At 38.7% G+C, this 288,358-nt stretch overlaps 1 protein-coding gene and 1 pseudogene across 4 annotated transcripts; both read right to left on the bottom strand.

Moving 5' to 3' along the window:
- Positions 1-121,427: 121,427 nt before the first annotated feature.
- Positions 121,428-278,114, bottom strand: NRP1 (neuropilin 1). 4 transcript variants are annotated; one of them, XM_036247242.1, is made up of 17 exons: positions 277,544-278,086; positions 274,006-274,180; positions 218,506-218,687; positions 212,654-212,881; positions 205,972-206,127; positions 203,525-203,691; positions 169,545-169,700; positions 164,012-164,156; positions 157,967-158,298; positions 153,182-153,326; positions 144,973-145,056; positions 140,532-140,591; positions 134,853-134,990; positions 130,748-131,019; positions 130,170-130,266; positions 127,964-128,014; positions 121,428-124,238 (listed from the first exon to the last, which is right to left on the bottom strand). In XM_036247242.1, the coding sequence occupies exons 1-17, from the start codon at positions 277,614-277,616 to the stop codon at positions 123,949-123,951; spliced, it is 2,751 nt and encodes a 916-aa protein (XP_036103135.1). In that variant the 5' UTR covers positions 277,617-278,086; the 3' UTR covers positions 121,428-123,948. The 4 variants fall into 4 exon arrangements, with proteins under 4 accessions (XP_036103135.1, XP_036103118.1, XP_036103112.1 ...); XM_036247225.1 differs by having other exon boundaries at positions 121,431-124,238; positions 144,952-145,056; positions 277,544-278,114; XM_036247219.1 differs by having other exon boundaries at positions 121,942-124,238; positions 130,748-131,022; positions 144,952-145,056; positions 277,544-278,049.
- Positions 256,545-257,457, bottom strand: LOC118620185 (annotated as a pseudogene).
- Positions 278,115-288,358: the final 10,244 nt, after the last annotated feature.

The raw sequence follows: 288,358 nt of genomic DNA, 5'->3' as shown, positions 1-288,358 counted from the left end.
AAAGGAAACCCACTGTATGGGAGAGCATAATTGCCAATGATACATCAGATATGGGGTTAATTTCCAAAATATATAGAGTACTCACACAACTCAACAAAAGGAAGACAAAGAACCCAGTTAAAAAAAAATGGGCAGAGGAGCTAAATAGACCCTTCTCCAAACAGGACATACAAATGGCCAAAAGATAGATGAAAAGATGCTCAATGTCACTAAACATCAGAGAGACGCAAATTAAAACAACAATGAGGTATCACTTCACACCTGTCAGAATGGCTGCCATCAACAAATCATCAAACAATTGTTGGCAAGGGTGTGGAGAAAAGGAGACCCTAGTACTGCTGGTGGGAATGCAGACTGGTGCAGCCACTATGGAAAACACTATGGTGTTACCTCAAAAAATTAATAATTGAATTGCCATTTGACCCAGTGATCCCACTTCTAGGAATACACCCTAAGAAGCCTGAAACACCAATCAGAAAAAATATATGTACCTCCATGTTCATAGCAGCACTATTTCCAGTAGCTAAGACCTAGAAACAGCCCAAGTGTCTATCAGTAAATGAGTGAATAGAAAAGTCATGGTACATATACACAATGGAGTACTATGCAGCTGTAAGAAAGAAAGATCTCGTATCCTTTGAGACGACATGGAGAGACCTGAAAAGTATTATTCTAAGTGAAAAGGGCCAAGCAGAGAAAGACGAATATCACATGATCTCACTTATTTCTGGAATATAATGAACTAAACAAACTGATGAACAAAATAGACCCAGAGTCATAGAAGTAGGGTACAGACTGACAATCCTCAAAAGGGAGATGAGGGAGGAAAGTGATAAACCACAGAACTTATATGCATGTATGCATAACTGATGGACATAGACAACAAATCTGGGAACGGGGTGGGAGGGGATGGGGAGGAGGATTTCAATGGGGGAAAAAGGTAGAAACAACTGTAACAAAAGTAAATTAATAAAAAAAGTTTTTTTTTCCATTCCTGCATTTTTATCCTTTGTGAATCTTTTTTTTCTGAGGTGGGTCTCTTGTAGACAGCATATATGTGGATCATGATTTCTTATCCATTCTGCTACTCTGCATCTGTTGATTAGAGCATTTAATTTATTTACATTTAATGTTATTATTTAAATGTACTTATTTATTTCTATTTTTATTTATAATGCTTGTGTTTCTCTCTTTTTCTTCTACTTATTACAGCAGTCCGTTTAACATTTCTTACAGTTCTGGTTTGGTGGTGACATATTCCTTTAGCCTTTTTTTTTTTTTTGTATGTTAAACTCTTTATTTTATTTTCAATTTTGAATGCTATCCTTGCTGGATAGAGTAGTCTTGGATTCAGTTCCTTGTTTTTTTTATTATTTTGAATACTTCATGCCATTTCGTTCTGGTCTCTAGTGTTTCTGTTGAGAAATCAGCTGATAGCATTATTTGTAGGTACCTGTTGTTTTTCTTTTGCTGCCTTTAGGATTCTCTTTTTGTCTTTAATTTTGACATTTTAATTATAACGTATCTTGGTGTGGGCCTATTTAAGTTCTTCTGGCTTTAGAGTTTCTGTGTTTCCTGAACTTGTACACCTTTTTCCTTCACCAAGTTAGGAAAGTTTTTTGCCATTATTTCTTTAACAGATTCTGTAACCCTTGCTCATTTTCTTCTTTTTCTGCTACTCCTATGATCTGGATGTTGTTTCTTTTCATATTGTCCTACAGCTCTCTTAAACTGTCCTCTTGTGTTTTAATTGTTTTCTTTTCGTCTTTTTCTTTTTTGTTGTTGTTGTTGTTGTTCACTGATTAAGTAATTTTTTTCTACCCTGTCTTCTAATTTTCTAACCTGATCCTTGGCTTCCTCAAATCTGCTGGTTATTCTTTCCAATGTGTTATTTCTGCTATGTAATTCTTGATATCTCATTGGTCATATTTCACTGTTTCTATATATTTTCTCATGCTGTTGAGCATTATTATAATCATTACTCTAACTTCTATATCTGATAACTTGCTTATCTCTATTCACTTATCCCTTCTTCTATAGGATTCTCATGTTCTTTCATTTGGGATTTGTTTCTTTGTTTCGCCATTATAGCAGTCTCAGTGTGGTTTTGAGCCACTAAAATCTTCCTGTGGATATCAATGTTCCACACATTGTGGCTCTCTCTGCTCGATTTGAATATTTATGGAAGGGACCAAGCTGAACACCAATGTCTTGTCTTGCAGGGCAAGGCAACACTCAAATACATCAGAGATTTGTCTCTGCCTGCAAGCTAATTGTTAATCTCAGTCACTTAATGAGTCTCAAATTATGATCCTCAGCTGGACATAAACTTCTCCCCAGTGGGCAGAGTGAGAGAATTTTCAGGGTGTGGGACAGCTGTTTTCCCCTGGGCTACAGCTGCTTTGAGAGGAAAACTGCCAGAAACAGATGGTTTTTGCAGTGTTGGTCAGTGACAAAGCACAGAGATCTAGGCAGCTACTTTCACATCTTGGTTCCCAGAGCCACAAACCTAAAAAATGTTAAGAGAAAGACAAGTTTCATATGATCTCACTTATTTGTGGAATATAATGAACATAACAGTCTGAGGAATGGGGTAGTCCCAGAGACGTGGAAGTGGGGTACAGACTAACAATCCCCAGAAAAAAGGGTGGTGGGGGAGAGTTAAACCACAGAACTTATATGCATGTATGCATGAACAATGGACATGGCCAACAAAGCTGGGAACAGGTCGGGGAGGGAGGGGGAGGGGGAAATTAGTGGGGGAAAAAGTAGAAACATCTGTAACAAAAATAAATAAATTAAAAAAGAAGAAAACAACAACAAGGCTTAAAATACTCAGAGACCTATCTCTATATATAGGTTGTCTGGTAGTCTCTTACAGTTAATAAGCCTCAGGTGATAGCTCTGTGATAGGTGTTGTTAACTCCTTTTGGCAGGCAGGGTGAAATTCCAGTGGGTGGTGCAGTTGCTTTCCCCCAGGGCTATAGCTGCTTTGATGGGAGAACTCTGCCTGAGAAAAATAGTTTCTGTGGTATTGGAGTATGACTAAGCATAGGGCTTCTGATGACCTCTTTCCCAGCCCTCTCTCCAGTACCATGAACCCCTGACTCTCCTTGTGCAGCTCCAGTTCAGTCATCCCTCCCTCTCCCAGAGCACAAAGTGAGATGCTGTAGCTGAAATTTAGTGCACTGGTCCTTCAGGCAGGTGCCCATGTCCCCATTGCCTCTCCCCAACGGATAGGACCTCAGAGGCTCTGGTGTTTTTCATAGCCAGGTGTTATATGAGTGCCTTCTCCTGTTCCACCACTCTGTGTTGGGGAGCCAGGCTTGGAGTTCAAACTTCAGACTTCTCAGAAGGAACTTCTCACAGCTAAGATAGCCCTCAACTGCTGCCTGTGGGAGCCCAGCCAGCCCTCTCACACCTCCCACCAGACTCGGTTTGGGCTCTTCTTTATGTCCTTGGTTATGAGTTCTCTCCAGTTTGTCTTCAGTTGATTATTCTGGATAATTTTTCTTTTAATTTTAGTTGTAATTCCAGTTTGGTTCTGGGAGATTGTCAGTGTAGCTTCCATTCACTCTGACACAATTTTTCAGTTCTCCTACATGAATTTTGGACTGTACCGGGGTTGGCATCCCTAATCCCTAGGTTGTTCAAGATTTAACTGTAATCTTAAAATCCTAAAAGTGGCTCTTTGTTAACAGGTAATTTATTTGCTAAACAGCATTTGTTTTTAATGTATTGTTTTTTACATCATTTCCCTCTAGGAACTAGTATAAACTCTTTCTAATTATTTGTTGCATTTAAAAAGTATAATAGTACCTTTAGAAAATAAACACATAATTCAGTATTTTTATTAGTTCAGATATTTTCCCATCTCTGAATTACAATTTTTTCTACATAGAATAAATGTTACTGTGAAAACAAATGTTGCACTAGAAGAAAACAAATTTGAGAAAAAGATGTATCTATGGTATTCTTTTAGGGCTTTTGGTTTTACAAAAGAGAACAAAATCTACTTGTCTTAAGCCAGAGTGAAATTGGTTAGATAATGTTGGAGAATTCTTAAAATTAGTAGAAAGTCTCGGGAATAAATGACTAGGAACCAAGAGAAGCTGGGTGGCTGGAACCTTGGCCAAGGCCACAGCCCAGAACAAGCAGGGTGGGCTCCATCATTGCTGTCCCAGTACTGCCATCCCCGCCTGGACCCCACCAGAGCCATGTCAGTGTCTGTGTGTCTGTGAGTTGGTGCTTCTTTGCTCTGATCACTGACTTCAGTTTTAAAATCAGTTGGCTGAACTCAGGCCACATGCTTGTACCTTGTAGCCAGGAGGTAGATAAAGGGTATATTTGCCTCTCAGTTTTAGTAGCAGGAGCTGGGCCTGCTTCCACTAACACCTCCTGGGAATTCCCCAATTATCTTAATGCTGGGTATCTAAAAATAACACCAAAACTTAAATCTAACTCAAGCCAAAACTCAACATCCTTGCAGGTAAAACTTTCGGGCAAGTGTAGGCAAAATTTAGCTTTTTTAAATAATCAACCCAGGTTTCAACTTCCTTAACTACACAGAGATGAGTCTGAATATCCCCACTTGTGTTCCTTGGGCATCTGGCTCTTTTTCCATGGGAGGCAATTCCATTACATGCAGGGCTCATGGGCCCATAGTCATGAAAAGAACAAGCAGGCTGCCCTAAAGGATAAGATCAAATTTTTTTTCCAGAAAATTATGCAAAATATCAAATGATATTATATAGGGTGAAGTAAAGATTTGTATTGAAATGCGCACACGACACACTTTCTTTATGATGATAGCACTTTTTTATTACATCAATAGAGGCATTCTGGAACTACCATAGTAGGATACATGATTTTAATAAATCAATGAAACTCAGATGGAATTTTGATCTTGAGATTAAGCTATATAAGTAAATATCACACACACATTTGATACATAAGTCAATTTATTTAATAATATAATACATTATATATGTTACATGTTAATATAGAATATAGAACATAAGATATAACTATAATATATGACATAATCATATATTAAACATGATGTAGGATGTATTATATATAATATATATAAAATATCATAACAGTATAGCATATAGTTTGTTTTATTTCATTTTTTAAAAATTGTCTCTGTATACATCTTATTCTTTGTTTGACCATTTTGAAACTGAAAACTTAAGTGACAGCCTAATAAACTAAGTATTATTATTTGTTAAACAGGTGATTAGAGAGAGGGTTAAAGTAATATGTTTAATGATTTATTTGGAGTCTCTTTTTGTAATTGGCTTCTTTGTTTCTGTCTACATAATGGGGAAATGAAAAGTTGGCTGGATGTCATTTTAAGCTACTATTCATTCTCATTTCCCCATTTTATTTTTATAAAACTATTTCAGTGGTTAGTTCAAGACATTCAATATATTTAATTAAATAATCAATGAGTGATCAGTATGAGAACAGTAGAAAGCAGAAGAGGAGAGTTGAAGAAGTTTTCAACAAAACAGAGATAACAGAAGAATGAATAGGTGAATAAAACACAAAGACCTTAATAAAGGACCTGCTAAAGCCAGGAGTCCAAGAAGGAAAACTTGCTTCCTATGCCTTTTTCGACCATCTCGCTATGTCCCAGGAGAGGCCACTCTTTCACCTGGGAGCACTCTTTTGGTCGTGAAAATGTCTACTACGGGTTTAGGAATAAACATGCATACAGTCTTACTTTTTCATAAGAATAGCCTCATTCTCTATTCTGTCAGTGGAGATGGTCTCTATTCACCTACATGTATTGGGGAGGAATTTGATAACCTGCTTTATGGCAGAACTCTTTTCTAACTGATATCAAGTCTTCCACAGAACTTGGGAATCCCAGTACAATGGGGAATTTAGCCTTCCCAGGTGTGAGTTTCCATGATGCATAAGTCAGAGGAGAAAGCACTATTATGTAGTGCTCATGGCTAAGAGCTATGTAGTTAGAGAGATTTGTGTGAAACTCATAGCCACACAATGTACTAGATACATGCTCATCTAAACCCCTGTGTACTCACCCACAGCATGGGAGAAATCACTGTACCATTGGAAAGAGTGCATGAGTGAAAGGCTCCTAGGTTGCTGCTTGGTATGCAGTGATTATTTTACTTAGAATATGGTTGTTAATTCTTATATGCTGTCTAGTTTTATAAAAAGTTTCACATATTTTTTTCTCATTTGATCCTTACTATCACCTATGTTGTAGACATTTTTAGTGTATTTTATAAAAATTCTTTAAGCTAACAGATATTGAAATAATTTATTAAGGTCCCTCAGACTAGTAATTGATAGGAGTGGAGTTTTAATTTAGGTATTCTTATTTTAGAACATTTTCCTGGACTCTTGGCAACCAATATTTTTTGTCTCCTTCTCCATGAGAATTACTTCTTTTTTTTTTTTTTTTTTTTTAATCCTCACCCAAGGACATTTTTCCATTTTTTGTTCAGGTAGAGTGGGAGGGAGAGAGAGGAACAGAGAGAGAGAAACATCGATGTGAAGGGACACATCGAGTGGTTGCCACCCGCACAACCGACCAGGGCCGGGGACAAACTGCAACCGAGGTACGTGCCCTTAGCGGGAACCGAACCCGGGTCTCTCAGGACCGCAGGCCGACGCTCTAACCGCTGAGCCAAACCGGCCAGGGCGAGAATTACTTCTTTATAATTAATGCATCCTTTAAATTTAAATGGACTAGATATGCTCCTATTGTCTGTGATATCTTAAGTTAATGTCATTATTTTCTTTTGTTTTTTAAGTTCTCACCTGAGGATATTTTTCCATTGCTTTATAGACAGAAATGGGGAGAGAGAAAGAAACATTGATGTGATTGGTTGCCTCCTGCATGACCCCCACCGGGGCTGGGGATCAAATCTGCAACCCAGGTGCCCTTGACCAGGAATCAAACCTGCAACCTCTGGGTCTACAGGCTGACTCTCCAACCACTGAGCCAAACTAGCCAGTGCTAATGTCACTATAATTTTTATGTCCCAATTATGATTTTACAATTCACATGTGTATACACTGAGACTTTTGCATTAAAATAGAACTTTAAATGTTATTATAATTTAATAACTAGTATAAAAACATGTTTTTTAATATAGTTGCTTCTATTTCTATTTTATTTTTTTAATTTTATTTTTTGTTTTTATTTATTTATTTATTTTTAATAATTAATTTTTGTTACAGGGGTTTCTCCTTTTTCCCCCACTGATTCCCCCCTCCCCCCCCCCGCCCTTTCCCCAGTTTGTTGTCCATGTCCATTGTTCATGCATACATGCATATAAGTTCTGTGGTTTATCTCTCCCCCACCACGCCCTCTTCTGGGGATTGTCAGCCTGTACCCCACTTCCGCGTCTCTGGGGCTACCCCATTCGTCAAAATGTTATGTTCATTATATTCCACAAATAAGTGAGATCATGTGGTATTTGTCTTTCTCTGTTTGCTTGTTTCACTTAGGATGATACTTTCCAGGTCCCTCCATGTAGTCTCAAAGGATAAGAGATCTTTCTTACAGCTGCGTAGTACTCCATTGTGTATATGTAAAACGGCTTTTTTATCCATTCATCTACTGATGGACACTTGACCTGTTTCCAGATCTTAGCTATTGTAAATAGTGCTGCTACAAACATGGGGGTACATATATTCTCTCTGATTGGTGTTTTAGGCTTCTTAGGGTATATATATTCCTAGAAGTGGGATCACTGGGTCAAATGAAAGTTTAATTTTTAATTTTTTGAGGTAACACCATATTGTTTTCCATAGTGGTTGCACCAGTCTGCATTCCCACCAGCAGTGCACTAGAGTCCCCTTTTCTCCACACCCTCGCCAACACTTGTTGTTTGATGATTTGTTGATTTCGGCCATTCTGACAGGTGTGAGGTGATACCTTATTGTTGGTTTAATTTGCATCTCTCTGATGATTAGTAATGATGAGCATTTCTTCATATGTTTCTTAGCCATTTGTATGTCCTATTTGGAGAGGTGTCTATTTAGTTCCTCTGCCCATTTTTCAATTGGATTCTTTGTCTTCCTTTTGTGGAGTTGTATGAGCACTCTATATGTATTGGAAATTAACCCCTTATCTGATATATCATTGGCAATTATGCTCACCCATACAGTGGGTAGCCTTTCCGTTTTGATGATTGTATCTTTCGCTGTGCAGAAGCTTTTGAGTTTGATGTAGTCCCATGTGTGCATTTTCTCCTTTGTTTCTATTGCCTTAGGTGGTGTGTCAGTAAAAATTCTGCTGCGTATAATGTCTGAAATTTTGTTGCCCACAGTCTCCTCTAGGATTTTTATGGATTCATGAGTTACATTTAAGCCTTTTATCCATTTTGAGTTTATTCTCATGTAGGGTGTAAGTTGATGGTCTAGTTTCATTTTTCTGCAAGTAGCTGTCCAATTTTCCCAGCACCATTTATTAAAGAGGCTGTCCTTACTCCACTGTATGCTCTTGCCGCCTTTGTCAAATATTAATTGAGCATATTGCCTTGGGTCCAATTCTGGGTTCTCTGTTCTGTTCCACTGGTCTATATGCCTGTTCTTGTGCCAGTACCAGGCTGTTTTGATTATGGTGGCTTTGTAGTATAACCTGAAATCTGGTATTGTGATCCCTCCAACTTTGTTCTTCCTTTTCAAGATTTCTGTGGCTATTTGAGGCCTTTTTTTTGGTTCCATATGAACTTTTGAAATAATTGTTCTAATTCTATTAAGTATGCTGTTGGTATTTTGATGGTGATTGCGTTGAATCTATAGATTGCTTTGGGTAATATGGACATTTTAATGATGTGAATTCTCCCAATCCATGAACAAGTTATGTGCTTCCACTTTTTTATATCTTCCTCTATTTCTTTTTTCAATGACCTGTAGTTTTCTGTGAATAGGTCCTTTATTTCTTTGGTTAAGTTTATTCCTAGGTATCTTAATTTTTTTGCCGCAATGGTAAATGGGATTGTTTTCTTAGTTTCTCCTTCTATGAGTTCATCATTGGTGTATAAGAATGCCATCAATTTCTTGACGTTAATTTTGTATCCTGCTACTTTGCCAAATTCATTTATTAAGTCTAGTAAACTTTTGATGGAGTCTTTGGGGTTTTCTATGTATAGTATCATGTCATCTGCAAATAATGACAATTTCACTTCCTCCTTTCCAATTTGGATCCTTTTTATTTTTTCTTCCTGTCTGATTGCTGTGGCTAAGACTTCCAGTAGTATGTTAAATAAGAGTGGTGAAAGTGGGCATCCTTGCCTTGTTCCTGTTCTAAAGGGAAATGCTTTTAGTTTTTGCCCATTGAGTATGATGTTGGCTGTAGGTCTTTCATATATGGCCTTTATTATGTCTAGATATGATCTCTCTATTCTCTCTGAGTGTTTTTATCAGAAATGGATGCTGGATTTTGTCAAAGGCTTTTTCAGCATCTATTGATATTATCATGTGGTTTTTATTCTTCATTTTATTTATGTGGTGTATCACATTTATGGATTTGCGAATATTGTACCAGCCTTGCATCCCTGGGATGAATCCCACTTGGTCATGGTGGATAATTTTTTGGTGTATTGCTGGATCTATTTTATTTTTTTAAACTAATCTTTATTGTTTAATATATTACAGATGTCCCTCTTTTTTTTCTCCCAATGACTCCCTTCTCCCCACTCCTGCCCCTTCCTGCCTTCCCCACACTATTGTCTATGTCCATTGGTTATGCATATATGCATATAAGTTCTTTGGTTTATTCCTTTACCACCCCCCACAACTCCCTTCCCTTTCAGGTTTGTCAGTCTAACAATTAATTTGTACTTCTTATTCCCTTCACCTCTTTGCCCATCCTCCCAAACCCCATCCCATCTGGTAACCAACAAAAAGTTCTCTATCTATGAGTCTGTTTCTGTTCTGCTTGTTAATTTTGTTTGTAGATTCAACTGTTGATAGATATGCATTTAGTGCCATTTTATTGTTTATATTTTTGTCCTCTTTTTCAGAAGACCCATCAACATGGGTCAACATATAATACTGTTTTGGTGGTGATGAAATAATTTCGCTTTTTCTTGTCTTAGAATCTCTTTATATGTCCCTTGATTCTCAATGATAACTTTGCAGGATAAAGTAATCTTGGTTGTAGGTCTTTACTTTTCATCACTTTGAATATTTCTTGCCACTCCCTTCTGGCCTGCAAAATTTCTTAGGAGAAATCAGCTGACAGTCTTATGGGAGCTCCCTTGTAGGTAACTAACTGATTTTCTCTTGCTGCTTTTAAGATTTTCTCTTTGTCTTGAACCTTTTGCATTTTGATCATGATGTGTCTTGGTGTGGACCTCTTTGGATTCATCTTGTTTGGGACTCTCTGTGTTTCCTGGACTTGTATGTCTGTTCACCAAGTTAGAAAAGTTTTCTGTCATTGTTTTTTTCAAATAGATTTTTAAATTCTTGCTCACTCTCTTCTTCTTCTGGCACCCCCATGATGCAAATGTTGATATGTTTGAAGTTGTTCCAGAGGCTCCTTGCACTATCCTAAATTTTGGATTCTTCTTTCTTTTTGCTGTTTGATTGGGTGTTTTTTGCCTCCATATATTCCAAATCTATGGTTTTCTTCTTGGCTTCACCTACTCTACTATTGATTCCCTGTAAATTATTTTTCATTTCAGTTAGTATATCCTTCATTTCTTTCTGGTCCTTTTTTATGCTCTTGAGGGTCTCACTAAGTTGTTAGAGCATTCCTATAACCAGTGTCTTTCTTTCTTTCTCTTTCTTTCTTTCTTTCTTTCTTTCTTTCTTTCTTTCTTTCTTTCTTTCTTTCTTTCTTTCTTTCTTTCTTTCTTTCCTTCCTTCCTTCCTTCCTTCCTTCCTTCCTTCCTTCCTTCTTTCTTTCTTTTTTTCTTCCTTTCTTTCTTTCTTTGTTGTACGTGCCCCTAGCGGGAATCGAACCTGGGACTCTCTGGTCTGCAGGCCGATGCTTCAACCACTAAGCCAAACCATCCAGGGCTATAACCAGTGTTTTGAACTCTGCATCTGTTATATTGCTTAGCTCCATTTCTTTTAGTTCTTTTCCTCAAGTTTGTTCTGTTCTTTCATTTGGGACATGTTTCTTTGTCTCCTCATTTTTGGCTGCCTCCCTGTGTGTGTTTCTATATATTAGATAGAGTTGCTATGTCTTCTCGGCTTCATAGGGTGGCCTATTATAGTAGGTGTCCTGTAGGTCCAGTGGCACAGCCTCCCTGATCATCCCAGCTAGGCCCTCAAGGTGTACCCCTCATGTGAACTGTACACCCTTCTGTAGTAATTGAGTCTTGGTTGCTGTTGCCATGTCAATGTGAAGGATTTACTCAGGCTGATCAGCTTCAAGGACTTGTTGTGCCCATTGACCACTGGAGGGCCAACTGTACAGGGGCATACCACACAGAGCAAACTTACTTCAGCAGAGCTCTGGTACCCACTGAGTCCACTCCTTGATTCTGTCACTTGTGGAGGTGGTTGGGTGGTGGTGCTTTGACATAGTCTCAAGTTGTTCAATGGGTGTGCTGACTCTGGGGCAAGGTCAGCAATTACCTGTGTCACACTCAGGGCCACGAGGTATAAACAACAATGTGATCTGTAGATTGCTGCTTCTAGATTCATACCTGCAGTGTTGGGTTTGGAGGTGCCCAGGCAAAACCAAGCTAACAACCAAGGCTGGCCACTTTTAGTTTCTTGCCTGTGGCCACTTAATGAGAAGTATGGGTCTTACTGAGGCCAGATGCTATTTGTTTTAGAGAATTTAGGAAAATCTGAAGCAGGAGTCAAGATAGGCCAATTCTATGGTAAAGCCACTGGAAACAGCTTGGGTGGGCCCAAAAATTGTGTGGGACAGGGCCTCAAGGAATCACTAGGGTGGGGTAAACTGTGTGAACCAGGTTCTTGGAGTCCAAGATATGGTGTCCATCTGCTGGGACCATGGGGGAAGGGCTCACCATAGGAACAACAGCCTCCACCAGAACATCTGTCTGGGAGAAATCTGCCCCTCCAGCTCTCACCTTAATGCCAAACAACTCAGTTCTTCCCTGTATATTTCTGGTACCTCTCAAGCTGCCTCCACATTCTAGAGCCTGGAGGAAGCAAGACCAATTAAGTTTGAGTGTGAGTCCTTGAAGAAGAACTGCCAGGGACTCCAGTTGCCTCAACCTCCCTCAGCCTCAATTCCTGGTGTTTTTTTCCAGCCAGGAGTTATGGGGACTTCTCTTTATGGAACTGGAACCCTGAACTGGGGGTTCTGGTGTGGGACCTGGACCCCACATTCCTCAGGGAGCACCTTCATAGCTGAGGTGTCCCTCCTGATTTTTATTTGCCACACGTGGGTGTTGGACCAGCCCTTTCACACCTCCACTCCTCCTACCAGGCTCAATATGGCTGCTTCTTTAATTTCATAGTTGTGGAACTTCCATTCAGCTGGATTTCAGGCAGTTCTAAATGATGGTTGTTCTGTAGTTTAGTTGTAATTTTGATGTGGTTGTTGGAGGAGGCTAGGACCATATTTAACTGTGCTGCCATCTTGACCAGAAGTCCAGGACATGGTTATTTCTATTTTCAAAATGCTCAGTTGATATACAGTTGAAGCTGATAAACTGCACATATATCAAGTGTAAGATTTGATGAACTTTGGCATACATATACACTCATGAGTCCGTCAACACAGCCAAGATAGGAAATGTTTTCGTCATCCCCAATTTTCCTGGTGCCTCTGGTAACTCTTTCCTTTTACCTTCTCTCACCCCTTCCCTATCTTCTGGCAATTGCTGATCTGTTATATCACCATAGTTAAGTCTGTAGTTTGCAGAATTTTATATAAGTGAATCATACAGTATTATTCTTTTTTACCTGGTTTCTTTACTCAGAATAATTACTTTGAGATCATTCATGTTGTCATGTATCAATAGTCCATTCCTTCTTACTGTTGTACAGGATACCACTGTAGAAATAGACTACAATTGTTTATCCATCTACTGGTGGGCACTTGAACTATTTCTAATTTGGGCTATTACAAAGAAAACTATTATAAACATTAGTCTAGCAGTCATTGTGTGGTTATATGATTACGTTTCTCTACCCAAAAGTTGAATAGTTACTAGATTATATAATAGGGTAGGTATATGTTAAACTATGTAAGAAATTGCTGAACTGTATTCCAAAGTGTTTTTACCATTTTAGATTCATACCTGCAGTGTATAACAGTTTCAATTACTCCACATTTTGCCAACACTTTTTAGTTTTTAATTTTAGCCATCCTAGTGGGTAGGGTGGCAGTTTCTCCCTGTGGTTTTAATTTACATTCCCCTGATGACTATTTACTATCTTTTCATGTACCTAAATGCCATCTGTATATCTTCTTTTTCAAATTGGGTTGTTTGTCTTCTTCTTATTGAATTATAAAAATGTTTTCTGTATCTCAGCTGCACATCTTTTATTGAATATGTTTTGCAAATATTTTTCTTCTTGTCCATGGTGTACTTTTCATTTTCATGGTAGTAGGCAAAAGGATTTTGCCCTGCATTTTCCACTCTATCGTGAATCTCGTTGCTAACTGCTTGCCTAGACATAGCTTTGTACACTTTGCTAAACCCTTTGTATACCACCCCTGCTTCTTAGACCAAACTCTCTTTTAGCCCTGGTACAGTGGGCATCCTTCTGATTTTGTGTTCAATGCCCTTGTGCCCTGTGCCCATCTGTAAAAAAGGAGGTCATGCCTGACTGGGTGCTTAGATAAGTGGCACATTCTTGGAATTTTACCTCACACAATCATAAACTTCAGTGGAATAACTGCGTTTGTTAGAACCCTCAGCACATTCAAAGAAAATACAGCCATCTAGGAACAAAACCAAATACTGACTAGTTTATGATGTTGATGACAAATCTAATCACTCATACATATTTCTTAAACAGCCACCATATGTAAGGGACTTTTCTATAATTATTTTTTTACATTAAATATTCTTTTATATTAGTTTCAGTAGTCAAGAAAGAGACTCAACAGCTTACTCCAGATTTCTGGAAGACAGACTGCACACTAATTCCATAACATAGACAGAGGCTGGATGAGTGTGGTTATAAAAGGTATCGGTGATATTCTTAGCTATGGAAGCCCTCCTGTTTCGTTCAGGAGACTCTCCAAGATGAATGGCATTGCCATTAAACATGAGCTGTTTCCCACTAATCTGAGGATTTTTGCTCCTTTAATGAGACTACATGAGTTTCTTTCTATGACTTTCATACCTTTCAATACTCTGTTTTCCTTCTGAGTTCACACAGTTATTAAATGGAACTTGTTTATAATGTTTAAATAATATCAATCTGCTGATTATCTTGTGTCACATTTTTGGGTGCCCTAATTATAGATAATGGCACTTCAAATAGTGAGAATAGACCTCAGTTCCGGGTTAACTGCACATTTAATTAGTATTTAGGCCACCCATTCCTCATGTTCAGGAATTTCTTAGAATTTACTTTACAGCTTGTCCCAAACCCATCCTTCTAAATGTTCATTCTAAATGCGTCAGTTGCCTCCTCAGGGGAGATGCGTGGTTTATTTTCAATGTGGTGGGAAAATTCCAAAAGAATAACTGAGCAGTATCCACTCTCTCCTTATTGTCCCTACAGCCTGTCTTGTCAATCACTACTCCTGGAAGGCACTTGGTGGGTTCTGGCAAGGAAGTGACTCCTTATTTTCCAAATGGCCTCTAGCTGGGGACAGTCATTGTGGCCTTTCCTTGTGTCATGGGCTGACATGATCATGCTTGGCTTTCTTTTTGTACACAGTTAAAGAGTCAATTGTTCCTTTTTTTAAAATTTTGAGGTAACATCATAGCATTTTCCACAGCGACTGCACAAGTCTGGATTCCTACCAGCAGTGTACTAGAGTCCCCTTTTGTCCACACCCTTGCCAACACTTGTTGTTTGATGATTTGTTGATGGTGGCCATTCTGACAGGTGTGAGGTGATATTTCATTGTTGTTTTAATTTGCATCTCTCTGATGATTAGTGATGTTGAACATTTCTTCATATGTATCTTGGCCATTTGTATGTCCTTTTTGGAGAGGTATCTATTTAGGTCCTCTACCTATTTTTTAATTGGGTTCTTTGTCTTCCTTTTGTTGAGTTGTATAAGCACTCTCTATATTTTGGAAATTAACCCCTTATCTGATGCATCATTGGCGATTATGGTCTCCCTTATAGTGGGATCCCTTTCTGTTTTGATGTTGTTTCTTTTGCTGTGCAGAAGCTTTTTCGTTTGATGTAGTTCCATGTGTTCATTTGTTCCTTTGTTTCTCTTACCTTAGGTGTTGTATCAGTGGAAATGCCATTTGACCCAGTGATCCCACTTCTAGAAATATGCCCTAAGAAACCTAAAACGCCAATCAGAAAGAATATATATATCCCTATGTTCATAGCAGCACTATTTACAATAGCTAAGATCTGGAAACAACCCAAGTGTCCATCAGTAGAGTGGATTAAAAAGCTGTGGTACATGTACACAATGGAATATTATGTAGCTGTAAGAAAGAAAAATTTCTTATCCTTTGAGATGGCATGGAAGGACCTGGAGAGTATCATCCTAAGTGAAACAAGCCAAGCAGAGAAAAAAAAAATCATATGATCTCACTTATTTGTGTAATATAATGAACTAAACAAACTGCTGAACAAAATTAACCCAGTGACATAGAGGTGGGGTACAGACTGACAAGCCTTAGAGGGGGGGCTTGTGGGGGAAGAGATAAACCACAGAACTTACATAAATGTATGCATGACCAATGAACATAGACAACAAAGCTGAGGATGGGGGGGGGGGGTGTCAATGAGGGAAAAATGAGAAACATCTGTAACAAAAACAAAGTAATAAATAAAAATTTTTTTAAAAAGTCAATTGTGCCCTGGCCAGTTTGGCTCAGCGGTTAGAGCATCGGCCTGCGGTCCGGAGAGACCAGGGTTCGGTTCCCGCTAAGGGCACGTACTTCGGTTGCAGTTTGTCCCCGGCCCTGGTTGGTCGTGCGGGTGGCAGCCACTCGATGTGTCCCTTCACGTCGATGTTTCTCTCTCTCTCTCCCTTCCCCTCTCTCCCTCCCACTCTATCTGTACAAAAAATGGAAAAATATCCTCGGGTGAGGATTAAAAACAAAACAAACAATAAAAAAGTCAATTGTTCCTTGAATTGGATAGTATTCACTAGCAACTCATGAAACAAAATTTCTGTTTCTAATTTCTTATTTAAAAAGAAAAACCACAGCCCTGGCCTGTTTGCTCAGTGGTTAGAGCGCCGGCCGGTAGTCCAGAGAGACCCAGGTTTGGTTCCTGCTAAGGGCATGTACCTTGGTTGCAGTTTGTCCACTGCTCTGATTGGTCGTGTGGGAGGCAGCCACTCAATGTGTCCCTTTCACGTCGATGTTTCTCTCTCTCTCTCCTCTCTCTCTCTCTCTCTCTCTATCTATCTCTCTCTCCCTTCTACCCCATCTGAACAAAAAAATGGAAAAATCCGCAGGTGAGGATAAAAAATTAATAACTAAAAAGAAAAAAGAAAAAGAAAAACCACAAAAGACACCGTTACAATCAAGGGTAGTTTCTTTTTAAAAGGTTTCTACTTTCAACCTTTCTCCATAGATGTCTATTAAATGGATGAATCAAGGTGAACTCTGTCTTATTTTATCCTGTAGAAATCAGCTGATTTTCGTTATAAATAAGCTCTGTATTTTCTGGTGAATTTCGGGTTCTAATATAAGTCTTCCCTAAAAATGAGTAACTGAATAGAGATAAAATTAAAGATAAAGCTGGTGTTTGGCTTCCTGAAGGGAGAAAGCCAACCTGAGAGGGTGTGAACCTCAGGGAAGGCTGGTAATAAAACAGAGTCTGCGGGAAAGAGTCTTGGAAGGTTTTGAAGGTAAATTCCAATTAAAAGATAAAAGAAAAGGAAACCTATTGCCAAAACAAGGTTGTGTGATGATATTTGCAGCTGGGAACATGAGTAGAATGCAGTGGTGATAGTAAAACACAAATGGAAAAGGGAAACTTTGAAGAATTAAATGAATAAAGAGGTAAGGTAAAATATTCTAAAACATGTTTAATGAGCTTGAGATAGAACAAGTCAAAAAAACAGAACTGAAAGAGCTGACAAAAAGTAAAATATAATTTAAATATGTCTCTTCCCTATAATGAGGTGGGGGGTGGAAAGTGATGTGAGGATTAATCTTTTCACAAGGGGCTCTGGTGAAAAGAAGTCAAGGCAGGATGCCCTGTAGGTGAGAGGTGGAAAGGAATGGGGGTTCCCCCACTTGCCTTGCCTGCCTTCCCCACCTTATCATAGCTACTTTTCTCAGTTGATTATACACATCTGTGCCTTGAGTCATTTTAGCCCCATCTTCCTGCATCCTGACTCATGTCACTGCAGTGAGCTGTAGCTGGCAGACTGGTGTGCAGATTACCCACCTGCCATGCTGTTGACTGATCATCTTCTCATGTGGTACTTAATCATCCACTGCAGCATATGCCACTTAATTGTTAAGGTGACTCTGTTTTGTTTTACCAGCCAGATAGTAAGCACTATGAGGGCAGGGACTGGAGTCCATTCATCTTTGCTTTTCTCCTGGCACCCAACCAATTGTTACAAAGTTAGAAAGCAGCCAAAACATACATGCAGGATAGAAACCTCAGTCCTGTAGCTGTTGGGGTTTCTAGAAGACTTTCAGAAAAGCACCACCCAGATGTGGGCATCATCTGCAGTAATTCTGCAGTCCTCAGACTAATCCCCTTGGTCTTAGTATCCAGAGGCGAGAGCAGTCAGCACACTCCTGAGCTATCATTTTTGCACCAAATCAGCACTTGAGTTGCTGCTGTTTTTCTTGGTAATGCTTTACTTTCTTCTAATTGTGTACAGTTAGTTGTGTCTGACAGATTTACACTGCAGAGGAACTGATGGGGAAGGTGAGTTGTCACATGATGAGGCATGCTGGGGCCAGGTATGCACCTGACATCTCTGCACCTGGATTCCTTGCAGAGGGGTTTTACCATACTCAGTATTTTGGATTCAACAAGGATTTTTCCCTTAGTAATTTAGTAAATGTGTTTAGAAGAGCCAAATACTTATCTAGTTAAACTATATAGGAACCTGTGGCTGATTAGGTATTAAGATTCAGATGTGTATTCTTTTGTAACTAGCAGTTTATTGTGACTGCAGTTAGCCCTCTCTCGTTGATCCAGATTTATCTCCAGGTCTACACCTTGGTGTTGGGCCTGAGCATTTGTTCTTTTATTTTAGCTTTCCTAATTCTAGATTCTCCCTCAGCCTTCCCTGGTTTTTGATATGAGGGTCTCTCAAGCCTATAATTAGCTCAGTGCCTCTTCCAAGTGGTATTGGACATGCTGTCATTGCTACATTATGGCCATTGTTGTTGCATAAGTTAGGAATTCTATTTATGCTATTTCATTTGTCTTGATTCTTACTCTTTCAGTCTTTTCAATTCTGGAGTCCTCTAACCATAACACAGACTTGAGTGATTGCTCAAACAATGGTAGGGATTGCCCAAAGAGGAAGGAAGGAGGTTTATGTTTATTTGGACTGAACTCAGAAGGATGGATAGAATTCAGGCAGGTAGAAAGAAAAGAAATACAGCAGCAGTTTTTTAAGGGTTGCAGGTGGACCAGAGAGACTGTGTTATGAAGAGATTGGAGAAATGGCCTGGGTTTGGGCTGTGGATGAGCTAAATGCCAGGCCAAAGAGTTTGGTGAATTTATGGTGAAGCCTGATATAGATAAGCTAGGGACTGGTGTGATGAATGTTTTGTTTAGGAGGAAGATGAGAGTAAATTGGTGTAAAACTTGCTTCTTAAATCCAACAACACACTGGTAAAATGTTCACAAACTAGCCAATTTTTAGGAGATTTTCTGCCTCACATTCTGAATTGACCTGAAAAGTTTGCCATGACAATGTTTGAAACACTGAGCCTTGAAAACATCTACTGGTAATTTCCTCTTAAGATATTTTAAAAAATATTTTCTATTTACTAACATTTGAGCTGTGTATACATGTGTGTGTTCTTAAATATCCACTGTAGTAGTCATTCTATGACAGTCCTAAATGATCTTTATCTTGTATAGTCACGCTTTTGGGTGATTTTTTCCCTGGAGAATGCTCTCTACAGGGCTAGACCAAGTGACTTACTTCTAGCATATAGAATATGGTAAAAATCATGGTATGACATTCCCTAGATTAGTGCATAAGAAGACGGTGCCTTCTATTGTGGTTGCCCTCTCTCACATTCTCTCTCTTGTAACCCTTGCTCTGGGGGAAGCCAGTTACTATACTGTGAGTATAGAGAGGCCCACATGGCAAGGAATTGATGTTTCTAGCCAAGTTTAGCAAGAATTTGAAACCTGCTGTAGCCACATGAGTAAGCCTGGGAGCATATTGTTCCGTTTGAGCCTTCGGTTGGAGCTGCAGCTCCAGATAAGACTTGGACTGTAGCCTCGTGAAGGGCCCTAAGCCAGAGGACCCAGCTAAGCTGTGCCTGGATTTCACTAAGGTTTGTAACTAAGACATCCATTAATAGTGAGCTTCTGGAATAAAATGATAGTGTGTCCCTATGATAGAATATAAATCAGTCATTAAAATGATGAAGTGAAGACCATTTGGATACAACAGAAAATATTCACAATATAGTCTTACTTTGTTAATAGAATTTTGTTATACAAACTTTTGCTATGTGCTTTAAGATATGTATAAAAATGCTGGAATGATATTCGACAATATATGTGTAGAATATGGCTGGTATATTTGTTATTTTACAAATTTTCTACAGTGAATGTATATTCCTTTTAGTAGATTACTTATAGAATAGTTCTTGTAGAACTACATACTCTTAAACTGCACAAACTGGCCAACCACAAGCATGGTGTTATTGGAACTGTACCAGGACATTTTAGAATGGATTTCTAACTAGCTGGAGACAAAATGATGGCTAGCTTGATTTAAAGTCAAGCTCAACATCTATGTTTCACTTGTGCTGATTATCATCCCAAGATTCAAGTACTTACATTGGCACCTGCTGGGAAGTTTGTGTTGCTCACACGAAAGGGCACTCAGACCACAGCTGGTCAGCCAGCAAGAAACAGAGAAAGTCTGTGAAGATTAAGTGCTCAGAAATTTATGAGTTAGTTTTGAAACTGCTTCTTGCACCTGACAGAAACTAAACATTTTCTATGCAATTCTCATGTTAGTTATATCAAAGTAGAAAAACACTGGAACTTGTCTGTTCTAGATTGAGATGAAATTTGTATACTATAATTAAATAGCTGTCATGGCAAAAGGCAATGACTCCTGTGCTTTGCTCCTGGGAAGACCTATTGGCTTGTGAAACAGTCATGGTGATTTGGCTAAAACAGAAAACAAGACTTCTTTCTGAGAATTCTATAATTTTCTTCAGTTTTGCATCTGTTTTAATTATATGTAGATGTAATTTGGAAGTGAAGTAACTTCATCGTTATCCCTTAGAAAGAAGCAACCAAAATAGTATTTTTTCTTGTTTATTTTAGTTTCTCTGAAACAGCAACGCTGGGCCCACTAAACAGCAGAATAAAGAGTTTGTGTTAGTAACTGCCTGGAGGATAGCAGAAGGGGTTCACGTCCTGATATCAGATGACCTGTTTCTTCAGCCTCTTACCGTTAGGTGTTCCTGTGACCTTTCAGTCTTCAGTTTCCCTTCTCTACACCAAAAGTAAGCATTTCATAGGACTACTAGGGCAATTGAGATGCTCTTACAATGAAGTATGTGCTTAATAAATATACCAATTACTTTGGCAACATCAATACATTTTTGGTAGAGCCCTTCCTGAAGGAGGACTTGGTTTTAATGAGCAACTTAATCAATGAGAAATATTTTGTAGAAATAGCTGATTTAACAAATTCTCATATTATCACATGGTGTTGTGGTAAAGTACAGCAGGAAGGCAGAATACGATCTTGCTGGATATTTGGTAAAGCTCAAATTCCATAGTCCTCTGGATCTGAGAAGTGGGGCCCTTAAAGCTCATTATCACAGATCAGGGAGGTTTTTTTTAACATTTCTAGGAAGTTTCAGAGGAGGGAATGGCTATTAATGTACCTGACCCCAGGCGACCCTAGCCCAGGAAGTTCACAACAGTCTTCCAGATGGATCAGGTCATAAGGTCTTTTTTTTTTTTTTTTTTTTGAGAGAATGGAAAAAACACTAATGTGGGAACTGGTTAGGAGAGCATGCAGTCATTGCAATTTTTAATTATTCTGGAACAAGAGCGCAGAACAGTTCAATCGCTTAAATGAGGGTTGCAAACATCAGAAGTTAGATCAGTTTGTGCTTCTGGGAACCCATGCAGAAAACCCAACAGGTAGGAGAAAGAGGTGAGGAAGGTAGATAGAAAAATAGATTAACTATGTGGGACTTTGTACAGTCTGTTATGTTAATGTTAGGATCTGTCCTTCCCTTTGTATTCCTGTGAGTCTTCTCTTTAGTTTGCTTCTAGGAGTCTCCATACAAATTTGGAGTTGAGGCATGTTTTTACCAATGGGCAAAGGACAAGAGTAGTACCAGGTGCATGCTCTGCACTACAGGCCTCATATATATCACAGTAACCTCATGAGAAATAGACTAGAACACTCATTTTATAGATGAGAAATCAAGGCTCAGAGAGGGCAAAGCAATTTGCTTGAGTCACAGAGCTCAGGAATAGTAGGTTGCAATTAAAGCACAGGTGTACCACGGTACAATGCCTAGAAACTTTTCTCTACTTATTAGGGTCTCAGAGGAGGAAAAGGCAACACTTTATGTCAGAGAAGCTCATTTGTCCAAAAAGTGTCTTAGAATTTGTTTTATTGCATGAATTCCTAATTCCTGGCCTGTTCACAGAGTGCTCTAATCACAGATAACTGGGTACTACCTTCCTGTATGAAAATTATTAGAGCAGCTCTTCAAAGTCACCTGTAATGTAAGGGACTGTAGGAAATGGAAGCTTGAAGTGATTTCTGGTTACCTGGAAGCACAATAAACAGTAGAGTTTATTAGTATAGACACGTGGGAGAAATTCTAAAACACATTTTTGAAAGTCACAATGGCCCAGAAAAGTAGTCTAACTAGTTCCCTTGGGGATTTCATCAATCAATTTTTAGCTACATCATAGCCGATTTTATTGAAGTTTCAGACATCTGTGCTTGTACACTTTTGAAAAAGTTAATTGATTTGTTTATAAAAAGGTGCCCAATCTACCAGTGAGCCAATTTCCATTTAAGGCTAAAACACTTATATAGATATTACCACAATTTAATCCATTCACTAAGTAGCCTATAGCAAATGAGGTGCTTAATTTTCTTTTCCATTTTTTTTTATTTCCTCCCAGTGATATATAACCAAAAGATCAAAAGAGAGAAAGAAAGAAAGAGAGAGAGAGAGAGAGAGAGAGAGAGAGAGAGAGAGAAAGAAAGAAAGAAAGAAAGAAAGAAAGAAAGAAAGAAAGAAAGAAAAGAAAGAAAGAAAGAGAGAAAAGAAAAAGACAGAAAAGGGATTTTCTCTACTCTATATGTGTGTTTTATCAACACAGCCTCAGCTTGAGCCCCCTTGGGAAAAGCCTTTCAAGACAGGCAGAATTATGTCCTTCCTGCCACAGCATAATTTTCCAGCTGCCAGGGGAAAACTACATGTTGTGCCCTAAACACAATCAAGAGAGAATAGATAATCACTCCCCAAGGCGGCTCGCTCAGCTTTCCTGAGGAAGGACTGTAGAAGCGATCTTGAAGTAACTGTTAACCCTATACTTTAAACGAGACAAAATGGATTCCTGCCCTTACTTGCTGGAATGGCTATACTGCTTTTATGCAGGCGGATCTCCATTTTTAAAGTGCAACACAACTGGTCTAAGGCATGGGAACAGAGAGAGTGGGGCAGATCACATCTGGGCTAAGATTAATCTTTATGGGAAGAAAAGTCTGCAGAGGGGTTCAAATTTCTTTCTTTGTCCTCTTCCCAATATGTTCATGTAAATGCAAAAAAATCCTATGATGTCCATAGCAATATGTGTGGAAACCACATGTTTTGATGCAATACAACTCTAAACCATTTTTATCTGGAAGCTTCTGAGAAACCTGTGCAACGTTCTTTGAAGCACCCCGATTGAAACAAGTGTAGCCTGAAAAGGCTTCTCTTGTGTCTCCTCAATACTCAGAATGCCGTGGGTCAGCAGTGATCAAATTCCTCAAGTAGCTGCCATGTGGAAACTCAAATTTCCTTTTAAGAATCCCAACATCCTAAGGACTTTGCAAACTGGCACACAGTGGCCCTGCCACTTCCTCTCATGTCTCCTTTAATGGAGAACTTGGAGGCCTCCTGGCCGAGCTTGTTGCAGACACTCTCACAGCCTCCCATTTTCTCTACCAGTGGGCTCTGCTAAAAACCCAGAAGTGGTGAGTACTATTTTTATCACAAGCAAATAGAAAATAATAATTTCCTCAGGATACACATCCTCTCAGAAAAGAAAAAAAAAAATCTCATTTTGACAGTAAAAGGAAATGTATCAACAGACTCAGTTGAGAGCCTTCTTCGTTTTACATTATCTACTTCCCCCAACCAAAGCAGTGGGGAGACTCTTAAGCTTGAAAGAGGTCTCTTAAGGTAGTTCAGTTCTCTCCCCACAGCCTTGATTCCAGCAGATAAGAATCTATTTAATTTCTAAACGTTTAAGAATAAAGATTGCCCAACTTCCCCTGGCACCTCGTTCCAGTATTTAACAGCCACACTGTCAGGAAATGCTCCCTGATGCTAATGCCCTCAGTGTTGCAGTTTGTGTCTACATCTCCCGACGTCCTCAGGGAGGTGGAGTTCATCTCCTATTGCCTCTGTGTGAAGGTCCTTCACAAACTCCGAGACTCAAAATCAATCACTCGTCACTCTTCCCTGTTTCAGACCAAAACCAGAAAATTTCTTTGTTTAATTTTTCCTTTTGGGTCCTACTTTCTATGTCATGTTTTTGGTTTGTCTCTGAACCCTGGCCACATTCTAGTTCTCCCTCTCCGAAAGAGAGGGTGCCATAATGGAAGATCCCCGGGACCTCCATGCTGCTATTTTCAGGTCTATATTTAGGATTTGGAAATAGCTCAGTTAACTTGAGGTCATAATACATTTTTTTTTTTTTTTTACTAACTTTTAAAATAGTACTGGGAGAAATATTTCTCAATTTTATCTATCTATGGGAAATTAACTAAAACTTCCCCACAGAATATGTTAAAAACAAACAGAAGGCCTAAATCACTTATTTCTAGTTTAAATTATGGCTGGATTTTTAAAGGTGAAGACTGATTTTGGTCAAATTAGCATCAGATAACATATCATGAAGAAGTTCATATTTTGTTCTGGTTATAGTAATATGAGAGACATAATTTATTGTCCTAAAATGTTAAAATTTGACATAAATGGGTCACCATATAGAGTCAAATAAAAAAAGAAAGAAAGAAACCAAATAGTTACTAAAGAGTATGAGCAGTTCATTTATCACCAGTTAAAGCCAAGTGGGTATCTGCTGTGTGCATAGCTGTTCTAGACATGTGCCCACCGTTCACCAGTTCTTAAATACATCAGAGTGTTTCTCACTCAAGATTTTATATTCTATGAAAGTTAGTTCTGCATGTGCTGAACAATTTCTTGGCATTAACTTTTCATATATAAAATATAAATTACTGCCATGCCAAAGATACCCTTCAGACATAATGACAGTGTGGCTGTTGGTTGGACATCCCACTGTAGAAATAAACCAGTGAGACCATTCCAGATTTTTCAAGCATTCTAAAGGAAATTCCAGCTCACCAAGTGCAATCCTTTTATAGAGAAAAAGAAGTGGCTCAAGCCATAAGGAATGACTTATTCTGATAAACAACTTATAAATTCAGAAAAAAATTAGAAGGATCATGGTTGTAAAAAAAAAAAAAAGTGTTCTTTAATTCAAGAGTCAGAGAGCACTCAAGATATTCTTTTTTGGAGGTATAGCTTATATATGACAGAACAATAGATTATTTACATGTGATTTTTTTCCAAAATAAATATTAGTTACAGTTTTAGGACATTTACTTCCAAGGAATAGAAAATTTAAGAGGTTATCTAATTAATTTACCTAAATGAAATCTGTTTTGGGGCATGTTGGTCAGACAGATTATTGCCACTTAAGAGCAGATACAAGTGAAAGAAATTTAAGTCTTTCTAAGGTCACAGTGACTAAGTACTAGGATGATTAATTCATACTGACATGGGGTGAGGGGACTGACCTCCTGTTCCCTTTCTGATATATATTTTCCAGGAGTGCTCCAAGGGACCAAAGGCTATGAGGGTTTTCTGAAGTCTTTTGTTCTCCCCTGGTGTATGGTGAAGTTATTCATTCAAGGAGATAAAATCAGAGAATATGTGAACTGAACTAATCTTGGAGATAGTTTAATGCAGCTTTTCCCTTTCTAGATGAGGCAAATTAAGCCTCAGCAAGATTATCCCCAAGTAGGCTTGAATACTTAATTGGTGACCACAGAGTGAGTCTTCTGGTTCTTCCACCCGCCAACTGAAAGCAGCAGTGAAAACGACTTCATCTCTGGAGTAATAAAACAATTCAAAATCTAGTTGAGCCAAAGTCTGTTTAAGGTTATTTTCTTCTCACACTTGACATTTCTGGTACCTGTTTTGGGGCTTACTGTTAAAAGTGTTCATAGACTGTGCTCCTTCTAAGAAAAACATAGACTGTGTTTCTTCTGGTAAATAAGAAGTAGTTTTTATGTTATATTTGGAGACAGATTTTGTCTACTGGCATAAAACATAATAAACTTCCAATTCACGCCGCCCCCCCCCCCCCCAAGGCATTTCATTCTGCATGTCATAGGTAACTGCATGCCACGAACAGTACAATGTGAAAAGTAATTGCTGTGTTGCCTATGGAATGAATCTGATTCCATCAGCTAGTTTAGGCTTTTGTAGATAAAAGAGAACAAAGCCAGGGCTTTCTAAGAATGCTGCAGTTGTTTTTACCTTTGGAAAATGCATTCTTTTCTAATGATTAGATATGGAAAAATGTGAGTTAAGTACTGCTTGACAGTTTGCTCGATAGAAACTCTACAGTATCACCTCTCCTAGTCTTCTTTACTGTAGAACCTGCCATCTGTATCAACAGCTTCTCTCCCTCTTTAATAAGTTGTAAAGTGAGCCACATAACTCTTCCCATGTCCAAGACCAGTCAGCTAAAATACTGTGTTCAGAAATTGGCTGGCTATATGTTATAACTTGTCTGTCATCACTTTCTTTCATTACAGTCCTATGGTTGGTTTTTGTAGACTTTAAGGATGTATTCACTAGCAACTCACTTAATCTGGGTGTATTCTACATGCTTTTCTGTGCTTATGTTGTGTTAGACTAAAATGCCACATTCTACAACTGGATTCAGATAACCACTAACATGTAAAAGGGTCGGTTTGGTTATTTGCCGTGGCTACTTCTAAATGACTTCTCTTTTCACAATTGATAAGACTGATCAAATCTATTCACTTTTATCCATTTTGCTTTTAGCCTGTTCTTGAGTTGTTCACTCTCCTTTTACTTATGAATATATATAAAAGGAACACGTAAAGTCCAGTGAAAGAAAGGCCTTTCCTTTCATTTATCTTTTATTAAAGGTTTTCAGAAATGGAATGGACAACCTTTTAAAGAGAGGAATCTTTTTCAGTAGAAGTATTTATACATAGAACACATAGATACTTTCTAAAACTTCTTCTGAAGTTAAAATTTGTTGAAATGATACTCAAACACTTAGTTCAGCGATTTTTAACCTTTTTCATGTCATGGGACACATAGACTAATTACTAAAACTGCAGCACACCAAAACATATATTTTTTGCTGATCTGACAAAAAACATAGGCATAATTTTGATTTGTTCACACTGGTTGTTTATTGTTGTATTGGCTGTTATCACTTTTTGTTTGTTTGTTTGACAATCTAAAGGAAAAGTGGTCAGTGCCCCTGACTAAATTGTCAAGTATTGCATGTTTTAAAAATTTTTGTGACACACTGATTGAAAATTGCTGACTTAGTCCAATATAAGGGAGCTAAGGGAAGCTTAATACATATAAATGGAAAATTTTTGTTTGTTATTATTATTATTGTTAATTGTACTAGAGAAAGTAAAAATATTCTTTTGTTGTTGCTGCCAAAAGAGTCATATGGGATAGTTTTTTGTTGTTGTTGTTTTTCTAAAACAGGAGAAGAACAGGTTAGTTTGTCTGGTGTGTGGAAAATTATCTTCAACTGGGACAACTTTGCAGCCTCTTCTGCAGGAGCAGCCTGAGCCTTTCCCAAAGGAAGGAGGTAACCCTGTAAAATCCAAGGCAAAGACAGAACAATCCAAGTGCACAAGTCCTCTCCCCATGTGCTAATGAGGCGCCCATTTCTAAACCAGCAAAACAGATACCATCGTACTCCTGGCCGAGGTGGTAAACAACTCGAGTGCCAACCAGCAGAGCATATCTGTGGGCTTTCAATTCAAGCCGACCGTGCAGGAAGGAGGGAAACAGAGGAAGCACAGTTTTGTTTTCTAGTAACTCCCCTGACTTGAATTAAGGTGGGAACTGAGGAGGACATCTGTAAAAATAACAGCATGCAAACTTCAAAGGGGCTATGCCCACTGAACAGCAGTTTGAGTCCTAAACACTTTTGGTTATTGTACAATATGAGTGAGAAAATTCTCAGAGATGAATTATAGTTCTAGAATTTTAGATAACCTCTGGATGTGACAAAGAACAACAGCCATGCTCTGTCACATCAATTTATAAAGCCATATGACATCTACCAACCTGAATACCAAATACATTGACAACTTGATGGGAAGAAAGAAACTTTAACATTCATTCTCAGAGAATCATTATTTTATTGTCAGCTATCTTCTGTATAATTGCAGGACAACTTTGAACATATTTAAGACTCAGAATATCACCACTGAGATTTTCTCCAAATCTTCATAAATATAGTGATTAATAAAGCAGTTTCAAGGGACTATAATTTTAGGCTGTAATTCATATGAATGCAAATTATTAACACCAAATAACCAAAATTATTTATATATGTCCATGTGGTTAAAGAGAAAGTAGTAGAGCCCTGCTTAGGTACCAGAGAAGCCCTGCAATTTCATTGCTTTCCTTTATTTATGTGGTTGTGGGACTGAGGGCACATCCCTCCCCATTCTGAGCATCAGTTTTCTGATCTGTAAAATGGAGACACACTGTGTGCCCAGCATCCTCTGGAGGCTGGTGAAAGTGGTAGTCAATGATTATGTGCATTCTTGCCTGTGGCTTATAAGAAAGTCAGATATGTAAGAGCAGTGCATGTCTGAGTGTTAAGGTGAGTTACCAAGGATGCTTCTATGTGTAGTACTGTAGGCAGAGCTACCCTTGCTGTCCTGTGTGTCCCTGCTCCTCCCTGACTTTACAGCCTGCAGAATGCCCCATATCCACTGAGCCATGGCCATCATCATGGTGAGCAAGCCTATCAAATGCATACATCTGGAGGTTTCCAACTCTCAAATGTCTTACAGAAAATAGAGCCAGGAACTCCATCTGGTACTCCATTTGCTAAATGTCCCATTGATGTCAAATGCCAGGAAATGTGGCTGCTTAAAGTCCCAGGGAATAAGATTTCCACTCAGCTACTTTCTAGTGGACATGCACTACCTTCAGTGAAACAAAAGCCTTCCATTTCATGGTCTGGTCACAGGCCCTCGCACACCCTCAGCTGTGCCTCAGTGATGAAGTTTGAAGATATTTGGCTGAGATAAATGGGCTATTCAGCATCAGTGGCTTATTCATATGCTAGATGACAATAGAGAGCAGTGTTGCATATCTGCAAAAGCCCACACTGTTTACAAACTGACAAGACCACCAAAGCACTCACCACTGGCCTTCCTCCATATTCTGGTACCAGTTTAGTAATGAACACAAGCAATTAAAGCAACTATCCACGAAACATATGCCTTCTGGTCAAAGCTCATTATTGCTTCATCACCACTTTAATATTAGAAAGGGCTTCATAATAACTTTTAATCATTATTCCTTAGCAATACTTTTTGCAGAAGGCCACATCTATTAGCTTCACTTTTCAGAAGACTGAGTGAGACACAGAGATGTTAAATGGTTGGTTTGAGTCATTCAGTCCAGAACCAGACAGATCTAGAAAGAAATTTCAGGATTTCTGCAATGTAAGCTGGGGAGTTCTCAACATGGCACTTTGCTATCTTTGAATGAAAACCATCAACAGCCTTCATTTGCCTTGATTAATTAGGGGTGGCTGTCTGACTTGGTGATTAACTGGGATGTCCAGATGGGACCTCTTTCCCCACAATCCCTTAATTGCCCATTATCTCAGTTAAAGTTGATAAGTGATGACCAAACCAGCCAATTAGGCCCATTCTGCAACCCAACGAAGGAGTTAGAGGGAGGGTTGGAAAACAGATACATAAAATAATGCCAAATAGTGAAAGAGAGTCAAGCATTTGGGGGTCAGTGTTTCAACTCTTGGTGTCCCCTCCCTACAGTTGCATTTGTTGAAAATGCAGATGACTGAGAACAGATTGTCCAGAGCTTGAGAGCTGTCAGATCTCTGTCTTGCATTCTACCACTATCAATCCCTAATAGCTACAAAATCTCATTTTGCACATTCTAAAGGCATCGACATTTTTTGGCTAAGAACATATTGCCTTTGGTGTCACCCACTTACATAGCCTGATGACACACTCTCTAATATAATGTGCTGGCAGCCGAGTAAGACTCAAACCTTCCCCATTATGGATGAAGTATAATTTCTAAAGTGGAGACTGTTTACTGAAAAATGGCATTGATACAAGGAATCAAATGACAAACAGTGCTGTAACAATGCAGAACCTTTCACTGCCAATTTAAACACCGTTAGGCTAAAGAAGGCCTTATGGTCTAAGTAGGTACTGTTATGTATTTCAAAATGACAGATTAAGATGACAAGGATTTGCAGTCAGACCTTGACAATAAATGTGCACTTATCACAGGTTGCAATGTGCTCTGGTAGAGCTTAGGGGTCAGGTTAGCAGAAGGGTCAGGTTTGTGGTTGTGAAAAATTCATTTCTCTCTGCTGGTAGCTCTCTGTCTGGCACCTCATTCAACTGCCTAGAAAAGACTGTTGGCCCCCAGATATGCAAGTGTTACTTTCGCTCTTAGTAAGCTCTGTGCCAGTCTTGGGGCAGTCGGAAAGGGTGGAGAAAAGCATAGTGCTTTGATGGCCCAGGCCTGGTCTAAGTTGACACACCCATGTCTGAAGAGTTTGTGCCCACATCCTCTTCACTGCAACTGGGTTGCTGGTGCCAATCACCTTTGTAAAAACTGGCATATGCAGTGATAGCTAGAACTCAGCTGGATCTTGATATAAATGGTCTATATGCTTATTCTATTCGGATATACAGTGATACCTCGGTTCTCGAACATAATTCGTTCCAGGAGGACGGTCGAGAACCAAATTGTTCGAGAACCGAAGCAATGAAACCCAATAGGAAATAATGGAAACTGGATTAATTCGTTCCAAGCCCCAGAAAATGCCTATTTACTGGCCTAATTTGTATATAATATGTAGAAAAACATAAGTCTCAACAAGAAATAAAAGTGTACAGTATGTATTAAAAAAAATAACAGCTTTATTCTTAAGGAAAGTAGAGATGGTTGATTTTGGCACGCCATACTCAGCAGACAGATCCGAAACACGTGTGCCCTGTTCATATTTGGCAATGATTTCTTTCTTCAGCTCAATAGTTGTTCTCACAGCTTTCCGCTTACCTTTGTCTGCATTACCACTTCTGGCTTTCTTTGGACCCATGTCTAAGGGTTAAATTCAGTGTAAAGCGTGACTCTCTCCACAAAGCGTGACCCTCTCTCTGCACTCACACTGATGACGCAAGCAAGGCGCGCTGGGCCGAATGAACGCCATTCGGCTCAACTCGGCTCATCTCGGAAGTTCGAGTTCCAAATATTTGTTCGGATTCCAAGACAAAAGTTTCTCGAATCTCCTGGTCGAATACCGATTTGGTCGAAAGTCAAGGCGTTCGAGAACCGAGGTATCACTGTATCTTAAATCAATCCAGGGGATTCAGAGACTGCTATGAATCCATTTGGCCCAAAGTCTGTACACGTTTCTCTGATCCAAAATGGCACCTTGTATCGAGGCACCTTCGATGTAGCCAGCTGTTCCATCTCAAGTCATACACAAAATACCTCAAGCTAAAGTAGTCCAAATTCTCATTTCATGTGCAAGGGTGCTGAGGCTTAGAGAAGTGGGAAGACTTGCCTCGAGGTTATGGTGATGTGTGGTAGAGAACACTCAGCTTCTAAAGTCAGAAGTTTGACTCCTCCAGTCATGAATCCTCTCTGATTCCTGCATTACTCTGCAACCTTTTTAATTGTTAAGAAGATGACATGAATGCATACACACATTCTAGTGTGCATCAGAATTTTCTGGAATATTTGTTGAAAATGCAGATTCTGGACTTTCACACTGCAGCAGAGATTTGGATTCAGATTTCTGTGGGTCATCTTTGTGAGGCACCATGGGGACAAATGTGAGTCTTTGCTATCTCTGACTGGCACAGCCCCTGAGTCAGTGTCTCTGTTTTCTAGTTCCAGGGCAGTCATTTACATTCCCATCACTCCTCTCTTCTGGATCATGACATTTTCTTCTCCCTTCGATTCATTTAGGAACTAGAAATACAATGGACTCTTGAACAACGTGGGTTTGGACTTTGTGGATCCACTAATACACCTATTTTTACAATAAATACGTGTACTGTTTTCAATTGAAGTTGGAAGTTGGATGTGAAGGGCTGACTGTATGCATTGTTTTATGCCATTTTATATAGGGGGCTTTTTGGTGTTCACAGGGAGTCCTGGAACCAATTTTCTGCAGATACCAAGAAACCACTAAGTTTTTGGGGAGTCAAAAGTTATATATAGATTTTTGACTGACCAGGGGTTGGCACCCCTAACACCTGCATTGTTCAAGCGTCAACTGTACACATTTTGTCTAGCTATTTGCTCTGTTACAGCTGACAGAAGATGGGACATGTGAATAAGTGTGAACCTATGCTTATTTTATAGAGCATAGGCCATTATGTCTTAATTTTCTATATCCTGTTGCTAGCATAGGAATAGATGAAACAGGTACTTTCATTTGAGTGGCTTGTTGATGAAGATGTTGCATGGTACCTATAACATCCTGGTGCTTCTTTATAGCCTAATACATTACTCATGTAACATGTCTGTAACTGGCACTTAAGTCAAATGTACATACTTTGCTTAGGCCAACCCAGTGGCGCTCAATAAATTTTTGTTTCTGATTCTCACCACAACAAATTTTCTACCATTTTCCTATAACCAAAAAAATTAAAGTTAACATTGGTATAAGGACATAATTTACTATGCAATTTTTGTTGTGCCTAAAATTTGAGTTATCTATGTTTAAAATTACATACTTCCAAATATGTTAATGCTGTCCAAACCCTTTATAAAGGCCTAATATTTCTTTTTTATTTTTTTAAATTTTATTAATTTATTTTTGTTACAGATGTTTCTTTTTTTTTCCCCATTGACAGCCTCCTCCTCATCCCCCAACCCCATCCCCAGCTTTGTTGTCCATTGGTTATGCGTACATGCATATAAGTTCTGTGGTTATCTCATCCCTCTCCCTTACCCCTCTTCTAAGGGTTGTCAGTCTGTATCCTACTTCCACATCTCTGGATCTACCCAATTTCTCAGACTGTTATGTTCATTATATTCCAAAAATAAGTGAGATCATGTGATATTTGTCTTTCTCTGCTTGGCTTGTTTCGCTTAGGATAATATACTCCAGGTTCCTCTATGTCATCTCAAAGGATAAGAGATCTTTCTTTCTTACAGCTGCACAGTATTCCATTGTGTATGTACCACTGCTTTTTTATCCATTCATCTACTGATGGACACTTGGGCTGTTTTAAGATCTTAGCTATTGTAAATAGTGCTGCTATGAACATGGAGCTACATATATTTTTTCTGATTGGAGTTTCAGGCTACTGAGGGTATATTCCTAGAAGTGGGATCACTGGGTCAAATGGCAGTTCAATTTTTATTTTTTGAGGTAACACCATATTGTTTTCCATAGTGGCTGCACCAGTCTGCATTCCTACCAGCAGTGTACCAAAGTCCCCTTTACTCCACACCCTTGCCAACACTTGTTGTTTGATGATTTGTTGATGGCGGCCATTCTGACAGGTGTGAGGTAATACCTCATTGTTTTAATTTGCATCTCTCTGATGATTAGTGATGTTGAGCATTTCTTCATATGTCTCTTAGCTATTTGTATCTCCTGTTTGGATAGGTGTCTATTTAGTTCCTCTGACCATTTTTTAATTGGGTTCTTTGTCTTTCTTTTGTTGAGTTGTATGAGCACTCTATATATTATGGAAATTAACCCCTTATCTGATGTGTGATTGGCAGTTATGCTCTCCCCTACAGTGGGTTCCCTTTCCATTTTGATGGTTGTTTCTTTTGCTATGAAGAAGCTTTTTAGTTTGATGTAGTCCCATGTGTTCATTTTTTCCTTTGTTTCTGTTGCCTTAGGCAATGTATCAGTGAAAATTCTGCTACATATGATGTCCCAAATTTTGTTGCCTACATTTTCTTCTAGGATTTTTATGGAATCAGAAGTCACATTTAAGTATTTTATCCTTCTTAAGTTTATTCTTGTGTATGGTGTAAGTTGGTTGTTTTTTTCATATAGCTGTCCAATTTTCCAACACCATTTATTAAAGAGGCTGCCTTTACTCCATTGTATGCTCTTGCAACTTTTGTCAAATATTAATTGAGCATAATGTCTTGGGTCAATTTATTGGTTCTCTGATCTATTCCAGTGGTTTATATGCCTATTCTTGTGCCATTACCAGGCTGCTTTGATTACAGTAGCTTTGTAGTATAACGTGATATCAGGTATTGTGATCCTACCTACCGTGTCCTTCTTTTTCAAGATTGCTGTGGCTATTCGGGGTCTTTTTGGGTTGCAGATGAACTTTTGAAGTATTTGATCTAGTTCTGTGAAATATGCCGTTGGTATTTTGATGGGGATTGCATTGAATCTATAGATTGCTTTGGGTAATATGGACATTTTAATGATGTTAATTCTTCCAATCCATGAACAAGGTATGTGCTTCCACTTTTTTATATCTTCCTCTATTTCTTTTTTCAATGTCCTGTAGTTTTTGGCAAATAGATTCTTTACATCTTTGGTTAAGTTTATTCCTAGGTATCTTAATTTTTTTGCCGCAATGGTAAATGAGATTTTTTTTTTAGTTTCTCTTTCTGTGAGTTCATCATTGGTGTATAAGAATGCTGTTGATTTCTTGACGTTAATGTTGTATCCTGCTACTTTGCCAAATTCATTTATTAAGTCAAGTAACATTTTGATAGACTCTTTAGGATTTTCTATGTATAATATCATGTCATCTGAGAATAATGACAGTTTCACTTCCTCCTTTCCCAATTGGATCCCTTTTTATATTCTTCCTGTCTGCTTGCTGTGACTAAGACTTCCAGTACTATGTTAAATAAGAGTGGTGAAAGTGGCCCTGGCCAGTTTGGGTCAGCGGTTAAAGCGTCGGCCTGCGGTCCGGAGAGACCGGGGTTCAGTTCCCGCTAAGGGCACGTACTTCGGTTGCAGTTTGTCCCCGGCCGTGGTCGGTCGTGCGGGTGGCAGCCACTCGATGTGTCCCTTTCACGTCGATGTTTCTCTCTCTCTCTCCCCTCCTCTCTCTCCCTCCCACTCTATCTGTACCAAAAAATGGAAAAATATCCTTGGGTGAGGATAAAAAAAAAAAAAAAAAGAGTGGTGAAAGTGGGCATCCCTGTCTTGTTCCTGTTCTTAAGGGAAATTTTTTTAGTTTTTGCCCATTGAGTAAAATGTTGGCTATAGGTCTTTCATATATGGCCTTTATTATGTCGAGATATGATCCCTCTATTCCCATATTGCTGGGCGTTTGTATCAGAAATTGGTGCTGGAATTTTTCAAATGCATTTTCAGCATCTATTGATATGATCATGTGGTTTTTATCTTTCATTTTGTTTATGTAGTGTGTCACATTTATTGATTTGCAAATATTGTACCAGCCTTGCATCCCTGGGATGAATCCCACTAGGCCATGGTGAATAATTTTTTTGATGTATTGCTGGATTCTATTTGCTAGTATTCTGTTCAGGATTTTGGCAACTATATTCATCAGGAATATTGCCCTGTAGATTTCTTTCTTTGTAGTGTCTTTTTCTGGTTTTGGAATTAGAATTATGATGGCCTAATAAAACGAGTTTGGAAGTCTTCCTTCTTCTTGAATTTTTTGAAATAGTTTGAGGAGAATGGATGTTAGTTCTTCTTTGAATGTTCAGTAAGTCTCCCCTTTGAAACCTTTCAGGCCTGGGCTTTTGTTTCCTGGGAGAGTCTTGATTACATCTTCAATTTCCTTAGTTGTTATTGGTTTGTTCAAGTTTTCTCTCTCTTCCCGGTCCAGTGTTGGGAGCCTATGTGTTTCTAGAAATTTGTCCATTTTGCATAGATTGTCGAATTTGTTGCCCTATAATTGCTCATAGTATTTGTTAATGATCCTTTGTATTTCTGTGGTGCCAGTTGTTTGTTACTTCTCCTCTTTCATTTCTGATTTTGTGTATTTGGCTTGTCTTTTTTTTTTTTTTTTTTTTTTTTTAGTGAGTCTAGCTAAGGGACCATCAATCTTGTTTATCTTTTTGAAAAACCAGCTCTTTGTTTCATCGATCCTTTGAATTGTTTTTTTGTTTTTGTTTTTGTTTTTGTTTTTTTTGGTTTCTATGTCATTTATTTCTGCTCTGATCTTTACTATTCCCTTCCTTCTACTTGCTCTGGGGTTTTCTTTTTTATTGCTTTTTAGTTCTTTAAGTTGTGAAGTTAAATAGTCTATTAGAAATATTTCTTGTTTCTTGAGGTAGGCCTGTAGTGCCGTGAATTTCTCTCTCAGAACTGCTTTTGCTGCATTCCATAGATTTTGTGTTGCTATGTGTTCATTTTTATTGGTTTCCAGGAAGTTTTTATTCTCTTCTTTGATCTTCTCGGTAACCCAGTCATTGTTTAATAACATGCTATTTAGCCTTCATGTGTTCAAATGTCTTTGCATGTTCTCGTTGCAATTGATTTCTAGTTTCATGCCATGGTGATCTGAGGAGATGCTTGATATGATTTCAATCTTCTTGAATTTGTAGAGACTTAGTTTGTGTCGTAACATGTGGTCTGTGTTTGAGAATGTCCCATGTGCACTTGAGAAAAATGTGAATTCTGTAGTTCTGGTGTGTAATTCTCTGTTGATACCTATTAATCCATTTGGTCTAGTGCCTCATTTAGAGTCTCTGTTTCCTTGTTAATTTTTTTTGTCTAGAGGATCTATCCAGTGATGTAAGCATGGTGTTGAAGTCCCCTGCTATGATTGTATTGCTGTCAATTTCTCCTTTGAAGTCCTCCAGAAGATTTTAAATACGTTTTAGTGCTCCTATATTGGGTGCATATATGCTTACCAAGGTTATATCTTCCTGTTGGATAGATTCTTTCAATATTATGTAGTGGACTTTTTTGTCTCTACTTATGGCCTTTATTTTAAAATCTATTTTATCAGATGAGTATTGCTGCACCAGGTTTTTTTTTTTCTTTTTTGTTTGCTTGGCAGATTTTTTTCCATTTCTTCACTTTCAACCTATGTGAGTCTTTTGTTGTGAGATGAGTCTCTTGTAAACAACATATAGATGAATAATGCTTTCTTATCCAATCAGCTACTCTGTTTCGTTTTATCGGAGCATTCGATGTATTTACATTTAAAGTGATTATTGATATATACTTATTTATTGCTATTTCTCTTTAGTGTGGTTATATTTTTCTTCCTATTTCTTCTATTAATTACAGGAGTCCTTTTAATATTTTTGGCATTGCTGGTTTGGTGCTAATGTATTCCCTTAGACTTTTTTTTTTTTTTTTTTTTTTTTTTTATCCTCACCTGAGGACATTTTTCCATTTTTTGTACAGATAGAGTGGGAGGGAGAGAGAGAGAGAGAAACATCGACGTGAAAGGGACACATCGAGTGGCTGCCACCCGCACGACCAACCAGGGCCGGGGACAAACTGCAACCGAAGTACGTGCCCTTAGCGGGAACCGAACCCGGGTCTCTCCGTACCGCAGGCCGACGCTCTAATTGCTGAGCCAAACCAGCCAGGGCCTTAGACTTTTTTTTTTATCTGAGAAGCTCCTTACTTGACCTTCTATTTTGAATGATAGCCTTGCTGGATAGAGTAGTCTTGGATTCAGATCCTGTTTTTTATGACCTTAATTACTTCATACCATTCCCTTCTAGCCTGTAGTGTTTCTGCTGAGAAGTCAGCGGAGAGCCTTATGGGGGTTCCTTTGTAAGTAACCTGTTGCTTATCTCTAGCTGCCTTTAGGATTCTCTCTTTGTCTTTAATTTTTGGCACTTTAATTACTATGTCATGGTGTGTACCAGTTTGGGTTCTTCTTCCTTGGAGCTCTCTGTGCTTCTTGAACTTGAATGCCTTCTTCCTTCACCAAATTAGGGAAGTTTTCTGTCACTATTTCTTCAAATATATTTTCTAATTCTTGCTCATTTTCTTCTTTTTCAGGTACTCCTATTATTCAAATGTTACTACGTTTCCAGTTGTCCCACAGTTCTTAAGCTGTCTTCTGTTTTTTAATTGTTTTTCCATTTTGTTCTGTGATAGGTTGATTTTTTTCTTCCAATGTGTTCTTTATTTCTGCTATGTGATTCTTAATTTCTTCATGGTAGTTTCTCATTTCTAATTTGTTGATTTTCAATGTTTCTATGTCTTTATTCATATTGTTGATGTCCTTACTCATGTTGTTTCACTTCATCAAGATCATGGCTCTCAATTCTACCTCTGATAACTTGCTTAACTTAATTTCATTGATCTCATCTTCATAAATGTCTCTTGTTTTTTTTTATTTGGAATTTGTTTCTTTGTTTCACCATTTTGGCTATCTCAGTGGATTTCATCGCCTGCCAAATTTTCCCTGTGAGTGATGTTGTTCTGCTTTTTGTGTCTCCATCTACTGGGTTTAGATGAGCATGGGAGGATCCATGTTAAACACCACTGTCAAGTCTTACTTTCCTGGGTAGATTTGCAAGCCCAGAAAATGTTCAGTTATCCTTTAGCTTTTTGTCTGAAGGCTATTAGTCTCAGTTACTTGAAGAGCCTGGGTTTCTCAGTTGAATAAAAAACTCCCTCAGGTGTTCAGTGTAAAAGGATTTCCCAGGGGATGGGCAGATGCTTATTGTTAATGAGCCTCAATTTGCATTTCAATAGCTCACCTGGGTGGGGTTGAATCTCTGAAGGAGTGGCTCCACCTCTCCCCAGCCCTGGGAAGGAGCAAGATGGCCACTGTCCTGCATGGTTTCGACTCAGCTAAAGCTCTGAGCTCCCTCCAAATCTCAAGTGTCCCCACACAGTTCCAGTCCAGTCTGTCCTCCCTCTGCTGGAGCCCAAGGTCAGTGGCTGTGGCTATTTTAACGCTCTGTCCAAGCTATGCACTGTGGAGTGGTCTTGAGAGTTTAACCCCGAGGGTGCTGCTCACAGCCAAGACCACTGCTGTCCATGGGCTCCCAGCCCTCCTCTCATGCATCTGCAATCCTACCAGGATCGGTTCAGTGTTCCTGGTTGTATGGTCCTCGCAAGCTGCTTTTCTGTTGCTTTTCCCCAATGATTTGTCTTTATTATAGTTGTATTTCCCGTGTGGTCCTGGGAGATGGTTTGTGTAGCTTCCATTCACTCGCTGCCACTTTTTAAGTTCTCTAGTATTTCTTATTTTTTTAAATGTTCTGATTTTGGTTATTATAAAGACAAAATTGTAATCAAGGAAAATCAAAGAGAAAATAATTTTCTACTTAACACATCAGCTGTTTTTTGTTTTGTTTTTTTTTTCAATTTCTTTCTGTCCCTGTCCACATACTTGCAATTCAAAGTTTGTTTTCTAGTCCTAGTTCAGCCATTAACAAGTATGATTCTGAGTAAGAAGGTTAACTTTAATAAGAAGGAATAAATGTCCATCTTACTCATGTATTGGGTAGTTATGGGGATCTGGAGATCATGTGGGTAAAAACGGTTTGCATACTGTAAAGTGCTTTAAATGCCAAAATTATTGTTTTTGACCTAAGGCTCTTATTTCATGATAATGTTCCTTATGTCTCCAAAAGCTGTTGGATCTTTTTTTAGAGGGTGAAAAATACAAGGTAAATTGAAGAAAGATAAAAAATCTGCAAAGATTTCAGTGTATTTACCAAAGAAGGAAGAGCTGAAAAACTACTCACTTAATATGTGAAGACCTATGACAAAGTGAGAGTAGAGACCAGCTGTTTCCCATCTTTTCAGAGGTCAAATAAAGAAGGTACAGGCTTCAGTTGAAGAGATAATTTAAGTTATTTTAATGATCAACATCCTGACTGTAGGGATTTTAACCAACTAGGCGGGCTAGAATAACATAGGCTTGCCTACCTTGAGCCTTGAAGAATGTTACATTTGTCTGTCTTCTTGTATAAACAACCCAGAAACTTCATTAGGTAAAATAAGAAATAGATTCTATGGGTCATGAATTCAGATTGAGTACAGCAAGAATGTCTTGTCCTACTACACAATGGAGTGAGGCTTCAGATGGGAAGATTTGAAAGGCTGGGAGTAACTTACATGATGGGCCTGGATTCATCTATAGTTTCTTCACTCACATATCAAATGCCTGGGATCATGTTGCGCATCTCTATGCAGTGTCTAGACCTTTCCATGATGTCACTGCACATGGCTTCTCTGGCATGACACCCCCAGGGTGGTTGGATAGCTGATATGTGGCTGAGGGCCCCAAAAGCAAACGCAAAAACTATGTGGCCTTTTATCACTTAGCTTTGGAATCTCAAAAGTGTCACTTCTGCTCAACCAGGATGGTGGAAGTAGTCAGAATGCTGTCCAGATTCAAGGGGAGAGGATGCAGACATGACTTCTCAGTGGAAGAGTATCAAAGAACTTGTGGTCATGTTTGAAAACCACCACAAAGAACTGATTCATTTACTCATTCAACCAACTGGCATTTAAGCACTGATACCAGATTTAGACTGGAAAATTAAAATTATTTAGCACGTCCCCACCTGCCTTGGAGAGTTCATGGTCTGCTGGTGGAGGAGAAGGTAGCCCAGAGTTGAGGTGATAAACTCAGAGAGGACCTCATGAAGTCCATTTGTGTTTTCTGCCACTAAAGACCTCCTCTTTGAGACTGAACACTTGAGAAAAAATTTCTTATTCTTCTGAATCCAACTAAGCCAGCAACAAGTACTCTCAATTTGCTTTTATTTCTACCCTTTCGTTTGTGCTTTCTGGATTGTGGACACTGAGATTTTTAGTCTTTGGCACTGAGTCCTCTTCTCAATGTAAACAGACGAGGGAAGAGCCATCATGGCCAAGTGTGATTAATTCTAATGCAATCACATGCTGACACTGGTTGGGTGAATGGGGCTATGTTTAACAACTGTGTTTGCTGAACACTTGCCAGGAGGGCCTGGAAGTTTCACATCAGGGAGGTGCACAGCTCATGTCTCTCTGGTCTATTCCGGACAGGCTGACAGCACCATATAAGTGGACACTTATGGGCTCTCAGGGAAATGTACCAAATTAGCAGAGTGACTTCTAATCCTTTTTAAAAAATGTTCTCCAGCTTTTAAAAATTTCAGGGGGCAGACAATGCAATTAAACAACCACAAACCAACCTCCTGCTGCTACCACTTAAAATAACTTCATGACTGACATTGGCCCTGTTTTCAGGTTGACCATACTTGATTCAGAATAAGTTTTATATGTGTTAATCTCCCCATCTTGCCTCCTTTGCACAGTGAAGGGCTGAATGAGCTCATTTCACCTTTCAACTCAGTAGCAGAGTTTTCTTTCCTTTGTATTTTTTTGGTCAGGGCCAGAGCGGGTAGCACTCCATTGCCGGCAGTGAATTGTTTTCTGTCCAGAGAATCAGTTACACAAACATCTTTTTCCTCTGACCTGAATATAATGTCCACCAATAATTTTCATTCTAATAGGTTTGTGCCATGGCCTCTAGAAGATTCAGTGCAAGTCAAACATCCTCAGGTTAAGTGCATTAACTCATGAAAATTGTAACCATAATAATCAACATTTATTGAGCACTTTGATAAATTCCAGGCACTTTGATAATTTCTTTCCTTCCAACATCTCATAAAATCCCTACTTTATAAGTGGTAATTTTATAAGTCAGTCACTATTATTATCCTCATTTCAAAAATAATAAAAACGAGGCTTCTAGAGGTTAGTCCAAAACTTTTGTTTTCAACCACTGTACAGTTACAGAGTGGGCAAAGAGCAAGACTCTTGGAATTTGGGATACCTGGCAGTTATGTTGTGATGAGGAGGACAGAGGGTATGGCATTCTTTCTTAGGGAAAACACTCGGAGCACTAAGATAAAAATAGTTTGTAGGTGATGCTGAACACAAATGTATACATTCAGGATTTATTGAACACCTATTATGCATAGTTATGCTAGAGACTAGGAGTGTGGAATCAGGCTAGTTATCCCACTGCTCAACATGCTTCCGATGCTCCCACTTGCTGGCTCTGCGCGAATGGCAGGAAGTATACAGGGGAATTCAGGATGAGGCAGGAACAAAACTTCTAGCCAGTTTTCCTTGTTCCTTGGCTTTTAGCCCGCTACATTCCCTGTCATCTGCCAGAGACATGTCACTGTCATAAATGGCTAGGACTGATATTGCCTTGTCAAAAAAGCCTGACAACAATTACAACAGTAATAGCTCATATTTCCTGAGTACTTACTATGTGCCAGCCATTGTTTAAGCTCTCTACATCTATCATATAGAACCCTCCTTAATCACTCAGGATAGTGACTAACATTCTTATTTCCAGGACTGAGGCTCAGAAGGGTTTTGTGACTTTTAGAACTCTGCCTTCTCTTTGGTCAGTTAGGACGGGCATCTCACTCAGTTTCCAGCACTATTTTCCTGCCCCTGCAATAGTGAGTACATTTGGAGAAATCACTGGTATAGTGAAGTCAGGATATGGCATATGGAAAAGCAAGGAGAGAACAGGAATCACTTAGGAGAGGCAAGGGGAAAACCTCTAGTCAGTCTCAAAAACAGCAATATGAGTGTTTTCCCCCTGGAAGACCTAACCACCTACCTAGGTCAACCGTCTCTGGGGGTCCCCGAAGATGCCCATACCAGCCGTACTCCCAATTTTCCTGATTTAGCCACTGAGCTCACAGGAGACCCAAGGATGTCAGTTACATTTGGGTGAAGCAGGAACACCCAGGTAGAAGAAAATAAGAAGGGAAAGAAGGACCCAGAACCCCAGGGGGCAGAATGGTTTGGAATCCCAGGAGAGCTCTCCATGTGAGCAGCAGGAGCTTACTGGTGACCCAGTGGACATGGAGCAGCTGGGCTCACTAAATATTGTCACCCTGGCTTGTCCATGATGGACGGGAAGTACTTTCCTCAAAGTGAGCACTTAGTGCTGACTGAGAGAATTGATGGGAGGGAGGGGGCTTGGAGGTGCCAGAGGGATCATAAATATTTTATACTGTCGAATCAAAGGGAAAAGGCAAAGCTATTTCTTTTTCAAATGGAAGTGGTGGATACTTCATTCCATTCCAGATTCATAGGCACAGTGCCCAGTCATTAAAGCTTGAAGACAAAGCATAAAGAGCAGCCTTTTTGAAGTACAAATGCAGAGCTAGGACATAGAGTGCTGGAGGCGAGTTAGGCCATGAGGCAGATGTGTCTTCCTTCTTACACCCACGAAAGTGTGGATAAGCTGGGCATTATTTCAAAGCATCAGGAAGATTCCAATCATGCTTATTAAGTTACTAATCAAAGATGGGTAATCATGTTCAGATAGAGTATGCATCCCAGTGAATGTGGCTACAACAACAAAGAAAGAGCTCCAGTGTGCAGTCCTGTGGGTGGAGAAACTATGAGGGTGGCCTCATCGCTCCCCTGCCCTTAGCCAGGGCCACATGCCTCCAGTTCTTCCACAGTGCTGAGCCTCTAGGCTTTTTGTAGATTGACAGGGACAGTTATCTCACCTCTTTTATTTGGAATTTCCTTTTATGTTCAATATCTTCTGAAGGCAAATAGAAGGTGATTTTCCAAGCCACTCCCTCCGCTTGACCTATTTTCACAAATGAATGGAGAAGTGGCAGTGCTTCCTTTAGCCTTTCCTTCCAGGTCTGACATTTTCTAGGAAATCAACTCAGAATTTATAGTCAGGACAAGAAGTAGATTAGCTTAGCCAGTCCCTGGTGAAAGGGAGGGAGAGGCAGGAGGCAGGAGCAGCTGACCATTCTGGGGTTTTCTTTGGACATGAGATAGGCTATCAGGAAACACTGCCATTCTGCTTCCCTTTTCTTCCCACTAATTATCCCCAAATCTATTTTGGGGACATCCTGTGTGTCAGTCCTGCCTGAGGCTGTATGAGGAATAGAATGTAGTTCACATTCCTGTCTGTCAGGACATGCTGACATCCCTCTTTGTCTCCTGTGCTCATGCTCCTTACCTGTGCCCAGATCTCTGCTCTTCACATGCTCACTTTGGCAGGAGCTGGGTTTCTGCTACTACCTTTTGCAGCTCCAGAAAGGAGGAGAATCAGTCAGGTGACTTTTGACCTCTTGCAGAGCCAAACCTAGTTTGGGAGTCGCAGAGAAAAAGAATTACTGAGCAAAGCAAGATGGAATATTTCCTTTTAAAGTCCCTCTTAACCAGCCTCAACAAGAGTCAGCTGACATTTCAGGACTTTCTCTACTTTGTTTTTATCCATTTGGAGACAGTGGCAGAGACAGCAGCATGGTGCCAAAGGTTCTGCTGTTTCTGATGCCTCATGCATTTCACTTGCAGGTCCTGGTGCCAATTGGTGGGTGTGCACAGATGCAGAGCAGTTTGGACCCACGAAGCAGGGCCTGCCTTCACAAACCAACACGGGGCAGGAACAGTTTACTCCTGTGTAAAATGGGCATTGATTTTTCTTAAACGAGGTTATGTGTGCACTGTGCCTTGGAGTGGTGCTCAGTTCCTGGAGTTTCCATTCCTACAAGAGGCGGTGGCTGAGGTTTATGCTTCCCTTGAGTGCCCTGAGCCACTTCCCATGGTGCACATTCCACAGAATGGTCAGTGAGGTCAAATGCAGGCCACACACAGGCACACATTTTCAGCACACTGCAGACTATTGTCAGGGACACAAAAGCATCCTACACTTGCAACACTTTATTTTCTCCTTCTGCCCTTTTTCTTCTGTGTGTGTGTGTGTGTGTGTGTGTGTGTGTATGCGTTCTTTCTCTTCCTTCTCCTGCTTGCTCAATGTTTCCTGTTTTTTGGAACCAAGAGATCTGACTTGCTACCACTCCTCTTTGTGACCTTAGAAGAAGCCCTGCACCCTTGTGTGACACACTTTTCTCATGCCCAGAAACAAGAAATGGAAATACAGTTTAGGATGATGAAATCAGGGCTGATCTCTTAGAAATGATGACAAAGGGCCTGGAGCCCTCTCCAAAATGCCTCACCAGCCCACCCAGGGTGGCCTTGGAGAGCTCCCAGGGACTCGGGACTCCAAATCACCAAACTGTCTGACCACTGAGGTCAGCGCCCGCAGTATTTTTCTTTTTCTCTCCCACTCACACTTGGCACCACAGGGACAGGAGGAAATCAGTACTGAGTCTGATGGCAATCTGCTGAGGCAGTTTTTTCTCAACTGTGTGTGTATGTGTGCCTACCTTTGCAAAGCACACCTGTGCCAGTGCAGGGAGGTAACCGTGGCCAACTTCCTGCTTTGCTCCAGCATCTAAACCCAGACAAATGAGCTGTAAAAGGGCTACAAGGACCAATGAAGTAATGTCTGAAAACATGTGATCTTTGCGTTTCCAAAGCATTTTTCTTTTTAATTCTAAAATGAGACTCTCTTAAAACAAAAACAAATAGGCCATTTGTGGGGTGAATTTAAATGTACTGCACAATAACACCATTGTCACACTGTGGTTGAATCCACAATCTTGGTGTGAGGGACAGGGCCAAAATATAATTATTTAAATGACTTATCTAAAAACAGGACATACAAATGGCCAAGAGACATATGAAAAAATGCTCAACATCACTAATCATCAGAGAGATGCAAATTCAAACAACTATGAGGTATCACTTCACACCTGTCAGAATGGCCGCCATCAACAAATCATCAACAAGTGTTGATCAGGGTGTGGAGAAAAGGGGACTCTAGTCCTGGCAGGTTTGGCTCAGCGGTTAAAGCATCAGTCTGCAGTCCGGAGAGACCTGGGTTTGGTTTCTGCTAAGGGCACGTACCTTGGTTGCAGTTTGTCCCAGGCCCTGGTTGGGTCGTGCAGGTGGCAACCACTCGATGTGTCCCTTTCATGTCAACGTTTCTCTTTCTCTCTCCCTCCCACTCTATCTGAACGAGAAATGGAAAAAATGTCCTCGGGTGAGATTAAGCGGACTCTAGGACACTGCTGGTGGAAATGCAAACTGGTACAACCACTATGGAAAACACTATGGTGTTACCTTAAAAAGTTAAAAATTGGCCCTGGCCAGTTTGGCTCAGCGGTTGGAGCATTGGCCTGCAGACCAGAGAGTCCCGGGTTTGGTTTCTGCTTGGGGCACTTACCAAAAAATTTAACAATAAATATATAAATAAATAAATAAATAAATAAATAAATAAATAAATATAAAAAAGTTAAAAATTGACCCAGTGATCCCACATCTAGGAATATACCCTAAGAAGCCTGAAACACCAATCAGAAAGAATATATATACCCTTATGTTCATAGCAGCACTATTTACAATAGCTTAGACTTGGAAACAACCCAAGTGTCCATCAGTAGATGAGTGGATAAAAAAGCTGTGGTACATGTACACAATGGAATATTATGCAGCTGTAAGAAAGAAAAATTTCTTATCCTTTGAGATGGCATGGAGGGACCTGGAGAGTATTATGCTAAGCGAAACAAGCCAAGCAGAGAAAGACAAATATCACATGATCTCACTTATTTGTGGAATATAATGAACTAAACAAACTAATGAATAAAATTGACCTAGAGACATAGAGGTAGGGTACAGATTGACAAACCTCTGAAGAGGGAATGTTGGGAGGGAAGAGATAAACCACAGAACTCATATGCATGTACGCATAACCAATGGACATGGACAACAAAGCTGGGGATGAGCCAGGGAGGATGGGGAGGAGGGTGTCAAGGGGGGAAAAAGGAGAAACATATGTAATAAAAACAAATTAATAAAAATAATTTTTCAAAAATGATGTAGTTAGTGAAAATTGTCAAAACCTCTGAGAACAATGTAGGCCTAAGTGATTAAATTTCTTAAAAAGTCTAGTATTTTGGAGACTGAAATAACATTTGTAAACATTAGAAATAAATAAATAAAAATAAAAATTATTTTACTCATCTCTATATGGATGTTAAAATGGTTCTCTGACACATTTTTATTTTTATTTTATTTTTTTATTTTATTTTTTATCCTTACCCGAGGACATTTTTCCATTTTTTGTTCAGATAGAGCGGGAGGGAGAGAGAGGAAGAGAGAGAGAGAGAAACATCGATGTGAAGGGACACATCGAGTGGCTGCCACCCGCAGGGCTGGGGACAAACTGCAACCCAGGTACGTGCCCTTAGCGGGAACCGAACCCGGGTCTCTCTGTACCGCAGACCGACGCTCCACCCGCTGAGCCAAACCGGCCAGGGCTCTAACACATTTTTAGAAATATACTCTAGGTTCATGACTTCAGCCTAGGAGAATCATTACCTGCTCATTAGTTGACAGTATCAGTAATCACGTAAATCCTAAAAGCGCGTACATCAAACAGCCTGACTCAGCCCCTGCCTTTAGGTGATTCTCCTGCAGGATGCAGGCAGGCTGGATTCAAACTGAGTGTTTCAACACTGGGCAAGTTTTAGCAAGTAGGGCTGGGACGAGTGATTAATCTTCTCCATGAAACATTGAATGGGAAGTTAACATAGACCACCCCCAGAAGCTGTTCTTGCCTTGGTTTTAGTGAGGATTTCAGGTGCAAAACCTGTCAGGAGGAACATTTGCCTTTTTCAGAAACATGGCCTAATAATATTGGTTTTCATTTAATGTCCACAAACCTGGGAATCTGGGGAATGAGATAGAAAACACGGGTGAAGTTTTCAAACTGTCCATAGGCGTCCAACCATGTGAATTAGTTCTAGCGGAGAGAGTGGGTTCTGTGGAATGTTGTTTCCTTGGGCGTTGAGGTAAAGATGCTGATGAATAAAGACCTGCCAGCATCCTCAGCAGTCTGTGAGGTCTGCAACATGTGCTACCAATTCTTAGAATGGAGGCCTCAGATCGAATAGAGTTACTCTATTGAACTATGGTGAATAGAATATCTATGTGAGGTGGTCAGTATTCAATCATTTTTTTACCTATACAAATGGCAGTTTTATATGTTGGACCTAATGTGTGCACTTGACACTTAATTGTGACCTTTTCATTTCATGGTGGCAGAAAGGTCACCTATGAAATTTAGAAGGAAAGCCTTCTCATGCTCAAAAGTCCAGTGTGGTGCATGAAGCATCTTTAGCCCTGTGACCTTAGGCCCTCAGAACCCCTCATGATCCCACCACCACAGTCAGAGCTACATTCTCCCACCCTAGGGTTGTTAATAGTTGGCTAACAGTACTTATGAAATATATGCCTTTAACTATAGCTATTTGTATTCATGAATGACTTTTAAAATTATTTCTTTGAAGATGTGGGCCACCATGCACATCTTTGTGTCTCCTACCTAGATGCTTTTTCACATAGTAGGCATTATTAATTATTGATTGGTTGGCTACCTGAATCTTGACACTTTTACCAATGTATAACATTAATGAGTACCAGTCAGCTCTTTCAGAATTTATAATGTGCTATAGTTTTTTCTTTATGAGACAAAAATGATTAAAGTTTTTTGTGTTAGGATTAAAGAAATTGTTGTCTTTTTAATCTCATGAATTACACAGCATTTTCATGGTATGCACAAATACAGTTTCCTTTGTGTTGTGATTCAGAGAATAGCTGAACAGTTCCTTCATCCTGCAGTACTCTGATTTACAGCTTGTCCAGCTGTGTCCCCACTGGAGGTGGGGGTGAAGGGTCTCATGGGACACCAAGGGTGTGACAACTACCTAAACACATGTAACTAGACCACATGCCTGCATGTTGTCTATGACCGGAAATGGAGGAGCCCAGGAGCTTGCAGTTTAATGTGTGCCCAATGGAACTTGTGTTCCACACTCCACCCTCTCTTCCTGTGTGCTGGTCTCAGTGGATGATTCTGATGTTCTTCCAGCTGCCCAAACCAGGTACCCCAGAGTCCAGGGACACCCTCCTGCCCCTCACTAGCCCACACATTTCACTGACTATCTCTTGTTCCTCTGTTTGTCTTCTTTCATTGTTCCTACCACTGCTGAGATTCTAAGTTACCCAAGTTTCTTTGCTGGATTCTCTGCTGACTCCTCTGTTTGATTCTTGCCTCCGTCTGCCCCTCCACCAGAGTGAGCTTTATGAGTAGCACTTTTGATGATGTTGCTCACTTGCTTAAAAAATCTTTCATGCAACTCACACAGCCCTTCTTGATCCAGTCCTGCCTCCCTCTCTTGAACCTAGTTCACCACTCTCCACCTCTACAGCTACTGAACTGCCCACAGTTTCTCTTTCCTTTTAGCTTTCATTTTTGCTTCTCTCTCTGAATAGTCGGTGTACACCCTTCTCATGGCCACTTCCTGTTGAACCTTGGAACACAACTCCATCATTCATGCTACCAGGCTGGGTGAAATGACCCTCCCTGGCTCCCACAGCACCCTGATCTAGCAGAGCAACTGGAACCTTCAGTCAATTAACAAGCTGGTGACAATGTATTTCCTTTGCCACAGTTTTGCTTTTGCTTATGTGATGTTACATGATCTGCAGATCCTTGTTCCAGGTCTATTCAGTCACTTGCTTTTCTTTGACAGGATAGCAACTACAGTTGAGGGTCAAGCTCTAGATCCTGACATGCTAATCCTAACCTCAAATATTTTTGTACATGGCATGCTACAAGGGGTATTAATTTATAGATGATAGAGTCTTTTAGCTGATTAAATAAAAACGTACCATGCCACACCATTCTCCACCCTTGAAAATAAAATACAAAAGAAGGAGAAAGAGGACACAATGGTCATTGGAAGTAAATCTCCTGAGGTTTCAGAATTGAGATCTAGTGACTCAATAAAGAAAGGAGTGAACACTTCAACAATCAGACAGGACTCAGTTCAGGCCCTGAGCAAGGAGCAAAAGCACCCAGAAATATACTAAAGCTTTATCAGAGTGACGAACAGAGGCAATAACTCACATCCGCCACATGTAAACTTGTCATCTCCCCAATGCCTCACTCACCTTTATCACCTCCTTCCTATGGAGAAAGTGATTTAGGCAACTCCCTGAGTCCCATTTGGGTGAGACCTGAACCATCAGCAAGGTAATAAAAAGCCAAACCTGGGCCCCTTCCTGAAAATGGCAGTGCCTGTGACTCATCCTACTCAGGGAAGTTTAGTCATTTCAAAGTAAAGTTGTGCCAGTTCAACACCCAGTAATATTTTCCAGTCAATAATCATCAAACAGGAGATCAGCAGTCATTTCTAGATTCTGCTTAGAGCCCAGTTCTGAGGGACAGGCAGCTTAAAGGGACTGGATGATGGCTTGTCTGCCAGCTTACACTCACCCCATGGCTCACTTCCTGCCAGTGCAACTTCTCAGCACTAACTAAACCTGGGGTCTTTTACATATTCAGTGTGTTTCAGAGTTTATAGAGTATTACATAACTGAAATAACATTTTAAAAAATTGCGCGACTCCTATACTGGGTGAAGCTAAAATAGAGGCCAGAATTTCACTGCAATACAAGGTATGGAAACTATCAGAAAAATGCCTCATTAAAGGCAGTTTACAGCAGAGACAGCTGGGCTCATCCCAGATCATCCAGTGCTCTCAACGGCTGTGTCCACAGGGACATCAGCCAGGCAGAGCTTTAAAAGTCCTGGCTTAGAACTTGGCACAGCCACTGTGAAGATTGTTCCAGTAGCAAATTCAGGCATTCATACCAGAACAGGAAGAAAGGTGGTACAGAGGGGGCATGTCTTGACTCTAATTGGTTTAGTTTAAGCTCGAATCTTGCTTCCTTTGGCCCACACAACTGTTAGTGTGAAGAAAGACTGAAACTAATCAAAGTTATTTGTATAAATATGCCAAGCCCCAGAGACAAACTCCCCTACACAAGAGGGGATCATGTAGAAACAAAATGGGAATGTTTTGAGAAACAACCTGCTGATGTAAAAAGAAGAGCTGAATGAGATGCATCCTAACAGGAGATGTGTGCTATGTGCAGCTTCTCCGTGGAAACTGTGGGCAGGGCAGCTAACCAGGCAGTCTGCGATGCTCACAAACTTTCAGCCAAAACAGACATAACTCCTATACCTTTCGTTAAGTAATTTATTGGGATTTTAAAATAAGAATGCATGTTTCTTATGCTTTCTTTCTGTTGGAAGATGCAGTAAAATGACCAAAGGGTTAGGGGTGTGTGTGTGTGTGTGTGTGTGTGTGTGTGTGTGTGTTGGGAGGGTAATAAGGAGGGAAAGGAAAACATAGATTAATTAGCAACCATGAAGGGATACTTGCCTAGTTCTGGTTCACCTTTGTCAGTCAATGTTTACATTGAGTTTTACATATATATGTAATTCTAACAAAAAATTTTGAAATGGGTTTTCTTAATTAGGAAATATTAAGAAAAAATGCATCATGCTATGTCACAAATCTAGCAAGAGATGGAAACAGATCTCAAGCCATGGTTCCAGGTCTCCAAATCCAATATTCTTTCCTCCAAAATATAAGATCTTCAGTTGGAAATTTGTACAGAACAAAGGGACAGAACTTTTCCTTTCCAGTATTGTTTGGTGCCACATGTGCACGCTACCATATTGCCTCAGAGTTTCCAGGGTATTTGGCCAAAATGTTATCTCCCCTACAGTTCTAGGTCCACTCTCTGGAAGAAGCTGAGAAAGAAGGCTTTGGATTGGGCCACTGTGGATGAAGAGAAGACCCATAGATATCAGAATTATAACAGTCACACACTTACCCTTGCTAAACAATTGTTCTGTGCCAGACATGTTGAAATAGGCACTTATAAAACAGGAGCCCTGACCAGGAGATGCAAACACCCACAAACGCAGTCCCTTTCCTCAAGGAGATGAGCTGTAAACCCGGGCTTCTTCTATAAGTTCACAGATCACACCTCACTGAGAATCTCTGGCGCGGGGCCTCTGAATGCACACTGTTGGAGACTCCACAAATCATCTTGATGTCCACTTGGGATTGGAAAGTTCTGAAAGGATACATGGAATGTGATGGGAAGACAAAGGAAGAGTAGATTGCCAACCAGAGAGCAAAGAAGAGTGGAGAAACCACAGAAGTTAAGTACGTATTGACGTGATTCATTCATTTATGCATTTAGCAGATATTTGAGAGCCTATAACATGCCAGTCATTCTTCTCGGTGCTGGTACTGTGGTGGTAAAAAAAAAAAAAAAACAGATCAGGAAAATTCCTGTCCTCATGGAGATGATGGACCTTGATCTCCTTGACTAGGATCATATTGATGGAGAGGTGAGACAGGGAAAGGGTATTACATTTTTATTGTGAGATTGAGGAAACCAAGGATTTGCCACTTACAGAATGGCAGACATAAGGTGGAGACACAGACCTTTCTGACCCCTCTGTGTGCCTCTGCACAGGGGACAGGCAAAGGGAGGGGTCATAGAGTCCTGGAAAAAAGTGCTCTGACACTGGCACCAAATGTTGTGTTGTGAGTTTGGTCCTTTAGCTGTTTCCTTTTTTAACAGAACTTTCTGGAGAGCCAAGGGTTGCAAATGCATTTGTGTTTTGGTCAGCACTTTTACCATCAGTTTCTAGGCCTATTGGGTAGAGATATCCATCTACACAAATAGCATAACTCCCATAAAAAATTCAAGATATTTTAGGAATCACAATCAGGTCTATAAAACGTCAAAGCAAAGTATACCAAAACAAAACAAGTTGTATAACCATTTTTGTTATTAAGCTGAAATTAAGAACCGAAATTTAGCAATTATACTAGGAAAGGGCATAGAATTTAAAGTGTATTAATTTCAGTACAAACTATAAGAACAAACACGAATATTCAGGGTGGGGGGGGGGGTGTAGGTGTTATATCCCAGACCAAAACTGAAATTCCTGTGGTAACCAAAAATCAGTTAGCTGGAGGAGTAAAGCATAAAATAAATTGATACTTTCCAGCAATTTCTTTCTTTCAATTCGGTGTTGCTTACAGGACAAATACAATTTGTTTAGGAAATTTTGAACAGCTTGGTTTTTCAGAAGGAAACTGATACACATACATACCTATCCATGGTTACTTACATTTCAAGAGGAAGAAGACAAACCCCAAATGCTTTTAGTGGTAACAACTGTTAGTTTTATTTCACAGCTGATAACAATATTTCTTTTTATAGATAGAAGATGCAAAAACAGAACTGTGTGTTCCCTCCTTCTGAGTGAATTGGTAGGCCCATGGACTTTTCTCCTCTGACAGCTGCTTCTGCCACCCTGCCAGTGATCACTCAGCTCCGATGACCTTTCCCTCCACTCTAATACATCTTCCCACAGACACACCCTAGATCTTGTCATCTACACAGCCCATCCTGCAGCCCCCATCTTAACTCTGCTGTGCCTTAAGTTTTTCCTCCTCTTCCTCCTAATAGTTCTTCTCTGCATCTTCAACAGAAGCTTCAATTTCTAGACTCCTTTTCTCCCTACCTGTTATCCTTTCCTCCATCCCTGTTCAGTATAGCTGTTCATCCATCATTTAAGCCTCTCTCATTCTGCACTGCTGTTCTCTGACTTTAGAATGCAGTTGCCCTGCTTAACCTTGCAACTGAAAGGCAGGTTCAATTGTCTGCCTCAATGAAAAACAAACTCATGAAACAGGTGCTGGTGAAAAAAAAAACAAACAAACCAAGGTTTATTCAGGTGCAGTGGCCTGGGAGAATGGTGGATTCCCATTTCAAAGACTATTTCACCTTTGCTCAAGCCTGTAGTTCTTATAGGGATAGGGGGGACAAGAATTTTTTTCTATCCAATTATCTTTCAAGTTTTTCGTGTGCTGAGGCCCTGTTCACTCATCATTCTAGCTTTTGGTAATCTCAATGTAAGAACTTCCTGTTGTACCATCTTGGTCAATGGGGGAGGCTCCCTGGCACTTCCTGACTGTCTACAGTAACCACCTCTCCACCAACTAATCCCAGTCAAGGAGATAAAGTTCTATCATCTCTATAACAGGAATTTTCTTGATCCATTTTGATCACCACAGTACCAGCACCAAGAAGAATGACTGGCATGTTATAGGTTCTCAATAAATATCTGTTGAATGCATGAATAAATTAATGACTTTATTACTTAACTCCTGTGGTTTCTTCAGTCTTCTCTGCTCTCTGGTTGACAAGTTGTTCCTCATTTGTCCTCCCATCACATTCTGTGTGCCCTGCTAGAACTTGCCAACCCCAAGGGAACATCAGAATGATATGTGGAGTCTCCAACAGTGTGCATTTAGAGGCCCAGCTCCAGAGATTTTTAGTTAAGTGTGGTCTGTGGACTTGCAGGAGAAGCCCAGGTTTACAGCTTATTTCCTTGATGAGTCTGGGGCTTCATTGAGGACAGGGATTGTCTGTAGGTGTTTTCATCACTTGATCAAGGACTCTGTTTCATAAGTGCTTCTAAATTAACTCCAAGTTGGTTTTGGGCATGTCCTCCTATCTGGTGAGAGTGTCTGCCTGCATTTGCTTAGTCCCTCATTTCCTATGACACTCCGACTCTAATGCTTCTTCATGTGAAGTATGCTAGTCAGGGTATAGAATGTTAGATATGAAACCTGATTGTCACTTGAAGGCATAAAATAGTCACACAGGACCTGAGTGGTGCTGGCTCTAGAGCATGACATGCCTCATTGCTAAATCCACCACTCCTCGTCTGATTTTGCTAGAGGAGCTGGATTTATTAAGACTCTTGAATCCTTATCTTCAATTCAGCATTCCAGAGAATGGACACAAGACCTAGGTCAGTAGTAGGGGAGTGGGCAGAACTGGTAGGGGATGACCTAGGAAGACCCCTGCTCACCACATGTATTTTCAGGCCTACTGAAAAGTCAGAAGTAGGGTTAATGGCTTTACCTAGTCTTGGAGATTTGATGAGGCCACTGTACACTCAGCACAAAAGCAGATCAGGCCTGGAAAGAGTCTTGTCAACAGGGAGCATTCTTTAACGAGGAGCTTCAAGGACAAGGATGGTGAAAAGAGACTTTGTGGGTTGACAAAGCCTTTAAAACTCCCAAACCTGTTAGGAGCTAGTGAAAGATGGAGGAAGTTGAGAACTAAAAGTTGGCTTTTGGCACCTCTGAGTCTCCCCAGCTGAGCATAGCCACCAAAAGCCTTTATTGCTTCTTGAAGGTCAGCAGTGAGTGATAGAGCCAACTGGGAGGTAGCTGCTGATGGAAGATAGGGGCAGGGGAGGAGGGAAAGATGGAAGGGAGAGACTGACAAAACCCAGGCAAGTATGCTCTCAGGGGTTGAGGCTCTGGAAAACAAATTTGGAAACATTATCCCACAAGATCTTCACGGAAGACATTAAGCCCAAGGGACCATTGAAGAGAGGAGGACAGAGTGAGAAATCTCAGAGGCTCCACTGTTCCAGTGAAATCAGAACAGCATGAAGCAAATAGCTCATGAAGAGATAAGAGCTTAGACTAAGCTCAGAATCATGTAACTATGAGCGAATCTCTAGCATTCAATTTAGGAATGAACTGTGAAAAGCTGAATTCCAGTCTGGGGTCTCTGTTGAAGCATAAAAAGCTAAAAATTCTCCCACAGGCCATTTGAGGAAATGGCACATGATCTTGTTTCACACAGTTGCAGAGCTGGCAGCAGAGTGTGAACCCCACAGACCTGGTTTGTGATTGCACCCTAAAATGCCAGGCAGTTTTGAATTCTGGACATTTGAAAGTTACTGATGAAGCAAGCTCTTACTGGGATTTAAAAAGTAAACATAAACTAGCTGTATTTTTATTATGCTTTTTCATTTAGTGGTAAAGCTTTTTCATTTTGGATTGGTTTCCAATTGCTCCCTGGGTGGTTGCCGTTCATATTTGGAAAAATAAATAAAAATTAAGCTGAGAAGGTATTAAACAACAGAGGTGGGTGATAACATCAAGAAGGAAGCTGTGGGTGGATGTGGGCAGGTCCCTGGGTGTTAGGGGGATACGCAGGTCAGATATAAGGTCAGACACTGATGTTTTATGCAGAACATGATTTATGCTGAACCTTAAAAAAGCCACTTCCTGGAACAACACAATTCATACCAAGATTCCAGAGTGCCAAGCACACAATCTGAGCTCTCTAGCAGAACTTTTCCAAATCTTTCAGGTTATAAAGTAAAATTTAATAGTAGGTAGAAGGCAAGCCTTTTGGGATCTCTCAGACTAATCCAAAATAGCTGAAAGAGATCCGCTGAAGCTCACCATCTACTTCCTGTGGCACTGACTCTTGTTAACATAAGCAAGTCTTCTCTGCTTTTATTAAGAACAATGCTATAGGGCATTGTATTGTTATTTGGGAGGATTCTTGTCTATGGAGAGCTCAAGAAGTGGGCACTAGGCCCCGAGCCCTGTGGGAGAGGTGCCATTATTAGGGTGTTGTTGCTGCCCTGAGCCTCTAATTTTTTCATACTTCCATCTGGTACCAAAGCCCACGGGGGCCAAAGCTTCCTCTGCCCACTCCAATCTGGTCATGAAGTATAGCAAGGACATCAATACTTATCCCCTCCTAAAGGCTTTGTGTAACAGTTTCACAAAGTTGTTTACAGCTTTGCTGTACAAAGTTGCCTCTGGGATGGAGTTTAGAAATCCAGTCTGATAACCTGTTTTGGTTTATTTCTATGGAGTATGGTGGTTTCTTCCCTCTTGTGTTGTGGGCTAGTGCTGCCCTTGTCACTGAGGTGTTGAGGAGGAGAGGCAAGAAGAGTGAGCTCCTGCTCTTCCTTTACCCTCTGCTTAAACATCACCCAAGAGATTCAAAGTTTGTAAGTATTGTCCTTCTGATAATACGCAGGTTTTTTTTTATTAGTGTGAGGACAATTGAACAGAAACCCAACTAACAATTATTATTATTACTCAAACAACTAGGAAATAAATGAGGGGAAGATACTGGTAAGAGTTGAAGATTTGATACAGATTAGAAAACAATTCATTGATTTATGAAAATTATAGATGCTGTAAATGTATAAACTCTTAAATTTAAAAATTTTAACACAATAGAAATTTCTTTCTATGTCCTGAATGGTCTGATGCACATATCATTTAGTGATAGAAGACTTGCCACAGGGATACTCCTTTCATTTTGTTCAGCTGCCCCGAGGGTCACTGGGGAAAGAGAGGGTATGGAAAAGTCATTCTTACTACTTGAATGCCTCATATTGGAAGTGACATACATCATTTCCACTCACCATCCTATTCCTATTTTTTATGGATGCATAACAAATAGCCACAACTTAGTGGCTTACAACAATGACAATATTTGTTTTGCCCATAAATTTTCAAATTGGACATGGCTCAGTGGGGACAGCTTGTCTTTGCTCCATTTGGTGTCCCCTGGGATGGCTTGAAGGCTGAGGGCTGGAGTCAATGACCAATTCACCCACTATAGCCAAGGATGGTATCTGCTGTTATATCAGCTGTAGCTGCAGACAGAATATCTACACTGGACTTTCAGCTGCTGGCTATTTCAGGTTATGGTGGCTGGGTAAGTGTCCCAAGAGGACTGGGCGGAAACTGTATCACCATTTATAACTTGGCCTAATAAGTTTCCCAAGCACTCTGCTTCTGACAGAAAGGAGAGAACATAGACCCACTGCATGATGCAGGAGTGCTGCATCACGTTATAAGACCGAGTGAAATGGGACCTATTGATGTGGCTTTCTTAGATAGTACGTTCTTCCACAATTCCATTGATGAGAACTAGTTGCATGAGGCCACTAGATGCAAAATGAGCTTAGGAAATGTAGCCCTAGTTGGGCAGCTACTTTAAGTAACAATAATGGCAAGAAAGCTTACATTTTGGTTATAGCTAGCAACTTCTGTCACATGCAATAAGGAGCTTTTTTATTTTATGAATGGGCCCATTGTAATGCTCCCTGGTCAAATGGAGACATCTGCAAAGACATTTTGTAGGAAGTTGGCAGAAAAAGCAATATCATGCTGTGAGCAATTGAGGTTTTGTTTGATGGGAAAGTGCAGCCATGTGGTTCTCATATGGCATTTTGATGCTCTCCACCTTTAATACATTCCAGTGAACCCAACCAGTCCAGACAGAACTTGGACTCAATTTGGTAGCTGCAGAAATGTAGCAAGGTGAGAAACGTGGTCACAGGTTCTGCCCTCACCAGCTATTCTCTCTGTATATCCTCTAGCTCCTTCACTCCTAGAGCTTCTCTGATTTCCTATGGAAGTAAAGCACTGTAGTGATAAAAATAAATAAATAAATAAGGCTCTAGAGCATGCATTCATCCATGTGCCAGGCACTGTGCTGAGCACTGGAGAGGGCAGAGTTTCCCTGGTGCAGGATTTGTGCTTGAGTGTGCTACTCTGTATAGAGACAAGATAGATGGGTAACAAAGAATCTGGTGACTTCCATGATATCCTGGTGGATGCTTCAATTAACCTAATTAAATTGCCTAACTAGCAAACTACATGCTCCTTATGTCAGATGTATAAATCAGTGATGACAGACAAAATGGTAGGAATATCCTTGATGCACACTTATTTTGGAGCAATTAATTATAACAGTCTGGAACAGCATTTGTGCCTTGGAACATAGAGGCAGCTAAAGAAATTATGTATGTACTGCTGCAACTAATTTACATTTAATTGTAATCAGCATTCATTTGGGGTCCTGGCAGCTGAGCTGCACTGTGTCAGCCAGACACTTGAGCACATCACGAATTTACCCTCTGAGTGTTTTAGGGATGCTGACTGCATTTGTAATAAGTGGCATTTTGGCATATAAGAAACATCTTTTCTCAGAAAAAACACAAACCATGAAAGAAATGTCAAAATTGAAAATGGAGAAAATCATTGGGTGCTTTTGGAAATGCTTCTCCCCACCCACTCTTGAAAAACAAACACCAGACCCTCTTTAATCCTTCCTTTCAGCTGAAACAGTAGAACTAAAGCATGTTTATCTCACAAAGAATTCATTAAATGTGGGACAACTTCATAGGAAGAGCTTCACTGAAAAAATAAAGAAAATAGCTAAAGCTCTTTCTGGTTTTAATGCCTGTCAAGGGAGAGGACTTCATTGGTCACTGAGTAAGATTAATCCTTGTTTTTGTAGGAAGTTAGAATCCACCATATAGGATGTGCCTAGTATAAGGAGGTAAGATGTGACCTTAAAATCAAAGGACTTCTCAGAGGGAAGGGGGTGGGGAGAATAACCAAAGAACTTGTATGCATATACGCATTTCTCATGGACACAGACAATAGGGTTGTGAAGCCTGGGGAGGGGTGGGAACTGGGTGGAGTGGGGCAATAGTAAAAAAGTGAGGGACATCTGTAATTCCGCAATAAAGATAAACAATAAAAGAATGAAAGGACTTAAAAATATTCATAAACAGCCCTGGCCAGTTTTGCTCAGTGGTTAGAGCGTCGGCCTGCGGTCTGGAGAGACCCGGGTTCGGTTCCCGCTAAAGGCACGTACTTCGGTTGCAGTTTGTCCCCGGCCCTGGTTGATCGTGCGGGTGGCAGCCACTCGATGTGTCCCTTCACATCGATGTTTCTCTCTCTCTCTCTCTTCCTCTTTCTCCCTCCCACTCTATCTGTACAGAAAATGGAAAGATACCTCGGGTGAGGATAAAAAATATATATATATATATTCATAAACAGGGCTTCTGCATTTGATTGCATGCTGCTCCTTGCATAGCACTTATCTTGGCTTGCTCTAGACTGAAGCTGAATATGTCATTACTCAAAATATTCCTCTTTAGAGATAGAAGCATATTCTTTTGAATATTTTATCTCTAAAATAGTTTAGAAATAAATCTGGGGAATAAAATAGTTATATAAGCTGAGTCTAATATAGATGTGTGTGTAAGTGTATGTGTATGTGTGTAAGTGTAGTCACAAAAGAGAAGTTTTCTATGTGGATTGTAAATCAGCTCTGAAGGTATTTCTTGATGAGGGCTACTCAACTTATTTGAAAGATATTGGCATCATAGAAAGATATCCTTGCATAATGTCTCTCATGATTTTTTGGCCATGGGATCTCTCATATATATTTTACTTACCAGCCTATGGAACCACTGTTCCTAAAATATGTCCTTTGGGAAATGCTGAAACTCAGAAATCACAGAGAAAAAGACATGCATAACACTCCGGAAGACAGCAGAGTTGTCTGGTAAGACAAGGTAAATTGACCTCATTTTTTTTTTCCTCTCTCAATGTGCCATAAAAGGATTAAAAAGATATAAATTATCAAAGGCAGTAAAAGACAATAGTGGGAAAAGAATTACAATACACTCCTGGGAAATGAGAAGCCCACATTGGAAACAATGACTTAGGAAAATGAAGAAAAGTAAAACCTAGACTTCTGGGAGGAGATGCTGTGGAGAGGTGAGCCTATTTGCCCTCAGCACACATGGAAGCTCAGAACTGAGAGACACAAGATATTGCTTTGAAACATAGTTGATTAGATAAGATACTATTATGGATTAAATATTTGTGCCCAACCTCTTTCCCTCCGGTTCATATGTTGAAACCCTAACCTACTGATGTGATGGTTTTAGGAGGCAGGGCCTTTGGGAGGTAATTTATATTAGAAGAGGTCATGAGGATGGAGCACTCCTGATTGAAAATGGTGCCTTTGTAAGAATCACCAGAAAGCTTTCTTCTATCTGCTCTCTGTCATGTGAGGATATAGCGAGAAGTTAGTAGTCTGCATCTGGAAGAGGGCTCTCACGGGAACCCAAACATCCAGGCACCTTGATCTTAGACTTCCAGCCTCCAGAACTGTGCAAAGTAAATTTTTGTTGTTTATAAGCCACAGTTTATGGCATTCTGACTTAGTCGCCTGAGTTTACTAAGACCGGTGTTATAATAGAAAAGGCAGTAGAAAATCTACATGAAGAAAGGCTAGGTCCCTCTCTTTCATGACCCTCTCCCATCAAAAACTAGAAGTTCATTATTCTTTGGGGAAATTGAACTTGAGAGACTCTAAATTTTAGGACATCAGACAAAGATATAGAAGGGTGAGAAAAGGAGAAGGACACACATGAAAAAAAGGACATTAAGTAACATGTTTATAATGAATGATGAGCTGAAATACCCCTCTTTCCCCACCTTGCTTTCATAGTACAGGTAACGAGATTAATATATCCAAAGCAGGAGGTTAGATGATAGATGACTTCTCTAAGGAGGAATTTCAGGGCTCCAGAGAAATGCTTGCATGTATTGACATTGGGGATTCTTCCCTTAAAAAGGCTGAATTGCAATTTTATTGTCTTAGAGCAGCAAGTTTCAACTTTTTTCATCTCATGGCACACATAAACTAATTGCTAAAATTCTGTGGCACACCAAAAAATATATTTTTTGCTGATCTGGCAAAAAAAGGTATAATTTTGATTGGTTTACAACAAAATAACAGTAAGAGTAATTACCCTTTTTGCTCCAAAGTTACTTTTTAAAATGTCAGGTGCCTATAATTGTATATAAGGATTTCTGGTACCGAGAATTAACCAATCAGATGTAACCTTATTGTGACCAATAAGATGCAACTCTATTATATGACAATAAATTGTGGTTCAATAGTCAGGCATTGCATGTTTTAAAAATTCTTGTGGCACACCAGTTGAAAATTGCTGTCTTAGAATAAAGCCCATTATTTTGTTCTGTCCATCATCACTCATATTCAGTGAGTCCCAATAAGGCTTTTAATACCTCGCCTTTAAGTATGAATAACTGCTAAAGGTTGGCAAGCATTTAAGGAAAGCCTCCATAATGATAGACAAATAGAAGAAAACAGAGATAATGTAGGGGAGAAAAAAAAAAAGTGAAAAATCAAACAAACCTACAATTCATATACTTGCAAGATAAGAGATACTATTGTATTCATGAAACTAGACTACATTGCTATGAAAAAGGCAATAAGACACACCAAAATACAGGCAACAAATGGAAAAATAGACAAATAGAATTAAACTTTATGAAATGTTTTGTGTATCGAAGGATACCAACAGAGAGTGTAAAAACCCACAGAATGGGAAAATTATTTGCAATTCATAAATCTGATAAGGAGTAATATCCAGAATTCATAAAGAGTTCATAAAAACTCAATAAAAAATTGAGAGAAAAGATGGTGGTGGGGTTGAGTGTGTGTGTGTGAGAGAGAGAACATGTGTATGGATATGTGTGCCTGTGAGTGTGTGTGAGTGCTCTGTCTGTATAGACACAGGGTGCTGATTCAGGTTTGCCACCACCACTGCCATTGCCACCGCCACTCTCCATGCCCAGTTGAGCAGTGTGGCCTCACAGCCAGAAGTCGGGTCTAGGAAATATGGTGTTGGCCATCAAGGGAGCAGCAGACTCCTTGGCCCCAGGCACCACTGGAACCACAGACTGGATGAAAAATGAGCAAACTGTGGCTAAGCCACAGAGCCAGAGTGCCAGGAGTGGATAGAGGTGGCCAGGACAGCACTGGTTGTGGGAACACATTGGGAGCACAGAAGCAGGAGTCCATGGCTTTTGTGTTCTATTTTTCTTCCATAACCCTGATTTCTCTCTCTCTCCTTTTAACCTATTATCATTTTATCTTGCTCTTTCATTATTGTTTCTTTTTTCTTTGTTCCCCTCTAATTCTTTTGGCCTTGTGTCTTTTAGTATATTTTTTCTTTCTTTCCCTTCTTTAGTATTTCTTGTTGTTGTGTTTCTCATGGTTTGGCTTTATTTTTTGTGTTGTTTTTGGTTTGATCTTATTTTTTCCTGTTTTGTTCTGTCAGCACCAGCATAACAGCTGGCATATGGTATGGTTGAGCCTCACAGTCAGCAAGCCCAAGGGCTGAGCCCACCCAAATATAATCAGGACCCAAATACAACACAAAGGGCCACATAATCCACAAAGGGGGCGTTCTTAGTGCACCCAGCACAGAAGATCAAGGAGACTATACCACTGGGTTCCACAAGAAGGCTACATCATCAAGAATGAGAGGCATAACAGACTTATCTAATATAAAGAAACAAACACAAAGAAACAGCAAGAATGAAGAAACAAAGAAACAAGCCCCAAATGAAAGAATAGCAATGGTCTTTAGAATGTTCATCAGCATGAAAAAAAGACATAGAAACAATGAAAAGCAAACAGTTGGAGATAAAGAATGCAATAGCTGAAATAAAGAATACAATGAAAGAAATTAACAGTAGGTTAGAAGAAGCAGAGGGCCAAATAAGCAAAATAAAAGACATGGTAAAAAAAAAAAAAAAAGAATCAACTAATCAGAACAGCAAAAAAAAAAAAAAAAAAAGATAAAAGCATAAGGACAGTTTAAGGGAAGTTCAGGACAATATGAAACTAAACAACATCCACATGATAGAGATCTCAAAGGGAAAAGAAAATGTGCAAGGGATAGAGAATCTATTTGAAGAAATAATAACAGAACTTCTCTAAGCTGGTGATGAAAGAAGTCACACCAGTCCAGGAAGCACAGATTAACATATAAATATGGACTCCACAACACATAATTAAAATGGTATAATTAAAATGGTGAATGTTAAAGACAAAGAGAGAATCTTAAGGGCAGCAAGAGAGAGACATTCAGTTACCTACAAAGGAGGTCCTATAAGGCTTTGAGCTGATTTCTCAACAGAAACACTACAGGCCAGAAGGAATGGCTTGAAATATTTAAAGTAATCAATAACAAGAATCTGAAACTAAGACAACTCTATCCAGCATGGCTATCATTCAAAATTGAAGGTGAAATACAGAGCTTCTGAGACAAAACAAAACAAAAAAAAGGTGAAGAAGCTTGTCACCACTAAACCAACATTGCAAGAAACATTAAGGAGACTGCTTTAAGAAGAGGAAATATATACAGAGAGGAACATAGACATGAAGAAAAAATTACAATAAATAAGTACCTATCATAATTACCTTAAATATAAATATATAAATATATAAATATAAATATAAATATAAATATAAATATAAATATAAATATAAATATAAATATAAATATAAATATAAATGGAGTGAGTTCTCTGATCAACACACATAGAGTATCTATATAGTTAAGAAAACATAACCATATATATGCTGTCTATAAGAGATCCACCTCAGAACAAAAGACCCACAGGATGAAAGTGAAGAGATAAAAAAATTTTTTTTCTGTGCAGATGGAAATGAAAAATAAAGCAGTACCTACATCTGACAAAATAGATTTCAAAACAAAAGCCATAACAAGAGACAAGGAAGGACACTTTATAATACAAAAAAGATTATGCCAACAAGAGGATATAACCCTGGAAAACATATATGAACCCAATATAGGAGCTCCTATATATATATATACTCTTGGAGGACTTTAAGCGAAAGAGTGACAGCAATACAGTCATGGTAGGGGACTTTAACACATCACTGACATCACTGGATAGATCTTCCAGACAAAAAAAAAAAAAAATCAACAAGGATAGAGCAACCTTAAATGGCTCACTAGATCCTATGGACTTGATTGACATTTACAGAATATTTCACCCCAAAGTTGCAGAATATACATTCTTCTCAAGTGTACATGGGACATTCTCAAAGGTAGACCACATGTTAGGATACAAATTAAGTCTCTACAATTCAAGAAAATTGAAATTGTATCAACTATCTTCTCAGGTCACAATGCCATGAAACTAGGAGTCAACTACAATAAAAGCACTCAAAAACATTCAAACACAAATATAATATCATTAAACAATGAATGAGTTACCAATGACATCAAGGAAGAAATTAAAAACTTCCTGGAAACTAATGAAAATGAACACACAACAACACAAAGTCTATGGGACACAGTGAAAACAGTCTTGAGAAGAAATTTTATAGTATAACAGGCCTACCTCAATAATCAAAAAAAATTCTAATAAACTAACCCTATAACTTAGAGACTTAGAAAGATAACAACAACAAAAATGAAGAGTAAATAATAGGAAGAAAATAATAAAAATGGAGTGAAAATAAATTACATAAAGACTAAAAAAATACAAAAGATCAATAAAACAAAAAGCTGGTTCTTTGAAAAGATAAACAGAATTGATGAACTTTTAGTGGAATTCATCAGAAAATAAAAACAGTACCCAAATTAATAAATTCAGAAATGAAATAGAAGTAATGACTGACACTACAGAAATACAAAGGGTTGTAAGAAAATACTATGAACAACAATATGCCAACAAATTGGACAACCTGGGTGAAATGGATAAATTCTTAGAAACATAAAATCTTCCAAAACTGAATCAAGAAAAATCAGAAAGTATGAATTGGCCAATAGCAACCAATGAAATTGAAGCAGTGATTAAAAAACTCTCAGCAAACAAGTTCTAGGCCAAATGGCTTCACAGGTGAGTTTTACCAAACATTCAAAGAAAAACTAACACCCATCCTCCTCAAACTATACAAAAAAATTTAAGAATAAGGAAGATTCCAAACTCTTTTTATGAGGCCAGCATTATCTTAATCCAAAACCTGATAAAGACACTACAAATAAAAAATATATATATACAGGCCAATATTCCTGATCAACATAGATGCCAAAATCCTTAACAAAATATTAGCAAATTGGATCCAGCAATATATTTTAAAAAATCATACACTATGAGCAAGTGGGATTTATGCCAGGGATGCAAGGTTGGTACAATATTTACAAATCAATAAACGTCATACACCACATAAATAAAATGAAGGATAAAAATCACATAATCATATCAATAGATTCAGAAAAGTATTTTACAAAAACCATCATCTTTTTTTTCATAAAAACTCTCAGCAAAGTGGGAATAGAATGATCATACCTCAACATAATAAAAGCCATATATGATATATCTACAGTCAACATCATACTCACTGGGCAAATTCTAAAACTTTTTCTCTTAAGAACAGGAATAAGACAGGGATGTTTGCTTTCACCACTCTTATTCCACATAGTACTGGAAACCCTAGCCACAATGATCAGATAAGAAGAAAAAATAAAGGGTATTAAAATAGGAAAGAAGAAAGCAAAACTGTCATTATTTCCAGATGACTGATATTGTACATAGAAAACCCTAATGACTCCAACAAAAAATTAACTCCAACTCGAGTTAATAAATGAATTTGACAATGTAGCAGAATATAAAATAAGCACCCAGAAATTAATGGCATTTTTATACACCAATAATGAACTCTCAGAAAGAGAAACTAAAATATGTATATATATACATTTACCATAGCAATAACTAACTAACTAGATAGATGATAAATGATAGATAGATAGATAGATAGATAGATAGATAGATAGATACATAGATACATAGATAGATAGATGATAGATAAATGATAAATGATACATAGATAGATAGATAGATAGATAGATAGATAGATAGATGATAGATATAGATAGATAGATAGATAATAGATCGATAATAGATAGATAGATGATAAATGATAGATAGATGATAGATAGATGATAGATTAGATAGATAGATGATAGATAGATGATAGATAGATGATAGAGATAGATGATAAATAGATAGATAGATAGATAGATAGATAGATAGATAGATAGATAGATAGATAGATAATAGATAGATAAAGATACTTGGAGATAAACTTAGCCAAGAATGTAAAGACCTATACTTGAAAAACTACAGGACACTGGCAAAAGAAATAGAGAAAGATACAAACAAGTAGAAGTATATACCATGTCCATGGATTGAAAGAATTAACATTATTAAAATGTTCATACTACTCAAAGTGATCTATAGGTTCAACACAATATTAAAATACCAACTTCATATTGCACAGTTCTAGAACAATAAGTCTAGAAATTTATATGGCACCAAATAAGACCCCAACTAGCCACAGCAATCTTGAGAAAGAAAAATAAAGTTGGAGGGATCACAATACCAAATACCAAATTATCCTATAAATCCAATGTAATAAAAACAGCCTGTTCCTGGCACAAGAACAGGCATATAGACCAATGGAACAGAACAGAGAACCCAGAAACTGACCCAAGCCATTATACTTAGTATTTGTCAAAGGAGTCAAGAGTATACAATGGAGTAAAGACAGTTTGTTCAATAAATGGTGATGGAAAAATTGGACAGATAGATACACACACACACACACACACACACAAATATTTAAATTAGATCACCAACTTACACCACACAGGAGAATAACTCAAAATGGATAAAAGTTGTGAAACCTAAAAATCTTAGAATCAAACATAGGCAGCAACATCTCTGACATCTCCCATAACAGAATTTTTGTGGGTACATTCCTAGGGTAAGAGAATCAAAGAAAAAAAATAATAAATGGGATTACATCAAACTAAAAAAACTACTACACGGCAAAAGAACATCATCAAAATGACATATGGGAGGACATATTCCCAAATGATAAATCTGATAAGATGTCAATTTTATATTTATTTATTTATTTATATTGTTGAAAGTGTTACAGATATTTCCCCTTCTTTTCCCCATTGACCCCCACTTCTCCTCACACCCACCTCCCTCCTGCTTTCCCTAACCTAATGTTTCTATCCATTGGTTGTGCATATATGTTCTTTGGTTTATCTCTTCCAGTTCCTCCCACCCCCCATCCCTCTGAGGTTTGTCTGTTTCCTACTTCCATGTCTCTGGATCTATTTTTGTTGACAGAATATTTTGTTCATGATGTTCCATAAATAAGTATGATCATGTGGTACTTTTCTTTCTCTGACTGGCTTATTTTTTCAGCACAATACTCTTCAGGTCCCTCCATGTCTTCTCAAAGAGTAAGATCTCTCTTTCTTACAGCTGCATAGTATTTCATTGTGTAAATATACCACAGCATTTTTATCCACTCATCTACTAATGGACACTTGGGCTGTTTCCAGATCTTAGCTATTATAGATAGTGCTGCTATGAACATAGGGGTCCATATAATTGTTTTCTGATAGGTGTTTCAGGCTTATTAGATATATTCCTATGACTGGGATCAATGGGTCAAATGGCAATTGCATTTTTAAGTTTTTGAGGAAACAATATATTGTTTTCCACAGTGGCTGCACCAAACTGCATTCCCACCAGCAGTGTACTAGAGTCCCCTTTTCTCCATACCTTCATCAGCATTTGTTTGGTAATTTGTTGATGGCCACCATTCTGGCAGGTGTGAGGTAATATCTCACAGTTGTTTTAACTTGCATTTCTCTGATAATTAGTGACATTGAGCATTTTTTCATATGTCTCTTGGCCATTTGTATATCTTGTTTGGAGAAGTGTCTATTCAGGTCCTCTGCCCATTTTTCAATTGAATTGTTTATCTTCCTTTTGTTCAATTGTATGAGTACTCTATGTACTTTGGATATTAATACCTTATTCAATGTATCATTGGCAAATATGTTCTCCCAGAGAATGGGTTTTCTTTTCATTTTGATGGTTGTTTTTTTTTTTTTTTTTTGCTGTACAGAAGATTTTTAGTTTGATTAGTCCCATTTATAATTTTTTTCCTTTGTTTCTCTTGCCCTAGATGATGTATCAGTAAAAATTCCACTATGTCTGAGATTTTTCTGACTACATTTTCTTATAGAATTTTTATGGTTTCACAAGTTACATTTAAGTCTTTTATTCATTTTTGAGTTTATTCTTATATATAGTGTAAGTTGTGGTCTAGTTTCATTTATTTTTGCATGTAGCTTTCTAATTTTCCTAATACCATTTATTAAAGAAACTTTCTTTTCTCCATTGTATGCTCTTGCCTCCTTTGTCAAACACTAATTGTGCATACTGTCTTGCATCATTTTCTAGGTTCTCTGTTCTGTTCCAAAGACCTAAAGTACCAGACTGTTGTGATTACTATGGCTTTGTGGTATAACTTGATATTTGATATTGTGATCCCTCTCACATTGTTCTTCTTTTTCAAGATTGCTGTGGTTATTCAGGGTCTTTTATTGGTTCCATTTAAAGTTTTGGGGTATTTGTTCTAGATCTGTGAAGTATGTCATTGGTACTTTAATAGAGATTGCATTGAATCTGTAGATTGCTTTGGGTAGTATGGACATTTTATTGATGTAGGTTTTTCCAATCCATAAACATAGTATACATTTCCACTTTTTTTTTTGGGGGGGGTACGTGCCCCCAATGGGAACCGAACCAAGGACTCTCTGGTCCACAGGCTGATGCTCCAACTGCTGAGCCAAACTGGCCAGGGCCATTTTCACTTTTTTATATCTTCCTCTATTTCTTTTTTCAATGTCCTGCAGTTTTCTGAGAACAGGTCTTTTACTTCCTTGGTTAAGTTTATTCCTAGGTATTTTATTTACTTTTGTTGCAATGGTAAATGGGATTTTCCCCCTTTCTGAGTGTTCATTATTGGTGTATGAAAATGTGACTGATTTCTGCTGTTAATTTTGTATCCTGCTATTTTCCCAAATTCATGTATTAAATCTAGTAGATTTTGGGAGTCTTTAGTGTTTTCTATGTACAATATCACGTCATCTGCACATAATGAGAGGTTCACTTTCTCTTTTCCAATTTGGGTCCCTTTTATTTTTTCTTCTTGTTTAATTGTTCTGGCTAAAACTTTTAGTACTATGATAAATAAGAGTGGTGAAAGTGGGGATCCTTTGTATTTCTGTAGTGTCAGTTTTTACTTCTTTTTCATTTCATTCCTGTGCTTAAAGAAAATGCCTTTAGTTTTTTTCCCATTGAGTAAGATATTGGCTGTAGGTTTTTCATGTATGGTCTTTATTATGTTGACATGTAATCCCTCTATTCCCACTTTACTGAGCATTTTTATCAGAAATGGGTGATGGTTTTTGTTAAATGCTTTTTCAGCATCTATTGATATGATCATATGGTTTTTATCTTTCAGTTTGTTTACGTGATGTATCACATTTATTGATTTGCAAATATTGTACCAGCCTTGCATTCCTGGGATAAATCTCCCTTGGTCATGGTGAATAATTTTTTTTAAATATAGTGCTGGATCCAATTTGCTAGTATTTTGTTAAGGGTTTTGGCATCTATGTTTATCAGGGATATTGGCCTGTAGTTTACTTTCTTTGTAGTGTCTTTATCTAGTTTTGGAATTAGGATTATGCTGGCCTCATAAAAAGAGCTTGCAAGTCTTCCTTCCTCTTGGATTTTTTGGAATAGTTTGAGGAAGATGAGTGTTAGTTCTTTGAATGCTAGTAAAACTCCTCCCTGAAGCCATCTAGGGCTTTTGTTTGCTGGGAGTTTATTGATTGCAGCTTCAATTTTTTTAGTTGTTATTGGTCTCTTCATATATCCTGACTCTTCCCAGTTTAGTTTTGGGAGACTGTATGATTCTAGAAATTTGTCCTTTTCACCTACGTTGTCCAATTTGTTGGCATATAATTGTTCATAGTATCTGTTAACGATCCTTTGTATTTCTGTAGTGTCAGTTTTTACTTCTTTTTCATTTCTGATTTTGTTACTTTGGGTACTCTTTCTTTGTTTCTTAGTGAGTCTGGCTAAAGTTTCATCAATCTTGTTGATCTTTTTAAAAAACAAAGTTTTTGTTACATTGATTTTTTGAATTGGTGGTTTTTATAAATCTCTGTTTTTTATTTCTGCTCTGACATTTATTATTTCTTTCCTTCTTTTTGTTCAAAGTTTGTCTTTTTGTTCACTTTCTAGTTCTTTACATTGTATGGTTACATAGTTTATTAGAAAGTTTTCTCTTTTTTTGAGGTAGGCCTGTAGTACTATAAACTTCCCCTCAGGACTGTTTTTGCTGCATCCTCTCGATTGTGTTGTTATGTGGTCATTTTCATTGGTTTCCAGGAATTATTTTTTATTTCTTCCTTGATCTCCTTAGTTACTCATTCATCGTTTAATAACATGCTATTTAGACTCCATGTTGTTGAGTGTTTTTTTAAAAATTAATTTCTAGTTTTATGCCATTGTGATCTGAGAAGATGCTTTATATGATTTCAATCTTCTTGAATTTACAAAGACTTAGTTTGTGTTCTAACATGTGGTCTGTCTTTGAGAACGTCCCATGTGCACTTGAGGAGAATGTGTATTCTGCAGTTTTGGGGAATAATTCTCTGTAAATATCTATTAAATTTATTTGTTCTAGTGCCTCATTTAGAGTCTCAGTTTCATTGTTAATTTTTTGTCTAGATGATCTATCCAGTGATGTCAGCAGGGTGTTGAAGTCCCCTGCTATGATTATATTGCTTTCAATTTGTCCTCAGAGGTCCTCCAGAAGTTTTAAAAGATATTATGGTGTCCCTATATTGGGTGCAGATATGGTTCCCAAAGTTATATTCTCCTGTTGAATTCTTTTAGTATTATGTAGTGGCCTTCTTTGTCTTTAGTTATGGTCTTCATTTTGAAGTCTATTTAATCAAATATGAGCATTCCTACTTCAGCTTTCTTTTCATTTTACATTTGCTTGGAAAACTTTTTTTTTAATCTCTTCACTTTCAATCTGTGTGAGTCTTTTGTTGTGAAGTGGGTCTCTTGTAAACAACATATTTATGAGTCATGATTTCTTATTCATTCAGCTACTCCATGTATTTTGATTGGAGCATTTATCCATTTACATTTAAGGGTATTATCGATATGTACTTATTTATTGCCATTTTTATTTACTATGTTTATATTTCTCTATTTCTTCTGCTTATTACAGCAGTGATAAGGGTTTAATTTTTAAAATATATAAAGAACTCACACAAGTCAAGAATACGAAGATAAAAATGCAATTAAAAATGGGCAAAGTACCTAAATAGACACTTCTCCAAAGAGGACATACAGATGGCCAAGAGACATATGAAAAAATATTCAATATCACTGATCATCAGAGAGTTGCTAATTATAGCTACAAAGAGTTATTACCTCACATCTGCTAGAATGGCTACCACCAGTAAATCAACAAACAACAAGAGCTGGTGAGGATGTGGCGAAAAGGGAACCCTGGGACACTAATGATGGGAATCCAAACTGGTGTCATTACTATGGAAAACAGTATGGAGTTTCCTCATGAATTTAAAAATGGAACTACCATTTCACCCAGTGTTCCCAATGCTAGGAATATATTCTAAGACTGCTGAAACACTAATCAGAAAGATATACACACCTCTATGTTCATAAGAGCATTTGAAATAGCTAAGATCTGGAAACAGCTCATGTGCCCATCAGCATATGAGTAGATGAAAAAGATGTGATATATTTATTTACACATGGAATACTATACAACTGTAAAAAAGAAGGAACTGTTCCTCTTTAAGACAGTATGGAGGGATCTGGAGAATATTATGCTAAGAAAAATAAACCAGTCAGAGAAATACAAATATCACATGATCTCACATATCTGTGGAATCTACTAAACAAAATAAAATGTGAACAAAATAGGTCCAGAGACATGGAAGCAAGGAATGGACTGGCAAATCTCAGAGGGAAAAGCAGAGGTGGGGCAGGAAGAGATTAACTGAAGAATTTGTATGCATAGTTTTATAACCCATGGAAACAGACAATAAAGCAATGAAGGCCTGGGGTTTGATGGGAACCAGGTGGCCCAGTGTAACGACAGAAAATTGGGAGACATCTGTAATAATCTCAACAATAAAGAAAAAATTTAAAAACTTAACATCAACCATAAAACCCCCAATATCCTAATTTAAAAGTGGGCAAAGTATTTCAATAGTCATTTCTTAAAAGAAGATATATAAATGACCAATGAGCACATTAAAAGTTACCTAATATCACTAAAGTAGGAAAACACAAATTATAACCACAGTGAGTTAACATTTTACACCTGTTAGAATAACTATTATTTTTTTAAAAGTCAGAATATAACAAGTGTTGGTTAGGATGTGAAGAAACTGGAACTCTTGTTTATTTAGGAAGGTGAAATAGTGTAGCCACTGAACATTATGACAGTTCCCCTCCAAATTAAACAGAATCACCACTTTGAAGTATATACCCCACTCCCAAATTAAAAGCAAGGACATGAACGTGTTTGTACACCAATATTCAGAGCAGTGTTATTCACAATAGCAGAAAGGTGGAAACATCCCAAATGTCCATCCGCAGATGAATGGATAATCAAATTATTCCACCTTAAAAAAGAATGAAATTCTGGTACATGCTACAACATGGATAAACCATAAAAACAATATGGTAGGTGTTATAAGGCAGACACAAAGGGATAGATATTGTATGATTCCACTTGCATGAGGTCCCCAGAGTAGTCAAATCTACAGAGACAGAAAGTAGAATGGTGGTTTCCTGGGGTTCTTGGGGTGGGGTTGTGGATGAATGGGGAACCGTGGTTTAATGGCTACAGAACTTGAGAATGAGATTATGAAAAAGTTCTAAAAATGGATAGTAGTAAATGTAGTTAATGCTATTGAACTGCCCATTTAAAAATGGTAAAAATGGAAAATGTTTATGTACTATATATTTTACTGTAATTTTAAAAAGAGAGAAAAGAATAATCAGAGTACAAGAAAGAGAACATGAAAATTAAAATGAGGATACCCACTTTATAAACATTTTATTAGACAAATTAGAACAAAAGATAAAAAAATATCCCACAAAAAAAGGATAAAAGGACAAAGGGAGAAAAGGAAATGAAGAATGAGAAAATTATAGACTGAATCAGGAAGTTAAATATCTGACTGACAGGATTTCCAGAAACAGAAAATAGAGCCAATGGAGTGCACAGATTCATCAAAGGATAAGTGTAAGAAAACTTCCAGAACTAAAGATCACGGGTGTCTCGACTAAAAGGGCAATGGTGTGTTTAGAACAATACACTGAGGACTAAAGAAAGGCTCACACAGAGGATGGGATAATAAAATGACCTCAAAAGATACCAGAAAATGAGTCATTTGCAAAGGATTAAAAATGCAAAGAGAATTAAACTTCTCAGTTTCAACACTGTAAACCAAAAGACAGTGGATCAAGGCCTTCAATATGTCCAGGGAAAATGATTTCCAACCGCCAGTTCTATGTTCAGCCAAATGATCAGTGAGAACATGCTGGTAATCTTGCTGCAGCCTACAGTGAATTCTTGTAAGATTATTCCCTGAGGCTCTGCTCTGTACACCAGTAAGACTAAGAAATAATCTTTGCTATCAAACACTTTTTAAAAATGTTTTCAGCTTATTTGTTTTTTTGGTTTTTTTTTTCAATTTCACCTTTATTGAGGTTGAATGGGCATATAAAATCATAAGATATTTAAAATGTACATCGTGGTGATTTGATATATGTATACATTGTGGTCATCTGTCATTAGGACAGCATTGGAAATGTCTTGTTGTTTCAGAGAAAGAATTCAGTGAGGTGACCCAGCTCCATTTGCCACTCTTGTTTTTGAATCTGTGTCCTACATCCTGTGCCGTCCTGTCTCTTTGTGTACTCTCTCATTTGGCAGGAGCACATTCTCCGACAGCTTTCTATAAGGAAATAGAAAAATTGAGTCACTATATAACAGCAAATGTCTTTATTTTACACTTAAATTTATTGGACAGTAAATAATTCAAGAAACAGGATCCAAAAAGAAAGGAGTCCAAGGATGACAGCTGCACAATTAGATAAGATCTGAGGAACCCAGTCCCTGTTCAAATAGGATAGGGAACTGTGAATGGGGAGAAGTATTTATAAGTATATGACAGAAAACTTCATAGACATATGACAGAATTATTGGAGTATCTGGAGAGAAACTGGGAGACATACAAAAAAATCAGATAAATGGATTAAAGTGATTATTAATTTCAGGAAGAAAAATTGTGTTGAAAAGAAGTATTAACCTGTGTGCTAATAGGCTCAATAGTGAACAGTAATTGTATAATCATGAAATGGACTGTTGATATAACTAAATCTATAATAAACCCATGCTGGGAGGGTGGCGGAAAGTGGCAGTGATATAGGGATTGTGAGAGGTAAGTTTTTATATAGCATGAGGGGATGTTAATAGTTAATGTCTAAAACTGAGGAATTAAGAACTATTAATAGCAATATGTTACTTAGAAATTTGGCTGTAAACACTTAATGGAACTGCCAAAAGAGTTAACTCATTAATGTGTGTCATTGAAATTAGAAGAGCAAAACACTGCCCTTTAGAATGTTTTGATTTAAAAAAAAAACATGTATGATGCAAATATCTGTGTTTTTCATTTTTTATTGAGTTTATTGGGGTGACATTGGGTCACAAAATCATATAGGTTTCAAGTGTACAACTCAACAAAACATCATCAGCACATGGAATCATGTGCCCATCTCCCCAAGCAAAGTCTTTTTACAGCCCCATTTTTCTCCCCTTTGCCCACCTCCTCTCCCCCACCCCTCTTTCCCTCTGGCTATCACCACACTGCTGTCTGTGTTTATGTTATATACATGTTTTGTTTTGTTTTTCCTAATTCCTTCACCTTTTTTTTACCAACCTCCCAACACCCCTCCCCTCTGACAGCTGTCCGTCTGTTTCATGTATCCATGCTTCTCTTTCTATTTTGTTTGTCAGTTTTTTTTCTTCATTAGATTCCAGATATAAGTGTGATCATATGGTATTTGTCTTTCTCTGACTGGCTTATTTCACTTAACATATTAATCACAAGATCCATCCATGCTGTCCCAAAAGGTGAAATTTCCTTTTTATTTATAAGGCCAAGTAGTATTCCATTGTGTAAATGCACCACAGCATTTTATCTACTCATCTACTGAAGGACACTTGGGCTGTTTCTAGATCTTTGTTGTTGTAAATAATGCTGCAATGAACATAGGGATACATATATTCTTTCAAGTTAGTGTTTTGGGTTTCTTCAGATATATTCTCAGAAGTGGATCACTGGGTCAAAAGGCTGTTACATTTGTTATTTTCTGAGGAAACTCCATACTGTTTTCCACAGTGGCTGCACCAGTCTGCATTCCCACCAACAGTGGATAAGGGTTCCCTTTTCTCCACATCACTGCTAGCATGTGCTTTTTGTTCATGTATTTTATTTTTTTAATCTTCACCCAGGGAAATGTTTTTATTGGTATTTTAGAGAGAGAGAGAAAAAAAATCGATGTGAGAGAGGAACCTTGATTGGTTGCCACCCATAGGTGCCCTGACCAGGGATTAGACCTGCAACCTTTTGGTGTAAGGGATGATGCTCCATTCAACTGTACCACCCAGCCAGGGATTTTTGTTAATTTATTAATGATAGTCATTCTGACAAGCATGAGGTGATACCTTATTGTGGTTTTAATTTGCATCTTTCTGATGCTTAATGATATTGAGCAATTTTTTCATATGTCTCTTGGCCATCTGTATATCCTCTTTGGAGAAGTGGCTATTCAGGTTCTTTGCCCATTTTTTAATTGTGTGTTTGTCTTTTTGGTGTTGAGTAGTATAAGTTCTTTATATATTTTGGAAATTAACCTCTTATCAGATATATCATTGACAAATATATTTGCCCGTTCAGGGGGTTCCCTTTTCTTTTGTTGATGGCTTATTTTGCTATGAAAACCCTTTTTAGTTTGAAGTAGTTTCATTTGTTTATTTTTTTTATTGTTTCCCTTGCCAAGGGATATATCTACAAAAATACTTCTATGAGAAATGTCTGAAATTTTACTGCCTATGATTCTTCTAGGATTTTTATGGTTTTGCAACTTCTGTTTAAATCTTCAGTCCATTTTGAGTTTATTCTTGTGTATGGTATAATAAGATGGTCTTATTTCTTTTATTTTCTCTCTCTCTCTCTGTCTCTCTCTCTCTCTCTCTTTTTTTTTTTTTTTTTTTGCATGTGTCTGTCCAATTTTCCCAAGATTATTTATTGAAGAGACTGTCTTTACCCTATTGTATGTTCTTGCCTCCTTTGTCAAATATCGATTGGCCATCAAGGCATGGGTTTACTTCTGGGTTCTCTGTTCTGTTCTATTGATTAATATACCTGTTCCTGTGCCAATACCATGCTGTTTTGATTACTATGACCTTAGAGTATATTTTGATGTCAGATAGGGTGATACCTTTAACTTTGTTTTTCTTTGTCATGATTGCTGAGGCTATTCAGGGTCTTTTGTGGTTCCATACAAATTTTTGGAATATTTGTTCTGGATCTGTGAGATATGCCATTGATGTATTGTTTGTTTGTTTGTTTGTTTTAATCCTTACCCAAGTATATTTTCCCTTGCCTTATTATTATTATTTTTGTTTAGATAGAGTGGAAGAGATGGAGGTGGGGGAGAGAGAGAGAGAAACATCAATGTGAGAGAAATACGTCGATTGCTTTCCTCCTGCATGACCCCAGCTGGGGCCACGGATCAAGTCTGTGACCCAGGTACATGCCTCTGACCAGGAATTGAACCTGACCCTTCAGTCTACAAGCTGATCCTCTGAGACACTGAGTCAAACTGGCCAGGGTGCCATTGGTGTTTTAATAGGGATGGCATTGAATTTTTAGATTGCTTTAGGTAGTACAGAAATTTTAATGGTGTTAATTATTTCTATCCATGAACATAGAATTTGTTTCCACTTATTTGTTTGCTGTGAGTTTTTAAATTACTGCTTAATTTTAATTTGTTATTATTGGCTTATTCAGGTTTTCTGATTCTTTTGATTCAGCTTTGGAAAATTCTATATTTCTAAGATGTATTCATTTTGCCCAGGTTGTTCAGTTTGCTGGAATATAGTTGTTCATAATATTTTCTTGCTATCCTTTGTATTTCTGTGGTGTCAATTGTTACTTCTTCTCTTTCATTTCTGATATTATTTATTTGGGTGCTCTTTCTTTTCTTTCTTGATAAGTCTGGTTAAAGATTTGTCAATTCATTTATCCTTTAAAAGGACTAGCTTTGGGTTTTATTAATCTTCTATATTGTATTTTTTGTCTTTATGTCATTTATTTTCACTCTAATCTTTCCTCCCTCCTACTTCCTCTGAGCTTTGTTTTTTGTTCTTTTACTAGTCCTTTGAAGTGTAGAATTAGATTGTTTATTTGAGATTTTTCTTGCTTTTTGAGGCCTGTAATGCTATGAGCTTCCCTCTCAGGATTGCTTTCACTGTGTCCAATACACAGATTTTGAATTGTTGTGTGTTCATTTTCATTTGTTTCCAGGTGACCCATGATTTTTTTTTTTATCTCATTGTTAACCCATTCACTGTTTAATAACATGTTATTTATTCTCCATATATTTGAATGTTTTTCAATTTTTATTATAATTGATTTCTAGTTTCATACCATTATGATCAGAAAATACTTGATATGATTTAAATCTATTTTATTTTGTTAAGATTTATATAGTGTCCCATCATGTGGTCTATCTTTGAGAATGTTTCATGTGCACTTGAGAAGAATATTGTGATGCTTTGGATGAAATAAATATTTTTTAATATTAATTAAATCCATCCAGTAGTGTGTCATTTAAGGTTGCTGTTGCCTTGTTGAATTTTGTCTGGAAGATCTATCAGTCAATGTCAGTGGGGTGTTAAAATGTTCTATTATGTCTGCATTGCTGTTGCTCTCTCCCTTAATGTCCATCAAGATTTTCTTTATATATTTAGGTGTTCATATATTGGGTGCATATATGTTCGCAGGGTTATATCCTCTTGTTGGATCAACATTTTCAGTATTATGTTGTGGCCTTCTTGTCTCTTGTTATGGCCTTTGATTTGAAGTCTATTTTGTCAGATATAAGTATTGCTACCCCAGCTTTTTTTGTTTGTTTGTTTCCATTTGCATGGAATTCTTTTCTATCCCATTCACTTTCAGTCTTTGTGTATCTTTTGTTCTAAGGTGGGTCTTTCGTAGAGAGAATATACATGGATCTTGTTTTTTATCCATTCATTTATGTCTTTGGATTGGAGAATTTAACCCACTAACTTTTAAGGTTATTATTGATAGGTAATAATTCATTGCCATTTTATTCTTCATACCTATGTTTTTCTATATATATTTCTTCTTCTTCTTAAAGCAGGCCCTTTAAAAGTTCTTGCAGCCCTGGCCGGTTTTTCTCAGTGGTTACAGCATTGGCCTGTGGTCCATGTTCGGTTCCCACTAAGGGTACGTATCTTGGTTGCAGTTTGTCCCCAGCCCTAGTTGGGTCATGCGGGTGGCAGCCACTTGATGTGTCCCTTTCACGTCAATGTTTCTCTCTCTCTCTCTCTCTCCCTCCCACTCTATCTGAACAAAAAATGGTAAAATGTCCTCGGGTAAGGATAAATAAATTAGTAAATAAATAAAAGTTCTTGCAATACTGATTTGGTAATAACAAACTTCTTTAGGTTTTAATTATTTATTTTTGTCTGAGAAGCTCTTTATTTCACCTTCAATATTGAATGATAGCTCTTGGTTGTAGGCCTTTGCTTTTTATAACTTTGAATATTTCATGGCAAATTCCAAAATGGTGGCAGAGTGAATGGAAGTTACACAGACCATCTCCCAGGACCAAACTGAAATTACAACTAAAATAAATACAAATTGTTGAGAAAACGCAACAGAAGAGCAGCTGGAGAGGACCCATATAACCAGGGACAGGAAAAATTAACACTGAATCGAGACTGGTAGGTCTGTGGAGGTACCAGCGGGCAGGCTGGAAGCCCATGGACAGCAGCAGTTTTAGCAGTGAGCAGCTACCTCAGGTTAAAATTCCAAGTTGGCTCCACAGCACAGAGGGCTGGGACAAAGCACTAAATTAGCTACAGCCACTCTCCTTGGGCTCTGGGAGAGGGAGGGTGGACTGGACTGGGAATGTGTGAGGACACACCAAATTTGGAGGACACTGAGAAGTTTTGCTGAGTCACCGACACACAGGACACTGGCCAACTTTCTCAGGGAGCCCCTTCCTGGAGGCCTGGGGAGAAGGAGCAGCCCCTTCCTTGGAGATTTAACCCCACACAGCTGGGCCATAGAAATGAAAAATGAGGCTCGTGAACAACAAACATCTGTCCCACCCTTTGGAAATCCTCAGCTTGAACACCTGAGGGAGTTTTTTATTCAGCTGAGAGCTAAAACCCAAGGCTAATCAAGTAACTGAGACTAATAGGCTCCAGGCAAAAAGCTAGAAGATAACTGAAACAACCTTTTCTGGGCTTGCAAATCTACCCAGGAAAGTAAGACTTGCCAGTGGTGTTTAATGTGGGTCCTCCAACACTCATCCAAACCCAATAGAGGGAGTCACAAACACCAGAATACCAAGACCCACAGGAAAAATTTGGCAGGCTCCAAAACCCACTGAGATAGCCAAAATGGTGAAACAAATAAACAAATACCAAATAAAAGAAAAAGGGAACATTACTAAAGATGAGATAAATAAAATGTAGTTAAGCAAGTTATCAGAGGTAGAGTTCAGAGCAAAGATCTTGACAAAGCTCAACAGCATGAGTAAGGAGATCAACACCATGAGTAAAGATATGGAAACATTGAAAACCAACCAAGTGAAAATGAAGAATGACATAGCAGAAATTAAGAACACATTGGAAGGAATAACCAGCAGAGTAGAGGAAGCTAAGGAATAAATTATTGAATTAGAAAACAGGGTAGAAAAAATCAACCAATCAGAAAACCAAAAAGAAAAAACAATTAAAAACCAGGAAGACAGGTTGAGAGAACTCTGGGACAACGGGAAACATAACAACATTTGCATCATTGGAGTTCCAGTAGAAGAAGAAAATGAGCAAGTGTGAGAGAATATATTTGAAAAAATAGTGACAAAAAACTTTCTTAACTTGGTGAAGGAAGAAGGCATTCAAGTTCAAGAAGCACAGAGAGCACAAACAGGCCTATACCAAGACACATAATAATTAAAATTCCAAAAATTAAAGACAGAGAGAGAATCCTAAAGGCAGCTAGAGATAAGCAACAGGTTACCTATAAAGGAACCCCCATAAGGCTGTCAGATGATATCTCAACAGAAACACTACAGGCCAGAAGGGAATGGCATGAAGTAATCAAGGTCATGAAAAACAAGGATCTGAATCCAAGACTACTCTATCCAGCAAGGCTATCATTTAAAATAGAAGGTCAAATAAAGAGCTTCCCAGACAAAAAAAAAAAAAAAAAAAAAGGCTAAGGGGATACATTAGCACCAAACCAGCAATTCAAGAAATGTTAAAAGGACTCCTGTAATTAGTAGAACAAATGGAAAGAGAAATATAACCACAATAATTAAAAATGGCAATAAATAAGTACATATCAGTAATAACCTTAAAAGTAAATGGCTTGACACAGAGTGTTGATTGGATAAAAAGCATGACTCATACGTATGTTGTTTACAAAAAACCCAACTCACAACAAAAAACTCACATAAGTTGAAAGTGAAGAAATGAAAAAAAATCTTCCAAGCAAATGAAAAGAAAGGAAAAAAGAGCTGGGGCAGCTGATAAAATAGATTTAAAAATGAAGGCCATAACTAGAGACAAAGAAGGCCACTGCATAATATTAAAAGGCTCTATCCAAAAGGAAGATATAACCTTGGTAAACATATATGCACCCAATATAGAAGCACCAAAATATATTAATAATCTTCTGGAGGACTTCAAAGGAGAAATCGACAGTAATACAATCATAGCAGAGGACTTCAACACTCCACTGACATCACTGGATAGATCCTCTAGGCAAAAAATTAGCAAGGAAACAGAGACTCTTAATGAAGCACCAGATATAATAGATTTAATAAATATCTACATAGAATTATATCCCAAAACTGCAGAATTCAAATTCTTCTCAAGTGCACATGGGACATTCTCAAAGATAGATCACATGTTAGGACACAAACTAAGTCTCTACAAGTTCAAGAAGATTGAAATCATATCAAGCATCTTCTCAGATCACAATGGCATGAAACTACAAATCAATTGCAACAAGAACATGCAAACACATTTGAACACATGGAAGCTAAATAGCATGTTATTAAACAATGAATGGGTTACCAAGGAGATCAAGGAAGAAATTAAAAACTTCCTAGGCCCTGGCTGGTTTGGCTCAGCGGTTAGAGCATCAGCCTGTGGTCCTCAGAGACCCGGATTTGGTTCCCGCTAAGGGCGCGTACTTCAGTTGCAGTTTGTCCCCAGCCCTGGTCGGTTGTGCGGGTGGCAGCCACTCGATGTGTTCCTTTCACATCGATGTTTTTCTCTCTCTCTCTCTGTTCCTCTCTCTCCCTCCCACTCTACCTGAACAAAAAATGGAAAAATGTCCTCCGGTGAGGATTAAAAAAATAAATAAAATAAAAATAAAAACTTCCTGGAATCCAGTGAAAATGGACACACAACAACACAAAAATCTATGGAATGCAGTGAAAGCAGTTCTGAGAGGAAAGTTCATAGCACTACAGGCCTACCTCAAGAAACCAGAAAACTTTCTAATTGACTATCTAACTTTACAACATAAAGAAGTAGAAAACAAACAGAAAGAAAACCCCAGAGAAAGGAGAAGGAAAGCAATAGTAAAAATCAGAACAGAAATAAACAACATGGAAACAAACAAACAAACAAAAATCAAAAGATCAATGAAACTAAGAGCTGGTTCTTTGAAAAGATAAACAAGATTAATTAATGGACCCTTAGCTAGACTCACCAAGAAACAAAGAGAGAGAACCCAAATACACAAAATTAGAAACAAAAGAGAAGTAACAACTCACACCACAGAAATACAAAGAATTTTTATCAAATACTATGAACAATTATACACCAACAAATTGGATCATCTAAGTGAAATGGACAAATTTCTAGAAACACATAGTCTCCCAAAACTGGACCGGGAAGAGAGAGAAAACTTAGACCAATAACAACTAAAGAAATTGAAAATGTAATCGAGACTCTCTTGGCAAACAAAAACCCAGGCCCAAACGGCTTCACAGAAGAGTTTTACTGAACATTCAAAGAAAAACTAACACCCATTCTTCTCAAACTATTCCAAAAAATTCAAAAAGAAGAGAGACTTCCAAACTCATTATATGAGGCCAGCATAATTCTAACTCTAAAACCAGATAAAGACACTATACAGAAAGAAAACTATAGGCCAATATGATCAACATAGGTGCCAAAATCCTGAACAAAATACTAGCAAATTGGATCCAGCAATACATTAAAAGAATTATTCACCATGACCAACCCAGGGCTGGTACAATATTTGCAAATCAATAAATGTGATACACCACATAAAAGGAAAGATAAAAACCATATGATCATATCAATAGATGCTGAGAAAGCATTCCACAAAACCCAGCACCCATTTCTGATAAAAATGCTCAGCAATGTGGGAATAGAGGGATTATATCTCAACATTATACAAGCCATATATGAAAAACCTACCACCAACATCATACTCAATGGGCAATAACTAAAAGCATTTCCCTTAAGAACAGGAACAAGACAGGGATGCCACTTTTGCCACTTTTATTTAACATGGTACTGAAAGTCTAGCCACAGCAATCAGAAAAAAAGAAAAGGAATTCAAATTGGAAAGGAGAAAGTGACACTCATTATTCGCAGATGACAAGATATTATACATAGAAAACTCTAAAGACTCCATCAAAAAATCTGCCAGATTTAACAAATGAATTTGGCAAGGTAGCAGTATACAAAAATTTTTTTAATTTTATTTTTGTTACAGATGTTTCTCCTTTTTTACCCCGTTGGCACCCTCCTCCCCATCCCCCCTGGCCCCGGCCCTGGCTTTGTTTTCCATGTCCATTGGTTATGCATATATGCATATAAGTTCAGTGGTTTATCCCTTCCGACTGTGCAGCCACTATAGAACACAATATGGTGTTACCTCAAAAAATGAAAAATTGAACTTCCATTTGACCCAGTGATCCCACTTCTAGGAATATACCCTAAGAAGCCTGAAACGCCAATCAGAAAGAATATATGTACCCCCATGTTCATAGCAGCACTATTTACAATAGCTAAGATCTAGAAACAGCCCAAGTATCCAACAGTAGATGAATGGATAAAAAAGCAGTGGTACATATACACCATGGAGTACTATGCAGCTGTAAGAAAGAATGATCTCTTATCATTTGAGCAGTATACAAAATTAATGTCTAGAGATCCAAGGCATTCTTATACACCAGTAATGAACTCACAGAAAGAGAAACTAAAAAAAAAAAATCCCCTTTACTATTGAGGCAAAAAAATTAAGATACCTAGTAATAAACTTAACCAATGAAGTAAAGGATCTATTTTCAGAAAACTAGGACATTGAAAAAAAGAAATAGAGGAAGATATAAAAAAGTGGAAGCACATATCTTGTTCATGGATTAGAATAATTAACAACTTTAAAATGTCCATACTACCCAAAGCAATCTATGTATTCAATGCAATCCCCATCACAATACCAATGACATATTTCACAGAACTAGAACAAATACTTCAGAAGTTTATACAGAACCAAAAAAGACCTTGATTAGCCACAGCAATCTTGAAAAAGAAGGACAAGCCCTAGCTGGTTTGGCTCAGTGATTGGAGCGTCGGCCTGTGGACCAGAGTCCCGGGTTTGGTTCCCGCTAGGTCATGTAACCAAACAAACAAAAAAAAGAAGCACAAAGTAGATGGGATCACAATACCAGATATCAGTTTATACAGGAAAGCCACTGTAATCAAAACAGCCTGGTACTGGCACAAGAACAGGCATATAGATCAATGGAACAGAACAGAGAACCCGGAAATTGACCTAAACATTAATATTTGCAAAGGTAGCAAGAATATACAATGTAGTCAAGGCAGCCTCTTCAATAAATGTTTTTGGGAAAATTGGACAGCTACACCAAAAAAATGAAACTATACCACCAACTTACACCATAAACAAGAATAAACTTAAAATGGATAATAGATTTAAATGTGACTCATAAATCCATAAAAATCCTAGAAGAAAATGTAGGTGACAAAATTTCAGACATCATACGCAGCAGAATTTTCACTAATATATCATCTAAGGCAACAGAAACAAAGGGGGAAAAAATGAACACATTGGACTATATCAAACTTAAAAGCTTCTGCACAGCAAAGGAAACAAGCATCAAAATGGAAAGGGAACCCACTGTATGAGAGAGAGCATAATTGCCAATGGTACACCAGATAAGAGGTTACTTTCCAAAATATACAGAGTACTCATATAACTCAATAAAAGGAAGACAAAGAACCCAAATAAAAAATGGGCAAAGGACCTAAATAGACAGCTCTCCAAAAAGGACATCCAAATGGCCTAGAGACAGATGAAGAAATGCTCAACATCACTAATCATCAGAGAGATGCAAATTAAAACAACTATGAGGTATCACCTCACACCTGCCAGAATGGCCACCATCAAAAAATCATCAAACAACAAGTGCTGATGAGGGGACTCTAGTATTTTGCTGGTGGGAATGCAGACTAGGGCAGCCACTATGGAAAACAATATGGTGTTTCCTCAAAAAATTAAAAATTGAACTTCCATTTGACCCAGTGATCCCACTTCTAGGAATATATCCTAAGAAGCCTGAACCACCAATCAGAAAGAATATTTGTACCCCTGTGTTCATAGCAGCATGATTTACAATCTCTAAAATCTGGAAACAGTCCAAGTGCCCATCAATAGATGAGTAGATAAAAAGATGTGGTACCTATATACAATGGAATACTATGCAGCTGTGAGAAAGAAAGATCTCTTATCCTTTGAGACAACATGGAGGGACCTTGAGAGAATTATTCTAAATGAAATAAACCAAGCAGAGAAAGACAAATACCACATGATCTAACTTATTTGTAGAATATAATGAGCATGGTGGGCTAATGAATGAAACAGACCCAGAGACATAGAAAGGAGTATGGTTCAGACTGACAAACCTCAGAGTAGGGGGGCAGAGGGGATGGATGAGATGAACCAAAGAACTTATATGCATGTATGCATAACCAATGGACATAGACAACAATGCTGGGTGGTGAGGGGGAGCGGGAAGGGGCGGAGGGTGTCTGGGGGTGGGGGGGAGAAACATCTGTAACAAAAATAAATTAATAAAAGTTGGAAGGGAAAATGAATATTTCATAGCAATCCCTTCTAGCCTGAAGTGTTGTTGTTAAGAAATAAGCTAACAGCCTTATAGGAACTCCCGTTTAAGTAGTCAATTGTCTTTCTCTTGCTGATTTTAATATTCTCTCATTGTCTTTAACCTTTGCCATTTTAATTATGATATGTCTTGGTGTGGATCTCTTTAGGTTCATCTTAATTAGGACTCTGTGTGTTTCCTGAACTTGTGTGACTTCTTTCTTTACCAGGTTAGGGAAGTTTTCAGCCATTATTTCTTCAAACAGGTTCTTAATGCCTTGTACACTCTTTTCTTTCTGGTACATGTATGGTATGGATGTCGTTATGCTTGATGTTGTCCCAGAGGTCCCATAAATTTTCTTCATTCTTAAAAATTCTCTCTGTTTTTGTTTGTTTGTTTGTTTTTAATGCTATGCTTGAGTGCTTAGTACTATCTAATCATTTAAATTGCTGGTTGAATCCTCTGCTTCATCTAACCTTCTGTTGATTCCTTCTAGTGTATTCTTCATTTCAGATGTTGCATTCTTTATTTCTGGCTGTTTCTTTTTGTTTTGTTTTTTGTTTGTTTGTTTGTTTGTTTTATAGTTTCTATGTCCTTTTTATTGCTTACTATCTCTTTAAGTTCACACTGAGATCATTCATTCTTCCCCTAAGTTCCTTGAGCAGCCTCGTACCAATTGTTTTAAATTTTGTGTCTCGGTTTCAGGTTATACTACAAAGTCACAGTAATCAAAACAGCCTGGTACTGGCACAAGAACAGGCATATAGACCAGTGGAATAGAACAGAGAACCCAGAAATGGACCCAAGGCAATATGCTCAATTAATATTTGACAAAGGTGGCAAGAGCATACAGTGGAGTAAAGACAGCCTCTTTAATAAATGGTGTTGGAAAATTGGACAGCTACATGCAAAAAAATGAAACTAGACTATCAACTTACACCATACACAAGAATAAACTCAAAATGAATAAAAGACTTAAATGTGACTCATGAATCCATAAAAATCCTAGAAGAAACTGTAGGCAACAAAATTTCAGACATCATACACAGCGGAATTTTCACTGATATATCACCTAAGGCAACAGAAACAAAGGAGGAAATGAACACATGGGCCTACATCAAACTCAAAAGCTTCTGCACAGCAAAAGATACAATCATCAAAATGGAAAGGCAACCCACTGTATGGGAGAGCATAATTGCCAATGATATATCAGATAAGGGGTTAATTTCCAATATATAGAGAGTGTTCATACAACTCAACAAAAGAAAGACAAAGAACCCAATTAAAAAATGGGCAGAGGACCTAAATAGACACCTCTCCAAACAGGACATACAAATGGCTAAGAGACATATGAAAAAATGCTCAACATCACTAATCATCAGAGAGATGCAAATGAAAACAACAATGAGGTATCACCTCACACCTGTCAGAAGGGCCATCATCAAACAGCTAGTGTTGGCGAGGGTGAAGAGAAAAGAGGACTCTAGTACACTGCTGCGGGGAATGCAGACTGGTGCAGCCACTATGGAAAACACTATGGTGTTACCTCAAAAAATTAAAAATTGAACTTCTATTTGACCTAGTGATCCCACTTCTAGGAATATATCCTAAGAAGCCTGAAACACCAATCAGAATGAATATATGTACCCCCTTGTTTGTAGCAGCACTATTTACAATATCTAAGATCTGGAAACAGCCCAAATGTCCATGAGTAGACCAATGGATAAAAAAGCAGTGGTACATATACACAATGGAGTACTATGCAGCTGTAAGAAAGAAAGATCTCTTATCCTTTGAGACAACATGGAGGGACCTGGAAAGTATTATCCTAAGTGAAACAAGCCAAACAGAGAAAGACAAGTATCATATGATCTCACTTATTTGTGGAATATAATGAACATAACAGTCTGAGGAATGGGGTAGTCCCAGAGATGTGGAAGTGGGGTACAGATTGACAATCTCCAGAGGAGGGGATTGTGGGGGAGATAAACCACAGAACTTATATGAATGTGTGCATGAACAATGGACATGGACAAGAAAGCTGAGAACAGGGTGGGGAGAGTTGGGGAGGGGGGAATCAGTGGGGGAAAAAAGAGAAACATCTGTAACAAAAATAAATAAAGTAATTAAATATCAAAAAATAAATAAAGACTTCTGGCTTATCTGTCAAAAAAATTTTGTGTCTCACATTTTTGTTGCTTCCATTTCTTTTAATTATTTTTCTGGGGATTTCATTTGAAGTATATTTCTTTGACTACCTGTTTTGTCTCTGTGTATTATGTAGACCTGCTATGACTCCCAAACTTGTTATGATGTAGATGTTTTGTTAGACTCAGTGGCTCATTCTTCCTGATCACCTATTCTCAGTGCTCTGGCTTATGTTCATCCTCCTGTTGTAGTTGAGTCTTTTTTTTTTTTTTTTTTTCGGTGCATTCCCCTATTGGGAACCGAACCTGGGACTCTCTGGTGTGCAGGCCAATGCTCCAACTGCTGAGCCATACCAGCCAAGGCTGTAGTTGAGTCTTGAATGCTGTTGGCCCTTTTGTGGGTGGAGTTAACCCTTTAGGCTGTCTGACTTAAGGATAAATCTCAGTCACTGTGCATGAGTTGCTGTGAAGAGGCTGTTCCCAGATCCAGAGTTGTTCCCAGCGGTGTCTGGTGCTGACCTGAATCTTCCTTTGGGGTACCACTTGTGTGGCTATTTGGGTCAAGCTATAGTGTGGTATGAAGCCCACTACTTGGACTGTTGGTTCTAGGTCCACTTGGGCAGGGTTAGGTACAAGTTGAAGTTGTGTGTAACTGGCCTTAGGGTACCTGTCTGCAGCTACTATGCTCATCACTGTTTGTTAATGCATCTACTGGGCCTGGGTGTGCTAGGAAGAGACTGATCTTTTTATAAGGGTCATCTTCCTACAACTTAGAGCTGGAGAAAGATATATAAAAGGTCTAGAGCTCCCTGAGGTTTGTCTCCACCTGTCAGCTACTCTGCCTCCCTTAATGTTGCCTGGTCATCTTCTAGAGCCTTCTTCAGAAAGACTGTAGAATTAGCCCAGGCTGGCCATGGGGTCATTGCCTTCCACAAGTCATGGGTTTATTAGGGTGGGATGACATGGTTTGAGAGGATGGTGATTGGCAGCAATCAAAGTCTCCAACTCCCTCCTCCCTTGATATATAAAAATAACTCTGAGAAATAGGATGTTCCAGAACACTACCCCCGGTATCCAGGTTGAATCACCCTGGGAGTGGGCACACCCCCTTGGTCTCCTTTCGGTTATACCTGAGAAAGTAGCCAAATCTCATTGTCTTCTCCCTCTAAGGGCTGCCAGCCCCTCACCCATAAATCCCCTATATAACCCTGCCTGTTAGAGATAATGGTGCTGACCCCACTTTAAGAGTCAGCTGGGCATGTAACTCCCCAATAAAGTTTTCTTGCTTGAACCCAAGTGTGTTCCTCCTTTGACTGACCTTTCATATGGGGCTACTGGTTCTCTACTTGGGGGCTTTGTCAAGCACTCAATGAGGGGAAAGTGACCCCTACTCCACAGCCAATCCATTCAATCTTTTCCAAAGTCTCTAACTCTATTTCCACCAGGAGGGGAGCATCTTAGGTTCAGATTGGGTGCAGCCAGTCACCCCTTATGCAGGAGTAAGCTCAGCAGGGCCAAGCCCTGGGGTTTATTAGGACAGATCAAGTCTCCCACTGGGGGTGGTGCCAGCCAAGCTCACAGGGGTGGGCCCAGTACTTCATCCTGATATCAAACAATAGCCTTCTATGGAGACACACTACAAATGTCACAGCTATGAGCAATACACTTTTTCCCTACAGAACTGAGTTCAGCAGGGTGGGGCCATTGGGACTTGGGAGGGCCAATCCAAACAGTCTCCAGTTGGAGGTGTTGATGAAAAGCCTGTAGTGGAGTCAGACATACCTTCCCCTTTCTGGGGTAGCATGGGCTGGGCTCTCCGAGGAGATAAGAATGACCCCACCACCACCACCACCACCGCCATGTAGCCACACAACCCAGCACCTGCCCATATAATTCCTGGACAAAAGCCTCCCTAGAGGATACTCCAAGTCCCAGCTCTGAGGGACATTCTGATCTCCCAGCAGGAAAGGGCCACAGAGTGGTAGGGTAAGCCAAATGATTCAACTGGGGTGGGGGGGGCATGGGCTGTGCACTCAAGGTGAAAAAGAATGTTCCCTTTTCAAAGCCACATAATTCAATCACTGTTTGGGTCTCTGCCAATAACTTCTCCAGAAGAAATGAACCTCAAAGGTCCCTACTGGGTGCAACCAGCAGACCTCTCTTATGAACCTGAGCACAGTAGAGTGGTGTTCCTAGTATTTGGAGAACCAAACAATGCACTCCCCAGGCTGATGCTGTAAAAATAGTAGTGTTTGATATTGGGAAGGTGGTGTCTGGATCTCTAGCATACTCCCTTCTCTCCCAGGTGGACTGAATCCCACTGCTTTTCACCACCAGATACTGTGCAGGCTTCTGTTGCTCTGGGTTAGAGACCCCTGCATGTGGTTAAGACCACATGCTCCTTTGAGGAAGGAGTTTGGCAGATGAAATAACTCTCTGGCTTCTCAGATACCACACTTTGATGCAGAGGCCAGCCCTTTTGTGTCTCCACCCTTTCTACCAGTCTATAAGTATCTTCTTCTGTAATATTTCAGTTCAACCAGCCTTCAGTTGGTTAGTCAGGTTGATTGTTCTACAATTTAGCTTGTAAATCTGGTTTGGTGCTGAAGCAGGTAAGTGTAGCTTCTGTCTACTCTGTAGCCATCTTGGAATCGCCTAAATATCTATGTATGTTAAAAATATCAACTAACCAAAAAGAGTGTCCTCAATTTATTAATATTTATGAAATAAAAAGTTCTTTGAAAAATCAGGTTGTAGGTGATTTGCTTATTAAAATCAGAGCCACACTCATTGGGGATGCACCTCCAAATGACTGCTCTTGGTATGACAGTCACTCAGAGGAGCTGCGCAGTGCACAGGTGACTGTCACAGACCAGGAAAACCCCAGTCCCCTCAGTAGTTTATTTTGAAAATTTCAAACTTGTAATTTATCATCTATGTTATTCTCTTCCCACACCCCTGCTTACTTTTTGCCCCTGGAGATGCATGATCATGTAGGGTAGTTCTGGCTCATTGTTCAGAAGCCTGACTACAGAGGGGACCAAACCCATTTCAAGGAGGTACCAGGTCCCTAGTAATTCTGATTATAAGCCTCTTTAGGTCAGAGACTTTGAATGATTTGATTAATTGCAGATTTATTGTATTCCTACTATATTGAAGGCGTGATCCTTGGACTAGAGAATCAAATATGAGCAAGGCACCATCCCTGGTTTCAAGGTAGAGATGGATACACAATTAACCATAATGAGAAACTTAGACATTTAACATATTTTAATAGACAAAATACAAAAAAAAATTTTCATTAAAAACCATCATTAACATTTGTTATGTGCTGAATAATTTATATATATATAGATAGCCTCATTTAATTTTTATGACTCTATGAGATGACTAACCCAAACAAGGGAATTAAAGTTGGCACAAGTTAAGTAACTAGTCCAAGGTCTGAAAGCTAGTGTCCGCATCAGAATTTGTGTTATCTCACCAATATCATAAAGAATTAAGAAGTATAGCTATACCAGAAAGACCACACCTAAGACATAAATATGTACCTTCACCAGTCACCTAACTTTCAATATCTCTTACTAAACACTAGCTTTAAAGTAAAAGAATCTTATTTTTTTAATATTTAATTTACTAATTTTTATTACAGATGTTCCTCTTTTTCCTCCTTTGACACCCTCCTCCCTGCTTCTTCCCCTCCCCCCGCCTTCACTGTACTGTTGTCAGTCTATTGTTTATGCATTTATGCATATGATTTCTTTTATTTATTAAGATCGTTGGTTCTTAAGAAGAGTCTTGACCCTCCACCCTTTTTCCTCTGATGTTTGTAAGTCTGTTTCCTACCTCCATGTCTCTAGATCTATTTTGTTCATCACCTTATTTTATTCATTATATTCCACAAATAAGTGATATCATGTGATATTTGTCTTTTTCTTACTGGCTTATTTTACTAACATAATACTCTCCAGGTCCCTCCATATTATCTCAAAAGGTAAGAGATCTTTCTTTTTATGGCTGTGTAGTATCCCATTGCATAAATGTATTACAGGTTTTTTTATCCACTCATCTACTGGTGGACACTTGGACTGTTTCCAGATCTTAGCTATTATAAATAACACTGCTATGAACATAGAAGTGCATATATTTTTTCTGATTGGTGTTTCAGGCTTAGGATATATTCCTAGAAGTGGAATCACTGGATCAAATGACAGTTCAATTTTTAATTTTTTGAAAAAACACCAAATTGTTTTCTATAGTGGCTGCACCAGTCTGCATTCCAACCAACAGTGTACTAGAGTCCCCTTTTCTCCACACCCTCGCCAACACTTGTTGTTTGATGATTTGTTGATGGAGGCCATTCTGGCAGGTGTGAGGTAATACCTCATAGTCATTTTAACTTGAATCTCTCTGATGATTAGAGATGTTGAACATTCTTTCCTATGTTTCTTAGTCATTTTTATGTCCTATTTGGAGAAGTGTCTGTTCAGGTACTCTGCCCATTTTTTAATTGGATTGTTTGTCTTCTGTTTGTTGAGTTGTAGGTGTATTCTATATATTTTGTAAACTAACCCCTTATCTGATATATAATTGAGAAATATGTACTCCCATACAGTGGGTGCCATTTTCATTTTGATGTTGGTTTCTTTTGCTGTGCAGATTTTTAGTATAATGTAGTCCCAATTATTATTATTTTTCCTTTGTATCTCTGACCCCAGCCAATAAATTGGTAAAAATTCCACTACATGTGATGTCTGAGATTTTGCCGTTGACATTTTCTACTAGGATTTTTATGGTTTCACTAGTGACCTTTAAGAAGTTTATCCATTCAGAGTTTATTCTTGTGTGTGGTGTAAGTTGGCAGTCTAGTTTCATTTTTTTTTTTTTTTTTGCATTAGCTGTCTACTTTTCCCTGCACTATTTATTGAAGAGATTGTCTTTTCTCCATTGTGTGCTCTTGCCTGCTTTGTTAAATATTGACTGAGCCTAATGTCTTGAATTTATTTCTGGGTTCTTTGTTCTGGCCCATTGATCTATATGCCAGTTTTTGTGCCAGTACCAGGCTGTTTTGATTACAATGGCTTTGTAATATAACCTGAAATCCAGAATTGTGATTCCTTCTACTTTGTTTTTCTTTTTCAAGATTGCTGTGGCTATTCAGTATCTTTTTTGGTTTCATATAAATTTTTGGAGTATTTGTTCTAGATCTGTGAAATATGTCATTGGTATTTTGATGGGGATTGCATTGAATCTATAGATTGCTTTGGGTAGTAAGGACATTTTAAGAATGTGGAGTCTTCCAATCCTTGAACATGGTATGTGCTTCTACTTTTTTATATCTTCCTTAATTTTTTTTTTCAATGTCCTGTAAGTTTTCTGAGAATAGGTCTTTTTCTTCCTTGGTTAAGTTTAATCTAGCTTTCTTAATTTTTTTGTTGCAGTGGTATTTTTTTTTAGTTTCTCTTTCTGAGTGTTCATTATTGGTGTATAAAAATGTCAGTGATTTCTGGATGTTGGTTTTGTACCCTGCTACTTTGCCAAATTTATTTATTAAATTTAGTATTTTTGCTGGAGTCCTTAGGATTTCCTATGTACAATATGATGTCATCTGCAAGTAATGATAGTTTTATTAGCAAATGATAGTAAATATTAGCAAATCACTTCCTTCTTTCCAATTTGCATGCCTTTTATTTTTTCTTCTTGTCTGATTGCTGTGGCTAAGACTTCCAGTACTATGTTGAATGAAAGTGGCAAAAGCAGACATCCCTGGCTTGTTCCTGTTTTTAGTGGAAATACTTTTAATTTCCATATTGTTGGCTGTAGGTTTGTCATATATGGCCTCTATTCCCACTTTGCCAAGAGTTTTTATCAAAAATGGGTGCTGGATTTTGTCAAATGTTTTTTTGAGCATCTATTGACTTGATCATATGATTTTTATCTTTCATTTTGTTTATGAGTTGTATCACATTCATTGATTTGTAAATATTGTACCAGCCTTGCATCCCTGGGGTAAATCCCAATTGGTCGGGGTGTATAATTTAAAAAAAATTTTTTTTTTTTTAAATCACTGTAGGCACTGTCTTAGCCTGGGTTCCTTGCAAAACAGAACCTGAGGCATAGTATATAGCTAGTATGTAGGTTTGCTCTCTTGGAACAACAATAATAAAAAAAAAAAAGAAAGAGAGACAGACAACTCCTGACATAGTTTAGGAAACTGACTTTTCTGAAACAGTCTATGATTGTGTGTTTGGGATGAAATGGCAAAACGTTTAGCATCTGGTTCCTGACTGTCTTGTCCCTTATTAGACAAAGTTTGCTTAATGTGGGACACCACCTACCTTGTCTAGCCTTTGAGCAAGTGAGATGCTCACTACACTGGGAGAAACAGACCCTCCAGCGACCTGGTCAGGTGGAGCCAAGGCATGGAAGCTATTGTTGTTTCTGCATCAACTCCCATCAGGGTCTGTGCAGTAGAGCCAGGAGAAGGTGAGGCAGCTGGCAGTGGAAAGAACTGAGGCAGTGTGGCCTGAGAGCCAGACTCAAGATGTGGAGAGTGCCCTGTACTGGAGGGGGCAGTACAACTGAGTATATTTCTCTTCTCACTCCTCTTCTGAGAAGGAACCACTGTAAACAGCTGATTTGTAAATATTAGCAAATTTTTTGTTAATCCTCACTGGAGGATATTTTTCCATTGATTTTTTTAAATAGAGTAGAAGGGTGGGAGGAGTGGAGAGAGGGGGAGAGAGAGACATCAATTGGTCGCCTCCTGCACCACCCTGACCAGGGCTGGGGATCAAACCTGCCACCCAGGCCTGTGCCCTTGACGGGGAATTAAACCCACAACCCTTCAGTCTGCAGGCCGATACTCTAACCTCTGAGCCAAATCAGCCAGGACAATATTAGCAATTCTAATTGCTGGTCAGGAAACGTGACACCACTTCTTTTTTTCTTTTTGGTCTAAAAAATGAAAAATAAGACCTCTCTTACACCAGACAAATAGTCTAGGCAGATGAGTTTACTGGAAGACTCTAAGCTACCTGAATGCTTTTGCACTGTTATTGCCTCTATACCTGGCTCTCAGTGAACATTGGCTGAATGGGTCAAGGGAACCTGTGCATTCCTGTTGTTTTTTTAGTTGAATAGACCTTACAGGAAAAAAAAAACACCAGTTAGCTCAGCTGTTCTCACACCTTAGTGTGCAAAGGCATCAAACAAGGGAGTTTGTGAAAGATGCAGACCCTGGTTTCTAGTGCTCAGGTTGTAATCAGTGGTTCTGGGTGGAAACTGGAAGTGACATTTTTCAACAAGCATTTCAGGTATCCAGGTGCAGGTGGTTTGTGGACCAAAATAAGAGAAACTCTGCTGAAAGGTTCTGGTAATTTATGGCTTTATGGATTTGAACTCTAGAAAAAGATAATGCTTCATGTTTACTTACAGCCAGGGCCACACCTGGAGAGCACAGCTGCAGATACCACCCTTTCCTTCCTATTTGTGAGATGTTGGAGTGGCACTTTCTACAGAAAAAGGGACTTGCTGATGGTAGTAACAAGCAACCTGTAAATGTACAGAGCATAGACCTGTCCAAGTAATGTGGCCTGAGAAGTGCCCACAGTCTCGTCTCGCTTGGAGACAAGGTGTTTAAGACAGAGGTCTTAAGAGCTTTCCCTGTGTCTGCATGACCTTTGGGTAAAAGAGCAACCATGTTTCCTGTGAATCCAGTGGCCAGACTGGTGAGTCTGAAACAAGCAATGAGCAGGTGAAGGTTGATAACAGATGTGAACCTGGGAAAACTTCTTTAGTTCGTTGGTAGCAGTGAAATTGTGCTGAGAAACGATGTTTTCTCATATCCTAGGTTGTAAAAAGCTTTGCCGTTTGACTCACTTCAGTGGAAGTGGACAGCCTGCTCTTGGCCAAAGGTTCTGTGCCTATGGGTTGTTTTGACACAAGGGAGCAGCCCTGGTTTCTAAACCTGGCAATAAGGAGTTTGGACACAACATTCCAAAGTTATCTGAACTTGTCAGTTTCCAGAAAAACAAAATCTGAGTTCACGTCTTAGCCTTGCTGGTAATCAGACTGTGTTGTTCCTAACAGAACCTAAAAATAATGTGTCTGATGGGCCATGGCCTGGTGTTTCTTAAGGTAATACAACAGCTGTGAAATGATGGGCAGTGTCTCTCCATCCTTACCGAAAGGTAGCTTTTTTCCCAATGGCTTCCAGAGCCCCACTTTCTTCTTCCTCTTCCTGGATCATGATTGCTACAAACTCCTTTTCTAACCTGCCTTTGCTTCCTGGCAGCTCTGGGGTAGAACTGCCCCCTTCCCCAATCCTCTGTAAAAATCTTCCTACAGAGCCCAAACCCAGTAACAAACCCCTCCTTACTCCCTCTCGATGAGATGTCCCACAGTTCCATCAACCCTGATGCAGGATGTTTCTTATTTGGGCTTGTTTGGCAGCAAGTGTATTCCTGGTGGCCTTTATCTGATGGGATTTATCAAAGTTTAGGGGCTGGCAAAAATGAGATTCTTCCCCTTCCAGTGATGCACTGGTAAATGTTGTACAATTAGATCTTTGAAAAGAAAGAAAAAATAAAAAGCTATGGTTTATAGTGTTTGCATGGTATAAATAGTCCCACTGTGGTCAATTTCAAGCTACCAATGTGACTTGACTGAACACAGGGTGAGGAAGAAATAGGCGTATCAGCTGTCAGGAATCTATATAAGTCTGCTCCAGCACAATCCCCCCCATCACCCACCTTCCTCAAGCAAGAACATATTTTTTCTCACTGACTTTTCGAGCATTTGTTCCTCCATGGAGTAGCCTGATTTTTTCCCCCCTGAATTTGTGTGAGGAATCTGGCACCTAGCTGATTTACAAGCAAGTTCTGAGGAATATTATGACTAAAACAGAAACTCATTGACAAAGAACCTGTATATAAATATTGCCAAGCAGCAAAGAACCCCAAGTTTTGGAAACTAGTAAATACACACCCATGTAATCACTGTCAGTTCTTCACTGAAAGTGTCTTTATGGGCTGGGGCAGAGATGATATCATCCTGGAGAAGAGAAACACTCCCCCTCTTAGATATCAACTCCATCTCATCCACAAGCCTTCAGCAAGACTTGTCTTTTTTGTCCTACAAAGAAAATTATCTTTGTGCAATACCCATGACATAATTATAGATAATGGCCCACAATCTGGCAGCTATAAGTTCAGCCACTTGGCTGAGAAATGAATCCCCTATCTGCTACTACAGAACTTTATTATGTGTTATACTGGTGAATTGATAATAAAAAGACTTAAAAAGTGTCTGATAGCAAAGAAGCTCCTTTCTTAGCCGCACTGGCCCACAGAGCAGGACCCTAGGGAACAAATGGCTGAACTCAGTGCAAATTTTAAACAGGATTACTGGTAGCTTCTTATCATCCTTTTGGAGCTCTGGGAATGTGGGGATTGCGAAAAGCCAAGAAAGATGGAAATAACATAGTTAAAGGAAAAAAGAACTTTTCAATTTGATAAAGAGAAAAGAAATGGTTTAAGGTATGTTTAGAAGATTCACATTATTTTTCTAAAAAGGCATGGTCCCTTGACAAGAATACAAAGAAAATATATCATACTTTAAGTCATAACTTTAGTCAACAGATTTATATACTATCTTTCTTATGCTGGGGGGTACCAAAAGAAAGCTTCCGTCTACTGAGGAAAAGGAGTATTTGAACTAGTCACTTACCTCTTTACTCTCAGATCTAATCTTAGACCTTTCCTTTGGAGCTGCATTTCCCAGGCCACTTTTAAGGAAGTTAAGCACTAGCAGAAGATTGGAGGATGGGTGTTAGGAGATAACAAGACATCTGCCCCCATCTCTCTGTACTATGTAATGTCCCAGTGGTTCCAGCCCCATGGACTAGACTTGGCCTGGTAGCCTCAGCTTCTAGGCTCTGAGAACAGTCTCTTACCATTGTTCCTCCAGCCCCAGCAGCAAGCTAGCAGCTTTCTAGTGTAACTAAGATCTTCATTGCCTCATTGTGCCCTCTTTGGCTTATCAAGACTCTCAGCACCTTTTGTTACTAATTTATTGCATTGAGGATTCCTCCTATTGAACTATGTGAAATGAGCTTTTATTGTCTGTAGGCTAATGCAGAAAGTAAGCAGATGTGATGAAGTTCGTATGGTGCTGTTATAAACATGGTCTGTGCAAGGTGCTTTCCCTCTTACTTTTGGGGACTAGGGAGGCTTATACTGAATGAAAATTTGAGTTGCAGCTTCAAAAATGAGTAGGAAGTTCCCAGACAATTATTTGACCAATGCAAAGGATTATTTGCTGTATAAGAAAGCATTGACCCATGTACTTACATATGATGCCTGTGTTACCTAAAGTCTCTAAACTGTTAGGCACCGTTGTGGAAAATCAGATAGTGACCCGGATGGAGGATTCACCTCTTGCTTGCCCTCATTCTGCTGGCAGGTGGAGAGTCAGAGAAAGACTCAAGTCACTGCTAAATGAACAGAGACCTAGGGCTTGGAAATGGCCAAGAGCACATCTATTTAGTCTTCTTTTGTTAGTAACACAAATGTGTCTAAGATTTAACCATCACCCTCTCCCAAATAACACATTCGTACACAGCAACAGTGGACTTTCTTCCGGGGGAATCACAGCTTTGAGTTTGGGAAACAGGAGTTAAAGACTGCCACTGACAGCATTCTGATTAAAGCAGAAGTATTTGCTTATCTTCAAGGATGATATTTACATGTCTAGGTGCAACACTTCTTTCTTTAGCAGCACAGTATTGCGTATTTTCAAAGATGTTTCCTGTTCACTTATCAATTAATGCTCCCACACGAGCTTGTGAGGCATTTTGGGCAAATGGACAGAGTTCAGTTACTTGCCTAACAGCCACCAATAGACTCTCATCAAGACCAGAGATTGCATCCAGGTCTCTATTTTTGATAGAAACACTTTCTGTCATTCAATAATCTGCCGCTCTTGTTACAAGTTACTTATTATAAAAGCTCCAGGGCCAACATTCCATAAAAGATAAAAAGCTGCCAGGTTGGCCCCATTTTTCTTAGGCTACTGTTAGGAGACAATGTTCAAAGAAAGATTATCAACCCAAGAGATTGCTTCTGGGCTTTCGTTTCCTACCACCAGCCACTTGACCCCAGAGAGAAATGCCCTTCTGACCCCTACTGGCTGCGATGGCTCACATACTCTGCGTAGAGAATTATTTCAGAGCTGGTATCAGTTCACTTTCCAAAACACCCTCCAACTATGACTGGACAAGAAGGTTCAACACAGGGAAGGTTGACTCAGTCCTGATTAAACAGGCTGGAAAAACAGAAACAAATAAATCACCCTGTATGCCTCAATAATGGAGCAACATTATAAATATTAAGGACAGGCTTGCTGTCAATATTTAACCAGCAGATTAATGTATGAGGATGCACTTTGGAGAATAGGAGGTGGCCGCAGAGGTAGAAATGGCTCAATCATGATACACTGACACAGTCAAGAAGGAGGAAAGTGTTGTCTGTGGTGTTTAACCTGAGGTTATGCACACACAACAGAGGCAATCAAGGATAAGTAAACAAGGAGAGGGTGATGAGCCATAAAGCCAGGCTCAATAGCATAAAGAATTTATTGAAAGAAGTAAATAGGAAACAAGCTGTAAATTCTGGTCAAGAGATTTTGCTTAAGAGTCCTGTACATCTGTGTCCCCCTTATCAATAATTCTCTTAGTTTTTTTTTGTTTTTTTGTCATTTATTGGTTCAACTAAGACAACAGATCTTAAGGGCCACTTCACATCTTGGGACATTTCCAACCATAACATGCCTGATGTCCCCAGTTTTCATTCATACAAACAAATATATTTCTTGCTCTATTACTATCTAGCTATTTCTCAGAATGGGAATGTTATCAAAGTATTGTACACATTTTTTTTCCATGGGTCAATAAGTACAGGGAATTCTGAATTAAAGGTTAAAGTGTACATTAGCATATTGAAGCAGCTATGATTCCTCAAGAGGAAATAGCACTTCCCAAAATCATTAGTCCACAGAATCCCTTTTTTTTTTTTTTTTTTTGGAAGAATCTTAAATAACCAAGATTCCTTAGGAGACTGTTGGTAAAGGGCTTTTCTTTCCTCTTGGTCTTCTTTAATCAGCCCACTAATTTGAGTTACTATGTTCCCTCTGCAACATTTTGCTCCTCCTTACTTCATATTTGGAGTGAGGTAGCCACCAGCTGGGTTTCTGCATACCTTTGTAGAAAGGCAGTGAAAATATCTTAAGGCATCACCTAGAGATCCCACCCTTGTGTGTGCAAGACACTTACACTCTCTGGAGCCTTCTCCACAGCAGTAATCCCAGGAATGTAGTTTATCTTTACATGTTGGACTTCGACACCTCATAAATAAGTCATTGTTCCTCAACCGGAAATGACAATTTTCAACCCCACTGAGACTTTGTCATATTCATATACTATTTCTCTAAGATCTAATGAAATGTGAACCGCTAAGGTTCTAGGAGCTGAGAGGATCACCTCTTCGTGATTTAATATCACAAAGATATTAATATCACTGGGAATTTTCCTTCTGGTCTCTGTGAAATTGTGCTCTCCACTTCATTCTGTGTCTCACCAACAGCTCCTCTGGAATTGCGTAGAAAACAGGGATAGTTTCTCCTTGAGATAAGGTTTAGTGCAAAAGGAGGTTAAAGTGAATGGTCGTGAGTTTCAAGGATCAGGTTTCTCTAGAAGGAGCTGTGTTTCATTTCTACATTGGCCACTGTGAATCTAAATGAACTTGGTCAGGTGGTCACTACCTTTGTGTTTTTTCTGTTAAAAAGGGATCAGAGCATTCACTTAAGGTTGTGAGAAAATGAGTTTGAAAAGTAAACAAAGCCATAAAAATGTAAGTTTATAAAATAATTGTAAAGTGACTACCACAGACATTAACAAGGTTTAAATTTTTTAAAAAAATGTTATGTGACTACATTGATTTCTTCCTTCATGGTTAAAGACAATGGTATAGGTCAAATCCTCTTATAATAAACTCTAAGAGATGGTAGATTTTCAGGTGGAAATTAATGGATTGGATAAAGTGGCTTTGAGTTAGCCTTAATCAAATTATATTCAGATTGAAATGGATGCCAGTCTGATTGCAATTATGCGTGAGGGGACACCAAGGCACCTTCACCCTTTCTTTTTGTTTTAGCAGTTGTTTGCTGACTCTTTGGAGCAGAGGCTAGGGAGCCTTTGGAAGGAGCCACCCCTGCCCAGAGAGAATAGGACTTATGTAAAAACAGTTCATCCCAAGTAAAGCAGCAGTGAGAGGCCAACAAAGGATCTAGTCAGATGCCTGAACCCATGAGGCTGGGATAGAACCAGACAAAGAGAGCTGACATTTTCAATCACCAAAAAATGGGAGAAATTTTTGTTTGGGGACTGAAAGGGTGGCAAAAGAGGAACTAAGGGTCTCCAGTTGGGAGAGGCATAGTTGGCTAGGAACACTAAATAAATATCAACTATTAGAATAAAAATGGGGAAGGAGCAAAGCATAAGAAATACAAGGAGGAAGAGAAAATGTTGCTACACGTTTTAGTAGAAATGGGGCAGCATGGAGTGGTGTGCGGGGCTGGGGGGCTTTCTGAGAATAGAAGCTCACTGAGAAGTTCTCAGTGTTGGAAATAGTTTCTTAAGAAATTTAGGAGATGCACCATGTATAATTCTGTTGTAAATTATTGGATATGATGTGGGTCCTCTGCCAGCTCTATATCACCCCATCCCTAAGACACATACACACACTTCATAAATTTTAAAAGAACTCTGTATAAATAATAGCTCATGTGCATGGTTAGTTGGGGAAATCAGGAAACAATTAAAGGTTCTGTGCTCACTATATTTGTGGGTGCTGCCGATTTAGGTAGGTGTTGTGTGATGTGGAGAGAAGAATTTCTAACAGATATTCCTGTATTTTTCTTAACTTTACACACGTCCTCATGACATCAACCTACTGCCCTAAGGTCACACTTATGGCAGAGACAGAATTTGTACCCAGCTCTTCTGACTTCAAGTATAGAATAGTTTAAGAAAAATTATTACACAGTTTTCTGGGTGTTTTAGACATACTGCCAATTTAGTCTTTATGACTAGTCTTTTAGGAAGATAGCATTATCTTCATTTTTATAATGTAAAATGTTTGTAAATTAACTTCAATTTTATGAGTAAAGTGAGGCTCATCAAAGTTTAGTAACTTCAACAAAGCTGCTACATAGTGAGTGAACAATTAAAATTTTATTTTTATCTTGGGCTGTTCAATTTCAAAGCCCATGTTATTTTTTCATCATCTTGTCACTATTATTTCTCCATGAATCCATGTATCAATTGAGGGTATAAACTGGATTCTAGATTCTATATATCTTTTTATATCATATAACACCTTGTATAGGTAGGTGATTAATGAATATTCATAGAGAAAGGAAGGAAGAAAGAGAGAGAGGAAGAAAGGGGAGGGAGAGGGAGAAGGGGGAAGGAAAGAGGAAGGGAAGAAGGGAGGGAGGGAGAAAGGGAGGGAAGGATGAAGACAAGGAATTAGATAAATCCTCAGGTCTCCTCAAAGCCATTGTCCTCTCCATTATACAAAATGCTATTGATCAGAATAAATGCAAAGTATAAGCTTACATTGAATTATCTTGATGCGTTTCTGGTTTCTATTTTCTATCTTGATGCATTTCTCATTTCCATTCTTCTTTTGTGTGAGGAAATATGAATATATCAATTTAAAATAGTCTGTGTTGGTTTGTCAGTTAGCATGAGTTATAAAAAGTTAATGAAAAATTTAACAAAGAAATTTATCTCCACTGCTTAAATAGAAGTGCATGAACTTAGAAATAAGATTTGTACAATGCAGATCATTTACAATACCTATTGCCAACTAGGTCTGAGAATTGACTGAATTAACTGAAGTGTGTCACTATATAAATATGAACCTATTGTATTGTTCTGTCTCTAACAATTATTTGTTTATTTCAGAAATAAAATGGAACCATTTCAATGTCTTTTAGATCTCAGCACTCCAGTTAATTTAAATAATAGATCATAGTATTTGTAAGTTACTGCACTTATGGTTTTTGCTCACTTTACTGCCAAGAAGGGGTTAGAGAGGCCTAATGATAGCATCTGAAGAATATGCATGATGAATCGGTTGTTTGGCTGTTCTGCATTAGGAAGTTCACTTTACCTAGTGATTTTATAACAAGAATACTCTGCACTTGCAGGTGACTATCTGTGGGCTTCGTGTTTAATGAACTTTAACTCCATTTCCCTGTACCCCTTGAGACTGAGGAATGGCTCCCAAGGTAAGCAGGGCATATTACATGTTGCATGGCTCTGTGCCTGGTCTACTCCACAGAGAGCTTTTACTGAATTAAAGGGGAATTCTAAGCATGATGGGAAAATTGGACCAAAGAATAATATTTTCTTTTTAAAAGGCTCCTTTTCTCAGGTGCTGAACTGTGAAATATTTTGCCTTTTGTATATTTTTATAAGATAAAAAATGTGTAAATGCAGGAACTTATGACCAGGAATTATGAACAAGAATGACTTTGTAGGCCACCATTTTCAGTGGAAAAAACAAATAATACCATTTTAAAAATGACCACAAAAGCCCCAAATGTTGCCAGGAATTTGACAATGGAGAGTGGCATGGTGCCCTCTTTTGACCTATATGAGAGCCTAGTGGGTCTGTCAGCCACAGGCTCCCCATTATACATTGGTGGAGAGTGGGTGCAATGTTGACCTACTGATGAGACAATGTCTTATCTAGAGTGAGTGACTTCTAGGGTGGTTTTTAAAACAGAGGTGCTATTGAGGCCATTAGCATTTAGATGTTTTTATAAGCAGTTGTTGCTTTCTTGTTATCGATACAGGTTAAATTATTGGTCGGCCAAACAGAACCATCTAGACCCCACTCCATGGTACTTATCCTCTTATGGATTATGGAATTTCCAATCATTCTCCTCTCTGTTATTTCTCAACTCACAGAGCTCCTGCTTTTACCAGGCTCTTCCAATACTTTGACAGTTTCAATATTTTCATCCTACTATGGATGGACAACCTCTTGATTTGAAACAAACTTATCTTCCTACTGGGACCTGTTTCAAAAATGAGTATATATTTATGAATCTGTATCTATGAGTCTGTTTTAATTTCATTTATTTTGTTTTTTACATTCCATATATAAATGAAATTATCTGGTACTTGTCTTTCTCTGTTTGACATTTCACTTAGCATAATACTCTCCAGGTCATCCATGCTATTGCAAATGGTAAGATTTTATTCCTTTTTATGGCCAAATAATAGTCCATTATATATATGTAGCACCACATTTTATCCACCTATCTATTGATGAGCACTTAGGTTGCTTCCATATCTTGGCTATTGTAAATAACACTGCAATGAACATAGAAGTGTGTGTATTCTTTAAAATTAGTGTTTTGGGTTTTGTCAAATATATATCCAGAAGTGGAATTGCTGAGTCATAAGGCAGTTCCATTTTTAATTTTTTGAAGACCTTTCATCCTGTTTTCCATAGTAGCTGCACCAATTTGCATTCCTACCAACAGTGCACAAGGGTTCCCTTTTCTCCACATCTTTGCCAACCCTTGTTGTTTGTTGATTTATTGATGATAGCCATTCTGACAGGCATGAGGTGATGTCTTATTGTAGTTTTAATTAGCATTTCTCTGACAATTAGTGACATTGAGCATCTTTTCATATTATGTCTATTGGCTGGCCATCTGTAGTTGGGTCTTGATTGATGTTGGCTCATCCATGGGTTAGGTGGACCCTCAGGTTGAGTGACTATAAAGATTAACCCCAACCACACTATACAAGCTACTGTTTTGGGCCAACTCCATGAAGCAGAATTTGTCCCAGTATGGTCTGGTGCCTGTGGAGATCTTCCTTTGGGTGTGTTGCTTGTGGAGAGAATTGGATCATGCTCTGGTGTGATCTGAATCCTGCTATTGAGTGTGTTGGTTCTGGGGCTTCTTTGGAGGGACTCTGGTGCAGGTCAATGTCAGGTACTACCTGTGAACCATACTGGGCTACCTGTTTAGAAGTACAAAGTGATGTGTAGTTTTTCTGGGCCTGGGTGTGAGTGAGAGGGGCCAAGCTGCCCACCAAAGCCTGATTTTACTTAGCACTGAGCCCAGGTACAAGTTAGCAAAAGGCCCAAGTCTCCCTGAGATTTTCCTTCACCTGCTAGCTGGAGTTGCATGAAGTAGGGTCTCAATGAACCACCAGGTAGGGCAGTATTCACCAGATTGATACAGGTCAAATGGCACAAGTATTGAGTCTGAGGTCACTCAGCAAAAGTCCTAGGATACACCAAGGCCAGTGCCACCTTCTAGGTATTTGAAGAACTTTGTGCTGGGGTAGGGTCTCAGGGAGTTGTCAAGGTGAGAACAGCAGAGTTCATCAGGCCCAAACACACCAAGATTTGATGGTGTGAAGGGAGGGCTCTGCACAGGTACAAAAGCACCAGTCAGACATGCAAGGGAAAAAGGCTCCTGCCCTAGAGCCATACAACTCTGTCTCTCCGTGAGTCTGCCATGACCTTCTCAAGAGCCATCCTAAAAAGTCTGCACTGCAGGCCCAGGTTGGCTCCAGGCAGCTGACTCCTCTACAGGGTGTGAACTTGGCAGGGCAGGGCCACCGTGAATTGGGAGGACTAGTGGATCTCCTCTGGGGAGAAAGGGCCAGTCAGGCATGTGGGGAGCAGGGTTAAGAAGTGCCCCCCATCCCAGAACCATACAACTCAGTCTTTGACAACCCCTGAGTCCACCTAGACTTCCTCAAGAGCTCTCCACAAAGTCTATACCACAGGCCCAGGCAGGTGACTCCTTTGCAAGGCATTGGCTGGCAGAATAGGGGGATAAGGAGTAGGGAAAGTGGGGCTGTGGTATTTTTCTAGACTAATGCCTAATGAAGGGGAGTACTCCACCCAGGAAATATGGCATCTTCCAGCAATGTGGAAGAGGGACTCAGCACAGGGACCCTGGTGGCTATCCCTTCAGGTCTCTTCCTGGAGCCACACAACCCAGTCTCTCCTCACAGGACTCTCACCTGCTTTGCCATCCCTCTGCTGGAGCCTTAGGTGAGTGGCTGCAGATGAGATTTGTGCAGTGGCCCTTTAAGAGGGCTTCTGGGTTTCTAGCAGACTCCTGTCTCTCCCTGATGAACAGAATCCCTGCAGATTTTCACAACTCACGGTTATGTAGGCTTCTCTTACTAGCTCTGGTGTTCTAGGCTAAGAAGCCTGGTGTAGGGAGTGAGACCCCTTGCTTCTTGGGGGAAGCAGGCTTGCAGGTGAGATATCATTCTGGATTTTCAACCATCACACATGGGAACAGGGCCAACCCTTTTCATAGCTCTGCCCTTCCTACCAGTCTTTATGTGACTTCTTCTATAAATCCTTAGTTGTAAGACATTTGTTCAATTAGTCTTCAGGTTGACTGTTGTATATTTTAATTGTAATTTCAGTTTGGTCCTAGAGGAGGTTAGTGTAACTTTCACCTACTCTACTGCTGCCATCTTGAATCTTCTCTTCCTTTCCTTTTTGATACTTCTTTTTTAAGATATCCAGTTGCCTAATCCAGAGCTGTTTCCTCCTCCTGGCTTGGACAATGCACCATGCTCACAGTCACCTTCTTTTCCAGAATGTATTCTTGGCCTGATGTTTTATTTTCTAAGAGCCATATTTTCCTCACTGGTAGTGGGCAGAACTAAGGTCATAAGATAAACTAATTCCTATCAATGTTTTCAGTAGCTAATATATTACTTTCTTGGTAATACAAATGACTTTGGAGAACGGACATATGGAATTTAAACTTATAGTAATGATTTCAGTTATTTTAAAAATACAATGTATTTTTTATTTAGAAAGTAATAAAATTTTATTTAAAATTTGTTTTAAAATTCTCTTCTGTTTCCAGCCTCAGGGTATGAGAAATTTTAGGTAGCCTGTATGACATATGCCAGTAGGATTTTACTTCCCTTCCTAGGGGTTGCACGGGAAGTGCAGAACCCAGAGACTTTTCTTTTGTTAACAATCTGAGTGGATTTCAATTCCATTATTCTTTGCCCCCACACCTCCAATTTTCTTTCTTCTCCTCACTCACAGTAAGATGTTAATGTTAATTTTTCAGTGGATTAATATTTTTACAAAAATGACTTTAGCTATTGTCATCTAGCAAAAATACTGGAGGCATTGATAAAGTTGGCTGCCTGCTTGAAATAATAGAAAAATAAAAATAAAACAAGCACACGTTACTTTTCAATAAATTGCTCTGGTGCATCAATTTTTTTTTTAATCTGTCAGATACCAGTTTTTTCCTCTCATTACTGTAAATTTTTAAAGCACAGAAAAAAAAATAGGTTAAAAATAGTATAATAGTTCTAATATTAGAGCAATAAAAGTATAATATAGATTGATAAATGGCTGTGTAAATAGAAACATTTTTATGTAAATGGGATTATATTACAGATACAACGTTAGTACAAATGACTGAATTTAATTTTACTTAAAGATAACAGGAAAAAATTAAATAAAATGTTGAACTTCATAAAACAATTCTTCACTATTGGCAATATTAGTTATTAAAGATCACTTTATATTGAATAAAGGAGTTTTAAAAAATTTTTAAAGAGTTGGAGTTGTTAAACAAAGAACACGTGTTGCCCTGGCCGGTTTGGCTCAGTGATTGGAGCATCGGCACGCGGACCAGAGAGTCCTGAGTTCGGTTCCCACTAGGGGCACGTACCCCCTGCCCCCAAAAAAGAACAGGTGTTTTAATCAAAATTATACAAATAGCATCCCAGCTCTGAAAGAAGAGGGCATTAGCAATCTCTCACCTTACTAACCCCACATCCTGATATGTATTATTACTTTAACATTATTCAAATATATAACATTCTCATTCTTTAGTTCCCATGTAGCTTTTACCTTTTATTACACTCTTTCCTCTTGGCTTTCCTATTTCATTTCATCTTTGAATTGTCTGAATTTGCATGTCCAGTAGTTCTTTCAACATCAGATCATGAGTTCTGTAGTCCTTGAGTTTTATTGTTTTTAAGAATGTCTGCCTTTACAAATGGCCAACAGATATATGAAAAGATGCTCAGATTCACTAGTTATCAGGCAAATACAAATCAAAACCACAAAGCGATATCACCTCACACCTGTGAGAATGGCTATTATCAACAAAAGAAAAATAGCAAGTGTTGGAAAGGTTGTGAAGAAAAAGGAACCCTCACTCACTGCAGGTGGGAATGCAAATTGATACAGCCACTATGGAAAACAGTATGGAGATTACTCCATAAAGTAAGAATAGAGTTACCATATGCCTGAAAAATCCTTCTGGGTATCTACTTGAAAAGTTTGAAAACATTTAATCATAAGGATATATGTACTCCTATGTACATTGCAGCATTATTCACAGTGGCCAAGACATGGAAAAAACCTACATGTCCTTCCATAGAAGATTGTATAAAGAAGATGTGATACATATACACAGTGGAATAGTACTCAGCCAGAAAAAAATAAAATACTGCCATTTATGACAGCTTAGATGAATCTTGAGAGTATCATGCTAACTGAAGTAAGTCAGCTGGAAAAAGACAAGAACATTTGATTTCACTCATATGTAGGATATAAAACTAACAGCAGCAATTGAACAAACATGACAAACCAGAGAGAAAGGTAGTGGGGGAGGCAGAAAAGGATAAAGGGAATTGACTATATGGTAACTAAAGGAGACTTTGGGTGGTGCACACACAATGCAATATACAATGATGCCTTACAGAAATTATACACCTGAAACCTATATAATCTTATTAACTAATGTCACCACATAAATTTGTTTAAATTTTTAATTAATTTATTTTTGTTACAGATTTTTACCCCATTGAAACCCTCCTTGCCATCCCTCCACCCCATACCCAGCTTTGTTGTCCATGTCCATTGGTTATGTGTACATGCATATAAGTTCTGTGGTTTATATCTTCCCTCCCCTCACCACCCCCTCTTCTGAGGCTTGTCAGTCTGTACCCTACTTCTACGTTTCTGGGTCTACTCTATTCTTCAGACTGTTATGTTCATTATATTCCACAAATGAGTGAGATCATGTGATATTTGTCTTTCTTTGCTTGGCTTGTTTCACTTAGAATAATACTTTCCAGGTCCCTTCATGTCGTCTAAAAAGATAAAAGACTTTTCTTTCTTACAGCTGCATAGTACTCCATTGTGTATATGTACCGCTGCTTTTTATTCATTCATATACTGATGGACACTTGACCTGTTTCCAGATATTAGCTATTTTAAATAGTGCTGCTATGAACATGGGGGTACATATATTCTTTCTGATGGGTGTTTCAGGATTCTTAGGGTATATTCCTAGAAGTGGGATCACTGGATCAAATAGAAATTCAATTTTTAATTTTTTGAGGCAACACCATAGTGTTTTCCATTGTGGCTGCACCAGTCTGCATTCCCGCCAGCAGTGTACTAGAGTCCCCTTTTCTCCACACCCTCGCCAACACTTGTTGCTTGATGATTTGTTGATGGCGGCCATTCTGACAGTGTGAGGTGATACCTCATTGTTGTTTTAATTTGCATCTCTCTGATGATTAGTGATGTTGAACATTTCTTCATATGTCTCTTAGCCATTCGTATGTCCTGTTTGGAGAGGTGTCTATTCAGCTCCTCTGCCCATTTTTTAATTGGGTTCTTTGCCTTTTGTTCAGTTGTATGAGCACTCTATATATTTTGGAAATTAACCCCTTATCTGATATATCATTGGCAGTTATGCTCTCCCATACAGTGGGTTGCGTTTCCATTTTGATTATTGTATCTTTTGCTGTGCAGAAGCTTTTGATTTTGATGTAGTCCCATGTGTTCATTTTTTCCTTTGTTTCTGTTGCCTTAGGTGATTTATCATTGAAAATTCTGCTGCGTATGATGTCTGAAATTTTGTGCCTACATTTTCTTCTAGGATTTTTATGGATTCATGATTCATATTTAAGTCTTTTATCCATTTTGAGTTTATTCTTGTGTATGGTGTAAGTTGATGGTGTAGTTTTATTTTTTTGCACGTAGCTGTCCAATTTTCCCAACACTATTTCTTAAAGAGGCTATCTTTACTCCATTGTATGCTCTTGCCTCCTTTGTCAAATATTAATTGAGCCTATTTCCTTCGTCCATTTCTGGGTTCTCTGTTCTGTTCCACTGGTCTATATACCTGTTCTTGTGCCAGGACCAGGCTGTTTTGATTACAGTAGCTTTGTAGTATAACCTGATGTTTAGTATTGTGATCCCATCTACTTTGTCTTTCTTTTTCAAGATTACTGTGACTATTCGAGGTCTTTTTTGGTTCCATATGAACTTTTGAAATAATTGTTCTAGTTCTGTGAAATATGTCATTGGTATTTTGATGGGGATTGCATGGAATCTATACATTGCTTTGGGTAAAATGGACACTTTAATGATGTTAATTCTTCCAATCCCTGAACAAGGTATGTGCTTCAACTTTTTTATATCTTCCTCTACTTCTTTTTTCAATGTCCAATAGATTTCTGCAAATAGGTCTTTTACTTTTTTGGTTAAGTTTATTTCTAGGTATCTTAATTTTTTTGCCACAATGGTAAATGGGATTGTTTTTTAGTTTCTCTTTCTGTGACTTCATCATTGGTGTATAAGAATGCTGTCGATTTCTTGACATTAATTTTGTATCCTGCTACTTTGCCAAATTTATTTATTAAGTCTAGTAGATTTTTGATGGAATCTTTAGGGTTTTCTTTGTATAATATCACATCATCTGCAAATAATGACAGTTTCATTTCCTCCTTTTCAATTTGGATCCCTTTTATTTTTTCTTCATGTGTGATTGCTGTGGCTGACTTCCAGTACTATGTTAAAAAAGAGTGGTAAAAGTGGGCATCCCTGTCTTGTTCCTCTTCTAAGGGAAGTGCTTATAGTTTTTGCCCATTGAGTATGATGTTGGCTGTAGGTCTTTCATATATGGCCTTTATTATTTTAAGATATGATTCATCTATTCCCACATTGCTGAATGTTTTTATTAGAAATGCATGCTGGATTTTGTCGAATGCTTTTTCAGCCTCTATCGACATAATCTTATGGTTTTTATTCTTCCTTTTGTTTATCTGGTGTATCACATTTATTGATTTGTGAATATTGTACCAACCTTGCATCCCTGGGATGAATCACACTAGGTCATGGTAAAAAAATTTTTTGATGTATTGCTGGACTCGATGTGCTAGTATTTTGTTCAGGACTTTGGCATCTATGTTCATCAGGGATATTGGCCTGTCTTTTTCTGGTTTTGGAATTAGAATTATGCTGGCCTCATAAAATGAGTTAGAAAGACTTCCTACTCCTTAAATTTTTTGAAATAGTTTGAGGAGAATAGGTGTTAGTTCTTCTTTAAATGTTCAATAAAACTTCCTTGTGAAGCCATCCAGGTCTGGGCTTTTGTTTGCTGGGAGAGTCTTGATTTCCTCTTCAATTTCCTTAGTTGTTATTGGTCTGTTCAAGTTTTCTATCTCTTCCAAATCCAGTTTTGTGTTTTGAGAAATTTTGTCCATTTTGCTTATATTGTCGAATGTGTTGCCATATAATTGTTCATAGAATTTGTTAACAATCCTTTGTATTTCTGTGGTGTCAGTTGTTACTTCTCTTTCATTTCTGATTTTGTGTATTTGGCTTCTTTCTCTTTGTTGTTGTTGTTGTTGTTGTTTGGTGAGTCTAGCTCAGTGTCCATGAATCTTGTTTATCTTTTTGAAAAACCTGCTCTTGGTTTCATTGATTCTTTGAATTTTTTTTTTTTTCTTTGCTCCCTATGTAATTTATTTCTGCTGTGATCTTTACTATTTTCTTCCTTCTATGTTCCCTGGGGTTTTCTTTTTTGTTTACTTTCGAGTTCTTCAAGTTGTGAGGTTAAATAGTCTATTAGAAATGTTTCTTGTTTCTTGAGGTAGTCCTGTAGTACTATAAACTTCCCTCTTAGAACTGCTTACACTGCATCCTATAGATTTTTGTGTTGTTGTGTGTTCATTTTCATTGGTTTCCAGGAAATTTTTAATTTCTTCCTTCATTTCCTTGGTAACCCATTCATTGTTTAATAACATGCTATTTAGCATCCATGTGCTCCAATGTTTTTGCTTGTTCTTGTTGCAATTGAATTTTAGCTTCATGCCATTGTGATCTGAGAAGCTGCTTGATAAGATTTCAATCTTCTTGAACTTGTAGAGACTTCGTTTGTGTCTTAACATGTGGTCTCTTTGAGAATGTCCCATGTGCACTTGAGAAAAATGTGAATTCTGCAGTTTTGGAGTGTAAAATTCTGTTGATATCTATTAAATCCATTTGGTCTAGTGCTTCATTTAAAGTCTCTGTTTTCTTGCTAATTTTTTGTTTAGGGAATTTATCCAGTGATGTCAGCAGAGTGTTGAAGTCCACTGCTATGATTGCATTGCTATCAATTTCTCCTTAGAAGTCCTCCAGAAGGTGATTAATATATTTTGATGCTCCTATATTTGTTGCATATATGTTTACCAAGGTTATATTTTTCTAGTGGATAGATCCTTTTAATATTATGTAGTGGCCTTTTTTGTCTTTAGTTATGTCCTTCATTTTGAAATCTATTTTATCAGATATGAATATTGCTACCCCAGCTTTTTTTTTTCCATTTGCTTGAAAGATTTTTTCCATCCCTTCACTTTCAACCTATGTGAGTCTTTTGTTGTGAGGTGGGTCTCTTGTAAACAACATATATTATGAGTCATGCTTTCTCATCTAATTAGCTACTCTGTGTCTTTTTATCAGAGCATTTAATCCATTTACATTTAATGTGATTATTGATATGCACCTATTTATTGCCATTTTTTGTTTAGTGTGGTTATATTTTTCTTCCTATTTCTTCTACTAATTACAGAAGTCCTTTTAACATTTCTTGCATTGCTGGTTTGGTGCTAGTGTAGCCTTTTTTTTTTTTTTGTCTGTAAAGCTCTTTATTTGACCTTCTTTTTTTGAATGATAGCCTTGCTGAATAGAGTATTCTTGGATTCAGATTCTTGTTTTTAGTGACCTTGATTACCTCATGCCGTTCCTTTCTGGCCTGTAGTGTTTCTGTTGAGAAGCCAGCTGAGAGCCATATGGGGGTTCCTTTGTAGGTAACCTGTTGTTTATCTCTTGCTGCTTTTAGGATTCTCTCTTTGTCTTTAATTTTTGGCATATTAATGACTATGCGTCTTTGTGTGGGCTTGTTTAGGTTGTTCTTACTTGGGGCTTTCTGTGCTTCTTGAACTTGAATGCCTTCTCCACCAAATTAGGGAAGTTTTCTGTCACTTTTTCTTCAAATATATTCTTTAACCCTTGCTCATTTTCTTCTTCTTCACGGACTCTTATGATGCAAATATTATTATATTTGCAGTTGTTTGTCAGTTCTCTTAAGCTGTCTTCCTGTTTTTCAAATACTTTTTTTTTCCTTTTGGTTTTCCGATTGGTTGATTTTTTCCTACCCTGTTTTCTAATTCACTGATCCGGTCCTCAGCTTCCTCTATTCTGTTTTCTAGTTCTTCCAAAGTGTTCTTTATTTCTGCTATGTCATTCTTCATTTCTTCTTGTTGGTTTTTAATTCCCAATTGGTTGATTCTTAATGTTTCTATGTCTTTACTCATGGTGTTCATGTCCTTACACTTGCTGTTGAGCTTCCTCAAGATCATGGCTCTGAATTCTAACTCTGTTAACTTGCTTAACTGTATTTCATTTATCTCATCTTTGTTAGAGGTCTCTTGTTCTTTCATTTGGGATTGTTTCTTTGTTTCACCATTTTGGCTATCTCAGTGGGTTTTGGAGCCTACTAAATTATTCCTGTGGGTATTGGTGTTCTGCTGTTTGTGGCTTCCTCTAGTGGGTTTGGATGAGCAAGGGAGGGCCCACATTAAACACCACTGTCAAGTCTTACATTCCTCGGATGGTCCAATTATCCTCTAGCTTTTTGCCTGGAGCCTATTAGTAGGGGTTACTTGAAGAGCCTTGGGTCCTCAGTTGAATGAAAAACTCCCTCAGGTATTTAGAGTAAGGAGATTTCCTGAGGGTGGGGCAGATGCTGGTTGTTAATGAGCTTCAATTTGCATTTTAGTGGCCCACAGGGTGGGGTTGAATCTCTGAGGGAGGGCCTGTGGCCTCTCCCCAGAGCCCTGGGAAGGAGTAAGATGACCACCGTCCTTCGTGGCTGCAACTCAGCAAAAGTTCTGAGCGCCCTCCAAATCCTCAGTGTCCCCACACAGTTCCAGTCAGCCCACCCTCCCTCTGCCAGAGCCCAAGGTCATTGGCTGTGGCTATTTTAACGCTCTGTCCCAGCTCTGCACAGTGGAGCGGTCTTGGGAGTTTAACCCCAAGGTTGCTGCTCACAGCTAAGACCGCTGCTGTCCATGGGCTCCCAGTCCTCCTCTCACACCTCCGCAACCCTACCTGGATCAGTTCAGTGCTCCTGGTTGTATGGTCCTCGCATGCTGCTTTTCTGTTGCTTTTTCCCAATGGTTTGTCTTTATTTTAGTTGTAATTCCAGTTTCGTCTTGGGAGATGGTCTGTGTAGCTTCCATTCACTCTGCTGCCATTTTGGAATCTTCACCCCAATTAATTTAATAAAATAAAGAAAAAGAATATTTGCATGTTGTTTTTATTTTTGAATAACACCCTGGATTGGCCATTTTCTTGGTGTTACATGTTCTTTCCATTGGAACTTTGTAGACCTTACTCCACTGTTTTGCATGGAGCTTTGTATGATATTCTGGGAAAGACGGAGGACAGACTGATTTTTTTCTTTCTTTGTAATTTGCCCTTACTACTTGAATTTTTGAAATATTCATTAGGTTCTTGTAGTTCAACAGTCTAACTAGGATACAGCTCAGTGTTAAAAATTCTGTATCACATTTTTCTTAAATAGTGTACAGGTACTCTTCAATGAGCAGATTCAATATCCTCTTCATTTTAAGGTAACTTTCTTGTGTTACTTCTCACAATATATTTTATTTTCCTATGTCTGTTCTTTACTTTAGGTACACAAAGTATCTTTATGTTGGATTAGCTTTCATTTTTTAATTTATATTGGTGCTAATCATATTGCTTTTGTTTTTATTTTTCATCTAAAGTTATATTATCTCAAACCTTTTATTTTATGTCAGTAATTCTATTTCAAAACTATTCTGTTTTTTTCTTAAGTTACTTATTAAACCTGTAATATGCTATTTTGTTCCTTAATTTGTCTTAAGTCTCAAAGTCCTCTTTCTTTTATATTCTGTTATTTTATTTCCTAATTATAAGCTTTTGGTTATTATAATTATGTTATATATATAATGTCAAGTAATTGTGAATAAATATCTTTTGTTTCTTGATTTATGATTTCTTCTAGATTGTGTTACTTGTTGTTGTTGTTGTTTTTATGGTATTTTTTTTTTTATTGTTTTCCTGATGCCAAGGTGCTTCTTTTTATATGTCTTTTACTGGGATTACTCAGCCTGGACCTACTCTGTGCTCTGAAACGGGGTGACTAATATTTGACTCTTCCCACTATATATGACCTATCGTGAGCAAATCAGAAAGGAGGCAAGGTCATCTTGGTTGGTGTGCAGTCTGTATTAGAATATCTGGGCTCAGTTCTGTCTTGTAGGATTTTGTTAATTATTCTCAATCAGACAGTTAATCAGGTATTAGATGTGATACTGCCTTAGCTACGAAGGCCAAAGTGGTAGTGATGTAAATAGCACAGAAATTTACATTCTCTTATGTAATTATTTGAATGTAAGCATTCAAGGTTGTGGCATAAACATGGTATCAGCTTTATAGTGTTGGGGATTCTGAATCTTTCTGTCTGGTTGTTTGTCAAGCCTTCTAAGCATTACAATGACACTGAGCTCTTACAGGCACATTCACATCCAGTCAGTGTGAAGAGAAAAGGAGGAAGAAAAGGGCATCATCTCTTAAAAAAAAAAAGGAACCCAAGGTTGCAAGCATCACTTCTCCCATATGATTGCTAGAACACAGTCATGTGTTCATGCTTAGCAGCAAGGTGGGCTGAGAAATATAATGGGTGTTTTTCTGGGTTGTCATGTGCAGGCTCTTTTACTCATTTTTTATCTTTCTACATTTCCTCAACTTTTCCATTCTTCTATCATATTTGTTTTTCTAGATGAACATAATAATTTTAAAGGTATCATTTTTTTAACTTTTAAAAAATATATGTTTTTATTGACTTTTGAGAGAGAGAGGAAGGGAGAGAGAGCTAGAAACATCAATGGGACATACAACTATCAGCTGCCTCTTGCACACCCCCTTTTGGGGATTGAGCCCATGATCTAGGCAAGTGTCCTGATCTAGAATCAAACCGGAACCTCTCAGTCCATGAGATGATGTTCAATCCACCGAGTCACAATGGCCAGGCTAAAAGTATCACCTTTATATGTAAAATAAAATTTTAGGAGAAGGGAAAATACTGGTTTATGATTAATCTTTGTTTTTAAATCAGCAGCAGGGCCAATGCTAGGTTTTTGGGGATGTTTCAGTAATCCCCAAACTGTACCACTCTGCTTTGCTAGCTTATTTTGTGGGTGGCTTAGTTAGGTTCTCAAAATTTATCTCTAAGCTTGGCATCCCACAAAGCTAGGCTTATATGTCATATTCTACCAGGTATCTAAAAAATTCATCTTCTCACAGTTGCTGGGAGATGGTGGAGGAATTCTCTCTTAATGAATCCAACATGGTGAGGATGTTGCTATTGAGCAGAGATAAGAAAAAAAATTCCATAACAAACAGAATATGAAAGAAATCTCTTTTCAGAAAAATTTTTATATGCTAACCTCTAAATTCTTGCTCCAGAAGAAGAATCTCCTGGTAAGTTCAACCCATCCCTAACTTTGTCTCCATAATTTCCCATTTCCACTGTGGTTCCCTTATTCTGGATGCTCATCGTGGCTTTTTCAAGCCACAAATATTTTTTTAGTACCAACCATGTGCTAGGATATGATGTGCTGCAGATCCTGCAGTGAACTAAACAGACAAAAATCACCATTCTCATAAAAGTTGCATGCTATTGTAGATGGACAACAAAATCAATAAGTGAAATATATGCTATAATAAAGATGATAAATTCTATGGAAAGAAATAAGAGTGAATATGGGAACTGTGGATAGGGATGGGGATTTGGGTAATGTTTGCCTTCCTTTCTTATGTTTTGGCCACATATGAATACAAACGCTTCTGTTGTCTCCCTCTTGGATAGCTGAGATGCATGGGGACTTTAAAAAGTACTAAACAGTACTAAAATGACTAGTGATGAAATATTAAGGGAAATTCAAATAGAAATACACAGAACATATGAGAACTATAAAGGTTTGCTCCCGAGACTCATAGAACCTGCCCCCCTTTCAGATACTGCCTCCTAAAATCTTTTTTCTCTGGATGCAAAGGGCTGAAATAATTCCATAGCCTCTTAGCCCAGTTTCCTCATTCCTCTCCTGACCTGCCTCCACATGGAGGATGCCCCCTCTTAATTTGACATGCAAGAGTCTCATTCTACTGACTGTTCCCCGTAAGTTATTTTTCCCCCTAAGTTATAATTAATTTCCAGTCTGAGAGACATCTCACTTCCCTTCGTGGCAGGCACAGTGAATAATGATCTCATCTACCTTCTGCAGCAAGAGTGTGGCTTTGCCCTTGCAAGCTGTGGCAGAGACACCCACTGCTTATTGAATATACATGTGCTCCCCACTTTTCTCAAAGCCTTTAAAATTTGGTAGGGTCATGTGTCAATCCCAGGCTGCAGCATCAAGAGACTGATCTTTGCTCAGAGACTAGAAGCTACACATTCTGGTTGATATTACAGCAAGAGGCAAACAGCCTTGATCCTCCACTAACTGCTTGGAATAGAGCTGTCTGGCAAAGTTATTGAACTCACAGTCAAGCTTGGGTAAGTTAAACATAAAATTTTATGTGTCGTTAAGCCACTCATACTTGGGAGTTAGTTTCTCACCACAGCATATACTAGCCTAAATTAACTAATACCTGCTCTAAGAGTAAAGGGAGATAGTAGTACCACACATTCCAAAACATTCTTTTAACAGTAGACATTTGGTAACAAGAGACTTTCCTTTGCACTGAGGAGACAGTGCAGAGTAGCATTTAGGATGTGTTAGACAGATCTGGATTTGAATCTTGGAAATTCCACTTAGTAACTAGTTGTGTGAGATTAGTTTTATTTCTCTGCCTATCTGAACCTCAGTTTTTGTAACCTCAAATTATAAGGTTGTTTTAAGGGTTAATTGAAGCATCTAATAAGTATGGTACACAGTAAACATTCAGAAATTCAATAAGGAGTTAAGAAGTTTATGTAAAATATATTTGATAATGTGCTCTCTGATTGGTTGAAGCACACATATCTGATGCCATAACTCTGTGCCTAGGGAACAGAGAAAAGACGGAACTGGAGCCACTCCCAGGACCTCTACATCCACCCAAACTTAATAATAAACAGCAAATGACAGAAAGACTCTTTATTCTTACAACTAATAGGACTTTAGGTGACCTAAATATATATAAAATTAATCATTGACCCAAGAAAATTTATTTTTAAGACTCCAAAAAAGAATGTCTTTTTAGATGGAAGGCTTAAATCACAGCATAAGTGTACGAGATCTGACTAAAATAATTGAGCCTGCTTTAAATTTATTATATATTCAAAGTCAAGAAGCAATTTCACCATTATTGAAAAATTTCAGAAGCTGGCAAAATTAGATAAATGATAGCTCTAATAAACAATAGAATGGTTTCCCAACAGGATTACATCAAGGTCATTAACATTGCCAGCACCACATCTCTGCAAGATAATAATGGATCTTTGAAGAGGGTTCAGAATTAGCTTCTGTCAAAATGATGGAGTGGGAAGATGTCCAAGTCTCTGAAAGGGGTATCACAAGGGACCAGGACTTGGCAAGTCATCCTATTCAAGCCTTACAAGGGCAAGACTCAGTTGCACCATCACTTCCAGAGCAAGTGATGGTTTCCAATTCTATTAACCGGGCAGTGATAAAATTACGTATTTGCTATGAATGTTACACATTTATTAAACTCCTACATCATAAGAGGTACCATGCTATTCAGATGTGGAGACAGACGATCTTTCTGTATAGAAAAACCCTCTTAGGAGTCCTCTTTGACAACAAAACTCTATTATCTGACAGTGTCTCACTTACTTATAACAAAGATCCTAAGGAACAAAATTAGAAATCATTCAAGAAAGAGTAAATAAGGTTTGTGTAGTTTTACCATCAGGATTTTAACTTCTTCACAAAGTGGCCCTTACCTTCTTCCCCTGATAACTCTGTGATATGTAACAGAGTATTTGCTGTGCTTCTGTAGCCCTTAGACATTTTTATCCAGCAGTATATTTCATCAGCTCTCTTCCTTCTCAGAAAAGTCCAGGTTTAGGTCCCTCACAAGTGATCAGACGGAATGACCACAAAGTGCTTCTGAGTGGAGGATTTCTAATTTACTAATTTTACTCTGTTTTTCAGGCTGCACTGTGCTCAGACTCTCCTGAAAACTACTTTGTGAAACCTGCAGGGATGTTTTCCAGCAAGGCAAACTCTCGAACAGCTGGTTCAATGTAATTGCAGACAATGTAGGTGCTTCTCAAACCTGAAAGGATGGGAATACAGGTCATTTGGGTGTATTGCTAAAATGACTCAACAGGTCTGGGGTGTGGCCTGAGACTGCATTTCTAACAGGCATCCAGGTGCTGCTGCTGCTGCTGGTTCTTGAGTAACAAGGCCCTATGTGAGTGTCTCTTAAGACAATGCAGGGCTGTGGGGTGATAGAAGTATTAGAGGGGGCATGAGACCAGGTACATCCTGAACTCTTCACTCAACCTCTCTACACTTTGGATTGCTCATTGATAAAGTGGGATTAATTACATTTACCTCACAGAGCTGCTGTGAAAATAGCTAATGCTCTCAAATTACATAGGTTAGCTGTCATTACCATAGAAGAGTTTCATGGATTGGGACTTACTCTAAAGTCATGGGATCCGTTCATAGGAGCTTTACTGCTGACAAACAAGTGCCATGTGTGGGATAACGTTCTCATCTGTATCATTTTCTAATGTTTCTTTGTCATATTAAAAATAAAAGTCAGTTATCCTCCTGGTCTCACATGCTTCTAGGTGCTCAGTTCTACTCAATTTGAGGCTCTCTTCACTCAGGATTCTCAACCTCCAAGTTAAAAAGCTATTTCAGTTTAGGAAAATAGAGCTAATTCTTGGCAGAACTGCTTTTTAATGCAATACAACAGCTATAATTACCATTTGGAAGCAGAAACATTATAAACTGTTACAAAATCCATTTGATTTGCAAAAAGATATAGTGCAATTCAGCCCAAGTGACGATTAATAAATTAGCAGGGAATACAGGTGATGGAACAATAAATTATTTACATGTTTTAAGTTAAATGTTTCAATCCTCATGACATATTTAATTCCTGACTTTGGGAAGTATTGTACAGTGATTTAGCTGATTAAACCCACTAAGAAGAGCCTAGCTTAGCCACTAACTTGGGATAAGAAAGAGGTGAAAAGCACTTGTATTTCAGGTCTTCTCAAACAGTGAAACAGATATAATATTGATCCATGACCCTAAGCACTTTTCAAAAAGTATGTCTGGATTAATTTGATTAACTCCTTGCAAGTCATCATGTTTTCTGGAGAAACATCCACACGTGTAAATACAAGTTAAGTTCAGTAAAGTAATCACTTGTTCTATCTATATCTCTGACTCTTTTCTGTAAGCAGAGAAATTTAAAAATTCACTCAGTAGGAAAAATGCCTTATTCTTGTTAAATCTTGGAAGGCACAAAAGGTATAAATGTTCAGAGAAAAGCAGAAATGTTGGTTCACTGCAAATTGCTGTGCAGAGCAGCCCTCATGGAGTTCCTGTGCTTTCAAAAGTAAGGTTTCCTACAATCAGAGGAAGATAAATAAAGAATTATTTGTCTGTGAATAATGAGGATTAGGGTAGGCCAATATTGTGTAACAAGCTTTCTACAGGGTCCTACTCAGCATGCTTTAGCTCAATACTTGTATTATACGTTTTTATTGTCGCTATTATTATTATTACTATTATTTTGGCCCAAGATAGAATATAATTTTTCCTAAGAATTACCAAATAGCCAGTGGTATTGCCATGCTCAACTTTACCCTATATCTAAATTTAGCATGGGTCATGCATAAAGATGATCAGATTTATTACTTGTTTTCTACAAGAGCAACACTTACCAACAGGTATTTGTGAATTTTCATTAAAAAAAAAAAAAAAAAACTTTACCAAAAGAAAAATAGAACATTTGACACAAGATTTGGGGTTGAAATTTTTCTACTTTATAAGACTAAATTCTCTATTCATTATCTTAACAAGTGTCCAGTTTGGGTTGGTATTCTGCCTTCAGGAAATCTCTTCTTAATCTTTTCTCCCTATTAGGATATTATTTTTAAAAGATAACTTAAAAAACCTTGAAAGTTATTTGATGCTAGAATAATACCAATTTCTTTAACAATAACAAAGCTAATATAATAATAAAAGCCATCAGGTTTCGGATATTTTATGAAAATGTTTAATTCAGCTGTTTCTTTGGAATGTAGTAGTCATAGTTTGAAATTTAAGTTACAGTTCAGTTCTATGCAGTTTTTATGCTACTCAGTGTCTGAGAATACAAATGTCATTTAAAGTTAAGGCTTCGCTGTTCATTTTGAAACAGCAATTTACAAGTGTCATACTGTCATAGAAAATAAAAATTTCTGTAAAAAAAAGTTGCACAAAATTTTATGATGGTAAAAAACATGAAGCAATAATATACCAGTAAAATGAAAACATTTTACTACAGAAAGTTTTATAGATTTCAATAAAGAAAAAATATGTTATTTTACACCTTTAAAAATTACGAAACAATCTAGAACAATATAAACTGAAGATTTTGTAACACTGCCTTTACAAATTAATAACTTTATAAACATATAATTTTTAAATATATTTATCAGTGCAAGATACTTTAAAATTTAAAGTTTCAGTATCATTTTTCCTTGGCTGAGAACAACTTTAAGTTCATTGCTTTAAAAAAAAAAATCAAGTTTTAGTGCTTTCATCCTGTTATGATTATAACAACTGAATGAATGCCTCTGGGGCCAAAAATCTATTCATCTTTCATAGTGATCGATATTTTCCTGGAAACAAAGGCATTCTCAATCCAATTAAACCAAGATGAATGGACCATCTCTTCCATGATGCAAATATGACTCCCACAAATACTTCTGAGTGAGACCTACAGCACTGCAGAAAGGGAGGGAGATATAAAAGTTCTCATGTACAACATGCCATGACACAGTGAAAACAACCAAAGCTTCTTTGGATCAACTCACATGCTGCCTAATAAGATATTTAACTTTTTGAGCTCTTGGAGGCTTAGGTTTTACCAGTCCCAAGGCAGGCTTTTTCTTTGTGAGCAATTGAAAGTTTCTAGAAGCATTCATTCAAGTCTCTGTTTTCTCCGAGTTGCTGCTGAATGGATTTTTAAAAATATTTGTTTTGACTTGACTAGTTTTTATCCCCCCTCATATCTGAAAATACTTCACCACCAGGCACCAGGGTTTCTAGCCACTTTCTTAAATCAACTGTTCGTTCTTCCACTTCTCTTTTCTTACCCAATACCAAAACAAGAACGTTCTCATTGATCATGTTTGCATATATGAATGTAAAAATCTTATGTTTTTGGATATTTGGAGAATTTTGCCCAGTCCTTCCTTTCGGTCTCACTTGAAAGCCAATTAGTATTATTTCTTCTCTCAACTTATCATTATTTCTATTAAATGCATACATCTCTATCAAATATTATTTTGATTGGAATAGACAGACAAATGGCTTAAGGAAAAAAGATACTGTCACTTTAACCAGTTAACAAGGAAACCAAAGTTAGACTTTGGAGGGCAGAGTTAGGAATTTCCCTTATTCATTTATGTTTAAACATAAAGTCTAGCCATAAAATTCTTTGCCATTACCAGTAGGTTAAAGCTGCAAGTTTCTTTTCTGGACAATGGCAAATGCTTAAATTGTAAGAGAGGAAAAAGACAGAGAGATAGAAGAGAAAGAGTTTATATTTGAAAATACATTCCATATGAAAGAACGATAGGAGAGAATATTGCAGCTTTATACAAAAGGATCAAGAGACACGAAATTGAACTACGGAAAAAGCAGAACAATTAAGCCACGTTGCCAAGTCTTCCCAGCCCTTGCCTTCCTGGGGGCAGATGTCTCACACTAAAGTATACCTCTTTTTTACTCATTGGGCCACCAGGGTTTGATTTGAGTTGGGCTTTCACCAGTGAGGAACAGAGCAGGTCATTAATGAACACAATACAAACAAAAAGGCACTTGAGAGGACATGGACTAGCCAGTGCCGAGGGTTTTCCGTTGCGGTTGCCGGCAGTGTCTGGCGATGGCAGTTTTCTGTATGGAGTTCACAAGCACGAGGTTTAGTACAACACTGGAAAACATCAAGAAAATTTGATGGTATTGCTTCGTAAACAGAGCTGACATACTATACTGTACTGAAGCTACAGTACTTAAAAATAAAACACCCTAATCCCTCTTTGCCTATGCACAATGTGGGCAATTATGCACAGGTACAGCTTCAAGAGTCCACTGAAATGCGATTATTCTAATGTACTGTGGGCATGGGCTACAGGTAGCATGTCCATGAAAAGGGCCCCAGAGAATACACTAGGTGCCAGCATCTTGGATTTTGCACAGTTTCCAAAAAGTATCCATAAAAAGGAGAGGAGAGAGGGGGAGTCAAAATGAATCATTAGAGTCAATCATACTTGGTCTCAACACCAGCATTTGATTATTCAAATTAAACCAACAAAAAAAAGCTGACTGTACATGATTCCGATTGTTAATACAGCTAACTTGTTCATGTCTGTGGGCCATACTCATTGAAGCTCCTGAGAAAAGCCTGGCTCAGCGTCATCAACGCATTTCCCAGCCTGTACAGTGAAAAATCAACACTCAAGTTATGTCCTTCCACCTCAATTCTCCGACTCGTCTTTTTATCTGTCTGCCTTCATGCCTCTGAATAAGTACTCTGTGTGTTCAGTTTGTCTTTTTTCAACTTCACACCATCCACAAGTTCAAAGTTGTAGTTCTCCAGGGCAGATAAGTTTCTTTCTGATATCCCACTGTGCCAACAAGCACAGTACAGCACGACGCCACAGACAGCACCCAGGAGGACACCCAGGGCACTCATGGCTATGATGGTGATGAGGATGGGGTCCAAGGTCTTCAGCACATTGCCTGGCTTCCTAGAGATATTCTCATCACCTTCTCCTATGCTCTCGTATCCTGAGGTGCTCCCTGGGGAGAAAAACAAAATTGGGTCCATAAGCACTGCTAACATATCAGATGGAAGTAGACAGAAAAATGGAGAAAAGGAAAGAAAAAGGAGAAAAGTCCCATGGTTGTTTTGTCTGTCCTCTCCCCAGAGCCTTCGGGAGACTTCTGAAGTGGAGTTTGACTCCCTCGGTGCTGGGAACCAGCCAGGTTTATGTTAGACTCATTGCTGGAAGTGGAGATGTGGAAGGTAAGGGTACTGGGGAGCTGCGACTCTGACCACCAGACTAGCACATGGAAAACAACCAATTCTTGGTAAACAGTGCAGTTTATGTTCTGATCTAATTGAGATTCCATGTAAACCACTATCTGTGCTAGGCTATAAGCTGTATTTTTAGTTCTTGGCCATATGTAGTCACTAAGCTTTGCAAAATGCTTAGTCAGACATTTGTCTAGCGGAGGATTTAACCTTTCCCTTTGCATTCACCTGATCCCCACCCAGGCACAAGGAAACCTTCCAAGCTGCGCTTTCTTGGGGTGCCATATCCAGTGCCCAGAATGATTTAAATATGTCTTTGTTCTCCCACATGTAAAATCTTCAAGTTAGGCAGGTTTCTCCCAAGTCTACAGTGGTTTCCCTCAAGAAAAAGATCTTTCAGAACAAGGGAATAATTGCTGCTGACATTTAAAAGGGGCCATGGCTCCAATCTAGAGACCATGTCTGTGCTGTGCTAAATAGAATACATTTAATAATCAGCATCTTTGTATCCCTGGCAGGTTCACTGGAGCAATGCTTTCTTCAAAGTGGAACATGAGAGATGATGAACATGGGAGATTTGAGCCTAATTACCTAGTACTAGAAACAAGACTAAAATGTTAATACCTAATGTACAGGGTGTTTACTTAGTGGTGTTCTGATCAACAGAGATTCCAATCGAAGAAAACTAAAAATGTGAGATGCAAGTCTCTAAACAGGGGCAAACAACCCATGGGGGCATATTAATATTCTCTCTCTAGGTAAAACATTGTTTTGAAACAACCTTTAGTAAAGTTTACATCTTAGCTAAGCTAAATGAGCCACATTTCTCTGTGAAGTCCAAGTCTGGCTATGGTGGGACCACATTGCTAACAGCAATGAATGCTAATGCTAACGGGCAAGGCTGGGACAGGTGTCCAATGACTCACAGCTGCTGGCCAGAAGGTGTGCAAACTTCTGGAAATAAAATAATACCAGGCAAGGCCTAACTCTGATCAAATGTCTTGAATTGGATCAGCAAGCAGTGTTCAAAGAAAACACATTTTCAAGTTAATCTGGCTCAAGCCAGAGGATACCACCTAAGTAGCTTTGCTACTTAAGGCAAGTCACTGCCTTGAATTTTAGTCTCCTACTCTGAAAAATGGGGATAAATATACCTCAGAGAGCAGTTGTGATGAGTAAAGAGATAACCTATATAACAAGTAAAGTGCTCATTTTTTAATTGGGTTCTTTGTCTTCCTTTTGTTGAGCTGTATGAGCACTCTATATATATTGAAAATTAACCCCTATCTGATGTATCATTGACAATTATGCTCTCCCACAGAGTGGGTTGCCTTTCCATTTTGGTGGTTGTTTCTTTTGCTGTGCAGAAGCTTTTGAGTTTGATGTAGTCGCATGTGTTCATTTTTTCCTTTGTTTCTGTTGCCTTAGGTGATGTATCAGTGAATTCTGCTGTGTATGATGTCTGATATTTTGTTGCCTACATTTTCTTCTAGGATTTTTATGCATTCATGAATCACATTTAAGTCTTTTATCTATTTTGAGTTTATTCTTTTTTTTTTTTTAATTTTATTTTTTTTGTTACAGATGTTTTCCTTTTTACCCCATTGACACCATCCTCCCCATTTTCCCCACCCCATACCCGGCTTTGTTGTCCATGTCCATTGGTTATGCGTACATGCATATAAGTTCTGAGGTTTATCTCTTCCCTCCCCCCATGACCCCCTCTTCTGAGGGTTGTCAGTGTGTACCCTACTTCCACATCTCTGGGTCTATACTATTCCTCAAACTGTTATGTTTATTATATTCCACAAATAAGTGAGATCATGTGATATTTGTCTTTTTCTGCTTGGCTTGTTTCACTTAGGATAATAGTTTGCGGGTCCCTCCATGTCGTCTCAAAAGATAAGAGATCTTTCTTTCTTACAGCTGCATAGTACTCCATTGTGTATATGTACCGCAGCTTTTTGATCCATTCGTCTACTGATGGACATTTGGGCTGTTTCCAGATCTTAGCTATTGTAAATAGTGCTGCTACAAACATGGGGATACATATATTCTTTCTGATTGGTGTTTCAGGCTTCTTAGGGTATATTCCTAGAAGTGGGATCACTGGGTCAAATGGCAGTTCAATTTTTCTCTCCAAATAAGACATACAAATGGCTAAGAGACATATGAAGAAATGCTCAACATCACCAATCATCAGAGAGATGCAAATTAAAACAACAATGAGGTATCACCTCACACCTGTCAGAATGGCCGCCATCAACAAATCATCAAACAACAAGTGTTGGCGAGCGTGTGGAGAAAAGGGGACTCTAGTACACTGCTGGCGGGAATGCAGACTGGTGCAGCCACTATGGAAAACACTATGGCGTTACCTCAAAAAATTAAAAATTGAACTTCCATTTGACCCAGTGATCCCACTTCTAGGAATATACTTTAAGAAGCCGGAAACATCAGAAAGAATATATGTACCCCCTTGTTTGTAGCAGCACTATTTACAATAGCTAATATCTGGAAACAGCCCAAATGTCCATCAGTAAACGAAACCTGCCTAACTTGAAGATCAAAAAGCTGTGGTACATATACACAATGGAGTACTATGCAGCTGTAAAAAAAAAAGATCTCTTATCCTTTGAGACGACATGGAGGGACCTGGAAACTATTATCCTAAGTGAAATAAGCCAAGCAGAGAAAGACAAATATTACATGATCTCACTTATTTGTAAAATATAATGAAGATAACAGTCTGAAGAACAGGGTAGTCCCAGAGTCATGGAAGTAGGGTACACAGACCATCCCCAGTGGAGTGGGTAGGAGGAAAGAGATAAACCACAGAATTTATATGCATATATGCATGAACAATGGACATGGACAACAAATGTGGGGACAGGGTGGGGAGGGAAGGGGAGGGGGAATCAGTGGGGTAAAAAGGAGAAACATCTGCAACAAAAATAATAAATTAATTAATTTTTAAAAAATTTAAAGGAAAACAATAAGTAAAATGCTTGGGACATATTAGCTCTTCAATAAATCCTTATCATTATCATCACAAAACTAGGATTCTAGTAGATGAGGATGTGAACATATGAACCATACGCAACAGATTGTCACAGACACTTGGTTCTAGTCCCTTAATGAACATATTTAGATATCAACCAGGCCCAATTATTTGGGTTGGTTTCAAATTACAGTATGGAAATCACTGTAGGGCTTGGGTATGTCACAGGCTTCACTCATTTTCTGTTTCTATTGTTATCACATGAGACTGGTTCACTGATTATCCTCTCAGTTCTCTTCCAGCTCAGGGAGGGAAGGGCCATGGCTGGCACCCTCCCCCACAGCTCACCCTCTTACATCAGCCACACTGTCACAGTGGCTCCCCAAGGCTTCAGGGCAGCTCAGATTGAATTGTGGCAGAAATTTCTCTATAAATACAATGGAAGCCACAGAAAATTATTTTACAAATTGTTCAGGAAGACAAATTTACCTGTTTCATCAATTTTATTTTCTGAGTTCTTTTTATCCGGGTCTGCCGGTCCTGACAAGTCAAACAAAATTGAAAGGGATGTTTGAATTGCCAACAAAATACAATCACACAAAGTACATAAACACACACACAGACACACACACACACGAACTCATGGCTTAGCTGGGTTTCCTTTGGACTTTGAGAACAGTTGACCCTACCACACAACTGTAGACCAATAGAGAGGCAATGTTAAATGCTTATAAAGTGGTACTAAATCCAGGTGGCAGTGCTATGAGCCGAGCATGTTATTATTCTAGGAGAAGAGAAAAGTGGAGACAAATGACCTTGGCATCTGGAGTGCAGGGAAATTGGTGAAAATAGGAAACAAAAGTGGGCTTGTTCGCACGGATACCAGCCTGTGCTTCTGTAGACAACGGCTTCCTAAGTTTGATGAGTATTTGTTTGGTTTCCCAGATAATATGCCCGCTCTTTGAGGCAAGATACTACATCCTGTGTCTTAGCCCCCTGACCCCCACACATGCCTCAGAAGTCTAGAAAAAGTGGAGTGCCGCATGCTCTATGGTTCTGAGTAGAGGACAGGGTCTTTGAGTACTTTGTTCACTGTTAAATCCCCAGCATTTAGAATAGTGGACAGAATATAATAGGTGCCTCAGCAAATATTTGTTGTATTAATATATGAGTAATTAATAAATAGTTGATAATCTCATTACATCCATGGCTAAATATTTGGAATATATATTTGATGAATAATTATATAATTATCCTAGACATATTTTTAATGGCAACATAAAGTGTTTAATGGGGCTTCAGTTGAGACTTTCTGAGTATAGTGCCTAGTTACAACTACAGCAAAGTTCACCAGTCACACAAAAAGAAAAAGGCTCATAGAATAGTCTTAGCCTTCTATATAATAATGGGAGCAATGGATGCTGCTTTGAATATAGTAGGCGGTCAGTTAAAACTTGTTGAAGTAAACTGAATTTATTTCTTTATTTTAGTTTGTAGAGTTTGCTCTGCATTCCTAAAATATCATCTTTTCATCCTGGAATAGGGAAGTGATAGGGTTCTGTGCACTGTGTAACTACATGTAATATATCTTTTAACAGCAGTGTAGACTTGGATGTGGATAATCTCTGTAAAGTAGTTGCAACTGAAATATCCTTTTCTATGAAAATTTACTAACTAGTGTGACAGTAAATATATTTCCTTACATAGTATAAAAATCAGATTTTTATCCACTGCTCTTTTATTTCCCTCAATCTCTTCAATCAACCCTATCAAATTATTGCCACTTTATGGATTATGTATATTAATCATATATTGTATAATAAAAATTTTGTAAATTTCTTAAGTGACCAAAACTCCATTACAGTCAACAGGCCTTCTTTGTATTAAGTTCACCCAACAGGCTCATTCCATTTTGTTACAATTAACATCCAATTATATAATAATTTATAACAGAAGTTTTAAGTATAGCAAATGGAGTTTAAGACTAATTACTGTGTACTGTCATTAGTGATGCTATTTATAATTCTATATTAAGAACTAGGGAATATGAATTAATTTTATTTAAGACTTTTATCCTATACATATATACTAGACCAATAAAAAAAAACATAATATCTGAAGTACTAGGGAAAGTTTCCAAATATAATATATTCTTTTGAATCATTACAAATATTTTTAGAGTTAGAAATATCAACTTATTTGTAATAAAACAAAGAATTATGGCTTCAATGATTCATTAACAATGTAATCTTAAATTCACTCTGATCAAATATTTAGAATTTTTCAGATGTCTGAGTTTTCAACCTTTCATCAAAATGTTTTGGCATGGCATATATAGCCTGTAAACTGAGAATTTTTTCTTTGCCACGATCTGTGGATTCCACATCATTATATATATCTATCTATATATATCTATATAGATAGATATAGATAGATAGATAGATAGATAGATAGATAGATAGATAGATAGATAAAATTTTGTAGGTACCTACCAGACCTTCTAAATAAAGTAGGTTAAGTAATGGGTTAGCTAAAGGTAATTTTTGCCCTATTGCACCAGATTATTCATTTCACATGATATGCTCATAGCCCACAGTGAAATTCCATGTCTAGATGAACAAGACGCAGACTATCACATGACAAGAATCCTACCCTGAGCAAGTGCTCCATTGGTTTCTATAGAACTCATACTTACTTGCACAGTCGTCTTGTGAAATGTGGTTATTAATACTAATGTCGTCCACTGCAATCCCACCAAAGTTTCCTTTCCCAATTTCGCCCTCAAATATCACCTAAAAAAAATTTACATCCACAGTAATTAAATGTTCAGTCCCAAATAGCAGTGTTTACAAATGCTTGTTCAGCTCAAGCTATGGCACATAAATTAAATTCATAAGATTTCTCATAAGCACATACTTTGCTCATCAATTTATATTAACTGCCTGATGATGGTATAAAACTCCTCACACTCTCATTATATAACACAACACTTAAATTGAAAATAGCAGGAAATAGAAGGAATGCTTATTGTGACAGCCCAAAAATAGATTATAAAGTAACATTTTTGCTCCTTTCTCAGCAAATTGTTCTATTCCTGTCATCTAGGAAACTGAAATATGCTACTGAGATTATCATCATTGCAGCAATATCTCAGGTTCAGAAACCCCTGAAATAATTTTTGGAATGACCCCCACATCTTATTTGATAACCTTCAAAATATTAACCCCATGTTCCTGAAGCAACTGCCCTCCCCACCCTGGGTAAGGAGTGTACCTGGTAAAGTTTCAAGGACTTGTGCAGCAGGACACGTCCTTCCTTCCAGTGGTCCCCTTGGTGTCCAATGGCCATCCAGACCAACTGGTCATATTCCTCTGGCTTCTGGTAGCGCAGCTTGACCCTCAGTGTGCCCACATGGGAACCAGACATGTGATACCAGAAGGTCATGCAATGGGCAGAGTTTTGAGAATAAACCACGGGGCTCACCAGGCGAGCCACTTTGCCCTTCTGATTTTCATCAGCTTGAGAGTAGATGAAGTTGCCATCTCCTGCTGTGACAGAAAACTGTTAGGGAGAGTGCCCACATTTATGACTCCTTTGTCTCTTTTCTTTCAACTTCCACCTCTCAAACCTTTTTTCCTGGGCTGAGCACCAAGAACCCAAACCTGCAATGGAATGAGAATTGGGTGCAGTTGTTGGGAACCCAAGGTTTCTCTCTGAGCTGCTGTAAATGGACATAGGATTTGGGGAAGGCTGCAAAGCAGCACTTAGAGAGTGCTCAGTGGAAATGCACTGTCATGTGGACGTGGGCTGTGACTCAAAGACGCTTTGCACCATTGCAAGCAGACTGAACGCACAGGGCAGACTTATTTTTGTGCAACCTCAAGACTACTTCAGCAGCACCTGTGTGATCCCAGACATCAAATGGAATAATTTAGAAGTATTCTTATTTATCATTTGAGCAGCAGGACTTCTGGTTGATGATACTTTGGTCACTATAACTATTTGATAATAAGAAAACTGCATTTTCCCCCAAATAATCTAGTGATTTTTTCCCCCAAATTCAGATTATTCTCCCCTAGATTATTTTCATGGCTTATAAATTCCTGAAATAAACCCAAGATCTTGAATCTCAGCTGAAATCCCAGCACCTGTGTGATGCAGACTTCTGGCTCAAGGAGAGGAAAGGTTGCATTTTTGAGGCTTTATTACAATGTGGCATTTTGGCAACACAGACACTTGCAGAGCTGTGAGGACTTACTTTGGCTTTGCTTTTAATTACCCCCAGTGGGAACATTTCCTCCTGCCATCACCTGGTCTAAACACATAACTCATGTTTCACTGTTTGCTCTGCAAATAGAAATCACCTCCTCTGTGCCTCACCTGATGTAAGTGCGAATCTGATGCTCTGGCCTCGGTGGGCAGCAGGGTGCTTTGTTTGCTGTCCCAGAGGCTTGTGTATTTGTGAGATAATTTTTCACTGTGCATATGTGCAAAGATTCTTGTATTTGCTCGCCTGTGTCAACAGTGTTCAGGTGGAAGTAGATGAGTCAGCAGGCAGCTTTCCTCCTTCCCCTGGATGCTTATCTGAGATCGTACTGGAGCACACTTAATGAAACCGGTGGGTAGAATAATAAAAGGAAGGAGCAGATACAAATCACAGCTCCAGTATTATGTTTGGTGCTCTCAGTGCTTGTGAAGGGTGCCCTGTGACGAAGCTGACTAAGTCAATCCCAGGGGTTGTCTTATCCGATTAAAGTACCAAGTGGTGGTGGCCTGTCTGGGAGACAGTTGCATGTCTCTGAGATGACCAGTGAATCAGTTCACCAAGATGGGCAGCAAACAGGTAGACAGTGGCACCCATCTTGCCTCTGCCCTCCCCCTGCCCCGACCCTAGTCTTATAGAAAAAGACTGAAGTTGGTGATCTGCACAGATGAAAGGCATTTATTGAGCCATGGAGTCGATCTGGGCAAGTCAGAGAACAGGTGGTACACAGAAAGAGAAAGCTGGACATGGGTAGACCGAGGACAGTTTAGCAATATGCCCTGGCCTTGGCCCAGCTGCCACTGTGAACTTTGAAAATTTTGCTCATGTCACTTTACTGTTTAAAATGCTTCCCTGGCTCCTCACTGCCTTTAGCCCAGCCCTATGTCTAACTGCTCCACATGGGAATCTGTCCAAACCGCACCACGAGCAATCTCCTGAAATATAGACGCCTCCTCTCCACATGTCATCTCTTATTCAAGCAGAGCTCTGAGAAAGAACTGCTTCCTTGACCTCCCCCATCTTATTTTTCAAGACCAACGATCGCCTCTGACATCGAGTATCCTCGTTCCACTGCTCTGTGGCCATCTCCACTCACAGCCAAGCTGTGAGCTCTTCAAAAGCAGCGTCACCCTCCTTTACATGTGTATCTCAAGTGCTCAATGCAGCATCTGCCATGTGACAACAGGGCTGTTCCAATACCATATGCTCAGTGCACCAGGTGAAGATGCTGGGCTTTAAGAGTCCTCTCTAAGGAGGAACATAGCTTCATTTTTAGAGGTAAAAAATCAAGTGGGATTCCTTTTACTAAATTCCAAAGTGAGCAGCAGGATATTGTACCTAGACAGTGCTGATTTGGAAACAATCTCCACGTCTGATTTGCAAAGTGCCGCATCCTGCGTCATGTCAGTCTGCGCGTGTGTGCCGTGCAGGGCTCCTTCATCGACATTTTCTCACGTTAACCAGCCCTGCCTTTCAGATGCCAGGTTCACCCATCGCTCTCAACAAATGATTGTGTTTCTAGGAGGCTCTTGTCAGGGCAGGCCTGGCACTGCAGCCAAGTGAATCTCAGTGTCTGAGAGAACAAAAGCCATGGTCCTTCTGAAGAAATCACACTTCTCAGCTGTTAATGTAAGACATGCCCGCCTGTTGTGATACTCAACACATAAAATGCTGATATTTTCCCTTTCACGTGTTTTATCACTGTTCTGGGTCAGGAACTCTGTCTTCATTTTTTCAATTAGTGCTTTATTTCTGCAAGCCTGTTAGCTTTTGTCTCTGGCTAACATCGTTTTTAACCTCCTTTGAATGTCAGATCCTACTGAGCCATTTTGCTGTACTTTGCATCAATTTTTCCACCATTACTGCCTTCTCTTCAGCTAATTGCATTTGGTTAATTTGATGCCATTTATATGTACAGTGCCATTTACAGTCAAAGTATTTTAAGTTTTTCTAAAATTGCTTTTCTTAAGATTCAATGTAAAGTATCTCAGAATTGGAGTCCAATTTTATACAATTGCTGTGTCATTTTCATTAGGTAAAGAGCTAGCTGTGGTGGAGAGAGGCCTATTCAACCTATTTAATGGTTATAGTCACTGGGTGAAAGTGAACAACAAAATGGGAAAGACTTGAAGTACTCTCTGCTCATCTATCATACCACTGACCTACTCACCCAAAGCACCAGCATGGGGAGAACTTTGCTTAATGAGATTCCTCACCACCAGCAATTCCCCTCTGGGGCATCTTTGGGAAGACACCACTTGAGCAAGCAGTCCTGTAAGCATCACTGAGTGCCGGGATGTTAGTGAGTTGGGTGTTCCTTTTGAGTATGTGTGAGTGTTCTTTGCAGGACACTGCTGGCTCTTTGTACCACACCTCAAGTTGGGTGATGAAATGACCATGAAGGAAACAAGATGGAAGTAGATGAAAGAGTTCACTACAGTGACTGTCAGTCCCCTCCCTCCCCCAACCCATCCCTCTGCCACCAATTAATTGTGACAGGAAAGTAAAACAGGCGGAGTGGCGGGGAAAGGGGGGGGGCTGGGGTTTAGTGAGGTTTCTACCTGCTCAGATTTTAAATATTCCCACAAGGAATAAGAACCCCACCCCACCTTGATCCACTTCCACTTCAGGGGTCCAGAGAGAGAAAGCACAAAGCTCACTTATTGTTTGTTCATCTGTAAATAAATGAGATGACATAATATATGTCTGGACTCCCTTCAAAATAGTCCAGAGTCAGGGATAATAGAGCTAAAGTAAGTTTCCTATGATTTGATAATTGTTGAAGCTGGAGTATGTACATTTAGAGTTTGTGTTACTATTCTTTTCTACTTTAAATATGTTGAAATTTTTCATTAAAAAAGCTGAGGAAAAGTATAAAACAGGTATTAATTCACACAACTTTGCCCAGTTTGTTGTTCTTCAAGAGGTCAGTCAGTTGCCAAATTTAATCAGCATTTTCTGCTACAAGTATATCTCTACTAGGGAAAGAGATCTTGTTAATTCCAGCAAATAAAAACAAAGTGAACATTCCAGTATTTTCTGCATCCTCTAGATTCACAGCCCACAGAAACTCTCTAATTCAAAGAAATGAGGCCGCAGTGAGCTCTGCGTTACCTGTGTGATCCTGGATGGGTCCTGTTTTGCTGGTCAGCACACTCCACTTGAGCTGCACGTGACTGTCGTGTTCCCAGTGACAGAATGTCTTGTGAGAACCCCAGCCAAATTCACAGTTAAAACCATATGTTGGAAACTCTTCAGTGGGTGGAAAGGAAAAATAGAGACAAGCAAAGAAAGACAAATTGAATCATTTAGGTCAGTAAGGCCCTTAATTTGTTCACAGAAAGCACAGTTTATATAACTCAATGTCTGAAAATTCTGGGAAATCCACAAGATCCAGAATTACCAGGAAACTCAAAAGATGCATGGAGATGTCAAAACGTTTGCAAAATCACGTTTGGTGATATGTATATATTTTTTATCCAGCTTTATAAAAAAATTATGTACTGCCTGTCAAATTGGTTTTATATCAAATTTCTGGGAAGGTTACTTTTCAAAGTATGTTATATCTGTAGCATTCTCCCTAGTTCTACAGTATTTAATATAAAAGTTACTATTTTCTTGAGGATGAATTATATAAATTGATATTCACCAATTAAAATAATCTTAGTTATATATTGACCCAGGAATCCCCAGTCTAGAAAAATTACAGGCAAATGCCTCATCCTGGAGGCTACTTGTATCCTCACCAAGCAGCTAGTGCTGTGGGTCTTTAGTATCAGATCTCTGAAGCAGTTCTTAAGATTAATCTTTTTTTTTCTTCTTTGCTTTATATCAGGTCAATTAATTTTAAGTAAGTGTTATTTCTGCTTTTTCCGAGAACTTTAAAATTTGCTTATATATTGTTCACTTAAAAACCTCAATGCAAGGTCATGTAAAACCAAAGCACATTTAAATTGTTACCAGTTTTTACTTATGTTTTTAATCTTCACCTCAGTATACATTTCTTATTTTTATTTTTAACTGATTTTAGAGAGAAACATTGATGTGAAAGAGAAACATCGATCAGTAGCCTCCCATATGTGCCTGACCTGGGCATGTGCCCTGATTGAACTCACAAAGTTTTTGCTGTACGAGATGATGTTCCAACTAACTGAGCCACGAGGCCACGTAAGTTTTTTATTTTTTATTTTTTTAATGTTCCAAATGCTTCCTTTGGGATCCGAAAGGAAAGTATTAGTGGATTCTCAGAAATGGTTTTGCTTGTGTTCTACAAGATGCTACTTGACTATATATAGTGTTGTTGTTTTTTTACCTTTTTTTTTTTTTTACTTCACCCTTTATTTGAAAGTAGCTTGAGTTTTAAGCATGGAAAAAATAAAACCATTGATGCTTAGAATTTTTTTTGGTAGGCTTAAGCTAACAATAAAAAGAATCCTAAAGATAAGATGCTCATGTTTCTGTCGATTCCAGGCCACCTCCCTATTACAAGGAAACAAAGCTGCCTGTTTTCCCCAGCAAGCAGGGCGAGGCTCCTCTCTGGTGTGAGTCCACGAGGTGGCAGCACTGAAATGGAGAGAAAGGTGCCTGCGGTGGACTCGCCCACTAAGCTTTCAAATGTCTCAAAACCATCTCTGTGTACAATAAAGGAATTGTGGTATTATCTGCTGTATTAGGGGACAACATGTAACAGGCTGAGAACATATCTTGTTTTGATCTTTTCTTTAACTTTATCAAAGTATTTAATACAAAATATGTTGCTTTCTTCTTTGGGCCTGGCTTTATTGCTCCTCCTCAATTTTATCAACAGCAAGAGAAAATTTAATTGAATAGATAAAGATTATTTTCCTTGCATTTTTAGTTTCCAAGGAACTCTTTCCAAATACTAATGTAAATTTTTGGAAGAAATGCATTATATGAATTGTTAAAACTGAGAAGGATGGAGTCATACTTTCAATGACAATGTGGCCTCCCAGAGCATGCACAGGGCCAGTGTGAGAACATAAACTAGTAAGTGATGTGTATGACATGAGCACTTTCAGTTCTTGCAAAAGGGCTATACTTCTCAGCCACAGTGTTATCGGAAAGCTGTATTTCATGTCTAATCTATCATAACCATGAAATAGGACTTCTTAGAGCATGAGAAACACTTATGCAGCAAGATCAAATTATGCAGATGGAGTAAAGTCAACTGAACGGTGACTGAATGGTGGAACAACCTTGGATGTCAGCGCCCATGACCCAGGAATGTATTGTTGCATAATCTCCTATTAGAAAATGTTAATATTTGAAACTGTTAATGCATGTGTGGTTTTGTGTTTTCTCTTTAAATGTAGTTTATAAGACATGCACATACAGGAGGGCAGCAAGCCATTATGGCATACACATTAACAAGATTATATTTACCTTGTTAATACATTAAATTTTTTGTATAGTACAGAAAATTACCTTATCCATTATTTTGGCTATCAATATTCTGGTGATATTATAAAATATATGAACTTGGGAGTTTCTGCAATCACCAGGACATGGGGCAGCTTTGCTGCAAAGATGGCTTTTGCTGGAAAGAGGACATTCCTCCTGCTGCAGCGACTGGCAGCTCACCTCTGTCTTCTAATTGTCTTTCTAGTTCTGTGAATTTAACAAGGTGAACTGCTCTAACATTTTGTATTTTACTACTCTTTCATCTTGTCCTGATTATATAACTTACTTTTGTTAATCTTTCTTATAAAATAAATTTTTAAAAAATCTATGCATTTTGTGGGGGAGAAGTATAGAGGAAGAGTAGCTCAATGCTGAAAATTCAAGCCTAGATTGAAAGGCTAATAAACACACAAAATACACATAAACATTTATAGAAAGAAAAAAAACAGAGGGAAAGACAGAAGAAGAGGAAAAAAGAGTTGAGAAAAAGCAATGGATGAATAAAATAAATATATAGGAACAAATAAGTATATTGATGTTTAAATCTTCAAAGTATTACCTAATACTTATTAAATTCATTGGGAATAATCTAGCTAAATTCCTTCTTGACTCTTAAAAATAGCAGGCAAGAGCCCAGTCAGTGTGGCTTAGTGGTTGAGCATCGATCGACCCATGCACCAAGAGGTCACCGGTTTGATTCCTGTTTGGGGCCCATGCCCAGGTTCTGGGTCTGATCCCCAGTGGGGGGCATGCAACAAGGCAGCCAATTAATGTTCTCTCTCATTGATGTTTCTCTCTCTTCCCCTCTCCCTTCTCTCTCTCTAAAAATCAGTAAAGAAAAAGAATGACAGGAAACAATACTCAAATGTATGGCCACTGTGAGTAAGCACCAGCTGTGTTTCTTGAACGTATCTTGCCTGCAATTGGATCATTAGCACTGTATATGCATAAGAATTTAACTTTTAAGTATGAATTTCTATTGAGTGTGTTACCTTGCTTACTCATAGACTGGACTTTCGGTACAAACAAGTGGAGGACCTGAGGCCCATTTAATCAAAGGTTATGAATACACTCTGAGCTGCTCTAAGAATGATCAAAGATCCTCAGAAGGTTACAAAGGCTTCACCACGGAAAGCTGGATTTAAAACGCAGGATTCTTATCAGTTCTTGGCAGAGAATTAATAGACTTTATGCACCTTATTATAAGCCAGGCAGTATATAAATATTATATGCCCACTGAGTTTATTATATTGATAAGAATCCTCAAAATGAAATCTTGAGACTGCTTGAGTCTATAATGGCCTCACCAAAATCAGATTATAAGGAAGGTTTAGGGGTCTGATTTTCTGCTACTTGTAAGGACAACTGGAGAATCTGAAGCCTGCAGAACAGTGTGGACCTGACCACTGGAGACACCTCAGAGTTAGAACTAGCCTCTTATTCATACCCTCAGGTCCCTGTGAAGCATTCTGAGCATGCACAGAACTAAAAAAATATCAGACATCTATTATCCACAAACAAACACTTGGAGTCGGATTTGTGATTCAGGCAATGGAAAAACAAGGAAACAGGGTGACTTGTAAAGGACTCTGGGCAGACTTTAGAATTCAAAACTAGACCCTATCAGTACACGCTGTGGCTTGACATGAACTTGTTCATATTATGGTAACAGTGGATCTTCTTGGTTCATGATTTGCACATCTATCCTCTGACTACAGTAGACCCTGTGAGGTAACCATGTGGTCCTGGAACTCCTCTATGAAGCCTTCATACCAATGGCCTTGAGCTCATGAACAGATCAATTGTGTTCACAAAGTCATTCCTGCTCTGATAATATAGACCTTCCACATTTAGGGAGAATGATCCAACTTGGGAATCTGATATGCCTTTCTATTTTATCTGCAGCTGTCATTCACTTTTATTTCTTTAATGATCCCTAGCTTTTTTGATAGGCAAAGGAGACGAGATAAACCAAGTTAGTTGGCAATTTCATAGTAGTTTCAATTAATTATCTGGCAAGAGAAGAAACTAAAACACCAGTTAATATGTTTGGTACATTATTAGAACTTCATTTTTTTCACCTCACTTCCCTTCTGTATTACAGAATTATAGAGAGCAAGCTAGTGGTTGTTCCATAGAAAACCACCCTGAGGGGCTGAGAGGTCTCAGAGAGCCGGGAGCTGAGAGGCTGGGCTCCACTCATGAGGCTGCTTCCGCCGTCCCAGGTGGCTGCACAGTCCATGAGGCCACATTTCATAACACGAAAAGATGTGGGTAGGGCTACAAATTATTCTTCTCTTTGATTTTCAGTATTTGAGGTGCTTGAGCAGTGTGGTAGCAGGAATTTTGTCAACCTGAAAACACTACAGGAAACTTGGGGTTAAGTCCAACTGAAGAAAAGTTTGTTTTGCAGTTTAATCAGGTCAATGGTGACAGGGTCCTTTAAGGAAGCATACTAATTAGACCAGTCCTTTCTACTCTCTGCCTCACTGGGTAGTGTCATAGTGTTGAGGAAACATTGATAGACACCACACGCCCCATTAATAAGTGACTGTGGAGGCCAAGGCTGAGTGCGCTTCCATAAAGGAAATGGGAGAAGCTGGAAAGCTGACCTGTTCACCTTACTCTAATGATTAACTTTAAAGTATTTAAAACCTCTGATTGCTTATACTGACTGTTTCCCTCTGTGTGGGTCTGTAGGGAAGAATGTTACAGAATACTAGCACAACACAAAGGAGAGTGAAAGGAAGGCCACCATGTAACTGTGGTTGGCCTTGATAAACAGTAAACCCAGGGCTTTAAAAGTCATCGTGCTTTTCTATTAATAAAAGGATGAGGAGTGCTTGTTCCCAGGGGTGGTCCTCTCCCCACATACAATTATAGCAGTGGCTCCTTGTACCCCATTTCGCGACATGCGCACTGGAAACACTGTTGTAAAACTGCCAATTCTGTGGCAGGCAAAACTGACAAACTTTGCCTGTCTTGATTTTGTAGAATGGTGATGAAAATAAATAGTCAGGCTGCTGCCTGTAAGATTTCCTTCTTCTGTAGTTTGCAAACACAGTCCATGTCCTAGATGTGATGAGTTTAAACACAGTATGTTACCCCATTTCTTCAGTTGAGAGCTGGGTTGTTACCATTTGGCAATTACTGATGGAACAGGAAATCTCACTCCCTGCGCATATACATGTGGATAGAAGGAAAGCGATATTTATGGCTCACGCTTGGAGACCAGATGCTGCGTGGCATCTCTTTCCTAGGACTCTGAATGAACCGGGAACCCAGAAGTGCAGCAATGCTCTATTTCTGAAGGGAGTTTGGGGGAAGACAGGCATATGAAAAATCTACCACATATTCTATTTTATTTGATACCTGATTGTATTGTGCTGTCTATTATAGTTGGCTTTTCTGTGGTGAGCACAGTGGTACCACCTGAAAAACAAAACAGTAACATACAAAAGTGAGAGAAAGGAAGCATTGTAGGGAATATGGAGTAGAGAAATGTTGTATATTTACATACATTTGATAGAGGCAAACATTTTCCACAGAAAATCTTTCTTTTAATTCCAGCTATAGTCATTGTTTTACTTAAATTTTGCTCATTACAATATCTGGTTCAAATAAACTACAAACTATTTTTTACCCAACACATTTAGTCATAAAACATCCAGGAAGTAGGGAGAGTTTGAAACTTTGTTCCAAGGGCATTTCCTGATTCCCAGCCTGAGCAGGGCATGCAATTGCAACAGTAAAAACTGAGCCTCCAAATGTGCTCAGCAACTGGGGTACTAAACCTGACTGAGACCTCTAAGATTCAGTTTCCCAAGGTTTCAGATGTGTGCCTGCAGGGGAGTTGCGATCTATTTTAAAAACTGACATTTTAAACTGAGTAGCAGTAGTTCCTCCTCTTTTTTTGCTACAACAGTTATTTATTTTCCCCCAAGGACAGATATTCTGCCCAATATGCAGTTTGGAGAAGCTTCAGGAAAAGGAGGAGGGGAGAAACATTTCCTCATAGTTCCTCGCAAGTGGAGATTGCACAAATCTAAGCAATGTGAACTTTTAGTCAGTTTGGGTCAACTTTGACATTGCTGGTCAGGGGAGCACGTGAAGACTTAGCTGTGTCCTCTTTTTCTCTGTAAGCTCTTCCACTGTCCACTCTCCATCATGATACTTCTGTCTTAAATTTGCCCAACCAGAAGAATTGTTTGAAATCTTGTTGAAATTGCAGTTCCCAATCCACTTACCCTTCTCAGATCTCACTGAGAACCAGCCCTTGAAATCTAGAGTTCTGATAGCTTCTCAGGTGAATTTTATAATCCAGTAAGCTGGGGAAACACTACTTAGCTGTTTATTACCCAGGTTTTGTTTAGGTGTTTCTCCTTAAGAGTATCTGCATTGCAGACGGTAGTCAGAGTCAGTCTATTTGCTATCCTAAGAGATAAAGTCCTAGGCAAACTCAGAGTAAGAAAGAGTATAGGGTGGGCCCATATGATTGTCACAAAGAGTTTGGAGGTGGTTTTAAGGTACCATTGTAGACTTTCCAATAGTATCATTCAAGAAAGAGCTATGATCATCTCTGTTGTACCTGGCCCTGGTCCTATCCTGCAGCTCCCACAGATTAGAAATCAGCCAGATAATGCATCAGAGTTGTAGAATCATGCTCTTGGAATGGTATAAAGAATTCTAAGCTAATCATCTGCAGCATCAATTCATGTTAGTCCTGCTCTCAATAAATGTTCTGGCCGAGTGGCCCGTGTTCATGGCTTCAATGAAGCAGGCAGAAGAAGAAGGTATTATATGTACTGTGGGTTAAGAAGGTGAATCTATAATGGCAGAATTGGAAGGAGGCCAGAATACATTAGCATTCTGTTCCCAATGGTTTTATAGGAGAAAAACTCAAGGTGAAAACCCACTTTTTAAAACCGATATGCATTATCAATTTTGTTATAGGTTAGAAGCCAAACTCCGCTGTTGGGTACACACAGATCCAATGTGAAATCTGGCCTCCCCATGCCTTTAAAGGCAATTGTATTATCTAATGAGTTCAAAGGCATTTGCAAATGAATAACTTCAAGGTGAATTTTCACCTTGGCAAGAAATACAGGAGAGCAAAACCTCTCCTCATTTCCACGTACTTGGTACATTTCACCTGGAATTCAGTGTTGTTTGTAAGTAATGGGCATTTTACTACAATATTTATCTCTCTCTGTGTACAAATAGGTCACCCCAGGAGGAGAAATTAAAGCAACAACATCCGCTTTAAGAAAATGAATGCGGCTAAAGAGAGCCTTGATCCTAAACTCCCCCTCCTATCAGCGTTAAAGTGAGAATACTTTTATGCATGACCAATGAACATAGACAACAAGGCTGGGGATGGGGTAGTGGGGAAGAGGGGTCAATGGGGGAAAGGAGGGTGTCAGTGGGGGAAAAATGAGAAACATCTGTAACAAAAACAAATTAATAAATAAAACATTTAAAAAATAATAATAATTTGTTTTTATTGTACTAAACATTCAGGGTTTGCAGTTCTAATAGTAAAGCATATGCCAAAGTGAGGAAAGAGAATGCAGAGCTGTGTGTGTGCCTAGGATGTGACTTGTTCACATGTGAAAAGATACCTAACTTAGGAAATGGTTTTGCTCCTTGCAAACATTTATATATGAGCACACCTTTTTTTCAGAAAAGGATAACAAATAGCTTTACTAAGCAAACTTGGTTATAAGTAAGAAATTAATATCAAGCATGAAATGCCTTCTAAAAGTCCTTCTTGATGGGGGTGTGAAGTACATTATGAACATCCCAGAAGTTCTTTGTATTATGTATATGTTTATAGAATTATTGAGACAAATGTGCTGGCTGAGAAAATAACTTCCCCCCCCCATGGTAATATGTAAAAAAAAAACACAAACAAACAAACAAACAAAAAAACTAGAATGAAATTGTTTCTATGTACAAAAAAAAAATGATTTTAAGCCCCTGCCAGTTTGGCTCAGCGGTTGGAGCGTCAGCCTGCGGACCAGAGAGTCCCGGGTTCAGTTCCTACAATAGCTGTAGATAAATCATAACCTTATACTTGTAAAGGATTGCCCCTATAAATGAACCATTTTCTGTGGTATGTAACTCACTGCCATACACAATTTGTTCCAGGCTAACATACTTGCTCTATTTCATTTAAAGTTTAGTCTCAATTGATTCAGTAATGAATTGATGCAAAAATGAGAAGGTTGGTTGTTCTGATATGAGGAGTAAATCTGAGGCTTTGTCTTAATCAATATTAACTGACCATTTTAGGATATATAAAGAAAAGAGTCCTCTCCACAAAAGGCTAATTGAAAAGGATATACTGTGATGATTGCAGTCATTCCTTTTTATGAGGAATTTCACTATGGATGTGTGATAGGGTTTGCAGAAAGCCTGCGGTTTGTGGCAATGTTTACAGGCAACCCTGGGAAGGTCCCATGGGACCTGGTTCATAGAATGGTACTCTGATTTTTAACCTCAGCTATACGGTTTTCAGTTTGAACTTGACATCTTGCAAAGAAAATGCCTTCCAAATTAATTAGAGTAATTTTTATGTCTTATGGCTACGTATATACAAGCTTTGTTTTCAAAAGCTCATAGCAATGTAACATTTATTGGCCATGTGAATGTAAATCATTAACCTGGAAATTTGCAGGGAGACAGCCTTAGGAGGTGGGATTTAAAGGTAAACCCAGTACATGGTACTAAATTTCTGAGCTAGGTTTTATTCATTTATTTTATCTCAGAGTACAGAGCTCTCTTACTCCTTCAGAGGAGGGTTTTGGAAGTAATTGGAAATATACTTTGGGGGCATTTCTTTCCAGATATTACATAAATGTATTAGCCAATAACATTATGCACTATTATGAAGTTACATAGAAATTAATTATGTGGGTTCTCTGGATCATTTCTGGGTAAAAATACAGACCTGCATCTAAGGACTCATGTTCAATCTAAAATGAGAGTCAGATGCTATATGAAACAGCATTTTGACCCGGGTAGTAGTACAGGTCCCATTATACCTTTTGCAACAATAGGGTGAAAATCCTAGTGCCTTGGCTAATTTCCAAATGATGCAATCCCATTCCCCACTTGCCTAACATTTCCTCTGCCATTCCAAGTGTAAGATAAGGTCAATTTCTAGCTCTGAGGGTTTTAGAAGATTATGGAGTAATACTCTAAATTAATTAGTGAGGCAGTTGGCACACACCAGACTTGATATATTTGCTAGTCGGTGGCAATGTGAAATGACAACTAATTTTATCATTGAAACTTTTACTGTAAAATGATTTACAAAATCCTAACTTAAAAGCTGCATTTCATAAATTAGTTGGATAAAGGATCCACTCAAAAATGTATCCTCACTAGAAAAGAAAAATAAACCTTATAAAGTGTGTGGTTACATAATTAATGTGTTAATAAGGGGTGGGGGTTGAAGATGAGCAGCTGTTTAGCACTTTTTACCATGTAGAAGTTCTTATTCAATAAAGATAATCCTAGCATTGCTTCTGAAAATGCCTAAAATTAATGTTTCAAATGGCCATGGCTATTAAGAACAAGTTTTTACATGGATGACATGAGGAAATAAAGATGTGTGTCTTCTGCCATCACCCTGATGACCACCACCATGAGGAGTTACACAAATACAAACAGGCATTAATTAGGAGTTATGAGGAGTTACATAAATACAAGCAGGCATTAATTAGCTGGTCTCAATGACAGCATGAACTGAAATGGCACAGCAATGGGATGAAGATGGTTTCTGCACCTGTGAGCTGGAAGTCATCACCTGTTCCACTGTGGCAGTTGGCCTGGTCATCATCACATTCATCCACCAGGTTCCCATTGGGAGTGGTTGGTCCAGCTGTAGGTGCTGAAACAAGATCCAAGGATTATTATCTCACGTCTGAAATGTATTCTCAAGCCCTCTGGCTGTTGAATCTGCTAACACTTTTGCAGAAAACTAAAATGTGTGGCAAGGAAGCCAGGAGCATGGTTTACCTCTTTCAGGAGCTAAATAGACTTGAATTGTACAGAATCCATTGGGGACTGCTTTGTTTCAGTATTTGATCCATATCTGCTGAATAGAGTTGGTTGCCTTAGCATTTTCTATACTGTTATCTACATAAACATCCATTTTTTGTAAAGTTCTTGAATTTTCACCGGTTATTTATTCATGACCCTGGAGTACAGAACTTTGATTTTAGAGATACTTCAAGAACTATTTTTCCTTTCATTTTCAAGGTGCCAGAGAACTCACTTGTCATGAATTCTTTTATATTCTTAGTACTTACTAAGTTTGCTAAAGTCATATTATAAATATTTTCCCTCAAAGAGAGTCCCAACACATTCATTTTTAGATAAATATATATATGTATATGTATGTGTGTGTGTGTGTATATATATATACATATTTTTTTTAAGTAACTTTGTTTCCATCAACTTGTGATCCCTCTCCAGATCAGGTGTCTGAGAGGACTTGTCTTAGATATCTTGAGGTCTTTTTACCTTAACTCCCAGAGGACTGCATTCCACTGCTAGCAGGTATTCCCATATCTTTGAGTTTGTAGATGAAAGCTATCCAACATTAATCAAACACTGCTTTTGAAGTTCTTTGAATTTAGTTCGGTCTATTTTTTTCAGCCTGTTATTCATTTTTGCAATCTGTTTAATATTTTACAGTATTGGGCATTACATTTCATTTTATGAGACTAGAGATAATGTACAGTTCTCTTGATGTTTGAGAATCAGACAAGAGTGGGGGCCTGTTCTCTAATAGTTTCTTGCCAGTAGGAATGTGCTAGTAACTGTTGCTTTCTCAATAAAAATTTTACGTTGTTATTGTGCTGAAGTACTGAGCAGAGTTATGACAAATGTACAAACGTAGCCAATTTCAACTTCCTCAACTGTCCAAAAGCACACACCAAGTGTAACCCGGAAATCAGCACATATAGATATTGTGCACACTGTTTAGGCATACACTTTGTAAAATGCATACACAAATATTCCAGGCTCTACTTATTTTTTCAATTTTAATTTTTATATTTTTCAATTACAGTTGACATGCAATATTATATTGGGTTCAGGTATACAGTATAGGGGTTAGACATTTATATAACTTACTAAGTGATCATAATAATTCTAGTGCCCCCTGGAACCACATAGTTATTACAATACTATTGATTATATTCCCTGTATTTTATAGGCTGTATTTTATATCCCCACGACTATTTTGTAACTGCCCATTTGAATGTTTTAATCCCTTCACCTTTTTCATTCGGCCCCTAAACCCCCTCCCACCTGATCACCATTAGTTTGTTCTCTGAATATTTGAGTCTCTTTCTGTTTTGTGTGTATTTCTGCAGTGTCATTTATTATGTTTCCCATTTCATTTCTGATTTTATTTATTTGGGTCTCCTTTCTTTTTGTCTTGATAAGTCTGGTTAAGAGTTTTTAATCTTGTTTATATTTTCAAAGAACCAGCTCTTTATTTCATTGATCTTTTCTATCACATTTCAGACTCTATTTTGTTTATTTCTGCTCCAATCTTTATTATTTCCTTTCTTCTACTCTCTTTGGTCTTTTCTTATTGTTCTTTTCCCAGTTCCATTAAGTGTAAAGTTAAAATGTTTCTTTGAAATTGTTCTTCTTTCTTGAGATAGGCCTGTAATGCTGTGAATTTCCCTCTTAGGACTACTTTCCCATAGATAATGGGTTGCTGTGTTCTCATTTTCATTTGTTTCAGGGTATCATTTGATTTCTTTTCTGATCTCATTGTTAACCCATTTATTGTATAGTAACATGTTATTTAGCCTCCATGTCTGTGTGTTTTTTTCTTGTGATTGACTTCTCATTTCATATCATTATTGTCAGAGAAGATTAATAGGACTTTAGAGTTCTTAAATTTATTGAGACTTGCTTTGTGTCCTGTCATGTGATCTATGCTAGAATAAGTTCCATGTGCACTTCAGAAGAATGTATATTCTGCTGCTTTGGGCCAAAATGCTCTGAAGATATAAGTTCAATTCTTCCAATTTAGTGAGTCATTTAAGGCATCCATTTCCTTGATGATTTTCTGAATGGAAGATGTATCTGCTGATGTCAGTGGGTTGTTAAAACCTCCTACTATGACTGCATTACTGTCAATTTCTTCCTTTATGGTCATCAAGATCTGCTTTATACATTTAGGTGCCCCTATACTGGGTTCATAAATGTTTATAAAGGTTATATCCTCTTGTTAGAGTGCTCCCTATATCATTATGTAGTGTCCTTTTTTGTCTCTTACCATAGCCTTTGTTTAAAAGTCTGTTTTATAGATATAAGCATTGCTACCCAACTTTTTAAAATTTCAATTTGCGTCCGGCCAGTGTGGTTCAGTGATTGAGTGTCGACCCATGTATCCAGAGGTTGCTGGTTCAATTCCCAGCCAGGGCACATGTCCAGGTTGTGGGCCAAACCCTCAGTGAAAGGCATGTAGGAGGCGGCTGATGAATGTTCTCTCTCATGGATGTTTCCATCTCTCTCTCCCTCTTCCTTCCTCTCTCTCTAAAAATAAATAAATAAATAAAAAGAAGTTTAAAAAAATCTCAATTCGCATGATATATCTTTTTCCATCCTTCCACTTTTAGTCTGTGTGTATCTTTTGTTCTGAGATGGGTTTCTTCTACACTGTAAATATATTGGTCTTGTTTTACTTTTATTTTTTTCTTTATTGATTTTAGAGAGAGAAGAAGGGAAAGGGAGAGAGAGATAGAAACATTAATGAGAGAGAACATTGATTGACCACCTCCTGTATGCGCCCCCCTGCGGATTTGGCCCACAACCTGGGCAAATGCTCTGACTGGGAATCGAACCAGTGACCTCCTGATGCATGGGTTGATGCTCATCCACTGAGCCACACAGGCTGGGCTTGCTTTCTTATTCATTCAGCTACCCAATGTCTTTGTATTGGAGCACTTCAGTTATTTACATTTGAAGTGATTCTTGATAGGTACGTATTTACTGCCATTTTATCCTTTATAACTATGTTTCTCTGTTTTTTGTTTTTTTTTTTCTTCTTCTTCTTAAACATTTGTTGAAATACTGGTTTGGTGGTGATGACTGCCTTTAGCTTTTTGTTGTCTGGAAAGCACTTTATTTCTCCTTCAATTTTAAATGATAGCCTTGCTGAGTAGAGTAGTCTTGGTTATAGGTCCTTGCTTTTCATCATTTTGAATATTTTATGCCAATCTTTTCTGGCCTAAAATGTTTCTGTTGAGATATCAACTGACAGTTTAATGGCTGCTCTCTTTTAGGGAACTTGTCTTTCTCTTGTGGTTTTTAAGATTCTCTCTATGCCTTTAACCTTTGCTGTTTTAATTATGATATGTCTTGGTGTGGACCTCTTTGGGTTCATCTTGTTTAGGACTCTCTTCACTTCCTAGACTTGTGTGTCTTTTTCCTTCACCAGGTTAGGGAAGTTTTCAGTCATTATTTCTTCAAATACGTTTCAACACTTTGCTTTCTCTCTTTTCCTGCCGGTACCACTATGATGTGAATATTATTATACTAGGTGTTATTATACAGAGGTCCCTTAAAATATCTCCTTTAAATAAAAAAAAAAAAATTGTTTTCTTTTTGCTGTTCAAATGGGTGTTTTCTGCTACCCTGTCTTCCAAATTACTGATTCAACCTTCTGCTTCATCTAATCTGCTATTAATTCCTTGAAGTGTATCCTTCATTTCAGTATTGTAATCTTTATTTCTGACTGGTTTATGGTTTCTACGTCCTTTTTTAATATTTACTATTTCTTTGTGTGAAGTTCTCACTGAGTTCCTCTATTCTTCCCCGAAGTTCCTTCAATATCCTTATAACCACTGTTTTGAACTCTGTATCCAGTAGATTGCTTGCCTCCTTTTCACTTCTTTCTTTTTCTGTTTTGTTGTTGTTGTTGTTGTTGTTCATTTGGGACATGTTTCATTGTCTCCACATTTTTGGCTGTCTCTCTGTGTTTGTTTTATATATTAGGTAGATTCATTATGTTTCCCAGTTTTGGCTGGGTGGCTTTATGTTGCAGGTGTCTTCTGGGGCTCAGTACCACAGTATTCCTGATCCCTTGAACTAGGTGTTCCAGGAATGTACCTTGTGTCTGTTGTGTGTGCTATCTTGTAGTTGAGCCTTGATTGCTGTTGGCATGCCAGTGAGTTGGGTTGACCCTCAGGTTGACTAGCTGTGAGGACTGTCCTCGACCACAGCATATAAGCTGCTGTGTGGGTTTCTTTCCATGAAGCAGGATTTGTCATAGTTGGGTTCTGTTGCCTACTGAAACCACCTTTTGAGTTTGCCATTTGTGAAGCTAATTAGGTGGTGCTCTGTTGTGATCTAATGCGAGACACCTGGCGTGTTGGTTCTGGGGCCTCGTGGGAGAGACTGAAGTTCAGACCAATATCAGCTTCTCCTTGGTATTGACCTGGAGCCACATTGTATAAGCTACAAAGCTATCTTAGGTTGTTAACCCACTATGCTGTGGGGAATGGGTGTAGGAGAGGCCATTCTGTGAACCAAACGATGGCTGGCTGCCCCCATTAAATGATTTGGGGCCACTCAGCAATAGATATAGGAGTTCCCAAGACCACCTGCAGCCTCCTGGCTGCCTATAATGCATAGCTGCTTAAATGTCCTTATTTAGTATGTGAGATGGGTGGGGTGAGGTTTGAGGAAATAATCAGGGTGGGGTGAGTGGTGTTCTCCAGATGCAGATTCAGATTTGGTGCCAGTGTCAAGTCTGGGGTCACTCATTAAGAGATACAGGGCACTTGAGCCCAGCTACCACCTGCCTTAGGCCTCATATTTGAAAGTTTTTAAGAAACACTGCAGTATGAGCTAAGGCCAACTGCCACTGAAAGAGTCCCTGGTGGTTCAAGGACCCATGCAGGCTGTCAGCCCCTGAAAGAGCCTCTGGCAGTACAGGAAATCATCAGGGTTGGGTGAGTGGTGTTCACCAGTGTATGCATATTCAGATATGGTGACAGTTGAGCCTGGGTCCACTTATCAAAAGGCACATTGCACACAGAGGCCAAGCGCTTCCTTCTGGTGGCCTGTATATCTTTGAAAATTTTTAAGATAGACGAGTATAGGACAAGGCTGGCTGCCTGTGGCTGAAAGGGCTCCTGATAATGCTCTGGCAGAGTCCAGCTGCAAACTCCTGAAAGCTCTATGGTGGTGTGAGAGTTGTGTGGAGTAGGGTCTCAGGCAGTCACCATGGTGGGGAGAATCATGTTCACCAGGTTAATTTGGATTCAGATTTAGTGCCCATCTATACCCACAGGCCCTGTGGGAGGAGGCTCAACACAAGGACAATTGCAACTGTCTCTTTATTTCTCTCCCCAGAGCCACACAATTCAGCCTCTACTCATGCATCTCTTTTGTGACTACCATCACTCTCCCTTCGCTGGAACTCAGGCTGAGTGCCTATAAGTGATGGAATCTATACATGGCCACTTTAAGAGGGCACCTGTGCTTCCAGAAGCCCTCTATCTCAACCAAATTGATGAAATCACTACTGATTTTCACAGCCAGATATTATAAGGGCTCTGCTGCTCTAGGCTCTGGAGCCCAGCATGGGGCTGGGACTCTTTGCTCCTCAGGGGGAACCTCTACAGCCAACATATCCCTCCTTATTGTCAATTGCCACACATGGGTGTGGAACCAGCCTATTTTGCATCTCCACCTCTCCTACCAGTCTCAACGTGCCTTCTTCTTTATATCCGTAGTTATAGGACTTATGTTCAGCTAGTCTTCAGGTGGTTCTCCAGGTTGACTGTTCTATAATTTAGTTGTAATTTTGATGTAGTCATGGGAGGAGGTAAGCACAGCATCTACCTACTCCACTGTCTGGGCCAGAAGCCCCCAGGCTCTACTTATGTTCTCACTGAATTAATAAAATCCTCTGTAGCAATCCAGATGCTTGTCTTTGTGCACCTCACTCTTGATAATGTGCAAATTTTAAGTATTTAAACCTGTCTCTTCAGCTTGTTGGGTTTTTACATTCCATATGGTTTTTACAAAGGAGATATTCTACATTGGAAGTGGCCCAGAAAAGTACCAAGATTAAATTGAAAAAAGTACAAGCCAAATGATTTTCATGCCCTAATTTGAATGCTTAAAAATATGTGGTTCTCTAATTTTTCTAAAAAATTTAGAGTGCTAGCCCAAAATAAGATGAATATTCAGGGGAGGCTGAGATGTACCATATCTTTTTTCTGTATGCCTCTCAGTATCTCCAGTAGAACAAGGTACAACGTAGATATTTAATATGCCCTGTTTATTGATTTAAATTTTAAAAAGCACTCCCTTTCACCAATCCCGTAAAAAGCTTTAACAATACTTTCCTGGATGTTAGTTTTTCACATGGCTTGGGGAAACTTCCTTATTTCTGTGAGAGCTTAGAAACAACTACAGCAAATCCCTTCACCAACAATTTGTACCTCACTACAGAGTTGACACTGGCACACTGCAACCAGGCTCAGTCTTTTCAACAATCCACTCATTCCACCTCCTAAATCAGTGTTGATTCCAGAATCCAGGCTAAAGACTCATAGCAGCAGACTTACTTTTCCAGATGACCACATTTCTCAGTAAATTGAATGAAATAATCTACAGTTCACTCAATTTGCCCATCCCTCTTTTTCTTGGCACTTTTGCCAAAGCCCTGGCATATGGTCATTTGGGGGCTGTGTTGATAATGACTGGATAATTCAGAGGTCTGGGGCATGACTACTATATGGTAACATCAACTCAATAAAGAATGAGAAGTAATGGCTTGTTTTAAAATAAACACATAGAAAAGTAGCTACGAATTGTTCACTAGTATGGTGATTCATAGCTTAAGATTCTGTAGTGCATGAAAAAAATTTTATGATATTGTGCTCAGAAATGTAATTACATTTGGGTAGCTGAAAACACACATGATTTTGAAACCACAGGAAGATATTCAAAAAACATTCCTCAAAACAACTATGAGTACATGCTGAATTGATTAACATTTGGTAATAGCCATTCTTTGAGCTATCCTGGAGAAAGACCTTTATAGGGATGGAAAGGTTGGTATAAGGTTACTCATTGATGCATAAATCTAAGGCAAATGGGACTTCTAATGTATAAAAAAGTAAGTAAGTGGTATAATAAGCAACTATCATATCAATTTTTCAAACATTAATTTCATATATTATGTGATAAAAATTCAGGGAGGAAAACTATTTTAAGGTCAGTATGGAAATTAAATTTCTCCTTGATATGACCTTCAGATGATAACCTAGGTTTATGGAGTAACATCCTTAAACAGACCTCACTGTACATTCACATATATTATCTCATGTAAAATTCTGTGTCTCTGCAGCAGCTTCAGAAATTCATCAAAGAGAATGTCTTGATGTTTCAGTCTGTCAAATGCTACTTCCTGCTGGTATGCAATGGTAGTCAACTCTGCCTACATAAACCTAGATTAGACAATAGACTTCTACACAACACTAAAAACATCAAGGGGATTGGTGGTTGCCAGTGGTTGAGGGGATAGAAGTAGTGCAAAAGACTTTAATGGATAAAGGTTTTTACTCTGGAGTGATTAAAATATTTTTGGAACTAGATGGAGATAGTGTTTGTACAAATAATGGTGAATGTACTAAATGCCACTGTTTACTTTAAAATGGTGTATTTTGTATTATGGAAATTTTATTTTGATAAATTAATTTTTTAAGAAGTCAAAGGAGACAACTACACAGAATCCGAGGAGAGTTATGTAAGTAACCAAGACAAAAGTAGGATTCTGAAGACACTGTATTGGAGATTGGAGTGTTCTGGAATGTGCTAGAATGTTGAGAGACTGGCAGGCACAGAGAGGACCACGCAGGGGAAAAGACTGCAATTTACAAGAGTACCTTTGGGGTATAAATGCATGAAAAAAGGAAATTAAAGAAAACAACAACTAGGAAACAAGAAGGGACTTTGGAAATTGTAATTACCTTCTACTTCACAGCCTAGTAGCTCCATTCTTAGCCCTAGTCCACCATGAGTGGCTCTCTCAGGGTAGATCCTGATGAATCGTGTGGACAGGGGTTGGAAAGTCCGTAGCTCAGGTGTATCATAGTTGCTGTTGCCTTCAAAAGACTGTGAAGTATGAAAACACCAGTTATCACTAAAACCTTTCTTTCAGCAGAAGAGTCTCTCCTCAAATCTCTTAATAGAGCAGAGAAACAGGGACCATTCTACCACTTCATAAATGCCTGACATTCCTTTCATAAATGAGAAAGGAAAAAACAATGACAGCTTCTTGAAGAAGTGACAGGTGTCATTTCTCAGAAACTAGAGTACACACTGAAGCTATACCAGAAGCATATGCTGATATGCCTGGGAGAAGTGACACTTTTACCACTTCCTTGAGGGGGTGGTCAATGACCTAGGACGAGACCTTGCCACTTTTCAGAGTTTATAATAGACACCACATTTTCTTTCTTTTTTTTTTAGAATTTATTTTATTTATTTTTAATTTTGTTACAGATGTTTCTCCTTTTTTACCCCATTGACACCCTCCTCCCCATCCCCACCACCCCGTCCCTGGCTTTGTTGTCCATGTCCATTGGTTATGTGTACATGCATATAAATTCTGTGGTTCATCTCTTCCTCCCCCCCCCCACCCCTCTTCTGAGGGTTAGACACCACATTTTCAATAACTACTCTTGTTACAGTCTCTTAAATAGGTGGGTCCTCCAGAAGAGGGACAAATAAAATTGCTGAATTAGGAGATAGTTAATTTAATGTAGTACGAATGCTATTTACTCAAGAACTCAGGTTACAGCAGTGCCTTAAAATTCTATTTACTTAAGCAATTCTACCACTTGGAGGTATTTGTAGATAAAAGACCTTCTTATCTCAGGAAGTTAACAAGAATCCTGTCTGTTAAGTGATATTCCGGTGCCAGGTTGAATTGTGCCTCTTTGTCAAGCGCATTTCTAACTTGAAGTCACTGTGACATTTTTCAGGAGCTAGGCTACTCATTGCCGGTACTGCTGGATTATTTTATTTTTCTTTTTTACATTGATAAGAAAGTCAAAATCCTTGAGTGGAACAGTAAACTCATGGAGCAATGGCTAGGCTTGTTTTCTTTTTTCAAGACATGGATAAGCCTCCCTATATCCTCTTCTCTCAACACCATTGTTAACCCAGTCCAGAATGGGAGAGGGGGAGAGTTTAGAAAAATCACATGGCCTTATCATTGGGAGTGGCCTTTTACATATGATGTTTACTGGTGAAAGGCATTGTTCTAAGTGCTTAAAATATATTAATTCATTTAATCCTCAAGACAACTCCACAAGGTAGGTTCTATTATTACCCTTGTTTTACAGATGAGCCACAGAGAGGTCAAACATCTTGCCCATGTGTAAGGTAAGTGACAGAGCTAGGATTTAAACCCGGGCAGTCTGAACTGATGCCCTTTACTATCACACTGCTATGATGCCTCTGCCCTTCGAAATAATCTAGTCTAATCCTGGACGAGACTCTAAAACTTTTTTTAAAAAAAGAAATAATCTAGTCTAATCTTGTCATTTCAATAGATGAAAACACTGAGGTCCAGGAAATTGAAGTCTTTGCCTGAGTCCAGACACTTAGTTTCATTAATTTTTTTTGTAATACATTTTATTCTGGGCTACTAAACCTGGTAGATCAGACTAAGTGGATGGCCAGTCCCAGGCCCTGTCATTTAAGAGTGGGAACCATACCCAATAGTTGAATCATAAAGCAACCAAAGAAGCTATCTTTTAGTAGTGGAAACATCATGGCAAAACAGGAGACACATGTAAGAGGAAACAGATTGCATAGGTTGTGACATGGCTTTTCTGAGTTCTAGAAGTAAATTAATCAGTCTTTTCCAACTCAGAAAAGCCTCCAGGAATCTCAAAGTACATTTCTAGTATAGATTTACTTATCTCAATTAAGGTTTACTTATATTATTTTCAAGAATGAATTTCTTATTGGGTGGGGTTCCATATTCTTGATAAATTGCACTTGCTGTCAGTAATTGAGAATCTGACATATATTATTGTTGGGCCCAATTAAGTGTCATCAGTAATACACTCATTTGTGTATTGTAACTTGAGCAAAGAATTAGCACAATGTAAATAAGCTATAAAAGCTATCAGTTATGATCTGGGAAGAATATTAGCCATGAAGGGTCATATAGAACTGGGCTAATTTTACTAGCATGAGATCATTTATGAAAAATCTTTGTGCCCTTTTACTAATCATGTTTCAGAAGAGGGCTTTGAGTATTTAGATTTTCTATCTGCTCCTGAAAAGTCTAGTTAATTCAAAGACTCTGATATATCTTGTCCATCATGCACTATTTGAGGGTAGGAAGGAAGGAGAGGGCATAGCAGATTTTAAATCCATTAAAGTACTGTTTCATTTCACAGAATAGTACTCATTTTGCTGTTACATATAAGGGACTTGGCATCCTAAAGAGGTAAACTTCATTTGTAAGTTTAAATATAGTATGTGTTAAATATCTTTATACAATTTAGAAATATGTACTACTTCTAAATTGAAGGTTTTACTAGTTTCTTTTTTTATTATAAAAATTTTATTTCTGGGAAAGAGCATTTAGGGATCACTGATTAGGCTCTATATAAACAACTTAGAAGCTTTCATGGTTTTAAATACCATAGAAAGATGATAATAATTGATAGAATCATATTTTAGGAATAAAATCAAACACATTCAACCAATCTTGAATGGATTTTTTTGTTGTTAAAATTGAAAACTGTGTTGAATTCTTATGGAATTCTATTCATAACATATTACAAGAGGGTGAGAGCTTTAGACTTGATTGCAGACGCATGGATTGGACAGCACAGGGAAGCACAGGGTGCATCGTATTTGGAGCATACAGTAATTTGTTTCCTTTCTGTCTTAGAACCCTAGGGTTGAAGAACATATCACAACAGTACACACTGCCACGTGACAGCAGCTCCAGGAAGCTGTAGATTCATAGCAATGCAGTGTGATAAAGTCACAAGGCTCACTCCTCTACAGATTGGCTGTTAGGGAGAACTTCAGTTTTCTGTTTATTTTACTTTTTCTTTCATCAAAAGGAGAGGGGGCAGACATAAAAAGAAAAAAAAAAAATGAAATGGACACAGGGAAGAAAATATCTACACACAGATGATAGAAACTCTGGAAATGATTCAGAAATCACAAGTTAATGAGAGGTGAGATGGGAGAGAACTTCTTACATGTCTGACAGCATCATCTCTGTCAGTGGCTAACCCACAGCCAGTGAGGGGCAGAAGTCTCCGAAGAGCCCCAGGTCTGGACAGAGTGGGAGCTGGCTGTACTGTCTGGCTTTTGCTTTCATGCCTGCATTGCCTTTGCTTGAGTCACTATGTTAAGCCACATTCCCACACTCGCTTAAAATGGGAGTAAAGACAATATTCCCTACAATTAGCTAGATTTTTCTTTTCACAAAAGGAGTAGGTCTTGGGCAAAGTGGGGAAGGACCAATTGTTTTGGGTGTGAAAAGTATCATTAGCTGAATATAATTCCCTCACCACATATAAACTGACTGTGGTTTGTTACTTATTTTAGTCTCAAACCAGCTTCTGGGTCACCCAACATATTCCCTTCCTAGTTGGCTTTTTTTTTGCTCAGGAAATTCAAATAAATTCAATAATCAACCTAAGTAAAATGTAATCACTAAAGAACATCTGTTTGGTTAAAAAATATTATACCACATGTTCTGGTGAATGTTAGAATATTTTTATATTAAAGTTCCCTTCCTTTTTCACTGGATCAAGAGCCAGCTACATTTGAAAAGGTTTCAATACAGTATTCAATCCAAGTGTCCATCAATGGATGGACAGATAAACAAAAGGTGGTATGTACATACAATGGAATATTACTAGCCTTAAAAAGGAAGGAAATCCTGACAACAGAGATGAAACTTGAAGGCATTATTCTAGGTGACAAGTATAGGGTGGGGCAAAGGTAGGTTTACAGTTATTCATATAAAAATAATCCAATAATAAATAATAATACAAAAACAAACTCTGTGTTTCACATGCTCACAACTAAACCTCCTTTTGCCCACCCCTGTGTTGTATGATTGCACCTACTGAGGCAGCTAGAGTAGTCAAACTCATAGAGCTGGAAAGTAGAATGGGGTTTTCAGGGACTGGGGGAGATGGGAAATGGGAGGTTACTTAATGGGCACAAACTTTCTGTTTTGAGAGATAGGAAAGTTCTGAAGATTGGTTGCCCAACATTATAAATACACTTAATATTACTGAACTGTATACCAAAAAAGGTTAAGAAGGTAAATTTTATGTTACGTATATTTTACCATAATTGAGAATTTTTTAAAATATACTTAAAGGGGGAAAGATGATGAAAGGGGAAGGGTAGATCAATTAGAATCTGCTGAAAGATTTTAAGTTTCTGCCCAGTTGCTGCCATCAGAACCCTGATCCCCACCTGCATGGCTTCCCTGTCTCCTGTCTGTGTCCAGCTATCCGCCGACCCTAAGGGAGGGAAAGGTGACCAGTAATGCAGTTATTTTCCATGTTTATCTCAGACATCACTTTCTGTACCCTAATCCTTTCTGCCCTAAAATTAGGGATCACCAATCTCAGGGATGAAAGGAAATAAGAAGTCTCACATTCTCAGGAAAATGCTGAAGGTCCTTGAGCTAAGTCAAGGACATGAGGAAGGACTTCCTCCTGGCAGTCCTCTTGCTCCCTGTCCCTGGATCTCACCTTAGCCTTGCGCTTGCTGTCATCCATGATCATTTTCCAGTCTGAGCCATTGTTGCTGTATCCAATCTTGAACTTCCTCATGGAAACCTTGTTCTCCCGGTGCTTTCCCCCCTGAATGATGATGCCTCTCACAATCTTCTCCTCCCCTAGGTCCACTTGGAGCCACTCGTTTATGTATGGATGAGGCGCAGGTGGCAGCACCCAGCCAGAGCGACTGGTTACCAGGCGAATGTTTTCAGGCATCCAGTTCCTGTCTCCTTGATTTGAGGCTGTAATCTGGGAGTCAGAGATAAGTCCAGACACCATGCCCAACATTCCAGAGCAAGGATAATCTAGAGGGTGGAATGAAATAGATCATGTAAAACGATTTTCTAGAAGTCTTTATGCTTAGAAAGAATATAACATACTAAATAAAAACATTTTCTGGACCATGTCTATACATGTTTATTATTTATTTATTTATATATTTTTATCCTCACCTGAGGACTTTTTTTTTTTTTTTTTTTTTTTTTTTTTGCGTTTATCTTCAGATAGAGCGAGAGGGAGAGAGGGAAAAAGAGAGAGAAACATCAATGTGAGAGAGACACATCGACTGTCGGCTGCCACTCACACGACCCCAACTGGGGCTGGACACAAACTGCTACAGAGGTACATGCCCTTAGCGGTAACCAAACCCAGGACTTTCTGCTCCGCTGGCCGATGCTTTAGCAGCTGAGCCAAACTGGCCAGAACTACATGTTTAAATCTCTGGATCATTTGACATTAAACTCCCCTCCTTACACCACATTCCGATAAAGAAAATTTTCAGTAAGAGCACACATTTCCCTCCTTTTTGAGTTTTTCCAAAACAATTAATAACATCATAGATCATTTGGTTTCTTCCACAGCAGCATACATCGCTTCTGAGTATAAGAAGAGTATCAATCATTGATTAATTGATTGGTAGCTTAAAAACAGAATGTTCAACACTTCGATTATTCTTTCAAAATTATTCATCTCAAACAAGGACTTGCACAGAAACAACCTACTTTTCTTTGAAACAACTCAATTCTGTATAATATGGTCAAAAGTTAGCTTAAAAATATAACCATCTTAAGAGGCATGTATCTAATACAATTAAACTATGTCCACGTTATCAACCGAACCTTAAAAATTAATTACTGAGATACTTTCCAGATCATAAACTGCTACACAGTCCAGATCATGTCATTTCTTCTTCACACATTCTGTGCCTACTCACACAGGAATGATGCATGTACTTTCAACCCAGCATGCCAGTTCTTTCACAACATGTCCTTGCAAGGCCTCGTCTTGTTTACCCCTTTAGATAGAGGGAACTGAAATGAAGAACTTCTTCACCAGAGGTAAAGTGAGGATCAGGGTGGGAAGGCTTTCTCTCATTCTGTTCCTTCCTTCCCACTGTCTGAACCACTTAAATCTTGACCTGTTTTCAAATGCAGTGGCATTTATTCTCATCCCTCCTACTGGGGGTAGCTTCCTTTTCAGGAGGTCTTCTCATATATCTATGGCCACATTAAATTCCTTGGATGACTGTTATTTGCATCCCCATATTGTAAGTTCTCTGAGGGCATGAACCAAGCCATATTTAAAATGTTTTCTATAATTCCCTGCACCCTGCTTTAGAAATAGTATTTGCTCAACAAATATTCATTGAATGAATCAACTTATTAACAAAATAAAAGGTGGCTGCCCATTTTCCAAGCACCTTTTCCTGGATGGGATCTGGCAACTAACAATAAATTCAATGGGGATTAAGAAAAGATTTACGAAAACTATTTTACTGAGAGACTATGAAATTATAGTGTTAAAAATAGAAATCACATTTTTGGTCAGTGTGGTCACACCTGCCTAATTCAAAACCAGCTTTTATAAAGAAAATGTTTAGCTGGTAATGAGGACCAGATGTTACCATTTGGAGAAAAACAAAATTAGCTTGAATATTGTAACTGAGAGCAGAACCTTTACCAGAGTAATGTCCTTTGTCTAATGTAGAGCTGGCTAGGACACAGTTTACAACCCACAAACCTAGCAATGCCCAACCCCTATTCTGCCAATGTGTCCGTGGAGCACAGATTGCCATTTGTTCTGTATGTCTGCCTCATCCAAAAAGAACAATAAAGGGGAACCTTGATTGACCTTTGACTGAAAACTATGAGATTCTTTCAGCAATGCTTAGGAGAAAAAAATACATGAACAATTCAAAGTTTAAATGAGATGCTTGGATTTTATTGTTTTTCACAGTAGTAGGCTGGCTCAGATGGACTTCAGCCTGGCTACATTTCAATTCCTTTGGAAATAGTGTTGCCAGATTTAGCAAACAAGCAATCAGACAAAAACAACAAAACAAGAAACAGAATACCAAACTAAATTAGAATTTCAGACAAACAAGGAATGATGTTTTAAATATATCCTAAATATTGCATGGGGCATACTTACACTAAAAAAAATATGTCATTTATCTGCATATGATCTAATTGGACATTTAATATTTTACCTGGTAACCCTGTTTGCAAAGCTTGAAACCAATCTTAGATGGAAAGAAGTTAGTTCTGCGATGGTGGATTGAGGTGGTTGTTTTCACTAACATTATTTTGCAATAAAATCTCTGTACTTTAATGGGAAAAATGAGATATACTGAAGTCAAATTCTCTGTTAACCAATTTTCAAAAAATGAGAAGGTAATAACAACAGTTGATGGAAGAAATTGAATAAGCATAATTAAATCTTCCCTTGACTCAGAAAGTATCTTTGGATGGTGTGGTGCCTGAGATCATCACTGAGAAATTTTGGTTAACATAGGAGGAACACACTAATGTGTGCAAACACTCCAGTTAATACACATCTGGTTAAGAAATACAAGTCAATAGACTGTGTAGTGTGTTTTCATACATTAAGCAGTAACCCTCCAGGATTAATTTTACCAATTTCCATCTTTGCCAAAACAACGAAGTATGCTTTGTCAGTCACCCATAAAGTACAATTTTGTTTATATCTCTATATGGTGACATACAATTGTCTACTCTGCATTTTCTAGGATTACAAATTTCAGAAAAGTATTTTCTGAATACAAAAATTAGGTTAAAGCTTGGGGCTCTGGAGATTTTGGAATTCAGGTGATGCATTCACGTGGTAACTTTTAATTCAGTAGTTTTTAAAAGTCCAGATTGTGTTAGGACCTGCCTTTTCAAGAGGAGAGGATCAAATTTTGAGATCCATCACCTGTTCCTGAGAAGGCATGGATAAAACTTCAATTCATTCATTCACTCATTCATTCAAAAATCAGCACATGAAACACTTATTATGTTCCAGGAATATAAGACACAACAGAAAATCAGTCCAGCAGGGACCCTTCTTCTTCCATCAGTCTCCACTATAAGGAGAAAATGTTTTGCTTCTGGTACCAAGAAGAAAACACTAGAGTTTCTGCTTGCTGGGGCTTATTGTAAGTTCTATTTATTGCATTCCATGCACTGTCTAGTTTACTGGGTACCATTTAGTAAGCACTTACTCTAAACCAGGTATATTATATATATTCTTTCATTGAATCCGTATTATAGCTGATTTAAGGTTAATCTTACTGACCAACAAATGAAGGTCAGGGGGACCAAATGTCTTGCTTATGGTCACACATTCAGTAAGTGCATAGTTCAGAGACAAGCCTTCTGTCAATGTAATCATCATTGTGGCATGCTAGCCTCTCTAGAAACCTCCCTAGATCAATTGTTTGGAGATTGTAGCTATCTTATTAGAGATAAGATATCTAAAATAAAATATGGGTCATGAATAACAGACTAGCCCTGTGAGCCTAAAAGCTTTCTCTCATTTGAAAAAAGAAAAACAGGCTACGTACAATAGTTGTAAAATAGATGCATGTAAAAATATGAGATAATGCTGTTTTAGACATTTATGTTTAAATAACTAGGTCATTTAATCATTTAAAAAATGCAATACATTATCTGCCTCTTTACATGTGAAGACTCATATTCTCATAATGAAGTCTCAGGAAAATCCTTCTGAAAATGAAAATAGAGCATCTGGGTTTAAATAAGTATTTTATTTAACTAGAAGAAAAGCCTGCAAATTCAGAGTTCAGACTAACATGTTTGGAGTCTTTATAAAGTTTACCTCTTTTTTTTGTACAGTGACATGAAATTAGGTTGGAGTAATAAGCCAGAAATTTCCACCTTGACTTCAAATGGCCTTGTTTCTACAAATTTATGGGTACCTCTTAAATTTGTAATGCTCTGAAAATGACCTAGAAGTTTCTCTTGTGTAACTTCTGATCAAAAATAAAGCCAAGGTTATATCTTACTTTTCAAGGTCCTTTCCTCCTCCAAACCCCTCCTACCCAATTCTTGCCTCCAAGGCCTTAAACTTTCTAAGTCTTAGGTCCTAAAACAATTAACATGTGTGTCTCTAGGGTGGAAATAAATAAAAGTGTGGTATTAAATCAGATATCAGTTTTTACTTCCTAAAATGGACTCTACTGTAAACTGTGTTTTTTTGTTTTGTTTTTTCCTACTTCGTTCTTTCCAAATTGGTTATAATTTTATGGAAAATTGCCCAGGTAACTTTTTTCCCCTTCAAATATCAGTATTTTCCTTACTTAAGAATAATTATACTAAAGAAGGTATAAACAAAAACAATAGAGTTGGCCTTCATGGAATGAGAAATTAAATACCATAAATGTGTATACTAATATAATATTAAAAGATAGTTCACAGACTTTTAAAAGTTTTTACTTTGAATTACTTTTGGTGAATCAGTTACTGATTCTGTTTTAAATTTTTAAACTTACACTAAAGGTTACATTGTACTGTTTTTTGTTTGTTTGTTTGTTTGTTTGTTTGTTTTTTAATCCTCACCCAAGGATACTTTTTCATTTATCTTCAGATAGAGTGGGAGGGAGAGAGAAAGAGAGAGAAAAATATTAATGTGAGAGAGACACATCGTCTGGCTGCCTCCTGCAGGACCCTGACCAGGGCCAGGTACGAACCACAACTGAGGTAAGTGCCCTTAACTGAAATCAAACCCGCGAATCTTTGCTCCGTGGGCCGACACTACAACCACTGGGCCAAATCAGCCAGGGCTGTGCTGTTTTTTTAAAAATTGCATTGTATTCATTTAAATGAAATGGAATTCTAATGTGACTGCTATTTCCTTCAGAATGCAGAATGGACAAGTAACAGCAGTACTGATTGCCATAGACATATAGTGAGAATAACAGGCAGGACCGTTCTTCCCCTTCTAGCTCTTTCTTGACCTGGCCAGCTTTTTTAGCTACTTAGTCTCTTAGTATATACCTTCTTCATCTCTCAAATGGGTATAACCCACCTACTTGTAGCAAATTTAATAGACTTTAAAGTCTTATTAATGCCAGAAGAAACAAACTTATAAGTAGAAATATTGCCAAATTGATTTAAAATATCAGTGTACTAATTCAATAAAAGATAGATAGATATTGAGACAACAGCTGTAAGAAAGTTGTCAGGGCAGATAGTGAGTAAAAAGAGAAACTCTTACAATTAAACTCCTTAACTGTAGTTCATGAGGCCACCTCTAGACTTCAAAATTAAAAAGATAAAGCAGATAGTTATTTACTATAAATCTACTAAGCACCTGTCAGTGTGCCCAACACCCAGAAGACAAGATAAAAGGCATGACCTCTGCCTTTATGGAGCGTATGGTCTAATGGAAAGGCACCAGTTCACCGATACCTACCACATGCCAGCCTGTGCTAAGTGCTTTGTATCCACAAGCTCATCTATCATCATCACATCTCTGCATGGTGTACACGATTATGACTGCTTTTCCAGGTGAAATAACTAAGTATTTGAAAGGTAGTAAATTGCCCAAAGAAATAAGCTAGTGAGTACGAGTAGATTTTAAACTCAGATTTGTTTAAATCCAAATCATATGTCCTTAACTACCAAGTGAAAATGACCACATATATACAAAATGACTCTCCCTATATTTAAAAGTTTATATATATCAAAGCCAAGCAATCTTCAAGCTGGGACTTACCTGTTATCTTGCAGCCATATACTTCAAACCTCAGAGATATTCCATTTTCCCAACGCAGAGGTCTGATTCGAACATACCGAGTTATCAGTGGTTTGGGGAAAACTCCAAACACAACATCTGTGGGATTGGTGTTTCCCTGAAAGATCTATATGGAAAAAGAAAGGGTCCTTTATTAATACACTTGAGATTGAAAACAAATCCAAAAATATGTTTTCATAAATGCTTGTAAAATTATTTATAAGTTCAGCATTGTCTATCCAGGTTGAGGTGGCATTATAACTTATTGTGTTATTTTTTTCAAATGATGGCAATCTGGAAGAATCGTGTCTCTTATAGAATGTTGTCCTAACCATCCATTCAATTTTCAGAGTGTCTAGAGCTTCCAAAAGCACTGTTACAAGGATCACATTTGTTAAAGAACACACATTATTATATTACAAAGCAGGCAATTATTAACTTTATCATACAAACCTACAAAATACTGTGAACATTTGTTGGGAACTTTCACTGTTTTACTTTCCCAGGAACATCCAAAAGTTCTGCTTTTTAAAAAATGCAATGTGGGGTCTGGCTTTTTGAAAATTCTAGGTTGTGTTCTCAGCTATAGCAGAAGGCCGAGTGGTTTTCTCCCTTTTAACTCTATTTCTTTTTAATTTTATTTATTTTTTTAAACTTATCTTTATTGTTGAATGTATTACAGATGTTCCTCATTTTCCCCCACTAACCCCTCCTCACAACTCCTGCACCCCCCTTCTGCCTTTCCCCACACTGTTGTCTGTGTCCATTGGTTTTGCATATATGCATATAAGTTCTTTGATTTATTTCTTCCCACCTTCCCAACCTCCCTTCCCTTTGAGGTTTGTTAGTCTAACAACCAATCTGTACTTCTTAATCGCTTCACCTCTTTCACCCATTCCTCCAACCGCCCTCTCATCTGGCAACCAACAAAATGTTTGCTGTATCTATGAGAATGATTCTGTTCTGCTTGTTCATTTTGTTTTTAGATTCAATTGTCGATAGCTATGTATTCATTGCCATTTTGTTTGTTCATATTTTTTATCTTTTTCTTCGAGAAGACCCTTCAACATTTCATATAATAATGGTTTGGTGGTGATGAACTCCTTTAGCTTTTCCTTTATATGGCCATTGATTCTAAATGACAGCTTTGCAGAATAGAGTAATCTTGGTTGTAGGTTCTTGCTTTTCATCATTCTGAATATTTCTTGCCAATCCCTTCTGGCCTGCAAAGTTTCTTTCGAAAAATCAGCTGACAGCCTCATGGGAACTCCCTTGTAGTAACTAATTGCTTTTCTCTTGCTGCTTTTAAGATTCTCTCTTTGTCTTGAAACTTTTGCATTTTGATGATGATGTGCCTTGGTGTGGGACTCTTGGGATTCATCTTGTTTGGGACTCTCTGTGCTTCCTGGACTTGTATGTCTGTTTCCTTCACCAAGTTAGGGAAGTTCTCTGCCATTATTGTTTCAAATAGGTTTTTGATTTCTTGTTCTCTCTCTTCTCCTTCTGGCACCCCCAAGGTGCGAATGTTGGCATGCTTGAAGTTGTCCCAGAGGCTCCTTACACTATTCTCATTTTTTGGGATTCTCTTTTCTTTTTGCTGTTCTGATTGGGTGTTTTTTTGCTTCCTTGTATTCTCAATCGATGATTTGCTTCTTGGCTTTACCTACTCTACTATTGAATCTGTGTAAATTATTCTTTATTTCAGTTAGTGCCTCCTTCATTTCTAACTGTGCATCCTTCATTTATGACTGTTCCTTTTTTATGTTTCAGAGGCCATCACTAGGTTCACTGAGGTTCTCACTAAGTTCATTGAGCATCCTTATAAGCAGTGTTTTGAACTCAGCACCTGTTAGGTTGCTTATCTTCATTTTGCTTAGTTCTTTCCCTGGGGTTTTGTTCTGTTCTTTTATTTGGCACCTGTTTCTTTGTCTCCTCATTTTGGCTGCCTCCCTGTGTTTGTTTCTATGTATTACTTAATGAGAGGTGTGGGGCTAGCTGAGGCCAGATGCTGCTTGTTTAAAAGAATTTAGGAAAACCTGAAGCAGGATCCAAGACAGGCCAATCCTATAATTAACCAACTGGCACCAGCTTGGGTGGGCCTGAAAGTTGGGTGGGGCAGGGCCTCAGAAAATCACCAGGATGGGGCAACCAGTATGAGCCAGGTTGCTGGAGTCCCAGATATGGCAGATGTCTGCTGCCCCAGGGAAGGTCTCACCAAAGGAACAAAGCCTCTGATAACAAGATCTGTCCAGGAGAAAGCCCCTTCTCCAGCCCTCGCTCCAATGTCCCACAGCTCAGTTCTTTTCTGTATGTCTCTGGCGCCCCTCAAGCTGCTTCTCCTCTGAGCTTAGAGGGAGCAAGTCCAAGTAAGTCCGTGCATGGGCCCTTTAAGAGGAGCTGCCTGGGACTCCAACTGCCTCAGCCTCCCTGAGCCTCAGTTTCCACTGGTTTTTCCAGCCAGAAGTTATGGGGACTTCTTTTCCTGGCACTGGAACCCTAAGCAGGGCATCTGGTGTGGGACAGGAACCCCCAGTCCTCGGGGAGGACCTTCCCAGCCAAGGTGTCCTCCTGATTTTTATCCACCACATGTGGGTGTGGGGCCAGCCCGTCTGCCTCCACCCCTCCTACCAGTCTCGATGTGGCTGTTTCTTTAATTCCGTAGTTATAGGACTTCCATTCAGCTTGATTTCAGGTAGCGTTGAATGATGATTGTTCTGTAGTTTAGTTGTAACTTTGATGTTGTTATGTGAGGAGGCAATACCACATTTACCTACGCTACCATCTTGACTGGAAGTCTCAACTCTATTTCTTGATAGAAGATCTTTTCCCTCGCATTCATTAATGACCTTAATCTCTTTTGGTTATTGGAAAAATTATGTTTTAGTGGTCAAAATCAAAACTGAGTTATAAATAATATATAATTAGAAGCCAGTTTTTCCAGGGCTTCTGCTTCTAGTTTTAAAAAGAGTCATTTCATTCTAAGAGGGATAAGGCATGTAACTGCAGGTATAAGGATGGTTAGTCACAAACCCATTTCCCACAAGCATTTGACGGGGCCAGGGGCCTCAGCCTGGTGCCACAGCCACGTTCTCTAGCTTGACGTCTGAGCAGTGGGCTGTTTGCCATCATGGGACATTCTGGCAGCAGACCTGCCTCAGGTGAAACTAAAAGCTTCTACTTTCCTGGACTTTACTTCAGCCTGGATTGGGGACGACCCAGATGAAAGTAACATGTCTCAGTGACATGCTGTGGGTGATGAGCACTCTGGTTCTCACATAGCCAGGCCAGACTACTCTTCTCGGGCTGCATAACTAGAGTCTACTGGGCTCATCAGAGGCATGGGATTCCTTTCTACCTGCCCTGGTAGGTTTGAAGAAGAGAACCATAGTTTCCCAAGGTTTGCTCTTCCCCTGGGAGAAAGGGCTTGTAAAAGTCAAGGTCGTGTTTTTACTCCATTTAGCTTAAGTGGCCTTCTCAATTGAATGGGGGTCACATGCTTTACAAAGTCGGCTGTTAGCCTGATCCCTCTCCAGAGACAATTTAACATCATAACTTATCCTAGCCTGTGATGGGCTTCAGATGCCTGTCCTACTTCAGCTTCTCTCTCTGGGAAACAGTCTATGTGAGAGCATTTTTATGTAACAAAGAATAATGGGTTAATGCCAGAAAGACCAGAGTACCCAACTATGGTGCTTAAAGGGTCAACAAGTCCACTTCACGAAGAGCCCAGCAGTCTGTTAAGAGCACTGTGTACACCAACATTCACACTGAGGGAATTTTATTTTGTTGAAAACTACTTAAGGACATGCATTCCATTTAACACGAAGAGGACTGCTGGGGTTGTGATTGGTCCCAGGCTGTTTTTGCTGAGGTGCAGCCAACCCTCCCTGAAGAAAGTAGGAAAGAGGTTAGAGGGCAGTGGCTGAAAGATCTCAACATACAGAGAAAGGCAGGTGGCCAACAGGAACTACACTCCAGGTGGATGCTTGGATTTCATTAGGTTTAATAAAAGTGATTAGATAGATGTTAGGTCTTTGTCTTTGCTGAATCTTTACTCTTTCTGCCTCCCCCCTAGAAGCTCTTCTGTGGGCCAGGCTGTTCTTGATAGTGGCCACCTAGAGAGAGCTGCGTGCATTGCTAGACACTCCCTGAGAATCTGCGTGTGCTTCCTGACAGCCCTTCTGAGCCATGTGAGCACCTGACGGACAGTGCCTGTGGAGAGGGTCTTGAAGAAGTAGCAGTCATTTTTCTAAAGAAATGGCCTGAAGGTCTGAGGTTAGTTCTCCCCATTCTCTCTGGTTTCTCTTGTCCTTGGCACTAGCATGCATCTTCCCCAATTTTTTTGTTTCAAATTAAAGCATGTCTTTTAAAAACTACTCCAAAAGAAGAATAAGCCATAAGTCATGAAACCCAGGGTCAAATTTATTGCTTAACCACCACGAATGTTGACTGAAGGTTTTTTCCCCAGATGGAGGATTGGTTCCATCACCTCACAGGCTAGACAGTGGCCTTGAACTTGCCTGTTCACAGACCATTCCTCCCACAGAGCAGATGCACACCTATACCCATTTCAATTTTGCCTCCCCTAAATAAGAGTGAGAAATTTGCACTTGGTCAAAGGGAATTAAGAGTTCTCTCACTTCATACTGAGGAGGCTTTTCTAGGTTCCAGAGCCAGGAGGAAGTCAAGGCCATGAATGCTCCATAGAGAGACAAGGACATGTAAACTGACCTCTTCTGAAACCCAGGATTTCAAGTTACTATACCTGGATCTTTGCTATTATCCTCATCAATTCTCTACATGTTACCAAGCCTCTGGCTCAAGCTATTAATTTTGGGGAAACAATGAGTATGAGTTCTCAGAAATCTTTTGATTACTAAATAAGAGCAAACGTAACTTTATATGAACAGGCAGGCTGAGAAAGAACACCACAGTTCCCAATGATTTAGGTGGAGCTCCCAGGGACAGGGCATGGGCGTGTGCCTCCTCGGTTCAAGCAGTAAGGAGGTGGTATGTATGGGGGTCTAAGGGAACATGATGGACTATCTTACTTCTGTTTACAGTGTATTCTCACAGAAGCAACCAAACACACTTGAAATCAGTTTGTGAGCTACAGAGGGTGGATGAAATGGACTTTTCTAAAACCAGCCTGTTACAGAGAAGAAGAAGAAATACATGAAAGAGAATGGAGAAACACAGGAAAAAATAAAACAACTCCTAAAATTCTAAGAGGACAGTATGCATCCTATTCATAGTCCTTGTCCCCATGAAATGTATAAAGTGATTCTTGAGTCTGACACTTAATTTGGCTGTTATTAACTTTTCCTGGACACATCCATATCCAAGATCTAGGAACATGAGACCCCTTGGTTAGCTTTAAACCTCTAATTACACTTTTAATTTTAAATCAGTTCAGAAATGAAGCAGGCCAGACAGAAAGCTCCCAAACGAACAAGTAAAATTGATCATCCATTTCAAAGACTGAATTGGTAGAAGGGGTGTCAGCCAAACTTACAACAGGCTTGTTTCCTTCTTTTATGGAGATCCAGTCTTCCCCATTGGAGCTAATGTCTATCTTGTAAGTATTGACGTAGTATTTCTTCTTGGTTTCCTTTGAAATGGCTCCCTGTGTCCCAACAGCAGTGACAAAACGCAGAAGACCCAAGTCCACCTGCAAGACAATACACACGTGGTCAGCTGTCCATCCCTGCACTGATAGCACCTGGAGAATCTTTCCCTGTGGACTTCGCGGTATAATTCCCACCCACCTGGGCTCAATAGATTCTAATTCCATCTGGCAGCAACAACCCTAATTCCCCATCACATTCCTCTAACAAAAGGCACAGATAGAGAAGACAGCAGTTGTCCTGGGTTGGCAATTGCCAGGAAAAGACCTTTCTCACTGCTGCAACCATGACTGCTTAATTCCTGATGCAGAGAAAACTGGGTTTAATATCATGTTGCTGTATTTTTTGAAATTAAAAATCCTTTCCAAACAGCACATCAATATATGCCTTTTACAAATAGAAAATCAAGATAAATACCTATATTGGATAGTAAAGAGGCTTGGACTAGAATTCAGATCTAACATGGCCCTATTTCCCATCACTGTTTAGCATACTACCTCCTTCCAAATAGAATGTAGACCAAAACAATACTGACTGTGAAAGCACTGTGAGTATTGTGCTTTGGTAAATGGGCCCTAGATTTGTAATCTGAAATGAATTAAAGAGGAAGAGGGCAAAGTAAGGATTTTTGTTTCATAAATTAGAAGTTCAGAAAAACAACAAAAATTTTTAGTATAAATATGTCCTATGCAATGATTGGGACATACTACAACTGAGTCATGGCTTACTTGAAATACAAATATTTAACTGGGTATTTTATATGTTATCTGGCAACCTTAAATCTAACTCAATTCTAGACAAATAATCAGATGATTTTAAGTTGCTGCAAAAATTCTCCGATTTCCTAATGTTGCAATCTAAAAGTTAATGGGTACTCTGGACGTGGCTGCACTAAATAGTTTCAACTGTTTTCAAATGCTCTCAGAACATTTAGTGTTTTACTCACTATCCATTGAGTCATGCCCAATGCTACATCCACTTTCAAGCTAAAGGGTCCTTAAAATCTTGATGTCCAAGGGAGCATGAAGCGGAACTATTTAAATAAATTCTTCCTGTCAAACTTACAAATGGCTCTTCAGTATGGAAATTATTAAATTTCCAAGAGTGCATATTCAGTTTCGGCTGACTTGAAATAACTCTAGACCTTGATTCCCTGGCTGTCTTATTCCTCTTTTCAAATTTTGTTTTTAGGGTAAAATTTAGTTACCAGGTAGGAAAGAAGTTAACTGGTGGTTAACTAGAAGAATCCTAGGCACTAGTAACAACTGACTTCAAGGAAGTAGCAATTGATTGGAATTTAGGTACTCAACACAGGAAGCATCCAAGGTCTCAGATAGAAAGGCCATAAAAGCATATGCATGAATCTCTCATAAAAAAAGAGAATAAGTTTTTTTTTTCTTTTTTAATGACAATGAAATGCATTAGCAACCTCCCCTTGTAATTGCATAGAGTTTCCTGCTGTGCTATAAAACTCTGCAGATTCTCTTACTTACCACACTGGGATACTTAACATTTCATTTAATTTTTCTTCCTAACATTACTGCCACTGAGGTTAGTATGGATGAATGACAATCTTACAAAATGATTAGAGCTGGGAATCATTGCAATTAGAATTGGAAGGTACCCAGAACTCTAACAAGACACAACCTCCCCAGCATTATGAGAATGCTCACTGGCAATGCTGGAGAAGTTCTTTTAAGTATTTTCTCCCTCTGTCTCTGTGGTGAATGCCCTATCAGAGACCTTCCCGTACCTGATGTTTGGAAGGAGACACATAGCCTTCCGACTCAGAAGCACCACTGCTCACACTGCTGGTGTCTGTGTCAAGAGACTCAGAAGTATGTCATGCCTGTGTGTATACCTTTCTCATGGGAGAAGCCCATTCAGTGGATAATGACATTGTCTTTGATCTATGTTATTAGTCTCACTGCAGCATCTATCTCCCAGACCCATTAAAGTATTTGTTATTCCTAACACAAAAGAAGCCTTTTCTGCCTGCATACATTGATGTGTAAAGTTCTCTTGACTTAACCATATCCTCTTTTTTTAAACTATGAGTGACTTTTTTTCTTTCTGGTCTAGTAGGCAGAGTAAGTCACTTGTCACCCTAGGATATTAAGTGAGGATCTCATGTCTCCAGTACTAAATCTATCCTGTTGTGTTTTTGTTCTACCTTCATCCAGACTTTTATGATTTCTTTTAGGAAGTATCTGCGTTTCTATATACAAAAGTAATAGATGCCTATTGAAAATTCATGATGCAGAAAAGGTTAGAGAAAAAAATAAAATCTCCATAAGACCACCATTAGGAAATAACCACTGATAACAGCCTTCCAGAGTTTTTTTCTTATGCTAAATGTATGTGAGTATTGTGTATATGTTTTGTTATTATAAAAATGTGGTCATATTATCTCCATGTTTGATAAGCTTCCTTTGTTTAATTCTTTGTGTATATTTGCAAGACAAGATATTTTTCTACATAAGCTTTATGGTATTACATGGTAAGGTTGCAGCATAATCTATTTAATCAGCATGCTACCTGTGAACAGTTACTCAACTTGATTGGCATTCAGTCAGTGGACACAATACTGCTCATCTGCTAAGTTCTGCATTAAGTGGTGAATATATCAAGAGCATTAAGAATGTGGGAAGCACAGACACATGATTACAGAATGGGGCAATGTGCATAAAGTGTGATGCAGCACAGAGGAAGGAATATGCCTTTTGCCAGAGAATTGGAGCTAGGGGAGCTAGAGACATTTCACAGCTGACTTCGATGTCTATTATACGAAGGATACACAGGAGAAGCTTGCAAGTGGGCACAAAGGAAAAAAGTGTTCCTGGAAGAAGGAGGAGCAGGAAATGCAGAGACAAGGAGAAGGAAATGAGTGAATTAAATGACAGACACTAAACAACATACCCTATTTCCCTCACCTCCATAGACATTTGTAAAGAAATGTATTGATCTCTGAAGATTATTGCTCTGTGGTCATTTAAAAGCCAAAATAATCAGATGTCATGAAAATCATTCACTATCAGCCATGGTCATCCTCTTGGTGGTTTACCTTTCTGAATTATGATGAACTCTCAGCAACCTCACACAAGATTGATCACTCTAGAAAGGTAGCTGGAGGGACAAAGATACAACCCAAAGCAGTCCTAAATAATGCCACCCCTCTGGGTTCTTGGGTTCATTGTCCTAACTATACTCCTTTCTTTTCATAAAAATCCAGACACACAATAACCATAATTAAATAACCTGCTTTCCTTAAAGCCAATCAGCTATGGTCCAATCACTATTTTCTTATTTTGAAAGAATATCATTATTTCACAGCTGTGTATTTTTAATTAGAAGATGGAAATGATTTCACATCTGAGTTTACTGTACTTCTGTTTAACACTGAGGGTGATGGTGAGGGGATATGATGATGGGAGTGGGGTATGCACAGAGCTGAACATCAAATGCATTCATTGAAATTGTTGAATGTGTCACTCCCTGTGTGTGACATAAGCATCTGGTACGTATCTGATGGCATATAAATTATTTTACAGAAATTCATCAAAATCCTTTTGAGTTCTAGTGGCCATACTTTGAGTTAGCTTATGTAGCACCATAAGCAGAAGTGACCCAATATGACATCCTGTTTCTAATATAAATATAAATATAAAATTTCAATATTGCTGATAGAATGTCTACCCACATCTTACTTCCACTGTGCTCCACACACAAATAGGAGACATTGCTAGACAATAGACACAGAAGGGAAAGGCTCAACTTTTATTTGGGTGGGGGAGAGGTGCACTAATAGAAGAAATAAACAGCTGTCCACACCCACCTCTGGGGGGCAGGAGATGGTGTCCCAGCAACTTCTTGGGGAGAGAGAGGCGCCTGAAGATGTGGATTCTAATCATGATTCTGATGCACTCTTTGTTAAAAGATGTCTACAGGTATAATCCACATGTGCTTTATGGCCACGGCATTGTCTTACTAATGACAGGAAACACATTCCCCAGATAAAGAGAAACCAGGAGAGGCACACATTTTACTGGGAACCACTTGAGGACAAAGAACTCGTTCAGCATTGTGCAGTAAATCACGTAGTAAACCTTTGCAAACTGTTGGTGAAACACCAGCATGCAGTCTCTGAGCCATGAAACAAATTTCGTTACTTCCTATAATAATACATAACCAGCTATTGGTAATGTCATAAAGTAGAAAACCTCATTTCTCAAATGAAAATCTGTCTTGCTCAATAAAATACTGCCCATTGAGCTAGATTGGCAAGGGAGCATTTAACAACTTTTAACATTCCCAAGGCAGGTCAATGCAAAAGCCTGAAAAAATAAAGAACAAAGAATTGAAGTCTGATTAAAAACAGGAAAAACATTTTTCGGTAGGGGTGTGTGTGTCAGATTTTTTTTTTTAGAGCACCTCTGATGACTCAAAGAGCTGTTAATTCATCGCTAGACGCTACAAGCTAAAGAAAATATTTTTGAGCAATTGTCTCATTTCCTTAGATAACACAAGGGCAGAGCCTGAGCATTTCAACATAAACGCTGTTCTAGGATTTATGGGCTTAATTCACAGAACCTGACCATTATGTTACTTAGATCTTGAACTTCTTGTTCAATTTTAGTTTTCATTTACAGTTTACTTTCAATATTATGTTATATTGGTTTCCATCTTGAACTTTTTATAGTTACCAATCAAAATATACCCACTTTATACTCAGTAATGTAATTCTCTATCTTTTGATGTATTTTTTCACTATTATTGTATTACATAGAAAAACACTGATGGCTAAAATTACTTTTATTAATAGAAAGTTCATGGAGTAACACCTCATGTCGGCCATTTTATTAAGGGCTGAATTTACATACACTTTCTCTTTCAATTCTCACAACAATCATACAAGGAAGATTTTATGGACAAGCAACTGAGGAAGAAAGTGATGTGTGTACTTCACTGAGTCACACAGCTTATCAGGACTTAACTCCAGATCAGATTTGTGGCCTATGTATGAATCTCTAAAACCTATGCTATCCCGCAATCCATATTGTAAAAGTGATACTTATAGAAAAATAATTTAGAAGTTCTTAGTAATCAATAGTTAAATCTTATAGTTATCCTTTTGGAAAATATTTTGCATAATTATAGATAATATGAAACCATTTATGATTACTTTGGGTATTTTTTGAAATTGTTTTTTTTTTTTTGAGAGAGAGTAAGGGAGAGATAGAAACATCTATGTGAAAGAGAAACATCAATGAGCTGCCTCCTGCATGCACCCCACTGGGGATCGAGCCTGCAACCCAGGCATGTGCCCTGACTGGGAACTGAACTGGGATCTCTCAGTCCATGGGACCAAGCTCAATCCACTGAGCAACACCAGCCGGACTGGCTACTTGTTTTAAATTTACACTGGCTGCTGAAAATAAAAAAATTTCAAATGATTCAGTTATGCTGTAGAAAAACAAGATAGTAGTAATGAAGCATTTTTAGCAAAAGAGAGAAAGGAAACATTTACAGTGCTGATAAATAATTAAAATATTCAAGTACAAGAAAAGTGCAATGTAGAAAGAACCTCACTTATTTTCTAGTCATTTGCCTGATTTAATAATTTTTTCCATAGTTCATTTAAAGAAAAGCATTCTCCTGGGTGGAAACAAACTCCTGGTTGCAACAAAACCTATGCTGAGAGTAAAACCATCCCAAGTGAATGAACAGATGAGTTTTTCCATCAGAAGACGTGAGCCAATGAGCTAGAACAACATTAGATGAGGCTGTAACAAATGCAGTGGAAACGCTGGCTCCCCTGACTGCCACTGTACTTAGAGCAAAAGAACCACAAAGAAAAAGGTAAAAAAGAAAAATGAAGTTCCCAAACAAGGGCTGACCTTTGTCTTTTTGGCTGATAAAGGGAGATAATGTTTGTGTGGACTTCACTGTGTCTGGATGCATGGCACATTCTCTCACTTTCATCTTAATTTTTTTGCATATCAGAAGCAACTAATTAAAAAAGAAATGTTTAATTCTGATCTGTTCTTTGAACTGGAGTTCCATCTGGTTCTGTTTGAATAGCAAAATCTGCTGTAGTTGTTAAAATTGGCAAGCAGCATTGGCAGAAAAAAACAAAAGGGACTCCTATGTAGCAGGTTAATACTATAGCATTTCAACGAGAGACATTTCCAGAACCCAAGCTACTCAAATCACTCCAATATGGAAACCATAAAGATCAAATGTGAAGGAGACACTGCTCTAGGGTGGGGACACCACCTCTGGTCTCCATTTGCTCTGTGTGACAGAGAATTAGGCTTGAGAACAGTGCACGGGGCTGTAACACCCCCTGAAAGTGTTCAGCTTAATTTATTAAACATATTTAAGACAAATATGAGCAGAGTGTCTTCACATATTCTATGCAAAAAAAAAAAAACAAGGGTTTTCTAGATCAGATATAATGGTGTTCAGAAAAATTAGATAAATATTTCATTTCGCCCTAGCCGGTTTAGCTCAGCGGTTAGAGCGTTGGCCTGCAGTCCAGAGAGACCCGGGTTCAGTTCCCGCTAAGGGCACGTACCTCGGTTGCAGTTTGTCCCTGGCCCTGGTTGGGTTGTGCGGGTGGCAACCACTTGATGTGTCTCTTTCACGTCGATGCTTCTCTCTCTCTCTCCCTCCTACTCTATCTGAACAAAATATGGAAAAATGTCCTCCGGTGAGGATTAAAAATACATATATATATTTCATTTCAATTCTTCTCTTATAAAAAAACTTGTAAAATCTGGACATTGGGACATACTAGATTCTTATGACAGACAAAAGGGGAGAAAATGAAATCATATTAGGATTCTGTAGAGTCTAGCATACAGGTAATCAGTATCTAAGGCAATTTAAACTACTAAGTAGAGTTAAAGGGAAAGGCTGATTAAATCCCTGTGCTTTAGAAGAGATTGTTTTACATTTTTTAGGACATTCAGCAAACTGTGAATTCATTTCTGCTTTACAATGAAGTGTTTTGCTTTAATACCATATTAAGGTGCAGATGGGTGCCTCAGAAACCTTTAATAGCTCAGTCAAGAAGATGACATTGAAATGGCCCCCTGTTCCAACTAGAGTACTCAGGAGCTATTGCTGGGCAGTAAAAGACTCAGGGACTTAATACTTTTGATTAACATTCTTTGAATTCTTATTTTTAAATTGCATTAAATTTAAAAGCTAAGCCTAATCCTTTGATCTAGAGAGAGAACAAGTACTCAGAACAGATCAAATGTAATCCCTAGAAACTTGGTTAAGAATTTAACTTAAAACTCTGTAGTAAATATTGTTAATTGGAACTTCTTAAGAGAGAAAAATAAGTATGCTATAGTTTAAAACAAAATTGTAACAGCCTCAATATAATGGATCTCCTCATCAAATGCCTCATAGGAGAGTCTTAGCATGTGCTCTTGTGAGATGGGTTTTTCAACAAAGACTTAGTGAGCTTCTCCTACATGGAGGGCATAGGCTGTCCTGCCATAATTCTTAGTTCCATCCATTACTCGTTTATGTGCAATACTCATGAAAACTAGAAAAGTATCTCCTAGTCAAGGACCTAAAGCCTAGGAATTGCATGAGTATGTAGGCATGTGCAAACTGACCAGTCAAGTGATAGTGTCCCAGTTGACTGTAGGAATGTCATTCCAGACATCCTGTAAAAGCAAGCAGATTGCATATACAGATCTCTAGTTCCTGACGTATGTCTCTGCCAAAATAAAGAGGGTCCAGTAATAGAAGAAAGGATAAAGGATGGTGTGGATTAGAACTACTTTAAACTTAATAGCAGAATGTATTATCTCTGCATATAATTTCAGTAGGACAGGATTATGTAGAAAACACATTAATTATTATTGTTGTTATTAAAAACATTTGGGGCAAACAGTAAATTAATAAACTGAGTCAGGGTGCATTCTCATACAGATATGCCTTAAAGTCCAAATGTTGCTTCACAAATTGTAGATGCTTATATGGAGAGTGTGAAATTAAAGTAAACTGGAGGATGATAAGTGTTTGGATAAAAACACTGAATCCAATAAATTCAACACACATTTACTGTATGCCAGCATCCGGAAGCAAGTAGGTCTATGTGGAAATAATGATAATCTAAGACTGAAAGTAAAAAACGCCACCATGCCAAAAAACAAAAGGGATCCAAATGGGAAAGGAGGAAGTAAAACTGTCATTATTCACAGATGACATGATATTATATGTAGAAAACCCCAAAGACTCCATCAAAAATTTACTAGACTTAATAAATAAATTTGGCAAAGTAGAAGGATACAAAATTAATGTCAAAACATCGACAGCAATCTTATACACCAATGATGAACTCACAGAAAGAGAAACTGAAAAAACAATCCTATTTGCCAATGCGGCAAAAAAAATTAAGATACCTGGGAATAAACTTAACCAAAGAAGTAAAGGACCTATTTGCAGAAAACTACAGGTCATTGAAAAAAGAAACAGAGGAAGATATAAAAAAGTGGAAGCACATACCTTGTTCATGGATTGGAAGAATCAACATCATTAAAATGTCCATATTACCCAAAGCAATCTATGGATTCAATGCAATCCCCATTAAAATACCAATGACATACTTCACAAAACTAGAACAAATACTTCAAAAGTTCATATGGAACCAAAAAAGACCTCGAATAGCCACAGAAATCTTGAAAGAGAAGAACAAGGTTGGAGGGATCACATTACCAGATTTCAGGTTACACTACAAAGCCACTATAATCAAAACAGCCTGGTACTGGCACAAGAACAGGCATATAGACCGGTGGAACAGAATAGAGAACCCGGAAATGGACCCAAGGCAATATGCTCAATTAATATTTGACAAAGGTGGCAAGAGCATACAGTGGAGTAAAGACAGCCTCTTTGATAAATGGTGTTGGGAAAATTGGACAGCTACATGCAAAAAAATGAAACTAGACCATCAACTTATACCATACACAAGTATAAACTCAAAATAGATAAAAGACTTAAATGTGACTAGTGAATCCATAAAAATCCTAGAAGAAAATGTAGGCAACAAAATTTCAGACATCATATGCAGGAGAATTTTTACTGATACATCACCTAAGGCAACAGAAACAAAGGAGAAAATGAACACATGGGACTACATCAAACTCAAAAGCTTCTGTACAGCAAAAGATACAATCATCAAAATGGAAAGGCAACCCACTGTATGGGAGAGCATAATTGCCAATGATATATCAGATAAGGGGTTAATCTCCAATATATGTAGAGTGCTCATTCAACTGAACAAAAGGCAGACAAAGAACCCAATTAAAAAATGGGCAGAGGAGCTGAATAGACACCTCTCCAAACAGGACATACAAATGGCCAAGAGACATATGAAGAAATGCTCAACATCACTAATCATCAGAGAGATGCAAATTAAAACAAAAATGAGGTATCACTTCACACCTGTCAGAATGGCTGCCATCAACAAATCATCAAACAACAAGTGATGGCGAGGGTGTGGAGAAAAGAAGACTCTAGTACACTGGTAGTGGGAATACAAACTGGTGCAGCCACTATGGAAAACAATATGGTGTTACCTCAAAAAATTAAAAATTGAACTTCCATTTGACCCAGTGATCCCACTTCTAGGAATATACCCTAAGAAGCCTGAAACACCAATCAGAAAGAATATATGTACCCCCATGTTTGTAGCAGTACTATTTACAATAGCTGAGATCTGGAAACCGCCCAAGTGTCCATCAGTAGATGAACATATAAAAAAGCTGTAGTACATATACACAATGGAGTACTGTGCAGCTGTAAGAAAGAAAGATCTCTTATCCTTTGAGAAGACATGGAGGGACGTGCAAAGTATTATCCTAAGTGAAAGAAGCCAAACAGAGAAAGACAAGTATCATATGATTGCACTTATTTGTGGAATATAATGAACATAACAGTCTGAGGAATGGGATAGTCCCAGAGACGTGGAAGTGGGGTACAGACTGACAATCCCCAGGAGAGAGGGTGGTGGGGGAGAGATAAACCACAGAACTTATATGTATGTATGCATGAACAGTGGACATGGACAACAAAGCTGGGGACAGGGCAGGGAGGGGGCAATCAGTGGGGGGAAAAGGAGAAACATCTGTAACAAAAATAAATTAATTAATTTTTAAAAATGGAGTACTATGCAGCTGTAAGAAAGAAAGATCTCTTATCCTTTGAGACTACATGGAGGGACCTGGAAAGTATTATCCTAAGTGAAAAAAGCCAAGCAGAGAAAGACAAATATCATATGCTCTCACCTATTTGTAGAATATAAAGAACATAACAGTCTGAGGAATGGCATAGTCCCAGAGACGTGGAAGTGAGGTACAGACTGACAATCCCCTGAAGAGGGGGTGGGGGGAGATAAACCACAGAACTCATATGCATGTATGTATAAACAATAGACATGGACGACAAAGGTGGGGACAGGATGAGGAGGGAGGGGAAGGGGGTAATCAGTGGCGGAAACAGGAGAAACATCTGTAACAAAAATAAATAAATTAATTAAAAAACAAAAAAATCCTGCCACCATGCCGATCTACGAGGCACTGCGGGATTCAGAAGAAGAAACAATCACTTGTGGAAGGGAAAGAAGGGGCTTTACAGAAGAGAGGTCATTTGAATCATTCAAATTGGACTCCCTAGGACAAGATAAGACTGGGGAAGGGACTAAGGTTGATGAGCTAAAGGCAGAAGAAACAGGAAAAAAACTCATTCAAATACCTACATTTCAAAATAACTGAGATGATAAATTCTTCTCTTCTATCTAATATCTCCTGGTAAAAGTCCTTTAGAGAGCAAGGGTACGTATCCTCTGCACCCCCACTCCCAACACACGTCATCCTGTGTGTGGGTCTTTTTTGTTGTTGTTCAGATAGAATGAGAGGGAGAGAGAGGAAGAGAAGAGAGAGAAACATCGATGTGAAAGGGACACATTGAGTGGCTGCCACCCGCATGACCCAACCAGGGCCGAGGTACGTGCCCTTAGTGGGAACCGAACCCGGGTCTCTCTGGACCACAGGCCGATGCTCTAACCGCCTAGCCATACCAGCCAGGGCTTGTGTGTGGGTCTTCATGTAGTCTGCAAGTCCTGTCCAGGAAGAGCTTGAGTGACAGAGACAATGACATCTTACTGCCATGAAACTTGAAGCTCATGACTATGCACCTCATTGCAGTGGTGTCATATTTTCTACCTCTGGAATCAAGCTTTCCTGGGTCTGAGACCAAACCTCAATCTGCACGAGTCAGAGACTTCTCTCTTGAGCCTGATGTCACACTCTACAGTCCCATCCCATGTTTATATCTACATTTAAAGAAAACATTTCAGTGGAATGGCATAAAAACTGGGTGATGTTTTACTTAGCGATTCACACTTCTGTTGAAATCATACCATTTGCTCCTTAAACATTTAATGAGAGGGCAAGGCGTTTAGAATATGAGCTTACAATTGTGGGTATTTTGTTTCTAATATCCACTGCACTGTGAAGGGGAAGTTGGTTAATTTATAACACAAAAAAGTGCTAGATACTTGGGTGAAAGAAAGGGAAGGTTACCAGATCCCTGCCCTCAAGTCAGTGAGGGAAAGAGTCAAGTCAATAATAAATCTTAATACAGACTGCATAAAAATGCTCTATGAATTCTAATGAATTCTAGGACTACAGGAAAAAAGTTGGGGTGATGCAGGCAGCATGTGGTGGCAAAAAAGCACAGGCCCCAGGACTACCTCTGAGGCTTTGACATTAAAGAGTGACCTGGACAATGTTAAGCAAGTTAATTAGCCACTCCAAGCCTTTGTCTCCTCTGCTGTCCAACAAAATACCAAAGCTTAGAGCCCATTTTTTACTTCTCATGGTTATTATGATGATCGTAATGAGGCATTTGTCCACACGTTCACAATGAGAATGTGACCCTAATACTTTTTCCCTTAGTTATTCCTGGTAATTGAAGTGTGTGTGTGTATAGTTCTGCCTATAGTTCCTAGATTATAATTCCTTTGAAAGAGAGAGTCTTTAACTTTAAATTCACCTAGACCCACATACTAGCCCATAATTCTTAGCAGATGCTCAATGTTTGTTGAATTTAAATTTAATGCTGGGTCAGTCCAGCATTGCTGGCAAGATCTGAAACTTCTTTTTTTGCACACAAAAGCTAAATATCCATCATTAAAGTCGATGTTAAGGTGTTTGGGCAAATAACATATTCTAAAACTAACATTCTTATCTTGGTAAATATTATAACTACCCATAAATTTTCTAGTTCTTTGAAAAGTTTACTGCTTAGAGCTCAAGTCAGTTAAATGATGAGCTTCACTGGCTAAGTCTATGCCATGTGAAACATTTTTTTATTTATTTCTCAAGTGACCTCTTATTAACTTAGTAAGTATCCCTCCTCCTAGAAGTTATCCCAAAGGGTAACAGGGCTTAAATATTTTTTTTCACTATATACATCATGTTTTCAAATACTTCACTCAAACCTCTTCTCAATTATTTTATTTTAGAGCTAAATTATTTGCAAGTGTGATGTCCATCCTCAGGATGTTTATGTATGGATGTTTACATATCTGGTATCTTAGACTGTTCCCATACCCTTCCTGTACTGAAAAAAAGTTGCAACATCAAAATTTCACTGTGTTACTATAGATTTCCATGGTTTTACTTAATTCACATGTGATCTCTATTAGATAGTGGAATGATAGCCTCGTGTGGCTAGGAAATGAATGCAGATTATAGTCCCTATGCAGTCTTTGTGCTTCTTTGTCTCCTGGTCTCTGAGAAGCAGCCTCACAAGAAGCCCTGGAGCTAGCCCTTAACTGAGGAACAGTGACCTCAACTGTGGACACACATCTTTCCAGTGTGTCAGCAGTTAAAGAGATTTGCAAACCTAAAAGACCAAAAACATAGCATAAAGCATTTCAGGTAAGATATATTTTTGTTGCAAAAGCTGTGGTTCTATGCTACCCATAAAGTGTCATCTGTATTATTGGGGAGATTCCTAAATGACTCAAGATAAACCCACATTTGTACCTAAACAGCATTTGTCTATTCTAGCACAAAGAAAATGACTTGTTTATTATTAGCTTTGCAGTAAGTCATGGCTTTAATTTGTCCTTCTCCTCCTAAAAGCTTGGTTTCAAAAACAAACACAAGGATGAATTTCTGGAAACTGATGACTTGCAGATGGGGTGATAGTCTAAATCAGTCTCTTGGACTATAAACTCTGACAGCACCCTTTCTCACTGGCTTTCCATGTATTTCTCAGTGGTCTAGGTGGGCCTCTCATGTTAGTGAGAGTTTCATGTGCTACGGGAGAATCTGGAAGTGCAGGTGGCCAAGAAAACTCCTTTACTTGACGTAAAAAAAAAAAAAAAAAAAAAAAATCCTGCAAGGAGCTGATGGAATTACTGAGATTAAAGTCAGCCACTCACCTGATGTTATAAAGAATGTGCCCTGGAGACAGAAAGAAGAGAAAGAACAGGTTGCATTGGTACAGCTGCTCATCAGATATTGTGTATAAATGGTCTCTGAAGGGATGCCAATCATTGCTGAGAAGAGATGAATGAACTTCGAGAAGCTAACCCATTCAGCCAAGAAGTGAATACTGATTCTTTTTTAAGGATCACTTATAAAGGAGATGGGGAAAGCCTTTAAATAAAGAACTTGCAAAGAATTACTGTCTAAGAGAATCATCAGTAATTTTAATTAACAATTGATATTCTATAGTTTTGGACTGAGGAAAGGCCAGCCTGTGGCAGGAGGAAAGCTAAAAAGTTGGAAACACCATGGATAAAGGTGAAAAATGAAAACGAGGAAGGGAAAAATGGTACAATGATCAGTGACTTCCATGCTTCTCCTAGAAGTAAGGGACAAGGGGGGTGCTCTTAAGACATGTTGCTTTGGCCCTGGCCAGTTTGGCTCAGCGGTTAGAGCGTTGGCCTGCGGTCTGGAGAGACCCAGGTTCGGTTCCCGCTAAGGGCACATACTTCGGTTGCAGTTTGTCCCCGGCCCTGGTTGGTCGTGCGGGTGGCAGCCACTCGATGTGTCCCTTCACGTCGATGTTTCTGTCTGTGTCTCCCTTCCTCTCTCTCCCTCCCACTCTATCTGTACAAAAAATGGAAAAATATCCTCGAGTGAGGATAAAAAAAAAAGACATGTTGCTTTGCCATCCAAATGCAGCTAGCCAACAGAACTGCATGTTCTTTTGGTGTCCTGAAAAAAATCTAGCTATATTAATTTCATGCATTTCAGCCTGAGTTGTACAATGGGAAAAATAGATCTGCATGACCACTGTAGACCACAAGAGAGCAAGCGCAGATGTCACACTGAATACATTGTGTTTTCCTCCCCAGTACTGCCCGAAGCCCCTAACATAATGGAATCTGTGACTTGCATTTTTCCACTGGAACCATCCTTAACACATGGTTAGACACATTTATTTCAACCACACACTCTGGAAGTGGTAAGAGGTGAAAGGTTTTCCCGGTGAATGTGGCACACCAGCGTGTGTGTGTCTGTGTGAGGGAGGAGAGATTCTTCATGGGAAAAATAGAGCTAAGGCGCATATTTGGGAACTCTGACAGAAGTATTCCTTTCCCACCACCAGAGCAGTACGGTTTCAGAACAGTGAGAGTCCCATCACATTGTCACCATACTTGTAGATGCAAAGTGAAGGATGAGAACACAGTACTTTGTATGGTTTCAATGGAATCACCAGTATTTAAAAAGAAATGGAATGAATTGATTCTTAATCTTTTTTAATTACTTTTGATAAAAATATTTTAATTGAGATGAATTTTATATAAAACTCATTAATATTCTAAATCTAGATAAACAGATAAATAGATGTTCACATAAACTCTGGAAAATAGCAAAGTTCTTAGACTAAGGGAACTAAATTATTGTATTTTAGAAGTTCATAATCAGAGATGAATTCCAGCATATATAGGTTGAAACCCCAAATTACCTATTCCTGCCTCCTTTCCTTTTTGTCCTCCACCCTCAAAGGCACAGAAATGTCCAGATAAGGGATCATGTAAGATGCTTTCCATATTTGTCACAATAAATAAAATTCATTTATTTATTAGTGTTTGATTTAGAGGAATTGTCATGTTAAATGAACAAATGCATTATCTGATATTTCTTTACATGGTAAATGGTTGCTAAAATAATGAATTCTTGCTCTCTAGATATTGAAGCTTTCTGATTAAATAACAACATCCTTATAAATAAACACAATATTATTTAGAAACATAAGTTAAAGCTACAGACATAGTATAATGTATGTGCTATAGAATATTGCTGATAGACAGTCACAATAAACAGCTGGATTTTTAAAACAGTGTTTATAAAAACTAGTCAGTAAAATTCTGCATCTTGTATGTTCATTTTTTTTTAATTGAGAACTTAAACAAAAGTTCTTTTCTCCACGTGAGCTCTGTGTACCTCTTGAAATATCAAAAACATTTTCTACAGTATTTCACATTATTTGTTAATACCTTTTCTTTACCATATTTCCCTCTGAAAAGTTTATATTTCATTTCCAGATCCTCAAGCTGAAGGCTCTGTCAAGTTTCTTGGACCTATATAGACATTAGCCTGTGCCTCCTCCTGGATCTTGATCTTGGTCTTTCTTTTCTGAGATGAACTCTAGCTGTATCAGATTTAGTCCTAAATAAACATATCTAGTCTTCGAAAGTAGAAGACAACTGTGCTGACTCCCTTCATACAGCTGGGTCCCTGGGGCTGCTCCCCCCTCATTTTCTGAATTAATATTATGACCTAAAACATGCTCAGAATTCAACATGGTATTTGTTTTCTTAAAGAAAGAAAAAAGAGCAGGTGATGGCAGGATTTGAAAGCGTGAAATCTGTAACGTGGGTATGCCCATGCCTTATAGGTATTTCCTTCAAAGACTGGAGAGACATGAAAGATGAATGGTCTAGGCCTCACCTTATCTCCCCTTGTGGGCTGCAATTCCCAGTCACCAGCACAAAGGCACCAAGGGAAACAGGCCCACCAGTGAAGCTTTTGTGTAAAATCCTCAGATAAGCTTCATGTGGTGAAGCCGACCTAAACAATTACTTGATCTAAGAAAATCTTTTTAATTAATTTTTTTTTTTTTACTACATGTGCCTCACATGATTATCAGTAGTAGTTAAAATGAATTCCAGCTATGTTCCATAAATTTATATTTTTGTGTAGGCGAGCCCAGGGCACCAGCTGATAGAATAAATTCATTTTTAATAGAATCACAAAATCTTAAATGCTTGAACGGACTTCAGAACTGTCTGGGCCAATCACCCATCCCCCGAGGAATTCTCTCTATAGCTCTTTCAGGCTTGCTAAAAGAATGAAAGAGCTGATTTACTTTTCTGCTAAAATTAAAACTTCATTCTTCTGTAGGAAAGCAATTAGAAGAATGCCGTAAGTGCATTTTAACCGCTTGAGGTGAGAACTGGAAAAAACTGCACAAGTCACTTGCACAAGTACATATGTGATTACTCTGACTCAAAACATGTATAATTAGTCTCAAGTGCTTACTCTGCTCAATAGTTGGAAATATAAAAGCATAATGCATTTTATTACTATTGGAATTTGCAGAGCATTTATAATTTAATCTACTTTCCTCAATCTGAATAGGGAATGGAATGAAATTTAAAGGCTAAGGTTGAGGTGGGGAAAGGAAATGTGTGTGTGTGTGTGTGTGTGTGTGTGTGTGTGTGTGTGTGTTTGTGTGTGTGTGTGTGTTTGTGTGTGTGTGTGTGTGTGTGTGTGTGTGTTTCAGGTCAGCATCCAAAATTGTATTTTGATGTGGAGTTTTTAAATGGTGTATTAAATGAGAAATATATGAGGGCATGGGACACCAAAGCATATTTGGGTTCTGGAATTTCCAGGGTGCACCCTTTTCTTTTCTTTTTTTTTTCATCCTCACCTGAGGACATTTTTCCATTTTTTGTACAGATAGAGTGGGAGGGAGAGAGAGGAAGAGAGAGAGAGAGAGAGAAAAAAACATCGACGTGAAAGGGACACATCGAGTGGCTGCCACCCGCACGACCAACCAGAGCCGAGGACAAACTGCAACCGAGGTACGCGCCCTTAGCGGGAACCGAACCCGGGTCTCTCCGGACCGCAGGCAGACGCTCTAACCGCTGAGCCAAACCGGCCTGGGCCAGGGTGCACCCTTTTCATCTTGGGAGAAGTTGTGATGGATATGCTAGAAAAGTTTCAAACTGCAGGTTCTACCAAGTCTGTAGAACATGAATTTTTTTGCTCTGGGGCTTTCAAATTACAATACAAAAGTTATTTAAAGCTTAGGAGTTTGTGTTACATTACACGCTGCATAAACATAGCCATTGCTCCTAAATGTGAACATTAATGCTCTCTGTAAAGGTACAATTATTACCACCGGGACAGAAAGCAACAAACCTCACCAAAGGAATTTCTTAAAACTGCTATCATAAAATCTGTGCATGTTATGGATTTCATTAACATTTTACTCCCCGAGGATTCCCAACTGTACAATAACAGAAGTTCTTTAAATTTTAAATACCACAGACAGGAACAGCTTTTCACCCAAAACAGATGTGAAACCATCAACCTTGCCTTTTTATTGGTCCATGGATATGAGACTGGTTGGTAATTGATAGTTGTTAATGTGTTGTTGTTTAGATTACAAAATTGCGCACTTAATTGTATTTTTCCCATGAAAAGATAAGTTAATAAGCAATAGACAGGCTTTTCAAACACAGTTCCTTACTCTTCATTATACTTCAAGTTAAAAAAAAACCAACAACTTTGATTTGCATACTTTAAAAAAACTAAAATATACAAAGGCCAGTGACACGCAATGTCCAGGTGTGGAAGAGCTCATTTCAGTCTTATTTTTCCTAAATCCTGTCCACGATGACTTGTGACTTTTGTCCTTGTGTTTCCTTTTCTTAACCCTATCCTTATCAGTGCATTCTGAGACCCAAGTGTGCAGTATTCTAAAATAACATCTGTATTTATTTAGCTAAAAACAGTTCACTTTTAAAGGCTAAAAATAGTAAACTTTAAGATAAATAAGCAAAGCAGTTTATGAGGCTATTTTTCCTGCATAAGGTAAACAATTGAATCTGTATTTTTAGAAAACAAAAGAACTATGGTTCTATTCAAATAATATCTTTGATAAGTGGTTGAAAAGGGACAAAAAGCAGCCAAACAGCCAGTTACTTTTTCTTTCCAAATGCTGACTAAACTATTTAAAAAAAATGACTTGATTAGGATTTGGGGCATCTCCTATACCCCTTGTTTTCCTTGGTTAGGGAGGTGCTATTTTACCCTCAATAGGAGATTTGGCAATGTCTGAAGAAGTTTTTGGTTGTCATGATGGAGATGTGTGTGTGTGTGTGTGTGTGTGTGTGTGTGTGTGTGTGTGTGACTGGCTCCTAGTGGGTAGAGATCAGAGATGATACTATATACAGTACAATGCACAGGACAGGCCCCCAACAAATAATTATACTCCAAAGTATCAGATGTCAGTATTGTCCAGGCTGAGAAACATTGCTTCAGACATAGTCCAATCATTTGTTTAAGGTAAAGCTTCTGCAGTGACTGTTCAATTTAATATAATTTTCAGTAAGCAACTAAATAGAACTATGCTGAAGTTTAAATGTGCTTGCTTGGTCTTCAGGATATCATCTTCTAAAAAGATCCAAATCCATTTGCAGTTGAAATTAAATAGTAGCAAAGAAGTAGGGGAAAGGACACTAAGATACTAGTCAAGTTCTGTCATTAACTCCCTATGTGACCTTACACATCACTTAACCTCTGAACACATGCAAAAGAAGGAATTTACACAAAACAATGTTTGCATCTGCTTTTAGTCTTATACTTAAAACTGAGATATCCTAGAAAAAAAATTACGCCAGAATATAACTATGAATGTAGGCTAGAAATAGACACTGGCATAAAACATGAAGAAACCCAAACTATAAGCAAAATGGAATGTGCATGCTATGCAAATTAATTTATTTTTAAGTGTAATTCTTCCTAAAATGTGGTTATTTTAATATCGTCTTTCCAGTGATGCTTCATTGTAAAAATTTAAGAAATTTCTTTAAATGTCATACATTTTCTTTGACATAAAGTATTAATTATTAAAATCATTTGACTGATTTACAAAATTGAATTAAGTCGTCAACTTGACCAAAATAGTTAAAATTGTCATGGTGTTTTCTATATGAGAAAACAACCAGTTATAAATGTTTAAATAATTATGTCACACGTGCATTGTTTTCCCAAAATCATATCCTTCTTTAAAAGAACGCCTCTGAATTTAATCTATTCCTATATATATTTCCTTTGAATCACTTCCTATAATATGAAAACCAAAGGTACCAAAGAAAGTACTAGGTAAATTCCCCAGACAGTAACATTGGGAACATGGACTTCCCAGTTGGAAAACCAGTCATATAAAAGAAACCTGTAGTGGAGAAAGGGTAGGAGGTAAAGCATTCACTGTATGCAGGAAGTAGAAGTCAGTGCAGAATAGGGCAAAAGAACCAAAAGTTCACCTAGGAGAATTTTTTTAAAGATCATCTCTCTTCCAGGTCAATGTTTTAGCTAAAATAGCATGTTAGTATTAGTTGCAATAAGCCCACATGGGAACACACACACACACACACACACATACACACACACACACACACAGAACACTTAGGAAATAAATGTTCAATTGAATAGATGTATTGTCCCTAAATTTGTCAACATTATATATTTTTAATAATTATATAGGTTTCAGGTGTATAATTCTATAATACATCATCTGTAGATTATATTGTATGTGCACCACTCCCAATCAAGGCTCTTTTCATCATCATTTATCCCCCTTTAGCCTCTTCTATATCCCCTCACATCTTTTTCCTGTGGTAATCACCATACTGTTGTCTGTCCATGAGGTTGTTTTTTGTTTTCTTTTGTTTCTTTCATCCATCTTTTACCTTTTTCATCCAGGGTCCCAAATTCCTCCCTCCTAATATTATATTTTACATGTATCATTACAAATTTAGGTAAGCCAGTGAGCTATTTTTGTCAGTTCTCTAGTTACACATTAATAAAGTATCATTTTATTGCAATTTCAGCAATTTACTAATGCTAGGAATGAGATAATGCACGAACTCTGGTTTATAAACACAGAGATTTATAATCAGGATAACCTGGCTCAATATATGTTCTGGGACTTCCGGGCAAGATGGCAGTGAAGGTAAATGCGGTATCGCGTCCTCCCACAACCACATTCAAGTTACAACTAGACTATAGAACAACCATCATTCAAAACCACCTGACATCAAGCTGAATGAAGTCCTACAACTATGAAATTAAAGAAGCAGCTGGATTGAGACTGGTAGGAGGGGCGGAGACATGATAGGCTGGTCCCACACACACATGTGGTGGAAAAAAATTAGAAGGATACCTTGGCTGGGAAGGTCCTCCCTGAGGACTGAGGGGTCCCTGTCCCACCCCATGCACCCCACTCAGGGTTCCAGTGCCAGGAAGAGAAGTCCCCATCACTTCTGGCTGAAAAAACCAGCAGGAACTGAGGCTCAGGGAGCCTGAGGCAGTTGGAGCCCCAGGCAGCTCCTCTTAAAGGGCCCATGCACGAATTTACTTGGACATGCTCCCTCTAAGTTCGAAGGGGAGGCAGCTCTAGGGGCACCAGAGACATACAGGGAAGAGCTGAGCTGTTTGGCATTGGAGCAAGGGCTGGAGAGGGGGCTTTCTCCAGGACAAACATGCCCTCAGAGGCTTTTGTTCCTTTGGTGAGCCCTTCCCTGGGGCGGCAGACAGAAGCCATATCTGGGACTCCAGCAACCTGGCTCATACTGGTTGCCCCATCCTGGTGATTCCCTGCGGCCCTGCCCCACCCAACTTTCAGGCCCACCCAAGCTGGTGCCAGTTGGTTAATTATAGGATTGGCCTGTCTTGGATCCTGCTTCAGGTTTTCCTAAATTCTTTTAAACAAGCAGCATCTGGCCTCAGCTAGCCCCACACCTCTCATTAAGTAATACATAGAAACAAACACAGGGAGGCAGCCAAAATGAGGAGACAAAGAAACAGGTGCCAGATGAAAGAACAGAACAAAACCCCAGGGAAAGAACTAAGCAAAATGGAGATAAGCAACCTAACAGATGCTGAGTTCAAAACACTGCTTATAAGGATGCTCAATGAACTTAGTGAGAACCTCAGTGAACTTAGTGAGGGCCTCAAGAGCATAAAAAGGACCAGTCATAAATGAAGGATGCACAGTCAGAAGTGAAGGAGGCACTAACTGAAATAAAGAATAATTTACACAGATTCAATAGTAGAATAGGTAAAGCCAAGAAGCAAATCATCGATTGGGAATATAAGGAAGCAAAAAAACACCCAATCAGAACAGTAAAAAGAAAAAAGAATCCCAAAAAATGAGGATAGTGTAAGGAGCCTCTGGGACAACTTCAAGCGTGCCAACATTCGCACCTTGGGGTGCCGGAAGGATAAGAGCGAGAACAAGAAATCAAAAACCTATTTGAAACAATAATGGGAGAAAACTTCCCTAATTTGGTGAAGGAAACAGACATACAAGTCCAGGAAGCACAGAGAGTCCCAAACAAGATGAATCCCAAAGTCCCACACCAAGACACATCATCATCAAAATGCAAAAGGTTCAAGACAAAGAGAGAATCTTAAAAGCAGCAAGAGAAAAGCAATTAGTTACTACAAGGGAGTTCCCATAAAGCTGTCAGCTGATTTTTCGAAAGAAACTTTGCAGGCCAGAAGGGATTGGCAAGAAATATTCAGAATGATGAAAAGCAAGAACCTACAACCAAGATTATTCTGCAAAGCTGTCATTTAGAATCGATGGCCATATAAAGACTTTCCCAGACAAGGAAAAGCTAAAGGAGTTCATCACCACCAAACCGTTATTATATGAAATGTTGAAGTGTCTTCTTGAAGAAAAAGATAAAAAATATGAACAAACAAAATGGCAATGAATACATAGCTATCGACAATGGAATCTACAAACAAAATGAACAAGCAGAACAGAAACATTCTCATAGATACAGAGAACATTTTGTTGGTTGCCCGATGGGAGGGGGGATGGGGGACTGGGTGAAAGAGGTGAAGGGATTAAGAAGTACAAATTGGTTGTTAGACTGACAGAACTCAAAGGGAAGGGTGGCTGGGGGGGGGGGGGGGAATAAACCAAAGAACTTATATGCATATATGCAAAAGCAATGGACACAGGCAACAGTGTGGGGAAAGGCAGGAGGGGGACGGGAGTGGGGAGGAGATGGTCAATGGGGGAAAAATGAGGAACATCTGTAATACATTCAACAATAAAGATAAAAAAATAAATAACATAAAATAAATATATGTTCTGGATTGGTTAGTTTAGCAGGTGGAACCAATTTTGAATACAGCATTACAGATTATAAACTTGCTGGAAAGTAGAACTTGTATGAAAAATAAAAAACTGCTTCATAGGAGATACCTGTTCCACACTCAACACATTAATATAAGAGAATGAAAAATGTAACCATAAGGTTTATAAGAAAAGAAAATTATATAAGAAACATTAAAATAAATGACATCCTAAAGTTTTAAGATAAATTACTTCAGTTTTTTCTTTCAATTTTAGGAGACAACTCACTTTAAAGATAAAAACAAGGGTTTGAAATAAATTCTTCCAATTGAATAAGTAGCATTCAGTTCTTCGATCTAAAATTTGCTAAAAACATGTAATAATACTGTGTGTCAGAGGGAATATTTCCAAGAATTCATGAATTGTTTCATTCCATTTGGCACTTAAAGGACGTCCAGTTGGCCGCTTTTTATTTAGTTCCTGAAATCAAACCAATGCCTTTAAATTATCTTTTAAAGTCATAACTGAGAAATCATTTCTGAATCATGGTTGAGCCACTTTAGAAGTTGTTGGTAGCAACAACTCAGATGGATGTTGGGGGAGCCTGTGAGTAGTCAACCTCAAAGGATGTCCTGGGCTAAAGGAAAGACCCTGGGGCTGCGGGTTAGGGACCTGGCTTTTTGAGTGACAGTCACCTCTGTTACCTGTGAGACCCAAACACTTCACCTGGCTTTGTCGATTTTCTTTGTATAACTGGCATGAGAGTATCTGCACAGTTTACTTCACTGGACACAACATGAGGTGTTGTGTCAAAATCTCAATTCAAATGACTAAAGAGCTATGCTAATGCCAGCTGTGCCTTGGGCTTGTGTCAGGCTGACCACAAGGGGAGGTTCACCGGGCGCTGTCTGCTGTCAGATGCCTCGGTGCCTACTGACTCCCCTCCCAGGTCTGCAGAAGGACGTCCACTTCAACTGCATAAGACTGGTTGTTCCCATAAGTGGCATCTTTTCACCGAGTTGGGATTCTTTGAATTGTTTAACCTCTCTGGGCCTCATGAGGATGCAAATAAAAGTCTCTTGTCTACTTTATTTTCATTCTAAGACGAAAACTGGATGTGTATGCTAAGGTGCATTTGAAAAGGAAAAGTGTTATAAACAATCAGGTTTATTTATTAGAACATGTTTTACAATTAATTTGAAAATCCACCAAGCAATCTAAAGGCCTCAGATTTGACCATTTTACATGCTGACCTTTAATGAGGGCACCTCCCCTCTTTGACACTCTAGTGAATGTGTATGTGTTGTTGTGGGTGTGTTTTGATTCAGCTCAGCCTACCTCCTTATCACACGAAGGCCTTTTGTTACTGGTGTCTGCTTTCAGAGGTCCTTCAGTTGGAAAATGTGGAAATATTATGCAAGAGAAATACATATGAGGCAAAAGGAAAACATGGAAACAAGCTTCCTGACAAAGTTAGCATTAGCACCTGTCTTCTGGAACTTTTCTTCTCCTCATACCTCAGCATGAACATCTGCACTAGAACACACAGTGGAGAGAGAAGTGTGGGCGCCTTGCTTCAGGGGCTGATGGGTTCTGACAGCTACAGACTGTCATCTTGGAGGGCTCCTCCTTCTGTGTGATTAATTCATAATGGGGCTGGCTTATCAAACAAAGCTAGATGTGGCTTAAAAGCCAATTGCTTTCTGCTCTTTTGGAATAAGTGAAAGCATAAATAGTCCAATATAAATTTTTTCCCCACAAAATACAATGCCCTCAAATTTGCGGAAAAGTAGAAGGCAGCTTAAATTGGTCTGTCAAGTAATTCTATGTCTAAAGTCACTGGAGGGTGTGAAAATCAGTTAGTCCTTGGTGCCATTTTTATTTCTTTGGGTTAACAAAGCTCATATCCCATCCCATTGCCTTTTTCCCTTCTTGTCTCCTGGCATTTTAATCAGGGAAAGATCACAGTGGTTTCGAGGAAAACTCTCCCAAGAGTTTTAATTAAAGCTAGAAGAATAAATCTGTTTACAGTGTGGTGGACACTATCATTAATAAAACATTGAAATAATTACCAAATTAAATTTTGCTTTGTGTGTGAGTGGCTATACTTATGCTCTATGAGAACATATCTCCTGAACAGACAGGTTTGCTATGCACTTAGTTTGCAGAGATAAAGAAAAAAAAGAAAAAAAAAAAAATCAGAGACTACATTTCTCTGAGATTCATAGTATCTTAGACTGCCAGAGCTTGAGTGGAGTAGGCCACATACATACATTACCTTAATTTTATAGAGAAGAAAACAAAACTCAGTTTCAATAAGGTTAATGGCTTGGGCTCTAATGATGTGCTTGAAAATTAAGGTTTTTTAATAGCACCACTGATACCCCGAGTCTCCACTTTGAATCCTTGATTGTTTAACCAGAAACAAAACAGAGAAGATTAAATTAGCAATGAGATAAGCGGTTCTAGGACACAAGACAGAATAGAATACTTAGGGAAAAAATAGGCAAATTTCACAGTGTGATTAATTCTGCTACTGACAATCAAGTGATTTTAGTTGCTCAGGATATGAAGTGGCCTTTTGAGCAGGATGTGACCATGTGCAGACCTCCAAGTTAAGACTTCCCTTCGTGCTCCTTCTCACTAACCACCTCTTGTTTTTAAGCTTTCTGGCAGACAACAGATCTCACAGGAAGCACTATTGTGAACGTTCCTATCAACCACTAATGGTGCATTGTGTTTGAGTGTCACTCAGTTATTTCCTAGAGAAAACAATGGGAACCAAAAACTGTTCCTGTCTTGAAGGAAAGTCAGCTTCCAATATTGCCTTATTAATTTAACACATGCAAGTGTTTGTCCTTGTTGCTACAGCAACATGTTTGTGGGGTATATTTGATGCAAAATGTGAAAATGCTGAAAAACAAAACAAATACCATCTGAATACTGATGTGATGGGGTGTGTGCCTCTTTCCCTTTGTCCAATTATGCTGTACTTGGGCGATTTATAAAGCATCTAGCCAATAAAAACGAGGAGCTAATCATTTCCAAGTAGTTTCTGAAAAGCTGGAAACACATGAAATTATTCATAATTGGGAGTTGGGTGGATGTTAGGCGTTCCCACCATGTATACAGACACAACAAGCATGTAAATGAGCCTACTAAGCTCCCATTTTGTTCTCCCAAAGGAGAAAAAGTTCATTTTACCTCAAGGTGAGCAAACACTAAGTTTCTCTGACATTCATCTTCTAGAGGGCTGGGGGGAGGAGCAAGGGCCCTGCATCCCAAGCTCAGAAGCAGTTCGCACCCAAGTCATCTCAGTGTGAACCTTCTCAGCGGGAGGTAAGTATTGCGGGAGGTGAGTGATGCCTCACCAGACCCACTTGGATGTCTAGGGATGGTAATGAAGATCAAGATGCAGTGCACTAGCATGTTAAGAAGCAGGTGCTGGGTCCCACAGACCCTGCTTCCAAACTCCGTCACTAACTGTGACCTAGGGCATTTACTAATTTTTCTGAACTTCAATGTCCTCATTTTTAAAATGAGGATAATTGTACCTCTTCCACAGGACTGCTTGGAGGATTAAAATCAAAATATGTCAAGTATTCAGAGAGGTCAGGCTGCATAGTAAGCACTCAATAAATGGTAACTATTCTATGAATGGCACAATTGTCAACAATTTCTAGCTCTCTTCCTGTTAGCACATGTCGAATTGCTGCCTCTCAGATGGTTAGTGAGACTGTGGGATGTGCTTTGGCAATAAAATGTGGGTGGAGGCACTCTTTTCGAGAGAACTTAAGAGCAAGCATGCCCTACCATACTCTTTCTTTCTCCACCTTGGTGACAGGCAGCATTTGAGATGACTGCTCCCACCCCCCAACCCCAGTGGGTCCTCATGTGAGAATATGTGGAACATCCGCTCAGCTGACGAGAGATGGAAAGTAGCACAAGGAAAAAATAAACCTTGTTGTTTTGGTTACTTTGCTTCTCCTGGTCATGCTTTGGTAGGAAGAGTTGGAACATTTGAGATACTTTTTTCTTCTGGGGAAATCTCAAATTGTGTCTAACTCCTGAGAATGATGTAAATCCTGTTCTGCTGAAAAATGCTTTGTGAGAGCCCATTTTGTCTCCATGTTTCTGCTGACCTGCCTTGCACCGAGGAGTCGCTGCAGCTGCGATTTCAGGCCTCCTGCAAGACACTGCCCCCAAGTTACTGAGCACTCTCCTCATGACCAAGAATAGGACTACATTACCATGCAAACATGCTTGCACTGCAAAATGTATGCTTTCCTCTGGAGGCACGTGTGTCAATCACATGGTTGCTTGTTGGTTTGGGGATGTGGAAAAACAAGTTACCAAGAGCTGTTTTGCCATAGGCAAATTTGTTTCATTTCTGACTTAATCTAGAGCTGGATTCAGCAGTCCCAATGTTAAAGTCTCATCTTTTCTCACCCTCTAGATATTTCTCAGCATTATCATTTAGAGGTTAGCACAAGTTAAGTCTCCTGTAATAGGCCATTTCACTTTAAGTGTATGTTAAAATAATATTGACCTTTCCAAAGTAAAACAAAATCTGGTATTTTGTTGTCAAAAGACTGAAGCAACATTATATGTGGAGAGTAGGGGATTAATCATCTTGGTTTTTTTCTTACTTAGAAACTCTCTCTGGGGATTAGTCATTTTTATATATCTAGCAATAAATGTAAGACAGGCTCTGCTTACTCTCTTCAAAAGGAAGCCTGGATCCTTCAGCAAATCACTTTGTATAATTTGCCCATAGTTTAGCGCAATCAGCCAGAAATGTGTGTTTCATTTGACAATGAGTGAAAAAGTCAAGAGTGTGAACATGAAGCTGTGGGTGGGAGTATCCAGAATCAAGGTTGGGCAAGTTGAAGACTGGGAGTAGTGTTAGGATCAAGTCCAGAGATGAGTGAGAGGAGAAGGTATTGGTGAGGGGAGGAGGGTCTGTGGGGAATATAAGGGTTATGGCAGAGAAGGGAATGCCAGAGAAAAGTGAGGAAAGTAGAAACAATTTCACTAACAAGAATATGAATATGTAGATTTTGTATATGTATGTGTAAACATAATCCACAGTGCCATCAAATAAACCACTTGTGCTATATTAACCTATGTGGAAAAGTAAACCTCAATCTGTTTCTTACTTTCTTCTACCTGAACAAGTAAGTAAAAAACCTTGTACTTGAAAACAACTATTTCATGGACTTTACAAGTAATACATTTCATGAAGGACATAACCTTCTGTTGAGATGATTCCAAAATGGCAGCAGAGTAAATGGAAGTTACACAGACCATCTCTCAGTACAAACTGGAATTACAACTAAAACACAGGCAAATCGACGGGAAAAAGCAACAGAAAAGCAGCTCGTGAGGATCATATAACCAGGGACACTGACTCAATCCTGGTAGCATTGCAAAGGCGCAAGAGTGGGGCTGGGAGCCCACACACAGCAGCGGCCTTAACTGTGAGCAGCACCTTAGGGTTACACTCCCAAGCGGCTCCACAGCACAGAGCTGGGACAGAAACTAAAATAGCCACAGCCACTCACCTTGGGCTCTGGCAGAGGGAGAGTGGACTGGACTGGAACTGTGTGGGGACACTCAGGATTTGGAGGGGCTAGAGCTTTTGCTGAGTTGCAGCCACACAGGACAGTGGTTATCTTGCTCCTTCCCAGGGCTCTGAGGAGAGGCAGAGGCCCCTCCTCGGAGATTCAACCCCACTCAGGTGGGCGATTGAAATGCAAATTGAGGCTAACTAACAACCAGCATCTGCCACACCCTCAGAAAATCTTCTTACACTGAACAACTGAGGGAGTTTTTCATTCAACTGACAACCCAGAACTCTTCAAGTAATTGCTACTGATAACCTCCACGCAAAAAGCTAGAGGATAATTGAACCATGCCTAGGCTGGCAACTCTGCTCAGGAAAGTAAGACTTGACAGTGGTGTTTAACGTGGGTCTTCCCTTGCTCATCCAAATCTAGGAGAGAGAGCGACAAACAGCAGAACACCAACACCCACAGGGAAATTTGGCAGGATCCAAAACCCACTGTGATAGCCAAAATGGTGAAACACAGAAACAAAAGCCAAATGAAAGAACAAGAGACCTCTACTGAAGATGAGATAAATGTGGAGCAGTTAGGCAAGTTAACAGAGCTAGAATTCAGAGTCATGATCTTGATGAAGCTCTCAAGAGCATGAGTAAGGACACAGAGATGTTGAAAATCAACCAATTAGAAATTAAAAACCACCAAGAAGAAATGAAGAATGACATATAAGAAATAAAGAACATATTGGAAGGTCTAAACAACAGAGTAGAGGAAGCTGAGGACCAGATCAGTGAATTAGAAGACAGGGTAGAAAAAAATAAATCATTCAGAAAACCAAAAGGAAAAAAACAATTAAAAAACAGGAAGACAGCTTAAGAGAACTGTGAGACAGCTGGAAACATAATAATATTCACATCATAGGAGTCCCTGAAGAAGAAGAAAATGTGTAAGGGTTAGAGAATATATTCAAAGAAATAGTGACAGAAAACTTCCCTAATTTGGTGAAGGAAGAAGGCATTCAAGTTCAAGAAGCACAAAGAGCCCCAAGTAAGAAGAATTCAAACAGGCCCACACCAAAAAACATAATTAAAATGCCAAAAATTCAAGACAAAGAGAGCATCCTAAAATCAGCAAGAGATAAACAACAGGTTACCTACAAAGGAACCCCCATAAGGCTATCAGCTGACTTCTCACAAGAAACACTATAGGCCAGAAGGCAATACATGAAGTAATCAAGGTCATGAAAAAAAAAAAAAAAAAAAAGATCTGAATCCAAGACTCCTCTACCCAGCAAGGTTATCATTCAAAATAGAAGGTCAAATAAAGAGCCTCCCAGACAAAAAAAAAAGGCTAAGGGAATACATTAACACCAAACCAGCACTGCAAAAAATGTTAAAAGAACTGCTATAATTAGTAGAAGAAATAGGAAGAAAAATATAACCAAACTAAACAAAAATGGCAATAAATAAGTACATATCAATAATCACCTTAAATTTAAATGGACTGAATGCTCAAATAAAAAGACACAGAGTAGCTGATTGGATAAGAAAGCATGACTCATCTGTATGTTGTTAATAAGAAACCTACCTCATAACAAAAGACTCACATAGATTGAAAGTGAAGGGATGGAAATAAATCTTCCAAGCAAACGGAAAGAAAGAAAGAAAAAAGCTGGGGTAGCAATACTCATATCTGATAAAATAGATTTCAAAATGAAGGCCATAGCTAGAGACAAAGAAGGCCACTAAATAATATAGAAAGGATCTATCCAACAGGAAAATATAACCTTGCTAAACATATATGCACCCAATATAGGAGCACCAAAATATATTAAAAATCTTCTGGAGGACTTCAAAGGAAAAATCGACGGCAATACAATCATTGCAGGGGACTTCAACACTCCATTGACACCACTGGATAGATCCTCTAGACAAAAAATTAGCAAGGAAACAGAGACTGTAAATGAAGCACTAGACCAAATGGATTCAATAGATATCTACAGAGAATTACACCCCAAAACTGCAGAATTCATATTCCTCTCAAGTGCACATCGGACCTTCTCAAAGATAGACCACATGATAGGACACAAACTAAGTCTCTATGAGTTCAAGAAGCCTAAAATCATATCAAGCATCTTCTCAGATCACAATAGCATGAAACTAGAAATCAATTGCAACAAGAACATGCAAACACATTTGAACACATGGAGGCTAAATAGCATGTTATTAAACAATGAATGGAGATCAAGGAAGAAATTAAGAATGCCCTGGAAACCAATGAAAATGAACACACAACAACACAAAATCTATGGAATGCAGGAAAAGCAGTTCTGAGAGGGAAGTTCATAGCATTACAGGCCTACCTCAAGAAACAAGAAAAATTTCTAATTGATTGTCTAACCTCACAACTTAAAGAACTAGACAGCAATCAAAAAGAAAACCCCACAGCAAGTAGAAGGAAGAAAATAGTAAACAGCAGAGTAGAAATAAATGACATAGAGACCAAAAAAACAATTCAAAGGATCAATGAAACAAAGAGCTGGTTTTTCAAAAAGATAAACAAGATTGATGGATCCTTAGCTAGACTCACCAAGAAACAAAGAGAGAGAACCCAAATACACAAAATCAGTAATAAAAGAGGTGAAGTAACAACTGACACCACAGAAATACAAAAGATTGTTAACAGCTACTATAAACAATTATATGGCAACAAATTTGAAAATCTAAGTGAAATGGTCAAATTTCTAGAAACACACAGTCTCCCAAAACTGGAACGGGAAGAGATAGAAAACTTGAACAGACTAATAACAACTACGAAAATTGAAGAGGTAATCAAGACTCTCCCAGGAAACAAAAGCCCAGGGTCAGATGGCTTCATGGGGGAGTTTTACCAAATATTCAAAAAAGAACTAACACCTATTCTCCTCAAACTATTTCAAAAAATTCAAAAAGAAGGAAGTCTTCCAAACTCTTTTTATGAGGCCAGCATAATTCTAATTTCAAAACCAGAAGAAGACACTACGAAGAAAGAAAACCACAAGCCAATATCCCTGATGAACATAGACGCCAAAATCCTGAACAAAATACTAGCAAATCGTCCAGCAATACATCAAAAAAATTATTCACCATAACCAAGTGAGATTCATCCCAGGGACGCAAGGCTGGTACAATATTCGCAAATCAATAAATGTGATACACCACATAAACAAAATAAAGAATAAAAACCACATGATCTTATTAATAGATGCTGAAAAAGCATTTGACAAAATCCAGCATCCATTTCTGATAAAAATGCTCAGCAATGTGGGAATAGAGGGATCATATCTTGACATAATAAAGGCCATATATGAAAGACCTATAGCCAACACCATACTCAATGGGCAGAAACTGACAACATTTCCCTTAAGAACAAAAACAAGACAGGGATGCCCACTTTCACCACTTTTATTTAACATAGTACTGGAAGTCGTAGCCACAGCAATCAGACAGGAAGAAAAAATAAAAGGGATCCAAATTGGAAAGGAGGAAGTGAAACTGTCATTATTTGCAGATGACGTGATATTATATACAGAAAACCCTAAAGACTCCATCAAAAATCTACTAGACATAATAAATGAATTTGGCAAAGTAGCAGGATACAAAATTAACGTCAAGAAATTGATGGCATTCTTATACACCAATGACGAACTCACAGAAAGAGAAACTCAGAAAACAATCCCATTTGCCAATGCGACAAAAAAATTAAGACACCTAGGAATAAACTTAACCAAAGAAGTAAAGGACCTATTTGCAGAAAAGTACAGGACATTGAAAAAAGAAATAGAAGTTGATATAAAAAAGTGGAAGCACATAACTTGTTCATGGATTGGAAGAATCAACATCATTAAAATGTCCATATTACCCAAAGCAATCTATAGATTCAATGGATTCCTCATCAAAATACCAATGACATATTTCACAGAACGAGAACAAACACTTCAAAAGTTCATATGGAACCAAATAAGACCCTGAATAGCCATAGCAATCTTGAAAAAGAAGGACAAAGTAGGTGGGATCACAATACCCAATATCAGGTTATACTACAAAGTGACTGTACTCAAAACAGCCTGGTACTGGCGCAAGAACAGGCATAGAGTCCAGTGAAACAGAATACAGAACCCAGATATGGACCCAAGGGAATATGCTCAATTAGTATTTAACAAAGGTGGAAAGAACATACAGTGAAGTAAAGACAGCCTCTTTAATGGTATTGGAAAAATTGAACAGCTACATGCAAAAAAATGAAAGTAAACCATCAACTTACACCATACATAAAAATAAACTCAAAGTGGATAAAAAACTTAAATGTGACTCAAGAATCCATAAAAATTCTATATGAAAATGTAGGCAACAAAATTTCACACATCATACGCAGCAAAATTTTTACGGATATATCACCTAAGACAACAGAAACAAAGGAGAAAATGAACACATGGGACTACATCAAACTCAAAAGCTTCTACACAGCAAAAGAAACAACCATCAAAATGGAAAGGCAACCCACTGCATGGGAGAACATCATTGCCAATGATACATCACATAAGGGGTTAATATCCAAAATATATAGAGTACTCATACATCTCAACAAAAGGAAGACAAAGAACCCAATTAAAAAAAATGGGCAGAGGAGCTGAATAGACACCTCTCCAAATAGGAAATACAAATGGCTAAGAGACATATGAAGAAATGCTCAACATCACTAATTATCAGAGAGTTGCAAATTAAAACAACAATGAGGTGTCACCTCACACCTGTCAGAATGGCCGCCATCAACAAATCATCAAACAACAAGTGTTGGCGAGTGTGTGGAGAAAAGGGGACTCTAGTGCACTGCTGCTGGGAATGCAGACTGGTGCAGCCACTATGGAAAACACAATGGTGTTACCTCAAAAAATTAAAAATTGAACTACCACTTGACCCAGTGATCCCACTTCTAGGAATATACCACAAGAAACCTGAAACACCAATCAGAAAGAATATATGTACCCTCATGTTTATAGCAGCACTACTTCAATAGCTAAGATCTGGAAACAGCCCAGTGTCCATCAGTAGACGAGTTTTTAAAAAAGCTGTGGTACATATACACAATGGAGTACTATGCAGCTGTAAGAAAGAAAGAGCTCTCATCCTTTGAGACGACATGGAGGGACCTGGAAAGTATTATCCTAAGTGAAAGAAGCCAAGCAGAAAAAGACAAATACCACATTATCTCACTGATTTATGGAATATAATGAACAAAACAGTCTGATGAATAGGGTAGACCCAGAAACATGGAAGTAGGGTACAGACTGACAACCCTCAGAAGAGGGGGTGGTGGGGGAGGGAATAGATAAGCACAGAACTTACATGCATGTATGCATTAACAATGGACATGGACAACAAAGCTGGGGACGGGGCAGAGGAAATGGGGAGGAGAGTGTCAATGGGGTAAAAAAAAGAGAAACATCTATACAAAAATAAAATTAAAAATAAAATAAAAATTAAAAAAATAAGTAAATAAACATCTGTTGAAATAGGAAGCATATTAATTAAAAAAATGTGTAGTTTTGGGGGCAATTCAGATCTGTCACTGTTACCAAAGTGAGACATCTGTGCTCAAACTCTGTGAAGAATTGTAAGTGTATGAGAAGACACATGGATTTTCAGGGATGTCATCTGGGCCTGCTTTTTCTGATGGTGTGCCATCACAACATAATGATTGCACAGAGTGACTTGGTGCCCATTGGTCTTCTCTTCTCATCTGAAGGCACTTGGCAGGCACCCCTTTTTTCAACAACCTTTCTATATGACCAAAATCTTCTTCAACCTAAATGTGCTAGGTCTTATGTGACATACCTGTATCCACTCTCTGGAGGAATCTTGTCCAGGAGTCCACCCGTTCTCAGGGTAATTCAGGCGGGAGCGTTCTGAAGACCAGTTTGTACTATACTGGGAAGAAGCTGTGATTTGGTCAGAATGAATCTCTCCCGATTCCATGCCCAGAGCTTCCATACATTTGAAATCTGAAAGGGGGAAAAAGTCCCAAAGTCATCAAAACATAGGACACCTATTTTTAAAAAAATCTGGCACACTAAAAATTTCATATTTTGTTCACAGTTTTACAAAAAATGACAGCAAGAGACTTATTGGAACGTAGCACTAATACATGCACTTTTGGGGCAATAGTTTTTCTGTTTTGTTGTTCATTTATTTTGTTTCATAGATCCTACACATAAGAGGAGTCATACAGTGTTAATCTTTCTCTGTCTGACTTATTTCATTTAGCATAATACCTTCAAGGTCCATCCATTTTATCACCAATGGCAAGATTTCATTCTTTTCATGGCTGAATAATATTCCATTGTATATATGTACCACTTGTTCTCTTTGATTCATCTATTGATGGACACTCAGGTTCATAGCAATACTTTTTTTTTTTTTTAACTAATCCTCACTCAAGGATATATTCCTATTGATTTTTTTTTTTTTTTTAAGAGAAAGTAAGGGAGAGAGAGAGATAGAAAAACATTGATGTGAGAGATAAACATCAATCAGTTGCCTCCTGTAGGCACCACAACTAGGGATTTAACCTGCAACTTAGGTATGTACCCTGACTTGGAATCAAACCCACAATCTTTTGATGTAAGGGACACAATCCAATCAGCTGAACCACCCAGCCAGGCCATGGCAATAATTTTTTAAAGCAAAACCATGACTATCTTATAGTGATTAAATATTTTCCAGCTGGTCCTAGGTTTATAGGAATGCCATTAGGAATATATTAGGAAATGATGGAAATTCCAATTTATTTTCAAAGTTGAACATATGTAGATATGTCACATGGGCACTTATTAAAAACTGTGTTTCAATAAAATTTTACTATTGAATTATTTACTCCAATATCTAATAAAAGTGAAAAAGACTGTCCATTTACAATACATATTTGGTGGACACTAGAACTTAATTCTCTGTCAGATTCCTTGCAATTGGCACCCAGGCCACTTCTTTCTGAGTCATTTGGTTCTCATACTGCCAGGTTCCCTGGCCTGGTCATGATTATTAACATCATCAATTTATTTTATTAAATCACAAAAGTGTCTGTCAGGGGTAAACTGCAGTATCCCAAAGAGCACAACAGTTTTATAGTATACAATATTAATGCTAACAATGATGACCATGTATTCCATTAGGTCTCATACATTCAGTGAAAAAATAAAATATGAAATTCATATGAAATATGGTATTGAGAAATCAGTAATCAATTTTAGGAAAATATGAATCTAAAGTACTAAAATGTAAAAAGCTTTAGAGATGAAATAGAAGATTCTCAACCATCCAGAAAATCTCAACTAACCAAAATTTTTACATTTTTTGAATTTCTATCACAATAGGTAAGGTTTTATAGCATAAATGGTTTTCATTAACTGGTTTCATACTTTTAAGACTAGGTTTGTTATTTGTAATATAAAAAAAATTTTTAGCACAAAAATGCATTGATTAATCAAATAAGTTAAGTATAAATACATTTTTGAAATTGAATTGGCCTTTTTACTTTTGTTAAGATCTAGTAGAGAAGAATGAGCATATCTGTAGAAGAGGTCTCCAAACACCCCGTCTTCTTCCAATCCTACTTTACAGCCTGACAGCTAGAACTGATGAAACACAGTTTATTCATTGTTCTTCAGTTTGTTTTTTCCCCTTGGGCCCTTAAAAGAGCTAGAGACCACATAAACTCTGAGGAAGGGCTGAGTCAGTTGAGTTATTTAATAGAATACAAATACGTATTCCTTTTTTTTCTTTTATGCAAAGTTGTAACAGAAATTAAAACATGTTTCTTCTACATGAAAATACATTTTCATTCACATAATGGCTTCCACCAGGGCTTTTAAAGACCAAGCCACTGCATGCCATCCATTCTGCATGACTGCCTTGCCAATGAACTGCCCCAGATTCAACCTTACCATCCATGACTGAAGCCTGTCCTTTTAGGAACCTCAGCCCAATACATATTTGAGGGTGCCAAGTAGGTGGCCTCGCATATTTTATTGCTTCAAGACACGTTGCCACTTCCCACTTTCCCCCATAATTTTAGAGGCATACAAGCAATCATCTCATCTATAATTTTATTAAGAAAGCATACCAAATAAGTTCTCCCCATTGATATTCATAAAACCCATTTAAAAGAGAGAAATAAACACTTGGCAATCCAATTCACAAAACATTTCTTTAGTGTTTCACACTGCCCCAGGTGTGTGAGGATGACTATCAAGGAATATTTTATCACGATGTGAATGAACACTGACCTTCAGAGAAGCTACTCTGCAGGACACTGTAGTTTGCTGAGAAGCCTTCTTTTGCTATTGCACTGTCAGTATAAAAAACCATCGATAGAATACCCGATGAGGAACGAATTTGACCTGGTGTTTTCTGTCCACAGTAACGCCCAATGTGAGGGCCAACTGGAAAGAGAGAAACGGAGAAAACATTAAAATATACTTTCTTCTACAGCAGACGCAAGAATCACCATTTGCGAACATGGGTCCCAGTGGAACCCAGAAGTGTTTTCCTACCCAAAGTGTCTTCCCTGGTTAATTGCTTTGCAGTGAACATATTGGATTGGTGTTTTTGAGGGAATTGCCAAGTGTGCTCAGAAGGGCAGTAACAGATATAACCACATCCCCTAGGAAGCAAGATTGTTTTCAGGAACGGAATGAAAATGCTTGTTTCAATTTCAAAGAATGAGATTTGGGCCATTAAATAGAACCTTGGAATTCATCTACAGGACAAGACCACATACACAGTCTGGCGCTATGGTCAGCAAGGTCTCTTGGAGTTGCCTATCCTCACTGCCCTGCCCTACAATGAGATCCTGGAGAAGGACTTTATCCTGGGAACCTGTCTGGAACCAAGGCAGTACCGAGGGTCTGATCCAGAACAGCATAAGCCTGATTTCCTTCCTCATTCCATATTTTAGTCTTGGAGACTTATGATAAACATCACTGACTTGGATAAAGGATCATGTCCAACTCAGGGTTTAATCTGAAGACTAATTTACAATTGTAACAATTTTAAAATTTAGAAACTATAGATACCAAAAATTTGTGTATATCAAGTTGTAATCCAAATGAAAAAAAAAATACATCTTTCTGATTTCTGTCCTAGATTTTTCTTCCCAAACCTAAGTGAGGTGGCTGCATTGCACAAAAGATGGTCCAAAAGATGGTCCAAAGCAGCCATTTGACTGTGTACACCAGGAAAAATGTAGTCTCTGAGGCAGTGAAAATTCGGGAATGCCGACTGATTTGTGATAAAGTTAAATTGCTATTTGGTTTAAATTGGCCACCCCCGCATTGAAGCACTTTTAGATGAACATTGGCAATCAGTAATCATAAGTTGCCTTGTGGATGGTGCAGAAGCCTCTGGGTTTGGAGAATCTTTCCATTTCCCTATCTAGATCAGCAACAAAACAAAACAAAAAAACAAGTCCCATTTTCTGTAGGATTTTTCATTGTACATATGGTAAAAACTAACCAGATGGTTTGGGCTTAGAAGGACAATCTGGTGTGGACCATTTTTCCCTCCAAGAAACCCACGGTTCTCTGCATTTCAACTAAGAACTATCGCTTTGTTTGAGAAAATATGGTAAGTGGATCTATCCCTGGCAGGATAAGCCTTCAACAGGGAGGTGGTATTCCAAGGCCTACGTGTGCAGCTTGGACTCAGAAGGCTGTGGAAGAGGGCTGGGAGAAACTCCAAGAGTGATGGAAAAAGTGAACCCCACAGAAGTGATTGACTGGAGCCCCATGTATCAGTTGAGTTCCTATGCTGGCAACTAATCTGATCACTCTTCTTTTTAGAGTGCTCAGATTTTTTTTTTATTCCTCACCCGAGAATATTTATCATCAGATATAGTTGGAGGGAGGGAGTGTAGAGAGAGAGGGACAGAGAGACAGAGAGAAACACCGATGTGATAGAGCCACATTGACTGGTTGCCTCCCACACCACCCGACCAGGGCCAGGGACAAACTGCAACCAAGGTATGTGTCCCTGCCTGGAATTGAACCTGAGACTCATTGGTCCTCAGGCCAATGCTCTAACTGCTGAGCCAAACTGGCCAGGGCTAGAGTGCTCAGATCTTTGGCTAACAGGCTTTCAGCTCTTGGCCATCCTTCTTGAAAAAAAGAAAAACAAAAAGGAAACCAAACCCAAAGTGGTTTACATATTTGAGTTAGTTCAAAATGGTTATTTTGAATACCGGATAACTTCTTCATGCATTCAAAGTAATTTATTTGACAGAATTCAAAGAGAATAGACTGACAGCTGTCAGAAGGGAGAGGGTGGGGGCTGGGTGAGAAGCATGAAGGGATTAAGTAAAGAAGAAACAAAAGAAAGACTCATGTGGACACACACAATAGTATGGAGATTTCCAGAGGAAAAGGAGCTGGAGGGAAGTAGAAGAGGGTAAAGGAGGGATAAATGATGATGGAAGGAAACTTGACTTGGGGTGGTAAACACACAATACAGTATACAGATGATGTATTGTAGAATTGCATACCTGAAACCTATATAATTTTATTAAGCAATGTCACCCCAATAAATTAAATTAAAAAAACACAAAGAGCTTATCGTTTACCATAACCTCTCACTCCTCAACAACCAAACATTGTGTGTGTAGATTGCTTTATTATGAAAAAAACAAAGAAGCTAATCCATATAGGAGAATTGATACAGATTACCTACAGGGTATCACATGGACATAGACAATGACTTTGCATTATGGGAAAAACATTTTATTACCTTAAGTTTCTGAGTTGGCAGAAGAGAGCATCTCAGAAGATGAAACTCTTGTTTTGTAGTTTCTTTTCAGCTTTAATCCTGGCCTCAGATTCTTCTACAAGAGTTAGTACTTTGCCAGATTTTCCCCATTCTGAATATGGCCCTACCACAATCCAACACCTTTTTTCTTCATTATGGAGTATAAAGTTGTCCATACATATGCATGAAAATATCTAGCTAGAGGCATAAACTCATGTCTTTTCTTTCCTCAAAAAGAATCCCATTTCTGACCTTCAGTCTTACTGGGAGGCTTAGAGTCCATTCATGCTCCCTCATTTAAATTCCATTATTGTGGTTTCATAACTCTTTTTCTTTAGTTTGTGGGCAAACTTTTACAGCCCTAATCCTTGGGGTCCTCCTCTGATCACCACAGTCACTGACCTTGCCAAGAATATAGGGCTTGAGGGAAATTGTAGTCACCCCTTCAGCTCTGGCTGCTGATCCTCTCCCTCCACTGTCACCCAGTTCCTCTGGGAAGGGTGGGGGCAGGGGGAGCCTCTTTGAAAGAGCAAACAGAAGAGAACTTGTCTAGTACAGACTCATAATTTAGAGTCTCCATGACTCACTGGCTTATAATGTGTAAGACATGCTGTGTAAATCTGCCTTCTGTCCTTTAGAACATTGCCCCAGACAGCAGCATGCAACTCTCTCCAGGAGCCCTCAAGATATGAGAGTGAAAGGCTTTTCGACTATAATACAAAGAAGTATTGAATTTTCCTGAACAACAGCAAGACCTTAGCCTAACAAACTAATGCAGTATTGATCTGAGGGAGAGTAAGTGAAGTACTCTTGTCTGTTTCGAGTGTGTGCTCATTTGTATATTCACATGAACACAGCAACTGGATTTTGCTGTAGAGTCCAAGGCCAAGGCCAAGGTGAGGAAAACTGACACAAAAACAGAGTATCATTCAAAAACGGAATTATTGAAGAATTTAAGCAAGCAACATGTACTAAGTTATCTGTTGAGGGAGAATAAGCCTACAATGATCATATCTTCTCAGGTATGAAGTCAATATAGTACTTGTGTGGTTTAAAAGATATACTTGCAACTTGGAACGGCAGTTCTTCATTCTTTGTACTGTCCCATTAATCTCTCCAATAATTACCACCCCACTTTCAAATCAGACAATTTGGCATTTTGCTACCATTTTATGTGAAAAGGGGTCAATGATCTACTATAAAAGAAGTACTTTTAAAATAACGTATTTTTAATAAGTAAATAAATAAATAAGGGAATCATTTCAAAAACGTATACTAATTTTACAATAATGAACTTTTTGGTGGAGGATATCTGGACTTTAACTTTCCCCCAGAAAAACATTTGTACATTTATATCATTTATATTTTGGAACATTTATATTTATATCATTTATATTTTATATTTATAGTTTAGAAGGTTAATTTTAATATAAAATTAGATTTTTAAAAACAGAACTCAGCCCGGCTGATGTGGCTTAGTGATTGAGTGTAGTTAACCCATGCACCAAGAAATTCGATTCCCAGTCAGGGTACATGCCTAGGTTGTGGGCCCAATCCCCAGTGGGGGGCACACAGGAAGTAGCCAGTTGATGTTCTCTCTCACTGATGTTTCTAATCTGTCTCTCCCTCTAAAAAATCAATAAAGAAAAGAAATGTAAAAACAGAACTCTATCTATCTTTTATGAAACATATTCCTAAAATCATCAATAATGCTTGGAATGTAGGTAACAATGGTAGTACCAGCTTCGTCTTCCAGCCCAGAAGGGGGTTGACTTCATCTGCACCCATGTGGTGAGCTAAGCATTCATACTTGGCTCTGTATTTCAGTACAAGCATTTGTGGTATCAACCAGGCAGCATGCTTAGACCATGGCTCTCAAACCATATGTAAACTTCCCCGACTACTTCAGAGTTGCTACTTGTGAACCCATAGAGCTTCAAACAGCGTGATAGATGGAGATGTGTGGTCACAACATGCATGCCTCGGGTTTCCAGTTTTGGAGTGAACTGCTTTTCTTCAAAGTCAAACTGAATCAATGGGTAGCTTTTAATTACTTAGTCATCTATTCAATGTTTATGATAAAATGCAACATAAAAATCACTTGACGGTTAAAAGCTTTCAGCGCCTTTTGGTTGCTGTTTTTGGAAAGGATATCGAAGACTAAAAGCAATTTTGCTGGCAGAGGAACTGTGTGTTGAACTACTATGACAAAAATGTTTCTGGTACCACTGACAGGAACTCAGGAGCATGCAGTCTCTCATTTTGCCTAACAGAGAGAGCTGCTACACTGGCACAGGCTGGATGAGGCTGGGTAAATATTAACAAATATACAAACACAATTTTCCCATTCCAAAGCCAGTTTTCTCTGGGAATAAGTCAAATGCACATAGTTTAAAGCATGGGTAAATTGCAAGGCTGATAACTCTTATTGTTAATTGTTCCTTACTTGAACTCAGTGATTTTCCAAAGCCAGAAAATTACTACTTTGAAAAACCCTTGACACTAATAACAATGTGCTTCTCTCTCAAAGTAGCCTAAATAAGTTGGTTGATTGGACCTCTTCTTCAGATGTCAATTTAAATGTAAGTTCTAGAAAAGAAGGCTGAAAATTTGGGTTGTGAACAAATAAACCCGTTATTAAATGTTCCAACTATCTTTACAGTATTATTATAATATTGTTTTCCTAATTATCATATTGAATACTTGAAAATCAAGCAATATTCAGTTTGGGCAAATCTCATTATTTAATGAAGAAGCTTCAATAAGATCATCATAACCCTATTCATATGGTAAAAGAGTAAAGAAGCAGTGAACCTAATGTTAACTTACACATGTATTCCAATGACAATATTAGCTTTCTTTAAATCCAGTTTTTCTCCTTTTCTGTTTTGGAACATATATAAATTAAATTACACTGATAATTTTAATGCCATTTCAAAGACAAAGGCAATCTCATTTACTTTATACTTGCTTTCCATCTACAATTTATTTAAATACTATTTTCTCCAACTTGATAAAATGTATGATAATAATATTTTATAGATGGTTATACATGTCTAACTGCATGATTTATAAGAACTTCCAAGCTGCCTTTTCTGATTTGTATAATATGTTCTCTAGAGAAATCTTAATATTAAACCAGACTAAACATAAAACAAGCAGTGCAATGCAGCTGCACCAAATTATCTGATATTATCTCCCACTGTTCAGAATTTGGGTGTGTATTTTTGCCATTCACCTTCTGATTCACAAGGATTGAAATGGAAAACTTTCCTTTAGCTGTCCACATGACTACCTCCCCCACCTCCTTCAAATCTTAGCTCAAATATCACTTTCTTTTTAAGGTCTAGCCTGACCACAACTATTTAAAAATTATCCCACACATCCCTTTCCCTTAACAGTAGCACTTTATACCTTTACACTGCTCTACTTTTTCTTTCTTTCGCTTTTTTTGTTGTTTATAGAACTTCTCACCTTCTAACATCCCATGAACATAATTCACTTATTTGTAATATGCCCTGTTTATTGTCTCATTTCCCTGCAGAATCTAAGCTCCATGAGACAACCATCTTTGATTGTATATAATGAATTTAGATGATAGGACCAATGTATATAAAGAATATATCGTGGTGATTTAAGTTGCCAAAGATAAAAATTCACTAGAAAAACCTGTCTAAATTAGAAATGTCCAAACATTCTCATTTCCTTTCTAAATTTTTTTGGAGCATAATGGATGTTTATTTTACCCTAAAAATTTTACCAGGTACTTAACCTCTCTTAGGCTCTGCATTTGTAAAATGAGTAGTTTGATTTGACTGATTTCTTAAGACCTTCTCCAACAGTCTATGGATTAATGACCAGTAGGCAGATCAATGAAGTGAACAAAATATTTTAGTCAGGAAAACTATGTGTTGGTTCCCATTCTATCACAAAAAAGGTATGTGGTCTCAGTTTCCTTATCTATAAAATGAAGGAATTGGACTAAATAATTACTAAAACAGTTTAAACTCAAATATTTCATCACTGCTCTGCATAGAATTACCATTTCCCCTCCTTCTTATGAGCTATTTAAAAAAAGAAAATGACGCGTACATTATAACACATGTGAAAGAATCCCAGTGACCATCCCCAAGGTCTTTCCCTTTTGGGGACTCTTCCTGCCCTCCTTACCATCAGGGAATCCGTCCCAGATTTCTAGCCGGTCATAGCGACAGAACATGCCCCCTGGAGCAGTTGAGTCAGTCTCTAGGTCAAAGCTTTCAAATTCCAGGATAATCTCTGACATCTTTGGTGCAAAGATAATATAAGTGCATTCAAGGCTGTTGGGATATTTTTCAGGGAATCCGGGGGACTTTATCACTCCACTAGGGCTTGTGTAGTTCTGTGAACACTCAGGACCTATGAGCAAAAGAGATAAAGGAGCAAAGTAAAAATTCTCTTAAATGACTTCACCAAGAAATAACCTGGGAAATGACAGCATATCCTTCTAATAAAAGTCCATCATTGCAATCACTGTCCTAATTACTCAGCTTTTTCATGGTGGTGCTAGGTATGAAAAGTCAAGTTCAGATTTATTATGTTTACCTTTGTTTTTCATTTGTGTGCAGCAATTTAAAAACTTCTGCTCTTGTAGAGAAAAAAATGACAAATATAAAATCATGTGGAACAATGAATGAGTAAACTACAGAAATCTCTTGACAGAGCCCTAGAGAAATAATTATAGCCCCTTCAAGCTTAAATTCTTAAATCTTAAAGACTGACAGCCCTTTATTGGTGAAATGGAACATTCACAAAGGCGAGGGGGAGAATTCAATGGAGAGAGTTTGGTTTCAGATTCCTACACCAGTGACTCAGTAACTTTGCCAGATGTGACCTCTGCCTCTTTGACAAACTAAATGTGAAAGGTAATTCGTACATGTACCCAGGGTGAGTGACTCATTCTGAGTGGTGTTGACACAGGTGTGCCGGTAAAGTGTAGCTGCTAGTGAGGGCACAATAAACTGTGATTACAGGCCGTGTTGCTAGAAGTCACCTGATACCAATATTGACATCCTAACCTTCCCCAAAGTATCAGATATAGTACTGTCTGTTATTCTAAAATTATTTGTTAATATATATGTGTGTGTGTGTGTGAAAGTATAATGTATATATTTTAAAGTATAATTTTAATGACTATTCTGTGTTATCAAGACTTTACAAATTATGGTGATTTGTAATTTAAATTGGTCAAGCATACTCGAATATATATTAAGTTGACCTTATGACTATATAAATGACACAATTTCAATTCATGGCATCCAGCAATGAATATGGTGGCATTCACCACACAGTTTGAATACTGCCCATCTACCCGGACGTGAGCATATCAATTTTGCCCCTTCTCACCAACACCACTGTCATGATTTTCAAAGAGCTCTTAAGGCTCTTTCTGAATCAGAGATGACTTGACACCTTTGAGTCTCAGAATCCAATCTGGGGATGTCCAATTCAACAATTCTTTTCATGGGCCATCCCACTGATGGTGCCCTGTGAAGGCATGCAAAGATTCGACTCTAAATAAGGAGTTTGGTTGAGATAATTCTTCATTCAATATGCTACCAAAGTGCCATGTACTAGAGGCAACATATTAGTCATTAATACAGATGAAATTTAACCAGCAGATCTCTAGTTTCAATAGCTAAGGCTAGTAGTCTGAATCGCCACCTCAGTGCATTCAGCAACCTAGTGAGAAAACAAATCATTTGTTTTCTCACCATGCACATGTTATATGCGTGGCGCAGGAGAAGCAGAAGAGTGATAGTGATTAAGTCAGCACAATAAATCTGGTCTGTAGAGGGCTGACTTGTTTAAAATAGCCCCCAAATCCTTCTCCATGTAGCTCATATTTCACTGTGATGGCCTCAAATGCTTATCTATTTGACTGTAGTAGAAAAGTTATTAATGTGGCATTTGCCATGTCAGTTCCAGGTAAAGAGGTTATGAAATATACTGTACAGTTTGTAATCATTTCTAAGTTAATTGGTGGCTTCTATGATAACAATGACTATGCCAATTTATGTCCTTAATTCATAATATATATATGATATTGGGAATTTTTCAGAATTTTACTTCCAAGATGTAGGAACAGTGACCCTGGAGACCTCTAACCTCCTCCTTGGGGCACAGGATGCTTTGGCTAGGCCCTTACAAGACAAAGCAAATAGCAGGGTTTAATTCAGGTACTAATATTTTCTCCTTCTTAGATTAAACTGTCCAGGTGAGATTAAGATTAGTGAGGGAAAAAAATGACAGGAATTAAGGTCACACTTTCAAAATCAAATATATTTAAATGCTTTCACTGTGTTCTTGTCCTGTCAGATCCTTTTGGAAGCTAGCTCAGGTTTTCTAAGGTATTTGACAAAAGCTTGAAAAAACATGTATGGCGATGGAAGAGAACTGGATATAGCACCAGAAGGTCTGAGTTCCAGTCCTGCCTTTACCACTAACCTGCTGTTAAGCCTTAGGTGGCCTCCTAACCTTTCTGGTCCTTACAATCTGTGCACAGAAAATGGAGGTAGACTATGGGATTTGAAAAATAAAGTCCCTTTAAATTTAAGATTCCACAATTTCTTACTTCTTCCATCATACATAAAACATATTCTTTCCTTATTCACAGATGCATAAATTTGCTACAGTTAAGCAAGCACATCCCTAGAAAGGATGTTGCAGTTGTGGTTTAAGAAATTCTTCAGGAAGGAGGGCAAGCCGTCCCATGCACCTAGGAGCGAATGAGCTGCTGATGTGAGGTGCACACCCAGCACTGGAGCTAGCAAACACCATGTTTCTGTTGTTATCTGTAAGACTGGAAGTGCTTTGTGTAGCTATAAGAGTGACACATTTTATTGTTAACAACAATAAAGATGGAAAATAATACTATCTAAGATATTCTCTTTGGCATCATTATTAAATATATAGACTTTTAGTCAAATGACATACAAAGTGACCCACCCGGCTCTCAGTAAATATGTCCCTCCCCTACACTGAGACCCACAGAAAACGATTATAGCTTTTTCCTGCATTTGGGCCGGGATGACCCAGGCCAAGGGAAGGACAGGAAAGTGATACATGGGGAGGCTTGGATTTCCAAGAGAAATTGATTTAGGTGAATGGGAATAACTTTTGGACAGGTGGCTAAAGGTTTCAACATGTGGGAAGAGATGTGGAAGGGAAATGTGAGGTACCTGGAAGGGAAACTGGGTTCCAGGATGACTCTAGGAGCCATAGACAGAGGTGGGGACTGGTCTTGCTGACCCTCAGGCAAAGGTGTTTCTGTAGAAATGCAGCCCTAGGGACTCAGGAATGGCCTAAATCTTCCATAGAAATGTCACCAATTGCCAGACATCCTCAAGGGCACAAGTGAAAGATTCACTTTTTTTTAAGATTAGTATGACTTATGTGTTTTGAGGAAACCTGAAATTGCTACATCCTGGAAGATGCGTTATGTTTTCAACAGAGAAGAGATTCATGAATTCCATAACACCATTAAATGACTTCTGAGGAGAGAATGCCCATGAACCTGTATACTTATGCATAAATGTATTATGTCAGTTAATAACATTTTATGGCGTATCCATAAGGACTATAGTATGTGCAGTGAGGGGGGAAAAGATATTTTCTTTGCATTTTCAAGTGATAACAATCTAGTTGGGAAATTAAACATGCACGTATGAAGAAATTTGAAAATATCCTTTATAGAAGTTTGACAATATTAAGAAGAAATATTGGTAAGTGGAACACTTTGTGTGTGTATATGAAAACAGTATGCATATGTGTGTGTGTATTCATATGTAGGGATAAGCCGGGTATATGTGTAGGAAAAAAAGTGGACTAATTAGGAAGAGCTTCCTGACAAAAATTCATTTAGAGGTAGGTGTCTGTGAAGGTTAAGGGACAACTGGAGATCAAAGGCTATGAATACTGAAGGCACAACCATTGCAACAGTGAGTGGTTATTGCCACATACATATTCAGTGACAAGCAATGGCTGTATGTTTTCCATGTCAACTGATCTTTACAACAGGCCTGTGCTAGATAAAATTATTAATTTTTCAGAGGAGGAATCAGAGGCTCTGAACATGCACAGATAGTCAGTGGCAGAATTAAAATTCACATTCAAGGCTGCTGGGTTTTGCCCAGTGCACTGTCCTGAGACAAAAAGTTAGCTTGTGGACCTGTGAGAGTAGGAGCTGGAGAATATCTGGAGCAGGTGATATGAAGCCTTGAGCTGGACCCAACAGGACATTGAGGCTTGACCATGGACAGTGGAGACCTGCCATAAGCATTTTGAGGACTGCATGTTGAGGACTGTTTGAGAAGCTGTACATAGAGTAAGAGAGTGTGGTGAGAACACAGATTGTGCCTGTTTGATTAATGGCATTGGACTTGGAAAGGAAGTACGACTCTGACATCCTTGGATAAAAATTAAAAACAACTAGAAGTCATATGGGATGTAGGAAGAAAAGAAGAAAAAATAAAATAAGGCTTCAGGTCTTAAGGATGGTATTGGAGAGCAGGACAAGGAAACTGTGGCACATCTGGGACTAACACAGTGAAGGGAATGGAGTTCTTTTGGAAGAAGATAAAGAATTTTTAATGACTTAGTGATAGAGCTTTCTCTCTCTTCTCTTTAAATCATCTTCAGATCTTTGAGAAACACTGAAATGAAAGGCTATTCTTAGCCCCTTTGTTGACTCCATTTTTCTTTGACAGTGTCATGTGCAGGTAGAGCAAATGTAGATGTGTGTGTGTGTGTGTGTGTGTGTGCGCACGCACATATACATATGTGTACAAAATGATTTATATAATACATCAAACAGCTTTCAACACACAAAAAATGTACATATGTAATCATCTGTACATATTGTTGTCATATGTATATCATTATTCATACTAAAGAGTTTCCAAGTATATAGTTAGATACATTTCTGAAGCTCTCTCCATCTATCCACATTTCTATGGGGCAGTGCAGATTTCTTTCAAATTTTAAGTTGTACCAATGTTCCAAGAAACTCCTATTGACTCCTTTTCATTATTTTCAGTTGCTGCTGGCCCAGAAGACCTTAGGCATTTGCCATTGGAGAAAAAAAAAAAAAGAAAGAAAAGCTCTTTTTCCAATATTCTAGGACAATAGATTTAAATCTTGAGCCTCTGTCTGTGGATGGTTCTTCCACACATTAATGTCAAGGGAATAATTAAGTAAAATAAGTATAAGTAAAAGCTGAATTTAAGACATTTAAGGAATCTACAGGATGTTGGAAAAACAGTGATATGCAGATAAAGATATATTGTTTATCAACTGACTGATATGCATGTCTTTAATTCCTGAAGGCTGCGAGACTCCAACTTATCAGATTCCATCTCATCTCAATATGTACCATTGAAATAGAAAATTAGTAAATAATTATATTGGAGGAGTGGTTGATATTTAATTCCCAAAGGGAATGCCACTGAAAGTGTTACTGCTTTGTTTTCTCCACAAGGTTCTTTCCCCAACAAGCCCTCTATTAGTAGGAACCCTCCAGTCTAAGGTTAGTGGACTGCCTTGCTTTTCCTGGGAACCACTGGCTTTGAATTTTAGAATAAAATAAAGGGAACAGGACATACATGACTTTAAGGCAATAGGGACTGAATTTTTAATGAAAAAAATCAAACTTCAATAGTAAATAAAACTTGTTTTTGAAGAAGATAAGAAGAAATGTTCTTAAAAGAGTTTAATGATTAGAGTATATACCCTATAAACATTGGTTAACACATTAAAATCATGTAATTTTGATTTCTAAAATATTTTTTATAATTTTAAACATACTTCCTCCATACATTGGATATGTTTCCTTTGTTTAAAGTATTTCTAACATTCTGTAATGAGAATATATAATTTTTTCAGAAGAATAAAAGCATTATTCCTTTTCTTTCTTTTCACTTTGTCTTTCATGAATCAATGTTAATAAACCTTTAGTCATATTTGTTCTAGTCTAAGTTACTCACCTTTCTTGAAAATTTCATAACGTATGGAAAATCCTGCACCATGTGTCTCATAGTCAGAGACAAATTTGATGAAAAGAAATGGCCCTGAAGATACTACAGGAGAAGGGGCAATCTTTCCACAGAACTTTCCCCATAAACGTCCATTTTCATTTTCTCCGTCGATGACTTCCACATAGTCATACCTGACACAGAAACATAGAAGGATCTATTAGAAACCAGCACTGTCCACCCTAGTCTGTCAGGGAAAAAAAAAAAAAAGTGCTATCTGCATTCACCACTGCATTACAGGGAGGGAGGGAAATCTAGCAAAATGAAATAATTAAAATGGACTGCATGATGTCTGTATACATCATCTGGCAACAGAGAACTATTAAGAATAATGGTGTCCATTATAGTTATAGACAATGTAGTTAAAGTAACTAATTAACAAGAAAAAGAAATCTCATGAGCACTATTCTGTATTATTAAATGGTGTTCCTTTGTCTGTGGTGGTGGGTGTTACATAATGCTATACGTTCTTTTCCAGCTGTGAAGTTCTTTTATGAATTCAAAATGTCTACTTGGCTGGAGTGCTTCATGAACAATACTTTGATTTCTGTGAGCAACCCTCTAAACATATGGCCACAGAATAATAAACAGATTCTTTACTATTTAACCCAATTCCAGCAAATGCCAGACTTCTTAGAAAGAACTCTGGTTCAAACACAGATGATCTTCTTCAAAAACTACACTTGAATTGATTGCAGAATGGAATTTCTCCAAAGAAAAAAGTTTATTTAAAAATAGCAAGTCACTTTGTTTATACCCACCACTCTGAATATTTAAAGGAATATTGTTGTTTGAAAAGAAAACATAACAAATTTGAAAATACCAAAGTGATGTAATTTTTAAAAATGCAGGCTTAATATTACACAGGAGACAAACGATCAAGGAAGTGGCAATACAATATTACTCTAAAGATTGCACTAAGATGACATATGCTTGGATCTTCTTTATTTCTAAAAGGTGAAGAACCATCTTTAGTAAACAAGAGTCCCCCAGGAAAGCAGGAAGATTTGTGTTTGTTTGGCATTATCTGCTTCTTAGTGTCTTGCTCCTTCCTCTGCTCTTATTTACCAAGTCACCCAGGAACCAGATATCTGATTTGTCTTCCATTTTTCTTCTAGAACTGACATGAAAACATTACAATTCTTTTATTTCAAACCTTTATTTTACTTCTGTCTTTACCTTGGTTCACAAGTCTTAGGATATCATAATTGCAGGAATGGCTAAAATATGGCAGTAAAATAAACTGTATCTGGCAATTTAAAAGAGATCAAAATGGGGGAAATCTTCATGATGACCAATGCCATCTTTCACAATCCCTTTTCAAACTGTCCAGGGCACATTACTTATGTTTATATAAAGTCTCAGGAGACAACGGCAAAGATGATATCACTAGTTAAAGTGGACAGTTTAAAGCTCTCTAAATTAAAAATGACATTACCTCATCAGTCATAGTTGTGTGCCAGCTTTGTGTATACCAAGGAAAAAATAAAGCTGACATTGATGGAACTAAGTATTAACATATGTGAATTATTGCATTAACTGCATTTCCTCTGTTGCATCCCATGTTTCCAGTAGCACTCACTGGCCTGCTAGTATCACTGTCCTTTGCAAAACTATGGAAATACCCAGAGGAGTTGTTCCTTTCTCAATACTTTGGGAAATATGTGCAAGTTAAAATAAAAAAGATAGAGAAGGAGAAGTACAAGCTGAAGACGAGGGGGAGGATGAAGAAAGCATTATGTTAAAAATCCTAACTAGCCTTTTACAATCAATGGGGTTGGGGTGCAGCTGGAAAGAACAGCAGCTCTGTATCCATTAAAGCCTCACAACTTGGCATTTATGTAGTAATTCCTTTTATCTCTACTGCTTCATTGACTAGACAGGTCTGCATGTTTTGCCCACACTTTCGTATAATTTAACTGTGATTTGAACTGTTGACTGTGTTTGTCCTGGCAACCATGCATCCAGCTCTGCATTATAGGCTTTTTACTTGAATCCTGACATGGTCTGAATACTAAGTGGCTAAATCCTAGTGTATTTTGCCTTCTAGGCACAAATAAGAGAGGGGGTCAGGCATTCAGCAGAACTAAGGGCATTTCTGTAAGGACATCTTTCTCCCAGGTGTGAGAACTCGGCTAACACAATGCTAGTGAATTGAACAGGGTAAGAAGCTAACACTTTAATTCACATATCTTCTAACAGGAAACACGAGACTCTCCTCTTGGCAACAGTAAAAGCTATTTTTAAAAGGGAAAGAGGGACTACAATCTCTTCCCAGCAAGGGATAAGTCATTATTAAATGCCAATTTTAGGAAATTGAATTATTCAGGGATACAATAGTTACATTTATAAACTGGAAAGATGCTCTCATTTTAGCACTTCCCTTCAAAGTACCATCCAACAGGGCTCCTAAGAGTATCACAAATAGCAGTTGATGTAAATATTCAGGAGGGTGTATGAGCACAAGTTGTAAAGGGTAGTGCTGCCAAAGAAGTTAAGAAAGCAGCTTGCATCTCCCTCTGGAGTTGATACCAGTTCTACTCCATAAGTTTCTTGATGGCAAACGTGGTGCCAGGAATGCGGCTGTTGTGCCAGGATCCCTCTGAGAGACTAAATGTGTCATCACAGCAACTCCCCCAGGCTGCTTTGGCTTGAGGCCCAGGATCCTGAGTTTGCAAATTTCGCTCCTGCGCCCCCCCCCCACGCCCCACCCTGGGCTCCTGCACCGCCCCCCACCCCGACTCTTGCTCCGCCCCAGCTGGCTGCACACTGCTCTGTGACTGCTGCTGGTGTGGCGAACACTGCATTTCTTGGAATGTCAAGCACCACAGTCCTGACAGCAGAGGCTAGGAAGGTGAAAATAGAGGCACTTTTCGACCTTCGTTCTGAACTGACGTGCTCCAGCTGATGGAGGGGACGTGGAAATTGTGTCTCAGGCATGTAATTCCTAAGAGCTAGAGGAGGGATCGGAAAGGTGACTTATCTGTTCCTTTGGAGCTTTGCTCCTAAAGAAGAATGTTCTAGGTGGCAGGGAAACCGTGTGTGGGTCTCAAGTGCACTACCCTTCTGCGCAGGGGCCTGGCTGCGCTGTCCTCTCCCTGCGCAGAGTAGGATGCGTCCCAGCTAGGAAAGCCCTTCCTCAGACTTCATCCTCCCCATTACTGGAATGTAAACATCATGTGGTTTTTTAAAATATTCAGAGGACAACCAACCTCTTCTCCCTTAGCGATCTTCCTATTTCTTTTCTTAAACCTTCTACCTTAAAGTTTTCCACTCTGCACTAATAATGGTAAAGCAGCCTATATTTACTGGGAAGTAATGAAAAGATCTCTCTACCTAACCCTTTTACAATGAATGAAAAGCAACTTTCCCGTGGTTTCTGTCCTGGGGTGTGACACGCTGGGTGGCTATTCTCTGGAGTACCCCTGGCTGTACAGTGCAAGCTCCTGAAGCTAAAAACCTTTTTGCTTATATAACGCCCGCCCCCCACCCCCCTACCGCCTTAGCTGGGGAGATGAAAACACTTTGCGTCCTTAGAGAACTGATGAGTTAAGTTTCCCAAAGAGTGACAAAAGAATAAAGATTTCCTTCTAAGAATTCTTGAAAGGATTACCTGTAGATTATGTTCTTGTTTGGAAAATTTGAATATGATTTTTAGGCCAAGTAGAGAGAAAAGTGATGGAAAATGAAAAATATATTCAGGCACTAAAGAGTAGTTTCTCCCCTGGCAGTGTTCTCAGTGGTTAGCCTCCAGACCAAATGATCTCTGGTTCGTTTCCTGATTGAGAACACATCCCTGGGTTGCAGGTTCCAACCTTATCCCTGGTGGGGGTCAGCGAGGGAGAAAAACTGATCTATGTGTCTCTCTCACATAGTTTCTGAGGCTCTATAGGTATGCAGTGCTGAATATATAAATAGCACACTTTATTGAGTGCCAGTGACCCTCGAAATCTCTGCAGTGGAGCGTTTTTTAACAAAGCTAGTCCTCTTCGGGGTGTTGTCTGTGCAGTGAGCCACTGTACCAGCTTCCTCACAGCCTCTGGATGGTCTCAAATGATTAGGAAGGGGAATTTTAGGTGGTAGTGTCTTTTTAATCTCCTTCCAAGAGAATCTATCCCCACATTCATACATGCCTGACATCATAAACCAGAGTGAGAAATAATGTTGGCTAACATAATTTTCACCTACAAAAATGTGTTTCTTTTTATCTTTGGTTTATTCTGCACAAGGCATTAATAGCCCAACTGAAAAACCTATAAATGATTACTATGCTGCTGTCCAAGAATTACCTTACATATACTCCAGAGGAGAACAGATTTGCTCTCAGAGAATTAGAGAAAGGATTTGGAAAGAAAAACATAGGATGATAGAGCTAGGAGGAGCCAATTAGTCTACATCTGTGTTTTGGAGTGATTTTTATATGAAACTCACCCCTAACAGTTCTGTTTTGCTTGTATGTTTTAATGGAGATATATGAGAAGACTTATAGATTCCTAGCCTCTTATATAGCAATAGCATTATGCTAACATAATAGATTAGATTTCTAAAATCTATTCTAAGGAAATAATCTGAAATAATGTCAAATATTTATGCAAAAACTATTGCTTGAAGCTTTATTTAATAATGGGGAAAACAGAAGTAAGGCAAACAGGAAGGAAATAAGAAAGCATTTATGTACATTTTAAAATCATGGAATATTATTCAGCCATTAAAAAGTGTGCTCAACAGAAAATATTTTATAACTTAGGACAATGCTTGTGACAATAATAAGTGAAAAACCAGAACATAAAACCCTATGTACAGTATATTCTCAACTCATTCATATGTAGAGAATAAACTGGAAGGAAAATGTGCACCTGTTAGTAAGTGTTAACAAGCTGTTAAGAAGATCTGGGTAGTGAAATTATGTTCCTCAGCCATTTCTGTATTTTTCAAAATGTTTATAATGGACAAGTGCTCCTTTGTAATCCGATAAAAGTTATTTTGAAAAGCATTAACTACTATATATAAAGTACCAAGTCAGTACCTTATTGCCAAACTAACAATTTTATATTTCTTGGTCAGAAAAACACTATCTTTTATGATGTTTTATTAAGAAGTAAACAAATGCTTTGCCTTTTTTCTAAGCAACTGGATCAGTGACTGTGATTTTTTTTTTTTTTTTTTTTTTTTTAGTACTGGAAAGTTAAAATAAATCAGATTTGATCTCATACTTTCTGAAATACTGGCAATAATACTTGCTATTTGTTCAGTAATTCTCATATTACAAAGTGCTCTCAGCTGTATTATCTCACAGAGTCTTTGCAGGAAATAACTTGCATCCTTTCAACATTGCCTACTTTAGGCAAATTTGATTCCAATATCTGCTCTTGTTACTCCTTTCACACATATTTTTGGGGGATGAGGAATGGATATAGCTTATTATTTTAGAATTATTCATTAACAACTTCTAATTCATTTTTAAACTGGTCATTGTTGCTAGAAAAATGACACATCAACTAAGACTTCATTCATTTTTCTTAACTATGCTTAGACCTATATAAACAAACATCTTGGGTGTACAAAGGTTTACTTGCATGTGTGTGAGAGACAAAGGGGTAGAGAGCAAAAAAGTGAGACAGAGAAGGTGCTCTTGATCTTCAGGGAATCACACAAGTTGAAAGTTTCAGTGGAATTGATGGTGGCCATTGAATGGACCTACCCCCAAAGCTGTCTTGGTCCTCCTGGCCCAGCTGAATGTTCAGGGACCACGTGACATGAACCCAAGCCCACACTGGAAACTGGGCCAAAGAGACGAAACAGAGGTCTGTGCTAGAGTAGTGCTAAATCATAACTGTATTTTGTTTTCTTCCTAGTGCCAGCACCCTGGGCCTGAACACAGATAGCTCTATCCACTCCCCAGGATGAGTAAGTGGAAAGGGCGGGCCTCTCTGACCACCACAAGGGCTAGAGCCAGCCTGGTGCATGCCCTTAGCATGAAGTTGGCAAATTCCTAGATGAAGAGCAGGGAGAGGGCCTGAGCTTGAACCAGAGAACCCCTCCACATTTTCAGAGGAACACAGAGGTTCGCCTTTCACCTGGCTCTTGTCCTCCCAGCTCCTAGCCTCTGGTCAAATGCCAATTTCTATGAAAGCCATTCTAAATCTGTATAAAATTTTTAAATTTCTACTATTGACAGAATATTCCTTTAATTATTATATTGTCATATTCCCTTTTAAAGTGTGTTCCTAAGTTTATAAAGTAATCTTTTTTTTAATAAAATAATGTCAAATATTTTTCCAATATATATATGTTCTTCCTATATGTACTTTGTATTAGAAGCAAGGTTATAGGACGTTACTCTTTGAGTTGGGGCTCATTTTCACTATGATAGTTTCTAAAATTCAGTTTTTCTTACTTCTAGTAAACCTTTTGATATACTCCTAACTTCTAATCCATAGCATGACTACATCTAAACTTGTTATGTTTATGCATATTTGTACCATGTGCTCTTGACATTGTCAGGGTGTAAGGTGGCATTTTTTAAGCTGGGATACTACCTATGACATATTGGTAACCCCATTCATTTCAGTAGGAGAGTAGCATTTCCATTTCCTCACCACTGCGTTCCTGCACTGATCTTATCACTCAAACTCAGGCTCCATCTATGAGTATAGACTGAGGATCTAAGGTTTTCGCTATCTGCTTATCTTCAAAATGAACACAGGTTCCAGAGTATGTGGATGACAACCCATCTGGTTGGGCCCAGTTCACAGAGCTGGGGAGAACCTAGCACTGAAAATACCAGGCAGCTTTGCTCAGTGGCTGTTGGATGAACTAAAGTCAAACCATCTCTCCTGCAACCAACGCCACTGATTGTAAATGGGATGTCAAACACTTACCTCTCTTGGTACAAAAAAATTGCAAACAATTTTTGCAAACACTTTTCCCTTTTGTCAGGTCACTATACTCCTCAAAGGCCTACACAGTAGTAACCTTGCACTTGTCCACAAGCTTCCAGGCAAGTCCCCTTCAGGAAGTTACAATACCTTATAATCCACCTAACATCTTTCCAGAATGTGACTCCTCTAGTTATGCTTAGGAAAGATTTCTATATGTACCATTTTAAGATATCCCAGTCTCAATATAATCAGAGTACAGTAAAACTGACAAGTTAAAATTTTCATCTTTAAGATTTTGTAATGCTTAATTACAATCATAGGGGCAATAATAATGAATATCAACAATTTTATGCAGCTACAGAAAACTGATGATTAATAGGTTTCTCCCCAACTCAGAAGGGGAGAAAGTGAGATAATAAATGTCAAGCATGTAATAGACAATTTGTTTCTTATTGCTGTGAAACAAATTACCACAAATCTAGGAGCTTAAAACAACACGCATGTATTAGTTCATGGGTCTGTGGGTCCAACATGGCATAGCTCAGGTTTTCTGGTCAGGGTATCCCAAGACTGAAATCAAGGTATCAGCAGGGCTCCCCCACAATGAATTCTTCTCATGCTTTAGAATAAACTCGGTTCCATTTAAGGGTTCACCTGATTAGGTCAGGCTCAACCGGGACAATGTCCCTTTTGAAATCAACTGACTTGGCAACTTAATTAAATCTGAAAAATCCCTTTGGAGCAGCACCAAGATTAATGGTTGATTGAATAACTAGGAGAAGAAGGTGTGTGTACACCAGGGGCCAAGGATCTTGAGGACATCTCTCAGAATTCTGCCCACCATACAAACAAAGCTCTGGGAGGGCTCATGGAGCTTGGAAGCTACAGTAGAAACTGAAGGCAGATAGGACCATCCACTTATATCACCTGATAGAGCAAAGACTAGTAGGGTCCAGTGTAAAACTAAGGACAGGATTGGGAACGGGAGCAATGGTTGAAGCTGTTTCAATGCTCTCGTGTAATATTGGCTGTTGGTCTGGAAGGCCTGAGCCACAGGCGGCGCTTACAGTGAAAGGGAAGGCAGGGTTCTGGAATGAGCCACACTCTTCTGATTGAATAAACAGAAATGCCAAGATTGTCCTACATATATATCTAGAGAGAGAAAAGTGGTAAAAGTTTAATTCAAAATTAATATATAAGAAAATTCAAGACAAGCCTGGCAGATGGGGCTCAGTGCTTGAGCATCGACCCATGCACCAAGAGGTCACCGGTTTGATTCCCGGTCAGGGCACATGCCCAGATTGTGGGCCTGATCCCCAGTTGGGGGCATGCAAGAGGCGGCCAATCGATGTTCTCTCTCATCCACGTTTCAACCTCTCTCTCCCTTTCCCCTCCTCTCTCTCTAAAATCAATAAAGAAAAAATAAATAAAAAATAAAGAATTCAAGACCTGGTGTAAAATAATGGTCAAAATATGTAATTTTACTGGAAAATGTTTGGAGTGTGAATTTTTCATTTCTGAGGAATCTCACTTCATAATTAAGATTTATTGGCATGGGAGATAAAAGAAAATCCTTCACATGGGAAAATATTGCTATGATTTAACTCAGATTATGAAATATGAATATGCATTTTAAATGGAAGAGAAAGAACACCTCCCTTAAAAAAAACAACAACAAAAAACTAAGCTGCAGAAGTGATGGAGTCTTCCAGTGTCAAACTTGCAGAGTTCAGTATTTATAGAAAAATTCACATGCCTTTCATTATAATAACTCCAGTTTCTAAGTAAAATGATGCCATCTGGAAGATATTAACATCATTTACAACTTGTTTGCCTCCCTATTTCATAGAAAATTTTACTTCTTGCCAACTTTCCACTGTTTTCAGGAAAAAAAGAATTACTTTTATGAATTGTCTCAAGATGGGTTTATATAGCAAGTCAAGCCATCAAGAAGTGACAGAGGGGGGTTTTTGGACATATTTACTTCCTTCTAATTTACTTTAAATTCATATATCCTGTTTTTTGTTTTTGTTTTTCCTGTAAAGTATATCCTCTTCTCTCTGCTCCTCTCCTCTCAGCCTTCCAAAGGAAATATATATATATTTTAAGTGAACTGAGTCTCTTTTTAACATGGTTCAGTGGAGAGAGAGCCAGAGCAGGAAGAGCTGGGTTCTGGTCCCAGCTCTGAAGCTCAGGAGCCACTCCTGTACCTTTGATTGATCAAGAAGTGTCACCATCTCTGGCCTCCCTTAAAGTGTCAAAGAGAACAGGGAGGCAAGCAGGTGACACCTGCCAGGCCATCAGGCAGGCAAACTAGCCAAAATGGGAGAGCTGAGTCTTCACATTCTGCACTTCATCATGCCTTGGGCAGGTCACTAACTAACCTCTCTGAGCCTCAGTTACTCACCTGTAAAATGGACAAGATAATTAAGTTGCAGGATGACAGGGAGCATTAGATGAACTGATTATATAATGATCTATGTGGAAGCTTGAGATCCCTTTCCAAGTGAGGTTGGAATGCAGAAGAAGGAAAGAAACAAATACGTAGAAAGCTAAATGGAGCAGTTTTGCTTGCCAAAATGTATACAATCCAGGTCAAAGCAGACCGTAGTTCAGATAGTGCAGGACATTTAGTTATTGTTATCTCCCAGGGGTATCCATCAGTCAGAACATGACTAACTCAGAAGATGTCCATAATCTGATATTCTGAAAAATACTAGTTGCAGTAACAGGAGGTCTTGCCCCAATATTGCCAACAAAACTCAAATCAGTTAAAGCCACTGTCAATAATAGAGTTAAAGAAGTCATTTTATATGTACCACCATATGTTTTATTTTTTTAAGTCACTAAATCTGTTAAGTGTTTCCACTGATGGACCAACTGATTTGATGATCTACAGTTGGATTGGTGCCATGAGCGTGCAGTGCTGAATTTGCTCAGAAAGCCTCCGCTGGGTATAGTGGAAGCACCAGGGTGCAACGTCAGCTCTGGAAGGTGGTGACTCTGGCTCACAACATCCTGTAATCAGAGTCCTCAAGTTTCCTTTTTAATTTTGGGGAAAAGGAAATGAAGCAATAATTCTGTTTTAGATTATGGAACCTAATGTGCTAATTTCAAGATTTAAAAAAATTCTCTAGATTAATTTTAATTATTCAGTAGGGATCTAGGTAGTTAGCTAATCAGAGCAGCAGGAACTAAAGTTGGCAAATATTTGTTTTTAAATTTATTTTTTCTTTGCGGTAGATCCTTTTTAGCATCAGGTAGGTGAGATTATTTCCTCTGGAGTGAGGAAGAAGTCTCTTACTTTGAAATGATCACCATTTTTTTTTCCTGAAAAAGTGGAAAACAGTAAATGCTAGGGGGAAAAAATGGGTACAGTGATACAGATTAGATGTCTCTTCCTTTTAGTGATACCAGTAGAGAAAGAAAAGGTGAGCTGACTTTTAGGATGGGCAGTGGGTACTGACTCAAGTCAAAACTGAGCTCTTCAATTCAGTTTACTAAATACAAACCACTAAGTTAACCACAGCCAAGAAACATGAATCTTTTGGGTATGGGCCTGGACCTAATACATTTATGATTCTAGAATAAAATGCACATAAGAAAAATCGATCATGTCATAGTAAGATTTCCTTTTTCTTAATTCCTAATATTTATAGAAAGTAGCAAACTATTTGCTATAAGTCATCTTTAGAGTCTGATGCATTCATGCTTATTCTTTTTCATTATTTGAAATTTTGTTATATCAAAAGGCATATAGCTGCAGATGACTGGGCTGCTAGTAGTTTTACTAACCTGGCACCCAAAGTCAATCTGTAATACAGGGAATAATTTGAATAATAAGAAATATATCTGTGGACATAAAATAATTTTGAATGTTAACTAGGGGTTTTTCTATTTTACAACATGCAAACTGGTTAAGAAAAACAACAGTGTATTAAGAGAACCATTGGTTACTGGTCTAACCTTTAGTTGACATGATTTTCACTGACTTGCATTACAGACTGAGTTATTTCTTGGTATAGAACAAGACTTTAACTGCCCCTGTGTAAGAAACAAGCTCATGGAGAGAAGAAGGGTATTAAAGACCTAGGTGGCCTCATGATTTATTCGGACCTTAAAGAATAATTGTGTGTTTAGAAGAAAGGAGAGCAGCGGCCATAAACATTGCCAATAGCCTAAGAGCAGACGCACCATCTTGCTAAGTTTAACCATATGACCACATAAAGCAGGGGTAGGGAACCTTTTTTCTGCCAAGGGCCATTTGAATATTTATAACATCATTCGCAGGCCATACAAAATTATCAACTTAAAAATTAGCCTGGTATATTTGGTCAAACATCTAATTAACGCACCCCTAAAGTGATGGCTGGAACTGCTTCTCTTTGGTGAGGCGTGCGCTGTTAGCTGATATTGATGATGTTGCTGCTCGTAACTGCTTTTCCAGGCAGGTTTGTGTCACTCAGTCTGGAGCGCAGTGGACTCTTTGTGATGGTAAGTTTTGAAAAGAACTGCTCGCAGCAGTAAGTTGTTCTAAACACAGATGCGTATTTCAGCGCACATCTCCTCACAGTGGGAAGTTCGCCATTGCATATGTAAGGCTTATGGAGCTCAAGTAGCGGGAGGTTGTTGCGCCTCGCTTTCAGCTCATCATCGCTTTGCAGCTGAATGACTTTGTGTTGCAGGTTATCAGGCAGATCAGCTGGCTCCACATTGAACAACATGGAAAAGATGTTCAGTTCCATTAGTTGACTTTTCACATCCTTGAATCATTCATTAAATGCTTCAATTAGTTTTGCACATTCGCCCACATACTCAAATGTCGTAGAAGGCCTTTGTCCTTCCAGAGTGGGAAAATGCACCATGTTATTCCTTTCAAGTTGCACTTTCCACAGCCTTAATTTAGCTTCAAATGATTTCATGATTAAAAGTAGGGAGCTGCGAAGCTGGTTGGGCCCTGTAAATTGACGTTCAGCTCTGAGAGGTACTTAGTAATGTCCACTATGAAGGCTAAATCACACAGCCACTTGCTATCATTGAGTTTCCTGACAGATTTTCCCTTAATCTCCATGAACTACTTGACTTCATCCCACAGTTCGTAAAACCTCATGAGCATATTCCCATGACTTAACCACTATACTTCACAGTAATAAACAAGATCACCATACTCAGAGTCAAGATCATTCAGTAGCTCCTGAAACTGGTAGCTGTTAAACTCTCAGCTTCTGACAAAATTTGTGCATGACACTACTGCTGACATCACATTGTTGAGCCACAACAACTGTGCAAAGACAGAGACTTTCTTGGTGTATGATGCAGTGGCATATAATTAAATCACCTGGATCAAGACTGAGACAATTCAGTTATTTATTGACAAATGCAATGAACCATTTTTATGAGCCAACCATAGCTAGAGCTCCATTTGTAGTAAGACCACTTTTCAAATGCTAGCTAAGTTTTTCATTGATAAAACAAGTCTCTCAAATAAGTCCTCACCTCTGGTAGTGCCAGGCATGGCTTCCAGTGACAGCTGTTCCTCTCACGTGTCAAACTCTGCAGTTATCCCACAAACAAAAAAGGCCAGTTGGGCAGGATTTGTTATGTCCATTGTCTCATCATAAACCAGAGAGAAAAATTGGAAATCTCCTGCAGAATCCTTCAGTGTTTTTCAATATCTTGTGCTAAGTCAGTAATCCAATCTGAGATTGTTCTCTGAGACAAACAAACAATTCTGAAACAATTTTACTTTGTCTGGTGCTAACAACTCCGCAGCAGCCACCATGCACTCTCTCACAAACTCTCCCTCTACACAAGGCCTCAGCTCCTTTTCGATTAGCTCGCTCACCACATAATTAGCCTGAGGAACGTTGTCTCTGTCACAATGAGGCCTAGTGAGAGCAGCTTGTGATTACAAACTGCTGAAGAGCACTGATTTATCCAGATGCATTTGGCCTCCCAATTCATTGAGTTTAGCATGTTTTGAGCTGTAATGACGCTCCAGATTGGATTTTTTTCATTATTGCTAATGCAGCACCACAGACTAGGCACACAGGTTTGCCTTTGACTTCAACAAAAAAAATAATCATGTGTCTATTTCTCTTGGAAAGAGCAAACCTTTGCATCAATTTTTCTTGTCTTTGTAGTCACCATTTGTAGGATGTCACACCACTTAAATTTTAATAACTATCCAGTGATGCAATTATTTTGCTGTGATCACTGTTCTAATCCTGCATCTTGAATTTGGAACATATGCAATATTCACATCATTGACTCTTGAGGTCTTTTCTGTGGACTATCTTAATCTTCATCTCAGATTCAGTTTTTGCAAGGATTATTGATCATGGATGTGTGGATAAAGGCTGAATTGGAGTTATCATCTGTTTTGACAACATCATTGTCAATCATCAGAGGCAAGTTCATCAATGTCGCAAGGAATCATCTCATCACATCTCATGTCCTCATCACCAGTTTGCCATAGTTTCACCACAGTGTGTTAACAGTTTTGCAGCGTATACACTCCCAGCCTGTTTGGCACTGACTGTCCTCTTGAGTCACCACAATACAGGCAGATGGGCTGCAGGCAGCCATTGAGAAGCATACATGTCTGACCCGTCATGTACTCATATGTGTCCTATCTATCCCATAATAGATGTTCCTTGTTTGTCCCTCAACATTTACATTATTAGTATGATTCATATAATATAAATTTATGTTGCTATGAAAAAAGCTCCTAGATTTATTGTATTTCAGTCCCGCCTGCGGTTGGGACTTAGCAGGGCCAGACCAAATTATTTCAGGGGCCTTATATGACCCACGGGCTGGACATTCCCCAAGCCTTTCATAAAGGGTCACATCCATTATGGGATAGACAGGACGCATATGAGTACATGACGGGTCAGACATGTATGCTTCTCAAATGGCTGTGTGGTTGGGACATGGATTTAACTCAACCAGGCAATCACATAACCCTCATCCTACCATCTAAAGTGCTCCCCAACCCCAAAATATCTTTATGGCAAGTTTAACAGAAAGTAAAAGGTAATATGGTCAAGTTAGCTAAAATAAAATGCAACATAAGGGAGCGTTTCCAAATGCAGCCTTCTCCTATGCTTAACACAAGCTAGAGAAAGGTATAAAAAGTTGCACTTGATAATACTAAAATGTCAGCTGTAATAACAAGACAGGTAGGCAAAGGAGGGAAAGGTTGTACTATACCTTCCTTACTTTAATTATTCTATAAGGGGAAGCAATTTTTTCCCACTAAAATCCAGAATATATAAAATGATTTAACATTTCACTACACTTAATAGCCTAATTTCTCTTACTGTAGAAAGCTAGTTTGTTTCACTTTATGAATAAAAGTTTATCAAGAGAATTGATAGTATAAAGGCACAGAGAGAGATAGGAACAAAGCAGTTTTTCAGCATTTTAGTTCTTGAATTATTTGGGGGAAAATAAATGCTTACTTACAAATATACAATAAAACAGGTCTTTTGAGAATCCTTTTGGGGGAAACATTTAAAACATTGCTGGGTCTTGAAATCATCGTATTACTTTTAAAGTACCCCATAATTTAGATATTTCATTAATTCTGATTGCTTTTTCCTCTAGTAATGGCACATTGCCTAGATGATATTATTATTGTTTTCATCACTTTCCAATCTGTTGTGCTCGCTCCTTTTTTTTTTTTTTTTTTTTTTTTCCAGTAGGAAACAGAAATTGTAGAGAACTGGTCCTAAAAAGTGTTCCCCAGAAATGCTTCAAGAGAAAACATGTTTTCTTTTTTCCCCCAAATCATTTGGGATTGCTTCATATAATGTTCCACTGTCAATATTCACGATTTATGCCGTATAGCACAGGCTCTGAGAAGTTCCACAGGTATGAAACCTTGATTTAACTTAGTTTAATCCAACATATGTTAATCTCATTGATCACAGACCCTTTGATTACATAATGCCTGTGGAACTAGTGTTCATCATCAAGTATTTCCTATGTGCTATTTTGAAAAGTCACTTACTTTACTTATACTAGTCACAGGTCTGAAATAATAAAAATATTCCAAGAGGGAATCAACTTTGTAAATGATGACATAAATTTGAGAAGATGAAGATAAATTTGACAATCTAACTTCTTCTATCTGCCTTAATAAATGTCAAGAATTTAATTTTAATCAGTGCTTCATGAATATGTTTAGTAACTGTCTTGTGCTAAGAAGTAGTGTGCTACTGCCTGAGCCTGTGCCCTACGTGGTCAGAGGGGCTCAACACAGGCTGACAAGTGCAGTTGGCATGGATGAGTCTAGATTGTCTCAATGACAGCAGGAATCAGCAATGCTCTGGGTTTACTAACTAGTTACTGTTAAGGCAACTACCATGAATAGAACTGGCAAAGTTTTATAGTGGGAAAAGACCTAAGGAAAAATATACTGATATTGCATTTTATAGATGATAAAACCAAACCCCAGAACACTTAAGAGACTGGAACAATATTTCAAACCCAGTTGATAGAAGAGCTAGACCTTTCTGCCGTATTACAATGAAAGACAAATCATTCATTACATCTCATTTTTTAGGTGATAATCAAAAGGGTCTTTATGATCATCAATTAACTTCTAACTTAAAATTTGTACCGTGGAATTGCTTCACCTTGCTCAAAACCTATGGGAAAAAGAAACAGACCACACAAGGAGCTCATGGCATCTCTGACTCCCTGGTGACTATCTCCTCTCCCTTACTTTGCCCTGGACCTGTTCCCTCAATAAATGTTTCTCTAGTATTTAATGTAGCTTCTAGTCATTAATCCAAAGAACACATTTATTTATTTAATTTTTTTACTGAATTTTTTGAGGTGACATTGGTTAATAAAATTATATAGGTTTCAGGTGTACAAATCTGTAGTACATCATCTGTATATTGTACTGTGAGTTAACCACCCCAAGTCAACTCTCCTTCCGTCACCATTTATATCCCTTTACCTTCTTCTACCTCCCCCACCCTCCTTTCCCTCTGGCAATCACCATACTGTTGACTGTGTCTATATGAGGCTTTATTATTATTGTTTTTTGGCTTAATATCTTCATCTTTTACACCCAGCCCTGCAACATGCCTTCCCTCCAAAAGCCATTAGCCTTTTCTCTATGAATCTGTTTCTACTTTGTTAGTTTATTTTGTTCATTAGATTCCACATATGAGAGAAGTCATAATGGTACCTGTCTTTCTCCGACTGGCTTATTTCACTTAACATAATGCTCTCCAGGTCCCTCATGCTGTCATAAAAAATAAGAATTCCTTCTTTTTAACATCTGAGTAGAACTCTATCGTGTAAATGTAACAAAGCTGATGCACACGGGGTTGCTTCTAAATTTTGACTATTGTAAGTAACACTGCAGTGAACATAGGGGTGCATATATTCTTTCGAATTAGTGTTTTGGGTGTCTTCAGATATATTCCCATAAGTGGAATTGCTGGGTCATAAGGCAGTTCCATTTTTCATCTTCTGAGTTAACTCCATACTGCTTTCCACCGTGGCTGCACCAACTTGCATTCCCACCAACAGTGCAGGAGGGCTCCATTTTCCCCACATCCTTGCCAACTCTTGCTATTTGTTGATTTATTGATGATAGCTACTATGACAAGTGTGAGATAATACCACATTGTGGTTTTAATTTGCATGTCTCTGATGACTACTGATGTTGAGTATCTTTTCATCTGTCTATTGGTCATCTGTATGTTGTCTTTGGAGAAATGTTTATTCAGATCCTTTGCCTATTTTTTTAAAAATATGTTTTTATTGTTTTTCTAGAGAGAGAGTAAGGGAGAGAAAGATAGAAACATTGATGTGAGGGAGAAACATCCATCGCTGCCTCCTGCATGCCTCCTACTGGGGATCGAGCCCACAACCTGGGCATGTGCCCTGAGCAGGAATTGAACTGGGATATCTCAGTCCATTGGACAACGCTCAGTTCACTAAGCCACACTGGCCAGGTCCTTTGCCCATTTTTAATTGAATTGTATGGGGGTTTTCTGGTTTTGAGTTGTACAAGTTCTTCACAAATTTTGAATATTAATCCCTTATCAGATATATCATTGGCAAATACGTTCTCCCATTCAGTGGATTGTCTTTTCATTTTGTTGATGGTTTCCTTTTCTGTGCAAAAACTTTTTAGTTTGATGTAGTCCTATTTGTGTGTGTGGGTGTGTATGTGTGTGTTTGTTTTTTGTTTTTGCTTTTGCTTCCCTTGCCTGAGGTGATATATCAGAAAAAAATAGTGCTACGAGAAATGTCCGAGATTAAGCTGCTTACATTTTCTTCTAGGATTTTTATGGTTTCTAGCTAAGACACATTTAATTCCCCTTTCACATGAGAGCCCTTCCGGTATCCAGGATAACCAGTATGCACCTAAGGTTTCTAACTTTTGTTGTCTTCTAAGAAGAGAGGAATGTAAAGAAATTTATTAGGTTGACACTAAAAAAAAAAAAAAAAAAAGGCAAAAACACAGGTAAGAAACCATTTCTCTTCTTGTTCGAAGGTTTGGGGGCATCATTATTTTAGCAATTACAGAGATGGTGAGCACTTTGAAGAGACTGCATGTATTTCCAAGGCTCTCTAACTGTGTTTGGGGACCTGGGACAGTATCTGTTCCACAAAGGGCAGGATGGGTAACTAGGCTTCTGTTCTCCACTCTTCCAAACCGTCTGTGCCTCCCTCCTCCCTCCATAAACATATGCCCAGCCTCTGTCCTTCTTACAGATTTGGCACTAGGCAATCTAGAGCTAGGGTCTTGTCATGGAAATAAAAAGTTGGCTCTGTGGAGCCAGATCCAGGCAATGGAGAGAGGGACAGGGCAGAGAAAGAGCTGGTCCATGTCCACCCTGAGATGTAGCGAGAGAGCGACAGGAATATTTGGGTGACAATTTAACAAAAGCCTTTTCCACATCTACTTTGAAGGTTGGCTTTCTGACACCCAAGAAAGAATTTAATTTATTCTGCTGATTTTTCTTTGACAAACCAGCTATACCAGCCAAGAACTTCAAATTCTGGACATATTTTTGTAACTGTTAAATTTCTATGTTTAATTTTCTCTTATTCCCACTCTCCTCACTACTATATAATTTCATGCCAACTGACAGTCCCTTTAATGTCTTTTTGTGTATAATACAGTAAGATTCTTGGTGTACTGTAAAAATATCATTGAATCAGGATGCTTTTCTTAGTGACTCAGATTGTAATAATTCTTCTTCCCAGACATAGGCAAAATACCCATGTTCACTAATTAAACACACACATAGCACTCATAATTTATTTTTAACCTTAAAATAGGCTTTCATAAATTTGGAAGCAAAATGACATTTATATCAATTACTACCAAATTCCTTCCTATTTATTCACTGACAAATACACTCAGGAACATAGGTTAGCAGTTCAAATACTTCTGAGACAGAAGTAATGTTGGAATTGGCAGTCATTAAAAATAACTTCAACTTGACATTTTTATACTTTTTCTTTTTAAAAATCCAATGTCTTCAAAAATACTTTCCCATTTATGTGTGACAGGCATGTTAAACACAGTCTGTGTAAATGTTTGAACAGTAATTATATTGATCTCGTCACTGAAAATGTTCTGTATAAGTGGCAGAGGAATATTAGCAAAAGCTTTGATTTGTTTGCTCCCGTTATGCTTTATAATTAAGGAGATGCATAACATTTTTGGTGAAGAAAGTGGTACTAACTTTTATTTATTTATGTGGCTCTCTTTCCTGGAAAGCTGAGCGAGCTGCATGCCTGTCATTTTACAGGCTTGAGAAGAGAATGAATAGTTAGTACATCCTATGACATGAGAGGACGTCTTTACTGCAGCCGTGTGCACATCACTACTAGAATAGCTAGCCAATTTTGTTCAATCCCTGGTTTCATCGGCGGTTCACTGACTGAATTAAGTCCTGGATTGTTCCCTCAGGGTCACACAGAAGTGCCTGAATGAAGTGGAGGGTATGAGCAGTAGCACAAAGCTGACTTCTCATACTTGGGTCTGGACCCCACAGTCAGTGACTAGGAAGCAAACCACTAGTATGAGTGCTAGAGAGAAGATCAAAGAAACAGAAGTTATGCCAAAGATAATTCAAGAACATTTCTATAGCAGCACGTTTGCCAGGGTCTCCTCCTTCCTCCTCCTCCACCAGCACGTCTGCTCACTCACAGCTTCAGAAATGTCTCAAGGTAGGGTGTAAGCCCAGGTTTTCCGGGGCTTGTTACAAACAGCATGGTCAATTTTGTTCTTACCCTAACCCAGACTTTTAAAAAACAGTATTTAAATCTGGTTGAAATAAATTTTGGTCATGGCCTTAAAAAAAGAATGAAAAAAGATGAAAGATCAATCCTTGCAGACAAATGTCAGAGGAAAAAAAAAAAAATAGAAAGGGTGATTTGGAGGTCCAATGCATTTCCAGGGATTCGCAGTAGAGTTTTCATTTTAAGGCAAAAACTTGACAGAGCCATCCCTTGGCTAATCCTGTGGTCTCTGCTCTAAGTCTCCATCTAGATACCAACCAGGGGGATAGTGTTAACTCTTCTGAAGGTCAGGAACAACTACCCAATGTCCCTCACCTGAGGATAACTGCACAGAATTGCTTTGGCATCTCTGTCCTAGATGTTTCTTTTTTCTTATTTTTGCTGATGCAATTCCATTTTTCCAAAGCCCAATTCAAGGTTGATTTGTTCTGTGAAACTTTTCTTATATTCAATCACCTGTAAATGTTTCCTCCACTAGAATTTAAGAAATCCTTCGCCAGTATGAACCAGGTAATTATAAATTTGTCCAGTGTTGCACTGGAATTATTTTTTAGGTGTTGTCATGCCTTATTTCCCTGATGAGATTATACCTTTTTTAGGTAAAAAAAAAAAAAAATTTAACTTGGATTTTTCTGAGAAACAGAAACAAAACTGTTTCCTTGGAAATAAGTTCATGCTTATTAAGAAAATGAATAAGCAAGAAAAACTAGAATAAACATGACATAACTAGGTTGTCCAATTATTTTATATTTATATTTTAACATTGGAATTGAAACTTCTAAATTTCTTAGTAAATCGTTCTGAAAAAAAAAACTCTTGCACTTTCAGAAGTTTTTTTCTATCACATACGTCATTTTGGGGAAAACTCCACGCACTGTGTGTTCTGCTTTTGTTCCAGTTACATTAAAGTTGAATAAAAGAGCCCTCATGACAACATCTCTTCAGAAGAGCACACAAAAGACTTAGGGGCATAGCCTCACCTAGCTGCCCTGGGGTTAGGTGCTGACTCCTGTTAGTGATAATAAGGGTTCCATCTATGAATCCCTGGGTGCTTATGTCAGTCTGATTTGTTTCAGTTTCCACAGGTGGATGTCTTCAAGATTTCTATTTAGAAAAATAAAATGTTTAGATCTCTACTTTCCTGCCATCTGGTAGTGTTATGGAGAAGGGTGACATTTAGGCTTTTCAAATTGTACGTTGAAGAACTGTAATTCATTATTTTTTAAAGAAATTTTTCCACATAAAGTCTCAATCCAACTGCTGTCGGTGTGTGTTAGAAACACAGACAAATGATATGTTTTGCTTAATGAGGCTGTTAGTTATTTTCTCTTTGTTGTGTTCCCTCCCTGCACCATCATGCTCCTCTATCTCCTTCACTTAGAGGACAAGCATCAAAAGGCTTCATAGACTGTGTCTCACCACTGATCTGTGGAGTGCACCGCACACGGATCATTCTCTTTTCCTCAGTGTGTGAACATAAAAATTCACCGTCATTTGTATTTATGGTCAGTATGTGTGGAAGCCAACATTTTAGGCTCTTTATTTCATCATTTGAATTTCAAATTCTTATCCTCAAATGCTTTTCGCTGGGCTAGGCTTTAAATCCAGAGTTGAGAATAGCATGCCCTGCTCCAATAATCTTTGTCTGTTAAACGTCTTGGAAATGTAAATTACAGGTTTTGTTCTTTTATATTATCTTTTTGGTATCTAACTTGCATTAAAATGGACTATAAATCCAGCAGGCACTTTGCAAGTAAGGATGTATGTGTATGTAATATTTGTATGGGATATGTTGATATGTACATATATTCGCATAAATGTGAGCATAAATACAAAAGATTATATCTTATCGGTTTAAGGAAGATTAATTTACAAAATAAAGATTCTCAATCTGTGCTAGTTTACACAAAATGTTGACTTTGAAGTTGACTCTGTGCACTCCTTTACCAAGAGGGAGGGGCTGACCAACCTGGTTAATCCAAACCACAGAATTGACAAATGATTAACTCCAGCCATCAGATGATTAGCTCTAGTCCCTGAGTCACAACCTTGCCTGTCAGTAACTTGCACTCAAACTCCTTCTGGGAAGGGAAGGAAATTTGAACAAATCAGTTTTTTGTTTGTTTTAAGTAAACCTTAGCTCAATTGCAACAAACCCCGTATTCTGTGCACACCTTCTCAGAGGGTCCAATTTCCAGGTTTTGTCAAATTAGTTTCATATTAGTCAATACTTGTTTAAAACATGTCACAAGTCTTTGTGGCCTGTGCAAGCTTCAATTATCTCTGATTATTACATCAAGATTCACAAATGAGATACCAGAGTCACTCCTCTTTACTGCAAAATACTATTGAAACAAACCGAAATTAAATTTCAGGACAGATTGCAATAACCCATCAAAACAGAGCAAGTGGGGAGGAAGTTGGACCTCGAGGTATGCCAGACCATTGTTAAATGCAAGACTGCATCACACCTAATAATTTAAACATGGTCTTGTGGCCTGACATTTTTAATGCTTTCTTGATCTCTTTCTTCTGGCTCTGTGCACTTTGCCACTGCAGGGTGCAGTGCATAACAGATTATGGATTAAATACCAAGCCTTCCTCTGCCAATAGCTCTTTCAGGAGGGGAAAAATGATTGGGTACTTTTATAAATAGTCATGCCAGTAGGTGTCCACAGAAAGCAACCTTTATTCAGGGCTTTTAAAAGCTGCCTGCTTTTTAGATACAAATCAATCCATAAAACTGCTAAATTCAGATTTTTAGCTATTATCTGGGCACTAAGAATCAGGCACCTTGGTATAGACTGGCTTGACATTTTTATTGGCACAAATTAAGATTCCAGTCTTAACTAATGCAATCTGGTTCTAAAAATTAATTTAATTCACACAATCCATGCAGCCCATGGTTCACATTTACTCTGTGATTCATTGCATTTGGATTAAAGGACGGGTTAGGAATTTTATGCTTGAGGCAGCTCTGACTCCCGAGAACAGAAACATACACATATTTCTTCCATCATGTGTTGCTTCAGGGCAAGAAAAAAGAAAGCCATTATAATTTGGAGACAAGACTCCTCCAGACATCTATGAACAACAGCAACCATAGCGTGTCACCAAAGAGAACTGTTTTGTGGAGTGCAGTCAAAAATTACTGGGAGGTCATAAATGGATACAAATATATAATTTTCTAAAGAGATAGTGTTGGCATGAATTCTACAAAAATTCAAAGACCTTGCAAACTCATTTATAATAAACATTTGAAACATGGGTTACAAAGTGTTTCCTGGAAGCAGAGAGTCAATTAAATGAGGACAAAATTTAGAAGCATTATATATACAATTAATATGTCATATATATAATAAGGAAACACACGAAGAGGTGGAATTGCCCAAGATCACATAATTTTAACATCAAAAGATACAGGTCTTCAGACTCCTTATCTAGAACCTTTCCACAGATTTTTCAAACATGTCTTCCACTTGTATCAATTAAGAAGGGAAACCTTCTTACAAATTTACTTATTTCCTGATTTTCTAGAACAGAAATCTACAATTGTAGGCCCTCATATCTCTAGCATATTTTTGAACTCTAAGCAGAGTTATTTTAAAAATCCTCACTCAAAAAAAAGTACGCATTTTCAGGTGTTCCGATGGGCTTAGTCAATGCCCCATTACAAATAAAAACGGAGAGGAAAGTAAGTTTCTATGCGCCACTCTCCTGACCTTGACACTGATCCTCAGGAGGCATCTGAGCGTTTTAGTGGGAAAATCACATTAAAGGGCTTGACCAGGGTCCTTGAGTTCATTTGTTCAACCTAATCCGATTCGGGCCGGAGTAGGTGTGTGTCTGTCCTGCTTTAAAAACTCACCAAAGAAAGAAATTCCACAACTTCCCGAGTAATTTATTCTTGTATTCTATAACCACTACTTGAAAGAAAATTTTAGAAGACGGTTGTAATCTGTCTTATTTCAATTTCAGACCATTTATTTTCCTTTTTATCAATTTATTTAAATGTATAAGTGCACATATACTTAAATAACGAAATCTATTTTTAGCCCAGAATATGCAGATTCTCTACTTCTTTTCAGACAAGATAAGTAATGTTTATAAAATCCGGACAGGAACTTCTTCCAGGCTTTTTCTTCCCTGAAATGTTTTTGGCCCAGTAAACTTTAATTCTAACATCTTTGTAGCTATCTTGGCACCCAGTGCAGAAGAAAACAGAAACAGGGTGCTTCCTTAGAATTTTCCAACCTGTTTGGACTATTACATCTTTATAATGGTGATGGTCTGTTTAATCGCATGTAATTCATTTCATTGTCTAGAACAAGGAACACCACCAGGATTACAGAAGGTAATTTGGAGGGCATCTTCTCTGGCCCCTAAATGTTTCAGGTAAGATAACAGAGCCCCTAGTAAGTGGTGTGGACTGCTACAGGTCACACCACCAACAGTCTGCCTCAGAGTCAGCACTGGACTCTCAATTCCCTCTTCCAAACTAAGTGCTTCTTCTATTAAAACACACTTACTCAGCATCCGTGAAGGGGAGGAAACAGAAAATATTTTATTTTCTTTGAAGGAAGAATGCTTGACACTGTTAGCAGTACAAAGACTCAAAAGCCACAAAAATCCCTTAGAACAGTTGATTACCATAATGGGGATGTGGCACTATTACCATATTGTGGAGTTACCCAGTTTTGCATACCCAGGTGAATGAATGACTTCCACTCAGCCATATGCAATGTGCATTCTTTTCTGTCACAGTTGCAGCATGGATAATGTCTTTTTTTTTTCAGACAACCCAAAGAAGTTACTAATGCCAATTAAATATATTCTTTATTTTGTATTACTATTGAACAACATTATGTGTGAGCAAATTCAACTAAATAGAATTTATATAAAATCAGAGGGGGTTTGCAAACTCAAGTTAAAATGAGTCTGTTTTTATTGGTATAAGAAATTGATCACTTACTGATTTGTATGTATGTGTGCAGTTTAAGTAGTGGTGAGATTTCTACATATCTCATATGCTTTGTCAAGTGCTGGATTTAGGGGTAAGCCCCTAGAATGTGAGAATGTAGCAAAAGTCGAATGTGGCATCTGAATTCCAACTAATGTGTAATCACCCCTCTTTCTGAAACTTGGGTTTTTTACAGAATAATGCTTTGGCAAAACCCATTTTTAGTGACTGTGCTGAGAGATACAAGGAGGCAGAAGAGGAAGTGTTTGAAAGTTAATGGGGAAGATAAGTACTATGCCATTCTTTTGAAATCCTGAAGGGTTCACCCTATATAACTGAAGCTGTGAGAAAGCTGATCTCCAATTTGTATGCAAGCAATAATAACATGAAACAAGTACCATGTCCTCAGTGCCATAGCTTCCAATCTGCTAAGCTGCCAGAGTGAACCACCCAAATGAACCAGGCATCTGGGAGGAGGACAACCTTGGCCAAGAAACCAGGAGGGCGGAGTTTAAATTAGACTCCACTGCTCAACAGTTGGGTGAGGCTAAGCAAGTCACTTACCTCTCAGGCCCTTCGTCTGCAACCTGAGAGGATTGCCCAAGGTCTCTAAGACCCTTTCCATTAACAGCGCGACTGGGTTCAGAAACAGTCAAACTGTGCTCTGCTTCCATCATAGGCTCTGATCATAACCCAGAGCCTCTGACTGGCCCTGACCCCACTCTAATAAGTCAGATATGAGCAGTGCATCTCAAGCTGGTCATTCTTCAAGTATCATACAGTTGTACAAGAATTTTTAATTTTTAGGTTTTTATTTTGATGATTAGTCTTTAAAATTGCAATGCAGACCTATTCTGGGTCACCTAGATAATCACTATATGAGGAACCCTGTCATGTCTTTTTGTAACCATATCTGTATCCGTGTCTCTGACTATGTGAGTGCTAAGTGCAAACCTTCTGAAAGCGTGGCTCCCTGTATGGAAAAATGCTTCCCAGTCATTCAAATAGACACAAGTGGTGAGAGGTGTCATTACACTGGAGTGACAAAGAATGGAACTGTATTAACTGGCATCCTGGCAGTTGGCACCATGGTCTAGTCACCGGGAAACTAATAAGCAGGAGTTCACTAGTAGCAACTCTAGACATAAGTAGACAGTGAAGAGCTTTCCATTAAAAGGATTTTTTCAACATAATGTTTTTGGATACAACATTAAATTATTCTACCAGTAATTTAAGCCATCACTGGCTAAAACTAATTTAATAATAAAAATTTTTTAAACCAGTAAAGATAGTGACAATGTCTAAAAGAGTTGTCCATCATGCTGAATTTGAGGAAATTAAGTTAATAACCAGAGAAGCATAAAATTGCAAACATATCCTGCTATTATTATGTTACTTGATAATAGGAATTTTGTTCCTACCAAATGCCACTATTCATCACATCAAATTGACGTTGTTACTGGGGTGTTTTGATTTTGTAGTTATGTTGGGGTTAATGTGTACGCTTGCATTGTTTTATTTATTCTATGAGAACACTAACCATAAAAAGGTATGAATTATTTTTGGCACCTATGTAATTAGTAAAGTTATAATAAAAATAATTTTGAACACTAAAGGTCCATGGGAATGCTTTTCTTTAAAAAAGAGTGAGTATATTTCTTAAGTTTAAGAAATATTCTTCTTTTCTTTCAGCCGTATCCTTAGGCCTTTCAAAGAGGACAGGAACCCACAGCCAGACAGGAAGGCAGGCTGCCTCCTGGTTCACTGACCTGTCTAGTTTGATTGTTCTGGAACTCTTCAGTCTCCTTTTCCTTTTAAGTGGAATTATGGAAAAAAAAAAAAAAAAAGGCTCTCCTTTTATCTTAATACTGTTTCTTATATCCAAGCCAACCTTGAACCATCTGAAAATCTCAAAACCAACTTGTTCATTAATGAGGTGAAAAGATGTTTTTGGTCCCTCCAGGTAGGCCTGGATGCAGAAAAGAGAGCTGTGGAGGGTTGATGTGGAGCAATAACTACCTTGGGGGTGGCACGAGGGCGCGTTCTTACTCTAGAGCCATGTCTTTTTGTAAAGGGGTGGGAAGGGAACAGACAACTTGGCAGCTGAGTGGCCAAGGGCTGCTCAACAAGGTTGGTTTCGGCAAGTCATTGAGTCCCCTCGAAGGCACTAGACCATCAGAGCCCAGATAGGATTACCATTTTAGTCCTAATAATCCAATTTAAACAGAAAATCATTCAGCACAACTTCAAATACTCTATCAATTGGTTATAAGTCACAAATTGGAGGACTACACAATTTGTAATACGAATTAAACAGCAAACACTGTTGTCTGTAGTGATGAATATAATTTATGGCAAATCTAATTCCAGTCACAGCCTGTGTCTTATTAAAAGAAGCAGAGCCCTGGCCGGTATGGCTCAGCGGTTAGAGCGTCGGCCTGCGGTCCGGAGAGACCCAGGTTCGGTTCCCGCTAAGGGCGTGTACCTCGGTTGCAGTTTGTCCCCGGCCCTGGTTGGTCGTGCGGGTGGCAGCCACTCGATGTGTCCCTTCACGTCGATGTTTCTCTCTCTCTCTCCCTTCCTCTCTCTTCTTCCCATTCTATCTGTACAAAAAATGGAAAAATATCCTCGGATGAGGATAAAAAAAAAAAGAGGTAAATATTTCATTTGTAACCTGTGAGTTAACAGTTTTTGCCAAAGATGTTTCTAGAGACCACTTGCTATGAATTTCTCAGTTTCTTTAGATCTAGATGAAAAATAAATAAGGATTCTGGATTATTGCTGGGACCTCTACAAATTTTACTTCCTACCTTACCTCTAATGTGGTCAAAGTACATTTTGTTCCAAGGAACATGCTTTTCCTTCAAACATTAATGGGTTTAACGGTAGGATTAACGGTCTTAAATTATGCAGGCCCTGAGGGAACAGGGAGGGGATGGAAAAACAAAGGTGCAATTTCTGGTGATTTCCTGGGATCCTACAGTCAGATGGGATATCGCTTCTTGGCCATAGAAAGTCACACTCTTGAACACTGATCTAAGAAAAAATTCCTAGGAATTACATTATGCTCAGAAAACGAGCACCACATTTTTCTGTGAATAATTCACTTATCAACTGTATTGCACAGGTAAAATTTAGTTATCTTGCTCACTTTGGCAATCATAAAAATACACATGTTTTTATGCAGTCAAGCAGGTTTTCAAGACCTTGGGATTGTCTAACATTTTTTTCAGTTGGTAAAAGGGAACTTTAGAGCCTGTTGTCAGCACAGGTCCCAAGAGCAGCATGTGAAAGTCACGTCAGTTTCTTTCTACCCTGGGTGAACGGGGACTTGTCATCTGGGCAACGTGAGGTGCAGGCAGGCCTCTGCTTCACTGGAACTGAAAGACCTGCCCACACACAGCCATCCCCCTCCTTTTTGTGCAGGCCCTGGTCATTTCTTCACAGGCCCTCGTTACCCTGAGAAATGCCTCATGAATTTTCAACCTCAGCGTTGAAGGGCCCATTTTAATACTCTAACCTACACAGTGCCTGAATCTCCAAGATTCCAAGTGCTTTTCATTTACTCTCCAGGAAATAACCACAATAGTTCCAGTTATGCAGACAGGAGCTCTGGGATCTCCATTTCCCTGGTCGGGAACACAAGATCCCATAATTGAGTATCTGGCTGGGCATAATAAGGACTGTGTGGTGGCTTAGGCATCAGAAGAACCTGGCTTCAAACTCTCATTCTACCTCTTCAAGTTCCATGTTCCTAGGCAGATTATTTAACCTTTGTATATTGTTTCCTCTTTAGTAAAGTGGGGATAATAATATTTTGCAGTGTGCTCATAAGGATTAGAGATTATATACATATACACCACCAGGCACACAGCAGATGCCATATGAATTGTCGCTGTTATTATAGGCCTAGGCTGGAATGTTGCCCAAACGTAAATTCCATATTTTTCCCACTAATCAGTATTCCCACCACCACCACTGTTGTTATTACTGCTACTGCCCACTCTTCATGAGCTTTTACCTGTGCCAGGGACTTGACTAGGCACTTTCCCTGCATAATCTCAATGCATACTCCCAAAGCCCCACAAGGTGCTATTTTCAGGTTCACTTTGTAGTTGGAAGAAGTGAGGCTTAATGAGGTTTTATTGCCCAAGGACACAGAGGAAGTGGCTGGCCCTGAGTCTGCCTGAACTGAATTACAGCTGTTGACCATGCTATACTTTTTTTAAAGGATGAGACAAGGCTGCACTCTCCCAAACCCTGCAAACAGAAGCTTGTGCCCCCTGCCCCTCGACCATCCTTCCTCCTGTCCCCTAGCTCCTGAGCAGGGGTCCATGAGCCCTGCAGCCCTGGCACAGCACTCCAGCCTGGGGCTCAGAGGCCTGGATGCTGAGACGGGGCTCTCAGTCCATTCTGCTCACTAGAATCGTCTCTGATCCTTGTCTGAGCACCATCCCCAGGATCTTAGTTTGGGATACCTGAAGCAGTAAACAGTGTAGGTATTTTTTAAAATTTGCTTCAGACAATTGATTCTGTGTGGTGTACTTGTTTGAGAACCACTGAGAGATCTTGGTTGCCTTGAGAGCAGCTGTAGACATTTAGAGGACTCACTGGGCCCACCAGTTTTCCACATGTGAACCCTGGGTCATTAAATGCCCACTATTGACCTAAAGGGAATCAGTGAAAAGGGAAAAAGTCACCTATGTAACTTAGAAAAATCACTTCAAAAAGCTCCTGCTCTGAACTTCCTGCTGTCTCCTGTTTCCTACCAAATCAAGATGACAGGCTCTGCTTGACTTTCATGACATCTAGAACCTTCCCAGTCCTCTAGGTTTCTGTGCAGCCTGCCCCTGGCCTTTTGTGCTGCTATGGGGACATTTAGGCCTAGATTTCCCTTCAAACCTGTGGTATTGAAATGCTCCCAATGACCAAATCATGTCACTTCTTTAAAATAACTTTCGAAAAGACAATAAAACACCTTCCTCCTGATTTCATTGTTGTAACAGTGATAAAATCCCTACACGCTTCACATGTCCACCTGGAAGAAGGATCATGAAGTATGTCAATATCCAGAACAAAGTGTCTCTGTGTCGGGAAGAACTAATCTCAGGTTCAAGATTGTCACCACCTCAGGTGGGAGCTCTAACGCTTTGCTTTGTATGGGACCAGGAGAGGATTTCAGAAGTGCTCCCTCCTACTTGCTGGTCGGGCCAACTCAGTCCAGGGCATCCCACAGCAGTGTCCATGGCCTGACCTCATTCTCTCCTCTATGTGGGCTGAATCAAGTCCAAAGCAGGCAGACATTTTTACACAAAAGAACGAGAATGTTGCATCATTCAATCAGGAAAGAGATGCCACCCCTTTCTCATTTGAGTTGCCCCTGAAGTTGGGAAAAGACGAGCAGCATGTCAGGGGAATACGACACGTGATGGGTTTGCTTAGCTCCTCTGTCCTGAGATTGCACTCAGGATTTTTCCTTCTGCTTGAAGTTAGGGAGGGAGGCAGAACATGGCTGACCCTTGGAGTGGGGTTTTCATAAAATAAATAAACTGGATGACAGTGTATAAAAGTTACAAACCTCTTTAGAATGCCATATGTGAGCAACTTGTAAACAGTCCATAAATATCACCTGCTGGGGCCAGTCATGGAGGCTGATGCAGAATTCTGTCCTAGCACATTTTCTGCAACACAAAGCCATCTGGTAATGACAATTTATTCTCTAGTTGGCACAGGACTGCAATTACAGAACATGTTACCACTGACTTCTGTCTGGAAACAGATGATCATGCTCACCCTGTAGGGTCGTGATAGTGGAAGGGTGTGGCTTAGGGGCACAGGCAGGCTGGGTAGTTGCAGCAGGGGGACTGAAGAATTAGAGGGGGCTCTGTGGAGATTCCCCATTCCACTAGTGGGGTTTCCACAGCCACCACCACTCACAAACAAAGTTTTGAAGGAAAATTATTCATAGTAATGCCTGATTTTTTTAACCATTTTTTAAAAAGGTTCAGAAACATCTGAGTCATTCTTGGAGAACAGAGTATAGAAAAAGCATAGTGAATAGTATCTTTACCCTTTACATATGTCTCCTATTTTCAATCTCCTAATTATTAATTCTAGGATAATTAATTCTACTAAAAATAATAAGGTCTTTCCCAGGTTCTATTTCACATAGCAAATAATAATAATAATATAAGAATGAAGTTTGATAGCCTTTTCTCCCAAATATACTTAGCACAGTCTCTTGTGTAGAAAAAAAATATTCCAGATTTCTCCAAAGTGGGGAATAATGTGACAAAGGAAACATAACTGAAGAAAAGGCCAGCTAACAGCTTCAGTATTATAAACACATACAAAAACTAGACATGTTTTAATGCCATTATCCCCTATGCATCCAGCACAGACCTTTCCAATTATACTTTTAATCAAGAATTCCTTCTTATGTTGTTACTTCCTTCCCTCTGAGTTCCTATGATATGCAGTTTCCATCCTGGTCTCATCCTGTTTGGCCCTTTTTGTGAAAACGAAGGAGCCTGGCTCACACAGCCTGCCAGGCCTTTTCAAAGCCCCAGAAGTCCGTAAACAGGAAAGATTTCCTCTGAGGTGAAGGGCCCCTCCTTGATCAAAAGACGGGTTTTGGATAAGAATTTCCCCCCAAATTTTCAGCCGTTAGCACTTTCTGGTAATAAGCTCAGAGGCTCTCTTGGAGGGCACAGTGCTACCATCCACCACACAGGTGCCAGGCCTCTTGCCAGAAGTGCAAGGCCACCGAACTCACAGGAGGAATCAGCTGTGGCTGCTCTTCTCGTGACAAGGAGGTGGGGCCTTGAGAATCACAAGGACATCCTCTGAGCAAGAGCCCGGACTTGGAGCCTCTTCCGATTATCAGCCCGGGAGGCAAGCTGATCGCACCCGCGTTCAGAGTATGAAGTGGGACAGGAGAGCTGCATGAGGTGCTCTGGCAAACTTGGGGGGAAAGAATAATGATTCTAAACAAGATTGCTTTTATCCCCTGAGGCTACTTCAAAACTGTTTTTGAGAAATCAGCGCATACTTGACTTATTAGTTGAAGACATAATTCCATGTAAAAGTTCTAGTTATGTTTGTTTTTAGAATCAAGTTTATTACTTTATAGTCACAGCTTGTATTTTCAAAGTTGAGTACATCCAAGGCAACTAATCTTTCCCCTGTAATTTCATTTTAACCTATCAAATCCAGTCCAAATATGCCCCTCAGCAGCTGCAACTGACTAGACAGTTAATCACAGCTGTGACCCCCAATGCACGAGTGAAGCAAGAGAGCAATCAAGGCTGCCCCGTTGTCTTTTCTCTCAGCTGGGCAAGTTGATCAAAATGTACCTAAGCAAACACATGTTTTAAAAATATCTTCTTTCTTATATTGGTCTTATCTATAGAACTCATTCTTCTTAATTATCTGACACAAGAAAAGGGTGCTTTGACTTCTTACCACACATTTCTCTTTAGCACTCAGATGCACTTATAGGATAAATTCCATCTTAAGAAATAGATTAAAACTCTTAAATCCAGGGCATTACAGTGTAATTCTTTGTCTCTCCCTTCTATACTCCATAGGTACTTATAGGTCAGTAACACTTTCATGTTTAAACTCAACTTTATTTCATTTTTAATTGATGATTAGGGCATTATAGCAGAAAAATAAAATGATGAGGCAAAAATGTGTCAGTGTGAATGGATGTTCAGTTTCAGTGTCCCCAAGTCAGAGGTTGGTGGTTAGAGAAGAAAGTAAATGTTAATGTGCTGAAGGCAGCCTGAGAAAGAAAGGTGAATCTTTGCCCACACTACTGAACTGGGCAATAACTTACACAATGTCTGATTTACACTTCAGTACAGCATTTGCCATCTCAAACTTTAAGATCTCTGTTTATAAGTCCTGTCTCCCTCATATCTGTAACCCTTCTCATTAGAGTAGGCAGATAGAAAGATATGAGCTGGGACAGGCAGCTCGGGCTTAGAATATGTGTCAGCTGTGACAAACCAAACATAAGCAACAGAGGCAGCAGAGCCCTCTGTGAGGAGAAGACTCAGGGCCTCTCCAGGATGTGGTCTAACGACACCCAGGTGAAGGAGCCGTAGAGTTCAAAGATACCTTTTTCTGAGACATGAGGGAGTGGGTGACTTGCTCCTTGTTTAGGGCCATAAATCTCCCGAACTGCGAAATATCGGGGCACAAGGTTCGATCTCAGCCAGATGAGCTGCCTGCTCACGGCACTTGGTTTGGTTTCGGCTGAGTTGCCCACTCAGGTTCTATCTGAGTGTATTTCTTTCCTACAAATAAATTCTCACCAGCTTTCGCTGCTATTTCTTGTTTATTGTTAAAGTTGATTTCTACAAGAAAGACAAGAACTGGGACGCAGAATACTGTCTCTGGCAAGAGGCTATCTCTGACCAGAGACCCTCTTGATCACTGCCAACATTCCAAGGACAATAAACAAGGTATCATTCATATTTCTGTGTTCAATACCCACTGTAGTGCTGGCATATGATATATAGCTCCCAAATTTTTATACCAAATAAGATCAAATAATATTGGTATGGTGATGAGAAAAAGAAATAAAACTATAATTTTTCCCCCAAATACTGAGAATCTGTTTTTCCATGAAGCTATATATGGGGGATTCAACCAAATCCATGAGGGAACAAGTATTTCCTGTGCAATACTTAGCTGTTCTTGGGAAATAACTAAATGGAATTTAGTTAACACAGAAACAAAGGCCAAACAGTTGAAAATAGCTGAAACATATCATAATAGTTTAGGAGTTGACCCAAAACATGTTTTCATTAAAATACTTTCTGTTCTTTGCCTCCATTTGGCCTCTTCTTTCACTGATTTACTTTTCTTTATTTGAATGGACCCTACTTCCAGAAGGCCTACATATATCATGACTGCAAAAATAACACCATGATAAGGGAACCTTGGTTCATTTTGTCACCTAGGGGTTTCTGTCAGCCATCTCTGACCTGCTCCACAAGATCCCTTCCTGGATGGATTGCCTTTTTTTTTTTATCTCACCAATTATTGACTCTTCTGTCCCTTTGCTCTTCAGCACCCAGGAGCACCAGAACTCTAGTAAACAATGATTATCTCTTAGCAGCCATCCCAATGCCATTATCCAATTCAAACTTAGCTTTGAGATGAGCTGCGTCTTTCATTATGTGCTTCTGGGAGTGAAGTGAAAATGATTCCATCTAAACCAGTGGCCATGTGGTGGGCACTCAATCCGCTCATCTCCATTTATTTGTGGACGCAATTCAGTCTAGGTCTGAATCTTTACAGAAATGCAGGGCACTCCTCACAGATGGTATCAGGCACTGATTGAAAGCTTCCAGGGGAAGGGAGCTTCCAGAGTAGAAAATAAGTAGAAAACCATATCAAAGGATGTCCTTGGATGAGGATAAAAAAAAAAAAAAATGTGTGAATCTTTTGCCTGGCTGGTGTGGCTCAGTGGATTGCGCGTCATCCCATTAACTGAGAGGTCTCGGTTCAATTCCCACTCAGAGCACATGCTCAGGTGGCAGCTCAATCCCCCATCAGAGGGTGTGCAGGAGGCACCTTTGGGAGGGAGGTAGATGTTTCTCACATCTGTTTCTCTCTCTCTCTCTCTCTCTAAAAACTTAATAAGAACATTTAAAAAAATATAATTTGTGAATCTTTCAAGTTAAAATAGCTCAAGATTGAACCTGAGCATGCCCAGAAAATCATATTTTATGAAAGTTATGGTGTCTTAGGATGATATTTCTATCCATCATTCCTGCTCTAGCCTTCAAGGTGACACAGAGTGAGTTATGAACCCCTTGATGGACTAGCTACAAAAGGGGTACATGTACTCCAAAGCACCACCTAATGAATATGCACCACCTGGAATAAAATAGGAAAGACACATAGCTGAAGAAGTACTGTGACTAGGTGAGGAGATCATTGTCCTAGGAACCGAGAGAACCAAGCTTGCCCCATAGATCCACTCACTGGGCAAGTCACCGTCAAAACTCTAGATTCTGCCCCGGCCAGTTTGGCTCAGCGGTTAGAGCGTCGGCCTGCGGTCCGGAGAGACCCAGGTTCGGTTCCTGCTAAGGGCATGTACCTCGGTTGCAGTTTGTCCCCGGCCCAGGTTGGTCGTGCGGGTGGCAGCCACTCGATGTGTCCCTTTCACATCGATGTTTCCCTCTCTCTCTCTCTTCCTCTCTCTCCCTCCCACTCTATCTGTGCAAAAAATGGAAAAATGTCCTCGGGTGAGGATAAAAAAACAAAAACAAACAAAAAAACAAAACTCTAGATTCTTCATTCATTAAACAGAAGAGTCGAAATATAAATCTGAGGTTGTCCTCTCAGCTATCTACCAAGCAGTATGTGTGTGTATAGCATTCTACACATTTTTAAAAATGGGTATTATGCTAAAAGTTTATGATAGGAACACAACTGGGGTCTTTAAGTAAAAAAAGTATTTCTAACCAAAATTGTAACCGCATTTGTTCTATCTGTGTATGTGTGTATGTGTGCAGCAAAGTTATTGTGCATATTAATTTGTTAAGGTCAAATCCATTTCCCCCCAACTCTCTGTTATTTGCTTGGGCTTGCCAGCAAACACACTTCTTTTATTGGTAGAGAGCTGTGGACATCTAGTTCCCATTGTTTCTCTAACATAAATAGAAGAGATAGAAACAAAGAGCATAAAACCACTGTTGGACTCAGAGGTATGTTTACCAAGGCAGCTACTTTTATATTCTTGAGGTCAGAAGGCTGTGTGTGTGTGTGTGTGTGTGTGTGTGTGTGTGTGCATGTGTGTACGTACCTATGCAAGAGGGCACCTATGTAAGATCCCATCATCACTGAAAGTAACTTCCTCCATCCTCTGTTTCACCATAAAGATTCTGAATTCAAAGCACCTTTGAGAGGGAGGTAGACAACCACTAAAATAATATGATAAAACATATTTTATCCCTGTGGTCAGTTTACAAGTTTTCTTGACAAATAATTGTAAATTATCTATGACTTAGTAGTATTATTTAGGAAATTACACTTGATTTATTCTCTTTGTGTTTTATATATACCCTTTCTAAAGGTAGTCAATGATGTGTGATAGCTGCCCTACAAAGGCTCACCTAAGGAAAGCAATTGTAAGCTTAACATCTGGGAAAATATTCTCTGTTGGGTAGGTTCCATAAGAACAAAGCTATTTCTTAGAAGATTTTTTTTTCCCCTTCCAACTTCAGCTTTGTTTTCTGAATTGTGAAGTAATGCTAGAATTAATACGGGATAGAGCCTCTGACTAAATCAATATAGAGTGAAATTAGTTTGTATATATAGATGTGAGTACTTTTGTGGGAGTCAGAGTGCATTTCTCAAGAAAGCACATTAAGAAAAGATATAGGGCAGAGGTCCAGCTGCCCAACCGAAGCAAACAGAAGCCTAACTTCATGGTTTTCTACGTACATATACTGAAACAACAGTTTGATTCATAGTTTCCTTGCTTAGTTACAAATTGCTTTGCCACAGAAAGCATATTTACTCCCTTCCCTAGCCTATGGCTGGTATTCACAAGCCTGCAAACTCCAGTCTTCATAAAGTAAACCCTGCAAAGCTTGGCTCCCAATTCTTAACCACAAATTCACAGAACAGCAGAATTTTCAACTAAGACAGGGGTTGGCAAACTATGGCTTGCAGACCACATCTGTACAATTGCCTGTTTTTGTAAATAAAGTTTCATTGAAACACAGATATGCTCATTCATTTACCCAGTCTCTGGCTGCTTTCACACTATAATGGAGGAGTTGAGCAGTTGAGACGGAGACTGTCTGCTAAGGAGGCCTAAAATATTTACTATCTGGTCCTTTTTAGAAAATGTGCCAATTCATGATTTAAAATATCAATTTATGTCATAAAAATATCAATTTCTTTGGAAATGTGGTTATGGTTTTAAAGTTAATGTCATCCACCTCCCCAAGAATTACCTTCACAGGCAAGCTGATAAAAACTGTCTATAGAAAATCATTTCAACTTTTTAACATTTATATTTCTAAATACAAAAAAAGTTTGAAAAAACATATGGAAATATAGATAGTATTATCTGTGGTAGGACTACGGATTATTTATTTTCTTGTGTTTTTCAAATATTTATTTAAGAGAAAACTATGCACCACAGTTCTATCATAACATGCAAATTCAGTGTGTGTACATGTCTCCATAAAAGGCCTATTGTGCAAAACAGAATATGGGATTTGCCAAACCACAGAGAAAGGTTTATTTAGATCCATAAAAATGGCAATAATTTTTTATAATCTGTAAACACTGAATTTATTAAAATTGACTATATAGAATACATACATTGGAGTTTATTTAATAAAAAGAAATTAATTTAAAGACTGTCATTGGGCTTATATAACAATTAGATTTTAAAATTTACTTCTGATAATTCTGCTCAAGAAAAATAAATATGCATGCTTTTTAAAATTTAATTAACAAAAATGTTTATATATACCCTCTCTACTCTTCTATGGTTAGCCTATTTGCAGAAGAGATCGCATCTGTGTGTGGATTAAAGATGGCACATTTGCGCCTTGTGCCACTACTTTTTCCTGAAGCCCATGGCAGTCTATGACGTCACCCCTTCCCAAGAAGTTTTCTCAAGTGTACTACAGAAGGCACTACCAATGTATCATAGATATGTGATACCAAACATATTTGCCATCCTTGACATGGCTATGAAACAAGTTTGACAAGTTAAGTCTAGTTTCCTCCTTCCCTTAAGACTAAGAGGTTAAGCCCGGCCAGTGTGGCTCAGTAGCTGAGCGTGGACCCATGCACCAAGAGGTCACTAGTACAGTTCCCGGTCAGGGCACAGCCCAGGTTGTGGGTTCAATCCCCAGTAGGGGGCATGCAGGAGGTGGCTAACTGATGTTCTCTCTCATTGATGTTTCTATCTCTCTCTCTAAAATCAATAAAGAAAAAAATTTTTTTTAAAAAGACTAAGAGATCAAATCCATTTTTATAGCATTGAATTTAATCAGCTTCAAAAGCAAGAGAATGTTGTGTGTATATTTCGAAAGCATCTCTAGATGTCTGAAATGGAACCTACTGAATTTTTTTACCATTTATATTACTGATACTACTGTTTTTCAGACCTGAAGATGGAGACCATTTAATCACTAACATCCCAGTCTCCACCTCTCCTCAAATCCTATCACTAGTCAAGTTCTGTTGATGTCTCCTTAAGGGTATCTCTTTCTATTTCTAGTGCCATAGTCACATTCAGGAAGTACATGGAGACCTTTTGTGGAAAGCAATGAAGATGGAATAAAAACATTTATTTAGTTGTGAATATTTTTATTAAAGAAGTATTATTTTTATACCCTGGATAAGAATGTGAGGTAGAAAAGATTTTTACAGTTTCTTTTTACCCTTTCTATTTAATTTGCATCACTCAATGAGCCAGCAAAATGGCTGCTGTGATGATAAACCAACTCCAGAAAGTCAAAGCTGACTGTGTTTAGTCTCCCACTGAGAGATTTCCATACATGGATCACCCAGAGGCCATCCCCAGCTATCCTGCTGAGCTGGCTTCTAGCATACATATTTATTTATTTATTTATTTATTTATTTATTTATTTATTTATTACTTTTCATTTAAGACAGGGAATACTTTATTCAAACCCATCAGAAAAATGGACAGGTTGGGTCTGTACAAAGCGTTGTGTTTTAAAACATGGGCTGGTAATTGTATATGAGAGTATACACTGCTGCATACAAATCAACTGATCAGAACACAACTTTTCAATGTTTAAAACAGAATAAGCTTCCTGTAGAAGCAGCACCATTGTGACATTTAAACTTTAGTATTCCTCTCCTTCTTCCTCACTGTCTCCTTCAACAGAATCCACACCAACCTCCTCATAATTCTTCTCAAGGGCAGCCATGTCCTCTCGGGCCTCAGAAAACTCTCCTTCCTCCATGCCCTCATCCTGGACTGGTGGACAAAGGCACGCTTGGCGTACCTCAGGTCAAAGCTGTGGTCCAGGTGAGCCCAGGCCTCAGCAATAGCTGTGGTATTCAGCATGCACACAATTTGCTGTACTTTGGCCAGGTCTCCACCAGGTACCACAGTGGGAAGCTGGTAATTAATGCAAACTTTGGAGCCAGTGGGGCCCCAGTCCACAGACTGGATGCTGTGCTTGGTCTTGATGGTGGCAATGGCTGCATTGACATCTTTGGGGATTATGTCACCTCAGTACAACAGGCAGAAAGCCATGTGTTTACAGTGGTGAGGATCACATTTTCACCATCTGGTTGGCTGGCTCAAAGCATGCATTGTGATCTCTGCCACAGAAAGCTGTTCATGGTAGGCTTTCTCAGCAGAAATGACAGGGGCACATGTAGCCAGAAGGAAGTGGATGTGGGTATAGGGCACGAGGTTGTTCTGGAATTCAGTCAGATCAACACTAAGGGCTCCATCAAACCTGAGGGAAGCAGTGATGGAGGACACAATTTGACCTATCACTCTATTCAGGTTAGTGTAGGTTTGGCACTTAATATTGAGGTTCCTATGACAGATGTTGTAGATGGCCTCGTTGTCAACCACAAAGGCAAAATCAGAGTGCTTCAGGGTGGTATGTGTGGTGAGGATAGAGTTGCAGGACTCACCTATGGCTGTGGAAACCTGGGGGCTAGGTAAATGGAGAATTCCAGTTTGGACTTCTTGTCATAATCAACAGAGAGATGATCCATCAACATGGAGATAAACTCAGAACCAGTTCCCCCACCAAAGCTGTGGAAAACCAAGAATCCCTAGAGTCTTCTGCATTGGTCAGCCAGTTTCCAAATTTGGTCCAGGACAAGGTCAATAATCTCTGTGCTCGTAGTGTAGTATCCATGAGCATAGTTATTGGCAGATTCTCTCACATGGGCTGCCTAAGAGTCACTCTATGAGGAGCAACAACCTCTCCACTTCTCTGCCATTGGCTCAGCAGCAGCAAGGCAGCAAACATACATTAGTGCATCTCCTCCACATTGACCAGGGTGGTGTCCAGCTCAGCAGTGTCTGCTGGGAGCTCTACTGCCTGGAACACAGCATCCAGCCTGATGGCCAGATGCCAAGTGACAACACCATTGAGGGGGGAGATGACTCCTTCAACACCTTCTTTATTGAAACAAGTGCTGGCAAGCATGTGCCCAAACATAGACTTTAAAGCAACCCACACCCATCCTGGGATGCTTCACAGCCACATATTCCCTCTGTCCATGTCTACTCTTTCCTGAAGCCAGTCACTCAGGACCTGTTGAAGAGTGAAAGGAGACCGACTGGGACCTAAAATAATAGGCCAAATACCTAAAGTCAGAACAAGACAGTGAGTACCAGATGTGCAGAGTAGACATACACTAGTGAAGGGTTCAGGGCTGGAGACTGAATGACCTAGGGAAACAAGAGTAGCTCAGCTGAGGGCTAATCACAGAGAGTCTGGAACCCCAGCAGAAGGTTACAAGCCGAGAGCACCAGCAACCAGAAAGAGACTCAATGCTCAATCAACAATCGCTTCAGCCAGACTAGTTTTATATGCACCTTGTCTGAAGAAAGGGGCCTGCCTTGGAACCTGCAGGTGAAGGTAATATAAGTACCAAGAGGGCAGGAAATGTCTATTTTGTTTATTGCTTATCACTAAACAGTGATGGGCACATTCTGGGTAGTCAATAAGTACTTGTTGAATGAATAAATTAACAAACGAATGAGTGAAAAATAAACAATGTTTTGGAAAAGTGCCTGAATTTACTCCAACTTCCAAGTCGTGAGTTCTGAATTTATTACCATGTATATTTTTTCTAAGTACATGTTGAAATGAATGTTTAACAGTGAACTTATAACCATCATCAATCTCAGGGCCTGTATAATCAATATACAAACCAGTGGTTCTCAACCTTCTTAATGCCGCAACCCTTCCTTGTGTTGTGGTGACCCCCCAACCATAAAATTATTTTTGTTGCTACTTCATAACTATAATTTTCCTACACTTATGTCTTAGGTGACCCTTGTGAAAGGGTTGTTCAACCCCCAAAGGGGTAGCGACCCCTTTGGTGTATAATTTATAAACCAAACCCTAAAACAACATTGATAAACAAATATGAATAGTTTAAACCTCATGGTCAATCCTAGGAAAGATGTAATGACAATAATTGGGATTAACAGTTCACATTCTCTCTCTCTTTTTTTAAAATATGTTTTTATTGACTTTTTAGAGAGAAAGGGATGGAGAGAGAGATAGAAACATCGGTGTGAGAGAAAAACATGAAGTGGCTGCCTCCTGCACGCCCCCTACTGGGGATGGAGCCTGAAACCTGGGCATGTGCCCTGACTGGGAATGAAACGGGGATCTCTCAGTCCACGGGAGGACACTCAATTCACTGAGCCACACCAGCCAGAACAGGTTCTAGTTCTATTATTGTCGTTAGAAATACTAGCCATGTCTCCATTAATGCTGGGAATCAGCTAAATAACTTTATGTATTAGTCCACCCATTGATCATTTGCTTTAACAAAAATATGGCTCAGGAGGACCAAACAGGAGAAAAATACAATTAATACAATCATTCACTTCACGTGAATGATTTATATTTGACTCTTGAGTGACTTATATTTATTTTTGAAACCAAATTGCCTGCTTATAATATAATCATTAATAAAGCTCTTTAATCTTTACTGGTAACACACATATGTTCAAAGTGTTCAGAAGTCTCTAGTCAGATACATGAAGGAAAGGACATGCATAGATGAATAGCAAGTGTTAATCACATCTCTGTCCCTGGTTAGCCTTTGGCAAGTTGCTTTATCGTTACACATTTTTGGTCATTTCATTTTAAAATGTGTCTGGTACAAATAAACATTTTCCCAAGGATGTGTGAATTAACTAGTGGTTATAAAGAGCTTAGAAATGATGACATGCTATCAATGCTAAGTCAAATTATGAAATTGTACCTTTGTAAAAATACTATTGTGGGAATAAATGAATCTCAACATTGTATTTACAGTGTGATTTGCTTCTGAAATAGAATACTCATAATGGGCCTCAGCAGGCGACAACAAAGTGCCATCTTATCTCCTGTTGATAGACCACAATTTCCGAAAATTATTTTTACAATGGCATCTGCATAAGCTCCTTAATTCGAGATTGTTTTACGAATAGATACATAGCTTATTATATAGCTTGCGCAGCCTTCGAGACATCAAGAGTGGGATTTATTAACAAAATCGTTGTCATTCCTTTGTATTCTTTCCAGTCTAATTTTAACAATCTATGTTGAACAAAGAGATAAAGTAAAAGCTACCTCTGTGTTAGTGATCAAATCTAAGTTTAGGTTAAGATGCAGGTTATAAACTGCCATCAAATTACACCTTGAACTTGGCTTGTGGCTCATGTGGTTTCAGGAACAAACAAGTCATCCCTACACAGAATTTCCACTTACTGCAAGTATTATAGTCAACAACAGCAGAACAATGAAGTGTTTCTGAGGACCACATTTCCAATTCTTCTAAACTACCAATTAGATAAAACATACGCGTCAATGGGTACGCTTAAGGTCTAGACAAAAAGTGAATAATTTATTGGAATTAATGTTGCCAAAATAGAATCTAAAATGTCATATAATATAAACTGACATAAAATATGTGTCTTGGAAAAAAAATGGAGTAGGGAAAGAGAAAAGGGCTGTGTTACAAAAGGCAAGGAGGGTCGGGCTAAGCTGGAGGAGAGCAGATCTAGGAAAGAAGAAAGAAAACAGGGCCGGGTGGTCGTCTTGTCAAAAGCCAGAGAAAGGCCCTGGATCAGGGCGAGGACAAGTGATCAGAAAAGGTATCTTTGGAATTTGCTCTTATGGCAACAGGACTCCCCTGCACAAACAGAATCCTGTTATATTAGAGGCAAAGGGATTTAAAGCACAGAGCCTGCTCCTCTCATTTCACAGATGAGGAAATGAAGGCCCAGAGAGATGAAGCACTGGAGCCCATAGCTACTTAGAGGCCGAGTCTCTTCTAGAACTCAGGACCTTCCTAGAGGCACCCCCTGTGAAGGCAGGTCTCCTGAGGGGTCTGTGGTCAACACAGGCTTGGCACACAGTAGAGTAATTCGGGGCATGATTGGGAGCATGTCTGCCTAGGCCGAGCAAGGCTTTTACCCACCAGAAACACAAGAGATGATCATGCAAGTTACTGTGTTCTCTCGTGGCAGACAAATTAGAGAGATGTGAAAATGAGGGAATGCTATGGGATTCTAGGATAGAGAGCTAACAGAAACACTTAGAAACATCTCAGACAACTTGGTATAAGTGAGTGACACCGGGGGCCAAGAAGTATAAAATCTCGGGGTAGCCGTGCACCTGCTACTTCTTTGTCTCCTCCTCTTGGGTTGGCACTAGCCCTTGTGACACACAGCTTTAAGACATCCTTAGGAAACATTGCTATGGTGACAATGGCAGGAGCCGCAGGAGCAGCTGAAGCCGCTGATTGTCCATTTCAGAAAACACCTCACCACAGTGACCTGGGCTGGCTCATCGAGCACCTCTCCAGGGTAGTGTCTTAATGTGGCTGCACCAAGACACAGGGCCTGGTATTTATCGGGAAATACGGACTCACATATTTACACCCTTCTTCAGAGCTACACCCCGTGTTAACTCTCTAACGTAGAAGTTTGCTTCATCGACCTTCCGCTGGGACGTTCACATGTGCATTTATTGGGGTTGCCAGCTGGAACGGAAAAAGACTCTAAATTACTTCTGTTAAATTTATTTAAAGGTGGTTTGGATGTAAGCCCAGACATGAATATACAATAGGGAAAGTTTACAGAGTTGTGACACAAAGTCTCAAGAGTTGTGGGGATATCAGAAAATACTCAACAGTCAGGACATACGTGCACAATGTTAGTACATTGTGTGCCTGTAACTCCAACACGGACTATGAAGAGAACTGTGAAACAGAACGCGAAGCTTTCCGTCAAGTACTACCTCTGCATACTTTTTGAGATTTAGTTGAAACTACCCCATGTAGAAATCTAGGCTTTTACAAAGAGAAGATTTCAGAGGAACAATATGTAAGTTTGACTCTACTACCCAGGAAAAACAAAGGTTTACCATGTAAATGAGAATTTTAAGTGTACATTATTATAGTCTGATTAAGTAAGAGCTTTTCCTAAAAAGTTGGCTTAGTACGTGTATGCTAGATTAACACACTGGAGAAGATTTTTTAAATATCAGTGGCTCAGTTTAATTCAGCAAATATTAATTAAATACCTACTTTGGGCAAAGCACTATGATAGGCTCTGCAAGCGGTAGAAAACAATACCAGTCTCTGCTTTTAAGAACTTGAGGAACTAGTTGGGTGAGTAGTAGCAGAATACCAATGATTACAACATAGTGTAGAATATTATAAAGAGCATAAATGATGCATAAACAGTTTTTGGGGATGTCAGAAGACAGAGAGCAGGAGGCCACATTTGATTAGTAGTTCGTTATCAGGAATGGCTTTAGGAAGGAAGCATAACTTTAGAAAAAACAAGGATGATGTGCAATGTTTTGACAGGGAGACACAAGTATCTGAAGGAAACACCCTGCAACTAAGCATGAAGTAAGAGAGCAGGGGTGAGTCTGAAAAACTACAAGGTGAGAAATTTTATAGAATATGTAGGGGAACCCCAGAGGATATACCAGAGAAACAGGTGGGAGTTACATGGTGGAAAGCTGAGAAGCACAGGAAGAAGCAAGGAGAAATTGGGAAATTCTCAGTATTTCTAAGCAGAGAGGAGAAATGAGGGGGTTAATGCAACTGCACCAAGGATAGGTTACAGTGTCAGAATTTGGGTGGTCGCAGTAGAAATAACAAAAAAGAAAGATAGATGTGAGAGACATTACAAATATATAATTTAGAGGCCTTTAAACCGACTATATCTGGGGGACAAAAAGGAATCAGATGATCCAGAGTTTCAAGTTTGAATAAATAGGAAAGGAAGCAATGAACACTAGAAAGAATAAATGCAGAAGTCATTTTAAGGGGAGGAACACAGTTTGATTTTTCATTCGTGGCAATCAACATCATCCAGAAAGAATTTAGAAGTTTGAGTTCAATGCTTGGGTCAAATCTGGGGCTAGACAGAATTCTGGGTATTATCTGATCTAAATGGCTAAAATCGAAAAGGTAATTCAGGGAGAAGACTCTTAGGGCAAAGGCAAAACCTTGCAAATGCCTGTATTTTGGTGTTGGAGGGCAAGAGAAACTAGCCAAAAAAGAGACGTGGAGAGGATATCAAGATGGCGCAAGGTCATCAGATGCAGGAAATGTGTGGAGAGTAGCCCATTGTGTATGATTTGTACAAAGGTTGAAGTTAAGGCCGAGAAAAGGTTTGGGGGTCTTAGAAGGGTGGTTGGAGTATAACATTGGCAAGCAGTTTCAGTCAACTGGACGGGGCATAAATTGTGCTGAAAAGAGTTAGTGAAAAAGATCTGGAGAGTAGACACCATGTCCAATACCCCTGACAGTAATAGAAAAGAGAAAGAGAGAGATGAAAATTTTCTGAAGTGTAATGCAAGAAAGATTTTTTTACTTATGAGTGGGAAAGTACTACAGGGTCTATTTGACCTCTAGAGGTCCACAATGCTCCCACAAGAGGAAAAAACAAACCCCTACTTCAGGAGCTCCCAGCCACACACCTGTAGACATTTCAATAAAAATAGAGCTGTGAGCACTTTGAGATGCTGCAGATATAACTGAATCATACCATTCTTAAGGGTGAGGTGGGGAGAAGGGATTAAAAGGGTAATCTCTTCTCTGACACTGTCCTTGAGGGCCTTCCTGTGGACAAGCTTTTCATTGCAGCCACCGAGAATCCCCCTCACCAGTGGGAAATTTGCCACAACCAGAAATGAGGGAAGGAGACAGAAAGGTTAAAAGACCCAGGGCAACTAGAGACAGAGGGAAAGGGATGAGATTGGGATAGAACATGGATTTAAAAACAATTGTTTTTTCAGCTGCTTTTCTCTACAAATTTATACTACAAAATCCATTTAGTTTCCTCTCTCTTGAACATTAATATAATGGCATTATTTGGTTTAAATAATTGGGAAGGACTGATATCTTTGCTATAATAACCACCATGATATTGGTTTCTGCCTTAAATAAAGTACAGGTTGGTTTAAGGTTTGATTGTACTGAACATGCTTATAAGTCCTCAGGCACACTTGGGAAAATAATGATTGTTTTAAGCCATCAATGCTATTATCAAGTTTGTGACACTGAGATAGCATCTTCCATGAGATTTTCCAGGAGCTCCATCATATAGCTTTTTACAAGACTGCAATTATAACACATTTAGCCAGGCAACTTACTATAAACCATTTAGACAGTCTGGTGGGCTGAATACATGCTGAGATTAGATACCATCTCTGTTGTGGATATGTACAGTGCTTTTGAAATATTTATCAGTGCCTCCTCTAAGGATGCAGACATTGTTGTTTACCATCTGAACTTATTTTAAGGAACAAAACCTGCGGATGCACTTCCTGTTATAGTAATACCTAGACTTTATTTAACATGTTGCTTTTGTATTCATAAGATGCTTCCACCTACATTATCTGATCAGCATTATGTTATTGAGATAGGTAGAGGAAGGAAACCATTTTTTTTCTTAAGAAAGAGAAGGGGAAAAGATGAATTAAAGCTTTGTCTAGGTCATGTTCCTCCATCAGACCCTTACGTTGTTACATCTTTCTAAAATGCACTGGTTAACATTGTCAAAACCATGGTATTAATGGTGCCATAATCAAGCCATTTATAGACTGCAACCCAGCCCATACGGCCTGTGTCCTGTCTCACAGATGGGGATGAATGGTAGAAATGCAATTATAACCCAAGTTCCTAATTCTCACCAGAACACTTTTTCACAGGGAGCTACTAACACAGTCCCCTGACAATCAGAAATCCCCAGCCTGCGTTAATGAACTCACACACACATCAGGTATGATGCCAGAAGAGCTAAAGAGGGAAATGGGGATATGTCTTAAAGGACTAAACTGATATATCTTAACACTTACTCAGTGGTGTCCCCAGCCAGGGATAAATAAATTGGCACTGTAATAAAAGATAGGAAAATGCAACCTTTGCCATTAGGAAAAAAAAAAAAGAGAGAAATTCTAATTAGTGTTAAAAAAAAAAAAATACACACCCTTTCCTTCATCTAGTGTCAACAACTTCATTGAACATTAAAACTATGTGCTACTCCTTGTAAAGTGAAGAAGCTGCTAGGGCAGTTTGGGTGATATTTTTGTTCCAATAAAGCCCAGGCTAAAATTTGTTCCAAACATACACAGTAGAGGGAGGGCAGGTGGTTCTGTGCCCGAGCCTGGTCCCGCTGCTCTGTCACTCTCAGCCATGTGTGGTCCTTGCCTTGCTCCTGAGAATCAGAGGCTCCAAAATTCCAGTTCTAATGCCTCTGACCAGGGGGGTGGGGACTGGGGAATGTCCATAGTCTGGCTGTCAGAAGTCCTTTCTGAAAGGACTTGCAGACTGACCACACACTTGAGTAGTTATCTAAATTGCCCCATTCACTGTCCCTTCACACAATTTCGTGTACATTCTCCAGGTTGCTGACTGTGAACCACAGGCCCTACTCAGGGAAACATTGTTTTTCCCCTCTATTCTTCATCATCAGATTTCAATTTCAAAAAAGCCGTCAGCTGTGTAGTTCAGTTAAAACAGTGCCTATTATGTGAAAAGCATTATGCTGAATTTGGATGGTAGAAATACGTAAGATGTGTTTCTGCCTTCATAGAGTTTGCCACTCAACAGAGACAAACTCTTACTGTAGGTGAGAAGGAAGAACCCAAACACACAGGTGTTAGAGCAGAGGTGCAAAGAAAGTCAGACTGTCAAATTAATGAAGACTGGTTCTTATTGGCTCCCTCTTTTTTGAAATGATGGATTGACCCAGAAATTAAAATTTAGTCATCTTTTCTATATCCAAATTTGTTAACAAATAAATGTCCACTTTCTCAAGTTATTAAGCATGAACAGATAAGTATGACTCAAGATTAAAAGACAAAAAGTGGTCTAATTGAGCCAGGTGTCACTACATCTAAAAAATAACATAATCTCAAATAAGACAAAAATCAACCTGTGCTACCAAGTATGTGGAGCTTTGTGTCTTTCATTTTCTTTAATTTGGGAATTTTGTGTTTTTAATTTTGTTCAAGTCATCTATCTAGGACTAAGATTTGGACCGCATCTGACCTTTTCCCATGCCATTTCATTGATAGCTTATATCTCACACAGTAACTGCCCTACTAGTAGCATCCATTGGTTGGAAAGTCATACAAAGAGTTGGAATTGTGACTATTCTGACTGGTCTTTGCCATTTCTGCCTATTCTTGAGAAATTTCAGAACTTGGAAAAGGAGACATTTAAATCCTATTTCATCCCAGACTGGCCAGTCTCTCTGTGACATGCCAGACATCACAGAAGCAACAAGCCATCACCTCCAACCTGGCTGACTGATTATACAAGAATCTGACCAGATAAAAACAAAATATTCTGAGGAATCTGTTTCTTTTCAAAAGACACTCTTCTGTTTCTCACAGGAAACCAGTGCCTAAGCAAACATTTTCTCTTTAACCCTTGCTTACTAAGTCATCAGTGGCAAATACAAGTATCAAAATGTTCCAAAAAGGTGACCTTGGAAAGAGTGAAACTTTGGGGCTGTTTGCCTAAGATTAATTAAGTAAATGAGCAGTGCCTGGAAGAGAATACTTCCCAGTCCATGAGGAAGCACGGGGTGCAGCTGGGATCTCATATGTCCCTTGAATTGTATAAATCGAGCCCTTATGCTGCCTGGTCATCAGGCTCCAAATAAATACTGAATTTATATGTGCTTTGTGCTTTCAAATTCCATTGACTAAAGAGACCAGAATTCAGATATTTTCCCCTAGGATGTCATTCCTAAATTAAGGCAAATTTTGACCAAGTGGAAATCACCTATTTTTTGGAAGTTTCCATGCAGTTTTTATCAGAACTTAATCTGAATTGAGCATTTAAAAATTAAGTCATTACTCAGAATTCGTTGTTGTATATTTAAACTTTTGTGTGAGATATTTGATAGAAGAAAATGGCTGCTTGAATAAAAAAAAATTAGTTGACAACATTTCATAAGAATTTTCTCATTCAAAAGACATATCCTCGGCCCCTTCAGTTGTGAAAGTGGAAAGATATTTGGTGCAGCAGCTGAGCATTTGGGCTCAGTGAACTGACCTTTACTAAGTCTCAGTGTTGTCATCTGTGGGATGGAGATGATAGAGTATGTAAGCCCATGTACACAGTGCTTAGCCAGCGACGTGGTTCCAACAGTGAGGACCTGACAGAACCAGCTGTGATCATTCCTTTCTAAACTTTCCATTAATTATTTAAGTTAAAGGACATAAAACATGTTAGCCAAGAAAAATATAAGATATGTGTGCACTATAGACCTGAGCTTGATGAGGAGAAAAACCACACTATGAAACAATTGAATGGACAGAAGTCAAAAGGTTTTTTTCTCTCTGCTCTTCCGCAGAATTTAGCAGAAGAATGCAGTTCACTTTCTAGGCTCTCTGCAAAGATTAAATGATGTCAACCATGAGTCAGCATGTGTTTGGCATGCTTCACAGCTAGCCTGAGAGTTATACTGACCTCATGTCATCCCTGACTGACCTAGACACAGTTCAATCAATCAGTTCAAAAATCTTCTTTTGAGGTGCTATGTTCTGCCAAGTCTCTGACTCCTACAATCAGGATTGATTACAAACAACCAATTATGAGGCATTTGGAACCCGATCTAAACACTAATCTTATCTCTCGTTCTTATTCAGGCTTAATGATCAGCCTTGATGAATACCACAATGACAATTAGTTAAGTTTATTTGGTAGCCTCCTTTACAAGTGCACACACATGCACATATGTGCTCATGTGTGCCTCTGCCAAAGTATGTTAGCATGCACACAAGTATCACATTTTATGCTGGAAAGAAAGGAGCTGAGAACATGCATGCCTGCTGAAGGCATATGTCTCACTTGGATCAATTTTTAAGTGCTTACTCCCCGAAGTGAAACCTGGAAATGCCATGTATGTGTTGATTCAATCTGATAAGGTTTCAACCAACCTTCCTTTTAGCTTTTCTTACAGGTTGCTATTCTTGAATTATAAGAATGCTGAACACACAAACAACCTTGCAATAGGCAAAATTTATTATGATCAAATGTGATTGCTTACAGTAAAAAATAATAAAGAAAATTAATTTTATTAAACACATGCAGTTCTGTTCAAACAAAAGCAGTGCTAATGGGGAAAAAATCAAAAGAAAGAAATTAGATAATTATTTGCCGGAATATAACTAAGGATGCTGCAGGTGGTATCAACATGGGTCAGCAGTTGTTCTGAGAAGGGTTCATTCTTACCCACTCAATAACTTTATAACTGAATTGAGCTAGGTGGGGGCGGTGCCCCTCAACTTGCCCATATCAGGAAGTTACCTGAGATAAAAACCAGCAATAAAAAGATGAGAAAAAATAAAGCAAAGATTTTTCAGAATTTGCCTTGTACATAAAGCAGGGTCTAAACTGAAAATTTTGTTTTTATTTTACAAACCATACTATACGCAAAAAATACAAATATTCCTACAGTAGTTATTGAAAAAAAATAGAAAATGCTTCAGTAAGATTCTGTTTTGTTTTGTTTTTGTTTTTTTATCCTCACCTGAGGACATTTTTCTATTTTTTGTTCATGTAGAGTGGGAGGGGGAGAGAGGAAGAGAGAGAGAAACATCGATGTGAAAGGGACACATCGAGTGGCCGCCACCCGCACGACCAACCAGGGCCGGGGACAAACTGCAACCGAGGTACAGGCCCTTAGCGGGAACCGAACCCGGGTCTCTCGGGACCGCAGGCGGACGCTCTAACCGCTGAGCCAACCGGCCAGGGCTGTTTTTTTGTTTTATTAAATAGGGAACAATACACATTTTTCTATCTAAATTCCAAAGAATTTTACTATAGTGAAAGAAGAGTACATATAGACTTCTAAGACTATAGTATAGTTTTGCTTGATTTTAAAATTTATAAAAAAGGAATCACACAAGTCAGGAGCACAGTTGCCCTGAGGCCAAAGGCTAGTGACTAGAAGTGAGCATAGGGGCTTCTTTCAAGGAAGCAGGATTTTATTCTGCATTGCTTATATGGATAGTGTCACACAGGAAATTTTATCAGACTTTACACTTACTTTGTGTATCTTTCTAGATATAGATTATACTTTAATTAAAAGTACATATACTACTACATTACACATAGAAAAATGAAGGAGTATTATAGCATGAAATAGCCACTGTTTTCCATACAACGACGACTTTGTTTGTTTTGGTCTAAGTACACTCCAAAACACAAGACTGGGACTAGGGTGAGCTACTTGCCTTGGATACAAAAAGCCAAAGAACTCACTAATCAAAATAAATAATATTTTAATGAATCTTTTCAAAACCAAAACTACTATAAAATTACATGCTGAACAGTTAGTAAAGCCAAAACAGAAAATATTACTTAGGGAAACCAAAAACAGAACCTTATTCCACAAATTGCCAATAAACAGCTAAGATGGCCATTCTATAATTAAATTTGTAAAAATAATCAGATTCAGAAAACAAAGGGCAGATTAATTTTTATTCAATGAGTTTACATTCTATTAAAATAAATAAAATGAGTAGTGTTTCAAAATTTGTAATAATTTAGGCAATTTAAAAAGTATCATTAAGGAAACAGATCGTGGTTTAACAAATTTCCAAACTTGAAGTTAATCTATTTCATTATAATTTTATTGTAATTAAACTTCATATGAAGTTACGAGAGTGAAATCTTCCTTTGATTGCATTGTTGTAAAAAAAGATGTCTATTATTGGTTACACAAAGAAGAGATTTAACTGCTAGAAAGAAAAGCATCTATGCATGTTAGCCTGTGTTTTGGTGAAAATCCTACAGCAGTGACAATGAGCCACTAAGGTCAGGAACTTGTCAGTAAGAAGACCATACTGGGCTTTTCCCTACACTGTCCCCTTTTTAGGCTTTCTTTCTGGAGCTTCACATTAATTTTCTTAATGTTTTTAACTCAATGTCTGTAAAATTTTTATTGCTCCCAGATGACGACATCTGATCTGAATGTAACCACACACCTCTTTACTCAGCAATATTTGTCATAAACCATTATAAATTATCATGCTGATAGGTTGCCTTGCTGGGAAACTGGAAAAGTTTCATAAATTCTAACTACTGTGTCAATGACATTCTTGTTTATTATGCAGATATAAAGTTTTATGAGATTCAAGATGTCTGCCTCACCACACTTCACGAGCATGGAGGATGCTGCCAGGGCAAAAAAGAGAAGTCACCATTCCTTCCCTTTCCTTAGCACCTTCTACTCCCTGAGCATTCTCTAACCCCCTCTGTTACTTCAACGTAACAGTAAAGTCAAGCAGTCTATCTAGCTAGGAATCCCAGCACATGTCAGTCCTGCAGACGTGTTCTACTCACTGCTGTGCTGAATGACTGATCAATACCTCTCGTTCAATAAAGGAATTCAGGGAGTTATGATATTGTTTTTTACTGCTTATTTATAATGAAAACTGATTCAGTAGTGGCATAAACATAGGCTGCTGCATTTTAAAACTATTAGGTATAGCTTGTACTTTCATTTTCCCCAAGGAAACAGTCCCCACCCCGCCCTGATATGCACTGTAAACACTTTTTGTAAGATTAGGTCCATAGTTTACTTATGCATTGGGTCAGTCTTGGTGTTATTCACATAAAAATTAGTAATAAATAAATCATAAATTATATTGTTAAGATTATGAAATCGTTTTTTATTTAATTATAAATAACACAATAGAATTTAAATAAAACTTGCTCTACCATAGCTAATCTATTTTATTACTTATCAACTCTTATATTTTACATTAAAATAATTGTTTACTTGGCTCTCAAGGATGTTTCTCAATAAGCAAATGTGCTCAGGAATCAGTTTCTTTCGTGGTGAAAGTTGACTATACAAATACAGTATCGAGAGAAATACAGGATGTATTATATGTGGATCACCCCATTACTGGGTCAATATATTCAGTTTGACATATGCCTAATTTTATATTTCCAAATGTTCTAATAATCACCAAGTTGTTAAAGATACCATAAAAATGATAACTTCTTTTCAGGGGAGCTCTGAAGTTTTCAAAGGGCTCTCATACCCACTATCTTATTATCCAGTACAGTAAGTAACCTATGACATTGGTACAAGTGGATATCGTATAGCAGAGAAAGGGAAAGATATTAAATATCTCAAAACAACAGTTTTCTCTTAACAGGAATAATAACTAAAAACTCTCTGAATGTGGTTTATTATAACTAGGTTTGTTTCATATCAAATACAATTTTGGAAGTAGCCTAATATAAATTTAAAACCAAACAAACAACAAAAAACAACAGGACTCAAGAAACTAGGTTTTTGTGCATCTAACATAAACTTCTGAAGTCTATAAATCTGTTGTTCCAAGAGTTTTTGGTGGCCTCCACTTTTTAGTAGGAAATTCTAACCCCTTGTAAAATTCAAAGCTGTCGATTCTTCTCACAGCCTTTTCAAAAGCACGTGAGAATTGTGCCACATTTGTAGAATTTCAACTACAACCTTCAACAATAACCAGGAATCATGTGGACCAACCTGTAAAGATAGTAACTACAATGACTTTAGTTGGTCTTCCAATATCATTTTTGGAATTTTCCTTGATAAAATGATCAGATAACAACACTTCAAAACATGGCACAAAGATGCTTTCCAGGCCATAATGTTCATTGACTTCATCAGGCTAAAAATATGACTTTTAACGCTGGCCAGGAGATGGCACCTCACAGAGAACAAACCTTCAGTTACTATAATTAAGTAACCACCTTACTCTAACATTAAAAAACAAAAACAACAACAACAAAACTCACCACCATAATTACAGAAACAATATTCTTGGCAATGTCACTTTCTTGAATACATTGCTAACATCACTACAATCATCTCTTCCTGGAAAATACAATTATCCATTTTCTTCTTATCTTAAAAAAACAAAACAAAACAAAAAACTAACTAAAATCCCACCCTACCTACCTCACGCTGTAGTATGCCAAATAATCATTTAAGGCTTACTGTGTGCCAGACACTGCTGTAAGCACTTTACATACAGTAACACACTTAGTTGGCTTCCTTTTCTAATATATCTACTCCAGTTGTGCCCTGGAGCTGGCTTAACACCAGCTCACAATAGCCAATTGTACACATCTCTTTGCAAGTCTGTGCATAGTGACATCACATAGATAGTTTAAAATCGGCCATGGAGGGAGTGTCTATACTATAGAAATTAGCAAATATTACATATCAGGACTTGACCCACCTCTCCCAAGATCCAGTTGTCAAACATTTACCAGCACACCACTACTAATAATCACTGACTATTCTGAATTCCTTAACAATTATGTTACACATATACATGGTCATTATTTTCAGATCAGGAATTAGTGAGCATCAGTTTATTAAAATTTAATAGTATATTATTTGGGAGAATGTAATTTCTTGAGTATGTTTTATCTGAGTTTCTTAAAAATATCTCCTATAGCAGTGTAAGTATTGTTAAAAACCAAAAATAAAATACAGAACAACTTTCTAAGTGGCCTGGGTGATTGACATTATAAAACCACTATACAGAATATTGCCCCCCAATATGATGAACTCCCTGTTTCCTAGCAGTCACTGTAACACTCTATTAAAGACAACTTTCACACAAGATTAAAAAGTCAGTTTAATACCCTGAGCATGTCTGAATCACAGATCAAAGATTAAATTAGAATTGGAACAATTTTATTGTCTGTAGTGTATGATAATTATTTGGAAATTTATCAACAGTAAATGAATGTATGCTAATTCTCTAGGCATTAGAATGTTTAGTTAATCAAATGAACTCATTACCCTATCCATGAAAAACTAGTTTACCCCACCAACTCAGCAGGTTGCTGAAGACTTGCTACAGGTGGGAATATTTTTATATTATTTTATTCTTCCTTAAGAGGGTTATGTATTTGCAGATAGAATAATTTTAATGATGAGTGTGCCTACCTAATAATGTTGGTATCCAATGAAAATAATAACTTGTATTCAGTGTATACAATTATATAAACTGACCCATTTTAAAACTTGGGAAACTTATCAGTCCCTAAGAGACTCTTTAGAATTTAGATTTAACTAGTTTGTTTATCTTTGCTAAAACTATTTATATATCTAAGCTTCATTAAAAATTGACATTCAGGTTTAAGTCTGGAGAATGTACCATAAGCAGTAGGGCAGAATGGGACGATGTGGACAAGACAGACACGGGTGGCCTGCTGGATGTCCAGAGTGAAGTGCAAAACCAGATTTTTATGGACTGCTGCCAGCAACGTCAACACATAGCTTCCTCACTGTGGAAAACTGAACCCCAGTTTGTTCGTATAAAGTGAGGAAGTATAATATAGACTCTCTATATAAGAATAATGAAATTTGGCGTAGTAACGTAACAATGCTTAGTAACTTAATAATAGAAGGAGATTGCAAGACTAACACAGATGGATGAAACACTGATTCATATTTGAGTTCCACTGTATTCATTGTGCATTAATAATTATTTTTCACATTTTTAATAAGAGGCTTGCAATAATTAATCAGCTATAAAAATCCCCTCATCCTTCTTACCCTATATTCCTTTTGTTTTTAATAACAATTTTTTTGTCATACCAATAAGATAAACGTAGTTCTTAAATTATAAAATGTGCCACAGATTTGTTACAAAAATATTCAATCTCGCTGTTTTTCCATGCAATAAATGTTAGTAACTTGCAATATTTAATAAAAAACTCAAGTTAAAGTTTGGGTTTCTAGTTCTTCCCCCCTTTCCCGGTTGAGGGTAAGAAACATGTATATACATTTCTTAAAAGAGTTTCAAAACCAGAAGTGTTAACAGGAAAAACAATATGAGCGATTTCACACTTAAATATAATCTTCCTAGTTTAAGGAATTCAGAAATCACTTAACATAATTTAATTTCCACACCACTGACTTATGATCTGTCCTAGGTTGGAATCCCTCCTCTATCCATTTTTATCCCAGATTGTACACACAGACTCTCCCCCTTAGACATCTATGACCACTAGATGGTGCTGTGGTGCCCTGTTCAAATTGACGTTCTCACTTACTTGCAGTCTCGGTCCTCCAAATCGAAGTGAGGGTTGAAGTTGATCATAATTCTCTGGTATGGGTCTGGAGCCTGAATCAGCCATTCACATTTTACACTTGGATAGTAAGAATTAGGATAACCAGGAGATGTAAGGTACCCAGGGCTTTCAATTTTTATACTATCGCCACATTTATCTGTAATGAAAATAACATTTTAGTGATCTTTCCCTGACAACCAGTTAGGTATTCTAGCTTTGTATGTAAATCACCAGCTATTAAACATTCTTGTGGGGAACTCTGAGAGGTCCCTGCAGGCCCTTCAGGTGGCATTGGTAGCATCACCCCAACCAAGGAATAATCTTTGATCCCAGGAAGGTTGGACCAAGACGAAAGTGAACTGAGATCTAAATTGACTTGACCTCCATCCCCCACAAATTTCTGTCCCTAGAAGAAGGTCTTCTAGCACTAAAAAACATTAAATCCCCTCAATGAATGTTAACATGGCCCCCAGGGAGCTTCTGCTAGACATAATTATTCCCCAAGAAGTGTAATCGCATTAAGTAGCAAGTTCTAAGTGGAAGGTGACTAAATGATGCTATTGGAACCCTTGTGTAGCTTTTGATGATAAGCCTGGTCTGTGTCATTGATCAGCGGGGATTGCCTTCTACAAATCTTTTCTGTTGTTGTTTTATCTGCCCATAAATCTAAGTGATTGTGCATTATCTCTGCTCCATCCAGATTAACACAGAACAAAGTATATTTGGTGAAGCAGACATAATTCTACTCCACTTCTTCAAGTAAAGTTGCTCAGGCTTAGAGATCAGACCACAAAATAATGGGGCAGAAGAAAAATAAATAGCCACACAGTATTAATTCCAATTACCTACATGTTGAAAAAAATCCCACCACACTAAGATCTGTGCGGTAACACATATGGTAAGCCCCCTTCTCACATTCTGGGAAAGGTGAGCTAACTTGTTTTGAGCCTTCATTAAAAAACAAACAAGAACCCAAATGCTGAAGTGATTCACTAAGAGCCAAATAAACCAGTCTCTGAGCTGCTTTCATGTTCAGCATAGATTCTCATTGTCACTTTTTATGATGGATTTCATACTGGTGAGCCTCAACCTGAAATGCCGCCACGTTTATTGATGCTTAATTTTGAACAATAAAAATTCAGTGTATGAACTATGTAAGAGGAACAGGTATGAAAGCAATGAAATATATAAGCCTATCAATCAAAAATTTTCAGTAATGGTATATATAGATTTTAATATTGCATCTAATAGATTCCCTGTGGAAAGAGAATTGCATTCTTTGCTCTCAGCATGAATTTATAAATCTACAGAATTTTATTACAGGAAAACTGGGTCAGATGGAAATGAAAGATGAAATGCACATAAAAAAATGCATAAAGCTACATGCGTTACAGAAGTCATTTCCCATAAATTAAAGAGAAGACAATATAAATTATATTGTTTTTCTCAATTGCTAGATGTTTCTGACTTTTCTTAGACCAGGAGTGGCCTTACACTGATTTCCTCCGCCTTGGCTTTTAAAAGCTAAACGTTTGCCAAGAAGAAATGATGTTGCAACTGGGGTTCAAAATCTCAGCTAATGATCATCTTGGATTCTGTTGTGTGATTCTACTCAGGCTGTTGTATTATTTTAAATATGCAGAAAACTTGAAAGTCACCCCATGTCATTAAGTCTCCTCCAGCTCTGTATGAGCATCATGGCAGTCTGGTACCTGTTAGAGGAGTGAAATAAAGCAGTCCTACTTCTAGTCACTCGACAGAGTCACTTCAGAAAACATTTAGGTAGACTCAGTACCACACCAGAGCTCTTTAATCTGTGACTTCTGAGAAAGTGACAGTGTAATAAGATAATGGGACTGCTAGACTCCCTGGCTCTGTTCAATTTCTCTAGCAGATGATTAAGAAAGAGCAATTTCTAATGACTCTGGACCATTAGTCCTAAATAAGGTTAATGAATTAATTTAGCAGACACTGGGACTCAGAGGAGGTGGACATGGCTTTAAGAGGTCTGCTGAGTTACAGAAGCTGTGGTCACTGCAAACATAGCAGCATGGCTTTAACTTGTCAAGCTCACCAACCGAAGCTCGGGTTCTTGGCATTCCCCAGATTTCTGCTAAAAAATATATATATTTTTATATAGATTTACACTATATATATATATATATATATATAGAGAGAGAGAGAGAGAGATAGTATGCGTGTTAGTTCACAACATAAATTCTAAAAGCTATTTGCATTAGGTTTCAAATTCATCCTGTGAACATCTCCACTACTGATTTAATCTCAGGAGATGGGGAGGGTGAGTAGCTGTAATTTCTAAAGTCTAACCATCTGAGTTCCTTCAATTGGAGGAGAATGCTATTTTATCCCCTACCAAATTATAAAAATATGCCACAAACTCAGGTTCATTAATAAATTGAACTCCACGTTCACAATTGTGTGTGTGTGTGTGTTTTGTTTCCAAGCCTATCTTTTAGAACACTGTTTAGTAGCTGTGAGGGTGAAATTTATAGCTTCAATCACAAAGCCTCCAAAAAGCATATTAGAGAGATTAACTTCCATCATAAAGACATGATTTAAATTCCACCTTGTCCGAACCCCCTCCACCTGTGGTCTCTTATTAAAACAATATACCACAGTAAATAGCGGATGGGCTTTTCTTCTAATTACTTTTACCTTTTACTGAAATCTAAGCCAGACAAAAGTAAATATTTGATCATTAGTTAATGATAATTGCTGAAGACTCAGTGTAAAGATAATTTCATATCCTTAACTTCACAGGGTAAATGAAACATGCCTATAACCAGACCACATATTAACATACATTATTTAGGCTACAGGATACTGTTTATAACGCAGTACAGTCTTCCATTTACTTAACAGCGAGTGGATGCACAGCTCAGTGAAAGCTGCAGCTAGGTTAGAGATGTTCAGATATCCTGGTGCTTTACACTGTATATATCAGATTTTTGTATTGACACTATGTAACTTTCATTCATGCTCCAGACAGATTAGGGACGATTTACAAAAGCGGGAGAGGGAGTTCCATCAACCTACAAACCGCTATCTCTTGTAGGCACCTACTTGAGGAAATAGTTTAGGAGAGCTGAAAGAGAACCAGGGAGTTCTGGTAAAGCTTCATTCACTTTCAAGAGCCATAAGATTTTTGAAAGGGTGTCTCATCTAATTGCCTTTGGGAGGAAACATTAATAAGGTAATTGGTGTGCTGATCTGGGAAGGTAGGCAGAGCTGCCTTGTAGCAGAGATAGGAAAACCCCCACAAACCACAAACTTCAGGAGGGAGCCAGAGGACTTAAAATCTTCCTGCCCCAAACCTACTGATCTGATTTATTTAATTCTCCGCCTGGATAGAAGTTTCCTTCGCTGAGAAGGCGGATATTCCCGGTTCATGCCGGCAACGCTGCGTGAATCGTAGCTGGGCGGGAAGCGGAGCCTGGCGGGATCAGGAGCCTAAGAGCACCCGCGGACGTTGTCACGCGCGCCTCCGCCTGTCACTTACCGATGCGAACAGCGCAGGCCGGGGCGAGGGCGAGGGTGAGCGCAGCGCCGAGGAGCAGCAGCCCCCTCTTCATTCTCCCTTCGTCGGCTCCCCAGGCAGGTTCGGGAGAACGAGGACGTGCGGGGAAAATAGAGCAAAAGGGGGAAATCTAAACAAGCCGAAGCGCTCCAACTCCGCCCAGAGCTGTAAAATCCTCAGCCCGTCTTGGAGAAAGGAAAGCAGCAGCGAGGCAATGACTTGATCCGAGAGCAACGCTTCTCTTTTTGTGTCTCAAGTCGCCTGCATCCTGTCATTTATCTCTGGTTTCCTCTCTCTTTTCCCACACTTGTTTCTCTTCCAGGAGCCACTGCCCCGGCCTTGTCTCAAAAAGGGCGGGGGTGGGGGGAAGGTGGGAGGGAGGGAAGCACACACCAAGCCAATTTCCAGAAAGAAAGAGAGAGAGAAAAAATCCGGCTTGTCTCTGGACCCAGTGGAGCCGAGGAGCTGGAGCCCAGGGGAGGTCCGGGGTGTCTGCGTGAAGGAGAAGAGCAAGCAAGGAGAAGAGTCCAGGCAGAAGAGTTTCACCAACTGCACCCCTCCCCCAGCCTGTCTTCCCCTCCCCTCCCGGGGCCTTTCCCCCACTTCCTCCCGCCTCTCTCCCTGCACTGGCTCCCAGTCAGTGTCTGACCGGAGACGGGAGGAACAAGTCTCCCTGGGTGTGCTTTCCCCTTCCTTCTGTCCGTCTCTCCCAGAGGCCCTGCACCGGAGGGAGGCTCTGGGTCTGCGCTCTGGGGCATGTGTGTTTGGGTAGGGGCCATCGGGGTGGATGCCAGCGACGGGGTCGTGCCGGCTTACCTCAGTGTGCTTGTCCGCGACTCCCGGGGTTCAGCGGGCAGTTCTCGGAGGACCTCCAGGACCCGGCTGCCGGGAGCACGCAGCGCCGGAGTGGTGACGGCTGCCTCTCACAACTCAGAATCCCCCCACTGGGGTCTGCGGGGCAGAGGAGCGCGGAGCCAGCCTCTGCCACACCCCGTGGTCCTGGCCAGAGACCTGTAGCAGGGAGCTGAAGGACCCCCTGGACTCTCCGGGGCAGGCTGCAGGGACCCGGCAGAGAGCGAGGCTAGAGTAGGAGACGCACCCTCGCGCCGGGCGGGGTCGGCAGTGTCGCTGCCACTTCAAGCCGAGTCAGACCACCGCCCCCGGCCCCGCGCCAGGGCGACCATTGGGTGCCCATCGCACCTGGACGCCCAGAGATTTGGTATCCCCTCTTCTGGGCCAGAGGGTATGAGGAAGGCCGGGAGGTGAGGCCAGCCAGGGGGGCAGCTGTTGCCCGACTCCGCCCAACCACCAGGTCTCAGAGCCCAGACATTTGGGGTTTGGAAATGAAGGGCCCGGCTCTGGTTTCTGTGCACCCCAGGGGTGACGGGATTGCCCTTGTCAAGGTCCTAACGGTGCCCCTTCCTGGCCGCAGGCCATTGTCGCCGGCCATCTAGCTCCCGCCCACTCCCACGTCCCTGGGCTGCGAGTCCTCGCTACCGGCGGGATGGCCCCAGGTCCAGCGCCCAGGCTTTCCCAGAACCGCAGCAGAAGGCTCTGAGGACGTGAAAGGCAAAGACATTGGAACAGACTGGTTTCGGCCACTCATTAGGTCCTTGCGTGGGGTAAAAGCCCGCGGACCCCCTCGGAAAGAGTTCGTTGGGAATATGTAAAGGTCACTAAACCTGGGAATTGGCGTTTATGTACACAGCAGAAAGCCGAGCCTTATTCCTACCCGGGCGCAAGGAGCTGGCAAAGGAGAGTTAGGAATGTTCGCAAGGAGACTCTGGTCAAAGGTTTTGGTGGAAGGACTAGGGGCGGGACAGGAGAAAGAGAGCCCCCGAGTCGCGGGCCTCAGGCAGTGACTCAGAGCTCATTGTCGCGTGCCCTTAGGGGTGCAGGCAGGCCCCGCCAGCATAGAGGTGTGCGCGCGGAGGTGCCCCCGCGCGGTACCCGCACTCGCCTCTCTCTCTCTCTCCGGGTCAAGCTCTCCTTGCCCGCTCCCGGCAGCTCCTACCTGCGAGCTGGAGACCTGGCCCCACAGACTCCGCAAAGCCCGTTTCGCCTTCCAGCGCCTCCTTTTCCTCACCGGGTTCCTTCTCGAGCCTCGGAACCCTGGGAGGCGCAGGGTGGGAAGGTGGCAATACGGGGCTTGAATCCAATGCCTGGGTCGAGCGGAAGGGACGGTGTGCAGACCCGAGCCCTGGTCCCCGAGCGCTGGCGGGAGGCGCGGAGGGGGCGCAGCCGCGCCCAGAGCAGCCCCCGGAAACAAGTGAGGTGGAGGGAACCCTGGTGCTACCGGTGGACCTCTACAGCCGGGACGGAGCCCCCATCAATACCGTCCCCAGCTGCGCCCGGAGAGAGGCACCTTCATATTTGTGGTGACTGGGGTCGACCTCAGTCCAAGGCTCAGGGGGACAGGCGCCAATCAGAAACTGGCAGGTTGGCAGAGCGGGAAACCCTGCGGGTGCAGAGTCCGGGGCGGCCAGGAGTCACAGATACCCGCTTCTTCCGCGAGGCTACTGTGTGGCCCGCTAGCTCCAGGAGCTGGGTTTGACCCCTCTGTGCCTTGGCGGGGTGAGCAAGAGGACACTCGCGGGAGACGAGCTGTGTTGCTTTTAGAAAACTACCGCCAATCTCTCTTCCCCTTTTCCCTGCTGAGTGTGCATTTCCCACACTGAACCCAACAGGCTAACAAATAAAGCCACCAAATTGGACATTCAAAAAGGGTCAGCCCCACTCCACAACCTCCACCCCCTGGTCCCCTCCCACCTGCCCCTTGAAAACACTCCTCCAGCAGGTCCCAGCACAGAAAATGCCTGTGTTCTTTCTTGTTCACCAGCTGAGCAGTTTTGCCAGGCTTTCTCCAACCAACTGATAAAACATGTCCTGTGTTCTCTGGGGGAAATTTTATATTTAAGTTCTGCCTCAGATTATTTTTGGTCTTGGCTGATCTGGGGCGTTTCTAGAGTCCTTAGCGTCCACACAGCACTGGGTTATGGAGCCCTACCGCAAGGATTGTTAATTGCCAGCCAGTGGGTTGGTAGAGAGCAAATTGCCCTTGCTAACAACCTCTTTCCTCTGCTATTGGATTCCAGTAACTGCTGAAGGTGGTCAGTTTTGTATTTCTGCAATTCATCAACAAGGGAGACAGACAGACCTTTATAGGAGAATAAGTGCCAGAAGAAAAATTTGTCAGTGTTCCTGGGTTGCTTTAGTTTTTGTCTCATCAATACATCATTTTTCCCAACATCACAAATTCCAAGACTACATAGGACCCAGTTCCAATGAAGGGAAGATTCATGGATCACACACCCAGGACTTGTTGGGGCTGCTGCAGAAATAAGGCACTGGGCCAGAAACTGGCCCTTCCTTAAGAATAGACTGGGTGGTGTCCTGGCGGAGTAGCCCTGTTGGTTACAGCATCATCTCTATAAATCGAGGTTGCTGGGATCACCAAGGTTGTGTGTTCAATCTAGTCAGGGCACAAACAAGAATCAACCAATGATTGCCTAAGTGAAACAGCATGTTGATGTCAGTCTCTTTCTCTCTCTTACACACACATCTTGTAATAATAAAAAAGAATAAACTTCATGATAAATGATTGGTTCCTTTCATCAACTTATCAATTTTTCAAAAATAAGGTGAGATCCATTGCTCCCAGAAGGCCCTTTAAGTCACTAACTTCCTCAAAGTATTTCAGGTTGATGCAACATGGAGATTCACATTGGTATTTCAAAACAGCGTCAAGTTTTTTAAAACACCAAACCTACATATTTCAGAAAAGCAATAAAATGTATTTTATTAGGAGCTAATGTTCATTTGAAATGTATGAATGGAAGAAGTGAAAGTGATAAAACATTAAAAATTGGGATTTAAATTAATTCACTATTATTTAAAATAATTTTATTAAAAATGCACTTCCATCAAATGACTATCATTCAAGTAGTGTCTTTTGGACCCTATTTATGGTTATCCTTAATTTGGAGCGGCAGAGGAAGGAAAAAAATTATCACATGAACCTTTACTCTCTAATCTTTCATTTTTGGCTTTTTCAAAGTTACCTTGAAAATTTTTCAAATATTGGAGAAAAGACCACCATCCAAATTTTGAAACAAAGTTACAATGCAAAGTTCTTGTAGCATAGTATGTGCAACAATGAGTTGCAGAAAGACAGTGCTAAAATTTGAATCATGTTAGTGGATTCAAAACATTTTTTGTTGTTAGAGGTTAGGGCTAGAGTTTGAAACTGTATAATATTTGCTCAAAAGAATAATTTTAGATTATTATGCATTCACTGAAATGTGTATTTATTTTACTTTATTGTTGAAAGTATTACAACAATAATTTTCCCCAATTGACACCCTCCTCCCAGCTCTGAATCCCCACCCAACCCCACACCACCACCCCACCCTCACCACACTATTGTCTGTGTCTATTGGTTATGCATCTATGCATGTAAGTTCTTTGGTGTATCTGTTCCCAAACCCCCACCCCTCTTCCCTCTGAGGTTTTTCAGTCTGTTCCCTACTTCCATGTCTCTGGATCTATTTTGTTCGTCAGCATATTTTGTTCATTATATTCCACAAATAAGTGAGATCATGTGATACTTGTCTTTCTCTGACTGGCTTATTTCACTTAAAATGCTCTCTAGGTCCCTGCATGTCATCTCAAAGGGTAAGAGATCTTTCTTTCTTACAGCTGCATAGTATTCCATGGTATAAATGTACCAAAGCTTTTTTATCCACTCATCTACTGATGGACACTTGGGCTGTTTCCAGATCTTAGCTATTGTAAATAGCACTGCTATGAACATAGGGGTGCATATATTCTTTGTGATCGGTGTTTCAGGCTTCTTAGGATATAGTCCTAGGAGTAAGATCACTAGGTCAAATGGCAGTTCCATTTTCAATTTTTTGAGGAAACTCCATATTGTTTTCCATAGTGGTTGCTCCACTCTGCATTCCCACCAGCAATGTACTAGAGTCCCCTTTTCTCCACACCCTCGCCAACACTTGTTTGATGATTTGTTGATGGCAGCCATTCTAGCAGGTGTGAGGTGATACCTCATAGCCATTTTAATTTGCATCTCTGATGATTAGTGCTGTTGAGGATTTTTTCATATGTCTACTGGCCATTTGTATATCCTGATTGGGGAAGTGTCTATTCAGGTCCTTTGCCCATTTTTTAGTTGGATTGTTTGTCTTTCTTTTGTTGAGCTATATGAGAACTTTATATATTTTGCATATTAACCCCTTATCTAAGGTATCATTGGCATATATGTTCTCTTACACAGTGGGTTCCCTTCTCATTTTGATGCTGGTTTCTTTTGCTGTACAGAAGTTTTTTAGTTTGATGTTGTCCCATTTATTAGGTTTTTCCTTTGTTTCCCTTGCCCTTGCCCTATGCAATGTATCAGTGAAAATTCTACTATGTGTGATGTCTGAAACTTTGCTGCCTACATTTCCTTGCAGGATTTTTATGGTTTCATGACTTACATTTAAGTATTTCATGCATTTTGAGTTTATTCTTGTGTATGATGTAAGTTGGTGGTCTAGTTTCATTATTTGGTATATATATATCTGTCCGGTTTTCCCAACACCATTTATTGAAGAGACTGTCTTTCTCCATTGTATGCTCTTGCTTCCTTTGTCAAATATTAATTGATATTAGTATAATATCTTGGGTAGATTTCTGGTTTCTCTGATCTGTTTCATTGATCTAATGCCCGTTACTATGCTAGTACCAGGCTCTGTTGATTACAATGGCTTTGTAGTATAAACTGATATCCAGTATTTTGATCATGCCAACTTCAATCTCCTTTTTCAAGATTGCTGTGGCTATTCAGAGTTTTTATTATTATTATTATTCTATATAAACTTTTGGAGTATTTGTTCTAGATCTGTGAAATATGCCATTGGTATTCTAATAGGGATTGCATTGAATCTGCAGATAGCTTTGGGTTGTATCGACATTTTAATTATGTCAATTCTTCCAATCCCTGCACATGGTATATGCTTCCACTTTTTTATATCTTCCTCTATTTCTTTTTTTCAATGTCCCGTAGTTTTCTGAGAACAGGTCTTTTACCTCCTTGGTTAAGTTTATTCCTAGATATCTTAATTTTTTTGTTGCAATGGTTAGTTTCTCTTTCTGAGTTTATTAGTGGTGTATAAAATTGCTATTGATTTCTAGATGTTAATTTTGTATCCTGCTGCATTGCTGAATTCATTTATTAAATCTAGTAGTGTTTTGGTGGGGTCTTTAGGATTTTTTACATACAGTATCATGTCATCTGTGAATAATGACAGTTTTACTTCCTCCTTCCAAATTTTGATGCCTTTTATTGTTTCTTCTTGTCTTATAGCTGTGGCTAAGACTTCCAGTATTATGTTGAATAAGAGTGGCAAAAGTGGGCATCCCTGTCTTGTTCTTGTTCTTAAGGGAAACACTTTTAGTTTTTTCTCATTGAGTATGATGTTAACTGTAGGTTTGTCACATAGTGCCTTAATTATGTTGAGGTATGATTCCTCTATTCCCACTTACTGACAGTTTTTATCAGAAATGGGTGTTGGCTTTTGTCAAATATTTTTTCAGCATCTATTGTTATTATCGTATGATTTTTATGTTTCATTTTGTTTATGTGGTGTATCACATGTATTGATTTGTGATATTGTACCATCCTTGCATCCCTGAGATAAATCCCACTTGGTCATAGTGAATAATTTTTTTGATATATTGCTGGAACCAATTTGCTAATATTTTGTTGAGAATTTTAACGTCCATGTTCATTAGCGATATCAGCCTGTAATTGTTTTTCTTTGTAGTGTCTTTATCTGGTTTTGGAATTAGTATAATGCTGGCCTTATAAAAAGAGCTTGGAAGACTTTTATCCTTTTGAATTTTTTGGAATAGTTTGAGGAAAACGGGTGTTAATTCTTCTTTGAATGTTTGGTAAAAGTACCCTGTAAAGTCGCCCAGAACAGGGTTTTTGTTTGCTGGGACCTTATTAATTAGCTTCAATTTCCTTAGTTGTTATTGGTCTGTTCAGGTTTTCTGACTCTTCCTGCTTGATACTTGGATGATTGTATGATTCTAGGAATTTGTCCATTTCACCTAGGTTGTCTAATTTGCTGGCATATAATTGTTCATAGTATTTTCTAACAATCCTTTGTATTTCTGCAGTTCCTTTTGTAACTTCACCTCTTTTGTTTCTGACTTCATTTATTTGGGTCCTCTTCTTTTTGTTTCTTGATAAGTCTGGCTAAAGCTTCATCAATCTTGTTTATATTTTCAAAGATCCAGCTCTTCATTTTATTGATCTTTTGTATTGTTTTTTAGTCTCTATGTCATTTATTTCTGTTCCAATCTTTATTATTTCCTTCCTTCTACTTATTCTGGGTTTTTCTTTTTGTTCTTTCTCTAATTCTTTATGCTGTAAGGCTAGATAGTTTATTAGAATTTTTTCTTGATTCTTGAGGTAGGACTGTATTGCTATGAACTTCCCACTCAGGACTGTTTTGCTGTGTCCCACAGATTTTGGGTTGTCGTGTGTTCATTTTCATTAGTTTCCAGGACATTTTAAAATTTCTTCCTTGATCTTATTTGTAATCCATTCATTGTTTAATAATATACTATTTAGACTCTATGTTTTTCAATGTTTTTTGACTGTTTTATTATAATTAATTTCTAGTTTTATGCCATTGTGATCCAAGAATATGCTTGAAATGATTTCAATCTTCTTGAACTTGTAAAGACTTAGTTTGTTTCCTAATATGTGCCCTCTCTCTGGGAATGTCCCATGTGCACTTCAGAAGAATGCATATTCTGTAGTTTTGTGGTGAAATGCTCTGTAAACATTAATTAAATCCATCTGTCCAGTACATCATTTAGTGTCTCTGTTTCATGTTATTTATTTATTTATTTATATTTTGTCTAGGAGATCTATCCAGTGATTTCAGTGTGGTATTAAAGTCCCCTACTATGATTGTACTGCTGTCAATCTCTCCCTTAAAGTCCTCCAGATGTTTTTAACATATTTTGGTTCTCCTATATTAGGTTCATATATCTTTACCAGAGTTATATCCTCTTGCTAGTCAATTTTTTTTTATGTTATGTAGACACCTTCTTTGTTTCTTGTTACAACCTTCATTTTGAAGTTTATTTTATCAGATGAGTATTGCTATTCCAGTCTTTTTTGTTTGTTTTCTTTGCATGGAAAAACTTTTTTATCCCTTCACTTTCATCCTTGTGAATCTTTTGTTCTGAGGTGGGTGTCTTATAGACAGCATATAAATGGGTCATGTTTTCTTATTCATTCAGCTACCTTATGTCTTTTGATTGGAGCATTTAATCTATTTACATTTAAGGTTATTATTGATAGGTACTTTTTCATTGCCATTTTAATAGATTATGCCTATGTTTCTCTCTATATATTTCTTATTATTATTACAGCAGTCTCTTTAACATTTCTTGCTATGCTAGTTTAGTGGTATTAAATTCCTTTAGCCTTCTTTTGTCCAGGAAACTCTTTATTTCACCTATTTTGAATGGTAGCCTGTTGAATAGAATAGTCTTGATTTCAGGTCCTTGTTTTTCATTACCTTGATTATGTCATGCCATTCCCTTCTGGTCTATTGTGTTTCTATTGAGAATTGAGCTGACTGTCTTATAGGAGCTCCTTTGTTGGTAACCTGTTGCTTTTCTCTTGCTGCCTTTTAAAATTCCCTCTTTGTCTTTATTTTTTGGCATTTAATTATGATGTGCCCTGGCATGGTGCTCTTTGGGTTCTTGCTTGGGGATTTCTGTACTTCCTGAACTTCTGTGCCTTTTCTCTTCACCAAGTTAGAGAATTTTTCTGCTACTATTTCTTCAAAGAGGTTCTCAATACCTTGCTCACTTTCTTCTTCTGGTACTCCTATGATGTGGATGTTGTTATGCTTCATATTGTCCCATAGCTCTCTTAAACTGTCCTTCAGCTTTTTAATTGTTTTTTTTTTTTTTCCTTTTTGGTTCTCTGATTAATTTTTTTTCTACTGTCTTCTAATTCACTGATCTGTTCCTCAATTTTCTCTAATCTACTATTTATTCCTTCCAATGTGTTCTTTATTTCTGCTATGTCATTCTTGATATCCAGTTGGTCATTTTTCATTATTTCTATATCTTTTCTCATGCTGTTGAGCATCCTCATAATCATTACTCTGAGCTCTATAACTGATAATTTGCTTATCTTTATTTCATTTGGCCCTTCCTCTGGGGAAATCTGTTTTTGTTTTGTTTTGTTTTTTGTTGTTTTAATTTGGAGATTATTTATTTGTTTCACTATTTTGGCTGCAGGTTTGTGTGTGCTTCTTTGTATTAGGTAGATCTGCTATGACTCCCAGTCTGGGTAGGGTGATCTTATGTTATAGGTGACTGGTGGGACCCAGTGGTGCAGCTTCCCTGATCATCAGAGCTCTATGCTCTAATAGTGCACCTTGTGTCCTTTGTGTGAGTCCTCCTGTTGTGTTGGAGTCTTGATTGCTATTGGCCCATTTAAGCATGGGCTCAACGCTCTGGCTGGATGAAAATGATGCTCAATCCCCAACACAGCCAGCAGGTTGCTGTGCAGTTGCTTATTACATGAAGCTCCATTCACCTCATCAAGTTTTGGAGCCTGCCAAAATCTCCCTATGTATATCAATGATTCACAGTAGGTGGCTCCGCCTGCTGAGGCTGAATGTGTATGGACCAGACCAACCTAAACACTAAGGTCTGGGTTTACTCTCCCAGGTCAGAGTCCATTTGTAGGCTAGGCAAAGATTCAAAGCACCCAAAGATCAGTCTCTACCTGCAGGCTGGCTATTAATCTCAGTAGCTTAATTCAACTCAGGTTGTATTTTTCCCCTAGCCATAAACTCTACCCAGTGGGCAAGATGAGAGAAATTCCCACGGGTGTGGCATTTGCTTCCTCTTGGGCTAAAGCTGCTTTGATGACGACACTTTCCCTGGTAATGATGGCTTTTGAAGCTTGGGAGAATGACAGAACAGGGCTGCTGGTGTCTGCCTTCCCAGCTCGCTCCACAGAGCCCTGAATCCCAGACTCTCTTCACACAGCTCTGGTCCACTCATCTCACCCTCTATTGGAGCCCAAGGTGAGTGGCTATACACAATTTAGAGTGCTGGCCCTTTAAGAGGATGCCTGTGTTTCCAGCCATCTCTCCCTGCTGGACAAAACCTCTGGTGCTTTTCACAGACAGATGTTATGTGGCCACTTTAAATAACATAGTGCTGGGACACCCAGCTTGGGATTTAGACTCCAGATTTCTCAGGGGAACACCTCACAGTTGAGATAACCCTCGGGAACTTCAGCTGTTGCCTTGGATGCCCAGCCAGCCCTCTTGCACCTCTGTAATTCCTACCAGACTTGATGTAGGCTCCTCTTTACATCCTTGGTTATAAGGGCTCTCTAGCGGGTCTTCAGTTGGTTACTCTGGATGATTTTTCTATATTTTAGTTGTAATTCCAGTTTGGTCCTGGGAGAAGTTCAGTGTAGCTTCCATTCAATCTACCTCCATTTTTCTCTCTCTTGAATTACTTTTTAGTTGAACATTTAAATTAAATGATCATAACTAATAGAAATATTCATCAGACAAATAGAAACATAATTTGAGAGAACAAATTCAAAATTTCAAAAGGGCTATGTTTTATGTAGGACAATAAATAAAATATAATTTTAGCAATTGAATAAGAAAGTAGCTCTCTTTTAAATTTCAATCATAGTTTTATGTAGAGGACTAAAATTTTAGGAGTTTTGCAAAA

Source organism: Molossus molossus, unplaced genomic scaffold, assembly GCF_014108415.1.
Source record: "Molossus molossus isolate mMolMol1 unplaced genomic scaffold, mMolMol1.p scaffold_m16_p_1, whole genome shotgun sequence".
Lineage (NCBI taxonomy): Eukaryota > Metazoa > Chordata > Mammalia > Chiroptera > Molossidae > Molossus > Molossus molossus.
Note: the sequence above shows the minus strand (reverse complement) of the source record. Positions and strands in the feature narration are given on the sequence as shown.

Coding starts and splice junctions, on each gene's coding strand:
- NRP1 (XM_036247219.1), bottom strand. CDS start 277,616: ATGAAGAGGGGGCTGCTGCTCCTCGGCGCTGCGCTCACCCTCGCCCTC. Junction 169,701..203,524: donor CCTCCAGAGAGTGGATACAG/GTATGTCACATA, acceptor ATTGTCTTGCAG/GTGGACTTGGGTCTTCTGCG. Junction 128,015..130,169: donor TTCACAAGACGACTGTGCAA/GTAAGTATGAGT, acceptor TTGACTTGTCAG/GACCGGCAGACCCGGATAAA.